Source organism: Mesoplodon mirus (genome assembly GCF_964341445.2).
Source record: "Mesoplodon mirus genome assembly, chromosome: 6".
In the NCBI taxonomy this organism is placed as follows: Eukaryota; Metazoa; Chordata; class Mammalia; order Artiodactyla; family Ziphiidae; genus Mesoplodon; species Mesoplodon mirus.
The window spans coordinates 56,873,455-57,137,890 of record NC_138982.1 but is presented as its reverse complement, the minus strand read 5'-3'; the positions used below and the strand labels follow the sequence as shown (position 1 = coordinate 57,137,890).

Below are 264,436 nucleotides of genomic sequence, written 5' to 3'. Positions count from 1 at the left end.
TACCATGTAGCATAACATATTTGCTTGGTTATCTTTGGGAGTAATATCATTCTGCCTATCCCAGTAAGGAAGGATTTTTAAAATCTTCCCCATTCTCCTCTGTGTTCTGGTTACTCTTAAAAGTTTTTAAAGTTCTTAAAATGCATTCGAACTAGTTCACAGGCTTCAGAAGTAGCACAGCAAAAAATTTTTTTCAAATGACTTCAGGGTGGAAGGCCCTGTGCTAGGAGCTATTGGAGGTCCAAAGGAGAGTATGTGGGATTAGACTGCCTTTAAGGAATTTTTACACCCTCGTTGAGTGGATGAGGTAGACACACACAGAGAACAGAGCAGAACAGGATTTGATAACTGCCAATGACTGGTTCAGCCAATTGGCTGAACCGTGGCGCCACCGGAGTTCAGAAGAGGGAGCGTCACTCTGAATCCCATTGACCGAATGTTTCCCCTCCTGACCTACAGTTGCTCCTCCCAATGGAAAATTTCAATAAGACTTCATGGGAGCAAGTTTTCTCTACTATTTTTTATTACAGCAAGTATCTTCCAGCACAGGGGGGAGAGATGGGGAGAAGAAGGATAGAACAAATGCTAAGTATCTGCACAAGTTGACCCCAGACAGCTATAACTTACATGATCCTCTCCTTATACTACATAATGCTGGAGAGATTTCTTCCCTTTCCTCCTAAAGCAGCCAATTCCTTCAGACTGATAACAAGAGTCGGCAGAAATCTGAAAGAGTGCAGCTCACTTGCACAGCTGCTGTGGTAAATGAGAGAGAGAATCATTTCATGAAGAAATAGGAGGGAAAGTTGGAGGATTTACTAGAAACCTGTAAATGTGACCACTAGAAAGTAAACAGCTATAAATAATTTCCACCAGAAATATTTGGGGTCTTTTCAGCTGCCTTCATCTTTGAGTCTTGATATAGTTGGTGAGGAGATCATTGAAGAGGGGATGGTTAGTGTCTTTGGGGATAGCCCGTGTAACCACTTTAAAATTGGGGGTTTTTAGGACTTGCTCCTGTCCCTCCTTTGTTTGTAGAACAGTATACCTGGTAATGCAGGAAATGTGCTGAGATGACTGCTGAACTTGACTGATGTGCTGATGGGAGCACCTTGCCCCCAGACCTGCCTTCCTTGGCCAGTTTCCTGCAGCAGCACCTTCTCCAGAATAACACGATGCAGGAATGCCTTTTCTCCTCCTGACGCAGCAGTTCCTTCCTTAATCTACCCAAAGGTACATCCTCTAGAACTGAAAGTATGGAAGCATGCAGACATTTCAGCCCTCCTAATGAACACCAAATGAATGTACACACATGGCTTTACTTCAACATTAAAAACATTTCATGGTGTGGCATTGTAATATGTGAAAATGGAATGATTTCTGAAAAGGAATTCTTCTTCATCCAGAGTGCTTCAGTTTGAGAACTTTTCATTCCAAGTAAATAACCCTGCTAAAGTATGAAAAAGCAGCTTTGGAGACTTGACCTCCAATGATGTTGAGGAGAGTCAATAGGATAAAGCAAGCAGAAGAGGTAATCTCGTAGGTGGCTCCCTTTCCTTTCCACTGTGACCACATAGCCTCATAAAGAACAGTAAAGGCTGAAGGGCTGCCCGCTGATTAATACCTGTGGTCCAGAGGGAGAGCCTCATTTTAAGTCTGTTTGTAAGTCCTTGGCTTCCTTTGAATCTTTCCTGACTTCTTCCTATGATAGCCTCCTGGTGATGCTTGAAGCCAAAAACATATTTCCTTCATTATTCAGAGTGTAAACTGTATTTAGGAAGTCGGGTGCATTACCTAAACCATGGCTGTATATGTGATGATTTCCTCTTCTATAACTAGTATTACTGAGCTAAGGTTTGGCTGTTTGCTGCTTGAAAGCCAATACTCAAGAGACAAGTGTTAGCTGGAAAGGAAAGGTTACTTAATTCAGGAGGCTGGCAACCTGGGGAGAAGGCAGGAACCAACTCCAAAGATTCTGCTTGCCCATGAAAGTTTTTAAAGGCAGATCGTTTGGGGAGGGGGTCAGAGCCTTCATTATCTTCCACTGTGTGCAGACTTTCTTCTGATTGGTTGGTGGTGAGGTAACAGGGTGGCGTTCCAGGAATCTTGTGCTCAGCCTGAAGTTGCCATCCTCTACTTGGGTGGGACACTGAAAGGATTTGAACCCGGGGTGGAGGGGTGGAGGGTACAGGTCCTGCTCCATTTCACTAGCAATACTGCCCATTATAGAACTGTCAGTGAAAGACAAATTAAAGTATGATGTGCTTTTGTCGTAGAAAAGTAGGCCTATAATCACAGACCTGCCCAGAGGGGAGGACATTTAAAGGTAACCATTCTCTCTTTTAAAGACTATATTCCGTCCACTTCCTGGACAGACCCAGCCTTTACTTGAGTATTTCCTGCAATGGAAATCTCACAACCTCATTACTGGACCAGGGGCCAGCAACCTTCTTCTGTAAAGAGCCAGATAGTAAATATTTTAGGCTTTGCAGGCCCTAGGGTTTTTTCTTTTTTTCTTTTTTGGCTGCACCATGAGGCTTGTGGGATCTTAGTTCCTTGACCAGGGATGGAACCTGTGCCCTTGGAAGTGAAAGCATGGAGTCCTAAGCACCGGACCACCAGGGAATTCCTCGTCCTTGGGTTTTGTTGCAACTATTCAACTCTGCCTTAGCCTGTGAAAGCAGCTATGGACAATATGTAAACAAATGGGTGTGGATGTGTTACCATAAAACTTTATTTATGGAAACAGATGGTGGCCTAAATTTGGCCCAAAGACATAATTTGCCTAACCCCACAGGGAGCATTCTTTTGTGGGACAGACCTAGGTGTTAGAAAGTTCTACCTTGAGGCAAAATCTGTCTCCCTTTAAATTAGTCACAACTCTTTATCTCCTTTACCATGCATTTATGTTTAAAAAAAATTTGATTGATTTGCTATAACTCTACCTTCTATATTTAAGTTATTTATAACATATAACTTTTCCAACCTGAATCCTTTTGTTCTAAAGACAGTATGGTTTATTGATTGTTTCATTCGTCTATTTATTAATCACTTATTGAATAGGGGTGGGGGATATAGAAATTAAACAAACAAACAAAAAACTTTGTCCACTAGGAGTTAACAGTCTTGTGGCAGAAGATAACAAGCAAATGGCCAAAAAAACAATGGTAGAGATATTCACTGGGGTCTATGGGAGCACATCAGAGTAGCACCCACCCAGATGGAGAGTCGGGACGATGGGGAGGCTTCCTCAAGGAAGTTGTGCTTTGAGCTGAGTTTTAAGCAGTCGGTCAGGTAGAAATTAGTGCATTCTGGGAGTCATATGTGCAAAGGTCTGCAACTGAGAGTGACTGCAGCTCTGTGTTTCAGAAACCACAGGTCGTTTCCTATGACTGGAGTGCAGTGGATTGAGTGAGTGTCAGGTTGGGGATGAAGGTGGCAATATAGGCAAGGGAGGGACCTTGTCTGTCGTCTTAAAGGGACTCAACCCAGGGAAATGTAATCCTGCTACTGTTGCTGAAAATATTTTAGCAAAGAGTTCTCTGAATTGGTAAAAAACTTTTTTATAAGCAGGACATCCTGACCTTAAGTACCTAGCCTATGCTCTGAAAATATTGTAAGTTTGAATAACCATGACAGAACCTTACATTCATATCTAGCATATACATTTGCAGCATAATTTGTTGGATTTTTAGTTTGGTTCTGGAATGTTGAAAACAGACATCTACTGGCCCTGTCTAAAAACAAGTTGCAGGGAGTTGCCTGGAACTTATCAGAAGATTCCAAACTAAGTGTCGGATGCTTGCAGGTTCTCTGGTTTCATGCCATGCCAAACTATGTTGGGGTGTATGTAATACAGACACACAAGCTTTCCTGACACATTCTCTGACATCCCTGGAACCTCCTTATTACAGATTATACTTTTGACTTCTGTGGAATGGTGCCTTAGGTTTTTGCACCTGTTCCCTTTCTCTTCCAAGGAATCTTTTTCCTTTCACTTTACAACTGTCCAGTAAACTTGCACTAGTCCTGCAGTGCTCTGAATGGTTCCTCAGCTCTCCTCTCTTCCTTGTTCATTCCCTGACCTGCCCCTGGGTTCCCAAGGCTCCCTGTGCACACACTGGAAAAGAATTCAAGGCATTGCACCATTATTGTTTTACTTGTTTCTTCTCAACTAGACTCTCAAAAGCAGAGACCTCTTATTTCATTTTGTGTTTCCACAAGAAGCACTTAACTTGGCACACAATAACAGTTGCTGAACCAATGTTTATTAAGTGAATAAATGAATGAATGAATAAAAGAACCAAGGATAGTTACTATATGTCCTCAGCCAGAGTCTTGATTAACCCTAGCTAATGCTTTGGTTATTTGGGTATTACTATCAATACAGAGTGTGCAGGGAAGGGAGGACCACAGACAGCTAGCTCCTTTGGTGTAGAGCTATGCTGTCCAGCACCATAGCTGCTAAAACACTCATGGCTATTGGGCACTTGCAGTGTGGCTAGTCTGAAGTGAGATGGGCTGTCAGTGGAAAATACATACTGGATGTCAAAGACTTAGTATGAACAAAAAAAGTAAAATATCCTGGGCTTCCCTGGTGGCGCAGTGGTTGAGAGTCCGCCTGGCGATGCAGGGGACACGGGTTCGTGCCCCGGTCTGGGAAGATCCCATATGCCGCGGAGCGGCTGGGCCCGTGAGCCATGGCCGCTGAGCCTGCGCGCCCGGAGCCTGTGCTTCGCAACGGGAGAGGCCACAACAGTGAGAGGCCCGCGTACAGCACAAAAAAACAAAAACAAACAAACAAAAAACCAAAAAAACAAAAAAAGCAAAATATCCTAATACTTTAAAAATACTGTTAACATTTTAGAATTATAATGTTTTGGACAGATTAGGTTAAATAAAATATATTATTAAAATGAATTTTACCTTTTTTTAGTTTTTTTAATGCAGCTATAAGAAAGTTGAAAATTACATGTGGTTCATGTTGTGACTCATATTGTTATTGGACAGGAATGGTATAAAAGAGCAACTCCTCCTCAGAGAAGTGGTTGCTGCGCCCTTCCGTCTTGGCAGTTTTTCAAGAGGGTCTTGCCTTCAGATACTAGGTGCTGTTACCAGACCGTATGTTTTCATTTTATCTTCAGAAAATATAGTCCCAGTACCACTTCATTGCTGCAGCAGTAACCAACTCCTTGAGAAGTCGTCTTGTCTACCACCTCGTGGTACAGCCCCGCTGCAGCCCCGAGAAGGCAGGAGCCATGTGCTTAGCTAGTCCCTGCAATACAGCTGCACAGCTGAGGACACTGTGGTTTGAAATCTTGACTGACCCCCTTGAAAACTTCTCATGCCCTGGTGCAAACATTTATTCCCAGTTCCAAGCAGGCCTTAGTCAGCCGGCGATACTCAGTAAGCCTGGTCTGATTATTTCCTAAGACCCATGAAATCAAGGGAGACAGTGATGTGAAAGAGCACGAGACCCAATTTAGTTGCTGTCTTTGTGATTCTTAGTAACAAAATCTTATCGTTATTCATGAGAATGGAGAAGAACAGAAGCAGAGTCCCAAATTATTTGTATTGGAATTTGCCTGTGTCCTGTGATTTGGGGAAGGGGCAGCAAAGGAAAGTGGATTGTCCCTACTTAATTAATTTTAATTTTACTTAATTTTGCTGAGGCCAGAACTAACGCTGCATTCTATTTATTTATTTATTTTTGGCTGCATTGGGTGTGTTGCTGTGCGTGGGCTTTTCTCTAGTTGTGGCGAGCGGAGGCTACTCTTAGTTGCGGTGCATGGGCTTCTCATTGTGGTGTCTTCTCTTGTTGCAGAGCATGGGCTCTAGGCGCATGGGCTTCAGTAGTTGTGGCATGTGGACTCAGTAGTTTTGGCTCACGGGCCTAGCTGCTCCGTGGCATGTGGGATCTTCCCGGACCAGGGTTGGAACCGTGTCCCCTGCGTTGGCAGGCGGATTCTTAACCACTGCGCCACCAGGGAAGTCCCCTGTGCATTCTCTTGACACACATTTTTTCTATGCCTTTGTTCTCTCCTCTATCAAGTATGTCCTTTGCGCTGTCTCCATTTGGAAATGTCCTGCTCATTCCTCAAAATCCAACTCAAATAATATCTCTGTTAAACCTGCCTGCTTGGGTCTCCTGATACAGAATTTTATTTGTACCCAAATTCCACCACTTAACAAACAGTGCTTGTAATTTATCTACTTCTCTCCCCACTAGACATATGCTCTTTGTGGGAAGGGACTGTCTCTTTATCATTTTTGTATATCCCATGCCTGTTACCCTCTCACACTGTCTACTGCATAGTAGAGTCAATGTTTGTGGAATAGATGAATGGATGAATGAATGAGTTAATTTATTGTCTGAGAAGAGTAGTGATTGGTAAAAGAAGTGGGTGACAAGACTTTTTTTCAAATACTGCTTGCCAAATTTACATGCAAATGAAGAGCAGAGTGTACATTTCATTTACATTTATATAATGACCACAATTAGAATAACAAACAAGAGGCTGTTTATATATCCGACTGGAATTCCTGAGGCTTCCATATCCATCATAAAGCACTGTGTGGAAATGCTTTCATGAGCTCCTAGATAAGGCACATGTGACATAATTTACCCCAAGCTTTGCAGCCTCCCAGGGGAAAATCCCCACAGATCACAACTGTCACCTGTGTACAAAGCCACCTAGATGAAGTTGGAGTATGATATATGTGATAGGGATAGGGGTACAATTCCATAAGATTAGGTCAGCAGGGGGCATACTACCAATTTCTAATTCTCCATAGATTTTCTATGCTATAAAAGGCTAGGCAATCTAGCTGGATCAAGAGTGAAAAAAATTATCAACACAGAGAAGAAAAATGAATGTTTCCTTTTTAATTTAGAAATTACTGGATTTTTATGTCCTTTTATGTCCTTCCTGCATTTACCCAACTGGGGGATTTGAGTAACATCTGAAAAATTGTAATCCATGTCTTTCTTTTTTTCATTTTTTTTTGCATTGGTGCAGCTACAGTTTTCCAGATGGTCACACATATAGCACGATAATACAGCTAGGTGTGCACTGTGATGGCTCTACTGTAGGCCGTAATACTTAATAGCCAGGCTAGAGCCCAGATGCACTGGTTCTAAAACTTTTGCATTTGTTGCTTTGCATATGAGCTTCAGTATCTTTGCACTGTATTTCATGAATTTCTAGAAAAATAGAGAATTTGATTGCTATAGAGGTTCTTATCAATTTTATAGAAGTTTCTATAATACAAAGGAAAACAGACTGAGCTGGAAAAAAGTCTCTCTTGAGGAGTAAAGGCCATTCTGTTGTAGGAGAATTTTATAGGGAAGGGAGGGTAGACATTTCCGCCGGGCTTACTGACATATAAACTACATAGGGCCAGAAAGCATTAGAAGAAGAATGTCATTTTAAAACAATTCGGGAAGAGCCTTGCTTTGTGCCATTTCTTATGAAACAGTCTGGGACCCTGGAACAAGATATCAGAATTTAATATCCCAGCTAGTTTATGAAAAGCACTGAGTAGCAGGCTTTTGCATTAACCTTTAAAAATTTCCAGAAGCTCATTGTCCAGACCATCTCACCCTTCTAGGTTAATGAGGTAGCTAACAGGCCACAGTAGAAAACAGGTGCCCAATCAAGTTATGACAAACAAGCAAAAAAAAAAAAAAAAAAAGAGAGGCCTGAAGTTACTGAAGGCTTTTATTGTCTTTCAAAGAATGTAAGAATGTACAGCAGCATCATCATTCTGTTTCTCCTTGTGATGGACTGCAAAATGAATCAGAAAAGACACAGCATGAATCTGCTCTCAGGACAATGTTTGTAATCAAAATAGGAAATGATACAAATGTAAGCCATTCTCCTTGCAGTTTAAAGATTATAAATCCCTATTCACCTGTTACGATCCAGAGCCTACTTGTGACTTTTATAGTTCTTTATATGCACAGAATTTTAAAACCTCAATGTAAAGGGGCTACAGCTGTTCTTTTTCCGATTTGGAGGTTTAATCTGCGCTTGGCGCGTGGCACCCTGGTCTCCGCTCCCTCTGCCCATCTGCAGCCTGAGCCTGCTGCTGACGCCTCGCGCAGTTCAGCCCACCAGTCTCTTCCACTCCCAGGGGTTAAAACACAACACTGACTCCTCCAAGGGGCTCTGAAAAAATTTAGGAGCACTTGTCAAAAGTTTTGTTCTTTCTCAGAGAATTGAACCATCCTCATGTTCGTTATGCAATTTAAAATGGAAGTGGGAGTTACAGTAGGTTTGGACCCAGAAGACTTGGATTTTTATCTTCAGTGTGCCTCTTTCTAGGAGTTTGACCTTCTTTCTCCGAGAATTTGTTTTCTCATCCAGCAAGTAACTGCACTACCTATTGCATGGGGCTGTGTTGAAGATCAAAGGAGCTAATGTGTATGATCGTGCTTTGGGAACTACGAGCAGCTTTTATTTGAAAATTTAATATTTGTTAAAGTGGTGTTCTGAGACCAGTTTCGACATGTAGGGAGGGGAGAGTTCCCCATAGCAGCAAATGTGCTCCAGACACCAGCTGGGTGTCCTCCAGTTTAACTGAATTCTGACACTATGTACCTGGAGATGGAATCAGACTCCACAGGTGAAGCGTTCGGTCCTATGAGACTGCCCCCTACCCGCCATATCTTCAGATGCCAGTCACAAGCCCGAGATTGTTACCTGTACTTCTGACCAACTGGTTATAAATCAGAGTTTCTCAAGATTCCCTCCTTGGGTTTGATTAATTTGCTAGGGTGGCTTACAGAATTTACTAGGTTATGGGTTTATTATCAAAGGCTGTAACTCAGGAGGAGCCAGAAGGAAGAGATGCTTAGGGCAAGGTATGGGGAAAGGGTGTGGAGCTTCCATGCTCTCTCCAGACTCACCACTCTCCCTGACCTTCACGTGTACATCAACCCCATAGCTCTTCAAATAACATCCATTTTGGGTTTTTATGGAAGGTTTATTACATAGGCATGATTGATATAATCATTGGCCATTGAGTCAACCTCCAGTCCCTTCCCCTTCCCAGAAAGTCAGGGGGTGGTGCTAAAAGTTCCAACCCTCTAATCACATAGTTGGTTCCATTGGCAACCAGCCCCCATCCTTTGGTGCTTTCCCTAAGTCACCTCATTAATATACCAAAAGACACTTTTATCACTCTCCACACTTAGGAAATTCCAAGTGTTTTGGGAGCTGTTAGACAGGAAATGTGGATGCAGACCAAATATATATTTCTTATGAATCACAACATCACAAATGTAAAATGTTGTTAGTATTGATATTGGCAGTGTGGTGAAAAAGCCACATGGGAGATAATAGTCATAATGATTTGTGACCGTGTAGATTTCTTAAATACACTGAATACTTTGAGCTAGATTTTTCTTGTTTATAAAAGACTCTTAACAGTGAATGAAGTCCCTTGGGAGACCCAGTTCTTCTTCTCGTGCACTTGGGTGACGTTGGGTGTAAGAAAAGATATTTCCTTAGCTGTGTCCTAGGGGACAACAGAGGTGATACACTCTCCAAGGTGCTCAGCTTATACCCAGGAAGAATCTTTGTTGGATATTTTGTTCTCCATACATTTTTCATTGTTTTTTCAAATTGAAGCTCTCCAGGGATGACCAAGATAAATATTCACGTCCCCCAAATATTTACAGATACAGTGTATGAAATGTTATGCTTATTATCTCAACACTTCTCAATTTGAAGTGCTTTCTATTCATCACTATAGTCGTATCTTGAAAAAGACATCGAGGCTTGCCTATTAGTACAAATTTATCCAAAGGATCCTTTTCCTATGCTTTGAGGAGCCCATTTCCCTCTGAAGTGACCGTCCTTTCAACGTTATTGTATTTTTTGTCTACCGTGGCTCTTTCTCATGGCAGGTACCTTGTTGGCAAGGAATTCACGTTTTTGACTGTGCTATGATGTCACAATTCCTGTTTTCTAGTCACAACCCTTGCAGTTGTGCCTTCCTGCATGACCCGTGCGATCTTCCCACTCCAGCAGGACTTCTCATTCCCGTGGTCACTGCTGACCAAGAGTCCAATACTCTGAACGGTGGGCATCTTTGAGTTGGATATCCTGACACTTCCACATTTGGAGAGCACATTTTATTTTGTGGCTATTTTGATTTTGCATTTATTTTCTAATTTAATTCATTTCTGATTTCTTTCATTTCTAATTTCTATGGAGGGAAAAATAGTTTTAAACCTCCCTTTTACCAGGTGGTCTCGTGATTTTAAAGAATCTTCACACATTAAAATCCCATTTTTATGTAATATCATTTTAACAGAAATGCTCATTTTATGGAGGGAAAATGATAAAAATTTGAATGATTCTTAGGAGCCCCTTATACCCTTTTTATTGCATTTTGATATGGCTTAATTCATTAACAAAGGGGGATGAGTTGGAACTGTGGCATGTTTTTATCTCCTATCATTATTCAACAAAAGAGAATATTTTTTCAATAAAAATTTTAGAGCAAATTTCCAATTTTCCTTTTCTGAAAAATACATTTTTAAAAACGGAGTGACCTTGGACTCAGTTCAAAATTGGAATTTTACAGGCACTCTTTCAACTTATTTGTTCCTGGATCAGTACCAGAGAGGTAAGATCTACTATTAGTATTTCTATTTCTATTTCGCAGATTAGGTGAGTGATAGAGAAACAATGTGGGTTGTCTTTGGTCACAGCATAGCTACTTCATCTGTAGGAACTAGGCTAAAAACCAGTTGTGTTGAATTCTAAACTCAGTTGCTAAACATCCCCCTTCTCTTTCATCACCCCTATTTTTCTTCTCTATATAAGATTTTTGGAGAATTCACTCTCCTAGACACTTTTGTGGTACGCGGGCCTCTCACTGTTGTGGCCTCTCCCGCTGTGGAGCACAGGCTCCGGGCGCACAGGCTCAGCAGCCATGGCTCACGGGCCCAGCCGCTCCGTGGCCATGTGGGACCTTCCCGGACTGGGGCACGAACCCGTGTCCCCTGCATCGGCAGGCGGACTCTCAACCACTGCACCATCAGGGAAGCCCCTCCTAGACACTTTTAAAGAACTATTGACTAGCTGCCCTGATTTTATAAGGTGATATCTTGCCCAGTCCCATCATTAAACTAGGGATAAAAAAAAATCTCCCTTTCCTTTAAAAGTCCATGATGTAACTGAGAAAAATAATGTGTATACAGTTCATTCTAGTATGATATGACTGGAGTTATGCTAGTGATATGAACAAAGTGTTATGTAAATGTTGAGAAAAGCGTGATAGTTTGCCGGGGGTTGGAGCCAGGAGAAGTGAATGGATGAAGGTTTTAAAAAATAAGCGACATTTTGAGCTGAGGCTTTGAAATCCAGGTAGATGAGAAGGGAAAGGTTATAGGGAAGAGTACGAGCAAGGTAACAATGGCAGGAGATTGCCAAAGTGTGGTGCCCAGCATCTCTGAAATATGGGGTGGTCCAGGGTAGGACTGCTCAAGAGGTGGGGCAGGAACTTAGGCAGGACTGGGTCTTGAAGTATGTGCAATCTAAGTGGTCTGGCTTCTATAGAAATGAGGAGCTGCGGATGGTGGGAGAAGCAGTGCAGTGATCAACACTTGTGGGATTCTGAAAGATTGCTGTGGGTTCATTGTGGAAGATGTATTGAAGTGAGGGGGAACTGGGAGAATGGGGCCCATCAGGAACAATAAAAACTCATGAAAAATGAGAAAAAGTCTGTAACCAAGGGACTGGGATGGGGAAACTTATGATTTGGAGCTGTAATAATTAAAAAAAAGATGCCTAGTTGCAAAGTATAAGGGGAAAGACATGTTTCTATTTTACAGAAATCTAGAATTCTGGTAAAACATGAACATATTTAGCTTAAAATTGTGATTATTTAGAACACAGCTCATTAAATACCTCACATAATTGGTTTTTCTATGCTAAACATTTATGAGAAAGGCAAATGATAAGAAAACAAGCTGAAAGCAATTTTATCTTCAAGGAAGCAATTCCTACTTTTTGTCCTGGGATCATATCAGTTCAATTTCATACATGTTCTGTGTCATATTCCTGCCCCCTCTTGCCTCTGAATATCCACTTTCTGGTTGTCTTGGATTCACAGGCACATGCATCAGTGGCCCCCCCTTTCATGTAGAGGTGCACAATTACACCTGGGCTACAGCATTGCCGTGGGAGCCTTAGGATGAGTGCTGTGCTGGTCTGCTGCTCCTCTGGCTATAGTATTAATTCATTCATGGCAGGGACTATTTTTCGCTCTTCTATCTCTCAGCAGGAGAGCACTGAAAGAGTCTTTACTATGTGTCACACACTGTCTAGGCAATTAAAATACATCATCAATTTAAGGCTCACAATACCCATATGAGGATTGTTATCATTTTTTCACAGATTAAGAGACTGAGACACAGATCTCATCATGAGAAAGCCAATGCTTTTTATATTATTTCACTTTACTGTCCTAATGTCTACCCCACTTCCTGTCATATAGTCAGATGCTCTCAGTAGATGTTTAATTAGCATTTAAAGAGAGGTGGATTTTCTCATCATTAGGTAGACTTTTGTCATGCTTGCTTGTGGATAGGGATTCCCCTGTCCCTGGAATATATAAATCATATTGTGCTTTAGCTTTATTCTGGGTTAAATGCAGTATTATGTCTTAGTACAGGAATTTCACTTTGCTGCCACTTATATTTTTATGGGATAATGTGACTCAGGGGACTGACACTGGTTACAGATGTAACCAGTATGTCCTTGGCTTCTCCTGTGGTAAGTACACATGTGTCACATTTACAATAAGATCACACTTCCGTGCTCTTTGAGTATCTACCTTCCTATTAGCATGAAGTTCAGTCTTTTCCTAGGATCCCAGGAATCCCTGTTGGGCAAGGTGGGTCCCTTTGTGGTCACCATTTGTCAGGAGCCAAGCCAATTCTATAGCTCTATGAGTTAGAAAGACTTAGGGAAACTTCAAGCAAGGTTCGACGAGATGTGGTATACATGACGTCCACAGAAAGGAGCGCTGGCTGTAGGGCATTATGCTGGACACACCGGGGGTGTACATTCCAAGAGCAGGACCTGCCTCCTTGTTGATTTCTCATAGGGCAAACATGAGAGCAAACTCATGAAAGGGGGGATACCGCTGGACTCCAGGGCTTTCACAGCCAGTTGTCTGGGAAAGCTACTTGCTCTGCCTCTGGGAACCTTGGGGGCTTACAGCCAGGGTAGGAAGGTCAAGATCCTGTTTAACCCCTTCTGCTGGGAAAAGCCCCTTCCTCATTCCAGCTGAGTTATTGTGCAGGCCAGTGCTGGCCAATAGAAATATAATGTGAGCCATATACACAATTTTGAGCGTTTTAGTAGCTACAGTAGAAAAAAAAAAACAAAAAAATAAAAAGAAACAGGTGAAATGAATTTTTAATAATACATTTTCTTTGAATCACTTTATCCAAAATATTATCATGTCAACATGTAATTAATAGAAAATTTGTTATTGAGACATTTTACATTTCTTTTCTGAAATACTCAATTTTAGTACAGGTCCTTTTTTAAAAAATTTTTATTGGGGTATAGTTTATTTACCATGTTGTGTTAGTTTCAGGTGTACAACAATTTTTTTTTTTTTTCTTTTTTGGCTGTGCTGCGAGGCTTGAGGGATCTTAGTTCCCAGACCAGGGATTGAACCTGGGCCCAGGGCAGTGAAAGCACGTAGTCCTAACCACTGGACAGCCAGGGAATTCCCTACATTCTTTTCTAATACTGAGTCTTTGAAATCAGGTGTGTTTTTTACACTTACAGAATCTCTCAATTTGGATGCTAATTTTTCTTTGGGTATACTTGATCTTTGTTTTGATTTCATAAAATTTACAGTTTAAAAAGTAGATTTTCATATCCAAATTGTTCCAACTATATTTCCAAGTTTTCCAAAAACTGAACTGTGTCCATTTTTTTTTTTTTTTTTTTTTTTTTTGCGCAGTACGCGGGCCTCTCACTGCTGTGGCCTCTCCCGTTGCGGAGCACAGGCTCCGGACGCGCAGGCTCAGCGGCCATGGCTCACGGGCCCAGCTGCTCTGCGGCACGTGGGATCTTCCCGGACCAGGGCACGAACCCGTGTGCCCTGCATTGGCAGGCGGACTCTCAACCACTGTGCCACCAGGAAGCCCCGAGAAAGTTTGAAATATTTCAGGAATTAGTGAAATGTGACACAGAGACATGAAGTGAGCAAATGCGTTAGAAAAATGGCGCTGATAGACTTGCTTGACACAAGGTTGCCACAAGCCTTCAACTACAATGTCAAGTCCGAACTCTGGAGTAAAGCTGCCTGGGTTTGAATTGGAGCTTTGATACTTTTTAGCTCTAAGGAAGTACTTCACCTCCTGCTCCTCAGGTTACTTATCTGTAAAAGGAGATAATAACATTTCCTGTCTCAGCACTGTAGTGAGGACTAGAGGGCAATGCCTAGCTTATTGTGAGTTGTCAATAAAGGCATTATTGCGTCAGTGTTTAAAAATCATTTCATATTTCATTATCTTATTTGCTCCTTACTGAGACCTCATTAGGTAGGGAAAAAATTATTATCCCTCATTACAACACAGCTAGGACTGAAACCCAAGTCTTCAAAATCAAAGCCCGTTTTGCTTTCCATGTCATGATTACCACCATCGTCAGCTAACTTGAACTGAGCAGTACCTGTGAGAGGTACTTTTCTTAGGGCTTTACATTTAACAGCTGTACTACACCAACTTCCCCTTCTGGTTTTAGGGAATAGCCTGACATAGCTATTCATATCTGTAAACCTACTGAACAAGGCTTAGAGAAAGACTGGCTTGTTATCAATATCAGGGATTTAGTCTTCCCATTTCTCAATGAATATTTACCTTTCTACTTCCCCAAACACTTATTTAACAAGAAAGTTAAAGTCTTGACTATTAATACATATTAGTTCTGCACATTGCCTTTGATCAATAAAGGATCACAACAAAAGAGCATATCCAGTATTTAATTTTCAAGTTCCCATACCATTTATTAAATAATGTACATAGAGAGTAATTTTAATCTCTATTTCATGCAGTCTGAGTGTTTCTGACTTCTTGAGGCACAAGCTGGATATGCTTACATTTATAACTTTTGATATGCTCTTTGGGTCTGTTTTCTGATTTTCCCTCCCTTTGATGACTTGTCAAAGAGAGGTGCCTGCACCAGGTGTGTCATTACATTCTATTACATCTTGACAATCTGCTGCTTGTCAAGGCTGCACAATAGTCCTTTGTATCCATGTCCCGAGAGCCCAGGGAACTGCTGAGTGGATCAGGCAACTTGTGAAATATCTGACTGAACTTGGACTCCATCACCCCATCTCAGTGAATCAAGCCACTATAAATCAAAGCTTTGCTCTGCCAGTGGTCTCTTAACCTTCAATATATTTTGTTTTAAAGGACTTTGGTCTGTGATCATCTCATATTTTATAGGGTGATATCCTGTGAGTACAGGGAAAGAACGAAACAAGACAATCAGAAAGTTATGAGGAACACAAGCAAGGGAGATAGGGACAACTCACATGTGGTATCAGTTATTAATTAATTAATGTATTTATTTATTTTTGGTTGTGTTGGGTCTTCGTTGCTGTGCACAGGCTTTCTCTAGTTGAGGCGAGCAGGGGCTACTCTTCGTTGCGGCGCCGGACTTCTCATTGCAGTGGCTTCTCTTGTTGCAGAGCACAGGCTCTAGGCGTGTGGGCTTCAGTAGTTGCAGCACGCGGGCTTAGTAGTTGTGGCTTGCAGGCTCTAGAGTGCAGGCTCAGTAGTTGTGGCGCCCGGGCTCGGTTGTTCCGCTGCATGTGGGATCTTCCCAGACCAGGGATCAAATCCATGTCCCCTGCATTGGCAGGTGGATTCTTAACCACTGCGCCACAAGGGAAGTTCCGGTTTTGTTACTTTTAAAGGCAGGTAAAACACCATAATTGGTGCTCTGTGTAATAGTTACTTCAGTGACCTTCTGGACTGTGTATCCCATGGATGTTTGGTGGAGGTAGTTGTAAAAATTTTTATGCCACAAAGAATTCTGCAAATAAAATGTTTCCATTGGCCTCTGTCTATGCAACAGCAGTTATCTGAGATGCAAGTTTTCAGAGTATATAATTTTTTTTCTGTAAACAGGCAAAGAAAAGCTGATATGAATTGGTCTTTCTCTGCAGAGTGATACTAAATAATAATATTTTAAGGTTTTTTTCTTATTATCAAGGAACATATACTTATTGTATAGTATTAGGGAAAAGATAATAAAATCACCCAGAACTGTCTCCACTAAAGATAACCATTTAAAATATCTTATTGTATGTCCTTCCAGTCTTTTATATGCATATATTTTATAACCTAGTTATAATAAGTGCTTATATAGTTTTATATCTTACTTTTTTCTTTTAACATGATAAAATTTTTACCTGTGATTAGGTTAAGCATTGGATAGACTGTCATTAATCATTTAGTCTATTACCTATGTTGGAAAATTTTGGTTGAGTTCATTTTATTTTTCTATTTAAAATAACCCTGTGATGAAATAAACTTTTATAACATGTATTTGATTATTCCTCTAGTATAGTTTCCTAAAAGTAGAAATGTTGGGGCAAAGGCTGTAAACAGCTTTAGCGCTCATGATACACACTGACAAATTGCTTTCTAGAGAGGTTCTAAAATTTATCCAATTTTCTGTTCCATCAGAAGCAAATAGAAACAAACATACTATCAATAGCATGTAGATACCAAGGTACACCTGGTTCTCTTCAGAGAAGTCACTTGGAAAGCTCTTCTTATTTCAGTGCAGTTGCCTTTGTGCCTGCCATTACTTCAGAGAGGCACACAGTCTTGGACACAGAGTAACATTACTCAGTTGACCATCTACTCTAGTCACCGATTTGTGTTCTGAGTAAAATTTGGCTGTTTTCAAAAATTGCAACATCTGTTCTCAAAAAGATTGGCCATCCTTGAAGTTACAAAAAAGTATGAATTACCAGTTCTGAGGCTGTACCTTGCTAGCAAGTAACAAACAGCATTTGTTACTTACTTTTCCTTCTTCAAGAACCCTGCCCCTGCTGAATGCTGCTGTGATCATTAAAGCAATGCTCCAGAAAGGCCGGCAGGGAGGAGGAAGACAGGGACAGTGTGGTGTGTGTTGTCCATAGCCTCTTGCCCCAGCAGTTTATAAGTAGCTGTGCTCACTTGTCTGATTTGATGCAGAGAACAAATGTAGACCTGCAAATGGGGGATTAACATAGTGTATTCATGATAAGGTAATTCTACTAAAAGGAGCAATTTGGTTTTTTATGGAATGTGTTTTACTTGATGACAGAGAGAGAGAGAGAGAGAGAGAGAGAGAGAGAGAGAGAGAGAGAAGGGGAGAAGGGGAGAGAGAGACAAGGAGCAGAGAGAATGCAAATGCACGTGAGACAAAATGTTAATAATTGGGGAAATCTTTGCTAAGGGTATATCAGGTATATTGTACTGTTCTTGCCACTTTTCCATAGGTTTGAAAAATTTGAAACTGAAAAGCTGAGAAAAACATCTGTAGGGGAGGAAAAATAATTTTCCTTTTACCCTTCTAGGTTATTGGTTCACACCCACCTGTAATAAAAAGACAGATTAGCAGGAGAAAAACATATTTAAATTACGTATGTATGTGCAGGAGCCTCACCAAGATAGGAGACTCAAAGAAGTGACCAAAGCAGGAAGCTTTTGTACCTTTTAGACAAAGAAACAATAAATTTGTTTATAATTACCAAGGCAGAGGTGTTTGGGCTGGGGTTAGTAAACTGAAGAAATAACAAGGTTTGTTTAATATAGCCTTTTATGGCCCTGATTTCCCTGTCTCTGGCAGTAAGGATATCTTTTACCTCCTTTTACAGAGAGGGTACCTTTCATATGGAAGATTTATTTCCTGCTTTCAGGGGACAAAGGAAGTTCAGAATGTTCTTCTTGCATTGGCAGTTTCTCAAATACCTTTAATTCAAAATAATAAGTATGCCAATGTTAGCATATTTTAGGATGACATTCTGAACCCCTACACATACAAACAATACCAAAGTGCCTTGAAGGATGATGAAGGAATGACTGAGAATGATCAAGTACCTGACATTAAGGAAGACATGGATCAGAACACACAGGAGTTTCATGTGATCATAGGTGGCCTCCTTTGGGATTCCTCCTCTGGGGGTGGGACTTCTGAACTTGAACTATTTCTTACAGAATAATACCCAGTGGCAGTCTCCCCAAATACATTTTATGGACAGAATTGATCACCCTGTTGTAGACCAGTTGGAAAGAATCTGTTTAGATATTTTGAAAGATAAGTTGTCCCTAGCTCTAGAGTTCAGCAGAGCTCTGCTTCCCATCTAGATACATCAGTAAATGATGGAGTGACATAGGAGAAATGATAGGGGAAGACGGAGGAAATGATTGAAGCATTTAGGTCATGGACTAGCTATACAATTAATAATATTTAAATTGGTCTGATCATTAAGTGTATACCACTTCTTTTTGGCCCATATGTCTTCCTTTTGTTTTGCTTCATGTTTTTGAAATGTTACAGAATAAAATCCTATCTATCTTAGAATAAAATGGCAGAGGAAAAACACATTTTCTATAATTACTGAACTTTTAATTTTTCATTCTTTTGGTGCATAAACCTTTGCAGAAATGATCATATTAGGAAATATTTTTGGACCAAAACCTAAGAGTAGCATATCATCAGGCCCTGTGTCATGTTAACTTTGACCAGACTGGAAAATATTTTCCAATATGGTAAAAGAGCAATTCTCAAACTTTAATGGGCATATATAAATTACCTAGGGAGCTTGTTAAAAATACAGACTTTGAGGTAGTAGGTTTGGGGAGGAGTTTAAGATTCTGCATTCCTCATGACTTCTCTGGTGATGCTGGTGATCCTGGTTCATGGACCACATTTCAAATAGCAAGTATGGGACAGAACAAGTCTTTAGAGTCAAGCATTAATTAACCTCTTTGGGTGTTGGTTTCTTCAATTGTAAAGGGAGAAAATGCATACATGAAGAAATTCTTATGAAGTTGATATAAACATTCTGAAAGTACTTTGTAAACTTTGCTTTCTCTGTATTAATTTTTTTAAACTAATATCATATTGCTTTACAAATCCTTCATCTGCATTATTGCTATTCAAGGCTCTTGACACTAATGTTGAAACAATGAGCAAAATTCATTCCTATGGACATTGCTATTATACCTATTAAGAATTCTAATTATTTGATACCTTGTTGAAGAGCTATGAGTGTTGATTAGTTTTTTCTGAAAAAAAGTTTCTTTTGAATTTTTTGGATTTCCATTTTATATCATCCTTCCTAAGACCAACTAGAACTGCCTTCCTTTCCCTACCCAAGCCCCAGCCAAAAACAACCAATGGATATTTAGTATTGGATGTGGGGGAAGTGGTCAAACAGTGAAACCATAATCTAATAATTGTAACTATATTATTTTCAAATATAATCTTTTAGCACTGTGGAATGAGAGAACACTAATTTTTGAAGAACAAAGATAAAGCAATTGAACAGCTACTGAATATCAACAGGGCTTTCAGAAAACAGGCAGTGCTAAGATTCCATCCCAATTAAAAAATTAATTAAAGTATTACAGAACATAGAAATTCTTTTGGAAAATAAAATTTTAACACTGAAGTTAAATTCAAAGCTCAACAAGCTTTGTTTCCTAGAGATGTTATAAGGATATATATATATATATAATGTTATAAGGATATATATATATTTATATTTATTAATAGGAAGTTCCTGGACAGTGATCAAAAGGGATAACAGCAGAACTGGCTGGATGGGAGGCTGAGCCATTTATCTTAGACTCCCACATTTGGTTACAGACTCAAGTGTCCATAGAAAGAAATTATTTTCCAGTACTTATGAGAACAGAACTGAGATGCCTTGCTGGTGTGAGTCTAGAAACAAAAAGGAGTTTCTTAAACGCCCCTATCTTTAACTGACTACCATTATATTAACAACTAACCTGAGGGAACATGATGGCAATGATGATGATCTCTGGGTGGAGTGGGGTAAAAGAGGAAACTATTTGATAAAGGTAAGAATTAAGCAAATGGTCCACAGGGAAATCAAGGTCGTAATTTATTTCAAAGTTTCAAAATATTTATATCTTGCATAATTACGACTACACAAATCTAACATATATGTAAGGCTAAATTATTGATTCCTTTACAATCTCACTGTATAATGAAAAATTCAGCACTAAATATTTTATTCCCTTTTTTCCTTTTCATGTTATTAATGTACTCTGAGATCTTATTTTTCCATTATTTTTAAAATTTACATTTTCTTGTTTGTTTTACTCTGTATATGGGTCCCATCTTCTTACTCTATCTTCAGACCTCCTTGTTGTTGTTAACTGAGGTCTTGAGTAATGGCTCTTGACTCATTATCTTGTCAAATATATGCATTTGTGTTGAGTCATTTAAGGGGAGGGGATATGAAGGATCCAGAGGAAAGAATACAGATGTTAGTGAAATAACTGATGATATCAGCCATACCACATAGGACTGTCTCTATAAGGATTGAGAAAGTATATTATCCATTTTATAATTTTAAAAATCTACATTTATATTATCCATATCTGTATATGGTATGTGACTAATCCTTAATGAATACACATGAATATGCACATATACTGTAAGTGGACTTGGATAGACCTGGTATACTTTAGTCAACGTTGAAAGAGCAAGACAGGTGAAAGAGGCAGCAATGGTTGTTTTATAAGCTATTTAACTAAGTAAGACGAATTTGAGCAAGAGTCAGGTCAAACTTGCTGAGAACATTTATTGCTTCCAGTTGAGATTAACAAAGCGTAGACCGTTTTTGCCAAGAGGAGCACCACCTCATTCTTTTGGCGTAGGCCTTTGTTGCTGGGCTGTCACAGTCTGGCTGGCGGGGTGCCATTGGCCCTTTTTTCTGGAACGTCTCGGTGGTGTCGCCTGCTCCCCAGTGACTAGCTTTGCTGCAGTTTGAAGCTGCTTCATTTTTCTTTTTTGCCTTCGAGCAGTTCTCTGTTTTTTAGTTTTTAAGAAACTATCCTCTAATTTGTATAGAAAGTCTTCAATTCGTCCAACCTAGAAGAAATAAACAGATACAACAAGATTCGTTGTTGTTTCCCCAGGTTTTGTGTACTTAGGAAAATGGTGAGGAATTTAAAAGTAAATGGCACATACAGGTCCATGTTGGAACAGAACTGGTGGAGACAGTTAAAATATAAATATAAAAGCCCCCTTTTTGTTTTAATTTCAGGGTCCTTTGTTTTAGGAACGTGAAGCAGACATGCAGGAATTTGCTTTACCACTCAGTCCTATATATTGGGGATGGGACTGGGGATTATCATGACCTGCTGTCTTTACTGGTCAGTAAAACCAGGGATTTCGAAAAGGAATAAATGGTGAAAAATTATTCAATTTTCTAAAAGAATAATGAAACAAAATCTACTCCCCTCAAAACCAGAGTTTCTAGCACTGGTATACCCCTGGCCAACTTGGGAGAAAAATGAATATTCCACATTGTCTTAGCAAGAGCCATTTCTCTTTTAAATCAAAAGTTGAAATAAAATTAAATAACGATATACAAAACAGTAGTTCTTAGAAATAAATTATTTGTCTTTCTCCAAAGAAAACTTATCATTATTCAGTGACGGTTGAATGTATTATACTATTTGTCAGAGCAAAACAGTTTACATATATGCTGAGTTGGGCTTTCATGATGAAAAACAATTCATACTTAACCTTGATTCCCGAGACCTGCATATTGTATTAGTCTAAAATCACTCACTGAAGAACCTGTTGTCTTAGAGTTAGCTCAAAGCTAGAGCACTTACTCTTCAAGGTATATTAACATATCGTCTACTTAAGATAAAAGCACTTACAAGTTCAATTTTCCAATTTTGAGCTCTACTTTTAAGTCACTTGATTTATCATTCAGAGTAATATCCAAAAGATAATTCAGATTGTCAAAAAGAGAGTAATAAATGGTAGCACTCATTTATATGTTATATTTAGGTCTTACATCACACAAGGTGATGAAAACTGTCCATTGGTTTCCTTAAGAAAATAAGATAATTTATGTGAAAACAATTCTTTTTGAAAACCTAAAATTACTTCAGGTAAATTTTTCCAAAAGTACATATTGTTTATGATATCTGATTATTGCAGCAATCATCAAAGTGATTTGACAGAATATTTTTAGATCCTGTCATGAAGTCAATGCATTATTCTATGTATTCCATCCATTTATACTATTCAACTTACACCAAAACCATAAGTAAAAAATTAACACAGAGCACAATCAAAATAAACACGATGGATGGCACTTTACTGTTACTTCGATAGAGTTGATTACTCACTCATGTTATTTGTGCTGAAAATGTATGGTTTAAATCAAAGCTCTTTACAGTGATAATGTTTGCAGTTAGTCCAAACACAGTTACAATTACACCCCTAATGCAACAAAAGAAGCTTCCTTCAATGATACAGAAAAATACTTGTTTTAAAATATCCATTCGGTGGCTGCTATCTTTTTTTTTTCCTACATCTTTATTGGAGTATAATTGCTTTACAATGGTGTATTAGTTTCTGCCTTATAACAAAGTGAATCAGTTATACATATACATATGTTCCCATATCTCTTCCCTCTTGCGTCTCCCTCCCTCCTACCCTCCCTATCCCACCCCTCACAAAGCACCGAGCTGATCTCCCTGTGCTATGCAGCTGCTTCCCACTAGCTATCTATTTTACGTTTGGTAGTGTATATATGTCCATGCCTCTCTCTCGCTTTGTCACAGCTTACCCTTCCCCCTCCCCATATCCTCAAGTCCATTCTCTAGTAGGTCTGTGTCTTTATTCCTGTCTTACCCCTAGGTTCTTCATGACATTTTTTTTTCTTAACTTCCATATATATGTGTTAGCATACAGTATTTGTCTTTCTCTTTCTGACTTACTTCATTCTGTATGACAGACTCTAGGTCTATCCACCTCCCTAACACCATACACAAAAATAAGCTCAAAATGGATTAAAGACCTAAATGTAAGGCCAGAAACTATTAAACTCTTAGAGGAAAACATAGGCAGAACACTCTATGACATAAATCACAGCAAGATCCTTTTTGACCCACCTCCTAGAGAAATGGAAATAAAAACAAAAATAAACAAATGGGACCTAATGAAAAACTTCAAAGCTTTTGCACAGCAAAGGAAACCATAAACAAGACCAAAAGACAACCCTCAGAATGGGAGAAAATATTTGGAAATGAAGCAACAGACAAAGGATTAATCTCCAAAATATACAAGCAGCTCATGCAGCTCAATATCAAACAAACAAACAACCCAACCCAAAAATGGGCAGAAGACCTAAATAGACATTTCTCCAAAGAATGTATACAGATTGCCAACAAACACATGAAAGAAGGCTGCTATCTTTTTTAAAGATTGGGTTTATTAAGAGCAGTGTTGACTAACTGGTTTGCCTTTCACTAAAAAAAGACAAAGAAGAAACACAAGCTATGTCATTGGAATAGAGAGTACTGCTGAATTAAACTGGGAGGTCTAGAGTACAGACTGTGTACATGTCTCACCTGGCCTAGGTGTTCACCTCCTGCCTGGTCTGTCTACATGCTATCCTTTTAACCCATTCTCCTAATAATACTGGAATGATCTTTTTAAAATGTATATATGGTCACATTTTCCCCTGCTTAAAATGCCTAAATGGATTCCCAAGCCCTTAACATGATCTACACAGCTCTGGGTGATCTGGTTACACTTCTGTCTCTAATTCTGTCTCCTGTCACTACATTTGCCTTAGCCCTGTGGTACATCTCTCAGTTTTCTAAACACAACCGTGCAGCATTCTCTGCACCCTTGATCTTCCTAATTCTATGCCCTCTGATGGAATACTCCCATTGGAACCCTTACATATCCTTTGGATTTCAGGTTCAACATCAGTGCCTCAGCGACATACTTCTTAACCCAGACCAGGTTGGGGCTCTCAGTAACATATTCCCACAGCAGCTGATTCATCTCTTTGCATATTGTAAGTTTTTACTTAATTGTTTATAATGATTTATGTAATATCTATCTTCCCATCTGGGTTTGCTCCATAAGGCAGGCAGCTAGGTCCATGGTGTTCACTATTCCCAATAACTAGGATATGGTAGACCCTCACCAATCCTACTCTCTGATAATAGAGCTGAAGACATCAGTGTGTTCAGAAACCAATGTGTTTTTCCATACTCAAAGTGATGACTGGTATGAAGCATATCAGAAAGCTTTCTTTTCTCTTAAAGATCAATCGCTTTCATATCCCATCATTCTATTACCATTGTTTAGCTTTGAGTCTAGGCAAGGTAATAACAAGGTGTGGTCTCCATACTTGAAACAGCCAAAAGTAGAAAGGGCACTGGGAAAAGAGTCAGGAGTGTTGAGTTCTGCTCTTGGCCTGGCTTATAATCTTGATCTGTGACACCAGAAAAGTCACTTGGCCTTTCTGAGCTTCAGTTTTCACCACCCTTTAGTGAAGAAAGGGTTAGCCCGGATAATTTCCAAGGACACACCAAGCCAAAAAATTCCATGACTTGTACTCACATCAGATTTAAGTTTGTCCAGTCTTAAGATGTGCCCTTACAATTTTCAAACCAGAGGTTATTCTCTTAGATTATACCATTATAATGACAGAACATGCAGTAAAGTAAGTCAATTTTAGCTTCTGTACTTACTGAAGTGTAGGAGAGCTGCAACATGTTTTTAGTAAAGCTGGTTCTTTATTTTCTTTTTTTAAGTCAAGGAAAGAAAAATGATGGTTGAAGAGAAAATAGATTCATATAACTAAGAAGAACAGATTGCAAATGATAGAAATTTCTATAAAGCCCTTAGGGAAATAAAACACAAAGAAATATGTAAGCATGTAAGGAAGGAAATGAGCCAGTTTTTGGAGCAGAGACCTTATTAGACCTTCTTTTTAGTATAGGGTCTACTTGCTTAACTATATCAGATATTCTCCTTGGTCATTCTAGGTCTAATTTTCCCATTTGCAAGATGGGCAGATAACATTTTCTTGTCTGTCTATGTGCCAGTGCTGACTTGGCATTACTGAGATGTGGATATCAGACCAAATGAGTTTGTAGAGAATTTGGGGAGTCCAGATGATTGAGGGGAACTGAAGTTTTCAGTAAAAGGGCAGATTCTCACCTATCATATGGTTGTCAATCGTAATCCTCATCAAAGAGTTAGGAAATTGTTATCAACAAATTTCTGAGGATTTTTAAATTCTTATGCACAAAAGTCTGTCAGTCATGACTTACTGTGGAGTCAAAAGTTCAGAACAAAGATGACTTTGAAACCATAAAAGAGAAGGCAGCCTGAGAAGTACAGGAGATTTCAAAGTTGAAATTCTAACAGTACAAAAAAAAAAAAAATACCAATTAGGAAGAAATGTGGAGGTAACTAAACAGACCAATACGTATTACAGGAAAATTTCTAGTCAGCTCAGATCTCAAAGGAAGTACTTTCATTCTTTCATGAAAATATTTATTAAACATCTACTGTGTACAATATTTGGCACTGTACTAAGGTGATAAGCAAAAATATCGAGATGGTTGTTTATGAGGAACTCATATTCATGTAGGAGAGGCAGTTAATGAAAACATGATTGTAACAAAGCATGAATGGTTATATAAGAATTACGTACAAAAAGTTCTGTTAGCAAAAATGTCAGAACAGTGAGTTCTATCTGAAGGAATGTGGAGGTGTATTGGAGGTGATAGGAGCTGGGTCTTTGCCAGGACAAGAAACTCATTCCAGACAGAGGAAACAGCATCCATAAAAGCAAGGTTGTGAAAGAACATGGGCTATTTGATGGGGTGGGTCACATAACATAGATGTGGGCATGGGGGAACAAAGAGTAGAGACATACACAACAGGAAATATAGATTGGGGTCAGCTTACAAAAAGTTGAAAAATACTTAGCTATGTGGTTAGGAAGATAAATCTGGTGCATTGTGTGGGGTGGAATGCAGCCAGGGAGACTAGAAGCAGGTGGATCAATTAGGGCCCAGTGCAATATGATATGAAAAATATATTGGGGCCTGCATCAAGGATTTAAGAGATATTTGGGAAGTAAGAGCTATAGTCTTGATGAAAAATTCTGTGTTGGGGTTAGAAGGTGAGCAGAATTAGTAATGACTATGAAGTTTCTCCTTTGAGACATTGATGGTATCTTAATGAGGTAAGGAATAAAATTCAATGGACAGTTTTAGGGAAAAAGGATGAGTTTGATTAGAGACAAATGTAAGAGGTAGAAAAAGGTCCCATAATCAGTAATGTGTTAAAAAAAATGGGCCTATAATAATAGCCTAGTACTAGGCTAAAAGTCAGAATGATGAAAACTCCTAATAGAAAAGAAAAAAACAACCTACTATTTTGTAGTTTACCATATGAAAAGCATTTTGGCAGTTAAACAGTCCTAAGAAAGACAAACAAAAAATGACGCTTTCAGTTATTCAGAACAAAAAGGTGGTCATGGCAGAGAGACAGCCTGCTGGGTCGAAGTCAGATATATCTGGGTTGGAATCCCAGCTCCAGCATATTCTTGGTGACTTTTGGGCAAACTTATTTAATTTCTTGGAACCCAAGTTTCTTCATCGTCAATTGCTTCACAGGGTCCTAATGAGATTAAATTAAACAATTTATGTGAAGTATTTGCATAGGTTTGAATTGCTATTATTTAGTGGTAGTATTAATACTTGAATCTGGAAGTGTATGCCCAGTAAATAGAAAAAAAACACAAATAAATAAAACATACCTATAAAAGTAAAATAAAATTAAAAGCTAAACAACTTTATCTAATAGTCCTTGTGTTTTTGACCTCCACTCTGTGGAGATTGCTGCCTTAGTAACTGTGCTAAGTGTAGGTGTTTGACATACTTTAAAGTCTTGTGATTAGGTCTCAAAATTCTACTATATAACAGACAAAATTAAGAGGGGGCAGAGAAAGGAGTGGGAAGATATGAGTTTCTGACAGTACATATTAGCTGCAAATTCAATGTAAATCAACAGTATTCCCTGGTTACCCAAAACTGATCTGATTATAGACTACAATATTTAAAATGTGTCTCAAAGGGGGCAATAGTTTTTTCCCTTTTCTGGTCAGGTCCTGTCTCATCTGGGCTATCATGCTCGGTTCTGGGTATGTCCAGGGTCTTAATTCCAAATTGTATGATGAAACGTTGGAGAATCTGGAGGTGTTTACTGGGGAGAAGAGAAAACATAACAGGAATCTGTGATATCTTTAGGTATATCAGCATTGTTATGTGAAGGGGTGATGAATTTGTTTTGTGTTTATACATTTGAAAGAGTACTATCTAGAATTGCGAGTTTGATTCCCAGTTCTTTCACTGGTGATGTGACTTAAATTCTGAACTTTAATTTTCTCATCTCTAGTGTAAATAACAAATTAATAATCAGAGTATATTTACAGGGTTTTTGTGAGGATTAAATAGCTTGATGTTTGTGGAAAGCTCTTCATAAATGTCTAAGTCCTCCACAAAGATTGTGTAGTGCCTGGTGATTTCATAATAGGTTCTCAATAAGTATTTGTTGAAGTGATAAACAGCTGAATGAGTAGTTAAATGAGTAAAAAAGTAGATATTATATTAATATTTTCACAACTGTATAAAAAATGGAAGGGGTTTTAGGGTAAGGTATAGTGACCCTCATCACCAGAGATTGGAAATCAAACATTAGATGACTTTTTTGGCAGGTATGAATTATTTGGGTCATGTGTGAGCCAGGGGTTGGATTAAAGAAGCTTTTAATATCCATTCCAACTTTAAGGTACTACTTTAATGATGTTTAGTTTGGCCTGGATTCACTCTACAGAAATGTGCTCAGTGGAAGAAGGACACATTGCAATTTGCCTTGTACCACATTGGAGAAGCACTATGGAAATGAGAGGGATCCAACCACTTCTTTTGTAGTTTTGTATATAATGAAAGGTATTGAATTGGTTGATATAAACACCCATGGATACTAGGGTTCTCAGTACTTCGTTATATTTTACTTATAAAATGATCATATCTATAGGACCTATATCTTTTTCTCCAGATGTATCAATATTTTATCTTGCATCTAAAGGACCCCTATTACGGATTAGCTTAACACTAGAAGGTAGTTTATAGCACACTTTCTTTCTTACCCTATTAACTGCTTCAGATTCTTCAATCATCAGATTATTCATTTTCTCAGTTAATGATTTTTTACCATATCGAAACTTAAGATTTTTCTACTAGATTCCAGGATAAAACACAACGTTTTTACAGATTAAAATGTTTTCCCACATAAAACCGCTTCGTAGTCACTTTCAGTATAGGAGTGATAAAAAGTACTTGAATATTTTCTCCAATAATCTTCTACTATAAAATTGGTTTGTATCTTATGTGTAGGTGGGAAGTATGGGGATGCCCTGAGGTCAGGAGACCCTCTGTTCACTTGAGAGCTTTCTTGTGAAGGAGGATTGCTACTGACTCACTCTCATTTTGTGGGGCTGACTGTGGCTTCATTTGCACATTTATCCAACTTATTTTCATTTGGTAATTGAAGGCATGTGAGCCAGAGGTGAAAGCAATAGTACCAGTTTCCATTTCTTATGCAAAGGCTGGCCATGAGACCAAGGGCATTGCTGGGGGAGAAACTGAGTTTTAGAACATAGAGAGTTAGAAATGGGGACAAACTAAGGAAAAAAATGACAAGAAGCTCCACACAAGCAAAGCTGATGAGAGATGATAACAGAAAGGGACACACAGCCATGGCCTAATAGAGCTTTGGAAGGGGAGTCATTCAGATGTGGTGAGGGGAAGGAGAGTCACTGTGAAGATCTGGGTGGCCCTTTCCCTCCCAGAGTCATTTAAAATGAAACACTACTGGGATGAGTTGAATTTCGTGCGCTCACAATTCCTGTATTGAGGTCTTAACCCCCAGTATTTCGGGATGTATTCTTATTTGGAGATAGGGTTTTTATAGAGACCATTAAGTTAAAATGAGGTCTTTAGGGTGGGCCTTAACCCCAAATGACTGGATAACGGGATATTTGGATACAGTCACTCACACAGGGAGACTAACTTATGAAGATGAAGGCAGTGGTTGAGGTGATGCTCCTACAGCCAAGGTATGATAAAGATTGCCAGCAAACCACCAGAAACGAGGGGAGAGGCATGGAACTGATTCTTCCTCACAGCCCTCAGAAGGTACCAACCCTGCTGACACTTTGAATTTGGACTATCAACGTCCAAAACTGTGTTGATAAACTTCTATTGTTCAAGCCACTCAGTTTGTGGTACTTTGTTACAGCAGTCTTAGCAAATTAATACAGCTATAGACAGTCCCTGACTTATGATGGTTCGACTCATAATTTTTTGACTTTATGATGATGCAAAAACGATATGCATTCAGTAGAGACCGGGTTTTGAATTTTGGTCTTTTCCTGGGCTAGCAATATGGGGTCTGATACTCCTGTGATGCTGGGCAGCCGCAGTGAGCTGCAGCTCCCCGTCAGCCAAGTGACCCGAGGGTAAACAACCCATACACTTATTACCATCCTGTCCCCATACAACCATCCTAGTATTCACTTTCAGTACAGTATTCAGTACCGTAAATTACATGAGCTACTCAATACTTACTGTAAAATAGGCTTTGTGTTAGATGATCTTGCCCAACTCTAGGCTAATTTAAGTGTTCTGAGCACATTTAAGGTAGGCTAGGCTAAGCTATTATGTTCAGAAGTTTAGGTGTATTAAATAATTTCCAACTTACAGTATTTTTAATTTATGATGGGTTTATTGAAATGTAACCCCAATGTAAGTTGAGGAGATCTGTACTAAGCCATATAGCTCACTTAAGTTCTAATTTTCCCCTCATACATAACTTTGATCATTTCTACCTTTCACTTTTCCTGTCGGTTGATGTTCCCTACTTTGTTGGTGCCCCCTGCACAGGCTTAGTATATACCTTGGGAAACAGTGTAGTTTCTTTCCAATAGTGGCAATTAGAGGAGGTTGATCTCAAACATAAACGCGTGGGTAAATTACACAGAGAAGGAAGACACTGGGCTTGAAATGGGACTTCCTATTGGATTTCATGTAGTCTGGATTGATGAAATAAGAATTGGATCCTCAGGAATAAATATCATGTTTCTATGACTGTAGTGGTGGTTACAGAACGAGGATGTTTTTCCAGCGGTTAGCAGTGTGGACCACAGTGGATTTGATAACATTAGTTTCCTTGCTCTGTTCCAGTTTAGTTTCCAGACCAAATGCTTTTAAATATTTATCATCCAAAATGGTTTGAATTTTAATTCTTATTAGAATGCCAATTGTTTTCAAACAGGCTTGAAATTAATTTCTAAAATAAACTTAGTTTCTGAAACGGAGTTGTTTCTGCTATTCATAATATAGCAGTTTCCTTTAGCTTTTGGCTAGCATTCAAACAGACAAACAAGCCTCATATTTCTCCATTTAAATTTAGTGAATTTTGTATGTTAGTTGGTATTTTAGTCATAAAAAAGTACAATGTGGAAATCTAAGTCATCTACCTGTGATATGCTACAAAATGTGCAAAAAAGTTCCTGCTAAACTGTATTACCAAGTCCTAATTGAAAATTCCCATAATGATAGCACTTTAAAGAAATTATGTTTAGTATACAGTTAAAGTGCAATTATGAAACCTTGCTATCACTTCGTTCATGAAACAATGTATCATGGCTTTTTAAAATTTTAGTTTTGGGGACTTCCCTGGTGTTCCAGTGGTAAAGAATCCGCCTTCCAACGCAGGGGATGCAGGTTCGATCCCTGGTGGGGGAACTAAGATCCCACATGCCGCGGGGCAACTAAGCCTGCGCGCCACAACTACTGAGCTCTTGAGCCTCAACTAGAGAGCCCGTGTGCCGCAAAGTACAGAGACCACGTGCCCTGGAGCCCGCGCCACAACTAGAGAAGAGAAAACCCACACGCCACAACTAGAGAGAAGCCCGCACGCTGCAGTGAAGAGCCTGTGTCCCCCAATGAGCGCCGCAACGAAAGATCCCATGTGCTGCAACGAAGATCTTGTGTGCCGCAACGAAGAACCAACACAGCCAAATAAATAAATATTTTAAAAAATAAAATAAAATTTTGTTTTTCCACATTTAATGGCATAATTTATTTGAAGGTTTGAGTATATATATATATATATATATATATATATATATATTTATTTATTTATTTATTTATTTATTTTTATTTTTTATTTTTTTTACGATATGCGGGCCTCTCACTGTTGTGGCCTCTCCCATTGTGGAGCACAGGCTCCGGACGTGCAGGCTCAGGCACCATGGCGCATGGGCCCAGCCGCTCCGTGGCATGTGGGATCTTCCCAGACCGGGGCACGAACCCGTGTCCCCTGCATCGGCAGGCGGACTCTCAACCACTGCGCCACCAGGGAAGCCCGAGTATATATTTTTTAAACTTTTTATTTTGAGATAATTTCAGATTCACATACATCAGTAAGAAGTAGTACAGGAAGAATCTGTGTATTCTTTGTCAGTTTGCCCCAATGGTAACATCTTGCAAAACTTTGATAGAATATTACAGCCAGGATATTGACACTGATACAGTCAAGATATAGAACAGTTCCATCACCACAAGATCTCTTGTGTTGCCCTTTTATAGCCACACCCACTTTCCTCCTGGCTCCACCTCCTTAACCCCTGGCAACCACTAATCTGTTGTCCATTTCTGTAATTTTTTCATTTTAAGAAGATTATATAAATGGAATCATATAGTATATAACTCCATGATTCTCTGGGGATTTATTCAGTTTGTTGTGTGTATCAACAGTTTGTTCCTTTTTATTGCTGAGTAGTATTCCATGGTATGGATGCACCACAGTTTAATGATTCACTCTTTAAAGGATATCTAGATTACTTCCAATTTTTGGCTATTATAAATTAAGTTGCTATGAACATTTGTATACAGGTTTTCGTGTGAACATTAGACTTCATTTCCCTGGGATAAATAAATGCCCGGGAGTATAATTGCTAAGTCATTTGTTAGTTGCATAATTAGTTTTTTAAAGAAACTGTCATATTGTTTCCCTCAGTGGCTGTATTGTTTTACATTCCCACCAGCAATGTATGAGTGACCCAATTTCTCTGCATTCACACCAGCATTTAGTGCTGCTACTAATTTTTATTTTAGCCATTTTGATAGGTGTGGAGTGATTTATTGCATTGAGGTTTTAATTTGCATTTCCCTAATAGCTAATGATATTGAATATGTTTTAATGTGCTTATTTGACATTCTCTTTGGTGAAATGTCTGTTCATGTCTTTTCCCCACTTTCAAATTGAATTAACTTTTTAATTTTTTACTGTTGAATTTTGAGTTCTTTGTAAATCGAAATACTTGTCTTTTTTTTTTTTTTTTTTTTGCGGTATGCGGGCCTCTCACTGTTGTGGCCTCCCCCGCTGCAGAGCACAGGCTCCGGACGCGCAGGCCCAGCAGCCATGGCTCACGGGCCCAGCCGCTCCGCGGCATATGGGATCCTCCCAGACCGGGGCACGAACCCGTATCCCCTGCATCGGCAGGCGGACTCTCAACCACTGCGCCACCAGGGAGGCCCAATACTTGTCTTTTTTTGGGCATGTGGTTTGCAAATATTTTCTGTCATTCTGTAACTTGTCTTTTTATCCTTTTAAACAGAATCTTTCACAGAGCAAAAGTTCTCAATTTTGATGAAGTCTAATTTATCAATTAGATTTTTATGGATCATACTTTTGGTGTCAAGTCTAAGAATGCTTTGCATAGACTAAGATTCCAAAGATTTTCTCTTATGTTTTTTCCTAAAAGTTTTACATTTTGAGTCAATTTTTGTATCAAGTGTCAGACTTAGGTCAAGTTTTTTGTTTGTATTTTGGTTTGTTTTCACCTATGGATGTACAAATACTCTTGCACCATTTATTGAAAAGCCTATCTTTGCTTTATTGAATTGCTTTTCTTTCAGTATTTGAAAAATGTGCCACCTATTTTTGGCCCCCATATATTTTACTGAAAAATCCACTGTCATTCAAATTGTTTTTCCCCTATAGTTAGTGAATCATTTCTTTTTTTTGCTGCTTTCAAGATCTTTCTTTGTCTTTAAGGTTTAGAAGTTAGACTATGCTGCATCCTGGTGTGAATTTGAGTTTATCCTGTTTGGGATTCACTCAAATTCTTTTTTTAAAAAAAAATAATTAATTAATTTATTTTTGGCTGTGTTGAGTCTTCCTTGCTGCTCACGGGCTTTCTCTAGTTGTGGTGAGCAGGGGCTTCTCTTTGTTGCAGTGCGTGGGCTTCTCATTGTGGTGGCTTCTCTTGTTGCAGAGCGTGGGCTCTAGGCACGCAGGCTTCAGTAGTTGTGGCTCGCGTGCTCTAGAGTGCAGGCTCAGTAGTTGTGGTGCATGGGCTTAGTTGCTCTGCGGCATGTGGGATCTTCCCGGACCAGGGTTTGAACCCGTGTCCCCTGCATTGGCAGGCGGATTCTTAACCACGGCGCCACCACGTTAGCCCCTCAAATTCTTGAATCTATAGTTTTCTGTCTTTTGCCAAATTATGGAAGTTTTCAGCTATTATTTCTTTGGGTACTTTTTCATTCCTGTCCATTTTCTCCTGTCCTTCTGGGATTCTGTTAACATGAATATTAGATTTTTTGTTTTAGACTCACAGCTCCTTGAGGATCTTTTCATTTTTTTTTTCAGTCTATTTTCTCTGTTGTTCCAATTGGATAATTTATACTGTCTTATCGTCAATTCATTGATTCTTTCCTCTTTCCCCTTCATTCCGATGTTGAGCCCCTCCATTGAGTTTCTTATTTTGGTTATTGTATTTTGCAGTTCTAAAATTTCTATTTGGTTCTTCTTAAGTCTTCTATTTCTTTGCTGAGATTCTCTATTTTTTTATTAAGGTATAGTTGATTTACAATATTATATTAGTCTCAGGTATACAATATAGTGATTTGAAATTTTTATGGATTTTACTTCATTTATAGTGTAAACTATTAGCTATATTCCCTGTGCTGTACAATATATCATTGTAGCTTATTTTATATGTAGTAGTTTGTACCTCTTAATCCCCTACCTCTATCTGACCCTCCCCACTTCCCTCTAGTATGTTTTCTATGAGTGTGTTTCTTTTTTGTTATATTCATTTGTTTTGTGTTTTAGATTCCACATATAAATGATATCAGACTATTTGTCTTTCTCTGACATTTCACTAAGAATAATACTCTCTAGGTCCATCCACGTTATTGTAAATGGCAAAATTTCATTCTTTTTAATGGCTGAGTGGTATTCCATTGTTTGTGTATATATATACACACACACACACACTCAACACACACACCCCATATCTTTCTTATCCATTCATCTGTTGATGGGCACTTAGGTTGCTTCCATATCTTGGCTATTGTAAATATTGCTGCTATGAACATTGGGATGCATGTATCTTTTCAAATGAGTGTTTTTGTTTTTTGGGATCTATACCCAGAAGTATGGAATTGCTGGATCATATAGCAGTTCTACTCTTAGGTTTTTGAGGAACTTCCATACTGTTTTCCATAGTGGTTGCACCAGTTTACATTCCCATCAGCAGTGTACAAGGGTCCCCTTTTCTCCACACCTCACCAACACTGAACACATATTTGTGTTCAAAAAGAACACAAATAACATTCTGACAGGTGTGAAGTGATATCTCATTGTGGTTTTAATTTGCATTTCCCTGATGATTAGTGATGTTGAGCATCTTTCCATGTGCTTGTTGGCCATCTGTATGTCTTCTTTGGAAAATGTCTGTTCATGTCTTCTGCCCATTTCTTAATCAGGTATTTTTTTTATATTAAGTTGTATGAGCTGTTTATATATTTTTGGATATTAACCTGTTATCAGTTATATTATTTGCAAATATGTTTCACTTATTCAGTAGGTTGACTTTTTGTTTTGTTGATGGTTTCCTTTGCTGTGCAAAAGCTTTTAAGTTTAATTAGGTCCCATTTGTTTAGTTTTGCTTTTGCTTCCTTTGGCTTAGGAGACAGATCCAAAAAAATATTGCTACAATTTATGTCAAAGAATGTTCTGCTTATGTTTTCTTCTAGAAGATTTGTGCTTTCCAGTCTTATATTTAGGTCTTTAATCTATTTCGAGTTTATTTTTGTATATTGTGTGAGAAAATGTTCTAATTACATTGTTTCACATGTAGCTGTTCCAGTTTTCCCAGCACCACTTTTTAAAAATTATTTTAAAAATCTTTATTGAAATATAGTTGATTTACAGTGTTGTGTTAGTTTCAGATGTAAAGCAAAGTGATTCAGTCGTACATATATATGTATAACTTTCAGATTCTTTTCCATTATAGCTTATTACAAGATGCTGAGTATAGTTCCTTGTGCTATATAATAGGTTCTTGTTGGTTATCTATTTTATATATAGTAGTGTGTATATTTTATTTTATTTTTATTTTATTATTCTTTTTTTTGTGTGGTACGCAGGCCTCTCACTGTTGTGGCCTCTCCTGTTGCGGAGCACAGGCTCTGGACGCACAGGCTCAGCGGCCATGGCTCACGGGCCTAGCCGCTCTGCGGTATGTGGGATCTTCCTGGACCAGGGCACGAACCTGTGTCCCCTGCATTGGCAGGTGGACTGTCAACTACTGCGCCACCAGGGAAGCCCAGTAGTGTGTATATTTTAATCCCAAACTCCTAATTTATCCCTCCCCTCTCCTTTCTATTTAGTGACGATACATTTGTTTTCTATGTCTGTGAGTCTATTTGTCTTGTAAATAAGTTCATTGGTATCATTGTTTTAGTGTCCATATATAAGTGATATCATATGATATTTGACTTTCTCCATCTGACTTACTTCACTTATTATGATAATCGCTAGGTCCATCTATGCTGCTGAAAGTGGCATTATTTTTTATGGCTGAGTAATATTCCATTGTGGATATATATATATATATATATATATATATATATATATATATATCCCCCACATCTTTATCCATTCATCTGTTGATGGATACTTAGGTCACTACCATGTCTTGGCTATTGTAAATAGTGCTGCAGTGAACATTGGGCTGCATGTGTCTTTTCAAAGTATGGTTTTCTCGATATATGCTCAGGAGTAGGATTGCTGGATCATATGTTAATTCTGTTTTTAGTTTCTTAAGGAACCTCCATACTGTTCTCCATAGTGGCTGCACCAATTTACGTTCCCACCAGCAGTGTAGGAGGGTTCCCATTTCTCGACACCCTCTCCAGCATTTATTATTTCTAGACTGTTTGATGATGGCCATTCTGACTGGTGTGAGATGGTACATCATTGCAGTTTTCATTTGCATTTTCTAATAATTAGTGATGTTGATCATTCTTTCATGTGCCTATTGGCCATCTGCATGTCTTCTTTGGAGAAATGTCTATTTAGATTTTCTGCCCAATTTTGGATTGGGTTGTTTGTTTTTTTGATATTGAGCTGTATGAGCTGTCTGTATATTTTGGAAATTAACCCCGTGTTGGTTCCATTGTTTGCAAATATTTTCTCCCATTCTGTAGGTTCTCTTTTCGTTTGTTGATGATTTCCTTTGCTTGTTATTTATTAAGTCCCGATTTTTTCTGGCTGTGTTCTTGTTTCTTTCTGACTCTTTAGAAGAGTTCTCTGCAAGTTCCTCCCCTTATTAGCCTCTTTCTCTCAAAGGAAGATTAATAAAAGGAAGTCATCTTTAGAACAGTGGCTGGCTCTCTGTGCCAGACACATCGAGGAACATGTGAGTCAAGGGTGAGGGTCGTCTTGACTCCAAATCCAGATAGTAGCTCCTTAGACATCGTACTAGGGATGTGGAGTGGGTGTCTCCTTGGGTGTCAACCTCAGTCTCTCAGAGGTGGCTGATGGGCTGGAGGACTTGGGAGCTTAAAGCTCAAATCAAGTCAGCTGGGTCCAAGCCCAGATCCCATTTCTAGGGCAAGTGGTGGTGGTTATTTAGGAGACTGGAGAGATGCAGGAAGCAGAGGACAGCTGAGATGGGGGAGCTGACAAGCCTGAATGGCAGTGTGCATATCCTTCACTTGCTGAAGCCTCCATGGACTGTGACCCATGGAGACGTTGCTGCCATGAAGTCGCAGAGGCGGGGATGTGGGGAGGGGTTCACCGCTGCCTCAAGGCCTGAGCACAGCTGGTGGGTGGCCATGGTGAGGGCTCCGGGGCTCCATGGGACACAGCCCTCAGCCTGTCCCCAGACACCCAGCTCACCTTGTGGCTCCAAGGCCAGGGGGCCTGGAGGGCCTGGGGAGAAGGCCATGGTTGGCCTCTCACCCTGCTCTCTGCCACAGGGACCCCCAGCACCACTTACTGAAGAGACTTTCTGTTCCCCATTGTATATTCTTGCCTCCTTTGTCATAGATTGATTGATCATAAATGTGTGGGTTTATTTCTGGGCTCTCTTTTCTGTTCCATTGATCTGTGTGTCTGTTTTTGTTCTGGTACCATACCATTTTGATTACTACAGCTTTGTAGTATGTCATATTTTAAAATTTGTTTTAAGATGTCTCTAATTGCTCATTAGAACATTTTTATGGTGGCTGCTTTAAAATCTTTGTCAGATAATTATAATAGCTCTAACATCTTTGTGTTAGCATCAGTTGGTTGTCTTTTATTATTCAGTTTGAGATCTTCCTGTTTCTTGGTATGATGCATGACCTTTGATTGAAATCTGGACACGTGGGGTATAAATGTTATGAGAGTCTGGATCTTATTTAAGCTTTCTGCTTTAGCTGGATTTTCTGACACTGCTATGGCAATAGGTGGGAGGGACATTGCCTCATTACTGCCAGGTGGGGATAGAAGTTCAGGTTCCACACTCAGGCTCCATTGACACTTGAGGGAGGGGTTCCTCATTACTTCTGGCTTGGCATGAGCATTCAAACTCCTCACTAGGTTTCCACTGATATCTCTCCAGCAGTACCTCATCACTGCTCCCCATGTGACTTCCACTGACATCACAATGAGGAGGCAGGCTCATGATTGTTGGTGGGTGGTGAAAATCCTGACTGTCTACTAGGCCTCCTCTGACACCACACCCAGTGGGGATGAATATCTAGGCTCCCAGTTAGTTTCTTTGACACCACCCTTTTCAGGTGGGAAGGTTGAGACACCTTATTATAGCCCAGTGAGGGAAGAAGTCTAACTCCTCACTTGGGCTTTGCTGACATGGCTGGGGTTGGATCACCATCTTTTTTCTGTGGTGTTTGGCTGGAGTAGGATGATTATTGCCTAAGAGCTTTCTGTCTTGCTAGGCTGCCTTTTTCCTTGTCCTTTGGCTGGAGGGAGCTGGGTTTTGTTGGTTTTTTTTTTTTTTTTTTTGTCTGCACATGTCAGTGTTTCTGGGTTACCGGGTTTCGTCATCAAGAAGTGTGGAATGTATGAGGCAAAAAAAATAAATAAAAAAAAATCCAATCAACTCATCACCATGTTATTGCTCAGGTCCCCATGTGTTTAGGTCATTTCCCTTTTCATTCCACCTTTCAGAGTCTTATATTTGTACATAATGTCCAAGGTTTCACTTAATGTGAGGAATAGGGAAAAGCATGTCTCCTCCATATTCCTGAAAGTGGAAGCCCTCTATCATGGCTTTAAAAAATGATTCCTGACCTCTGTTCCTCAGGGAGATGTACTTTTATTTCTTGTATCTGTTTTCCCAGTTGCTTCTAAAAATCATCATCAGTATGATGAAGTGAATCAATGAAGCTGAAGGGGATCTCCTCTCCATAAGAGATATTGGGAAGTTAAAAGCTTCTCGAATTCCTTTCAATTCAGTAAGAAAGAAGCCTAACTTTATCCTATCTCTGGGTTAGGATCTCTAACATTGGTCCATATGCATCTTTTCACCAGCCACCTCATATTCTTCTCCAGAATCTCTTCTCCAGCAGAAAGCCATATTAGCAGAGTACACATATGTGTTACACATCCAGTTTTAATGATGCTAAGAGATATGGGCGTGTTGGCGCTTATGGCATTTGTATGTGTTTTTGATTACAGTCTTGTTCCCTCCTCCACATGCACCATTTTAAGAAAGTCATAATCGAAATGATAAATGACCCCATACCTTCCTTTAGGGCTGCATGTAAAGGTACTTTTATTTTTACCCTTCTCCAAAAGATGAAAGGTATAATGAGTACACTATAAATGACTGAATGAGTGACAAGTCAGTTGCTCTGAACTCTGTATTAATCTCATTTTCAATATAGAATGAGAAGATGTCCTATTGTTCATTTAGCTACCAAGTGGTATAAGCTGATATTTTGTTTTTCTTTAGAATTACAAAGGATTGCAAAACTTAATGTATAAAACACATGCAGTAAATTCTGGGCTGCCAAGTAAAAGAGATACTAGGTAATTTAGAGAAAGTAACTTTTAGAATGAACAGAAAACTCACTCTTTAGTTCAAAATGAAATTGAGATATATGCTCCCCTCCCTTGCCCCAGAATATTTCACTGAACTTGTGAAAGATTCATTTTGAAAAGCCTTTACAGAGAGAAAAACGCTGATAGGTTTGGAGTCATCTGAGCATTTCCAATTTCTGTTTTAGTCACCTCCGTATATTATTAGCTCCCTAGTAGGACAGGCAGGGAGGGGGTCCTGGAAGTGGAGGAGTAAACAGTGTGCTGTCCAGTCCTGGCCACAAGGCCTCTGTGCTGTGAGGTAAGCTGTGGAGGGATTACAGTGATATGTGCTTCTGAAATTATGTTTTCATTGAGATCCTGGTGCATTTCAAAATACTTATTCAGATATCTCACCAGAAAGTGACCCTTGGAGCAACAGTAAATATATTACAGGAATAACAAGACTTCTAAGCTGTTTTCTTGGGGTGCTGATGTTGCAGGAAGAAGGAAAATGGTGACCTGTCAAAGCACCCTAAACAGATATGTCTATAAAGGGAGAGGTGGTGAAGGAGGACAGTAGGAGTAGCATGATCCAGGGGATAGTGGGTGCCAGGGTTCAGATTTGGTCAGGCAGCTGCTGCAAAGTGGTCTGGGTAAGTCGCCAGATGGGTCTGTGAGCTGCGATCTAGAGAAGGACAGATGCCTGCAATGCTCCTATCCCACTCACTGCTGAGAAGCAGACTCAAAGATCGTCTCTTTGGTTGTCTTACGGAAACTGAGCTTGGGTCAGGCAGTGTTCTTTGTGCCATTGACTTTTAGTAGCTGCATTTGTGGTTTACTATAAGTGTGCTAGCTAATGACTAGGAACAGAGACTTTGACCCAGACAAACCTGATTCAAAACCAAATACTGTCCCTAACAAACATAGGCTTGTTTCCTTGTTAATTCTATGAAGCTCTTTTCCTTGTCTTTCAAAGGAGAGATAATGACATATCTCTCATAGGATTGTTGCAGTCATTAAATGTGATAATTAAAAAAAATTTTTTTTTAATTAATTAATTTTTGGCTGCATTGGGTACTCATTGCTGCGCACGGGCTCCCTCTAGTTGTGGCAAGTGGGGGTTATTGGGTGTGGTGCGCGGGCTTCTCATTGTGGGGGCCCCTCCTGTTGCAGAGCACGGGGCTCTAGGTGCGTGGGCTTCAGTAGTTGTGGCTCGTGGGCTCTAGAGCACAGGCTCAGCAGCTGTGGCGCAAGGCTCAGTTGCTACGTGGCATGTGGGATCCTCCCGGACCAGGGCTCGAACCCGTGTCCCCTGCATTGGCAGGCGGACTCTCAGCCACTGCGTCACCAGGGAAGTCTCTGTGATAACTTCTTGAAGTGCTTGGCATATACTAACAGATCAGTAGTCATCACTGATGATATTTGTCATCACATTATTAATTTTTTATCACATTAAGTTAATTATTTACCTGAAATAAATTTTTCTATAATATGTTTCTATTGTGATAGTTATTCAAAAGCAAACTTCAGACTAACAGAGTTTGATAATTTGTTGGATATCACAGTATTTTATTAAGTATATGAGCATCTAATAAATGGCTGATTAGTTTTGTCTGCCCCTTGATAGCTCCTGGTAAAAAGACACAGTTCCTGGATTCATGCTCCCTAGATGAGGGCCATGCTAGATCTGACTCCTGCACAGAAATGCTTCTGCTGCAGAAATTTCCTGCCAAATCATCAAAGTTTTAGAATAATTTCAGCCAACAAAGTATATAAAAGAGGTACTCCCAGTTTTGGAGGAGAGGCCAAGTACAGGTGGAAAGGGAGTGATTAGCAAACGCAGCTGTTGAAAATGTTTAACAAATGAACTACATATTTTTTTCCTTTAAGTCAGAGGAGAAAGATATTGTTTGGTTTAGATGGTGATTGAAATTCAGCATCGGTTTGGAGTGTTGCACAGTGGCCAGGGGACATGGCCAAAACCAAGGCTCTTGGCTTTCTCCACTCGCCAGGCTAGACGTGGCTTTGCTGTCCGTGTGAGGATGAGGTCCTCCCTCCAGGTCTGACAGCCCCAGGGCTCAGCCTCTGACCGCAGTCAAGAGGTTCTGCCAGGGCTTTGGCCGGTGGCTCCTCCACTACGATTGCCGGCTTAGAAGCCTACTGGCACAGACTCATTCATCCCCGGAACCTCAGTCATTTATCCTGGCACCTGGCCTCTTAGCCCCTTGGGCCTTGCTTCCTTGCCCCTTCCCCTCGGCCTGGTCAGCAACAAGAGCACTTTGGTTTCTGTGCACGATGATCTGCACCATGCCACGGATGGAACTGCTTAGCAGTGCTCAGAGCACATGCTCTAAAGGAATTTGGAGATATGCTAACGAGGAAACCCATAACCAGAAGCTGGGAAGATTCACAATCAAATTGCAATAAATCTGTGGAGACTCCTAAAGAACAAGACACACAGGAAAAGCCTGATTGCTGGACAACCTGCTTTGCAAATGAGTGGTGCGGTTGCTGAAGCTTTGAAAAGACAGCAGCATTGTCAGAGACACAACTGCAGCCCCCAACCACGTATTAGTCAGCCCAGATGACTGGCTGATGAATGATAGTGCCACATGGGCAATCTGTCTCAGCGGAGCTCCTGGAAGGACTCAGGTTTGAATGCTGTTGTGGAAAGTAAATAAAATGTTCCAATTTGTTCTTTCGTCTTCAACCAACTGCCCCAGCCCATATCTGAATTTGTACTCTTCACTTCTTGCTCTGCCTATGGCAACAGCCTTGCACAGAACAGAGTTAAGTGACATACAGTTCTATCCCATTTTTATCTTAAAAGACCAAATTACTATATCAGTGAATGTCATTCCTGTATGACAGTGAGGATGAGTATGATTTATAAGTGAAGATTTCAAGAGATAAAGGAACCCCAAAAGCTAAATCATTTTGAATAAGTTCATATGGATGGTTTAAAGATATCTACCTTAACTCCATTCATTGGACTTATTAAAGATTATGATGTACCGTGTTATATTTTAATATTTGAAGAAATTGTAAGGTAGCATTTCTTCTCATGAAAATTCATAGGATAATGATTAGATGCTGAAGTATTTCTCTCACTACTTGTAAAGTAACAAAGTTTTATTTCTCTTTATTTAGTCTCAAATCAGAGATCTAGAGGCGGATCAGAATAAGACAGTATTTTATGTCATACCAGATTAAATTCTGATCTTTGCAGTGTGAAATTTAGACTTTGTAAATTAAGAGCCAGCAGCTTTGTCTTCTGAGTTGTAGACAGTGTTGCTTAAATGTTTCTCTAAACTGAGTCTCTGGTGAGAAGAAATAAGAATGTTCCAACTTAACAGTTGGCACGTTTTTTTTAAAAGACTCCTTTTTCTAAAGATTCCTTTTTCTGTTTCTCTTCAGGCTTAGTTCATAATGGGCCTTAGGATTCAGTGCTAAGTAACCCAAAATCATAGGCTCTATAGGTGGTAAGGGTATGAACACACTGTATTTCTCAGTAGGCTGTGACTTGCCCAAGGTCCCACAAGTGGGAGCTGAATTCATGGTCAAGATTTTGTAGATTGAGACTCTGTATTCTTTCTGGTTAGAGATGGAAAACTAAGGTACAGAGGAGGAGGATCCTATATGGGTGGATCACAAAGGTAGACTAAACCGAAAATTCTTTAGTGACTTCTTTGGCTCAGATAGAAAGAACTTTATTTTGAGAATTGAAGACAGACACACTGGGCTAGTTTATGGCCAGATTCCACTTTGATTGGAGGCCATCATAATTCCCCATTTGGCTTCACACCTGAATGCTCAGCCATATATAAAACAATGGTGGTCAGTTGGGCTTTTTCAGGTTGCACAAAGCTTGGGCTTCTATCAAGAAAGAGATTAGGCTCTAAGGCCAGACCAAGTCCTGGTTCTACCACTTACTGGCTGTGTGACTTTAGGAAAACTGGTAAACTTCTCTGTTTAAGATAAGATAAATTATACCTTTTATCTTATGTGAGGGTTAGTGCGTTGGTGTATGTAAAGTGAATAGGAGAGTGTTGACCCATATTAAGAGCTCAGTAAACATTAACTCTCCTTTTGATGATCTGGCTTTCAAAAGACCCATTTATTCAGAGCTGGGAGGGGATTTTTAATCTTCTAGCTCAATATCTTTATTTTACAGATGAAAAAACTGAGGCCTAGAGAAAGGATGTGGCTTCTGAGCTAATTTGTGACAGACCCAGGTCTCTGAATCGCTAGTTCAGGGTGCTTTTTACTGTACTAGCCTCCCTGTAAATAAGTCTTTGTTCTTCTTATGGATAGAAGACAGAATCAGACCACTTCTCATGTCCACTGCCACTATCTAGGTTCAAGGTTCAAGCCACGCAACCTTGGGTTCCAGCCATCGTTATCACTCTCTGCTATCATTGCAGTAACCTCCTAACTGGTCTTCCTGATTCCACCCATGCCCCCTTCCATGTCTTCTCACCTGAGCAGCTTAGAGTGTTTTCTGTTTTTCTGTTTGACAAAACATTACCTCCTCTGCTCTCTCACTTCATCTCGTATTACTCGTGTCATTCTACTCCAGTCACCTTGCCCTCCTTGCAGATCCTTGTACGTGCCAGGCACCCTCCAGTCTCAGGGTTTTGAGTTTGCTGTTTCCTTTATGTGGAATGCTTCTCACCAGATATTTGCATGGTTTGCATTTCTTTCAGATATTTGTTCAGTTATCAGCTTGGTGAATCCTGCCCTGATTATTCTATTGCAGTTGCAGTCATCTTGTACTTTCCATTTTCCTTTCCTGCTTTCTCCAGCCATGGCATTTATTACTTATATTCCATATTTCTTTAGGTAGTTTATTGCCTACTTTTCTCTAGCAGAATGCAAACATCACGAGGGCACTGCTTTTTCACTGCTGTATGTCCAGCATCTAGGACAGTGTCTGCCCCAATCACTGAATGCAGGAATGAGCAGTGTGATAACAGGACCTGTGGGATATTCAGAAGGGCGTGTTTTCTCAGGTATTTTTGTTACAGGCTAAAACTAAGCAAAGTGTGATACTCTTATTTAAAGAGTCCTGTCATGGCATGGGACTTTCCAACACAAGAAAATTTACCCTTTTTTTTGACACAATCTGCTTATTTTTGTATTTGCACAGCTAAACCAACATACATATATCTTTCTGGAATTAATTACTGGAAAGCCAATACTCTGTAAAGCCAAACAAAAACAAGAGCCACTTTCCTAAAACTCTATAAAGAATACACAGTATTTTAGTTCTGGTGAATCAGGAAAAAAGCCCAGAATTTTCTCATTCTTTCTCTTTCTGGGTTCTTAGAGAAATCTCAAAGATAACAAAATATAGACAGGAGGTCAGCACTCATGAATCAGGCTTCATCTTGACAGTCTTTTTATAGACCTGTAACAAAGTGGAGCCCTGAAAATTGTGTTAGGTAATAGGGATTGTGACAAACCCTTTAACTCCGTGGAACTAGGAGGTGCTGCTATAATTCTGCTTCAGATGAAAATTTCAAGTGTTTTCATTAGGTACAACAGCTGTTTCTATTACAGATAACAGATCTCAGAGGTGGTGATGCTGATATCAACTTCTAGTGGGCTCAGAACACGGTGTAGCTTGTACAATTAGCTTTTTATAAAAATTATTATTTTCTTCCTGCACATGCAAATTAACTCTGTAGCAGTAAAAGGAAATTACTTACTTGCTACCGGAACCGTCTGAAAGTGATACGATCATGCTTTGTAGAGTCACACTGACCAAATTAAAAGCCCTTGGGAAAAATTTGGCACCGCGTTCCTTCCCATTCACATCTTCCTAAAGACCTCTCAGGAGCTTCCATTTAGAAAGCTAAGATCATTACCAGGGCTTTTAATTTGGAAAGATTGGCTGCTCACCAGTAAGTCTTTCTAGATACGCAGTGGTTGGGTTGAGTGGCTGTGACGTGTTCCAGTCTCAGAGGCCTTGACTTGACTATTCTCCTGACTCCTGCTTGCTTGCAGTATGTTTTCCAGCCCGGGGCCCTGATCCATGGCTCTACTGCTAAAGCTCATCTCCAAGATGGATGCTATCATTTCATTCTTTCCACAAATGCACATATCACTCCTCCTTGCAGAATTGGAATCTGTTTCTCCAATCCCCTGCTTCTGGGCTGGCCTGTGACTGCTTTGACCGATAGAATATGGTGGCAGTTGCCATGCCAGTTCTGGGCCTAGCCTTTTAGAGGACTGGTGGTTTTTCAATACTTCCCTTTCTCTCGAGATGCTTCCTCTTGGAACCCAGCTGTTGTGCTGTGTAAAGCCTCATTCACATGGAGAGGCCACCTTTAGGCACTCCAGTCAGTGTCTCAGCTGACTGGTATCTGCTGTCACCACATGTGTGAGCCATCTTGGAGTCCAGTCCATTTCAGCCTTCAGGTGACTCCTCCAGTCCCAGGCACAGAAGCCACGAGATTGAACTGCATGAGAGACACTGAAGCAAGAACCACCTGGCTAAGTCTAGTCAACACATAGAACTGTGAGAAATAACGTTGTCATTCTAAACCACTATATCTGGGATGATTTTTAACACAGCAATAGATAACTGCAATAAGGGCAAAGCGGGAAGCTGCGGGCTAAATGCTCCTATGAATGTGGGCATCAGAACACTAGTGTAGGGTGAGGTGAAACTGGTGGTTGTCTACAAGATGCAGACAGGTATAGACGAATGTCAATCACTCTTCCACCTGTTTGGCTAGTCCTTGGAATTTCATAATTGGACTATTCTGTTATCTCTTGGATTTGCAACTATAAATATTTACTGTGCAAATGCAAATATTTCTGGGGGGGATAATGCTTTAAACCAGGGTATAAGGGTACAGAAGACTTTTTGTGTAGGGTCACATAGTAAATATTTTAGGCTTTGTGAGTTATATGGTCTTTGTGGCAACTACTCAACTTGGCCAAGGTGACATAGATGATACTTAAGTGAATGGCATGGCTGTGTGCAGTAAACTCTATTTACAAAAATAAGTGGTTGGTTGGTTTTGACCTGTGAACTGTAGTTTGCTACCCCCTGTGCTAAACAATTATTTCTATAGTCAGCAGAAATATTTAATTATATCGCTTGACTCTCATGCGCATTGGATTTTGTTTACCTCTAGCTCCAGTTCGTCTTGCCATTCCTTCTTAGCCTCCTCCTAAATTTGAAATGTGCTCCCCAAGCCTCTCTTCTTCTTATACGCTCTTTCTCTGCCACGTCATCCACTCATATGATTTCAGTTACCACCAATTTGCCAATGACTTAGAAAACTCAATCTCTATTCAATTTTCTATTCAGAACTCCAGACTCCTGTACTTCACCTTGGATATCTTGCCGGCACCCTAAGTTCAGTGCACTTTTGGGCTAGTTATTAGCCTATTGTCTCTTAACTCCAAACCCACCCTTCTGTAATTAGCTCTTTGATGCTGGGACTGGAACTCTGGAAACCCCATTTCTGTTTTGCCAGCTCTTTGTCTCCATCAATAGGGGTCGATAGAGGGACACTGTAAAACCCAAGGAGAAAGGAGGGACTTGCTGCTTCCTGGTTATTTGCTGCGGACTTCTGTCAGCTTGGAGTTCCTGTGAGCATCTATTCAGCAAAGTTTCTTTGCTCCAGAAACATACATTCTTTTCTGTAGTAGCAGTGGAATTTGGCTTTTCCAAAAGTTGTCAGATTACCCCCATTAAAACGGCCTTCTTTCACTCCCCATCAGCACCAGTGAGTTAGTGCCCATTCCTCAGAAGTCTAAGTCTCAGCCCTTCACAACCCCTCCTCCAAGTTCAGGGACACGAGCACCAGCTAAATATAGCACCTCCTAGTAGGAGATCTGAGTTTTGGCCCAGCCAGGTCCCTGCTCCAAGTTTCTAAGTTTTAGTAATTGCAACCTCTTCTCTTTGATTCTCCAGCCCTAGGGGGTGGTAGCTGTTTCCTTTAATTGCTTCCTTGGTGATGAATTATTGTTTTCCTTTTCAGTTACCTATTTCATACACAGTTAACCATTCTGTATATTAAATTCCCTTTCAAATACCTGGTGTGGTTTCTGTGGACTCTGAAAGAGTTTATGTTCTCAGCCAAAAGCTGTTTCGTTGAAGTATTTCCTTCCTTCCTTTGCACCAGCGAACCTGTTCCTATTCCCTGCCTAGTGGCTCAAGCCCAATGTCTGGGCATCATTCTAACCTTTTCTTTTTTCTTAACTCCCATATGCAATCAGTGAATAAGGCCTGTATATTTGCTTCCTGAATATTTCTTACATCTGTCTGCTTCTCTCCATCTCTGTGCTCACCACTGTACATCAAGTCACCTCCTTATAACTGACCTCCCCAAATTTCTGTAGCCCCGATCTGTTTTCCCACTACAGCCCTAGCGATGTCTCAAAAATATTTATCAGATAAATATTAATACTTCCCGAAACATAGTTTTTAGGACCAGATCCTTAAAAAATCCTTAATGTAATTTTTAACACCTTCTGTGATTTGACTTCTTCTGCCTTTGCACTTCATTTTGAAATATGTTCCTCGTTCCTTTGTCAGTTTTTGAATTTGCCATGCTTTCTTAGCATTCTTGGTACACACTTACTCCTCTGTGTAGAAATCTCCCTTTTCATCTGGATAACTACTACTATCCTTTAAATGTTTTATAAATATCACTTTCTCAGAGATGGATTTTCTGATCTCTCAGACCAGATTATATTCCTGTCTTTGTTCCCACAGATCATTGAACATCCACTTTTTACATATAATAGTAAACTTATAAGTAGCTGTTTAATAACTGTCTTCTTTCCTAGATGTAGGCCCATATAGGCAGGGGCTGTGTTTGTCTTGTCCAGCACAATATCCTTAACATACAGTGTTCTTTCAGGCACAGTAGATATCCAACAAATATTCGCTGAGCTCAGTTGATTTCTGTTCTATTCATTTATCATAGGGCCTCTGAATTGATTACAGAAGACACACATTTCTGCAGATGCATTGGAATCCCTCATGGCTGACTTTACCTCTTAAACTGAAGGCTTCTTTGGTTTGTTCTTCTCACATCTCCTGACACCAGTTCTCCCTTTGTGGATTCTTACCGTGATTGGAGGAGACTGAGTGAGGAGTAGATTGATCAGAATTTATCACCTTTAGCTGGACTGGAGACCCAACACTACTTACTCCTTCCTGCATTGCCAGAGGGGCCTGTGGTATCACACAAGTCTCCTGAGTAGCTGGGGCCAGGTGCATCTCAGTGCTTGTTTTGCATAACTCGGGTAACCAATGAAGGGATGTTCTATTTCTAACAACCCGTCTGCTACTCCTTCACCCCAAACATCAATGTGCTAGTTCATTTGTAGTTCCCTGAAATGTAGCTATTATTCCTCAAGTGACAATTATGGGAGAAAGGGTTGGGGAGCAAACTAAAACATTGATGAAAGGGCTTTAAAAATATCTATAATAACCAATAATGAAGGAGCAGATAACGAAAATACAATATGAAAATGAGCGTGATAAGAGACCCATAAAAGCATATGACCACAGTCAGAAAAGCAGCAGACCTTAGGAAACAGATGAAATAAATCCATATTTGATTTTGGCTACACTTCCAGGGAGAGAGCTGCATTTATTTTAAAAAGAAAACAACCAATAAAACAACCCGAGGAATTTCCTTTTCTTTTTATCTTTTAAATGGATTTGACCCAAGATGGACATTTTCTTTGAGAATAATATGTCTTTTTCCTTTAGCTGAAAGTTTTACCTTTTGAATTGTATTCCACACACGTTCTTTATCGTTTCTTCTTCCTTCAAGGGTGTCCATAGCATCTGCCATTAGTGACTGCAGCTGTGGCACCAAGATAAAAATTATCAGTGTGGAATTCACACAGAAATAACTTCTCTAAATACACAGATTAAAACCTAATTAAAAAATCATTTGTACGCTGATGATTTTATTACTCAACTTTCCGACAACGAACACTGCCACCTCATCTCTGCTTCAGTCATTACCAAGTATTATTGCAAATATAAAATACTGAAACAATGGAAAGATTCTTGAAAATTTGTAGAAAACATATAGATTTTAATGTAGTAAGTGTTGATGTTTTGTAAAAACGGATTTGGGTTATAAAGAATGAAGGTGGTAGTTAATTCTCTCAGGAAATGGCATGTAGTACATGAACACATTTTAATATTTTCTCCTGAGGCTAATGTATCATAATTCTAGGCATCATGCAAAAGCTCACCAGAGGACCATACTAAAATTGTGTTGTTTTATTGCCTCTTAAAGGATCTAGCTCATTTATGTTCTTTTACTATGCTTTTCTTTTCTAAAATTTCAAAATAACCAGGATTACTTTTTTAGGTTCCGTTTCAAAGGCAAGTTGAAAACATTCCACCCTTTGCCCCGAACTGCCATATTCCAATTTAAAATAATCCTATACACACACTTTATATGTGGCTGCAAAGTAATGAGGCCACATGAAGCCATGTGATATTCAAAGCTAAAAAAGAAAGTTCTCTAAAAATGAACATATACCAGCTCAGTTCACCATGGCGTCAAACATTATGAACCCTTAGATAATCTTTCTGTTCTTTAGATGTTGCAGAGCTTAGGCAGGAGGGTAGAGAGTCGAGTCACTCAAAACTCTTTTACTGAGTAGTCACTGTTTATATAGCATCATAAAAGGTGTTTTGAGGATTTGTATCTAGGTTAACCTATGCTTGGAAGCTGGAAAGTAAAGTCTATTACTTAAGGTGATGAACCCTTGCAAGATACATGATTTTTAAATATTTGGCTTGCACATATACATCCCTATAACATTTACTTTTTTTCTAGTAGGAATATAAATTATGAAAATATCGCATGAAATCCTGTTTTCCAAGGTTTCGGGTAGTGGAATGTTGCACTAACACATTAGTTAGCGATGTTAATAATGCTAGTTTTGTGCTCTTTGTGTATATTTAGAAATATAAGAATTTCCAGAAAAAAGGGGGCTGCAGATGTGTGGTTAAGAAGACCTAAGTGCAGAAAACTCTCTTGTATTTTTCATTTAAATCTTGAATGTGCTTTTCAGGAAGACAGGATCAACACTGTGCCAGCTTCTTAAATTAACATTTTCTTCGCTTTCTTTTATCTCAGAGGAGCATTAATCATCTAAAATTGGCTATAATATGCACTTTGAAAGCTCCATACTTACTGCACTCCTGAATGCCTTATGAATGGTAGGATAAACAGCCTTTTAGAAGGTGTTCTGTGCACATAACCATACAGCTTTAGAAAGTATTATTGCCAGTTTTGACTTAGTAAATTCTTGACTAAGAGACTTTTTTTCTCATAGTTTTAATGTTTAGTATGTGGGGTTTTATTATTTTATTATATAAAATATTATTTATTATATAAAATATTTTATTATTTATTATATAAAACTACTCAGTTTTATATGCTTACTTTGAATATCACTATTTATTAATATACTTTTACAGGTTCAGATGAACATTATAAATGTTGGCAGTTCATTTCTTGATTAATTTGTAACAATTCTAAAAGCTCAAAGAGGGAGGGTTCCTTTAGTTATCTGAAAATTACAGGTGATGAGTTTGGGTTGTTCTCATCCTTGCTATGTGAATTCAATTCAGGTCTATAATTAGTTTTCACTACATTCAATTAGAGCCTCAAAGAGCCCTTCCCAGCAACACATTAGGAGCTTTATATGGAGTGAATTTTACCTTTCCTTGAATGGCCAGCACACTGATTAATAATTGTTTTTCAGATGAGGTGCTATTGTTTCTAATATAAATTATGGTTATAATATACACACCTGTTTGGAGATTTGTTCTATAAGATATTTCTTGAACTAGTTTTTGACAGGCTCTGTGTTTTTCTGAGTTAACTGGTAAATCCAGTTAAAAAAAACACCCCTCCATTTGACTACATTTTCCCCTCAAGACAACTCTCTTAACTAAATGTACGTATGCATGCGAGTGTTGGCACTGCCAGCATATATGTGACATTAGAAGTAAATAAGAAAATTCTATGGATGATTTTGTAGGGTCAGTTTTCTATCCAGCAATTACTGTTTTTTCCTCTTACTTTTCCATTGAAGAGAATCCTGTATTAACATATCTTGGAGTTAAGAAACAATGTATTAAAATTTCACTTTGCTTGAAACAAAAAAGCCTGACTCAAAATATGAATAATCAGCCCTCTTCCATATTTTCATGCATCACAAAGGTCTTGCTATTAAAAAAAAAAAAAAAGGAAACTAGTCAGGGTGGGCAAATAAAACACATACACACACACACATTTCTACATTTTCCAGTTTCTTCATTAGAATGCTTCATGAGGGTTGGGGAGTTTGCCCTTGGACTGCATTTATTGTCACATTCTTTTTCAGACCATATCACTCTTTTATTGGCCCAGGGCTTGTGAAAGCCTTAAACAAAGAAAAACAAATGCTTACCAATTCCGCCTCCTGTTGACTGATGTCCTGTAGGTAGGGAATGGTTGCTAGCTCGGCCATTGCTTGATTGATCACCTGGGACTGCTCCTTTACTCTCTGCAGCTGGCTGAGGAGGCTGGCATATTGCAACTTCTCCATCACACCTGAGCACGCATGAAAACTCCCCTAGTCTCCCAGTAGAAGGAAATGTTTTAGAACAAAACCACAGAAATAACCTCTCTCCGGGGATTGAAGTCAGGTCAGCTAAATAATAACATATTTAACTCCTCTGAAGTAACGGTATCTAGTGCAAATAAATGTTCTATTATTTTAGAGAATTGTCTGTACCCTTCCTTCAAACAGATGAATGTCTTGATATATAAAAGGGAACGCTTGGCAGGACTGTTGAGAAGGATTTGCAGGTGGCCCTGCCTAAGGAATCTGGGATGAGGGGAAAAGAAGGACTGAAATTGAACCTGAGCTCCCCTCTCCCAGTGGGGATCCCACAGAGCTGTGTCCATTGAGCGGGGGTGATTTTATCTATGTCACCAAGGCATCATAAGAGTTAAGAGTTGCCCACTGTCTTGTTTATACAAAGGAAGGTTTCTTATGCAAGTTGAATCCTGAAATATGTCATGCAAGTGGATTTCTGTCTAGCCCAGTGGCTTACATTAAACCTCCAGCTTTGCTTTTATCTTTAGTTCTCATTGGATGGCCATGGACTCTGGCTCCTCTCCTTGTGGCATTTTAGTGATTTATTCTGGGTCCTAGGACCATTCCAGCAACTGACATGATCCATCTTGAAACAAACTGTTGTGCACTTGTAAGGAACACCAACCCCCATGAATCTACTGGTATTTTGGGCTTTCTTAAAATGGGGCACACTTATAATTAAGGTGGCCTACCTCTGTGTTTGCTACTGCCAGCCATAGAGAGGTCATGTTACCTTCTCTAAAAAGTTTAATACAGATTGTACTGCTTGATAGGTGAGACAAAGTTGATCATAAAATTCTCACATTTTTGTTTAGGAAAAAGTACTTCTGACATAAGGGGGCATCTAAGGGTTCCTGTCATGTTTGGAGGGTGATGAGAAATGGGAAGTCACAGGAGGATTTAGTTTGGTGATGGCATTCTGAATCTTGGTGCTTAGAAGTGGAAGCCTGGTTGAGCGGCATCCCTTTATGCGGTCGGGGAGTGGAGGTTTCCTCTTTGACCACCTGCACCAGAATTACTAGGCTTGTTGGTTAACTAGGAAGCATTCTGGACCTTACTCAGTGAATCACAATCTCTTGATATATGGCCCTAGAAATACGAATTTTAGCTATACAAAAATTCAAATATTCAAATATCAAATATTCAAATATCTCAAACAGAAGTTGGAGAATAAACTACTACCTTAAAGCTTAGTATCTGCACAAGGACTATTTTAGTTTGTGATAAACAGATTTTCTCCCAGAAATTAGAGAAGGCAGATGTGACTTTTCCTTCTTAAAATATTCTCTTCTAAGGAGAAAAATTATTAGAAACTAGCATTACTAAAGAGCATCGAAATTTTAACTTGAATTTAGAAGGCAGTCCTTTCTGAAATGTCATACACATATCTTGATTGACACCAACCTCTAGAATTTGGCACTTTCCTAGAATCTTGGTAATAAAGAAAGTTAAGCACTGTTGCATTGTATTTGCTGTATTTCTTCCTAACATCTCTCTCTGCCATTTGACTAATGTCTCTTTATCCCTGCTAATTTGTTCTTACCAATTAATCATTTATCTGAAAACCTATAAACCTATAGGAGCAATGACTGCAAATTGTGGATTTGAGATCCCTTCTCTGAATTGAAGAAATAGCTAGCCTACCCACTGAGTTTAAACATGTAGCTAAACAATGGATACTGTCAAATAGAGGAAAGCAAGTTGCAGGAGAAACAGTTTTCTTTCCGAAGAAAAATTACTTTCTTTGTCCTTCTTTAAAATAAACAATGGGGCTGGTTGTAGGAAAGTGGTATAGTGACCCAACTCCAAAGTGCAGAAACAACTGCGGCCTGCTTGGAAACATAATCTATCAGTGTAATTTTCCAAAACATCAGGACAATAAAAATAGTGGAAGGCAGTGGTGCTTTGTTAGCTTGATTGTTGGATGCATAGCAAAACAGGAAGTGCTCCTTATGAATAGGACACTAGGGAAAGGATACAGTTGACTGCTAATAGTCCTCCCCCCCCCCCCCACCGCAAGCCAAATGCAGTTTTGGTCATCAGGAAACTAAAGATTAATATTTTACCTATACAAGATTAGGGCTTTTGAGAGATAAAGTGAACAAGAAATAAAACTTAATAAATGCCAGCAGGAATGCTTTAAGAAAATCAAGGAAATAATGAAAAATGAAGGAATTAGCTCACATCTAATGCTAGCAAGGGCTAAATCTAAAGGGAAGTAGCCCTCTCAATGAGACTTCAGAAGTGATCAAAGAGCTCCTTAGCTGCTGGAGAGAGTGTAATGAAGTGGCCAAGATTGAAGATAAAACCTCACACAGGTACAATGAAGGTTAGGTAAATAGCAAGTTCAAATGAAAGCTTCAGCCAGACAATTGTCTAGATTTAATAGCAGGTATGGATGAATGTTTGGAAAATAAGTGGCACAGCATAATACTGCTGAAAAGCAGAGCCCAAGTATTGGGAATGTATTTCCGTTTGACATAACATGTAGAAACATTAATTGCAAAGAAAAGGGGTAGGAAACACATATTATTGTTCATTTCCAATGTGCATATATAAACAATTTTTGTGCTTCACTTGGAGGAAATTAAAAGTAAAATTAACAAGGTATTCAAAACCTGGTTAGTTAGGTCATTTTTTTGGCAAGTCAGCCTGTGAAGGAAGCTTCATGCCTGGCAAGAGATTTTATTATTTTAACTCTTTAACACCCCAGGAAGCACAGTACATAAGGTGCAAACTGACAGCAGCCAGTAAAGTTAATGAATGGAAAAGCACAGCAGCATTCAGTAGCACGTGAAATAATTAGTACAAAGATCCAGAGAAGAAAAAATACCATTAGAGCAGAGCTACTGGTTGAATGGGGTTGATGTTCAGTGAGATTAAAAGACACCAGATAGGAAGGTGGGAGAATATTTTAGACAATAACTCTGAAAATGCCAGAATCATTCTTGTCTGGCCGTGTGCTGTGTGCCTAACAAAGGAATCTATAAAGGTAAGGAAACTGGTGTCAGAGTGTAAGGAGAATTATTTTCTGAGAGAAACATTATACCAGGAATGTCTTTGTCTCCTTCACCAACTCTTTCTACCACCTCATAGCAAGAGGTGAATATTCATGTTCCCTGGCAAGCCCTACTGTGGGCAGTAGACCTACTCCATGGCTAGAGATGACACCTCTAATCCTGCCTTTGTGAGGAGATCTGAGTGCATCAGTGATCTAAGGAAAAGAATTCAAAATCCACAGGACACTTGCACAGTCTTCATTTTAGAAGAGTATGTAATTTCAAAGTATACAGCATTTATAAAGAAAAAGGGTCTATAAAACAGTCCTTTTGTCATAGCAAATGAAAACCAATACAATTAATTAAAACTTTAAAAATTCTTAATACTTTACAAAGTGTTTCAATGTGGATTATACACTTTTGGTCTCACAACTCTGGGAGGTGAGCATGGCAGATAACAGTTTATTTTATAAATGAGAAAAAAACAGCTCAGAGGTTAAGTGACATCCTAGGGTTACACAGCCAGAGCACAGCCTTGGACAAAAGTCTTCATCTATAGGTGTCACAAGCTAGGGTCGCAGCTAATAAGGACAATGCAATGCTTAAATACTCAAGTGGATTTTATAAAATACTTCATGGACACATAGAGATACATGCATATACACATTTCTAAGTGGCCAGAATGCCCTTTGAAACGTGCAAAGAAAATGTGTTAGAAGCATTTAAAAAGTGCATGATGCCTAGATTGGCCTAACCTGCATTCACAACACACTGGGAGATCTGAGCTGGCAACAGATGATGATGTGGTGGGTATCGCCCCAAAGAGCCAGGGCACAGACAGATTACCTCCCCAACATCCAGCATGCTGGCACTGCAAGGCTAACCATGTGCAGATGAGGTGAAATAATACTATATGGTGATGGTTCTTGCTAGCGAGGCTTCCACTGCTTGAAAGAGCCTGATGATGACAGTGATGATGTGTGTGTGTGTATGTATCTCTAATTAGGATGGGGTGGTTGGTTAGGGTGTGTGTGTGTGTGTGTGTGTGTGTGTCTGAAAGAGGTTGTGAATTGGAGAACAACACTCAAAATTTGCAATGAGCCAATGAGATCACTATAAACTGAATGTGTCCACCCAAAATTCCTATGTTGAAGCCCTAGTGACCAATGTGACGTATTTGGAAATGGGGCCTTTGGGAGGTAATTAGGGTTGGATGAGGTCATGAGAGTAGGGCCTGATATTGGGATTAGTGCTCTTATAAGAACTGACACCAGAGGGCTTGCTCTCTGCCATGTTAGGACACAGAGAGAGAGTAGCCAACTGCAAGCCAGGAAGAGGGTCTTTAGCCAACTGCAAACCGGGAAGAGGGTGTTTGTCAGAACCTGACCATGTTGGCACCCTAATCTCAGACTTCTAGCCTCTAGAACTGTGAGAAAATAAATTTCTGTTGGTTGAGTCATCCAGTCTATGCTATTTTGTTATGACAGCGCAAGATGACTAAGGTAGAGATGGATTTCTTAGTAGTAGTAGTATAGGCGAGATAATTGAGCGGAACATGGCTGTGAGGAAGGGGAAAGAAGCTATGTGGTAGGAAAATCAGTAAAAATGTGCTTTTGGATTTGTAATGCATAGAATTACAAATCATGCAAATAAATTAAGGGTTTTATAGCTTTTCTAAAATGCTGAATAAAGTTACTGAGCAGGTAAACTGCTGAACAGATGTGAAGTAGCTGTTTGTGATAACCCCCTTGGTTCCCCTTGTAAGGTAAGAATATCAAATCAATGATGTAATACTAAAACGACAAAAAAAGAATTCTTTAAAATTTCCAGCTTAAAGGGCTTTCGAAAAATATTTTAAAAGGGGAAATCTGCAGCCTTTAGAGCCCATTAATGAGGAGTTCCCTTTATGTACTTTCAATACAATAGCTTAAATTTTGTAAAATAGCACAGCATAAATCAGGCCTTATTTTGGGCTTTTTTAAAGACTGAAAGTAGAAAGGGCATATTTTCCCTGGGTCAGAGAAAGGGATTAGATAATTTACCTTAAGGGTATATAAAGATCAATTGCCAGGTGGAGGGAAGAGTCAAGATGGCAGACTAGGACAACGCAGGATTCGTGTCTACATACAATTAGGGCACCTACCAGGCACTGGTGGGGGACCACAGACACCTAAGGGGATGGGAGGAACCCCAGCGACTGGCTTCAAGGGCCTTGGTTCCCAAGCCAGAGGTTGGGGCCAAGCTCCTGTGGTGGGAGCTCTGAGTCCAAATTGCTGGACTAACAGAGAACCTCAGACCCCAGGAAATATCAGTTGGAGTGAGGCCTCCCAGAGGTCCTCATCTCAGCACCAAGACCCAGCTCTATCCAACTGCCTGCAAACTCCAGTGCTGCACGCCTCAGGCCAAACAACCAGTAAGACAGGAATACAGCCCCACCCATCAAAAAAAAAAAAAAAAAAAGAAACGACAAAAAATATGTCACAGATGAGGGAGCAAGGTAAAAACCTACAAGACCAAATAAATGAAGATGCAATAGGCAACCTACCTGAAAAAGAATTCAGAGTAATGATAGTAAAGATGATCCAAAATCTCGGAAACACAATGGAGAAAATACAAAAAACATTTAACAAGGATCTAGAAGAACTAAAGAGCAAACAAACAGTGATGAACAACACAGAAACTGAAATTAAAGATACTCTAGAAGGAATCAATAGCAGAATAACTAAGGCAGAGGAACGGATAAGTGACGTGGAAGATAAAATGGTGGAAGTAACTGTCAGGGAGCAGAATAAAGAAAAAAGAATGAAAAGAATTGAGGACAGTCTCAGAGACCTCTGGGACAACATTGAACACACCAACATTTGAATTATAGGGGTCCCAGAAGAAGAAGAGAAAGAGAAAGCGTCTGAGAAAATATTTGAAGAGATTATAGTTGAAAACTTCCCTAACATGGGAAAGGAAATAGTCAGTCAAGTCCAGGAAGCACAGAGAGTCCCATACAGGATAAACCCAAAGAGAAACATGCCGAGACATATATTAATCAAACTCTCAAAAATTAAATACAAAAAAAATATTAAAAGCAGCAAGGGAAAAGCAACAAATAGCATACAAAGGAATCCCCATAAGGTTAACAGCTGATCTTTCAGCAGAAACTCTGCAAGCCAGAAGGGAGTGGCAGGACATATTTAAAGTGATGAAAGGGAAAAACCTACAACCAAGATTACTCTACCCAGCAAGGATCTCATTCAGATTCGATGGAGAAATGAAAACCTTTACAGACAAGCAAAAGTTAAGAGAGTTCATCCTCACCAAACCAGCTTTACAACAAATGCTAAAGGAACTTCTTTAGGCAGGAAACACAAGAGAAGAAAACGACCTACAAAAATAAACCCCAAACAATTAAGAAAATGGTAATAGGAACATACATATCAATAATTACCTTAAATGTAAATGGATTAAATGCTCCAACCAAAAGACATAGACTGGCTGGATGGATACAGAAACAAGACCCATACATATGCTGTCTACAAGAGACCCACTTCAGACCTAGGAACACATACAGAATGAAAGTGAGGGGATGGAAAAAGATATTCCATGCAAACGGAAATCAAAAGAAAGCTGGAATTGCAATTCTCATATCAGACAAAATAGACTTTAAAGACTATTACAAGAGACAAATAAGAACACTACATAATGATCAAGGGATCAATCCAAGAAGAAGATATAACAATTATTAATATTTATGCACCCAACATAGGAGCGCCTCAATACATAAGGCAAATGCTAACAGCCATAAAAGGGGAAATCGACAGTAACACAATCATAGTAGGAGACTTTAACACCCCACTTTCACCAATGGACAGATCATCCAAAATGAAAATAAATAAGGAAACACAAGCTTTAAATGACACATTTAACAAGATGGACTTAATTGATATTTATACAACATTCCATCCAAAAACAACAGAATACACTTTCAACTGCCCATGGAACATTCTCCAAGATAGACCATATCTTGGGTCACAAATCAAGCCTTGGTAAATTTAAGAAAATTGAAATCATATCAAGTATCTTTTCCAACCACAACACTATGAGAGTAGATATCAATTAAAGGAAAAACTGTAAAAAATACAAACATATGGAAGCTAAACAATACGCTACTAAATAACCAAGAGATCACTGAAGAAATCAGTGAGAAAATCTAAAATACCAAGAAACAAATGACAATGAAAACATGACGACCCAAAATCTATGGGATGCAGCAAAAGCAGTTCTAAGATGGAGTGTTTATAGCAATACAATCCTACCTCAAGCAACAAGAAACATCTCAAATAACCTAACCTTACACCTAAAGCAATTGGAGAAAGAAGAACAAAAAAACCCCGAAGTTAGCAGACAGAAAGAAATCATAAAGATCAGATCAGAAGTAAATGAAAAAGAAATGAAGAAGACAATAGCAAAGATCAGTAAAGCTAAAAGCTAGTTCTTTGAGAAGATAAACAAAATTGATAAACCATTAGTTAAGCTCATCAAGAAAAAAAAGGAGAAGACTCAAATCAATAGAATTAGAAATGAAAAAGGAGAAGTAACAACTGATACTGCAGAAATGCAAAGGATCATGACAGAATATTACAAGCAGCTATATGCCAATAAAATGGACAACCTGGAAGAAATGGACAGATACTTAGAAAAGCACAACCTTCTGAGACTAAACCAGGAAGAAATAGAAAATATAAACAGACCAAGCACAAGCACTGAATTTGAGACTCTGATTAAAAATCTTCCAAGAGGGGCTTCCCTGGTGGCGCAGTGGTTGGGAGTCCGCCTGCCGATGCAGGGGACACGGGTCCGGGAGGATCCCACGTGCCGCGGAGCGGCTGTGCCCGTGGGCCATGGCCACTGGGCCTGCACGTCCGGAGCCTGTGCTCCGCAGTGGGAGAGGCGGCAACAGTGAGAGGCCCACGTACCACAAAAAAAAAAAAAAAAAAAAAATGTGGTAAAAATCTTCCAACAAACAAAAGCCCAGGACCAGGTGGCTTTACGGGCGAATTTTATCACACATTTAGAGAAGAGCTAATACCTGTCCTTCTCAAACTCTTCCAAAATATATCAGAGGGAGGAACACTCCCAAACTCATTCTACAAGGCCACCATCACCCTGATACCAAAACGAAACAAAGATGTCACAAAGAAAGAAAACTAAAGGCCAATATCACTGATGAACATAGATGCAAAAATCATCAACAAAATACTAGCAAATGGAATCCAACAGCCCATTAAAAGGCTCATACACCAGGATCAAGTGGGGTTTATCCCAGGAATGCAAGAATTCTTCAATATATGCAAATCAATCAATGTGATGAACCATATTAATGAACTGAAGGAGAAAAACCATATGATCATCTCAATAGATACAGAAACAGCTTTTGACAAAATTCAACACCCATTTGTGATAAAAACTCTCCAGAAAGTAGGCATAGAGGGAACCTACCTCAACATAATAAAAGCCATATATGACAAACCCACAGCCCGCATCATTTACAGTGGTAAAAAACTGAAACCATTTCCTCTAAGATCAGGAACAAGACAAGGTTGTCCACTCTCACCACTATTATTCAACATAGTTTTGGAATTTCAGCCACAGCAATCAGAGAAGAAAAAGAAATAAAAGGAATCCAAATTGGAAAAGTGGAAGTAAAACTGTCACTATTTGCAGATGACATGATACTATACATAGAGAATCCTAAAGATGCTACCAGGAAACTACTAGAGCTAATCAATGAATTTGGTAGAGTACCAGGATACAAAATTAATGCACAGAAATCTCTTGCATTCCTATACACTAATGATGAAAAATCTGAAAGAGAAATTAAGGAAACACTCCCATTTACCATTACAAGAAAAAGAATAAAATACCTAGGAATAAACCTACTTAAGGAGACGAAAGACCTGTATGCAGAATACTATAAGACACTGATGAAGGAAATTAAAGATGATACCAACAGATGGAGAGATATACCATGTTCTTGGATTGGAAGAATCAACATTGTGAAAATGACTATACTACCCAAAGCCATCTACAGATTCAATGCAATCCCTATCAAGCTACCAATGGCACTTTTCATAGAACTAGAACAAAAAAATTCACAATTTGTTTGGAAACACAAAAGATCCCGAATAGCCAAAGCAATCTTGAGAAAGAAAAATGGAGCTGGAGGAATCAGGCTCCCTGACTTCAGACTATACTACAAAGCTACAGTAATCCAGACAGTATGGTACTGGCACAAAAACAGAAAGATGGATCAATGGAACAGGATAGAAAGCCCAGAGATAAACCCACGTACATATGGTCACCTTATCTTTGATAAAGGAGGCAGGAGTATACAATGGAGAAAAGACAGCCTCTTCAATAAGTGGTGCTGGGAAAACTGGACAGCTACATGGAAAAGAATGAAATTAGAACACTTCCTAATACCATACACAGAAATAAACTCAAAATGGATTAAAGACCTAAATGTAAGGCCAGACACTATCAAACTCTTGGAGGAAAACATAGGCAGAACACTCTATGACATAAATCACAGCAAGATCCTTTTTGACCCACCTCCTATCGAAATGGAAATAAAAACAAAAATAAACAAATGGGACCTAATGAAACTTAAAAGCTTTTGCACAGCAAAGGAAACCATAAACAAGACAAAAGACAACCCTCAGAATGGGAGAAAATATTTGCAAACGAAGCAACTGACAAAGGATTAATCTCCAAAATATACAAGCAGCTCATGCAGCTCGATAGGAAAAAAACAAACAGCCCAATCCAAAAATGGGCAGAAGACCTAAATAGATATTTCTCCAAAGAAGATATACAGATTGCCAGCAAACACATGAAATAATGCTCAACATCACTAATTATTAGAGAGATGCAAATCAAAAGTACAATGAGGTATCACCTCACACCAGTCAGAATGGCCATCATCAAAAAATCGACAAACAATAAATGCTGGAGAGGGTGTGGAGAAAAGGGAACCCTCTTGCACTGCTGGTGGGAATGTAAATTGATACAGCCACCATGTAGAACAGTATGGAACTTCCTTAAAAAAGTAAAAATAGAAGTACCATATGAACCAGAAATCCGTCTACTGGGCATATACCCTGAGAAATGATAACTCAAAGAGTCATGTACCACAATGTTCATTGCAGCACTATTTCCAATAGCCAGGATATGGAAGCAACCTAAATGTCCATCAACAGACCAATGGATAAAGAAGATGTGGCACATATATACAATGGAATATTACTCAGCCATAAAAAGAAATGAAATTGAGTTATTTGTAGTGAGGTGGATGGACCTAGAGTCTGTCATACAGAGGGAAGCATGTCAGAAAGAGAAAAACAAATAGCCTATGCTAACACATATATATGGAATCTAAAAAAAAAAAAGATTCTGATGAACCTAGGGGCAGGACAGGAATAAAGATGCAGATGTAGAGAATGGACTTGAGGACACGGGGAGGGGGAAGGGTAAGCTGAGACGAAGTGAGAGAGTGGCATGGACTTATATACACTACCAAACGTAAAATAGATAGCTAGTGGGGAGCAGCTGCATAGCAACAGGGAGATCAGCTTGGTGCTTTGTGACCACCTAGAGGGGTGGGATAGGGAGGGTGGGAGGGAGAGGCAAGAGGGAGGGAATATGGTGATATATGTATGCATATAGCTGGTTCACTTTTTTATACAACAGAAACTAACACAACATTATAAAGAAGTTATACTGCAGTAAAGATGTTAACAACAGAAAGATCAATTGCCAATGTTTAGAGTAGCATCCAATGTATCAGTTGATGTGGAGGAGCTAGCTTTCAGTGTTCTGAATTCTTATGTAGGCAACAAAATGGTTATATGTAATCCAAATGTATGAAATAGGGAAAGCACTGTGTTCACTAAAATTTTGTTACTGATTTGAAGCAAGAGATTCAATTCAGCCTTCAGTTAGATATCAGGAAGCCACAAAGAAAAGGCTGTAGCCTGAGAAATGCTGGAAATTATGAAGGCGTAGCTTTATGATTAATATATTTTAAAGTATAAAAGGAATAAAATTATTAGGTAAACTTTGCTTGGTTTTGCAAATAAGATTTACTGTGAAAGTTTCTGAAATCCTCCGACACTTGCAATATTTACACCATAAACTTTCCATACTTCTAGAATTGTCTGATATTTATATGTTGAAAAAATATAAAAGACTTATATACCTACATTCGATTGGGTGCTTCTAATAAAATCCAGTATTGGCAAGATTCGCTTCCCCATTGTCTCCATGTGTCTCACTGTGTCTTCTCTTGTCAGCAGACCGAAGGGAGTTTTATGTTCTAAAAATTGTAACAGTAAACTTTTATACTTTTTTCCCCCAGACTTCCATTTCAAAATGCTTTCCTTAGCAAGCTATAAAGATATCTCAATATTAATAGATATGAAATCTTTAGCATAGAAACGAGTCCCATCTCAAAGACCAGAAGTATAACAGTGAAAGATCTATGAGGAGACACTGCCCTTTAGAGACTATCATTTATTCCTTTTGTTGTGTTTCTTGATTGAGAGATCCACGGGACAGCCTATAACAATTCATGTCTCTCTGCAGAATATGCTTTTCCTGAGTTGTGAAAAAAATGTCATCATAAATGTGTCTGATTCTTGTCTTGTTCCTCCCAGGTATTATTCAGGTGTGCAGATTGCACTGACTTTGAATGTAGCTCGAAGCTGTGATAAGCCTCAGAGGACAGAGTGCCAGACAAAACACAAATCCTTAATTATGTGGGTATAGCTGAAGGGATAAATTCAACCTGGTCATGAATTCAGCCCATAAGTATGAGACTTCAACTCCACCTGAATGTTTACTTGATTTTTGAAAGTTTCAACTAGAATTACTGAGCACCATTTAACTATAATACTCTTCAGGAGATCTGAGATCTTGTTTAATTACGTAAGAAAAGAGTAGAACAGATATTAATACAATGGCAGATAATCCAAGTGATTTAAGGTGGTCATTGGCTATATGTTTGATTTCATACAATAGTTTCGTTGCATGATTTTCTTCTGTGTTTGCTGATGGATAATGACAAAAGCTTGTAATCTTTAAGTGCTCCATGATCAGGCATACGGGTGGTGGTGTGGTTGCAGTGAGATGGTTAGAGTGAGGGAGGTGGGCACCCCTGGGGCAACCAGAATTCCAGGTATTGTTAACTAACCCACAAAGAAGATTGGAAGGAGTTAAGTATGACCCAGCAAACATTTTGGTGCCCAGGCCCTACTATATGCTAGGCTTGTGATGAATAAAGCTTAATGAATAATGCACAATTCCTAATTTAAAACAGTTTTGAAAGATAACAAGTCCAGGTGACTTACCTGTAAATGTTGGTAACTTCCTACTTGATACTTTTTCCAAAAACTCCCCATCCTCTTTGTTTTTGAACCCAAGAGTCAAGAGATACTGTTGAGGAGGAAAAGATGACCAGTCAGCTGTCTGAGGCAGCACGTGGAGTCCTTGAACGTCTGAAATATGACAGAAAAAGAGCTAAAGAATTTATCATTTTATTGTTTTCAGGGTATTTCCCCCCCAGATTTCAAGAATTATACTCGGAAAAAATTAAGGATACAAAGTAAAAGTATGTGCATCAAAAGGTCAAATAGATGATATATCAAAATCATACTTTATCCTTCATATTTTTCTTAAAATATAAACATACACAAAGTATAGCAATAGAATATGGCTAGGTTATGGGTTCCTTTTCCCCATATTCAAAATAATACAAAATTCAGGACCAGGTTGCAGGCTTAATATTTTTCTGTGTGACACCTTTCAAGGGAATTTGATTTTTCTGTTCACAGTTTGTTTAAGAAAATAATGTTATATGAAAGGAAAGAGAAAAATTACCAAGTAAGAATTAAAATATAAGGCTAATTAATTTAGTTGCTATCCCTCCTATAGTTGAAGGAAATTTAAAATGATAAATGTACTAACTTTTGTAATTAGACTTGGAAATGACTCGTGTCAAGAAAATGGTTCTAAAACAAACTGTTCTTAATGACTAGAAGAGCTAATATTTACTTAGTACTTATTTTCTACCTTCCCTTGTTCTAAACATTTTGTGTGCATTCTGTTAAAAATTTTTTATTGACATATAGTTGATTTACAATATTGTGTTTCAGGTGTACAAAAAGTGGTTCAATTACATATATATATATATATATATATATATATATATATATATATATATATTTTCAGATTATTTTCCATCATAGGTTATTACAAGATACTGAAAATAGTTCCCTGTGCTATACGGTAAATCTTTGTTGCTTATCTATTTTATGTATAATAGTTTATATCTGTTAATCCCATGCTCCTAATTTATCTCTCCCTTCCTTCCCTTTCCCCTTTGGTAATCATGTTTGTTTTGTGTGCATTCTCTTTAAATCCTCACGATACATTCACATAATTGGTGCTATTGTCCTCATTTTACAAATAACTGGGAGGTTGAGGTACACAGATGGGAAGTGACTTGTCTGGAAACATGCATATAAGTGGACAAAGCAGGATTCACACCTGGGCAGTCTGACTTCAGAGACCGTGGGCCTAACCACTGCACTCTGCTTTAGGCTTGCTTGACTTTGGATTACTTTTGGGACAGGGACAGATGTCAGCCATGGGGTCTTGGAGGCCAGATTTACTTCATTCATTTTCATTCTGAGTAATAATGCTTTGGTTTATTACAATAGACTTCTCAAATGAAGGATGATGAACAGAGGGTTTAATGAGCCCTCCCTATTTAACACTGCCAGAAAGGGAAAAAGATGAAATTCCAAATATCCTTAAATGCCAATTTTTAATCTAGAATCAGAACTCAAATGGCAGTGTTTCAAATACAGTCTTTGCTATCTGTAGTATTTCTTTAAAAAATAATAGACACAGTAAACCATGAGTGTTTTTATCCACCCTCTCTGACTTCCCCGCCCTGATTTTTAGCTGCAGAACCCTTTGTTCAAACTAAAATTTACTGAGAAGCCCAATATTTAAAGTCGGTAAAGGTAGAGCTGTTCCATTTGAAGCCTGGATCACTGACCACTCACTCTCATCACTGTACCCCATTCCGTATACCCCACACACAATGGCCACCTTGAACCCCTCCACAGAATCCCAATTTTTCAAATCACAGTTTGGAAAACACTGCAGTAAGCTATTTGGCACATTTTGGTTAAGTAAATAGCATACGGCTGTCAAACAGAGAGTTAACATGTATGCTGATAATTAAAAGAAAATATTACAAAATATCTTTTAAACACAAGCACAGAACAAAAATATATTAAACATGATTTAGTCTTTGGTGACAGGATCTGGTAACCACTAAATATTATTGAGGGTTAACATTTATGTGACAGTTCTTCTGTGCCATACACATGATCAGGATTATCTTTCTCATTCAACAACAATGTAGAGCAGGACACATTATTATGACCACCTCACGGATGACCAAACTGGAGCTTCAAGAAATTACAAACTTGCCCAACACAGCAAATGAAGGGACCAGAATTGAGAGTCAGGCTGCTGAACGTTGAAGCACAGGGCTTAACTCTCAAAACGATGCTACGACAGTGACCATCACTCTGACAATCAGTGGGAAGCATGTTACAGAAGCAGGGCAACGTCAATACGTAGATGGTTTTAACAGACACAATTCTAGATAGAACACTTCCTTACTCTATCTAGAAAAGTACAACAAAGGCTCAAGTGTTCTTAGAATTAATAGCGTAACCTTTAGGCACTTTAAAAGCAGATTGCAGTATTAGATGCTTCTTTAGTTGGTGTTTGCCTCTTTTTAAAAGGATGGCTCATTTCTAGAAACAAGGTAACATGTGATTTCTGCATCTCCATCTCAAGAGTGCAGAAAGTTTCTTTACTTTTGAAATCTGCAGATACAGACACACCCAACCAAGAGTTTACCAGTTTTACTGAAGTTGCCAATAACCAGATCATGTGAAAAGGCATTTAAGTAAAAGTAAAATGGACAGTAGCTCATTCTCCTGATAAACGGTCATAACATTTTTTTTTTGATTGTGGTTATTCTTTAGCAGTCTCTAAGATGCTGGCATGTCTAAATTGTCAGTATTTTCAGGAATTAGCATACTCTGGAGGTGGAGGGCAGGAGAAGGTATGTGTTCCCTGACTATGGTTTGCTCTTTAATCTGGTTTTGCTCCCTGACTTAGAAGGCCCCAGTGCTCCTGGCCATGCTGGTGGTGAAGTCTGGGGCCATCCTCTGGGGAGAGCCTTGGCTTTCTGGGTAACTCTGGATGCCTAGAGGCCCCCTGAATGGGTATGGGTAGGCGTTATGGACCCTCTGACTTCCCCACAGACCCAGAGTATATGTAGCTTGTTGACATAGAAGCCGCTGGATCCCAGGTACCCTGAAGCCTCCTGCCAGCACCTGCTTCCAGCTCAGAGAGGGTTCCCTGTAGGATACCTCTAGGACTTTAAGGTCTATGTTAAGGTGCTCTTGGAGGCCCCGGAGTCCTGAGGTTCAGAATAGTTTAGGGTGTGCTGTGCATGGGCTGGTGTTTGTGGTGAGTCGCAGGAGGCATCTTGAGATCTGGCATTTTCTGATGCCCCTCTGTTGCCAGAAGCAGCCGATGTTTGAGGGCTCTGTTATATAAATAGCACAAAGACTTTGAGAGGTTGACCGCTTCTTGCTCTTAAATATTTGATGGATAAAGAGGAGACCTATATTGATAGTGACAGTGGTTAGACGAACTAGAGAAGCTAATATTAGCACTATAGCTAATTTGTTATAAAATATACTTGCAAAAATGTATTTTCTGTTCCTTTTGATGCTGTATGTTTCATCCTGTTCAATCCGTTGTTCAATTCTAGTCAAAGTTTTGAAATGAGAGAGGTCCCTACATACATACTGTTAAGTTAAAAAATATTTTTAAAGTATCATTTTTATTCCATTTGTATGCAGAGTAAATTGCAGTTGTATGAACATTTAGCCTAGCAAGTGGTCTATGACCCAAAATGACGACACACTTACCAGATGTTGAATCTCATGTAACATTAATTTGAGTGCTAATTGTTCTCAATTTTATGCTCATAAACCTCTACCTACGTCCAAAAAGCCCTGTGCCTCTGATGGATGTAAAAGTTAACCAGAATATATAGTCCTTTGGTAAGAAAGTTGAATTGATTAAAAATGTCTTCTTTGCTCCTGTCACGTGAGAAGAAAACTTGAGAGAAATAAATCCCTTAATGCATCATTCCTTTACAATTTATCACAATTGCAGATGAAATTTAGATGACTAGGACCAAATTTATTATTAAAAAATCAATTTGCAGGTATGATGCAGTTCCAAATTTGTACCATTAGGGAAGCAGATGTTTTAAAAAAGAATATCAAAGATAAATTATGCAGATTAAGTTTCTTGTAGAAACATGATCTTTTAATTCTTTATCCTCCAAATGAAAGATGTCCAACTCTCAGCAAAAGAGGGTAATGTTTGCCCTTTATCAAGAACCTTTTATTGTACCTCAGGAGGCTGGAGCTGACCAGCTTTCAGGTACTCAAGACATTCATACTCTGTGACCTTCTGTATGTTCCTTCCTCCCTCCCTGAAGTCACCTCCCTGGAGTTCAGTGACAGTCTCTTCTCTTTCTCTCTCTGTCTCTCTGTTTCCCTCTCTTTGTCTTTCTCTCTGCCTCTTTCTCTGTCTTTGTCTCCCCATCTCTCCTACACATATACATGCTGCTTCCTCTTCCTCCCTTTTTCTCCTGCATCTCATTCAGTACACCTCCTAGCTATCTCTGGCTCACTGATATGTTCTTCATATTAACACTCTCGGGGGAATTTTCCTATTCTTTCTTTTTTAAATTAATTAATTAATTATTTTGGGCTGAGTTGGGTCTTTGTTGCTGCACACAGGCTTTCTCTAGTTGTGGCGAGCGGGGGCTACACTTCATTGCGGTGCGCGGGTTTCTCATTGTGGTGGCTTCTCTTGTTGCGGAGCGTGAGCTCTAGGTGCGTGGGCTTCAGTAGTTGTGGCACATGGGCTCAGTAGTTGTGGCTCACGGGCTCTAGAGCACAGACTCAGTAGTTGTGGCGCACGGGCTTAGTTGCTTCACGGCATGTGGGATCTTCCCAGACCAGAGCCCACTGTGCCACCAGGGAAGTCCAATTTCTCTATTCTTGTGGCATTCACTATTACTTCGAATCCAGCAGTCCCCAACCTTTTGGGCACCAGAGACCGGTTTCATGGAAGACAATTTTTCCATGGATGGAGCAGAGGATGGTTCAGGCGGTAATGCGACCGATGGGGAGCAATGGGGAGCGGCAGATGAAGCTTCACTCGCTCTCCCTACTGCTCATCTCATTCTGTGCGGCCCGGTTCTTAACAGGCTGTGGACCAGTACCGGTTGGGGATTGGGGACTCTTGTTCTAAATCAAAAGACTAGGCATCCAAAGCCATAATCTCATCTGCAAAATTTCCCCAATTTCAAACACAGCATTTCCAAATGCCTACTGGGACATTGCTATTTGCTCACCATTACAGACGTTACCTCAAATACAGCAAATATATTCCTTGAAAGTGATTTTTTAAATGTCCACAACATCTCTCGTCCCTACTTTTCACCAGCATATTGAAGGAATGGCCATTATTCACCCAGTTATTCTGGCTTAAAATTTTGAAGTCATTGTTAACTTTTCTTTCCTCTTATTCCCTGACATTTAGTGAACCTCAAAAACTCATTAAATCTGCCCACTGTAATACAACTCACATTAACCCTGCTCTTTGCATTATCATTGCTACCACCCTGGTCAAATTTCTGATCACAAAGCATCGGGATTACAGAAAACATTTCCCAACAAGCCTCGCTGCCACCAGTATGATTTCACACCAATATATCTCCACACCACCGCCCAGTGAATATTTCTGGAATATCACCTTTGTCATGGTTACATCACTCCTCAGGAATTTCAGTGCTTCTTTCCTGGTATTCAGGGCTCTCAATTGTGTGGATGTGTTTCACAGTCTATTCTTCATTCCTATGGTTTCTCCAGTATAAACCTTTCTCATCAGGTCTGCTGATTTCACTAATTTGTACTAGCCTGTGCTCATCCTGCCTCTGAATTTTTCTTTGTGCTTTTCCACCCAGAAATATCTACCTAATCTCTCAATATTTCTTTTATTCAGTCGATTACTGTACTTCCAGATGTGCCTAATTTAAGTCCCACCTAGTCCATAAAGGGCTACCTGAGTATTTCAGTACTCCCCCGACCCAAACTCCTAAAGAACACCCAAACTAAAAATAGAACTACCATATGACCCAGCAATCCCGCTACTGGGCATATACCCTGAGAAAACCATAACTCAAAAAGAGTCATGTGGGGCTTCCCTGGTGGCACAGTGGTTAAGAATCCACCTGCCAATGCAGGGGACACGAGTTTGAGCCCTGGTCCAGGAAGATCCCACATGCCACGGAGCAACTAAGCCCGTGTGCCACAACTACTGAGCCTGTGCTCTAGAGCCTGCGAGCCACGACTACTGAAGCCTGTGCGCCTAGAGCCCATGCTCCGCAGCAAGAGAAGCCACCGCAGTGAGAAGCCCACGCACAGCAACAAAGAGTAGTCCCCGCTGACCACAACTAGAGAAAGCCTGCACACAGCAACGAAGACCCAACGCAGCCAAAAATGAAAAACAAAAAATCCCCCAAAAGAGTCATGTACCAGAATGTTCATTGCAGCACTATTTACAATAGCCAGGACATGGAAGCAACCTAAGTGTCCATCGATAGATGAATGGATAAAGAAGATGTGGCACATATATACAGTGGAATATTATTCAGCCATAATAAGAAACGAAATTGAGTTATTTGTAGTGAGGTGGATGGACCTAGAGTCTGTCATACAGGGTGAAGTAAGTCAGAAAGAGAAAAACAAATACCGTATGCTAACACAGATATATGGAATCTGAAAAAAAAAAAAAAAAGGTTCTGATGAACCTAGGGGCAGGACAGGAATAAAGACGCAGACATAGAGAATGGACTTGAGGATACGGTGAGGGAGAAGAGTAAGCTGGGACAAAGTGAGAGAGTGGCATGGACATATATACACTACCAAATGTAAAATAGATAGATAGTGGGAAGCAGCCACATAGCACAGGGAGATCAGCTCGGTGCTTTGTGACCACCTAGAGGGGTGGGATAGGGAGAGTGGGAGGGAGACACAAGAGGGAGGGGTTATGGAGATATATATATATATATGTATAGCTGATTCACTTTGTTATACAGCAGCAACTAACAACATTGTAAAGCAATTATACTCCGGTAAAGATGTTAAAAAAAAAAGAACACCCATACCACTCACTCTAGAGTGAATCTCCTAATGTTTCATGGAGGCATGTCTCATCTCTCCAATAAGTTTTAATCCTCTCAAGATCACATCTTCACGTATCTTCATGCCCCAAGCACCTAGTAGGTGCTCAATCAATGCTTGAGTTGAATATAAAAACAAAGTTTTCTCAATCCTGAATTTTTAATCGTCCAAATAAGAATAGAACTTCAAAAAATCAAAGCTAATGAAATTTCAGAGCTTCTGAGATTGGATTTATTTCTCTGTCACTAAACTTAGAAAAGAATATCACACAATCTGTTTTTTTAATTTTACCTAAACTTTAAGCGGTTTCTGTTTAATTTACAAAGGGTGAGTTAGGTAAAATAATATGTATTAGGTAACTCAGTGCAGTTGATGCTCAAATGAACAGAGCAGCTTTGCCTAGATTGAAAACTTAGTTTCACGCTTAGGTTGGGCCCTTGCTGCAGCTTGTTCTCTGGGAAATATGGACCCTTAGTCACAAAGAAGATTGGATTAACAGAGAAGCTGGCTTAATGAAACTGTCAGCAGCACCAGAAAAGCATCTGCAAAAATGTGAACTGTTGATTGTAGATCAGCGGACTCATCTCTATATATGAGGGACTGCTTATTTTTTATGAAGTTAAATATCTGTAAAATAAAATATGAGCTCTCTGGACATAAAGTAGAAAACATAGATACCACCATCATCAGTATTTTCTGTTGGACACCTCATCATAACCACAGTCAACAGACTGTGGATAAACTTCTCAAAGCAATTTTGAAAAAAGAAAAATCATAGAGGTTTTAAAAGTCTTTTAGAAATATGCAGATTTGTTAGGGTTCTCTCATCTCCTTTCTCTGTTTCATTTCCTTCTCTATTTTCCAGTGTCTATGTCATTTCTCTGCCCTTTGTCCATAACAAAATGTTCTGACATTTTGGGCTAGAGCAAAATCTCATTTCTAAAGGTCCCAGTTGTTCAGTGTGAGATGGGACCATGTCAGTTTTATATGACTTCATCTTAGTGATCAGTTTCAGAGTTTAGCTTCTCCAGTCCCTTCATAATGCCAACACTTTGTCATTACTTCTTTCCCACCCAGTCATTTTCTGCGTTTTATCTTGTTCACTTTTTAATGCCAGTACTTCTATATTGGAAGTTATCCACAAGTTCACATCAGCAAGAAAATAGCAAAAGGCAGCAACTTTGCAGCTAACATCATTATTGCCCCCATAAATAATAAAACAGTTTCCACTTTAAAAACATAGATAGCGTATTTTGATTTTTGCATTTGATGTGTGAGAAATCTATTTGTATAATGAATCTTTGTATAGTAAATTATATTTTCCCCTTGACCGTCATTATAATTTCAGAGTTATAGATGTAAGTGAAAAACATTGGTTTTCATTCCTAAGATTCCTAATTTTCCCTTCAGACTTCTGCTCTACTTCTCCAAAACTTATCTACGTATATATAAGTTGCCCCTCATAACCCATTTATAAACTTTTGAAAAACAAATAATTACACAAGATTTTTATAGATAGTTTATTTTTGTTTCACTTGGAATTCTTATTGATTCCAAAGTTTTATGTTTAATCAGCTGTACTGTATTTATTGTGGGGCAGTTCCTTAATTCCATCCCCAACGAAGTAAGTTTGAGACAAACAAACATGAAAGATACTGCTCTTCCCTTCAATATTTATTAAATTCACAGTTAGTGAAATAATATATTGTTGATCTAATGCCCTTAAGTGGCTGTATTTCTGCAGCCATTGGAATGGACATTGGTTGGTTGGATACCTAACATGCATTCCCACCTTCCCTCATTTTTTTACCCTTGGAGAATTCTCTCCTTCTCTACCTACTCTAAGAGTGAGACCTATTTGTCTTAGGCAAATCAATCCATGGCATTACCTTGACCTGTTTTGGTTCAAGTATAAGCATATAATGTAATTTGGGCCAATGAGGAAGAGTGAGTCCCAGGAATTGGGTGGAAGAGATATTCACTGCTTCTTGGGACAGTGTGATTTTAAATGTGTAATGACATTTGGGAATTTTGCTATAACTCAAGATCCTAGCGCTTGAGGGCATGGTACAGGTGATGGAATACCAGGTAGAACTTGAGAAGAAAGCTGACTGTAGAAAATAGAGCAGTGAGTGAACTCTTGGATCAAGCTGTACTTAAAGGTAGTCCCCCTGTAGTTGTATTATAAATCAATATATTTCATGCCTCCTCCTACCCCTTTAAAACTTAAATATACTGAAATCAGTTTAAGCTGTGATTCCTATTACTTGAAACCAAAGATTTCTGATAGAGGGATTTAGCTAGTAGTTCAGTATATCTACAAATACTGTGGAATCCTTAAAATATCATAGCTGAGATGTAAGACATATTATAAATTTTTCAAGTTGACTATCTGAGAAGAATAATTGCCTTATTTAAGAAACATATTAGTTTGAGGATTAAGAATAATTAATTTTTACAGCTAGTACAAAGATACCAAAATTGACTGTCTCAGTGATGCAATTATTATAACATTATTGTAATGCTATTACTAATAACTAGACTTAAGTATATGAGATAATAATAAAAAATAAATGTTTATATTTGTATGGAAATATGTTAATATAAATGTTTCAGACATTACATGAAATTTCTAAAAATCTTATGTTCCGGTATAATGTTATAAGTCATAATTCTAGTTATTACTTTAAAATGTATATCTCAGAAATAACTAAAAAAAATAAATGTTTAGCATCATTTTTCTTGATCTATATCATAATTATGATTTTTTTCACTTTCGATTAGATTCTACATTTTGCAAAAAGTGACCCTTGGGTAGTTAACTAATACTGCGTAATAAAAGTTTTACATAATCCGAAAGCCTTAGTTTTCCTTACTATCTGGACTGGTAATCTACTTATTTGTTTATATCTCACTCTGGAAGTGTGATGACTTGCCTGAAATAAATACATACAGCATAAAAAAATGTGTAAAAGAGTGCTTGAAGAAAACAGATCAGAAGGAAAAGTAAGAGACCGGTGATGAAGCCATAGGTGAGATTAATACACAGAATGTATTTTATAAGCTCCTGTATACTTCCTAGAAGTAAAGAAGATCAACTGTCTCATTCACAATGTTCCCAAGATAAAACAACAACAATAACAACAACAACAAACTACCATCCCAGAGAAGCACAGCAATTTCTTTTCCTGAGACCAAAGATTTTCTTTTGTTTTCTGTTGAAATTGGTTTTGGAGTTCTCAAGTTTTTTATTTTTTTTATTATTTTTTTATTTTTATTTTTTTGCGGTACATGGGTCTCTCACTGCTGTGGCCTCTCCCGTTGTGGAGCACAGGCTCCAGAGGCTCAGGCTCAGCGGCCATGGCTCACGGGCCCAGCCGCTCCGCGGCATGTGGGATCTTCCCGGACTGGGGCACGGACCCGTGTCCCCTGCATTGGCAGGCGGACTCTCAACCACTGCGCCACCAGGGAAGCCCCTAAAGTTTTTTATTTAATAAGTGCAATTGTTGAAGACAATTAAAAAACAAAGAATTATCATGATTATCATGTACAAGAACTATTATTACTCATGAATTATCATGGCTCATGAGCAAATGATCTTATGGTAATGACTCAGTAATTTCCTGTAGTTAATATATAAAATTTGAAAGTCAGCAAGGCTTTGGTTTTGTATTTGATAAGTTATTGCTTACATATGGAAATCTAAAAGAGGAGATTATCTTGATTATTAGGTATTACTCTTTACTATTCACTATTAGTAGTCAGTTTGGTTGTGGTGAAACTCCTTTTAATCTGTTTTATTCCTGTTAAACTCAGAAACAAAATGACTGCCTTTGACCACTATTATTCTCTATAGCTTTGGAATTTCAGGCCAAAGGAATAAGACCTGAAATAAAAATGAGAGATATAAATTTTGGAAGTAAAGAGACCAAGTGGTCATTACTTAAGAATAGATGGTTATTTATATAGAAAATCCAAGAGGATAAACTGAAAATCTATTAGTATAGACAAGAGTTCAGTAAGAGATCAAAAAAGGAAATATACATACCCCCAAATAAACAGATATAAGATTTAAAAAGTCAATCAATATATATAGGGATAATAAAATATACAGTATAATGAAAATAATGGTTTAATCCATAATAGCAACAAAATGATGAAATATTAGAAAGAGTCTTAATAAGATATATAGCTTAGATGAAGAACTGATTACCTAATTTACCTGAAAAATATTTATAGGCTCCCCTTACCAGAGTCTATATAAATGTGTCAGGCATTATGATAAAATGGTAAGATAATGAATGCCATGGTGTTGCTTACCATTTGGTGCATGCAGTAGACAAACAGTCAATTATAATATAGCATGGTGCATTCTTAAACAAAGGTGAGACTGCGGTACCAGTGAATGATGGAGATAAAAGAAAAATGCAACCATTGATGAAGTTAACAAACTTGTTTGACTTATCTGGGGCCTGGAGTAGGATTCTTTTTCCCCTCTGGGAATTTTAAGTCTAGGCATAAGGTTTGAATTTATACTACCTAGATGGCCCAGGAAATCTCAGCTCTAGAAATAGAGGCTCTCTGGTTGGTAGTACTCCATGTGGTTTGGAAAAATCAAAAGAAAATCTTCTCTGGAAGGATACAAAATCAACCCAGATTGTACTGGATTCTCACAGATAAAGCCATGCTGAATAGTGGTCTGCACCCAAGAGTAAAAAACACAAGGATATTATCTCTGATGAGTGAGAGATGGTGTGGTATCATAGAAAAATAGTTGGTCTTTGTCCCCAGTTCCTGGCACAGAGCTTCTATAACACTTGGAATTTCCTAAGTGATAGAGGATGGTAGGAGTGTCTTTTGTTCTAATGAGGTGACTCTTGGCAGGCCCCTAGATAGCTTCTGTCAGGATGGGGACTGGTGTCAAGAAAAACCAAGGCTTAATTAGAAAACTTGGAACTTTCAACCCCATTCCCCAAGCTCTGGGGAGGGGAGGCAGGCTGGAGATTGAATTAATCACCAGTGGCCAATGATTTAGTCAATCATAATGAAACCTCCATAAAACCCCCGAGATGATGGGGTTTGGAGAGTTTCTGGGTTAGTGAAGTACAGTGAGGTGCTGGGAGAGTCGTGCAACCAGTGAGAGCACACACACACACACACACACCCTACCTTATTTTGCCCTATGTATCTCTTCCATTTGGCTGTTCTTGAGTTGTATCCTTTATAATAAACCAGTAATAGTAAGTAAAGCACTTCCTGAGTTCAATGAGTCATCCTAGAAAATTATAGAACCTGAATTGGGGGGTCATTAGAAACCCTCAACTTGTAGCTGGTTGGTCAGAAGTACAGGAGGCCTGGGACCTGTGACTGGCATCTGAAGTGGTGGTGGGGCAGTCTGGTAGGATCGAGCCCTTAATCTGTGACGTCTGTGCTAACCCTGGATAGTGAGTACCAAGGTTGAACCAAAGTTGAACTGAATTGTTAAAACAGCAGTTGGTGGCTGAGAGCTGGAGAAGTGGTGTGGAAAACCCCACAGATTTGGTGTCAGCAGTGTTGTGAGGAAAAGAAAATCCCAGAATCGGAGTCAGAAGTGAGATTTGCTAGAATGGTCCTGGTTTATGGAAACATGTGGTTTGGGAAGAGAAAGGATAACAGGGTGGAGGGTGAGGAATCTTTGATTCCTGGGTGGCCACCCATGGTGTGAAACTGCAGCTGTGCTGTGATCAGTTACTAAAGGTACAAGTTATCGATTGTAGAGATGAATCCAACTCCTGGGAAGTTGGTTCACTGGATGCATTAAGAAGTACAGACTAACAAGAAGAAAGCAAAATAATACAATCCCTTGGTTATTGTTACCTGTTACAGCTAAAATGAAATTAAAAGAGAGTTATGCAATTAAAAGGAAGAATGCAATCATAGATGGTAAGAGACAGTAGATGAGGGAGACCAAAGGCAAATGGTGTTGTAACCTGCTACTGCAAAGGACAAGTGAGCTGCTCACTGAGACATGTTTACTTTGATTAGATAGAACAGTGCCAGAACACCACACTTCCCATTGGGAAGACCAACGTTTTAATATTTTAAGAACAGAGACTTTAGCCCCATATATGAGGAATTTCTTTTCTTTGGGAATGATTCTCTGTTTCTAAAAAGAATTCTGTGGTACAAATACGAGATGATTTGTCATCTTTATAACCAACCTAGCCGTAACACTTTCATAATGATATTGGGGATATAGGCTCTTTAATTCTATAAACTTTTCCATTTGATAAAGTGAGTTAGAAAGAGGAAAATAGTCTAATCTTGGAAACTCTTGATCATGGTAAAACTATAACATTTTAAAGAAGAAACAATAAAATGAGAAATTTTAACTTTATATTTTAGAGAGCATAGAATGTATTATCCTTACTGGTAAATGATGACTGAACAAGAACAAGGTTATAAATTTCAGTGAAAAGCAATTTTTAAAGGTCTGTTTCAAAACAGTATATTATTCTTCTGAACATACATATTTACTCCTGGGAGTTAAATTGCACTGGAGAGACAAAATATGACTCTATCTACCTAAGTGTTAAAGTAATTGATATCTGATCCAGAAAACTTTTCTATTAAACATTACTAAGCACAGATCCATTACTGAATATTTATTTTATTTAGCAAATAAATCTTGATATTTTCATCAAGTGGAGACAGGATATACTTATTGTATTACTTTATTATTAAAATACAATCATGCAAGAATAAGAACTGTACAGAATTGTGTTATTTCATTGGATTATATGAATAAAAATCTCAAGCAAAATCTTTGTAAATGAAAACATAATAATTCTGGGGCTGGTGAATTATTATTTGTTTTATATACTCTGACTACTCTGCATGAATCAAAGTGGATTTTTCCTTAAATAAGAAAAATGGATAGCTACACTGCTAAAAATTCAGTAATTTTTTCCTCTGTGAAACATAATACAGTATAGCTCTATTATAATATGGCTTTAAGATTTTGGTGGGTCTTACCACATCCCCAAAATAGCAAAGTATGCACAGTGAGTTCCTGAGGATATGTAAGCCTGGTTGTCCTACAAGGCAGATTTGAATTTTAACCCTCCCTTATCAGTCTTGTAGAAGTTATAAAGGCAGTATAGTCCTAGTGCCTGCCACTGAGGGTGAAGTGGATTTTTCTCATAATAAATCACTAATTTAGTTGGTCCATTCAGTAAAAAATTAAAAATACTTAGATCTCTATACATTTCACAATGAATTCATTTTTATAGTTTTTTCCCTTTGCATCTATTTTTCATGTGGAAATCCATGATCAGGATGACTGTGAATTAGGGGCTAGCTAAAAAGAATACACTGCCTGGGGGATCTCTATCATGAATATTCTTCCTGCTCATCACCACCACCTCTGCCAGCTATTACTGGGCTCATGACACTGTCACATGACCAAGGAGTAATGAACTCAATACTATCTGGGCTTGATGAAGGTGACCTGGAGTTGGGCAGAGTTTCTGTGTTGCAGGGTTGTCTGCCAGCCTCTGCTGGGAGAACTAAATGTATTAGTCTCCAAGTTTTAATGATAATACCTACTTATCCAGCAGAACTTTGATAGGTAGGCTTTTCATCCAAGATCTTCAAGGTACAGATTTTCTGACCTTCATCTGTTGATTGTTTATTTAGATGATTTCTGTAATTCTTATTTACGGCCTCAATTTCTCTTGCTGCAACGAAAACAACGTAATTGTGTTCTGTCTCCCATGGGAAATCTGTGTCTATCCTCAAATGTTCCGTGAGTGGGTACAAACACATATGTATGAGAACATTTACATGTAGTTGTCCAAGGAAGGATGAGTGAACGGGAGGTAGAAGGGAATGTACATAAACTCCGAGTGTTTCTGAGGATGAATTTGACTGCACATGGAGGAATGTTTATCCGTCCTCCCCTGAGTTCACATGAATTTTATTGTGTACACTGCAGATGGAGTAGGAATCCGCCTACTTCACTGATGTAAGGCAGTATATTAGAGCAAAGCTACCTGATTTAACAAAGAGCCTCCAAATCTTAGGGATCTAAAGCAAGAGAATTTTGGTTTTTGTTTGTGTGGGTATTCAGTGGGTTGCCTTCCACATGGTCATTCAGGGATCCAAGCTTCTTTTGCCTTGTAGCTTCTTTAGTTCCGCAGTCCTATTTTCTTAGTCAGTGGCTAGGGAAAGAGAGTTCTGCATGGCAGAGATTTATGGGCCAGGCCTGGGAGTGTCATACTCCCAGGTTATTTCTGTCCACATTCCGTTGGCTGTTACTGAGTCACAAGCCTCACTGAACTGTAAAGGAGGCTGGAAATGTATTCTAGTTACATGCATGGGAGGGGGAAAGAGAATAGTTTGGTAAACAACTAGCCAGTCTTTGCCACTTTCGGTGGCAAGGACTTCTATTCCCAAACTGCTCCTTCATCTGTTTTCTCCTCCATCATTCTTTTAATTAGACTCAGCTTTCCATTCCACAATTAGAGCTTAGGTTTTAAGTGAAGTATTCTCTAGAAGAGAGGAAAAATATAGTCCAATTTTCACCCTGAAGTATAAATTACTAGAGTCATATTCTTTCTTAGAAGCAGATATATTCTAGCACTACCTAGTATAGTGCCTGCACAATAAATGTTTGATGACTAAATGAATAACTGAATATACCACCCATCTCCATTGTAGATCCTCTTCTTGTCCTGAGGATATTGGGATTCTGAAGCATGGAGAAAAGGAGAAGAGAAATGGCAGAATAACATAGCAAGTTGGAGAGAGGACTAAAATGACTTCCAGGCTCCAGTGGAGTAGAGAGGATTTCTAGAGTAAGATCTAGAACTCCGCATTCTGGCAGGGAGAGGGAATCTTAGAAAGTAGTTCTAGTCTGGTCCAACTTGTGTGGTTGGGGTGGTTGGTGTACATGTAAAGAAGCATTTACACCAGGAGCTAGCATGGGGAACTCATATAGGTGCCCTTGGGTGACCTAATGTGTCACATAAATGAGCCCATCAGGTCCTGCTCAAGCCAACAGAGCTGTCTCAAGTTGCACTAGCCATATAATCAGCAGCTGTGCCAGCCTGCACAAGACTTCCAAGAGGACTCTTTCCTCACATGCCCATGGGCTTCTTTGGACCCTTGGGTAGGCTCGAGCTCTGTGAAAGTTGAAACCAGACTAGGAGAAGAAGAAAGTCCTGTGGAAAGGGGGAAAAAGCTGAATTTGATTAGATAGTTACTGAAGACAGACTAAATTTTAGAAATGATTGGGTGGGATTGAGTCCTTTGGGGTGGGATAGAATATATTTTTGCCTCTGGATAGACCAAAGATGAATATGTATAGGTTAAAAAAAGTCTCATGTTTGCACACATTTGCTGTGTGATTGTCCAGTCACACCTGCTGCGTGACTGTTGAAATAAATAACTGAATACATTTTTGGCAACACAGAAGCTTCTTAAATAGAAGGCAGATAAAAGGAGTATCCTGGTATTTGGGACGTGCCAACAAAACAAGGTCACTCCCCTCCTAGGCCCTATCTCTCTTTGTGTAATTCACTTTCTAGCTACTGCCTTTGGCTACTGATGCCTGCCCAAATCACCACTCTGCACCTCCTGTGAGAAATATCCAGAAGCTAAAGATCACATTTCACCTGCCCTCTTCCTCACCTTGGAATTACCTGGGGGGAGAAGAAGAGATGCCACTAAGACTTGCACATATAGTTAGTAATAGTGGTTTCACCATCATTCCAGCAATGGCTTTGGAGTGACCCTTTAATCATTTGCAACAGAGGCAAATAATGTCATCAGTGTAATAGCCTGTTAGTTCAAAGTACCCATTCTATAGAGCGAAGGACCTAACGACTCCTAATGAAATCTAAAATTCGAGATTGCCTTCACTACCTCCCCTTCTCCTCCAGAAACTGTCTTTCTTCTCTCTGTTCTCATATAGCACTGTCACACTCCAGCAATTAGTAATTATAAAATGATAGAAACAATCATCAGTAACTTATAATTATCTTCTCTTCCAAAGTATAAGATCCTTTAGCATGAATCATCTTGCCAACAGATCATAATTCATCTTGATAACAGGTTTGATGGAGTTACATGAGATGTGAATCTGGCTCATTAATGTTATTGTTTTTAAACCCTCAGTGGCAACAGTGCTTCCTAAGTATTAATTAATCTTCATGACTTCTCTGTGAAGTAGGTTAAATATAACTAAACTTACTCTACCAGTAGAGAAATTGGCAAACTGGTAATCTCCTTAATGAATCTCTCTTTATTACCAGTGGACCTGAGAGTAGATATGGAAATAGCTGAATTGGATTAATTTTCCATGATACTAGATTGACATAACTTTTGTGTGGTACTGATTCCCCTCTCTGCCCCCCCCAGAAAAACCCTTGAAGATATCCATAACAAAATGATAAATGATTTATAACAATTAGCAAAAATTGTGAGTTCTGAAACATTTTAATCTACTTCCTTATAAAATGCTGGAACTAAGTAAATCAGCATCCATGTTCATTATAGCATGCATGTGATTTCTTCTCCTCCCTTTCTCTGCCTTAAATTTTCATTGTTCCTTAGGGATTCACTATTTAATCATCCCTAGTTTTATTTTATTTATTTTATTTTATTTTTTTTGCAGTACGCGGGCCTCTCACTGTTGTGGCCTCTCCCGTTGCAGAGCACAGGCTCCGGACGCGCAGGCTCAGCGACCATGGCTCACGGGCCCAGCCGCTCTGCGGCATGTGGGATCCTCCCTGACTGGGGCACGAACCCGTGTCCCCTGCATCGGCAGGCGGACTCAACCACTGTGCCACCAGGGAAGCCCCCTAGTTTTATTTTTAAAATATATTTCTTCTGAAGAGCTTGAAGCATTGTGGAAGAAATAAGGATTCCATAGGACCTAAATTTAATGCTTCCGTCACATCTCGGCTTCTATCAGATGGAAATAGTGTAGTTCAATGCGAGGATATGGGTTCAAATCCAAGGCCTGCTGCCACTGATTTTCTGATTTGCTGTGTATCTTTGGAAAAGCTGTTTTCTCTGGTAGCTGTTTTCTCATTTCTAAATGAGAATCATCTTACTCACTTCTTAAGTTATGGGAGTAACAAGAGATAATGAATGTAGAGTGCCTGGTACCTTAAAAGTGATCACTAGTGGAGTATATTATTAATCATATAAATCAGTGACTTGGCCCCAAAACCCTGACAAAAGGAATGCAGGGGCCTTAACAGGAGGATGTGATACTAGATGTGTGTATTTAGAGATTTTGCTTAATATGGTAGTCATTGCTGATTGTTAATTTATTCATTTTGAAAATAACAAAATACTCTTTAATATTGTTTTGACTCAGTGATTTAAAGACAGTAAAACAGAAACAACAAAAGCTTTTGACAACTCTTAGTACCTTAGATAACTGGAAATCTCCATCTCCATTAGAGATTGGCTCAATTTAGTACAAGAAAATTCTTGTCTTAATTCAGAATAACGCTTGGAACATGGTAGATAGTAAAAAGTATTTGGAATGAATGAATGAAAGCAAGTGGCTTCCAAAGACAAAAAGAGAAAAAAAGGACACCACTAGTGTTGTGTTCTCTGTGTACACTTGGCTGGCTATCCAGATCTCACTTAGATACCAGTGGCCCAAGAACATAAAAAAAGAGGGACGTTTGAGGTGTGAGATAGATGGAGGAAGGAAAGTAGAAATAGCAGGGATTGGAGAAAAAACATCCATATTCAGGAAAATACTATAATCACCTAGTTTACTGATGAAGTATATGGGGAAAGGTGACATTTTACTACAGGTTATTCTTCATTTTTTATTATCTTAGAGTTTCTCGGTTTTACCTCTTATCTTAAAAAAAGAAATATGATGGCACAAGGAATATTATGCTAGACCTACAGGGCTAGCTCTACTTAAAACCTTAAAATAACTTTCCATTTCAACTCATCAGATTAAAAAAAAATCCCTAAAACTGAAATAATCAACAAAAAATCAGAAACATGCCTGTATTTGTTTTTTATGGAATTAAGTTGTTAGCTGATACTTTGAAGATATTGAATCTTACCTGTGTAGATATATTTCACATATGCAGGATGAGTTTTTATGAAAACCTCTTTTACTTTTTCTATTTTATCAGCTCTGATTTCTGTTGCAAGTGGTGTGTACATAACTGAGAAAGATTCCGCCCTGGTGATGGCTTCTTCAATCATGGCCTGAGAGAAAGCAAACAACCCATTTGGCCTCAATAACAGTACATGACTTAAAGAATATAAAAAAATATGATTACCTTTATGGATGATTTAAAAATCTATATACTGTACTGCAAAGATAACGTATTTTGGTCTTGAATATTCATTAGAATGAACTTTTAATTAGTTCTGGAAATACTATTTCATATTAAGAAAACCAATTAAATGAAGAAAGTTTGTAAACAGACACCTCTAAACTGAGCTTGCTTTAAGATAAAAATAAAAATCCTATTTTCTGAGGTGTCATTTTTAACTTGATCTTAAAAATCAAATTCTTAAGTCTAACATAATTATCTTATGAACAGACACTGATGAGCAATTTTACTTTAAAAAATTGATTAAAATATCTAGATTTAAGTATTGTCTATAAATAACATGACAAACTAGACAAACTGTATATTTTTCTTCTTCCAATACATGGCAAAGCCTTTTGGAATTGAAAAAAAAAAAAAAAAAAGAAAACTTTCTCAACGTCCTCCTAGCAAAGCTTTCCTTCCCTCCAGATCACAAGAGCCATTTGAGATGGATTCAGCTATTTAAGAATTTCTTTAAATTTTCTTTGTTCATGCAAGATACCATTCTTCATAAAGCCTGCCATCACCCTGAACTTCCTGCTTTAACTAGGTCCATTACTATTTGAAACAGACCAAAAGGAAAGTTATGTGAAGTTTTAAAAGGAATTTATTCCTTTCCTACAACTTTTCTTTCTAACAAGGCTTGAACATTGAATAAAAAATAGAAGTGTCTATAGTTATATCATTTTTCTGAAAATAGCATAAAAGAATATTATAAAAGTCCATATTTAGTTATAGGAATGATTCTTTCCCTGACAACTAAAAGTTGTCAACAACCAATAAGGAAAAATAATAGATTCGAAGTTTCCGACAAAGAAAAATCATTTAACAAACATCAATTTATATTATTACTGGTATAGTATATTGTAAACAAGTTTTAGACTAATATTAGCAGCAATAAGGAGTTGATTTTAAACTGAGAAACTGAATTTCATATGTTGATTGCCTGCTTCATTCCTCAGTGACTTCAAATGGCCCCTATGATCAATTTTTTAATTTATAATTAAAAAAAATGTTTCTTCTAGAAACATTTTAATAAAAATCGGCCATTTCCAAGAAATACCCACTGCATGCCCACCAATAAAAGGGAACCATAACAAAACAGAAAATTTACCATATGGCTATGATTTAAAGAAAAATAACTAGTGCACACTCAAGCACACCAGCAAAGTCCAGTATTAAAGTCACATTCTTTCTTATGGGCTATGATTAGAATTCTGAATAGACACTGAAATAAAACAATACAAATGCTGAACTATTCAGGTCAAAGGACCTCTAAAGAAGCATCTGTCCTCAAAGGCATTCCAGTTTTAATTTACAATTTAAATTTGGTGTGGGACAAATTTCTGAATGGCTGAGGGAAAGAACTTATATGTCCACAATGCTGTCCTTTCCAGGTCTGAGGAACTAGAAGGGAAAGAATATGATTGTGATGCCAAACCCGGAGCCAGCACTTAGATGGAAGTAGTCATGGATTATGCAGCAGTTGATTCTGAGGGTGCAGCAGGTCTGGGTGCTGAGGCCTGGATGCTACTATGAAAGGCAAACAGTGGCAATGCAGGCAGCAGGTCTGGAATTCAGAGATGTGGGTTAAGAACTCAAGCTGTTTAGGTACCAGGTTCTGGTCCTCCAAAAGAAAGTAAAGATCCTTTATATTGAGTAGAAGAATGTTTTCTCCAGCTTGGTGCTTCATTGTTCATTGCTGGAACATGGAATATGCTAGAGTACATTTATTGCTGGAACCAATCCTGGGATGGCCTGTCCAGACCAAAAAAGTAACTAGCTGTACCTGTGTGTGGAGTGAGGTGCTGAAGAAGGGAGCTGTTCTAGACCTCAGTTCTAAGGTCTTGATCTGACTTTACTGCCTTTTGTAAGCTGTTAGTTCCTGTATGAGTTTGCTAGGGCTGTCCTAACAAAGTTTCACAGACTGGGTGGCTTAAATAACAGAAGTTTATTTTCTAAACACATGGGACCTAATGAAACTTCAAAGCTTTTGCACAGCAAAGGAAACCATAAACAAGACCAAAAGACAACCCTCAGAATGGGAGAAAATATTTGCAAATGAAGCAACTGACAAAGGATTAATCTCCAAAATTTATAAGCAGCTCATGCAGCTCAATAACAAAAAAACAAACAACCCAATCCAAAAATGGGCAGAAGACCTAAATAGACATTTCTCCACAGAAGATATACAGGCTGCCAACAAACACATGAAAGGATGCTCAACATCTTTACTCATTAGAGAAATGCAAATCAAAACTACAATGAGATATCATCTCACACCAGTCAGAATGGCCATCATCAAAAAATCTAGAAACAATAAATGCTGGAGAGGGTGTGGAAAAAAGGGAACACACTTGCACTGCTGGTGGGAATGTGAATTGGTACAGCCACTATGGAGAACGGTATGGAGGTTCCTTAAAAAACTACAAATAGAACTACCATATGACCCAGCAATCCCACTACTGGGCATATACCCTGAGAAAACCATAATTCCAAAAGAGACATGTACCAAAATGTTCATAGCAGCCCTATTTACAATAGCCCGGAGATGGAAACAACCTAAGTGTCCATCATCGGATGAATGGGTAAAGAAGACGTGGCACATATATACAATGGAATATTACTCAGCCATAAAAAGAAATGAAATTGAGCTATTTGTAATGAGGTGGATGGACCTAGAGTCTGTCATACAGAGTGAAGTAAGTCAGAAAGAGAAAGACAAATACTGTATGCTGACACATATATATGGAATTTAAGAAAAAAAAATGTCATGAAGAACATAGGGGTAAGACAGGAATAAAGACACAGACCTACTAGAGAATGGACTTGAGGATATGGGGAGGGGGAAGGGTAAGCTGTGACAAAGTGAAAGAGCGGCATGGACATATATACACTACCAAACGTAAGGTAGATAGCTAGTGGGAAGCAGCAACATAGCACAGGGAGATCAGCTCGGTGCTTTGTGATCGCCTGGAGGGGTGGGATAGGGAGGGTGGGAGGGAGACGCAAAAGGGAGGGGATATGGGAACATATGTATATGTATAACTGATTAAATTTGTTATAAAAAAATAAAATAAATAAAATAGGGAAAAAAAAAAAAGAAGTTTATTTTCTCATAGTTCCAGAGGCTAGAAGTCTGAGATCCAGGTGTCTGCAGGGTTGATTTCTTCTTAGGCCTCTCTCCTTGGCTTGTAGATGGCCAGGTACCTTCTCCTGTGTCTTCACATGGGTTTCCCTCTGGGTGTGTCTGTATTCTAATCTCTTCTTATAAGAACACCAGTCATATTTGATTAAATCCCACTTAAAGACCTCATTTTAACTTAATTACCTCTTTAAAGACCCTATGTGCAAATACAGTCACAATCTACAGCCTCTGGTTAGGACTTCAGCATATGAATTTTGCGGGGGGACATGATTCAGCCCATAACACTTACTAACATCCAAATAGCTTTCCTTGTGGTGTAGGAGGGTTCCCCTTCCTCCACACCCCCTCCAGTATTTGTTGTTTGTAGATTTTTAATGATGCATGAACAGTCTAATATGTGCAAATTGAAGATTTTAAATTTAAATATTTTTAAAAACATATTTTGTAAGAATGATAGATATTAAAATATAAATTTTAATTTACTTTTTGCTATCAGTCAAAGATTTTCTTTTGAAAATCTTTGAAAATAAAGAGAACAGATGAGAAATTGCAGCTTGTAAAAAAGTAAGCTTCACTGAAAATGAAGGCAGATCTCAAATGATAGTTTTTAACTTGACAAAAATTTTCTGCAACTGAGTCATTCTTTCCCAATGTGTGAGTTTCTCTGGTGTCAATCAGTGTTGCACATGTGCAGAGAATGGGGAAAGCAATCAGTCCAGGTGTCCTGTTGTTAAGTGTACATTGCTATTAATTATGCTTGCTTTGCTGCTACACAAAAAAGAGCTTTGAAATTAGGTGTTTACATTTGCAAGTCCTACTAACTCTCTATTGTTATCCTCATGTTAGCAAGTTTTAAAGCTTATAGTTACATAAACCAAGAGTGTCTGTGGGCAGCTCATTTCCTCTACAAACAGTAACATAATAATTTCTCCTTATACTTCAGCTAAGCAAAAAAGAGCCCTTTGCTACCTCAGAAATCAACTTGCCTAGGATAATTGTAAACCAGGAAAGACTGGGAGAGACTGGGGAGAGAGCTACTCCATTAAGAGTAAAGGAAAAGCAAAGTAGAGGGAAAAGGTGACTAGCAAAAAAGAAAAGAAACAAAATTTGTCTCCTTCTAAACCAGGGGGGTTGATTCTTCCTGGTGAATTTTTAAGAGCACCCAAAGTTCTCAGGATAAATCTTGCAGTAACCATAAACCTCAAACATTTCCAGGATGACAGGATCATGAAATTTTTCCCCTATCTTTTTGCTGGAGGATTTGGATAAATTGTAACTTTTAACAATGTGTCCAATGATGGTGAATCAGTAAGTAGAATTCCTGTTATCACTAATTAGAAAAAGTGATAAAATTATTATATATTATTATCAAATTATTCCTTTAATGCTCTCAGTATCTGGGTTGACCATAATTGCAGTAAATTGCTTTACTTACAAGATTAGATCTGGAAGCAACCTTGGGAATTTTCCAGCTCAATTCACTGAATTGCAGATGACTTAAGTGACTTGGAGAGGCATAAGTGACTTTTCTAAGGATTAACAGCTTTTTAATTTTATGGAATTTAGAATTAGGGTCTCAAATATTATATTTCACTTTCCCTTTGGAAACTTATCTTTTTACCTTCTGGGCTTTACCCTCCTGTTTAAAAACAGTCATAATAAATATAATTTTAAATTCTGAAGTATTTAATTTAGTTTTGCAGTATATGCGAGTGCTACAGAATTTTAGAACAATTTTATAATATATATATATATGTGTGAGTGTGTGTGTGTGTATATATATATATACACACACACACACACTCACACATATATATCCTGTACACGTGGTTAGGCAGTTTCCCTTGCAGTTAGGTGTGGCCATGTGGCTGAGTGAAGGCCAATTTGTAGGCAGGAATGATACTCTTTCCAGGCTTAGCCCATAAAACCCTGTCTAGAATAGAAACCTCTTCTGTTTTCTTTCCTTATCAGCTGCCTAGAGAGGAAGACTCCCAGGATATGGAGGAAGATTGAGCTACAGGATGGAAGGAGGATGGGTTCTCCTGTTGCTGACTGGAGGAGAACCAACCAGGAACACCCACATTGGACTATACTGTGAGTGAGAAATCAACGTTTATTGTTTTAAGTTACTGAAATTTTGGAGTTGTTTGTTGTAGTAGTTAGTCTACCCTAATATACAATAATAAAGGAAAATTGGAATCTCTCATAATCCATTTTTTTCTACTAAGCCTTATGTGTTGTAAAAAAAAGTAAAGAAAGAAAAGCTACTTTAAGATAAAATAACTTTCCATATAGCAGTGTGATAAATGCTTTTATATACCCTACCCTTTAATCCTCCTGAAGTCCATCTAAGTAAGTATACCTAGTGGACAAATATGATTGTATTGTTTTATCTTCAGAATTGACATTATTAGATTCAAAGGAAGCAGTGCTATACTTGAAAGCTATAAATGATTGAATGGGAACCTTTAGCCCTTAGTGGTTAATATGGCTCTTTGTTATTAAATTAATTATGATGAAAATTTGAATGATACCTAGAATTTTCTAGAAAATGGAAAAATAAAATTTTTGAGCAATATTTTTCAAACTTAATCCCTTTGAATATATATGGATTTAATTAGAAAGATTTCAATTTTCTTGAAATTTAGATTTAACCTGAAGAGCAGATTTTCCTAAGGAGCAGAGTGTCTTACTTTGAGACTTACCTATAAACCTCTTCATAGTATCATTTATGAAATAGCCTGGATTGACATTTTAATGATAATTTTATTAATATAGTGATATGTTGGAATAAAATATGTAATAATTGATTGTTTGTCCCTGCCTTGATAATCAACATTTTAATGCTGAAATATTTCCTTGGATTTATGAGAGTTCTTTTGTTAAACAACCTTCACTGTTAAGTTCCATATTTTTCTAATATAAAGGAATATTTGGCAGCTTTTCCATTGCATTTATTAGCCCAGTGATATGAAAGTTATAAATATTGTCATGCAGTGTAAATCAAGGTATTTAAAATTTTATTTGCATTTTCTGAAAATTACCAAATATTCTATGGACAGGTTACTTGTATGAAGGTAAGCAAATTTTTATATAGCTGTTTTGAATTCTGTACTTTGCAACCTGTCCTGTTTAAAACAGTCACAATAAATACCATTTTAAATTCTAAAGTATTTAATTTACCTTAGTTTTGCAGTGTATAGAGTATTATAGAATTTTAAAACATATATATATATATACCACATGTTGTGTGTGTGTGTGTGTGTGTGTGTGTGTGTGTGTGTGTGTGTGTGTGTACTCCACTGTTCACTCGCCAATCGGGTTAGGGCTAAGGTTTTGATTATATATGAGGCTTCCATTAGCTGAATAACTTCAGCATTTAATGCCCAAAATTTACCCTGTATTAATTTTTAATCATTTAGATTTTGTAGGAGGATTTTATTTCCATGCCCCTTCAGCATGGAACTAAAGAGATAGAAGGGACCTAAGATATTATTTTAAAATCACTTAACTTTATAATCAAGGAAACTGAGGCTTGGTAGTTCTGGTGACTCACTTGAGGCCACAAAATTAGAGATGGAAGCAAGACAAGAACACAAGTCTTTGAACCAATGCTTTCTCTTACACTGAAAGAATTTTCATCTTTGTAATTAGATTGTTTCCTAGAAGTATAAGATCAAGTATTAGTTTCCATTTTCTTTTTTCATGACTGTCTAATTCCTGTCTTCAGAGACAAGGAGAATTTGACTCTAATGCTAACAAAGAAACAAATGGACCACATCAAAACTAAACCAGGTCAAGATCCTCTTCACAACAATAATCCTAACACAAAAGAGAATATTCATCCTTCACTCCTACTGGCCATAATGAGACTGTTTTGTCCACCAGCCGCTCATAAGATTTAGGATATGTATCAATTAGCATGCCTCTGTCAAAGAGAAACATTTACAAAAATTAAACGAAAGGCTTCTTGATGGGGGAAGTTAATAATATGCTTGGGTTGGTCTAACTTATTTAATGGCAAAGCACATATAATTTGGAAATAGAATATAAAATATATTCTTGTTCTAAAGACCCTGAATAATTTTCTGCTTGCACATTGGGGAAACACTAGCTGATAGAAACTCAGAGCTACAAGTGTGAGTTTCAACAGCCTCCAGACTCTTTAGGATGCCACAGAGCTTTTATTCTTGATGACTTAAAATGAATCACCAAAAGGTATCACAGGAATACATAGCTGTATTACCAGTAATTATTTCATAAGCACAACTGGGTATTACTAACAAGCTTTAGCCCGTGTGTTCAGTGGTAAATGCCAACACAGTTTAGGACCCTTTTTTTGTGGTTGTTGCGCATTTCATCTCTATACTTTGTTTAGTTATCTGAAAGTAGGTATTCCTTTTGCTAACTGTATGTATGTTGTTTTCTGATTGTATTTCTTTTTCTTTTATATTTTACTTATTTATTTATTAAAAAAAATTTTTTTGGCTGCATCGGGTCTTAACTTCTGCACGCAGCATCTTCGTTGAGGTATGTGGGATCTTTCCTTGTGGCGCATGGGGTTCTCTCTAGTTGTGGCGTGCAGGTTGTCTCTTCTCTAGTTGTGGCGTGCAGGCTCCAGGGCGCATGGGCTCTGTAGTTTGCAGCATGCGGGCTCTCTCATTGAGGCGTGCGAGGTCAGTAGTTATGGTGCGCAGGCTTAGCTGCCCTGTGGCATGTGGGAACCTAGTTCCCTGACCAGGGATGGAACCCACGTCACCTGCATTGGAAGGTGGATTCTTTACCACTGGACCACCAGGGAAGTCCCTGATTGTATTTCTTGACTGGTGGTCTTAGGATATGGATGGCTGGCACCCACAGCATGGTAAGATTGGGACAAGAACTGGGTTCCCAGGCTTGTACTGCTTTTTCTACCAAGAATTTGTTTTATCTCTCGGACTGCTATGCAAGACAACTTTGAGTGGAAAAGTCAAGGATGCCCTTGAAAAAAGTGTATATTGTAGAGAAGTTGAAAGAATCCTAGGATGTTTAATTTGAAGACAAGACATAGGTTGTATGAACTGACTCGTCACCAGAGAGCAACCTGCTCTTGCACTCTACCTATGTAGATTTTGTTTAATTCATTGATAAATCTGGAAAACTCATTTATTAATTAAGTGTGTTCACTGGACATTGGCTAAGTGCTGTAAATAAATTCTGTTTATTTGTTAAGGCAACACTGGAAAACAAGCATTATTAGCTCACGTTACAGATGAGAAAACCTCAGTGAGAATACCTCACACCGGTCAGAATGGCCATTATCAAAAAATCTAGAAACAATAAATGCTGGAAAGGGTGTGGTGAAAAAGGAACCCTCCTGCACTGTTGGTGGGAATGTAAATTGATACAACCACTGTGGAGAACAGTATGGAGGTTCCTTAAAAAACTAAAAATAGAACTACCATATGACCCAGCGATCCCACTACTGGGCCTATACCCTGAGAAAACCATAATTCAAAAAGAGACATGTACCCCAATGTTCATTGCAGCACTATTTACAATAGCCAGGATGTGGAAGCAACCTAAATGTCCATCAACAGATGAATGGATAAAGAAGATGTGGCATATATATACAATGGAATATTACTCAGCCATAAAAAGAAACAAAATTGAGTTATTTGTAGTGAGGTGGATGGTCCTAGAGTCTGTCGTACAGAGTCAAGTAAGTCAGAAAGAGAAAAATAAATACCATATGCTAACACATATATATGGAATCTAAAAAAAAAAAAGGTACTGATGAACCTAGTGGCAGGGCAGGAATAAAGACATAGACATAGAGAATGGACTTGAGGACACGGTGGGGAAGGGGGAAGCTGGGGTGAAGTGAGAGTAGCATCAACATATATGCACTACCAAACGTAAAATAGATAGCTAGTGGGAAGCAGCTGCATAGCACAGGGAGATCAGCTCAGTGCTTTGTGACCACCTAGAGGGGTGGGATAGGGAGGGTGGGAGGGAAGCTCAAGAGGGAGGGCATATGGGTATATATGTATGCATTTGGCTGGTTCACTTTGTTGTACCACAGAAACTAACACAGTATTGTGAAGCAATTATACTCCAATAAAGATCTATTAGAAAAAAAATCCGTGAGGAAAATACAATCATATGACTTCAAGAAACGAGGAGAATTTATTTTTAATTGGTGTGCAATACCATCAAAAAGATGGCTGAATATAAATAAAAATGTTAAAAGCTTTGAGCTTACAGATTATCTTATACCTGGGTGAACACAGCTTAAAAAATTTCTTAATTTCATGGAATAGTTATTCCACATCTCCAACTGCTAAAAAAATGTGACCTCAATTTATCAGCAAGCTTGTAAATCAATAACCCATAAGTATCTGTGGGAAATATGAAAGATAACCATAAACCCCTCTAAATTTGGTTTTGCTCATAACAATTTTTGATTTTTGGATGCAAACAAAAACAAAGAAGGAGTCAACATGTTCACAGATTTGAACTGGAAGGCACAGCCTCTATGTATCAATAAATAAAATAACCTCACGGCAGCCGAGCAGAATAGCCACAGGACTTCTGGGAATCAAATAGTTATACCTAAATTTGTTCAGGTAAAAGAAGGCCCAAATTGCCTTAGATCTCTGAAACCCACATCATTCTCAAATGAAGGAAAATGAAAAGAAATTTAGAAGTTACTTTTTTTTTCTCCCGTAAGAACTGTCAGACACCCAAAAAACTTTTTAGGAGGGAAAAAAAGAAAAGGAAAAGCTGACTCTGTTTAATCACCTATGGATATTACTGCAAAAGCAAACCAGCACCATGAAAAAGATACACACACACACACACACACACACACACACACACATATTTCTGAAGAAGAGTACTAAGTAAATAATTCTTCGGGAGTGGCTGAGGATTAATTTTCTTGCTTGGTAGATGTCACTCTTTGAAGGAGCTTGAATTATCAACTTGCAGATAGATAGGGCTGATGTACAAGTGAAGTGTGCTGCCCCCTGCAGGGCACATTCTGAGGCTCTGTCTCCACTACACATTCTTTTTTTTTTTTTTTGCGGTACGCGGGCCTCTCACTGTTGTGGCCTCTCCCGTTGCGGAGCTCAGGCTCCGGACGCACAGGCTCAGCGGCCATGACTCACTGGCCCAGCCGCCCCACGGCACGTGGGATCTTCCTGGACCGGGGCACGAACCCGTGTCCCCTGCATCGGCAGGCGGACTCTCAACCACTGCGCCACCAGGGAAGCCCCTGTCTCCACATTCTTGTATGATCAGGATGCCTGACTTGTTTTAGCAGGAGACAAAGCCGTTTATTTCTCAGTGAGAATTAGGGTTTTAAAGGCAGACAACCTCCGAAAAGGTGGCACTTTGACTAGAATTCACACTGAGGTGAAGTAATTGAGTGTTTGACTCAGTTTTCAAAGAAGGCTTTTCCTCTTCACATGTACATGTGGGACTGAGGAGGAGGGACAATGTGGGGAGAAGGGAGGGATGGGGCAGGTATAAAGCAACCTTACCTACTTGACAGTCTGGTCAAATCAATGCCATCAAATATATAGTACTGATATGTATGCATGAATTTAATATGTGTATGGTTGAGGCTCCTTCCTCCCTCCCTGTCTTCCTCCTTCCTTTCTTTCCTTACTTCATTTCTTCCTTCCTAGTCCCTGGGACACTCACAGAACATCAACAGAAAAACTATGCAAAACTATACAAACAGAAAGTAATGTCACGGTCACTATCTCCTTCACGGGAACACTCAACCTTGGATCAAATACATGCCTCAATTACATCTTTCATTTAAAAGTGAACCTCTTTTACTGGCATACTACCTCAAATAGCATCAAAGCAAAATGAAACACAGGCAGCATTTAACAACGCTGGTAACCATAGAAACATATCATTAAAGAATATATAAACAGGAATGAATAATTAGATGAGAAATTCGTTTCTACATTTATCTAAGACCTAGGAAAAAAGCTTTCTTTTACCTCTCATCTCAATTTGGACACTTCCTCTTTAGCCTGTCTTCTAACTAAAAAGTAGGAGAATTCATAAAATGAGAATTTTAATATTGCCTAGCTTAATGGACAAATCTCTTTGTAGGCAAGTGACTAAAAAATATTGCAGTGCCCATTGTTGTCCAGATGTAACCCTGAATGTGGGAAAGGATCCTGATGCAGCCAAGGAGTCTACTTTCAGGATGGGAGGTGGGCAAGAAAACCTGACTGACATCATGGTGAGAGGGGGAGAGCAGTTGTTGATCTTTAAAAATGGGAAGCACAGTTTGCCTCATTTACTGGAGGCATCTATATATAGTGGAAAGACTGAGGGAGGGAAGAATCTGGGGCTTATGGATTATATCAGTTACATTGTCAGGTAGGCAGCATCACCTGTGCAGGTCATCTGCCACTCTACCTTTGCACCTAGGGAAGCCCTACATAAACTCTATGGTAGGCTAAGTTGGTTATTAACTTAAAAAAATTATAAATGGTCTTAGAGACCATCTAGCACATGATTATGCAGCAGAATCACCTAGTAGGGGGTCAGTAGGCAAATATGATTTTCAGGACCTCACCCAACTCTAAGGATCTAATGCTTCAAATGTTTTCCCAAGTGCCTCTGATGCAGCTGGACCAGTGTTTGAGAACCATTTACCTAAGCCAGCTTCCTCATCATATAGCAGCAGAAACTAAAGTCTAGAGCAGTCGTGGTAGATTGCATTGCTGGTCTCAATTTCCCCCCTCCCTATAGCAATATCATATCAATAGCTTTGTCACGGCTTTGCAGTAAGCAGAAGAATCTATGTCCTTGGGCTTGACCACATGCTTTTCTTTGGCTAATGGAATGTTTCAAGCACGGTATTGAGCAGAGGCTTGAAATGTGCTTCTGTGGTTTTGCTTTCTCTCTTAGAATCCTGCATTTTGCCATAAGAAGAACAGACATCAGGTAGCCATTGGTCTAAGGAGGATGAGAGACATGTGGATCACATTTGGGCCTCTTTGCAGATTAGAGCTAAGCCTAACCACGCCCAGCCAAGGCCAGCCTAGATCAGTCAAACCCAAGTTAACCTGATTATTATTATAAGTCACTGAGTTTTAGAGTGATTTGTTATATAGCATTATTGTATCAGTAGCTGACTAATACAGAAATGAAGTGATTTACCCAAAATTGAATCCTAGCATTGGAACTAGAAGTTATATCTTGTGAATCTGAGGTTTGACCTCATTCTACTGCTCTATATTGCCTGTTTCCTTTTGCTTCCTTTCCTTCACAGAGTGAAGCACAGATATCCATTGCTTCCATAAGATCTCTCTGCTCAGTCTACATTTCCTATATTCCAGAACGTTGTCACCTTTCCTCATCAGAGCTTACCTTTCCTTCCGCATCTTGTTCCTTCATCCTGTTTTCATGTTTCCAAAGAAATGAGGAAAGTCTCAAACTAATTCCCACATCTGTGTCTAGGGGTCACCCATTAATGAGTTAAGCACTTCTAGATAAAATTTCTTTGTCATATTACTTGGGGATGACTAGAGACTTAATGCCAAATGGTGGGAATTTAAGCATAATATATGGCAATTGATAGGGAAAATATTTTTAGGCTAGTAGCTTTGGTGTTTCTCAAATTATATCTAATCCAAATACTGTAAGCCCTAGGGACTTCCCTGGTGGTCCAATGGTTAAGGCTTTACCTTCCAGTGCTGGGGGTGCTGGTTTGATCCCTGGTCGGGGAGCTAAGATCCCACATGCCTTGCGGCCAAAAACACCAAAACATAAAACAGAAGGAATATTGTAACAAATTCAATAAAGGCTTTATTGAATATATTTATCAAAAAATATATATATATAAAACAACAACAACAACAAAGCAAATGCTATAAGCCCTAGATTGTACTCAGACATGCCTTGTCCAAATATTTTATAAACTCTCTGTCTGACAGGCTAAATAAATAAATAAATAAATAAACTGTAAGTACAGGCCATTTAAGAGAAATGCTCATATGGTATTTCTATTTTGTTCCTTCTGTGGAAAAAAATTTCACAAGAAGAAATCTTTAGAGAGAACACATTTTTTCTTCTCCAGAATATGTAGGTGTTTTGTTAAAGATAATAAAAATTTTGTGGTTCCTTGACCTTACTTTGCCTGTAATTTCACATTAAAGATTTTATTTTTATTCTAAGGTTAAGATATCATAACTTTTTACCAGGTAAATGACTAATATTGGGATGATTTTGCAATATCAAGAAGAAAAACAAAGAACTGGAGGGTAAAGTTAAGTCTAAGAGGTCAACTTCTGTTCAGTGTTAAGGTAGCCTACATCATTCTCTGGTTAGTGCAGAGAAATCCTTTAGCTTGCTGCTACCTTGATCACCACTTTTGAAAGAAGAAGCTAATAGCTAAGACCTTAGAATTTGCATGAAGACACCTGTGAGCACAGAAACCAATGAGACAAAAGACTTGGAAAACTGTAACCTTCTCCAAATATTCCTATGAATCCCAAACTCAACTAAAGCACAAAGGTTGTCTGCAATTCTGAACTTAAAACACACACACACACACACACACACACACACACAAATACTTGTTGAATTAACATAAGCTCTGAATTTTTAAATTGCAAACAAAACAACTATACCAAAATATTCTCAATTTTATTGGTTTGAGTTTCATGTCAAACCATGATGGTTTTTGGTACTTTGACGGTATTGTGGAAGAAAAACAGATTAAGAAGTGATGTCTACTTTAAGTCCCAGTTGTTTTTCTTGGTAAGTAATTTGCACTAGAATATGAGCTTTTGAAGACAGGGTGATGTCTCTTTCTTTCACTGCTGTATATCCAACACATAGCACAGTGCTTAACACATGGTCACTAATAAGTACTTGATAAATATGTGCTGAATGAGTATGAATGACAAATACAATTTGAAAGTAAAGAAGAAGGCTATCCACTAACTTAAGAGGAGTCTGGAGACACTGGATTGGAAAGGTTTCAAGCTTGAATGTCTACAGTGCAGTCTGAGGAGGCACTATATGACACTAACATTCTGGGTGCTATTTTTTGCTTTGAGTGCTGGAAGCAGTAAATGTCTCCTGTTAGGCCCATTACCAAAGTGAAAAAGGGCTGTTGGAAAGAGGAGGAGTAGTGCAAGTGCCTTATCCTATGGTCTGTGAACCCCTGAAAGCCATGGAAGGGCTGTAGGGGACCACAAACTGTGCACCATCTTCCTCAAGCATGTGCCTGGGGAAAATCTTTTGTCTCTCAGGGCAGCCAGCTGCTGATTTTGTCCCTTGAAAGTAGACTAATTACACCAAAAAAGATTTCTTTTTGGTGAGCCCACCTTGGAAACCATTTAGGCCATTGATATCTTTAAGATGGTGCACATTTCAATGCCAAGTACATCTTGAATTGGATGGGAAGTCTTGGTATTCTCTGCACAGATGGAGGACCCGAGAAGTTGGCACTTCCTCAGCCTCTGCTGCTTCACTAGGGAAAGATGCTCCACATGTCAGGCTTTTTACATGGGCCCGTGTTGGTGTCAACAGCCCTTCCAACAATCCCCGAAGAGGTTCTTCTACTGCTGTGAAAGTCTTCAACTTCCTCAGAGCCAAGAACTCAAATCATTGCCTTTTCAGTAAATCTTTGTCAAGATATAAGAGCACACCATGAGATTCTTTCCTGTTAGAGAAGTGTGTTGGCAATCCAGAGAAGAGATTTAGGAGATATTTGGTTTGGTTAAACCTTTTAACTTTTTTTTAAGAGAAAAGAAACCCCTTCTTAGAACAAATTGGATGTGAGAAGTTCATTCCAGGACTAGCTTTAAAACAGCTCATATCTTAGTTACATAAATGAGGCAAATCTTTTGATCAAAATGCTGAATTTACTATTAGAGATACTGCTGAAGAACGATGACTTTTTTTGGTCGAGCTGCTATTCTGAATGAGGTTGGTGGAGTCAGACAGAAATCTGAATTTTCTAATATTGGAGGTGAGACTGATAAAGTCTGGAGAGTTTCTAGAGACAAAAATCTACAGATACTCTGCAAATGACTTATGTCTTATGAAGGTCATTTTTTGTCCAGATGACTTTAGAATGGAAACAAATTGCTGACATAGATAGCCTTGATAATATGAAGTTAACAACGATAATCTCATTGACTTGAGGACAAAGGAAATGATGTAATATGAATTTAGGTATTTCTTGACACATGCCCCATGTGAGATATTGTGAGCTACAGGAGCTCTGACTCCATTTGCTATCAGACTTTGTGAATCAGAATTTTACCTCTTATTGCCATTAAATGAAACATTGACATTGATGCAAGGTCAAATATGTTATTTCAGTTTCTTATTCCAGAAAAAGTGTACAACCTTCTCACAAGTGTGAGAAAGCCATAATTCCTTGTCAATGCTGTTTTGTTAACTATGTGTAGATCAATTTCCAGTGCAATGAGCTAAATAATAAGCACATTTTTTTCTGTTTATGTGTTTATGAGTATGTTTTTAAGTGGATGCTTATCAGTTGAATCAGATTCTCAGAGGGGTTTATGACTCGAAAGAAAGAAAGAGAGAGAGAGAGAGAGAGGGAAAGAAGGGAAGGAAGGAAGGAAGAAAGAAAGAAAGAAAATAGAAAGAAAGAAAGAAAGAAAAAGAAAGAGAGAAAGAAAGAAAATTTAAAATGAGCAGTCAAGGTAGGGAATGAACTGATCAGGCAGCTTGCCCCTGTTTAGTGGGGTTCCTCTATACTCGTTTCATGGGAGTTCTGAAACAAAAGTAGCTGTTATCGCCTTTTCTCACTCCACTTTGCTGAGTGATGCAGACCAGAGTTGGCTCTGTTCCTCACATTGCAGGAGATAAAGCTGCACACCAGATAACTCACGTGTCTGAGAGCATGGCTGAAAACGAAGGCGAGAAAACAGGAGAGGGAAACAGGAGTGGAAGAGGAAGCCTTGTTTGTTTTTACATTTCCTGATGCTATTAAATCTAGCTCAGCCCCTGATGCTATTAAATCTATCCTTGGATCTCAGGGTCAGGGGGCTTGGGAGGTAGACTAGAGTTTAAAGTTCTTGGAATAATTTTATTACTTTAGGAACAATATATAAATACACAAGAGTCGTTGCTTCAAAATGGCTAATTCCCAGCCTGACTAGGGACTTCCCATTTTGCTAATTAGTTCAGAATTGTGATGAGGTCTGGGGGTGTTTGAGAAGAGGAGGCTGGCTGGTAACAGAAGATGAGTATCAGGTTGTAGAAGTATGAATGTAGGTACGGTGTGAGAAGGAATTTCCAACTCTCTCTAGCTCTGAAGAGGTGATACTATTATAGAATAACGGGTGCAAACACTTTTAATGAAAGTGATATATCCCAGTATGAGCTGTCATATAGTGTAGAGCTTTATGCCTTTTTTCCTTGCTGAGTTGATGACATGAAAAGTATTCCTAATGCAATTAAAAGGTGTTCTTGAGCTCACCAAAGCAAAGGTCTGTTCTTCTGCATCTAAGAGATTGTAAGTCAATGATCTGTGAAAGTAGGTGTAGATTTGTTCTTAAATTTTTACATTCTGAAATTTTCCATTTCCTGTTTAACATCTCTAAGAGAATAACTGACCAGGGTGGTAGGGATTTTATGTGGTTGAAAGGCAGATATATAGTAACTTCTCCACTTACCAAAGTAGGGAAAATAGCCCCTATCTCTTCAGCCTTAATGGATGTCTACAAATGTACATGCAGACATAATTTCTAGTCTGTGATGTGTGGGGCATTCTTACATTCAACAGTGTAATTGCCATGGTGGTTTGGGTAGTGGGACAGCCCTGTCCTTAAAGTTGGCATGGACTGCATACTCTCTGGCACTGTTCCAAAAACCCCTTTTGACTTAGAACAGAGCAAGGTTTGGGGGAAGATGTATGCATTTGAATTAAGATTGGGGAGAGGGTGGCTAGCAGAAGGAAGTATATAACTATTGAGATACTGGTGTGGTGTGCTGATGTTGAGGCAGGTTAGAGGGGTTTTGTTTATGGAAGTTATCTGCAGGATGTGTTTTGTAATCATGTTACTTCTTTCCATAACATAATTACATTTGTAATTATGTTACAAATTTCCTTCAATTTGTGACATCATATTTGTTTTTTTATTGAAGTATAGTTGATGTACAATATTATATAAATTACAGTTGCATGATATAGTGATTCAAAAATTTTAAAGCTTGTACTCCATTTATAGTTATTATAAAATATTGGCTATATTCCCTGTGTTGTACAATATATCCTTGTAGCTTATTTTATACATAATAGTTTGTATCTTTTAATCTCCTACTCCTATATTTCTCCTCCCCTCTTCCCTCTCCCCACTGGTAATCACTGAGTCTGCTTCTTTTTTGTTATCTTCACCAGTTTATTGTATTTTTAAGATTCCACATATAAGTGACATCATAAAAAACTTGTCTTTCTCTGTCTGGCTTATTTCACTTAGCATAATGCCCTCCAAGTCCATCCATGTCACAAATGGCAAAATTTCATTCTTCTTTATGGCTGAGTAGTATTCCATTTTGTGTGTGTGTGTGTATACACCACATATGTATATATACATATATGTGTGTGTGTGTGTGTATATATATATATATATATATATATATATATATATATATACCACATCTTCTTTATCCATTCATCTGTTGATGGACACTTAGTCTGCTTCCATATCTTGGCAATTGTGAATAATGCTTCTATGAACATTGGGGTGCATGTATCTTTTCAAATTAGTGTTTTTATTTTTTTCAGATATATACTCAGGAGTGGGATTCCTGGGTCATATGGTAATTCTATTTTTTTTTTTTTTTTTTTTGCGGTATGCGGGCCTCTCACTGCTGTGGCCTCTCCCGTTGTGGAGCACAGGCTCCAGACGTGCAGGCTCAGTGGCCATGGCTCACGGGCCCAGCCGCTCCGCGGCATGTGGGATCTTCCCGGACCGGGGCACGAACCCGTGTCCCCTGCATCGGCAGGTGGACTCTCAACCACTGCACCACCAGGGAAGCCCTGGTAACTCTATTTTTAGGTTTTTGAGAAACCTCCATACTGTTTTCCATAGTAGCTTCGCCAATTTACATTCCCACCAACAGTGTATGAGGGTTCTCTTTTCTCCACATCCTTGCCAACATTTGCTATTTGTGGTCTTTTTGATGATGGCTGTTCTGACAGGTTCGAGGTTATATCTCATTGTGGTTTTGATTTGCATTTCCCTGATAGTTAGCAATGTTGAGCATCTTTTCAGGTGCCTGTTTGCCATCTGCATGTCCTCTTTGGAAAAATGTCTATTCAGGTCTTCTGCCCATTTTTTAATCAGTTTGTTTGTTTTTTTTGATGTTGAGTTGTATGAGCTGTTTATGCGTTTTGGATATTAACCCCTTATTAGTCATATTATTTGCAAATATTTTCTCCCATTCAGTAGGTGTATGACATCATATTTGGATATACCTGAAAACTTGAGGTTTTAGAGCTAAGATGGGCTTTAAGAATAGACCTTCTCAAATGTCTTATGCTAGTTACCTCTTATTTTCTACTTGAAGCACCTCTAGAGACTAGCCTGTTTTAGGTTAGATGTTGGTGTTAGAACTTGGACTGAGTCAGATCTGACTTCCAGACGAGGACCGTTTTTCAATATACCACGTTGCTTCAAATTAAAGGAGAAAAAGAGAATACAAGGGCAAATAGGTTTTTGTTATCTTTTATTAATGCAGAATAGTAAAATAATAGTATTCTTTTTATTCCTTTTTTGTGTAGCAAACATGCACGTATTTGTAAGTGGAGATTATTTTTAGTAAAAAATTTTATTTTATTTTAGGTAAATAAAATAGGGATATTAAAGCTCTTTGAAAGCTAAAGAAAACAGACAAAAATTTATTTACAAAAATTTCAAGCTCTTAACCTATCTTAGGTTGCACCAACATTGAATCTATTTTTTCCTAGTTCAATTAGATGAAACAGTAGGTACTCAATATATGTTTGTTTCATGAATGAATAAATTGAAACAAACATTCGTTTGCGAACTAGTAGATGCCAGGCCTGCTGAATATCATCTAACCCTCAAGATTCAACTCCTCTCCCACCTTTCTTCAAAAGCCTCTGAAATACTTTAATAAAAAGCCCTTTTCTTTTTACTATATCTATGTAGTAGATATTATTTGCTTATTTTTCATATCTAACAATTTTTTTTACAACTAGTTACTTACATACATAAGCAACTACTACTATTTTGCATGTTCCAGACTCCCCTAGGAAAGTCTTGCACTTATTAGCAAATGAATAATTTTTTGAAATAATAATAATTTTATCTACTTTAAGGTCAATTTACAGGTGTCAAGTATATTAGGACTAATTTAAATCTTTATTTTTAGGTAAATTGAGCTCCAAATATTTAGACAGAACCATATAAATTAATGAGAATTTTATATGATAAACCTAATACTTTATTGTTTACTGAAGACAACATGTGATATAGAAACAGAAAACTAGGGGCCAAGACACAATAGTGAAAATGTGGGAAAAATCAGGAAGTATCAGAAGACTGTTGACAATGATTTCTCACTTTCATATTAGTGTTTTAGCAGATCTTATTCTAGTTGGTTGAAGAGGTTCATGTTCAATTACATTAAACCATCTTGAAATACAAAGAAAAAGAAGGCCACACACAGTTTGGAGATGAGAAGATTTGGAGGAGGGAGTTGGCTTCTGTACTGGATTTTCAAATATTTGAAAATATTTCGTTTGGAAGTGGGTTTCCATTGGGTCCATGTGGCCTCACTGGGAACTACTTGATGGAAGTTTTAAGGGAGTAGAAATCTATTTTAATGAGGAAAACAGTTTAATAATTAGCAAATTAGATGTTGTTTTTTGGGGATAAGTGAGCTCTTCACTTTGAATATATTTCATCAGAAAGTCATTGACAATTTGTGGGGAGAGGATAGGATAAGAACAGATTTGTATGTTGCGAAGGAGACTGAACTAGTAAATTCTAAATTTTTATAATTCTAAGAAATTCTGACTCTCGTCTTGACATCTAATTGACCTTTGGTATGACTTCTTGCTGCCATTTTGAGTAACAAATAAAAAAAGATGATCTGCAGTTTATTACTGGTTAAGTGTTTCAAATACTACGTTACCCCACAAATACAATGGATCTTTGTATTTTCCTTTATTATGTAATTGGTAGTACTTCTAGCATCTGCTTTTACAGGTCATAGATTAAGAAGAATCTGTGAAAATACAGTGTTCATTTTTTAAAGGATCATGTCATTATAGTAGCACGCCTGGGAAAGTAGTTCCTGGGATGTCTAAAATTTATATTGGGTTGTAAAACTGAAGTATGGGCCAAGGGTTAACAACCTTGAATTGTGCCCTTAAAATTAGTCTCAGAAAATCTACTTCATTATAAATACATTACTACTGAGTAGTGTCCTTCTGATTGATATGCCCAGAGCTACCTTTTTCAGCAGTCTTTTAAGCACCAATCCTTCATGTTGGTTCTAAAAATGAAATGGGCTCCTCCTCCCTAGTTGGGACATCAATTTTTACCTGCCAGTATAGTTTGATGAGCTTGCTTATAGACTGTTCACTTCCTCCACAGAGCCAGAACATGTAGTCAGCAATCATGGCACTCCTAAGAACAAGGACAGATTTTTTAAAAAAACAAATTTATAGGACAGAAGGAAAACTATAACAGGCTGTATATATAAATACTGAAGAAGAAGATTTTGTAATGTATAAATTTGACTAGACTAATACTAAGCAAAGCATAAGGCACATTTTAGAATGTAGAAAGTAGGTCTTTTTTTTTGGTACCAAAACTAAAACTGTAAGAGAAGCAACACACCATTTGTCTTCTACATTGCTTTGCTGTTTGTACAGTATAAGAATATTTAAAGACTATGAGAGAATGCTTTGTTTTGGTTACCTCTTATTAAGCTTCAAAGCATTTATAGAGTAACATATATTTTATAGACTCTAGAACACCTTTAAACCTAGCATAGCATATATAGCTAACTATTATACTGGTACTAAAGCATATCTCAGACTTTACCTAAGTTGAAGATTATTCACCTCTGATTAAAGTAGTCTCCTTAAAATTGAAAATAAAAATTTTCCAATTTAACAAACACTCCCCTCCCCCAGCCTTTGTGTTTAATTGAATTAGTTTTGGAATCTAGTGTGTACAACCACTGCATTAGTTTTATTAAGCTGAGGGCATATTAAAAACTATTGTGCAATGGATATTAATTCATTGCTTAGCACCCTTTGGAAAAACAGTTTACTTTTATGGCTGTTTCTCTGCTAGACTTCTCTTTTCTCCAGAGATTCCAAATCCAATTAAATGTGACTGGAAGTAATTCCAAATTGTCACGTTGGCCAATTAGACATATAATAATCCTGTGTACCTAATCACTAGTACCAAAAGTTTATTTATTTAAGCAGACGTATCACTGTTTACCCTGAATGTTTTTCTTATCTTTGCCTGCAGATACGTGTTGTTTCCTGACATAATTGTAAATTGAATTAGAAATTTCCCTTCCCTAAATATATATGTTGTCTAAGGCAGAGCAGCTATAAATTTACTATGGTACTCCACTGAAGAATTAGAATGTTTAGATTCTCGCTCAGGACAGACAAAAATTAGGACTCTAAAGGTTAACAATGGGAAAAAATACCACCATTTGAAGGATTACGCAGCTCAGCGTTTCTCTTTTTACACATGTGGTATTGAAAAGAAGCTATCCATTGACATTTCAAAATAACTGGCAATAATTTAAGAATAACTTATCTTTCAGAAATCCTTTTATATTTTTCAAAGCCCTAGTTTAATGATAAGATAAAGCGAGCTAGGAGGTTTTCATATTGCATGAACATGTACGGGGTAGAAAACAAGTTATAAAAATCAGACTAGAGAGGGGCAAAGTAAATTTCAAATATTTGCATTTTGATTGAAACACTTGTAAAAATTTTCTTCCCCTGACAACCTAAAAAGGAAGTCTACTTGACATGTAGATGCCTGTCGCCTAATAGAAATCTGTTTTATAAATTGGATTTGTAAGAAATCAAGGAAGAATGTAAAGTCTCACTGCCAAGGACAGCTCACACTGTATTCATACAAGCTGGGTCCTCTGATGTGATAACTTGATTCTGCACTCTGATTCCTCCTTCCCTCAGCATTGGATATGTAAATATGGCTCAAGCAAACATTGCTTAATGAGGACACCAGCTATTAGTTAAACCAGGGGTGAGCAACCTCTTTCTATAAAGGGCCAGATAGTAAATATTTCAGGCTTTGTGGGCCATGACTACTCACCTTTGCCTTTCAGAAGCAGCTGTAGACAATAAGTTAAAAATAAGGGCGATTGTGTTCTATTAAAACTTTATTTACTAAACACATGTGCTGGGTCAGATTTGGCATGGTTTGCCTAACTCTAAGATAAACAGATTATTAGGTTGAGCAACAGGTGGCAAGCATTGAAGTAAATTGTCAATCAATAGTCAGACGCCAGCTTCTATGCATTCTGGTCACAGGCCTCCTTAAATATTTCAGGGACAACATACCTATTGTACTAAAATTACTGGCAGAGTTCAGAAAAGAAACTTTACAATTTTGAAACATGCAAAAACTGTTAAAGATAATCCTGGATCATAGACACAGTATCTTGAGTTAAGCAAAATCTGAGTCGATCGTTTCTATTATATTAGTTATTGCCATACTTGGATTGGAACAATTGTGAGAGAAGAGAAGGTAGGTCACGACAGTGGGCTTCTAGGGCTTTCCTGCATTTGTAAAGCTTTTGGTGAGTTGGTTTTGAGTTCACCACTGTAAAATTAGGAGTTTTAGCATTTTTATTAATGTTTTCCAAAAGTTGCTTTTTCTATTATAATGTGCTGTCAAATTGCTTTCTTTGTCTTTAAATTTTATTTATTTGCATGATTTAAAAAAATATATTTATTTATTTTTTGGCTGCGTTGCGTCTTCGTTGCGGCTTTCTCTAGTTGCGGGGAGCAAGGGCTACTCTTCTCGTTGCGGTGCGCGGGCTTCTCATTGCGGTGGCTCCTCTTGTTGCGGAGCATGGGCTCTAGGCGTGTGGCCTTCGGTAGCTGTGGCTCGCAGGCTCTAGAGCGCAGGCTCAGTAGTTGTGGCGCACGGGCTTAGTTGCTCCGCGGCATGTGGGATCTTCCTGGACCAGGGATTGAACCTGTGTCCCCTGCATCGGCAGATGGGTTCTTAATCACTGCGCCATCAGGGACGTCCACCAAACTGCTACTTTCTGAAGTATGATTTTATGCCACCTGGGGGCTCAAGTCTTTTTCCAAAGGAACACATCTCCAAATTTATATTGAAATAAGTGAGGAATTAAGATTCATTGAAATTTGCTATCTGCCCTCAGTGAAGCACAATTATTATAATCATAAAAAGATACCTGTGTTAAATAACAAAATATGGTTTCATAGAGCTGCATGTTTGCTGGGATATTTTTCATAAGTATAGTGTATTTCTTCCAGTACCTGGCACAGAGCTGTGTTCATATTAGGAACACAATTCAGGTTGTAGTTGCTCCAACCCCATTTTATTCCCAGTGGAAATGGCAGTTATACTTTTACCAACCACGTTCCTTTGTCTGGTTCCCTACCATGGTTCTGTCCTACAGCTTAGCATTTATGTATCAGTGTAAAAATCAGTGGAAGAACAGGAAAAGGGCATGGAAATAACATTACGTGTACCATGCAATATTTGTGAGGCAAGAGTAGCGGTTTTTCATCATGCTGAATTTTTAAAGGGCAAAGATAATTAATTAATTAACCCAGAGTATCTACAAGGAGTCAAGTACCTGTGGGATCCTGGTTTTGGCTAACTCACCTCATGAGTCAAAAGGAAACAGTAACCTATCACTCTTCCTACTTTTCTTCAGGTATCTTTGTTTACCTTGAGACCAATATCCTAGACGCTAGTCAGTATGATTCACTGTTGCTTCTAAATGTCCTCCTGTCATCATCTTTATTCTATTCAGCTTACTTTCATTAATCTACTGAATGTTGTAGCTGCACTGGAACTGTAAGATCACATTAGCCAACCCTCTTTTTTTTTTTTTAACATCTTTATTGGAGTATAATTGCTTTACAATGCTGTGTTAGTTTCTGCTTTATAACAAAGTGAATCAGCTATACATATACATATATCCCCATATCTCCTCCCTCTTGTGTCTCCCTCCCACCCTCCTATCCCACCCCTCTAGGTGGTCACAAAGCACCGAGCTGATCTCCCTGTGCTATGCGGCTGCTTCCCACTAGCTATCTGTTTTACATTTGGTAGTGTATATATGTCCATGCCACTCTCTCACTTCATCCCAACTTACCCTTCCTCCTCCCCAATGTCTGCATCTTTATTCCTATCCTGCCCCTAGGTTCTTCAGAACCATTTTTTTTTTTTTTAGATTCCATATATATGTGTTAGCATATGGTATTTGTTTTTCTCTTTCTGACTTACTTCACTCTGTATGACAGACTCTAGTAGTTTAATATCTGTGGGTTTTGAGATTTACTAAGTGCTGAGTGAGTACCATGATAAGCCCTTTACATGCAGAATGTGAATCCAGCCCACCCACAGTTCTGCACCAGATCGCATCCTGTCTTGCCCACCCATGGAAACTGTTCCAGCAATTCTCTTTCTCTTTCTCTCTTTCCCTCTTGCTCTCTCTTTAAATTTCTCCTTTTTTCCTGGGGCTTTTCTACTAACACACAAAAATGCTGTTCTTTCTACCATCTTAAAACAAAACAAGATAGCCCCCAAACCTCTCTTGATTCCCTTCCCTTCCAGTTAACTTAATTCTTTCTCTTAAAGAAAACCCAATCAAACGAAAGAACAAAAACTCCCCTCAAAAAAACTCACTCCAACAACTTATTCCTCCCACTTCACTGAAACTGCTCTTGTCAATGCTACTAATGGTCTCCACACTCGTAAACACAGTGGCTCAATTCTCAGTCTTCATTTTACACATACTCTCAGGTGTAACTGATGCGATTGTTCCCTCTTCCAGTACCTACTTCCCACTGGGCTTCCACAGCTCTGCTCTTTATGATTTCCCTCCGATCTTACTGGTTGCTCTTTTCAGTCTCCTTTGCTGTTGTCTCCTCATCTCTCTGGACTCCTAAACTTGGAGCTCCCCAGGGCCCAATGCTTGGACCCATTCTCTTTCTTTCTGTACTTAATCACTTGGTGATCTCACCAGTTTCATGGTTTTAGACACCATCCTTTGGTTGACAACTCGCACATTTATACCCTGAGTTTAATCGTCTTCTTGGATCTGCAGACTCTTACAAAAGCTGCCTTTTCAACTCTCTACTTGGATACCTAATAGGTATTTCAAACTTATTTCCATACCTGAGACCCTGATCTTCCTTTTTTCCTCTTCCCCAAGCTCTAGTAGTCTTCTCCATCTATCCAGTTTCTCAGGCAAAAAATTTTGGAGTCATCATTGATTCCCCTCTTTCTCTCACATTTCCCATCCAATCCAAGATAAAATTCTGGTCAGGTTATCTTTGACCTATTTCAGAATCCTGCCTCTTCTCACCACCTCCAGCATTACCATCTGGTCCATCATGTCTTACTGGGATTATGGCAACGGACTCCAAACTGGACTCCCTGCTTCTCCCTCCGTCTATTCTCAACACAGCAGGCAGAACAATCCCATTAAAATTAGTGCACCAGAGTAGGTCACGGCTGTGCTTAAAACTGCAAAGTCTTCTGTCTCACTCAGAGTGAAAACCAGTCTTTAAAATGGCAGTTGAGCCTCATGCCATCTGGTCACATATTACTTCTCTGATCTTATTTCCTACTTGCTCCAGACTGTCCACCTGCTTTCCTCAAAAAGAATAGGTACTCTATTGCCTCTGGGATTTTGCACCTGACAGTCCCTGTCTAGAATGTTCTTTCCCTAGACACCCCCTGACTCTCTTGCTCATCTCCTTCAGGTCTTTATCAGGTGTTATTTTCTCAGTAAGGATTACCCTGACACACTCCAATACCATCCATACTCTTGCTTGTTTTTGCTTTTTCCACAGTATTTATCGCCATTCCACATAGTGTTTATTTTATTATTTTTCATCTTGGTGGTGTTTATTGTTGTCTTCCTCTACTGTGGGGGTCAGCAAGCCATGGCCTGTGGGCCAAACCTAGTCTGTCACTTGGGTTTGTTAATTAAGTTTTAATGCAACATAGCAATGCTCATTCACTTGTGCGTTGTTTACATTTTGCCTATGGCTGCTTTGGTGCCGCAGTAGTAGAGTTGAATAATTATGGCAGAGACGTTATAGCCCACAAAGCCTAAAATATTTACTACCTGTCTCTTTACTGGAATGGAAGCTCCCAGAGGGCAGAGGTTTTTGTCTGTTTGATTCACTGCTCTCTCTGCAGTGCCTAGGATAGTGCCTGGCACTATATAGTGTAGTCGTCACTCAGTAAATATTTGTTGATTAAATGATGAAGCATTATTTAATTTATTTATTTAAACTAAAAACATTTAATTCTCATTACAAAAACCCTGAGGCCTACAGAGTTAGATTGTAACACAAGCAGTCTGGCCCTAGGTCTACCTCACTGTCTGTATTTAACAGAAAGCTTTTGCACTAGAGGTGACATGGGAATGGAGGGACAGACTGGGCTTTGTCAATTTAATTTGTCCAATGTAGAATGCAATGCAACATTCAGCTCATATGAGAGCTTAATAAATGCTAATGGATGCTGATGTATTTATTACATAAATTAAAGAGGAAAAGTACCAGGAAGCACAATGTCTTAATGTGTTAGATTTAAGTTTATTATTATTTTTTAAAAAATTATTTTATTTTATTTATGTATTGTTTTTGGCTGTGTTGGGTCTTTGTTGCTGTGTGTGGGCTTTTCTCAGGTTGCGGTGAGCGGGGGCTACTCTTCGTTGTGGTGCGCGGGCTTCTCATTGCGGTGGCTTCTCTTGTTGTGGAGCACGGGCTCCAGGTGTGTGGGCTTCAGTAGTTGTGGCATGTGGGCTCAGTAGTTGTGGCTCGTGGGCTCTAGAGCGCAGGCTCAGTAGTTGTGGCGCACGGGCTTAGTTGCTCCATGGCATGTGGGATGTTCCCGGACCAGGGATCAAACCCATGTCCCCTGCATTGGCAGGCGGATTCTTAACCACTGCGCCACCAGGGAAGCCCTAAGATTATTTTTAACATGATGTCTTTAGAAATGTGTCAACAATTATTGTTTTTCTGCAAGCAAATCTACCATTCTTTTTTTTTTTTTTTTTGCGTTACGCGGGCCTCTCACTGTTGTGGCATCTCCCGTTACGGAGCACAGGCTCTGGACGCGCAGGCTCAGCGGCCATGGCTCACGGGCCCAGCCGCTCCACGGCATGTGGGATCTTCCCGGACTGGGGCACGAACCTGTGTCCCCTGCATCGGCAGGCGGACTCTCAACCACTGCGCCACCAGGGAAGCCCTACCATTCTTTTGATACTGTATTTGAATTCATTTAAAAACATTTTTTTCTGAAGTCACATTTACTTAATACATCTGTTAAATGTAAAAGGGTCAGAATCTGGCTTTCAAATATATATGCATCTAAAATAAAAGATTTTTATGTCATGAACTCAGCTTATTGTGAAGCAAATCCTATTTCTATTAAATAGCAAATACACAATAAAATAATTTGACATGTTATTATTTATACGATAAGTATCAGTGTTGTTTTCTGAATTAATACTGAAAAAGGATCACTATGTACAATATAAAGATATTCATGCCAGGTGACTTTACACATTGAATATTTCTAAACAGACTGTGCAATTCTAAAAGTATGAAAATTATTGACATTTCTCAAGGCCTATGTTCAGATTCAAAATTTATAGCATTTCTACTCAGTGTGGCCACATGGTGGTGTAAAACAGTAAGATATGGGTAAACAAAAGAAAATCATAGTGCACCATCAGCTGCGTGGTCTCACTGGGCTGACTGGCTGGGACCTTGAAAAGTCATTCTGTTCAGCACCTTGCCTTTGGGCAGTATCACACTTAAACCTTTCAAATGAGACTGATGATGAGAATCTATTTGTTTTAAAGACCTCCATGGAAGGATATTACTCTGCTTTCCTCGCTGATTCCAGAGTTTCACAGCCATAAACAGCATCTTCTGCAGTTTTAGTCTGAAGGCTTCAGCTTTCTATCCAGTGATACTTGCAACCCCAAGTAGACTTTATCCTCTGAATAGCAGTTTTGCATATCCTCACAATAATTTATTAATCTTCTCTTCCCTAGGTTAATTAATTAACTCCAATTGCTTTAATCTTTCTCTGTGGGTCCTCTTTGCTTGACATTAGTCAGTTTCATGGTTGTCTTTTCAACTTGTTTCAAATTCCTCCTCCTTTTCTTTTTTCTACAACCAGAAATTGACCTCTCTCAAGAGTCCAAGGACAATCTTATGGAGTTTGTATGCAGCTATTTCATTTATGTAACTGGTATAGGTACTTCTTAGAAATGTATCTATTGGATAGTTTTAACTACAGAATTCTTCTTTATTTTCAACATATTTAACAGGTTGTTTCCTTCTTTTTGTACTTAAAATAGCTGAAGAGTGTATGTATATACATACCATTACTTTCACATAAATTAACATTGAGGCAAAGTGCATATTCCTTTTGAATACAAACACACACTCGTATTAAAAAGATTATATTCTGTTTGGGAGGAGAGCCAAACTAGCAAATTCACTCAAGCAAACACACACACACACACACACACACGATGCATCTTTTTGCAGGCTCATATATTTTCCACACAGCAGTCAGCCACAATGATCTTTAAAAAATGTAACTGTAAATTACGTCAATAAAATCCAAGCTCCTATGGTGGCCTCCCACTCTTGTAATAGGCTGTTCTTGTTTTCCTCTTCAACACATTTTCCATCATCCTCCAGTCAAGTGTGGCTTATTCAGTTGCTCAAAGCAAATATGAAGTTGCCTACCTTGGGACATTTGTGCATGTGGTTCCTCCTGCCTGGACTCTGTTTCCTCAGTTATTCATCTGGCTGCTCCTTCTCAAGAGTTAGGCCTTTAGGCTTTAGCTTAAACATTGATAACGTCTTCAGTGAGGCCTACTCTGACCATTTTATCTAAATAAGTTCTGCCCTACCTCAGCCAGAGCCTTATCCTTTTCCTGCATAAGTCTCACATTGTGTAATTACTTGTTGGTTTACTTGTTTATTACCCTCTTTCCCTAGACCTGTATTATCTGATATGGTAGCCACTAAGCCATATGTGGCTATTTACATCTAAATGAGTTAAAATTAAAAATTCAGTTTCTCAGGTACACAGGTACATTTCAAGTGCTCAATAGCCACATGTGGCTAGTGGCTACTATGTTGAATGACACACAACATCTCCATCAACACTGGAAGCAGCTCTAGACTAAACCACAGGAAACTACCATTCTAGTGCCTCTTACAGTACCTGGTAAATAGTAGGTGCTTGTGGGGTTAATTTTAAGTATCAACTTGACTGGGCTGTGGTGTGCCCAGATATTTGATTAAATATTATTCTAGGCGCTTCTGTGAGGGTGTTTGGGGGTGAGATTAATATTTAAATCTGTAGACTGAGTAAAGCAGATTGCTCTCCCCAGAGTGGTGGTGGTTCATCCAACTTGTGGAAGGCCTGAATAGAACAAAAAAGGCTGAGTAAAGGAGAATTCACTTTCTGATTGTCTTCAAGCTGAGACAGGTCTTCTGCCTTTGGACTCACACTTGGGTTGGAATGTACATCATTGGCTCTCTGGGTTCTTAGGCCTTTAAACTCAGACTACAACTGTAGCCCTGGCTCTCCTGAGTCTTCAGCTTGCCAGCTACAGATCATAGGACTCCTCAGCCCCCATAAATGCATAAGCCAATTCTCTCACAGGCTCCGGACGCTCAGGCTCAGCGGCCATGGCTCACGGGCCCAGCCGCTCTGCGGCATGTGGGATCTTTCACGAACCCATTTCCCTGCATCGGCAGGCGGACTCTCAACCACTGCTCCACCAGGGAAGCCCTAATTGCTTAATTCTTTGAAAGTTGTCCCCAAGACCAAGTCTCTACCTTTTGCGGACCAAATCTAATTAATATGTTCCTACCTTGATTATCATTCCAGATGTGGTTATTATGGAGTTCTAGCCATGCTTGCTCCTGCAAGATTGTCCAGTAATGGATGAGAGTTTTTCTTGAAGTTCACTGTCTGCCTACTAGCCTGGAATTTCAAATATTGCCTGTCTCTAGATTCTCAGTTGATAACCACCACACTCAACAACAGTAATAGTATCGTTATTTGTAACAGCAACCAATATTTCTTGAGTGCTTACCATGTATACAGTAATTGCTTTTACATCTCATTTAATTCTTAGAACCAAGCTGTGAAATGAGGAAACTGAGGTTCCTCAAATTGAGGAGACTAGTTTTCCAAAAAAGCAGTGAAAGGGTCAGAATTGAAACAGATATGTCATCAAAATTTGGCCTCTTAACTCTGGTAATGTACTATTTCCATAATGCCATTCTTTTCTTGTGCATCTTTTACAAGACTTTATTAACTTCTGTTGGAATTCCTTAATGCTAATTTCTTGCCAAATTGTTGACTTCCCTGGTGGCACAGTGGTTAAGAATACGCCTGCCAATGCAGGCGACACGGGTTTGAGCCCTGGTCTGGGAAGATCCCACATGCCGTGGAGCAACTAAGCCTGTGCGCCACAACTACTGAGCCTGTGCTATAGAGCCTGTGAGCCACAACTATTGAAGCCCCCATGCTCCACAACAAGAGAAGCCACTGCGACGAGAAGCCCGCGCACCACAATGAAGAGTAGCCCCCGCTCGCAGCAACTAGAGAAAGCCCGCGCGCAGCAACAAAGACCCAACGCAGCCAAAAATAAATAAATAAATAAATAAATTTAATAAAAAAAAAAAAGGTTGATGGAACAGGTTTTCAATTTTTTAAGGTTGTCTTTTACTTCATAACATTTCTTAGTCGAGACTACATTATCAAGAGCATTTTTCCTTACCGATCTTGAGCAGGATAAATTTTTGTCTCCAAAATGAAACAAAAAAGACAAGCCAGAAGAAACCTGCCCAGTGGTGGAAGAGTGTGTTCGTCTTAGAAAAGGTTCCCTCAGGTGTAATAACCTAAGCACCAAATAGTGAGGGAGAAAAGGAAAGGGGGAACGTTGCGTGTGTGGTCCTATGTGAAGGCTGAACCCAGGTCATGGGGTCTTGCCTCTTACTCTTTTAGAACATGCTTGACCTTGGACAAGTCACTTAATCCAAGTCTTCCTCCTAACATTCTATGGTCCATTTCTAGAATGAAGATGAGTTTTAATAATACCTATATTCTGGAAGGGGGTGTATGTGTGCGTGTAAAAGTAATAATATTTGTAAAACGGTTTGAAATCTATGAAATGAAACCTACACATTTTAGGTTGATACCATTGTTGTTAACATTAGTGTTGTCAACCAGAGGGTGAATGTGGTGATGGTGAGGGTCGCAAGTTGAATCCGATGCTCCCAACTCAGGCAAGCTTGGTTTCTGTACTGAAAGGATAAGAATGGTGTGAAAGGTCAGAATGAGTTGAATGTAGAGCTGGGAGAGAGGTAGCTTATACCTGGGGAACATCTGTTTATGGTCGAAATTGTTACACAGGACACTTGTGACCCAAGGAGAATGGATCTTTAAAAACAATTTTATGTGTAGCATTCTCAATTTAATCCAAATAGAAGAACCACCTTAACAAAACACCACTGCTAAAAACAAAACCTATTTGTGAAAACCTCACCAAGATACAATAAAGAATCTGTTCTCCAAGTGTTAACAGCTCACTGGTGGAAGACTGGCGCACTCTTCCAAGATAGCAGAAGGTTATACAAGTAACATAAAAGCATTTGCTGATTTTTATGCGTGATATGTATTCAGCGAGCATATTAGGCAAAATTATGATGTGTTCAGATTTGCTTTCTGCACTTTTCTAGACCCCTTTAAATAGTTCATGCCTCTGTTCTGGCATCTCTTTTCTTTCCTTCCACTGTATTCTGTTTATATTTTGGCCACCAAAGATCCCCCACGATGAAAACCACCTTTCCCTGGCTTCGGGTCAGTACTATAGGATTCAGTTTCTGCCTTTCTCAATACCTTCCTTCATTCAAGCATATAATTTTTTCAAGGCAGCGGTACATCTCAAAATAAGTAGATAATTTGTGAGGCATCAAAAAATCTCCTGTCCCCAAAATGTTTCCCTCAATGACTTAAAGTACCAAAAAATGACACATTAGTCACTTCTTTTGGTTGCAGTATTAAATGGTCTTGTACATTTGTGTCTTTTCTGAAGATGAAGGCATTATCTTCATTGATAACTTTGAAGAAATTATTTTCATCAGATTAAGGGAGAGGCAATCCAGTGCAGGGATTGAGAACTCAGATGTGGGAGCTGGACTGCCTTTGTTTGAAACTCAGCTCTGCCGTTTGTTCTCTGTATAACTTTGGACAAGTGACTTAATCTCTTTGTGCCTCAGTTTCCTCATATTACCTTGCAGATAATAACAGTTGCCAACTTCATAGGATTGTCAGAAGGTTTAAATGCGCCATTATATGTAATGCACATTGAGCAGTGCCTGATACTTGGGAAGCACTCAATTTGCAAATTATTATTCTGCCCAGGCACTAACACTAGTATTTAGGAAAATGAAATACACATTGCTTCATTGAGGAGCTTATATCCAAACTGGCTTATTGAGACTGCTTCAAAAGTGTATTGATTTTCTCATTATCAGTAAAAATTATTTCTTTCTTTCTTTTTTTTTTTTTTTTTGCGGTACGTGGGCCTCTCACTGCCGTGGCCTCTCCCGTTGCAGAGCACAGGCTCTGGACGCGCAGGCTCAGCGGCCATGGCTCACCGGCCCAGCCGCTCCTAGGCATGTGGGATCTTCCCGGACCGGGGCACGAACTCGCGTCCCCTGCATCGGCAGGCGGACTCCCAACTACTGCGCCACCAGGGAAGCCCCATATTTCTTGCACTTGAAAACCTTACAGAACCTTATAACTAATATAGGTAGTATAGTTTTGTGAGAGTGTAATGAGAGTGTCACTTTCTTCGTGCAGCCTACTTTAACCGTTACTGCATTTAAATGTTCTTTATTCTTGTCTTCCACCCTGTCATAACACTTTGCTTTTCTTAGAGCCCTTTAACTATCCCTTGTGAATTAGCTATTGGTATTCTTTAAAGGCATCTCTGATATAGTACAGTTTTGAGGAGGGCAGAGATCACATCTCATTCGTCATTATGAATTCACTAGAGACTGGCTACACGATTATCAAGTGAATGAGTTGAAATATCCATAAGGACAGAGACTTTTGAAAATTTGCTCACTGCCATATCCCCAAGCATCTAGAACAGTGACTGGCACATATTAGGTGGTCAGTAACTATTTGCTAATGATTTTGTTAAATGAAGGGAGGCACATATGTGCTGTTGAAGTTAAAATGGGATTCTACATGTGAAACCAAATTTTCCGCTGAATTACATTAAATAGTTTGAGATCTATTCCTTCAGGAAAAAAAAGTGCATTGGGGAAGCAAACTATGGCACACATGCTAGGATATTTGCTTGCTCCTTTGGATATTTCTGTGCAAGTAGAGGAGGGTAGAAAAGCTCTATTCTCCTGTCTCTAGGCATAGCTATCACCTCATTTATCTACTCATTCATTCAAACAAAAGCTATTGACCACTCGGTTTGTGAAAGGCACTGTGGGTGCAGTGCTCTCACCCATTATAAATAAAGTGTGATGGTCTCATCCAGTCCACTTCTAAGAGAAAATGAGCTGGATGTGCCTCCTGGTGAAAGAGCAGGTCTTGGTGATTCTGATCCTCTTTGATCCTCTTTCTGTATGGACCAGGCTGGGCAGTCAACTTTTACAGACAGTTGAGGTCACCCAGGCCGAAAAGTGCATGACTAGCAATGAGAGATATATAAAAACTAGGATATTTAAAAGAGAAACAGTCAGTAGAAGGAAGAGAATAGATTTTTAAGGAACCTCCATACTGTTCTCCATAGTGGCCGTATCAATTTACATTCCCACCAACTGTGTAGGAGGGTTCCCTTTTTGCCATACCTTCTCCAGCATTTACTGTTTGTAGATTTTTTTTTTTTTTTTTTTTTTGCGGTACGCGGGCCTTTCACTGTTGTGGCCTCTCCCGTTGCGGAGCACAGGCTCCGGACACGCAGGCTCAGCGGCCATGGCTCACGGGCCCAGCCGCTCCGCGGCATGTGGGATCTTCCTGGACCGGGGCACGAACCCGCATCCCCTGAATCGGCAGGCGGACTCTCAACCACTGCGCCACCAGGGAAGCCCTACTGTTTGTAGATTTTTTTATGATGGCCATTCTGACCATTGTGAGGTGATACCTCATTGTAGTTTTGATTTGCATTTCTCTAATAGTTAGTGATGTTGAGCATCTTTTCATGTGTTTGTTGGCCATGTATGTCTTCTTTGGAGAAATGTCTATTTAGGTCTTCCTCCCATTTTTTTGATTGGGTTGCTTGTTTGTTTGATATTGAGCTGCATGACAGCAATCCGACTCCTGTGCATATATCCTGAGAAAATCAGAATTCAAAAAGATACATGCACCCTAATGGTCATTGCAGCACAATTTACAATAGCCAGGACATGGAAGCAACCTAAATGTCCATCGACAGAGGAATGGATAAAGAATGTGTGGTACATATATACAATGGAATATTACTTAGCCATAAAAAGGAATGAAATTGTGTCCTTTGCAGAGATGTGGATGGACCTAGAGACTGTCATATAGAGCGAAGTAAGTCAGAAAGAGAAAAACAAATGTCGTATATTAACGCCTATATATGGACTCTAGAAAAATGGTACAGATGAACCTATTTGCACAGCAGAAATAGAGACACAGATGTAGAGAACAAATGTATGGACACCAAGGGGGAAGAGGGAGGTGGGATGAATTGGGAAATTGGGATTGACATATGTACACTACTATGTATAAAATAGACAACTGATGAGAACCTACTGTATAGCACAGGGAACTCTACTCAATGCTCTGTGATGACCTAAACAGGAAGGAAATCCATAAAAGAGGGGATATATGTATACATATAGCTGATTGACTTCGCTATACAGCAGAAACTAACACACCGTTGTAAAGCAACTATACCCCAATAAAAAAAAGAAAAGGAAAAGAATAGAAAAACAAAGTGATCTCCACTGCTTCTAGGTCCCCTGTCCTTCATCTTCCTCTACACTTTAGACTGCCTTGATGGATAAACATCTTGAGAGCAGTATGTTTGCTTGGGAGGAATCCTCAGGATAGAGTGGTCAGCACTGTGATGCCTACGTTTTTTTTTTTTTGTTTTTTTTTTTGGTGGTACGTGGGTCTCTCACTGTTGTGGCCTCTCCCGTTGCGGAGCACAGGCTCCATATGCGCAGGCCCAGCGGCCATGGCTCACAGGCCCAGCCGCTCCGCAGCATGTGGGATCTTCCCGGACTGAACCCGTGTCCCCTGCATCGGCAGGTGGACTCTTAACCACTGCGCCACCAGGGAAGCCCATGCCTACGTTTTTGACTTCATGCTTAAGGTGAACATACACCTGGGTTTTCCCAAGACAGTCCTAGTCTATGCCTGTTGTCCTAGGGTAATTAATAGGGCCTCTTTCATTCTCAAAATTTTCCTAATTTAGATGATAAATGATGTGATCTCCTATTATCTCAGGGGAAATGTTTTACAGCACGAATGCATTGTGGCAGGCCACCCTCCATGGTTCAATGAACCTATTTAAAACTCTGTAGAGAGAATTGTTTACCTTTTCTCCAGTAGAATTGTAAGCTATTCAAGGACAAGAATCTCATTTTCTGCTTGTTCTATGCCTTCTTCCAGGCACAGCTGATTATATAGTAGTCTGCAATAGATTCTTTTTTTTTTTTTTAAGACTTTATTTTTTAGAGCAGTTTTAGATTCACAGTAAATTTGAGAGGAAGATACAGAGATTTCCCATATACCCTCTGCCCCATTATTAACATTCCCCACTAGACTGGTACATTTGTCTCAATTGACGAACTTACACTGATATATTATAATCACCCAAAACCCATAGTTTACCTTAGGGTTCACTCTTATTGTACATTTTATGGGTTTGGACAGATGTATAATGACACGTTTCCATCATTACAGCATCATACAGAGTATTTTCCCTGCCCTAAAAATCCTTTGTGCTCCACCTGTTCATCCCTTCCCTCACCCCCACCACTGGCAGCCACTGAACTTTTACTGTCTCCATAGCTTTGCTTTCTCCAGAATGTCATATACTTGGAATCTTACAGTATGTAACCTTTTCAGATTGGCTTCTTTCACTTAGTAATGTTCTGCAATAGATTCTTATAATTTGATTTAACTTTTTCCCTGACTCAGGAGTCTATGGAAAAAATGCATATACATGTGCATTTTTTCTATTGGATATATATTTTCTTAGAGATACCTGTATTTATCCTCAGACAGCTTGCTGTATGACTTTCTTATAGAATTTTTCAGGAGATGTAATCCATAGAAGCCTTGATTTGTGCTGAAATGGTGCTTTCCAAATGCTCATTTTGTAGCTTTTAATTTATAGATTGGAATCAGAAAGGCTGGCTAATAAACATTGATGTATTTTTACTACTTCGTAGATTATTCAACACACACAAACAACTACATTAACATAAAGTAAAATTTCTATTAACTGTTCCTTAGATAAAAAGAGAACACAGCAAGGTTGAAGGAAAATTTAAAAAAAGAGAGATTCCAGGTATGACGAACAGCATAAGGAAAGCAAAAGAGTTGGGAATTAAAGTGGTCTGCATGTTAAAAGCAAACAACTATTTGTTTATTGAGCACTTATTATGTGTCATTTAAAGTAGTATTTATATTATTGAGCTTTTGGGATAGAATGCATGGAAGACCTTAGAAGGGAGATGTTAGCTTCTAGCATGGCAGATGTTAAGTTTACAAGATGATCACCCTTTCATTTTCAGGAGAAGCTTTTGCACCCCTGAACTTGTTCATGGTATTGATTTGAAGCATTTACATTTCTCTGGGGGCACAGTACACTGTCCATCTGTTTATTTAGATGTTTGCTTGAAGGGGGTTTAATATAGGCAGAGACAACGCTCTCTTTTTTTATTCCAAACCACAGTTTGCCTTATTTTTTAAATTGTGTTTTTGCTTTTGCAAATGTGTCCATAGGCGTTAAGTAATGGTAGCATATTTATAAATTTAAAAATAAATAATTTCAGAAGGCAATAACAGCTGGCAAGTATTTTTTTCATGTGAGTTGTTTTTGAGGAAAGAAGGAAACAGTTCTGTGGGCATGGAGAACCAAATCATACCAGTTCACAGAAGAGTAGACTGCAGCAAGAACATCTTAAAATTCTAAATTTCATGAAAACCTTAAGAGAATAAGTGTATCCATTGAAGGAAGGTATGGCGCTCTAGGTGTGTTGGCAGGGAGGAGTGTGGGCCAGGGTGGTTCAGTGTGAATTATAAGCATCTAATATTCACAGTGAGTGTAGTGGAGACCCTGCTTCGTATTGCACTCATGTAATCCACTTGATTCTGGGTAGAAGAGATTTAATAATAAGCCTGTTAATGAACTTCTGAGCTGCTACTACTGACCTGGGGATGATCAAAAGGTGAGACACAAGAGGTCTCAAGGCCCTGTACAGATGGGATCCATTTCAGCTCTTCCTGTTTCAGGAAAGGACTCTTTCCATCAAAGGGTTAGAGCTTGCATCCCTGATTGAATGCATGCAATCATTCGTGCAGGAGAGGCAGGGATTTAGGAACCTAGTGCCATGGCCAGGATTTTACAGAATTTATTTGAGGAAAGCAAAATCTTTCACAGAAGTAAATTGTTAGAGACCCATGACTCAAAGATATTCTTTTGAGCAATTACACTTAGAACACAACAAACCTAGGAAAAGAATGTTATGGGATCCCTAAGGAAGTATCCACATTATGCTAGCAGATAGAGAGTTCCTTTAGCCCCTGGGGTTGGAACTTGTTCCCAGTTCCTTGGTGAGGAACCCAGAGACTCAAGACTGATATGAAACCCCAGTAATAGCAAGGTCACATTATGCTTGCATTTAACCTAGTTGGATTCCAAAATATTGGTCAAAAGATAAAAGGAAAGATGAAGATTTAAATAGAGCCCAGTGTGAGCTCACCATTTTATTCAATAAGCTTAAGCCCACAGGCAGGGAATGGAGTCAGTCAAATCAGCAATAATCATTGCAAGTTTGAAACCTATTTTTAAAATGTGAGAAAGATGTAACAGTTTCCCTCATCAATGGCAAAGAGATCAAACGTCTGCCTGGCAAGTGGGCAGTCCTCCAAGCCTTACAGGAAAACCTTAGATAAATGAGGGCTAAGGAAGAGTTACATGGACTGATAAAGTCATCTATGGAAGATGGAATGATGAGGATGAAAAAGAAGGGCCAACAAAGAGAATCTTCATTAATTTGCTGAAGTACTCCAAGCAGAGATATCCTTGAGTGATGGTTTCTGAATATATTATCTCTTTGGAATTATATACTGAACATAACAATAAACATTACATATTTTGTGAGCATATTCATATATGTGTTGTATACGCAAAACCACGTACATGATGATAGTGGACAATAGACTTTGAAGGATATTTGACTTTACCTCTTTTTTGGGGGGGGTCTTAGATAACGACATTAAATGCTAACCTCTTCAGATCATGTTATTCAACTGTATCCTTTTTCTGGAGAGCATGTGAATCAGTTTGTAAGAATCCCAAGTAAGTTGGGGGAGAAGTAAAGTCTTATATTATGCAGGTGGGGATATAAGCCAGTATATTGAGTTGCTGCCATTATTATGGTTTGATTTGTGTTCATGAGTTGATAAGGCTTGGGGAAACTCAAGTCATGTAAGATGTAGATAAAAACCATAAAGTTTTCATGACAGAGTCTAGGTCAAATTATTCCCAGTAAATTTTTTTGTTGGCTTTTATAAAGTTTTGGAAGATGGTGCCTCTCTTTTATTCTGTATTTTTAAATGTAGACATCTGGTCTAAGGGGATCTTACCTACTTTACTATTAGATTCTAGATTTTGTTAATCTAGGTAAGAAGCGCCCTCTGGAAGAATTTGTTCTTTGTAATGCTGATTAAAATGTCAGTTGTTACAGCATGAATTTAAATAGCAATAATACCATTTTTCATTTCAGATCATTCTATTTGTGATATGTGCTTTCATATGCATTCTAATTTCAGTTCCACGAATATTTATACTGTGACTAATGTGATTGAGTCGTGAAGATGGGTAGTGAAGGTACGAAAGGTGAATTGGTCAGTTCTCTGTCTTCAAGAAACCCATGGTCTTTTAAGATAAATTGACATTTAAGGAAATAGTTATGACATAAACTATGCACTAGTAGCTGTAAAAAGAAGGCACAGAAATAGTACAGAAAAAAGAATAATTGATCCTATTTGGAGAAAATGGAGACAAGGAAACCTTCCCAGGGGTGTGGGCCCCAAGAAGGGCTTCAGAGGTGACCAAAGAGGGAAAAGCTGTTCTGAGATAGAATATGAAAATTCACACAAGCATGAAACAGCATGCTGTGCTTGGGTACTATGTTAGTACTGAAAAGTGTGTGCGCGTGTGTGTGTTTGTATGTGTGTAAAGGGGTCTAGAGAGATGAACAGGGTCTTAATGACGAGACCGTTAATTTTTTGCCAGGATTTATTTTGTAGATTATGGAGAGCCATTTGAAGTAATTAGTCTGGAGAGAGATGTGTCCAAATTTGTTCTTTAAATAAAGCATACTACACACATTGTTTTTTAACCTGCTTTTAAAAATGAATGATATGTTGAGAATATCTTCGCCACATTAGTAAATATTATCTGTCCATTAATTAAAATGGTTGCATTGTATTCTGTGGGTATTTTCACTATTTAATTAATCAGTCCCTTATGTTCAACAATAAAGATACTGGAGAGTTAAGTTTTTGAGAGCAATAAAGTGTTCAGTTTTAGAGCATGTTTTGATTGAGATGCTTATAATACAGCCAAATGGGGATAACCAGAAGGTGCTTGAATATATAAATATGGAAGCTGGGAGCAAGATATGAGAATGTAGGCATGAATTTTGGAGTCATTAGTATATTGATTAGTTGAAGCCAGGAGAGGCGATTGACTGGCCAAGGAAAAGAAAATGCACAATTTTAAAAAAGAGTCAAGGGGATAGAACCTTTGAAAATACTGATTTTTAAGCAGTGGGTTTAGGAATAAGAGATTGGGAAGGAAAAGTTAGAGAAATGGGAAAAAATTTAGAGACTGTGATGTCAGGGAACCTGGGGGAAAAGAGAAAGTTGGTTCTCATAACAGCTTTTAGAGACTTGAGTCCAGATACTAGCATTATTATTATCCTCATTCATAGGGGCTAAGGGTCTTGCTGAAGCCAACGCAATTCTAAGTGATAATACTGGCTTGCTGATCCTGATTGTCTAACCCCAATTCTCATGAAGTTATTAGCACCTGATTTTGTGATTCAGGTAGTTAAAGAAAAGTATAAAAGAATAGCAGAATAAGCTTCAGAAGCTAAAATTAAGATGGATCTGTAGGAGATATAAAATGTAGAAAAAGAACATGTTCTTAAATTATAGCAGGCAAAGGATATCCCAAAATAGGCTGGGAGAGAAAGATGATAAATATGTCTTTAAAATGTTAAGTCTTGGCTTTCAAATTTGGGACTATGGTGGATAAGATGATCAGAGAAACCCTACTCAGAACAGCTGATACTCTTAAACAACACAGACTGAAAACAAACATAACAAACAGGTGTTTTTAAATTTTTTTTTTTATTTTGAAAGAATTTAAAATTTACAGAGAGATTGCAAAAATAGAACAGAGAGTTAACATATATTCTTCCACCCAGTGTCCCCTAGCTTTCTCTAATTTTAACAACTTACATAACCATATTACAATGAATAAAACCAGGAAATTAATACTGGCACATTGCTATTAACTGAGCTACAGACTTTTCCAAATTTCACCAGTTTTTTTCCTTCGTGCTCTTTTTCTGTTCTAGGATCCAATCAAGGATGCCACAGTACATTTAAGTTGTGTTTCCTTAGTGTCCTCCAGTCTTTGATATTTTCTCATTCTTTCCTTTCCTCTTTTTTTTTGTGGTACGTGGGCCTCTCACTGTTGTGGCCTCTCCCATTGCGGAGCGCAGGCTCAGAGGCCATGGCTCACGGGCCTAGCAGCTCCGCGGCATGTGGGATCTTCCCGGACCGGGGCATGAACCCGTGTCCCCTGCATTTGCAGGAGGACTCAACCACTGTGCCACCAGGGAAGCCCATCTTCTTTTCTAATATATGTGTTCAAGACTAAAAATTTCACTCTAAATACCGCTTTTGCTGCACATACACGTTTTGATAAGTTGTATTTTCATTTTCTTTTAGTTGGAAATATTAAAAAATTTCTCTTAAGATTTCTTATTTGACTCATGTGTCATTCAGAAGTGTGTTTAACCTCCTAGTATTTGGAGGACTTGCCAGCTATGTTTCTGTTTTTCTTTTCTAGTTTAATTCCACTGTGGTCTGAGAGCAGACATTGTATGATTTCTGTTCTTTCTAATTTGTTAAGGTGTATTTAATGGCCTAGAAGTGGTCTATTTTGGTGAATATTTCCTGTGAGAATGAGGAAACTGTATAATATGCTGTTGTTGGATGAGGTAGTCTATAGATGTCAATTTTGTCCAGTTGATTGATGGTGTTGTTGAGTTCAACTGTGTCTTTACTGATTTTCTGCCTGTTGGATCTCTTCATTTCTGATGCAGGGGTCTTAAAATCTCCAGCTATAATGGTGGGTTCATCTATTTCTCTTTGCATTTCTCTAGTTTTTGTCCCATATATTTTGATCCTATGTTGTTAGGTACATACACATTAAGGATTGTCATATATTCTTGAAGTATTGATCCATTTACCATTATGTAATGTTCCTCTTTATCCCTGAAAACTTTCCTTGGTCTGAAGTCTGCTCTGTTTAAAATTCATACAGATACTCCCACTTTCTTTTGATCGGTGTTAGCATGGTATATCTCTATCCCTTTACTTTTAATCTGTATATGTCTTTATATTTAAATTGAGTTTCTTGTAGACAGGATATAGTTAGGTATTATTTTTTATCCACTCTGACAATCTCTGTCTTTTATTGGTATATTTAGAGCGTTAACATTTAAAATGACTATTGATGAGTTGGATTAATATCTACCATATTTGTTACTGTTTTATATTGCCATTTTTCCTATTTTTGTCTTCCACAATTTTTCTGCCTTTTCTCTTCTTGGTTGAGCATATTATATGATTCAGTTTTTTCTTCCATTTTTAGCATATCAATTATACTTTTTTTTTTACTTTTATCAGTGGTTGCCCTAGAATTTCCAATATACATTTACAACTAATCCAAGTACACTTTCAAATATGCTAGTACACTATACCATTCCACAGATAGTGTAAATACCTTAAAATAACAAAATATTCCTAATTCATCCCTCCCATCCCTTGTATCATTGTTGTCATTCATTTTGCTAATCTGTAAGCATGCATAGGTGCCTATATACATAGACACAAGCATTCATAATTGAATATATTGTTGCTATTATTATTTTCAATAAGCTTATCAGTTAGCTCATTTGAGAGTAAAAAAAATTAAATGTTTTTAGTTTGCCTTCACTTATTCATTCTCTCATGCTGTCCCTTTATTTATGTATTATAGACCTGAGTTTCTGACCTATATCATATCATTTTCCTTCTCTTTGAAGAACTTTTTTTTTTTTTTAACATTTCTTGCAAGGCAGATCTACTGGCAACAGATTATCTAAATTTTTGTTTGTCTGAGAAAGTTTTATTTCTCCTTCACTTTTTTTTTTTTTTTTTTTTTTTTTTTGCGGTACGTGGGCCTTTCACCGTCGTGGCCTCTCCTACCGCGGAGCACAGGCTCCGGAAGCCCAGGCTCATTGGCCATGGCTCATGGGCCCAGCTGCTCCACGGCATGCGGGATCCTCCCGGACTGGTGCACGAACCCGCGTCCCCCGCATCGGCAGGCAGACTCCCAACCACTGTGCCACCAGGGAAGCCCTTCTCTTTCACTTTTGAAGGATACTTTTGCAAGATACAGAATTCTAGGTTGGTGTTTTTTTTTTTCTCTCAACACTTTAAATATTTCATCTACTTCCTTCTTGCTTGCATGGTTTCTGAGGAGTAGTCAGATGTAATTCTTATCTTTGCTTCTTTATTTATAAGATTTTTTTTTTCTTGTGGCTTCTTTTCAGAATTTTTTCTTTATCTTTGAATTTCTGTGATTTGAAAATGATATGCCAAGGTGTAGGTTTTTGGCATTTGTCTTGCTTGGTGTTCTCTAAGCTCCTTGATCTGTGTTTTGGTGTCTAACAATAATATTTGGAAATTCTCAGTCATTGCTTCAAATGTTGCTTCTGTTCCTTTCTTCTCCTTCTTGTATTTCTATTACATATATGTTATACTTTTTATAGTTTTCCCACATTCTTAGGTATTCTGTTTTTTTTTTTTCATTCCCTTTTCTTTTTGCTTTTCAGTGTACTATTTTGGAAATTCTTATTGTCATAGCCTCAAAGCTCAGAGATTCTTTATTCAGCCATATGCACTCTACTAATGAGCCCGTCAAAGAGGTTCTTCATTTCTGTTGCATTGTTTTTGATCTCTAGTATTTCTGTTTCTTTCTTAGAATTTTCATTTCTCTGCTTACATTATCCATCTGTTCTTACATGTTTTGTTTTTTTAAAGCCCTTAGTATATTAATTATGTATTTTTAAAAGTTCCCATTGTGATAATTCCAACATTCCTGCTACATATCATTCTGGTTCTGATGCTTGTTCAGTTTCTTCAAACTCTGTCTTTTAGCTTTTTAGTATGCATTATAAATTTCTGTTACAAGGGGGACATGAAGTATGAGTAGTTCCTTAGGTAGAAGGAACTGCAGTAAATAGGCTTTTGGTATGTAGTGGTGAGGTGTTGGGGCAGGGGAAGCATTCTGAAGTTCTATGATTAGGTCTCAGTCTATGATTTACATTAGGTGAACCTGTGCTCCTGGACTGTGAACTTCACCAGTGCTTCCCAGTTTGTAACCCCATTTAGGTGTGACGCAATGGCAAAAAAGGACTGGAGTTGGGTATTCCTCTTTCCTCATTTGGAAGGCTAGAATGAGCTGGAGCTGGGTATTTCTCTTCCTCCAGGTGTGTCAGGCTCTGGTAAAGTAGGTTCACTTGAAGGCAGGACTTGCTAAAGAGAACAGAATGCTCTGGCATATTTCAAAATGGTTTCTTTTCCCTTCCTTCTGCTGGAAGCATGGTGGAATTTTCCTCCCATATTCACTGTGAGGACCTGGTAGAGCACCTGGAGATAAAACTCACAAAAGTGCAGGGGTCTCCCTATGACTGGAGCCCCCTACACACCCTGAAATTTTTAACCTCTCAAAGTTTTCAACATTGAGCCTCCAGAAATTTGTCAGTTACAGTTCAGGTTTTCCTGTCCTAGCACTGGTTTTCATGGAGGTTTCTGCTCAGAGATTTCTCTTCCAGTAACATAGGATTCTCTTTTTCTGTCTCTCCTATTTTGGGACAGCTGGTTTGCTTGTGGTTAATATTTACTGGTCTAGTAGCTGTCTTTTAAGAAGACATGTGCATAGGGGAAAGGAGACATAGCCTGAGGTCCAAGCATAGTGAAGCTTGAATAGAAGACCATCTGCATAATGGTTTCTTTAAGAGATAACATTTTCCATGAAAGAGTTAAGAGAAACTGTTACAGAGCAAAATAGTGGAACTGCATGCCAGTCTTGACCTTGAATCCTGTTGGAGCACAAAAAAAAGTAAGAAAGTCTTCCTTGGGAATTCCTAACCAGAAGTTACCCTATCCTGGTTTGGAATTCAGATTCACTCTTTCTACCATTTTGGTGGAAGAGTAAAAGGCCAATAATAGATAAAACATTCTTGAAAAAGAATCAGTTGGGGTGGTTTGCTTTACTAGGTATCAAGATATATTATAAAACCATTCTATGTAGGATAGTGTAGTCTTGGCAGTGCAACAGACAAATAGATGAATCAGTAGAATGCAGACCAGAAATCAGCATATTCATATGTGTAAAACTGATCTAGACAGAATCAACATTGAAGATCAATAGTGAAAGGATTTAGTAAGATAATGTCAAGATAATTGAATGTCCATTGAGGGAAAAACATGATAATAGATTCCTACCTCACACCATACATAAAAATCAATTAGCATTGGGTCAAAACTTTAAAGGCAAAGAGAACACTTAAAAATTTTTGAAGACAATACAGGAGGCTATCTTGATGAGCTTGGAATAGAGGAATATTTCTTAAAACTCAAATGGTGCAAATCATAAAGGAATTTGATACATTTGACTACATTAAAACTAAATCTTCAGGCTTATTTTTTATCAAAAATATCATGAAGAGTATGATTATACAAGCCATAAGTTGGAAAAAATTACTTGCAACACATATTACCAAAAGTTATTAGTATACAGAATATATAAAGCTTCCTAAATTTAATGATAAAAAGACAATTCAATAAGAAATGAGCAAAAGATAAATACACAAATGAACATATCACTGAAGAGGAAACATGATTAACCAATAAATATTAAAAATGCACAGGCTCATTAGGAATGATAATAAAAAAGAAAATGTGTATCACAATAAGGCAGTGCCATTTCAAACTTACCCAAATGGCAAATATGAAAAAGTCTGAGAATGCCAAGTGTGTTTTTTTGTGTGTGTGCAGGAATAGGCATTTGATGATAAGATTAAGCTCGAATTTCAGATTTGCTACTTATCAGTGGTGTGATCTCTGACAAGTCATTCAAACTGTAGCTTAAGTTTTCTCACCTAAAAAATGCAGAATATAATTTCTTTGCAGAGTTGTGAGGAACAAAGATGATGCAAGACAAGCATCTGACATAAAGTTTGGCAAAGAGCAGGAGGTCATAGATGACAGCTGCTAAAATGGAGATAAACTGGGGTAGTAGTTGAGTAGTATAATGTTTATACCAAAGTTTCACTCAATAGAATTAATTCAGAGTGAATGTATTAGGATTTTAAACCTCATTCTTCAAAGTTTGTAACAACAATAGCAACAGCAATAATTAATTGAGGACTTATTATGTGCCAGGCACTGAGTTTAGTGTTTTATATTCATTATTTTATTTAATCCTTATGCTTACTTTGTAAGATAGTATTATTATCTTCATTTTATGGTTGAGGAAATTGAAACTCAAAGAGCTTACTTAATTAACTTGCCCGTGGTCACACATAGCCAGTCATTTGTAGCCCTGGGAGTAGAACACAGTTCTTTCTGCCTTGACTGTAATTCTCTAGTGTATATGATTCCTCTTTAGCAGACAGATACAAAATCAGAACTTTTGACTTATAATCAATTTTCACAATTAGTGGCATCAAAATTAATTTATGTGCAAAATAACGTGATGGACCAATGTGGGTATTAAAAAGAAGGGTGAAGAATTTCAGTTTCTGGCAGTGTTAGTTATTTCCAGCCTAAATCTTTTGTCAAGGTATTGCTATTTTTGACAGAAATGAGGAAAGGAAAAAAGGGAGAATTGGCATAAAAACCAGGTGACTGAACACTTCTCTTTCTCTGTGTGATTTAAAGTTCCACTTGCCAACCCCAGAGACCTCCACATTGTAACTCCCTTAAAGAATAATTGGAATATCACTCAGACTGAAACAGGATGCTAAAATTCATAATATATTCATACACAAAAAGTTTTTAAAGTCACAATCTTGCCTCTTTTAACTCCTTAAAGCAGCGAGAATCTTGTCCTTCAACCCCTATGTTAACAGTGGTCTTTCCAAAAACACAGCTATGCTGACTCAGAGTGAGATGGGATCAACTAGTCTTGGGGTGCAAACTCGTCTCTCATAGTGCAGTACTTCAGCTAAAGGACTGCTCAACAAATTCTGGTTACAGTGTTGAGAAACTCACTGTCTCTTGAGGTAGCTTCAGCTATCTTCAAAGAGCTCTAATTGTTAACAACAAGAGAAACAATGATAATAGCTAATTTTTTATTGAGAGTTTATGATGTGCCAAGTACTGTGCTAAGTGCACAATATAAATTGTCTCATTTATCCTCATAATAACCTCTGTGACACAGATGCTATTATTATCTCCAATTTACAGTTTAAAAACATGGAGCTTTTGATCCATTTATCATAATTTTAACATTTACAGACTATACTCTGATTCACTTGGCAGCACTTAGATATTAGAAAACAGCACAGAACTCTGAGTTAAACTGTAGCTCCTTTGGATTAAACTTTTGAATGTTTAATTGGTTTTCTACATTCTGTTATTGTAGAAAATATGGAATCAGGTGGATGTCTGATTGAAGGGAAGAAGGGAGGGAAGAGATCTTTATTTCTTCATATTTTAAACGTGACACTCTAGGGCTTTTCTGCATTCTCTCTTACATTATCTTCATTGCTTCACCCACTTTTTAAAAGATGCAAGGTTGGATCTATAGCAAAAAAGAGAAATCTTTCTCTGTACTCTGCTACATGTTTTCTAGATCGATATTTGCAGACAGTGCACACAGTCCAAGAATTGTGCATTTCTAAATTATTTTAGAAATGTTTAAAGGTAATGCAAATGCATAGTATACCATTCAAAAGAGAAAAGGGACAAAAATACCATGATAAACATCAGCAAGATGGAGAATTCACAAAATCAATGTTTATTTCTCTCTGATGGATTTTCAGATGTTGTTGTTAACAGCCTGATGTAAAATCTTTTTCTATATTTATGTAAGATTATGTGTCCGTGCAGTAATTTACTTATAACTTGGATCATGTCCAAAGCTTTTCTTAAGGCAACAGAATTACTTTTTAAGCCATCTGATATCATTATAGCCTTACATTTAGTGTTTTATTGTAAAATTAGACATTTATATATCTGCAATGTTAAATCCTTAATACCTAATAGATGGCTAGAATCTTGAAGCTGTAGTATATTTTCGTGTTCACTTTTTTCCTTGAAATCACAAACAGTACACCTTACACATATAAAAATTGGGTGTGCTGTAGTCTTATACTTAACCTAAGTCATGTGAAATGACTAAATAGCTCTTTATTAATGTCAGTTTTAGAAATTATACATAAGGAAGCAACATTTTCACAGTGCTTAGGGTTCATGCAGCTTTGTCATATGTAGGGAAAAGGAAAGTCGATTTAGTGGTGGAATGATCATGACTAACTGTATGTTACATATGACTGACTAATGCCAGACCACACTAAAGCTGTTCTCGCAGTGGTGAACTGCCTCCAGTAAAAAGAAAGAAAGCCCTTCAGGCAGATGGCCAATTTAAGAATAAAAATTAGCCTATAGTCTTCATTTAATCTATTTGTGGGCATAAATGAGAACTTAACTTTAACCAAAAAACCCTGTGATGTATTTTTAGCATCTTGCATGGTGAATGAATGGATTTTACACTTCCAGTTGAATCAGAACTGTTAAAATAAGCTCCCAATGCTACTATCATCTCTTCAGAATCACTTGTCTTGAGTCTGCCTGTCAGTATATTCTCCTCCCTTGCAAGATAGCTAATAATCTCATTTAAAATCATAGAGTTCCATGACACCAAAAAAGCTGACAGTTTCTTCCTTGTTGCTACTGTACTACCACCCCTGAGTGACTGCTTATCTACAGCAACACCACTGCTTTATGTTACCAGATTTCTGAACAAATACTTCAGTTTATTTTGGGGTCACCCTTTTCTTTTGACAGATTGTGATTTATATATACATTATTTTCCATTTCCAGTAGGACCAACTTACATAAGAAAACAACAACAAAATCAAATCCCCCAATCCCCTGCTGGGTCTCAGGAAACTTAACCTACTCCCACCTCTACTAACCTCTACTGTTTGGCTTGTCAGTGAGGGTAGCTATGAATTCATGCATCTTGAAATATCATGTTTTAATTTGGCTTAACAGTAACATACTACCTGGCAAAGAAACATCCCTAGAACACCCTGATACCCATGCAGAGGCCAGACCTTAAGTGTTTAAACTAATTCTCAAACATTGATACTCTAATGTGTCACACCTTAGCTATAGCTGACAATTCATTTCTAAAAGAATCTGTGTTTTAAGGAATTTATTGTTTGAGATTTTCATTGTACATTCATCCATAGAGCAGATTTCTTGAAAATTCAAATATTTTAATTTGTCTCAGAGTATCAAAAATAAGCTAAAGCAAAAACAAATGTAACCACTAATTAGTTAAAACAATGGCAATTACCAAGGGAAGTCAAAGTCTTACAGAATGAATGAGATGCTTGGAGAATGGCTTATTAATGACCAGAAGCAAGGGGATACTCACAAAGAAGGGACTTTTATTTTTTTCAGAAAAGGTAAGCATCATGAAAGAAGAAAAAAGGCAAGGAGGATGGGAATAGCAGGTAGCCAAAATGATAAAATAGGAGTGAACTGAAAGGCACTGTCAGGGGTCAAGAGTGAGAGAGGCAAAGCTGAGAAATAGCTGTGAGGGAGAAAATTCTTAGTGTATTAACAAGCAGACAGATGCAACTCGGTGGCCTCTCACCAATTTGTTTTTTTAATCCTGAAAAGCACATGTAATATACAATAGCTCCGAAATCCAGTGTGTCATTTAGTGCAGTACTTTAAGCAGGGCAAAGATTAAAAAAAATTTATACTACATATTGTATTATTTACTCTATTTCTCACAATATTACATACATTACACGGCACTAAATAATATTATTTCAAAATATGGAGCAGACCAGATTTGTTGTAGATAGTAAACTAAAGCTGTTGAACTCTGTAAGGTAACACCTTTTTCTAACAGTGGACTGCTGTTTTTAGACTAAAATCTTCCCCCAACTGCCCTTGCACAAACTTTGATGTGGGAAGGAATCCTCATGCTGGTAGGAGGAAGCTCAGCCTTTACTGTTGAGGAATTAAACTCCAGTATTCCTTTAGAGCTGGAGAGAGGACTTGACTTCCCAGCTTCAAATCTGATGATGTGGCCCACAGCCTTCTGTGGGCTCCTGATCAATTCATCAGATGATGAGTTTGTCAAATGACCCATTTGTTAAATTTATAAATATGCTTATCTACTAAGACAGCTTATTTTAACTCTTTAAAAAATTTGTATTAATCCTACAGATGGATTCGAAGGAGCCAGGGCTCCAGGGTTCTGCGGCCTATGGTTTCTCTCTGTTCTTCAGTCTCCCCTCTGTGGGATCCACAGCCCGGATTGTGCCGTGTTGCTCGCTGTTCATTTTCCCTAGCTTGGCTTTTTCTAGCTTCAGGAGATAAAATAGAATGCTATTAAAATCTCCTCATTAAATACAAGTTGTTGTAAATGCTATAAACAGTTAAAAATACATTTGATCACACAGGCAAATTTGCTTACTCTCCAAAAATTGGGGAATGGATCTTAAAAATGATGAAATGTTAAAAACAAAAAAAATGGCTTTTAAAATATGAGAAGGAAATTAGTACAAATTGTTAAAATTCCAAATTAAAATTTTGATTATGTTAATAAGAAGAAAATAGTCATAGAATATTCAAGAATAGTAGAGTAATAATCATATACACAAGAAGAACATATTTATGAGAATAAATCATTCCATAACCTTAGATTTTAAAAACTGAAAATTTTCAAAAATTAACAAGATTTGCTGAATATATTCACGAGGAATATGTACATAAGAAAATGTATTCATATTAATTTGTCAGTAAGATTATTTCTTAAAATAAGGTTCTAGTAAACTTGAAATTTGGTGAATTCTGCAAATTGGTCACCTGGCCAATTGATTCTTCAGAGAATTACATTTTCATGAATGGGACTACTTCAGCTTTCTTATGATGACACTGTGTTTGAAAAACTTGAAGTAATTGCCAACATTTAAAAGTCAAGAAATTTCTTGGAAAGCTCTGAATTATTATACTATTTCTTGAAAAATCTGCAACACTGAACCTATATTTCTATACAGCAACATTAGCTGGACTTGAATAAGGCTACTCCCTTCAGAAGGGCCAGGGGTAGGGTGACCATATGGCCAGTGTGCTAATGATAGTCCTGGTTTATGCCTGTTTTCCTAGTATAATTCTTAAATGTGCCCACTTTCACTCTCACAGTGTTCAGTCTGAGAGAGAAATTGTACAGTCACTCTAGTTAGTGAGCTCCAGTCTTCTGTAGTTCATACAACACCCTTTTGTCTTATAATTCACACACCATATGCGTGGGCTTTGTAAGCATTTGAATGTGTTATTCCTGTTCTAGTGTCTCCTGGTCTAGTTCACGTATGTAGAAACACACAGCTAATTCTTCCTTAGTGATGGATAAAGAGGCTTTGTTGTGTTTTTTCACTTAGTGTTACCTTCTGTTTGCTTCCTCTTACACAGACTGGTCTTAAATAAAGATTCAGTGCAATGTCATCCGTCTTTTGCCTCATGAATCTTCACTGTAGTAGGCATGACCCTATCACATGACTTTACTACTATGTGCACACTCCTATATTTATTTTTCAACCAGGGTTGTACCAAGAAATTCATGTAATATCTCCTTACTGATGCAGCTAAATGGTTAGTAATCACAAACTCAGAAACTAGCTAGTTTAATTTGTAAACCCCAAACTTGGTTCGTGCCAAGGCCTGTGCTAGTCAGTGAGCATACAGAGATGAAAGACATTGTGCTGTTCGTATTATCAAGTTATTAGTTCCTTCATAAGATAGTCTTGACTTTTGTTTGTATGCTTTTTTACATCTCTGCATATTGTTTCTTGGCTTATCATCTTTCTTATGAAAGTAGGCCAAATGTGTGTGTGTGTGTGTGTGTGTGTGTGTGTGTGTGTGTGTATTGGAGGAGGGACAGATTTGAGCAAGAACATTTTATTTCAACACGTACACTTTTATAGGCACGGAAACAGAGCAATGTTAAAGAGCTAGGCTACTGGCGATTTCAGGTAAGGCCTCAAAGGTTGGCTATTTCTTGGGGGGGTTACAGTACTCTCAATTGAGATTTCTGGTATGAAAATGTGATTTCATCAATTTAACTGGTGCCAAGTGTCTTCTCAAGGGTGATCAGCATCCCTGCAGAGCTTATATCAAAATTAAATCTCCTTATTTTTATTCAGCTTCCTACCATTTATATATTCAGGCTCTTTCTTCTGGTATGATGTTTCTGAAAAGATATTGACCAATAAAATAAAAGGACCTGCCCATTGTCGTAATACCTGTCGTAATCAGTCAATACGCCCATTGACTGATATCCTCTATTCAATCACATTTCCTATAGCCTCTCTGGTTGAGAATCTGGGATTTTGTGAAGCTGTCCTGGAAATGTTTTCTGGACTGTTCTCTACGAATTCCTTCCTGGGTAGAGCTGGTTAGGCTCAGAAAATTTTAGATAACCCAGTTTCCAGAGACTGGTTGTAAATGCACTGTCTTGGACCAGATGGAAGATGATCTACTTCACTGGGAATCATGGTTTTAAGACTTCCTAAGTTACATGGTAATGGCATTCTTTGGTAGGTGCTTCTCAATCTCAGAAACATGACTGATTGGCTTCTTAGAGGAAATAACCTTGATATGTGGGCTTTTTCAATTAGTTTTAATATAATGTGCTTGTAAGAGACCTGAACCAAACTACCTAAGTATCCAAGCAATTGATTGATAAATATGAATGCTTAACACATTGATTTGTGTTTAGTGTTTTACACTAGAAATCAAATAGCTAAGAGACACTAAGATATTCGTGTTCATGGTTCGTAGTATTCTTTCCCTTGAGGGGAACAGAGGATGACTAATACTCTGTATTAAGGATTATAATTGCCAAGGAAACCAAGATGGAAAACACTTGTATCTGCTTCTCTGTTGGAAAGTCCACACCAGTATAGCCAACAATTATCAGGAATTTTCTCAAGGATTATTGTCAAGTTAGTCATCAAATGATATTACACAGATACACTTAGTGCACTTCAGGGATATACATGTCAAGGTAAATGGATATTTAGTACCAATATTACATGACAAGTACTGACAAATTCCTAATTTTCAAGTTCTCATTGTTTATTCATTTATTTTAGGAACCATAAAGAATTTTTATCACCACTTTAACTCAAGCAGTTAGGCTGATACAATTAAGTTACAGTCAATGATCTACTGGTATCTGGCTCTCCCCCAAACTCCAAAATCCTGGGCTTGTAGCATTTGCCAGTTTTCACAGTGTAAATTCTCCCAGCAATGCTGATTTCTCCTACAGGTAACAACTGGCTCTCCCAATATTCCTGAATATTTAACAGTGGGCTCTCTAGAGTCTGTACAAGCTAACCCAGCACACTACTAGCAGTTTTAACTAGTTACAATCTAGTTCTGAAGTTGCATCTAGCTTTCTCCTGTTATCTTTTGATTAGAGTCAGAAGACACATTAGTGAACCACCTCTTAAAGAAAACTATTTTACAGATAACTGTATCTGTTTATGCTGAGCTTATTAGCTTCATTTGTAGCTTGTGACCTTTACAAAGCATGGGACAGAAGGAAGCTTACTATCATCGCTTAAATTCCCTCTCATTTGCATAGTGTGTGTGGGAAGAGAATAAGCCACAGGGACAACTCAGTAGACAAAACGAAAAGTAGGACTTAAAAAAAAAAAACAGTAGGAAGAAGTCGTTTGTGGGTAATGTAAGATAAAACATTCAGGAAAAGAGTATAAGGAAAAATAGAATGTAAAAATGAGATTGATAGAGACGTATTCTAATTTTTAAAAGTGGACACTAACACACAGGTAAATAGATATTGTGTCATATTGGTTGGTTGACTGCAAAGTGAGAGTAGTTGAGATTAATTTTGCCTTCCATATCCATCATTTAATTGAGCTCAAGTAATTCCTAAGACCATCTTATAAAATGGAATTCATGTCAAACTCATAGTATCAATTTTATGGAATCATTCTCTTATCTATTTAAATTTCTTAAACTTCATTTTCCAAGAAAGTGTTATTTGCAAATGTCCTAGAGATAGTAGCCACCAGCAACCTAGGCTCCCCATTCCTATTACTGTGGCTTTCTCCCTAGGAGTTATGGTTGGAGTATGTATAGAAACCACTCACACATCCTTGACAAATTCCTGGGGTGGTAAAGTGGATGGGTAAGAAACAATAGGTACCTATACATTGAGAGATGAAGAAAATTCTTTGAGAGAATTTATGAAAGAGAAGGGGAGTCTGATATGGTGATCTTGACTCAGGAATAAAAAGCATTGGTTGTCACAGGTGCAAAGGAATTCTGAGTGTAGCATTGAGGCTGTTGCACAAATCTTGCAATTCTTTGCCTAAGTCTAGGTTCTGGGGATGAGAATATCAGAAGCTTCTTCACCAGGTTTTTATGAAACATATTGTGGGTCCAAGAGACAACACTTTAGGACACCTCTAACAACCTTTGGTGTTATAACTGATGCCGTCTTCTCTAGAAATGGGCAGCTGGTATCCTTTTTGTGTGGGTTGGATTTTATTTCCAGAACTCAAGAAAGAGATAGCCACAAAATTGTGTCCTTACAACCAGGATCAGGAATGGACTTGAGAGCAAGAGGTCAAGTTCATTTCTAATCTTCCCTGGAAGTTTTCCCATCATTATCAGTGACCTCATGGCTGGAAAGTTTGAATTTTACTAAGAGCTATGAACACAGAGTGGCTTTAATTAAAGAAAAAGATAGTCAATAATTGTTGGTTTGACATTTATAAGACAATAATTCTGGTAAAATCATATTCCATGTGAGAAATGGAAAGTTCTATTACGCTATTACCAGAAGCTGAGAATAAAATTAGTTTAACTCGAAATAAGTCTTCACAAAAGTTATAACAAACATACCGGGCAGCTTCTGAATATCTCTCCAGACATCTAAACACTGCTGCCTGACGAAGATGATTTCGGAAATAGGCTGGGTTTAAAACAATGCTCCTGAAAAGATAAAAGAAATGCCAATGTTATTAAGCTGATTTCTAGATTTTTCTTTATTGCATATAATTGTTTTTCTAAATTTTTATAGCTGTAATGAAAATGTGTTAAAACTGACACTATAATACATTTTTTGGTTGATCTTTAAAAAAAAAAAAAGTCAGTTACCAGAAGTGTATAGGAATGAAATAACATTCATTCAGTTTTACATACTATATATTTTAAAAGATACTAGTAAATGGATCATTTGTCTTCCTGTAATTGTCAGTTAAGACAAATAAACAAGCATTATTGAAAAATTAAGTTTGCACGATAAAAGCAATTTTATTTATAACACAGGCTAACTTTTATAGATATAACAATGGCAACAAATTTGAATCCAACTTATATTACATGTAAGACATGGTGTTATTTTATTATATATTTATAAATCAGGCACAGATCACAGGTAGACATATTTATAGTATGTCTACCTATAATGAAGGAGGAGATTGTTAGCTGCTGAATTTCAGTTAAAAGAAAGGAACTGGAATTTGAGTGACATGTTTATTTGCACTCCACATTGGGTTCTGTGTCTTCCCCCAGCTGGACAATGTGGTGGAATGGAAGGAGCCCTGTACCATTGGCTAAGGAATCTGGTCCTGAACTTGCCACTTTTGGTAAGACCCTTGTTCACTTTGGGTTTCCATTTTCTTTTATTGAAATTACAAGGCTTGACTTTTGGATAAGATTATCTATCCTTGCTGATTTTTTCATTATCTCAGAGTTCTGCAGTCTCAGTTCCAGCTCAGATGAGATGATGATCACTCCATAGCTGCCCTCTTCCTCCAGAGATAAACTGGCAGCCATTCCTCTTCCTTGCTTCACTGAGAACCAGGCACTGTTCAAGGCATTTGATATAATGAGGTGAACTAGACAGATATAGACCATGATTCATCACTGAATGAGGAGACAGCCATTAGTTAAAGTTTAAGGTGTAGCTTATATCATAATAGAGTGTTGTGTTATTGATGTAAGATACAAATGTTACAGAACCAACACAGGATTATTAAGCAATCTTTTTTTTTTTTTTTTTTTTTTTTTTTTCTTTTTGCGGTATGCGGGCCTCTCACTGTTGTGGCCTCTCCCGTTGCGGAGCACAGGCTCCGGATGCGCAGGCCCAGCGGCCATGGCTCACGGGCCCAGCCGCTCCGCGGCATATGGGATCCTCCCAGACCGGGGCACGAACCCGTATCCCCTGCATCGGCAGGCGGACTCTCAACCACTGCGCCACCAGGGAGGCCCTAAGCAATCTTTTTGTGAGCCTGTTTTTACAAGTTGCTGAGAATCACTTGGAATTAGTTCATTATTGAAGTAAGTGGTTCTTAATCTTTTGGGGAGGTTCACAGAGCTTTTTGAGAATCAGATGAAAGCTATGGATCTCTGTCCAGAAAAATGCACATAAACATGGTTGCCCAAATTTAGGTAATTCATGTGACCCCTTAAGGCTATTCATGAACTCCAGACTAAAAAAAAATGCAGACAAGAATAATTCCATTCCCAGAACCATTGCTTATAGAAAGAATAAAGTAAAAAAAGAGGCATCTATCTGATGTACATAGAATCATAGAATTATATGACGATGAGATGGATTGACTGAATAATTCAGCTCACTTTAAACACAAATGAACAGCATCCAGAGAGGCTAAGGGACCTCTCTAAAATCATAAACTAGTTAGTTGCAATGTTGCTTCAAGTTTATTATTATGTTTCCTATCTCTAGCTACAGCAATTCATATTTTACCTTACTCCTTCTCTATGATTTCTGAATTAGCGGAGCCTGAGTTAGTAAAGTTTCACTGCATTCTATGCTTAGTAGTTTGTACAAATGAATACGTTAATCTCCCAAGAACACAGACCATTTGCTTTGTTGATTTCTGATTAAAATATTGGAAATTTAAAGCCTATTACATAAGTTTATCCCACATCCATACTGAGCTATTAATATCTACTACTAATACTTTATATTAATTCAGGAAAAAGTACATTTATAAAGCATGTTTGTGTATTTTATCCGTGTAAAGGTAATCTTGTAAAATTAGATCAGAGTGAAAAGAACAGTGCTCTGTCTAGGGGCCTGGGTCTTCCGACTCTGACCAGAACTTTTTCTTCCACATTGTAGTTAATCTTTCTTTTTATTTTGTAATCTTTATTCACTTACGCATTTTTAGCAAATGTCTGCAAATGTGATGAGACAAAATCCTTACTGAATGACCATTTCTTGTCTTTGACATCTCTTTGCCCATGATGTGGTATTTTGGTTTTGCTATGCTGTTCTCCAAAGAATCTCGCTTTGCCAGATGTGTTTTGATAAAAATGGATTAGGCTGAAGAAAAGGATGGGGTGTGGTGGGCAGGAGGAGTGTGAGAGAAGGGTTTAATACAATAGAGGGAGAAGGGAGAGGAGGAATGATCAAAGTGGCCTTGGTGGAGGAGGAGATTTTTGTGGGTAGTGAGGGTTGATGAGATAAACACTGTTTCAGTGTAATTTTTAAAAAGAATAGATTTTTAAAAAATTGCTTGTAATTACAAATCCTTTCTTTGGTGCTGAAGAAATACATTAGAGGACATGAGTTTAGAAATCACTATTGCTAAACTAGACTAGGCTCTCTTAAACCATAACACCACCCTATACTAAGCCACATAAATCACAGCTTCAGAAGAGGGACCAAAAAGACCAGGACCCAGTCTACCCTGACAGATGGAAGTCTACCTATAAAAGAAAGTTTAGAAATTTGAGATGAGATATTATATTTGGCAGTTTATTACTTTTGGCTCCCTTATAATTATTGCAGCATTCACTGTGTGCTTATAATATGTGCAGTTATATATTTGGCATGAAAATGCTAGTGCTGATTGTAAAGCCTAGTTTTTATCCTTTTATTGTTTTATTCAATGCTTTCTAAAATGACATACCCTTTTTTTTTTTTTCCGGTACGTGGGCCTCTCACTGCTGTGGCCTCTCCCGTTGTGGAGCACAGGCTCCGGATGCGCAGGCTCAGCTGCCATGGCTCACGGGCCCAGCCGCTACGCGGCATGTGGGATCTTCCCGAACCTGGGCACAAACCCATGTCCCCTGCATCGACAGGTGGACTCTCAACCACTGCGCCACCAGGGAAGCCCCATACCCTTTAAAAAATTTTTTTTAATTTTATTTATTTTTTATACAGGAGGTTCTTATTAATTATCTATTTTATACATATTAGTGTATATATGTCAATCCCAATCTCCCAGTTCATCCCATCACCACCACCCCCAACCACTTTCCCCCCTTGGTGTCCATACGTTTGTTCTCTACATCTGTGTCTCAATTTCTGCCTTGCAAACTGGTTCATCTGTACCATTTTTCTAGATTCCACATATATGTGTTAATATACGATATTTGTTTTTCTCTTTCTGAATTACTTCATTCTGTATGACAGTCTCTAGGTCCATCCACGTCTCTACAAATGACCCAATTTCATTCCTTTTTATGGCTGAGTAATATTCCACTGTATATATATACACCACACCTTCTTTTTCCATTCATCTGTCAATGGGCATTTAGGTTGCTTCCATATCCTGGCTATTGTACATAGTGCTGCAATGGACATGGTGGTACATGACTCTTTTTGAATTACAGTTTTCTCCGGATATATGCCCAGTATTGGGATTGCTGGATCATACGGTAATTCTATTTTTAGTTTTTTAAAGAACCTCAATACTGTGCTCCATAGTGACTATATCTATTTACATTCTCACCAACAGTGGAAGAGGGTTCACTTTTTTCCATAGCCTATCCAGCAGTTATTCTTTGTAGATTTTTTGATGATGGCCATTCTGACTGGTGTGAGGTGATACCTTATTGTCATTTTGATTTGCATTTCTCTAATAACTAGTGATGTTGAGTAGCTTTTCATGTGCCTCTTGGCCATCTCTGTGTCTTCTTTGGTGAAATGTCTATTTAGGTATTCGGCCCATTTTTTAATTGAATTGTTTGTTTTTTTTGATATTGAGCTCCATGAGCTGTTTGTATATTTTGTAGATTAATCCTTTGTCTATTGTCTCATTTGCAAATATTTTCTCCCATTCTGAAGGTTGTCTTTTTGTCTTGTTTATGGTTTCCTTTGCTGTGCAAAAGCTTTTAAGTTTCATTAGGTTACATTTGTTTATTTTTGTTTTTATTTTCATTACTCTGAGAGGTGGGTCAAAAAAAATCCCGCTGTGATTTATGTCAAAGAGTGTTCTTCCTATGTTTTCCTTTAAGAGCTTTATAATGTCCAGTCTTACATTTAGGTCTCGAATCCATTTTGAGTTTATCTTTGTGTATGGTGTTAGGGAGTGTTCTAATTTCATTCTTTTACATGTAGCTGTCCAGTTTTCCCAGCACCACTTATTGAAGAGACTGTCTTTTCTCCAGCCTATATCCTTGCCTGCTTTGTCATAGATTAGTTGACCATAGGTGTATGGATTTACCTCTGGGCTTTCTATCCTGTTCCATTGATCTATATTTCTGTTTTTGTGCCAGTACCATATTGTCTTGATTACTGTAGCTTTGTAGTATAGTCTGAAGGCAGGGAATCTGATTCCTCCAGCTCCGTTTTTTTCCCTCAACATTGCTTTGGCTATTCGGGGTCTTTTGTGTCTCCATACAAATTTTAAGATATTTTGTTCTAGTTCTGTAAAAAGTGCCATTGGTAATTTGATAGGGATTGCATTGAATCTGTAGATTGCTTTGGGTAATATAATCATTTTCACAATATTGATTCTTCTAATCCCAGAACATGGTATATCTCTCCATCTGTTTGTGTCATCTTTGATTTCTTTCATCAGTATCTTATAGTGTTCTGAATACAGGTCTTTTACCTCCTTAGGTAGGTTTATTCCTAGGTATTTTATTCTTTTTGTTGCAATGGTGAATGGGATTGTTTCCTTAATTTCTCTTTCTGATCTTTCATTGTTAGTGTACAGGAATGCAAGAGATTTCTGTGCATTAATTTTGTATTCTGCAACTTTACCAAATTCATTGATTAGCTTTAGTAGTTTTCTGGTGGCATCTTTAGGATTCTCTATGTATAGTATCATGTCCTCAGCAAACAGTGACAGTTTTACTTCTTTTCCAATTTGTATTCCTTTTATTTCTTTTTCTTCTCTGATGGCTGTGGCTAGGAATTCCAAAACTATGTTGAATAATAGTGGCAAGAGTGGACATACTTGTCTTGTTCCTTATCTTAGAGGAAATGCTTTCAGTTTTTCACCATTGAGAATGATGTTTGCTGTGGGTTTGTCATATATGGCCTTTATTTTGTTGAGGTAGGTTCCCTCTGTGCTCACTTTCTGGAGAGTTTTTATCATAAATCGGTGTTGAATTCTGTCAAAAGGATTTTCTGCATCTATTGAGATGATCATGTTTTTTCTCCTTCAGTTTGTTAATATGGGGTAGTACATTGATTGATTTGTGTATATTGAAGAATCCTTGCATCCCTGGGATAAATCCCACTTGATCATGGTGTATGATCCTATTAATGTATTGTTGGATTCTGTTTGCTAGTATTTTGTTGAGGATTTTTACATCTGTATTCATCAGTGATATTGGTCTGTACTTTTCATTTTTTGTAGTATCTTTGTCTGGTTTTGGTATCAGGGTGATGGTGGCCTTGTAGAATGAGTTAGGGAGTGTTCCTTCCTCTGCAATTTTTTGGAGGAGTTTGAGAAGGATGGGTGTTAGCTTTTCTCTAAATGTTTGATAGAATCCACCTGTGAAGCCATCTGGACCAGGACTTTTTTTTTTTTTTTTTTTTTTTTGAGGTATGCGGGCCTCTCACTCTTGTGGCCTCTCCCGTTGCAGAGCACAACCTCCGGACACGTAGGCTCAGCGGCCATGGCTCACAGGCCCAGCTGCTTGGCAGCATGTGGGATCCTCCCGGACCGGGGCACAAACCTGTGCCCCCTGCATCGGCAGGCAGACTCTCAACCACTGCACCACCAGGGAAGCCCTGGACCAGGACTTTTGTTTGTTGGGAGATTTTTGTTTGTTTGTTTTGCGGTATACGGGCCTCTCACTGTTGTGGCCTCTCCTGTTGCGGAGCACAGGCTCTGGACGCGCAGGCTCAGCAGCCATGGCTCACAGGCCTAGCCACTCCATGGCATGTGGGATCTTCCCGGACTGGGGCATGAACCCATGTCCCCTGCATCAGCAGGCAGACTCTCAACCACTGCGCCACCAGGGAAGCCCTGTTGGGAGATTTTTAATCACAGTTTCAATTTCATTACTTGTGATTGGTCTATTCATATTTTCTACTTCTTCCTGGTTCAGTCTTGGAAGGTTATACCTTTCTAAGAATTTGTCCATTTCTTCCAGCTTGTCCATTTTATTGGCATAGAGTTGCTTGTAGTAGTTTCTTAAGATGCTTTGTATTTCTGTGGTGTCCTTTGTAACTTCTCCTTTTTAATTTCTAATTTTACTGGTTTGGGTCCTCTCCCTCTTTTTCTTGATGAGTCTGGCTAAAAAGGCTGATCAATTTTGTTTATCTTCTCAAAGAACCAGGTTTTAGTTTTATTCATCTTTACTATTGTTTTCTTTGTTTCTATTTCATTTATTTCTGCTCTGAGCTTTATGATTTCTTTCCTTCTACTAACTTTGAGTTTTGTTTGTTCTTCTTTTTCTAGTTCCTTCAGGTGTAAGGTTAGATTGTTTATTTGAGATTTTTCTTGTTTCTTGAGGTAGGATTGTGTTGCTATAAACTTCCCTCTTAGAACTGCTTTTGCTGCGTCCCATGGGTTTTGGATCATCGTATTTTCACTGTCATTTGTTTCTGGTATTTTTTGATATCCCCTTTGATTTCGTCATTGATCTCTTGGTTATTTAGTAAGGTATTGTTTAGCCTCCATGTGTATGTGTTTTTTACACTTTTTTCCCCTATAATTGATTTCTAATCTTATAGCGTTGTGGTTGTAAAAGATGCTTGATATGCTTTCAGTTTTCTTATATTTAGCGAGGCTTGATTTGAGACCCAAGATGTGATCTATTCTGGAGAATGTTTTTTGTGCACTTGAGAACAAAGTGTAATCTGTTGTTTTTGGGTGGAATGTCCTATAAATATCAATTAAATCTATCTGGTCTGTTGTGTCATTTAAAGCTATTGTTTCCTGTATGACACTCTGCATTATTAATTTTCTGTCTGGATGATCTGTCCATTGGTGTAAGTGAGGTGTTAAAGTCCCCCACTATTATTATTATTATTATTATTATTATTTTTTGTGGTATGCGGGCCTCTCACTGTTGTGGCCTCTCCCATTGTGGAGCACAGGCTCCGGATGTGCAGGCTCAGCGGCCATGGCTCACGGGCCCAGCCGCTCCACAGCATGTGGGATCTTCCCAGACTGGGGCACGAACCTGTGTCCCCTGCATCGGCAGGAGGACTCTCAACCACTGCACCAGCAGGGAAGCCCCACCCCCCACTATTATTGTGTTACTGTCGATTCTGTCTTTATAGGTGTTAGCATTTGCCTTATGTATTGAGGTGCTCCTATGTTAGGTGCATATATATTTATAATTGTTATATCTTCTTCTTGGTTTGACCCCTCGATAATTATGTGGTATCCTTCTTTGTCTCTTGTAATTGTCTTTATTTTAAAGTTTCTTTTATCTGATATGAGTATGGCTACTCCAGCTTTCTTTTTTTTTTTTTTTTTTTTTTTTTTTTTTGCGGTATGAGCGCCTCTCACTGTTGTGGCCTCTCCCGTTGCGGAGCACAGGCTCCGGACGCGCAGGCCCAGCGGCCATGGCTCACGGGCCCAGCCGCTCCGCGGCATATGGGATCCTCCCAGACCGGGGCACGAACCCGTATCCCCTGCATCGGCAGGCGGACTCTCAACCACTGCGCCACCAGGGAGGCCCCCAGCTTTCTTTTGATTTCCATTTGAATGGAATATCTTTTTCCATCCCCTCACTTTCAGTCTGTTATGTGTCCCTAGGTCTGAAATGGGTCTCTTGTAGACAGCATATATATCGGTCTTGTTTTTGTATCCATTCAGTGAGCCTGTGTCTTTTGGTTGGAGCATTTAATACATTTACAATTAAGGTAATCATTAATATGTATGTTCCTGTTACCATTTTCATAATTGTTTTGGGTTTTTTTTTTTTTGTAGGTCCTTTTCTTCTCTTGTGTTTCCCACTTAGAGAAGTTCCTGTAGCATTTATTGTAGAGCTGGTTTGTTGGTGCTGAATTCTCTTAGCTTTTGCTTGTCTGTAAAGTTTTGATTTTCCAAAGGATCTGAATGAGATCCTTGCCCGTAGAGTAATGTTGGTTGTAGGTTCTTCATTTTCATCACTTTAAATATATCATGCCACCCCCTTCTGGCTTGTAGAGTTTCTGCTGAGAAATCAGCTGTTAACCTTATGGGAGTTCCCTTGTATGTTATTTGTTGTTTTTTCCTTGTTGCTTTCAATATTTTTTCTTTGTCTGTAATTTTTGTCAGTTTGATTACTATGTGTCTCGATGTGTTTCTCCTTGGGTTTATCCCACCTGGGACTCTCTCCGCTTCCTGGACTTGTGTGGTTATTTCCTTTCCCATGTTAAGGAAGTTTCTGACTATAATCTCTTGAAATATTTTCTCAGGTCCTTTCTCTCTTCTCCTGCTGGGACCTCTATAATGGGAATGTTGGTGTGTTTAATGTTGTCCCAGAGGTCTCTTAGGCTGTCTTCATTTCTTTTCGTTCTTTTTTCTTTATTCTGTTCCATGGCAGTGAATTCCCCCATTCTGTCTTTTCAGCACACTTCTCCGTTCTTCTGCCTCAGTTATTCTGCTATTGATTCCTTCTAGTGTATTTTTCATTTCATTTATTGTATTGTTCATCTCTGTTTGTTATTTAATTCTTCTTGGTGTTTGTTCTTTAATTCTTCTCGGTCTTTGTTAAACCTTTCTTGCATCTCCTTGATCTTTGCCTCCATTATGTTTCCAAGGTCCTGGATCATCTTCACTATCATTATTCTGCATTCTTTTCCTGGAAGGTTGCCTAGCTCCATTTCATTTAGTTATTTTTCTGGGGTTTTATCTTTTTCCTTCATGTGGTAGATAGCTCTCTGCCTTTTCATTTTGTCTATCTTTCTGTGAATGTGGTTTTCATTCCACAGGCTGCAGGATTGTAGTTCTTGCTTCTGCTCTTTAATTCTTGTCATTAATCTCTGGAACTACCTAATGATCTCTTGGTGAAGATATTGATCTAATATGGCATATTTATTCTTTGATGAACTTTATAATCTTCATTTTTTAAAGTTGCAACCCCCCCCACATTTAGTGGTTTTCATTGGTGTTAAAGGCATTAAGCAATTTTAGGAAGAACACACATTTTTATACTATTGTCTTCCAATCCAGGAACCTGACATTCTCTTCATTCAAATATTCTTTTATGTCTTCCAGTAATATTTTAACCTTCCTTTACCTTTTTTAAAATAGAGGTTTTACGTAAAATAGATAGCTAGTGGGAAGTAGTCGCATAGCATGGGGAGATCAGCTAGGTGGTTTGTGACCACCTAGAGCGGTGGGATAGGGAGGGTGGGAGGGAGGGAGATGCAAGAGGGAAGAGATATGGGAACATATGTATATGTATAACTGATTCACTTTGTTATAAAGCAGAAACCAACATGCCATTGTAAAGCAATTATACTCCAATAAAGATGTTAAATAAAATAGAGGTTTTATAAATTTCTTATTAATTCTAAAGTTTAAAAATTATCAATGGGAATTATACCTGATAATATTCGTCTGTGTGTGTGAGCGTGCACGCACGCACCTGGGAGCTCACTAGAAATGTAAAGTCTTGATCCCTAAACCTACTGAATCTGCATTTTAACAAGGCCCTCAGGTGATTTGTATGCACAGTAAAGTTTGAGAAGCACCACACGTATGTCTGATAAGAATGGGATTTTTTCTATTATACTTCCTAACTTCTTATTGCTAGCATTTAGACATGTATTTTAAAATTACTTAGTTTTGTATCTCTTTTTTTTAATATTGCAGTAATTTAGTTTTATTCACATCATCTGCAAATAATGAAGTTTGGTACTGCTTTTCAATATTTACATTTTTTTTTCCTTCTCTTACTCCATAGGCTAAAATTTTTTTAAAAGGAATTTAAATAAGTGAGGTGATCTAGGGATGCTTTAGTACTTCACTGATAATTATGATTATGAATTAATTTGAGAAAAAGTATTATTTTCCAATTATCAGAAATAAATGCTTAATTTTTTTTCATATATCCTCTGGATCTATCAACATGATTGTGGCCTTTGTCCTTTTCTTTTGTAGGGATGACTTGGATTAATTACTGATTCAAAAAAAGCATTAAGTTGATAAACAGAATGTTAAAGTCAAGGATTAAGATAGATACCTTTACTTCACTCAAGTTCCTTGGGAGATCTTTCTAGACCTAAGTTTTAATGGTGATTATTACCATTTCAAAATTCAGTTTGTTTTTAAAGGCAATATTGATTTCATGTTCTTTTTTTACATCTTTACATTTATTCTCTAATTTTTAGAAAATTAACTTCTTATTTTAATGTACTTTTATTTAAGTCAATTTTATTGAGGTATAATCTACATATAGTAGTATTCACCTTTTTTAAAGTGTACAGTTTGATGCATTTTGACAAGTTTATAACCATCACTACAATAAAGTTATAGACTTTTCCCAACCACATCCAAAAGTGGCAATGGAGGCAGGAGAATTTCATACCTGTTGCCCCACAGAAAGATGTGTTTTGCTTCTACATCTCAATCAGAAGCCTGAAATCTGTGAGTGAGAACTTTAGTTATCACTACTTCAGGGGCTTAAGGCTTTAGCCTTTTTATGAGATCAGGGAAGCAATTTCTTATTTAGGCCAAGATGCCTAAGTTCAGTTTCCTTTACCTTGCTTAGTCATTAGCAAAGTAAACTAGCAGTGACTCATTCTCCTGAATGATATTCTTCTTAATATATTAGTGAAATGCTGACATATTCTTTTAGAAATAGTTGGTAGACCTAGAGAATGCCAGGGATATGAAACATTTTTATTTCCCCAAAGCATATCATTGTGGAATAAGATGGTGATATTTATGCTGGATAATGGCATCATTCAATAGATTATAACTTGTTGAACAACTGATCAGTACTATTGAAGTATAGTCTAGATTATTATGAAAGTTTAATGGCTTGTCCTTAGCCCTTTTTGTGGATAATATTTCCATTAGTGACTAAGATTAAGAGATTGAAAGGATGCCTATAAATTTTTTAGATGGCATAAATTTTACCTTACAAAGAATAATATCACTGATAACAGAAGGAAAATTCAAAATGATATGGGCAGGTTAAAAATCTTATGTTATGGATTCTAAAAATCAGTTTTACAAATATAATCATGGCTTGAGTGTGGCCATGTGGAAAAAATTTGAATATTTTAACTAATGAAAAGCTAAACATGATAGGACAATATGATAGAGCTATAAAAACTGTACATAAAATTTATGTTAAATAAATCAAAGGCATTCTGTACAAATGATAAATGATATTTCCACTGAATTCTGCTTTAGCTATACAGACACATCTGTGGGAATCACCACCATTTTGGGTTGTGTCTAGAGTGTCCAGTGGATCTAGAGAACATAGTGTGTGAAGAATATAGAATGAAATTGGTATGTTTAGAGAGTAAAGTAAGATTAGTGGAGACTAAGTAAGTACTTTCAGATACAAAGGCCTGTCATGTGGAAAACAGAATAATTATTCTATGTAAAAACAGATGAGATCTGGCCAAACCCAGTATTATGGAGTTACAGATGGTTCAGTTCAAGATAAGGAGGGACTTAATAACCAGTGATGCAGTAGGCTTTGAGAAGAGTTTCCGTTTACTGGAATCATTGAAGTGATATTTAGAATGCCATCTGTCAGGATGTGTAGAAGAAATTCTTGACTGAGTGGGAGATTAGGCTAAATGACTTTCAAGGATATTCACAAAAAATCTCTTAGAATACATTGTTGATCACTGTGAAGGGTCTGAGTTTCCCCCCACTTTCAGGCTCACAAGTTAACATGACATAGTTTCATGGGTACTTGTAGAAGACCTGAACCTCCAAGGCTAGAGACAAAGGACAGTTTCTTACTCATAGCAACAGCAGTAGCCAATGTATCAGTCTTTTGTTGTACTGGTTCCTTGAGCTGAAATTCCCAGATAGCAATGCAGAGAAGTCCAGGTGCAGCCTTCATATTTCAGTACGTTGCATTATAGGAGAGGAATCCTGAACTTAGAGAATACAGATGTTTTATAATGGATTGTAAGCATGCCTGTTTACAGGTCTAGAGGGAGACACTATCTTCATCGTTCAAGCCTATAAGCAAACTTGCCTTTTCTTCCAAGGTTGTTTATCACACAGTCCTATTTGAAACGATAGTTCAGAGCAAAGGCCAGTCAATGCCTTGTTTACAACCCAAGGAGAATTGTCTCCCTACATAGATAATTTTTGTTCAGATAGGCAAGCAGTGTTTGTTACATTCATACCATTAACAAATAAAAAGAGTTCATAACAAGGTCCAAAAAATAAAAGTATCGTAGAAAAATCTCAGAATATCTAATATTGAAGAATGAGTGATTATTTTATTATCTATTTATGTTCTGCTTTAGGTAGATTTTAAGGCAGCTTATAGAATATTTATGAAGTTAAGTCAAAATAAATGTGCATTTAAAGAATGGATAAGATGGTAAATTTTACGTTACATGTGTTTCATCACAATTAAAAATAAAACAAAAAAATAACTGAATGAGGAAAGCAAGATTAAATGTAGGGAAGTTAAGCTGACACCTAGATGACGTTAGTACATAAAAGATGTGTCACAAGATTCTAAGAGTTTGGTTGACATGGACTACATGTTTTCTTCTAGGTTTGCTGGTAGCTAATGGAAAGAAGGGCATAGAGTTTGTTTTAAATAAGCCAGTTGCTCACTTCAAATATTTTTTGTAGCACAACCGGAAAGATCACCTTATCCAAAGATGTCCTATAATGTAACAATCTGTGTCCTAAGTAACATATTTACAGAAAGATCAACAATTGTTCCATGTGGTTGCTTCTTAGAACTTCTTTCCCCATGGACTGTTGGTATAGTACCAAATCTCAATCTAGTAACCAGAATTCCTGGGTGGGTGAAAGGAATAGGAATGTAAAGGAAACTTAAGCAATAGTGCTGTCACTACACAAGGATTCAATGAAATCTTAGTGGTTGTGTTTTATTTGGTCACTTGCTTCACTACAAAAGATTGATAATTAGAATTAAAAGCCAAAATAAAGTATAACAGTCCTTAACGAATTGAGAAGAATCGAGAAGACCATGTACTCTCCTTAAATATCTTACATTGACAAGCAAGACAGAACAATGAAATGACCCAATTTAATTTACATGGGAGAAATGGAACTATTTTATGAAGTATTAGAGCATAAAATTAGAATTAAAGGCATTGGTTTTTGAAATAAGAAAATTACAGTAGATTGTTGTCAAATAATGCATATAGCTCTGCCAAATTAGTGGCAAAGCATGTTTTTGCCAGAGTATGAAAGCAAACTTAACTCTTTAGGGAAACAACAACAAGAAATCATTCTCAACTATTTCTAGAGATCCCAGAATGTACATGGCACAGCAGAAGAAAACAAATTTAAAGAAGAAGCCAAATAGGGGAGTAACTTGAATATCATCCCTGATGTTTTATCCCCCAAATTACAATTAATTATATGTGGAAAATATTGAATTATGGAATTAACTCAAGTGAGCAACAAATACCTAATTTCTTGACCTGACCAAGAGTCAATAGGATAAATATCTTAAAAAATTGCTATATTGTCACAGTTCTGAAAAATATATAGTTAGAAGGGAGATGTTATATTGTATGTCCTCTTTATAAAGCTAATAGTGAATACACATTAAATAATGACTAGGATCAATGTTTAAGTATATTTTACTTTAGAATTTGAGAATGAGATTTCCTTGTTTAGAAAACTAGAGTGAAGATTAAGGGAATAAAATAACAGATTTAATGGGTCATCAATACCAAGAAATAGGAACCTTTAGAAGGAGCTTTTAGGGCTTCCATATTTTTCCATATTCATTTTAGTCTTCCATATTCTTCATCAACATGAATATCATCAGCTACCATATCAAATAATCATCAAAAATACGGCACCCTATTGGATCTTTAGAAGTGTGCAATGATACGCCTTTTTTGACCAATGGAGACCATTCCTTTTTCTCTCTATTTCTTTTAGTTTTCTCACTCTATTATTTACTCTGTATTGGAGACCGCTAGCAAATTCGTGACACATAATGGGCATTCAATGAATGTTTGTGGAATAAAGCAATGTTACTGAGTGACTGAACACAGTCTTCCTCAGGAGCCACCAGAGAACCCAATCTTATCTAAGATTCGCTGGGAGATCTACATGTGTTTTGACCTGAATATACTCAGGTCTTCTCTCCACTGACTTTTGCACCTATATGCCATTTGAATGTCAGCTTTACACAATTTCATAATCCCTACCTGTATGCAGATGTGATGGGGAATGAAAGGCAGTTTATGTAATAAAACAATGTAGAGATATAGATAACTAGACCCTTTGAAAAAAATTCCCACTACAAAATTAGTTTTCATAATTTGAAAACCTGAAAAAAACCCCACATTTTTGTAGACTGTAATTGTGTCTTCCCATTTTTTCCTCCATCTGTCAAATGCCTAGATAAAGTAAACATGAAACGGATTCCCATTTATTTTTCATCTACATTGTAAGCCAAAGACTGTCCAGTAAAAGCTGTTAGTAAATCACTTGGTCAGTTCTCCCAACAAAACGGTCTTTAAGTAATACAATATATCAACCTATCTTTTGACATTTTCAGTTTTTGTTCTTGATGTTTTCTCTTAAAAAAGAATACGGTGTTGGCCCTATTATCTTTTCTGTAGGGTTCATGAGCCAAATGCCAGCTATCAACTCTCTTGTAGAAAAGCTATCAAGATTCAGAAACCAACGTTGTAGATGTAAAGCCCTGTTCATCTGTCTGTGTAATATAGAGTTGGAGTAGTGGTGGCAGTGGTTCAAGAACAGCATGACAAATAGCACATGTTTTTTTCTATTCTCTGTGTTACTTGGGTGGGCTGCATTTTAGAATGATTGCTTTGAAAAGTACAATTACTAAATTCCCCTCTGTTCTAACCTACCAGAAATTACTTATGATTCATTCAGCAACAATTATTGAGAGTAAACCATGTGCCAGACACTGAACAGGTTCTAAACAAAAGAACCAGAAGGGTAAATACATACTTAAACTAATATTTTGAGTAGACCCATTGTATGGAAATAAATGTCTGCCTGCATTCTATTATTTTTCATGCTGTCTTCAGCCAGCAATTATGCAAGAATCTTTAAAATGAACTGAAATAAATTATAGTGAATTCTACTATATCGTTTTACTGGATAATGAAATGGGATGCTTATTTCTTTTAAAATATGAGAATTAGAGGGATTTTTGATAGCACAATCAAAACTATTCATGTATTAAGTACTAAAATTGTTCATATTGACATCATGATTTTTTGATCTGGAGACTAATAAATGTCTTCCAGGAACAGTATTTTACCTACGATAAAACCCCCTTTTGCTCCTATACCAAAGGATAAATATTAATGGGACTCATGCTTGATGAAACATTTGGACTTCTGACAATTGCCTGTGATTTTCCTTTGTTGAATTAACAAAATTAGTGGAAATGTACCACAACGAGCATTGCATTTATGTATAGGGTGACCATTCCAGCCAAACCCTTAGTTTATATACTGTATTATAGTTTACAAATTGAAAGCCGAATTTGAATTGGATATGGACTTTGATTATGGGCAAGGCTCTCGATTTTGGATACAATGTTTATTTATAGACCAAATAAGTGGAGTCACCACTCAAAGTGACTCCAGTTAGGGAAGTCTACTAATTACTAATACTGTAAATGAGAATGTTAATGGTTTCTCTTTGAAATTCAAAGAGGTTTTCTAATATGTTTATTAACTCTTTGTTGACAAAGGTGACTAAATTTCCTGTCTTGATATCCAGTTCTCTTTGGCTGGAAGTACTGTGTCTCAACCTGTTATGACCTGTGCCAAAAAAGGTGTCATCTCACATTACTTTGGAAAGAATACATTTTCCAGATATCTTTAAAAGTGCTGCCATTTCTGTGAATATAATACAACAGCATATATTTGTTTGTTTGTTTAAAAAGCTATGTTAGGTTCTAAGCAACTAGCCTCCAAAAGAAGTCTTAATCCAATTGTGAACAATTATAGAAATACACACATAACCAACAGTAAATAAAGTGAAACTTGAAACAGTTGTGGGCACATGAAAGCAATGGAAAAAAACCAGAAGGTTTGTGTAGAGGATCTAAAATGACAGGAAACTGCAAACTTTGGAAAGACGTCAGGACGAAGTGAGTCTTGAGCTGCACTTTGAAGTGATCACATCTAGGGAAGAGAGGTAGAAAATCCAAATTGGAAGAGTGGCCCCCAAATGACTTGGTGATAGAGTATGGTAAACTGTAATAAAAAGTACCATGTAAATTTGCTTAGCTAAAGTAATAAATTCACTCAGGGGAAGGCAGAATCCTATTAAGGATTTGTTCATTCGTTAAAAGATTTTTAATTTTATGGAAGAAATTACTAAGGCTTTAGGGATTACTAAGCAAGCACATGATAGAAACTTTTTTTTAACATCTTTATTGGCGTATAATTGCTTTACAATTTTGTGTTAGTTTCTGCTGTATAACAAAGTGAATCAGCTATACATATACCTATATCCCCATATCTTCTCCCGTGTCTCCCCTCCCACCGTGATTATCCCACCTCTCTAGGTGGTCGCAAAGCACTGAGCTGATCTCCCTGTGCTATGTGGCTGCTTCCAACTAGCGATCTATTTTACATTTGGTAGTGTATGTATTTCCATGCCACTCTCTCACTTCGTCCCACTTTACCCTTCCCCCTCCCCGTGTCCTCAAGTCCATTCTCCACGTCTGTATCTTTATTCCTGTCCTGCCCCTAGGTACCTCAGAACCACTGTTTTTTTTATTCCATATATATATGTGTTAGCATACGGTATTTGTTTTTCTCTTTCCGACTTGCTTCACTGTGTATGACAGACTCTAGGTCCATCCACCTCACTACAAGTAACTCAATTTTGTTTCTTTTTATGGCTGAGTAATATTCCATTGTATATATGTGCCACATCTTCTTTATCCATTCATCTGTCGATGGGCATTTAGGTTGGTTCCATGTCCTGGCTACTGTAAATAGTGCTGCAATGAACATTGTGATACATGACTCTTTTTGAATTATGGTTTTCTCAGGGTTTATGCCCAGTAGTGGGATTGCTGGGTCACATGATAGTTCAATTTTTAGTTTTTTAAGGAACCTCCATACTGTTCTCCATAGTGGCTGTATCAATTTACATTCCCACCAACAGTGCAAGAGGGTCTCCTTTTCTCCACACCCTCTCCAGCATTTATTGTTTGTAGATTTTTTGATGATGGCCATTCTGACTGGTGTGAAGTAATACCTCATTTAGAAACACTTTTAAAGAAGACAGTCATTGCAACTATTCTGAAGAAAGATGAGTGATACAAAGGCTGGGAGGATCCTAAGTATGTGTGCTATAAACTGGTATAGTGGTTCTCAAAGTGCGGTCTTCAGATTGCCAAGGTGGGTGTTACAATATTATTATTATTTTTATAATAATGTTAAGATATCATTTTCCTTTTTCACTGTGTTGATATTTGCACTGATGTTGCAAAAGCCATGGTGGGTAAAACTGCTGGCTCTTTTGCAGGAATCATATCAGTGATAGCAAACGGTTGTAGTAGAAATCGAGTGTATTCTTCACCGTTGTATACACTTGCTGCCCCCAAAATTACATATCTCAACCCTTGAGTATGTGTCTTTTTAATATTTGGTGTGATGAGATGGGACATATGCAGAAAACCCTTCTGTCCAGCATAACAAGCTATGATGGCTGCCTTGAGGAAAAACACTTGTGCACTCATGCCACTGTTTGCATCTGTGAGTTGACCTAGATGCTGTTTCCATGGAACATCATGTTTTACTTGGAAGAACAACTAGAAAACTATGATTATCAGACTTGGAATTTGGCAGACATTTCTTGAAAATGAAATGAGTGTGCCTGTCACTTAAAGGAACACAACTGACAGTATTTATTGCCAGTGCTAAAAGTTTGAGCTTTCAAGCAAAAATTAGAATTTTGGAAAACTTATATCCGTCACTGTGAGCTTGACAGCCACCCAATGCTTAAAGACTTTTCTGATGATACTGGTGATATTAACATGTGGGATTTTTTGAAATTTACTATTGCATAATAGAAATATGCAAGCGATGCATTATTTCCCACATAACCAATGTATGATGTTACTAACTCATGCATGGGTAAACAACCCATTCAAAGTGTAAGGAAGACCAATGGCTTTTAATGAAGCAGAGTACAAATTGATCGATATGATTTCAGAATCCTCATTGCAATTAATTTTTAAGAAACTACTGCTTGTCAAGTCTTGGTATAGTATCAAAGAAGAATATTCAGGATTATCTGAAAAGTCTATTAACATTCTCTTTCCTTTTCTAACAATACATCTTGTGTCAGACTGGATTTCTTCATATATTTTAACCATACTGCAACAGATTGAATGCAGAATCAGATATGAGAACCCAGTTTTCTTTTATGATGCCATATATTAAAGAGATTTGCAAAAATGTAGAACAATGCTACTCCTGTGAGCATTTAAAAAATATACTTATTTTTTAAAAAGTAGGCATTTTATGTTAGCATATAATGGGTTTATTGTTATTAAATTAGTAACTATATATTTTTAAGTTTATAATTAAAATTTTATTTTTTAATATGATAAGCCTTTCTAAATATAACCTACATAAAGCAAAAAAAATCTTTGGGATCCTCAATAGTGTTTAAAAATATAATGGGGTCAGAAGACCAGTTTCAGGACCACTGTATAAGTAAAATTTGTGTGAAGGCTTTAACTACAAGAAAGAAGACGAAGAGGCAGATGGGACATACTTGTTTAATAATTTGCATTATATCACACTATCCTTTTGCCCTCTGTCTTAAAACCAAATACCTTTCTCCCTTCTTTTTTGGGGTCTGTATATGTGATTTATCAATGTTATTCTCATTTTCTTTCAGCAAAAACCAAAAACTGCTTTCTCAAAGCCTTTATGTGTTGAACAGGTTCTATAAGGAAAGTTTATGGGAAATAAAAGTCTAAAAAATCAAAAAGAATGAGGTTAAATACATAGTAAAGTTATATTATTAGATTTCTTTCTTCTCCTAATCTCTTATTGTGAAACACTAAAAAATCCCAAATACTGCTGTGAAATTAACTGTCTTCTGTGGGAAAGTCATCTTTCCTATTAAAAGCTTAATAATTGTTAATATCATAAGACCATGTATATCTAATTACCAAATTATTTTGCCTCAGGTGACCTAGGAAAGACACATATTCTGCATTTCCTCCAGTGAATAAGATTCTTAAGAAATGTATATGTCACAGCTCTGACCTGTGAGCAGAGCATAGGCAATGCCACTAAGGAGTCATCTCTTCTTTAACGGTTGTAACTTAACATATGTCTGCTCTTCAGACTTCTATGAAAAATCAGGAAAGGTCACAGGATGAACATGAGGAATTCTTGCTATAGCAACAAAAGAGGAAATGGAAAGGGTTTGGGTAAATACAGCAGTAACAGTACAATCTCAGAATCTGCAAAATGCTTGTTGAGGCTAGTACTCTGTTGTCAATGATATAAAATATTAATGGAATATCCATGAAAATATCCATATCCATGAAATACACATTTGTCAGTTGTGAAAAGTAAGATGGATAGGAGAGTTGTACTTTTATTTGTAAGGTAGTCAGCTCTCTTAAGGTAAACTGTGAGAGTGAGAGCAAGTCAGGCTCACCCAACATGAGATTTCTATCTGGAATCCAAAGAAGTTAAGAGAAAATTTTAAATATCAAACACAGGCTGGCAAGAGCTGTGAAATGAATAGGGGTAGCCATCTAGGCTATGTTTTTCACCTTCTCCAACAGAAACTGGCCTGTTCCAGGTTTCTGTCTTGCTACTTGTAGCCCTATGTGTAATGGCCTATTTTGTGACTTCCCCAACCAAGGATCCCCAGAAAGACCTTTAGGACTGAGAGTGTGAGAAAACATTGAAGGAAGTTGCTTTGAGAATAAGACCCAAATGTCAATTTTACATTTTAGTCTATGGGAAGCAGAATCAGTAGGGATAAGCTTTAATCCCTTAAAATGGTGTTGGTTGAATTTGGAAATGTGGATAGTCCTCCATTTTCCCTCAAAGTTAATTATTTCTAACATTTTTTGGAGATCTAATATTCACCAGGAGCTTGTATTTCCCTAGAATTCCTCCCTTTTAGTATTGGTCTTAAACTAGTCCATTTTTTAACGACTTGTGTGGAAATCATTTTGCACATAAAGGCAACAAATTAGGAGGCTAAAAACAACCACATGAGGACTATCAAAATAGTTTTCACTTTGTTGATGAACACTCTTAACTAGAGCAAATGTGCTCATGAAAAAAAGTTTGTGAATTCTAGAATCCTGTAAAATTTTAGGTTAGTCACGTGATGTGTTTGAAAATAAAATACAATGGTGACTTTAAGGTTAAGATTTGCACAAACAGGAGGAGCTTCAAGATGGCAGAAGAGTAAGACGCGGAGATCACCTTCCTCCCCACAAATACACCAGAAATACATCTACACGTGGAACAACTCCTACAGAATACCTACTGAACGCTGGCAGAAGACCTCAGACCTCCCCAAGGGCAAGAAACTCCCCACATACCTGGGTAGGGCAAAAGAAAAAAGAAAAAACAGAGACAAAAGTATAGGGACGGGACCTGCACCAGTGGGAGGGAGCTGTGAAGGAGGAAAGGTTTCCACACACTAGGAAGCCCCTTCGCAGGCCGAGACTGCGGGTGGCGGAGTGGGGAAGCTTCAGAGCCCCAGAGGAGAGCACAGCAACAGGGGTGCGGAGGGCAAAGCAGAGAGATTCCCGCACAGAGGATTGGTGCTGACTGGCACTCACCAGCCCGAGAGGCTTGTCTGCTCGCCCGCCGGGGTGGGCGTGGGCTGGGAGCTGAGGCTCGGCTTCGGTCGGATCCCAGGGAGAGGACTGGGGTTGGCGGTGTGAACACAGCCTGCAGGGGGCTAGTGCGCCACAGCTAGCTGGGAGGGAATGTGGAAAAAGGTCTGAACTGCCGAAGAGGCAAGAGACTTTTTCTTCCCTCTTTGTTTCCTGGTGTGCGAGGAGAGGGGATTAAGAGCGCTGCTTAAAGGAGCTCCAGAGACGGGCATGAGCCGTGGCTATCAGCGGGGACCCCAGAGACAGGCATGTGGAATACCTGAATAGAGCAAGAATCACCCCAAATTGAGGAGGTGGACTTTGGGAGCAAAGATATATATATTTCCCCCCCACCCTTTTTCTTTTTCTGTGAGTGTGTATGCATATGCTTCTGTGTGTGATTTTTGTCTGTATAGCTTTGCTTTTACCATTGGTCCTAGGGTTCTGTCTGTCCGTTTTTTTTTTTTTTTTTTTTTAGTATAGTTTTCAGTGCTTGTTGTCATTCGTGTATTTGTTTTCTGGTTTGGTTCTCTCTTTCTTTCTTTATTTTTAATTACTTAAAAATTTTTCCTTAATAATTATTTTGTTTTTTATTTTAATAACGTTTATTTTATTTTATCCCTTCCTTCCTTCCTTCCTTCCTTCCTTCTTTCCTTCCTCCCTCCCTCTCTCCCTTCCTTCCTTTCTTCCTCCCTCCCTTTTCTTCTGAGCCATGTGGATGACAGCCTCTTGGTGCTCCAGCCAGGCGTCAGGGCTGTGCCTCTAAGGTGGGAGAGCCAAGTTCAGGACACTGGTCCACCAGGGACCTCCCAGTTCCATGTAATATCAAATGGCGAAAATCTCCCAGAGATCTCCATCTCAATGCCAAGACCCAGCTCCACTCAACGACCAGCAAGCTACAGTGCTGGACACCCTATGCCAAACAACTAGCAAGACAGAAACACAACCCCACCCATTAGCAGAGAGGCTGCCTAAAATCATAATAAGGTCACAGACACCCCAAAACACACCACCAGTTGTGGACCTGCCCACCAGAAAAACAAGATCTTGCCTCATCTGCCAGAACACAGGCACCAGTCCCCTCCACCAGGAAGCCTACACAACCCACTGAACCAACCTTAGCCACTGGGGGCACACACCAAAAACAACAGGAACTACGAACCTGCAGCCTGTGAAAAAGAGACCCCCAAATACAGTAAGTTAAGCAAAATGAGAAGACAAAGAAACATACAGCAGATGAAGGAGCAAGGTAAAAACCCACCAGCCCTAACAAATGAAGAAGAAGTAGGCAGTCTACCTGAAAAAGATTTCAGAATAATGATAGTAAAGATGATCCAAAATCTTGGGAATAGAATGGAGAAACTACAAGAAACGTTTAACAAGGACCTAGAAGAATTAAAGAGCAAACAAACAATCATAAACAACACAATAAATGACATTAAACATTTTCTTGAGGGGATCAATAGCAGAATAACTGAGGCAGAAGAACGGATAAGTGACCTGGAAGATAAAATAGTGGAAATAACTACTGCAGAGCAGAATAAAGAAAAAAGAATGAAAAGAATTGAGGACAGTCTCAGAGACCTCTGGGACAATATTAAATGCACCAACATTCGAATTATAGGGGTCCCAGAAGAAGAAGAGAAAAAGAAAGGGACTTAGAAAATATTTGAAGAGATTGTAGTTGAAAACTTCCTTAATATGGGTAAGGAAATAGTTAATCAAGTCCAGGAAACACAGAGAGTCCCATACAGGATAAATCCAAGGAGAAACACACCAAGACACATATTAATCAAACTATCAAAACTTAAATACAAAGAACAAATATGAAAAGCAGCAAGGGAAGAACAACAAGTAACACATAAGGGAATCCCCATAAGGTTAACAGCTGATCATTCAGCAGAAACTCTGCAAGCCAGAAGGGAGTGGCAGGACATATTTAAAGTGATGAAGGTGAAAAACCTACAACCAAGATTACTCTGCCCAGCAAGGACCTCATTCAGATTTGACGGAGAAATTAAAACCTTTACAGACAAGCAAAAGCTAAGAGAATTGAGCACCACCAAACAAGGTTTACAACAAATGCTAAAGGAACGTCTCTAGGCAGTAAAAACAAGAGAAGGAAAAGAGGTACAATAATAAACCCAAGACAATTAAGAAAATGATAATAGGAACATACATATCGATAATTACCTTAAATGTAAATGGATTAAATGCTCCAACCAAAAGACACAGGCATGTTTTATATTCCTTTTTAGGGCTGAAAGGAAAACTTGGAGTGTTTAATACAATCTTCAGTGAAAGCATCTTTTTATTGCATAGGTAAATATATTTTTATGGGGGTAAAATAGAAAGAGACATAAATGTACTAATGATTCATACAGTATTTTAATATGCCTAACTTCTCAAAGAGGCAAAGTGCCTACTTGCTAAAAGTCCAACCAGATATCCTTAAAATGGCATGCCATGATTTCCCCTTGTTTTCTCCACACTTGCAAGCTCATGCAAACATACAAGCATACATGGGCACACAAACACATACAGACTATGCTTATTTCATTCAACTGAAAAAAACAACCTGTAATTTAGGGATCACAGAGGATAGGACTAGGAAGAGCAGGGATATTTAAACTGAAGCCCTTTCCTTAAGAGTTTAGAAAAACAGCATGGATAATGTAATGTCTTTTTATGAATGGCAATGTCATCAAAATAGTCACCCATATGTTTTCTCAAAGCAAAGCACTGTGAGGTACCCAGGGTTTTGTATATTTCAGGTAAGATCACATCTTTTTCTTTTGTGTTTCCTATTATTATCCTCCTATAAGCAGTATCAACACTGATACTTAGTAGCCTAAACATTTTTTTTCATATCAAGAAACTGGCTCCAGCAATGTCCTCTTTTGTTTTACTATTAGTATTGTGGTTTTAAGTTCACCTAAGATGGTGAGAATTGTTTTGTTTCATCGAATGCTGTTGACTTGTTGAATTTAATGGCCACTTTTTTTTCTTTCAGCTTAGCTATTTTAATTTTAATTTTCCCCTAAGTTATATTGAGGCATTCTTGCCAAAAACTGTATGTATTCAAGGTGTAAAATGTAATAGTTTGATACACGTATACATTGTGAAATGACTACTACAATCACTTAACACACCTATCACCTCACATCTCACGTAGTTACCTTTTTCCCCCCCAGTGTGGTGAGAACTCTCAGCATCTTTTTATCAAATTTCAAGTATACAATATAGTATTATTAACTATAGTCACCGTGCTGAAAGTTTATGCCCTTTGACGAATATCTCCACATTTTTCCCACCTTCAGGCCCTAGCAACAAATATTTTACCCTATGGTTCTCTGTGTTAGACTTTTTAGATTCCACATATAAGTGAGATCATACAGTGTTTGTCTTTCTGTGTCTAGCTTATTTTACTTAGTTTAATGTCCTCCAGGTTCATTCATATTGTCACAAATTACAGGATTCTCTACTTTTTTATGGCTGAATAATATTGTGTGTGTATGTATCTATTTCACATTTTCTTTATCCATTCGTCTGTCAACAGACAGATTGTTTTACATCTTGGGTATTGTGAATAATGTTGTAGTGAACACGGGTGTGCAGATGTTTTTTCAAGATACTGACTTTGTTTCTTTGGCTATATGTACAGCAGTGGGATTGCTGGATCATATTGTAGTTCCTTTAACATTTTTTGAGGAGCCTCCATATTGTTTTCCATTTTGGCTATAGCAGTTTACATTCCCATCAGCAGTGCACAAGGGTTCCCTTTTTCCGCATCGTTACTAATACTTGTTATCTTGCCTTTTTGATAATAGCCATTGTAGCAGGTCTGAGGTGGTAATTCATTGTTTTGATATGCATTTCTCTGATGATGAGTGATGCTCATATATCTGTTGGTCATTTTAATGTCTTCTTTGGAAAAATGTCTGTTCCAATCTTTTGCCCATTTTTAAAATCAGGAATTTTTTTTTGCTATTGAATTGTAAGAGTTCCTTATGTATATATATATTTTTTAATTTTTTAACATCTTTATTGGAATATAATTGCTTTACAATGGTGTGTTAGTTTCTGCTTTATAACAAAGTGAATCAGCTATACATATACATATATCCCCATATCTCTTCCCTCTATATTTTGGATATCTAGCTCCTTGCCATGGTTTGCAACCCCTAATATATGGTTTGCAAATATTTTCTTTTATTTCATAGGTTGCCTTTTCATTCTGTTATTTTCTTTGCTGTGCATAAGTTTTTAGTTTGACGTAGCCCCACTTGTTTATTTTTGCTTTTGTTGCCTGTGCTTTTGGTGTCATATCCAAAACATCACTGCCAAGATCAATGTCAAAGAGATTTTCCCCTATGATTTCTTCTAGGAGTTTTATAGTTTCAGGTCTTAATTTAAGTCTTTAATCCATTTTGAGTTGATTTTTGTGTATGGTATAATATAAGGGTCTAATTTCATTCTTCTGTATGTGGATATCCAGTTTTTTCAATGTCATTTATTAAATAGACTATCCTTTTCCCATTTTGTATTCTTGACATCCTTGTCTTAGACTCATTGACCATATACATGTGGATTTACTTCTGGGCTCTTTATTCTTTTCCATTGGTCTGTGTGCCTGTTTATATACCAGTACCATTATGGTTTGATAGCTTTGTAGTATAGTTTGAAGTCAGGAAGTTGATGCCTTTAGCTCTGTTCTTTCTCAAGATTGCTTTGGCTATTCAGTTTTTTGTGGTTCCACATGAATTTTGACTGATTTTTTTCTACTTCTTTGAAAAATGCCATTGAACTTTTTTATATTTAGTGTATAAATCTATACTAAATCTATAGATTTCTTTGGGTAGTATGGAATTTTAACAATATTTATTCTTCCAGTCCATGAATACAGGATACCTTTCTATTTATTTGTGTCTTCTTCCATCTTTCATCAATGTCTTACAGTTTTCAGTGTACCGGTATTTCATCTCCTTAATTAAATTTATTCCTAAGTATTATTTATTATTTTTGATGCTACTGTAAATAAGATTGTTTTCTTAATTTCTTTTTTGGATAGTCACTGTTGTGTATAGAAATGCAAATAATTTTTGTATATTAATTTTGTATCCTGCAACTTTGCTGAATTCCTTATTAGTTCTAACAGTTTCTTTGTGGAGGCTTTAAGGCTTTCTATTTATAAGATCCTATCATCTGAAAATAGAGACAGTTTTGCTTCTTCTTTTCTTATTTACATGGCTTTTATTTCTTTTTCTTGCCTAATTGCTCTGTATAGGACTTCCAGTACTATGTTGAATTAAAAATGGCAAGAGTCAGAATCCTTATCTTGTTCCTGATCTTAGAGGAAGAACTTTCAGCTTTTTACTGTTGAGTATGATGGTCATATGTTGTCTTTATTATGTTGAGGTACATTCCTTTTATACCTAATTTGTTGAGAGTTTTTATCATGAAAGAATGTTAAATTTTGTCAAATGCCTTTTTCCTGCATCTATTCAGATGATCATATGATTTTTATCTTTTATTTTCTTAAGGTGATATATCATGTTTGTTTATTTGTGTATGTCCTGGGAACCTTGCATCCCAAGAATAAATCTCACTTGATTATGATGTGTGATCCTTTCAATGTGCTGTTGAATTTGCTTTGCTAGTATTTTCTTCAGGAATTTTGCATCTATGTTCATTAAGGATATTGACCTGTAATTTTCCTTTCTTGTAGTGTCCTTATTTGTCTTTGGTATTAGAGTAATGCTGGCCTTGTAAAATTAGTTTGGAAGTATTTCCTCCTCTTCTATTTTTAAAAGAGTTTGAGAAGGACTGGTGTTAATTAAATGTTTGGTATAATTCACTAGTGAAGCCATCTGGTCCTAGTCTTTTCTTTGTTGGGGGGCTTTTTATTGCTGCTTCAAAATGCATACTTATTATTAGTCTGTTCAGATTTTCTATTTCTTCATGATGTTTTTCATGGCAGGTTGTATGTTTCTAGGAATTTGTCCATGTCTTATAGGCTATCCAATTTGTTGGTGTATAATATTTCATAGTAGTCTCCTATGATCCTTTGTATTTCTGAGATATAAGCTGTAATGTCTTCTCGTTCATTTATAATTTTGAGTCTTCTCTCTTTTTTTGGTTAGTCTAGCTAAAATTTTGTCAATTTTATTTATCTTTTCAAAACATCTTCTAGTTTTGTTGATTTTTTACATTGTTTTTCTAGTCTCTTTTTCATTCGTTTTGCTCTAATCTTTATTCTTTCCTTCCTTCTGCTAAATTTGGGCTTAGTTTGTTCTTTTTCAAGTTCCTTGAGGTGTAAAGTTAGGTTGCTTATTTGACATCTTCCTTTTGTCTTAATGTAGTTGTTTACTGCTATAAATTTCCCTCTTAGAACTGCTTTTGCTGCATTACATAAGTTTTTGGTATGTTGTGTTTTCATTTTTGTTTGTCTCAAGATATTTTCTGATTTCTTTTTTTTTGATTTTCCAGAGTATGTTGTTTAATTTACATATATTTCTGAATTTTTCAATATTCCTCCTATTATTATTCCTAGTTTTATATCATTGTGGTTGGCAAGGGATACTTTATAGGATTTCAATCTTCATTAATTTGTTAAGACTTGCTTTGTGGGCCAACATATGATCTATCCTGGAGAATTGTTCTGTGTGTGCTTGGAAAAAATGTGTATTCTTGTGCTGTTGGATGGAATGTTCTGTATATGTTAATTATGTCAATTTAGTCTATAGTGTTATTCAAGTCTGTTTTTTCCTTATTGATTTTCTGTCTGGGTAATCTATCCATTATTGAGAGTGGGGTATTGAAGTTCCCTACTATTATTGTATTGCTGTCTATTTATTCCTTCAGTCTGTTAATATTTACCTTAAATATTTAGGTGCTCCAATGTTGGCTTCTGTTGGTTTCCCAGGCTGATGGGATTACCTGCAGAATTACAGAATTACAGCTGAGATGGATTAGAGCTAGGTTACTTGGCTGTTGCTGTGTTCACAATGGGCTCTGTGTTTGGTGAGCCTGTTACCAGGGACTTGGGCTGGTGTGGATCCTATTTGGTCCCTGGATGGATAGAACTGCCTCTAGAACCTTGAATAGTAGGGCTGGTGCTGGGACAAGGTTCCACTTCAGGGTCTGCGGTTGGGTCTGCAGACAGTGGTCCTGTTATCAGGTATGTGGAAAGATATGCCTCTCTTTGAGTCCTTGGGAGGGCTTCTACTGGCCACTGGGTGGGTCCCTGGACAGACCGGCTGGCTCTGGACTATGGTTGATAGGAGCTGGAACGGAGGCCCAAGATTGCTTCAGGGTACACAACTGGAAATGAGATCCGAAGTCATAGCTCAGAAGGCATGGATTGTCATGTCTCCCACCAGATCCCTAGGTGGGTAGAACTGTTCCCTGACTGCAGTGGGGAGGGGCTAGAGCTATGTCACAGGGACATTTCAGGATCTCTGGGGATGCAAATAAGTATGTCTCCAGCCAGGTCCCTGGGCTGGTAGGACTGCTTATGGAAGGTGGCTGAAAGGGGATGGAGTCAGATCATGAGTTACTTCAGTGTCCATAGCTGTGGGTTTATTACTGAGGCATAGGCAGGCATGACTTCTCCTAGGTTCCTTGGCATCTTGTGCTGGTGGCAGGACCAAGGTCAAATGGGGCTATAGCCAAATCCACAGGGGTCAGAACAGTTTCTGAGTCTTGCTAGGGACACTATAGGGGTGCCATCCCCCTTGGTTTGGGCCTGCTTTATTAAAACAGACTTCCTTGGTCGTGGGCCCCCCTGAGGTTTCACAGTGTCCTACCTGGATTCCAAAGCTACCACAAAGACACTTTTTGACTATGAATGGCTGCCAAGTTATTGTTGCCAGGGGATGATACAAGCTGGGAACCTCCTGTTCTGCCATATCTCTGATGTCACTCCTGGCCAAACTTTGAACATTCAGTTGTGGTAAAGAGGAGCATGTTGTATTTAAAATATCTCATTTCATGAGATCTGCAAGAAATTTTTAAAATTTCTGTTACTTCTATTATGAACCAGTTTATTCTAAAACTCATGAATATCTATAATGCTTTAAGCTTATATCACCTCTGAGCATTTTAATTATCCTCAAAGTTATAAATAATGATGCCCCCCAAACTTGTATTTTCATAGAATATTCCAAATTGTCTACTTTATTGAGTATATCTTGGGTTCAAAAAGGGTATTTTATTTTATCTTATTTTTTATTGAAGTATAGTTGATTTACAATGTTGTGTTAATTTCTGCTGTATAGCAAATTGATTCAGTTATACACATATATACACTCTTTTTTAAATATTCTTTTCTGTTATTCTTTATCCCAGGCTATTGGATATAGTCCCCTGTGCTATACAGTAAGACCTTGTTGTTTATCCATTCTATATGTAATAGTTTGTATCTACTAACCCCAAACTCCCAGTTGATCCTTCCCCCACCTCGCCTTCCCCTTGGCAACCACAAGTCTGTTCTCTATGTCTGTGAGTCTGTTTCTGTTTTGTAGATAAGTTCATTTGTGTCATATTTTAGCTTCCACATATAAGTGATATCATAATGGTATTTGTCTTTCTCTTTCTGACTTACTTCACTTAGTATGATGATCTCTAGTTGCATCCATGTTGCTGCAAATGGCATTATTTTGTTCTTTTTTTAATGGCTGAGTAGGATTCCACTGCATATATGTACCACATCTTCTTTATTCATTCGTTTGTTGATGGACATTTAGGTTGTTTCCATGTCTTGGCTATTGTGAATAATGCTGCTATGAACATAGGGTTGCATGTATTTTTTTGAATTATAGTTTTGTCCAGATATATGCCTAGGAGGGGGATTGTTGCATCATATGGTGATTCTATTTTTAGTTTTCTGAGGAACCTCCATATTGTTTTCCATAGTGACTGCAGCACATTCCCATTACCACTAATGGGAATGTAGGAGGGATCCCTTTTCTCTGCACCCTCTCCAGCATTTGTTATTTGTAGACTTTTTAATGTTGGCCATTGTGACTGGTGTAAGTGGTATATCACTGTAGTTTTGACTTGCATTTCTCCAATAAGTAGGGATGTTGAACATCTTTTCACATCTAATGGCTATTTTAAAAATAATAGTGTCCTCTATGCATATATAGAGTTTATTGCTGTTATTACCATTGAAAATAATCTGCATTTGTTATTGGGGTGGGATTGAAACAAAATACAAATCTGATATATTTTAAGATTTAGGAGTGATTTTAACCAGTTTACTTAGATTTAAAGATGAGAAAACTGAGGCAAAGTGAAGTTAAGTTACTTGTGAAAGTCAAAGCTAGTAAGTGATGAAGCAGAAATTCAAATCCATGCTTTTGTTATTTTATTTTCTTATATTTTGACTGATGGGTTATTTAGATGTGTATTGTTTAATTTCCAAGTACTTGGAGGGGTTTTTCTAGATATCTTAATGATTTCTAATTTAATTGCATTATAGTCAGAGAAAAAGCTCTGTCAGATTTCAAATTTTCAAAATTTTGTTTAGTCTTATTTTTATCCTTGGTAATACTCCTTTTCTTGAGACCTACTTTGTCTGTTAGTAACATAGCCAAGCCTGACAGAATAACAGATTTTCATGTTTACTGTATGGTATATCATTTTCCTTCCTTTTACTTTCAAACTGTGTCTTTTTGTAGATAGAACATAGTTGGATCTTGTGATTTAATCCAGACTGATGACATCTGCCTTATAATTGGATTGTTTAGTCAATTAGTGTAGTATGTTTAATGTAATTATTAATGATTTTGTTCAAACCTGTTGTCTTGCTATTATCTTCCAGTGTCCCATCCATTATTTGTTCTTCTCTTCCTCCTTTCTTGACTTCAGTTAATTAAATATTCTTTAGTATATAATTTTAAGTCCATAATTGGCTTTCTAGCTATACTCGTAATATTTTTAATAATTACTCTAGGGATTATAACATGCATTTTTAATTTAACACAGGCTACTTAGAGTTAATATTGTACTACCTCATGTAAAAACTTTAGTAATAAAATTCCATTTATGCCTCCTCCCACAGATTTTTGTGATATTGTAGTCAAATATTGCACATCAAAATATGTAATCTTATTATTTATTATTTTTGCCTTAGATAATATGATAGAACACTATTTTTTCCTTAAATAGTCATTCATCCTTAAATAAATTTTGAGAAGAAATATAGTGCTTTATGTTTACTCACTTATTTACCATTTCTGATGCTCTTCATTCCCTTTTGTAGATCCAAATTTTACTCTACTGTCATTTACTTCAGCTTGAAATATCTTATTTATCATTTCTCAAAGTGCAGATCTGCTCAAGGTTAATTTTTAACTTTAGTTATTTAAAAATGTATTTATATCTCACTCTCATTTTGAAGAATTTTTTTGCTGTTGTTGAATTCTTGTTTGACATCATTTTTCTTTCAGCACTTTAAACTTCCTGTTCCATTGTATTTTGGTCTCCATTATTTCTGATTAAAAGTCACCTGTTATTTGTATCATTGTCCCTGTGTGTAACATGTTGTTTTCTTTTATCTGCCTTTAATATTTTCTGTCTTGAGTTTTCAAAAGTTTGCTTATGCTGTTTCTAGATGTGGTTCTCTTTGTATTTATTTTAGTTGGGGCTAACTAGATTTTACTTTTTAAAAACCAAATTTGGAAAATTTCTACTAATTACTTTTATGCCCTTTTCTCTCTTTCTTTTCCCTTTGGGACAGTTACATGTATGCTAGATTGCTTGTTACTGTCTCTGAGGATAGGTCACTGAAGCATTGGTTAATTTTTAAAAATATCTTTTGTTCCTCTGTGTTCATATGGAGTAATTTCTACTGATTTGTCTTCATGTTCACTAATCCTTTCTTTAGTATTAAGTCTTCAATCTGATGTCAAGGTCAATCAGTATATTTTTATTTTAGATATTTCATTAATCCATGCTAAAATCTCCATTTGGTTTTTTTCTATAGTTTCTATTTTTCTGTTGAGATTCTCATCTCTTCACTTATTATGATCATCTTTGCCTCAAGATCCTTGGATCTATTTTTTGTAGCTTCTTTAAAATCTTTTTCTACCAATTCTAACATCTGGGTCATCTTGGGGTCTGATTGTACGGACTATTTATTTTCTTAAATATGAGTCTCATCTCCCTATTTCTTTGAATGTACAGAATGTTTTAGTTTTATGCTAGACATTTTGGATGAAACTTTGTAAGGAATTGAGATTATGACATCATCCCTGCAAAGTTGTTGAATATTTTTCCTATCAGGCAATTAAATGGAAAATACTCTTGTTCTTGTCATGCATGGTTTTAGTCTCTATTAAAGCAGGTCTGTTTTGCCTTTGAGTTTAATCCTAAGGAGTGGTCCATTCTGGGGATCATGGTACTAACTCTTAAAGCATGGGTCTTTCTGGGGTTTGAGCTGAATGCCTTAGGTACTCAGTGAGGTCTCTTCACACTGGTACTTCAGTATCTCCCATCACTACAGGTCCTCTGGTATTTTCACTTAGCACTTAGTCCCATAGCAGTCAGTCTCTGCTACATGACGTGTCACTTCTTATATTGACCAAGAACCTGCAGCAAATCCTCATGCAGTCTTCTAACCCCAACCCACTCACAAAGCTATTTCTCCTTTGGTCACCTGCCCTGTAAATTACAACTTTTTGGGCAGCCTCGTATTCTAATCTCTGCTTCCTCAGCCCATTGAGATTTCAGTTTAACATTTAATGTGATCTCCAACTCCCTGAGTGAGGGCAGGAAAACAACCCCAGCAAAAAGCTAAGAAAATTGTGGGGCTCACCATGTATACTGTCCTTCTCTCAAGGATCAAAGTCCTGCTATGACCATTTTCCAGTGCCTAAACAGAGTCGTCTCATATATTTTGTCCAGTTTTATACTTATAGCAAGAAGGCAGTCCCAGTACCAGTAACTCTATCATGGGTGGAGTAAAGAATCTATGGGTTTATGTTTAATTTTCACAAAACCTTGTGATATAGTATTTGTGAAGTAGGTAGTATTATTATAACCTAATTTTATAGAGAATTAAACTCAGGCTAACTGGTGAGTGGGGGAGTCAGAATGATACCCTGAGCAGTCAGATTCAGACTCCATGCTCTGATTTAACATACAATGCTGCCTCTGCAACTTGAAATTATGTTATTACCTTCATTGCATTTATACACTCTCTTTTTTCTCATATTTATTAGTATTTGTTTGTTTTTTAAACTTTGCTACCTCTTCTAATGTGCATAAACACCACATATTTCCTGTTTACAACTGCCACCCCCACTGCCTAGCACAAGCTCTTGGTGAGCATTCACCATATTTGTTGAATGAATGAGTGAATGTAGATGACACCATTACAATTTTGAAAAGAGGCTCATTTCCACATATTTGCTATTTTAGACTTCATCTTGCCTGCCACCTTGTGGCATCAAATTTCTGCAGCAAAAACAAGCAAACAGCAGCAATATAAAGGTGGGAAATATGCAAAAAAGTTGATGTGCATCATTAGAATCTTTACAATTATACAAATAAACATATAATTATATGATAGGAAAAGAGTTATAGCAGGATTTCTATTCTTGATAAGATAGCAGTAAGTAGAAATCAGTCGTAGGAATGTTCAAGACACCACTGATAAACAATAATACTAGTTTGATGAAGTGAGCAGAGTTGATATGTTTGACTGATGAGTCTAGGCATCACTTTTGCTGGAAGTAAAAAAAAAATGATATCCATATTTGCCACTTTGGATATATTATTAAAGAAAAGAAAAACTTGTTAACAGTTGTTTCTAAAGCCTTTGTATTATTATCATATTTTAACTGTCAACACTTGCCTAATTAATTTCAAAATGTATCTTTGTTGAACCTAAAACCATAAAGTTATGGTTCTTTTAGTCTTCTACATGACAGAACAATATGAAGTTACTTTTTATCAGAAGCAAAACTGTGTGATGGTTTTCAAGCTAATTTTTGTGTTAACAAATCTCCTAAAGATATGCAGTAGACCTCACATTTACATAAAATTAAAGAAAGGATGCTTCAGCAAATGCAAATAAATGCAAAAGGGGAATATTTTAATTTTGATCCATGATTAGTATCAAACATCACAATGTGGTAATAATACAAAAGCAAGATTCTGCATTCAGTGTATAACTGAATGTATAATGGTGTATAATGGTTGTAGGCTATTTATAGACTGAGTATCCTGATTAATTTATTTATTTTGAGAAATATATTTATGTTTCAGGCTCTACTTTAAAATCTGAGATCTTTAAAAACATTTAAATACTAGAATCGTATGCACTGTCTTCTGCAGTTCTTCAATATGACATTTTGCTGGGTAGCAAAATGATTTATTTCAGTTGGTGCATTATTAATTGTATGAATTGACTGTTTAACCTCTATTGATTTCCATTTCTTAATGTTCAACTTAGAAAAAGAAGCAAAAGTTATTTTACAATAGAATAAAAAGGATACAAAAGTTAATCCTAGCATAATGAGGAAGATTAGTTTACTATTCATCATTATATATCCTCTCTTCAGTAATTTTCAAGGTCTTGAAAGAGCATGCTTAATTTTAAAATAAAAGTTTCTAAGCCTAAATAGTGAATCTATTTGAAACTAATCCTTGCATCCTTGTTTCTTATAGTATAATTTTGATTAATGTTCATTACTTATTTTTATAACACTGAATTAAATATTGACATGACCATACCATTTAGAATCCTTTCATTATTAAAAATGACTTGAAAATCCATCAAACCATTCTAATATCCAGGAGATAGTTTCCTTAGTGTGCCGGCCATTTTGGTGGCACTTTTTATGTGTAGTGAAAACCGTGGAGAAGGTGATAAATAATTACTTTCAAGTGCATCTCAATTCAGTATTGTTTATGTATGCCTATAGATTTTCTGGGCTATTCCCAATTTTAAATATTTTTTCCATTGAGCTCACAAGTCACCCAAGTGGCTTTTTCCTTTCAAATTGAAATGGAATGAAATTCTTTGACATAACCATATGTCCTGATATTGGGTTTGAAAACGATGGTTGCATAAGGTGTTTCCAGAAACTATAGAGTCTAATTTTCTTTGTTGTCAAAGAGAATCTGTGTTTAGGTTCTGCAGTTTACTTAAAGCAAGAAAATTTCTTTCAAGCAGGTTATCTTATGAATTTAAAAGTGGTTTTGTTGTCCTTGATGTCAAGCTTAAGCCTACAAGCTTGAGGTCTCCTTAGAGCCATGAAGAATCTTTGGTGGAACTTTTACATCATTGTGGATGTAGAGTTGTAAATGATTTTTAGCATGTTGGCAGATCTGCTCACGTAATGAGTATTAATATAATTGATAATTGTGTTTCCTCATGGTTATTAACAGGGCAGGCATTATGTTTTCACATTGATATTAGTTTTATTATTTATATCCAAAAGAAGTACAGGATGTGTGATATCAGAAAATGAACAAGACTAAATATGTAGGTCAATCACTCTAAGCCAGGCAGGGAGGGGAAGAGGCGTCATAATTCTAAGAAAAGAGTTATTTGAAAGACATAACATAATCACTTTATCTTTGCTGTAGATTAAAGTGAATATTACCCATGATAAGAGCAAGGCCTTTAGGAAACAGGACATTTTTATAGAAAACAAAGATAGGGCTGGGTAATCCTGAGGATTCTAGGAAGCCACAACCTAATACAGAGTTCTGAAGAGGGATAGAAATGTATAAAAGAAATCTTTAAGGACATAGATTCAAAAGTGTTTTACACCTTTGGACAGCTGTCACACTCACCCCTGCATAGCATCCTTTGAATCAGCTATGCTATCTCCAAATAAGCGATAAGCTTTCGAGTCTTTACTCATGTTTCACAGTTGGAATTTCCTTCTACCATTCTCTGTATTTTGGGCAATTTTGGAAATCCTTCTCATCTTTCTCATCCCTTACTTAACCTTATTTGTTCCCTCCTTTCTTCCTGCTGTAATTTGCTACTACAGTTATCTGCCTTTTTATTTTGTCTGGCTTTATGGATAATTATTTATGGCTCTCTTTCTTCCATTAGGTTTTGAGATGTGCTTTGTGATCTCTATGATTGCCTAGTTTAACATAAATCGAGTAGTAAAGAAATGTTTTTTGTTTTGTCTTTAAATTTAAATGGAATCTAAGTTAATCATACAAGCTCACATAATACCCTCTGCTTGCATGGATAGTACTTACTTGTAGTTATTAACACTTCATTTTACCTGTGCGCATGATTCAGGGCAAGGTCAGGTTTCCTCATCCGTAGATAGCATGTAACAAGCTTTGTCTCAATGAAACTTGTCACACTTGCTACATCTTCAGCAGATGCTTCAAATGGTTTTCCCAGAGCTGCTCCTTTGCTGCAAAGCTTTAAAAAAAAATACAGTGCTTTAAATTTTCTAATAATCTTGACATATAATTGATCTTTTAAACAAGCAAGACATATATATGTACATGTACTTTTTCCAAACTACAAGTCAAATATTAACATTTTGATTGTAAATTAAATAAATTGTTCCTGTTCACTATTAAGTGACTGTAATATAAGTAACATATTTTACTGTAAAATGCTTCCTGTAAAATATTTTTAAAGTATGATATATTTTAAAGGGGTGCCATTAGCTAAGAATGTCTTTTAAAAATAAAGCACACAATAAACAAAGATATTAGCAGAAAACCAGATATAAATCATATTAAATATCAGTGCTTTTATGAAAACCCAGCTGAGCAATGATCTAGCACACTATCAAGTTGATTTAATATAATAAGAGGTATCGGAAGTAAACTCCTAGGAGCCATTAACATGATCAGTGATTAATTTGAGTCTGAATCATATTCTCTAGGATGTTATTGAAAGAAAAGAAGTGAAAATTTATTAGAATTTATTGGCGGAGGCCACAGTATCTGAAAAACATGGCAGGAATGTGGAATTCTTAATAAAAATTCCAGGAAGTCAGTGGTTTCTGGGCACCACAGATAAACTGTAGAAGAATAAAATAGTTAATTTTGAGAGGAGAAGCCCAAACATTAAGAAGTGTCAATAATATGACAAGGATAGATCGGCACTTTTTTTTTTCCCCTCAGAGTTTTCTACTGTGTCTTAGAATCAAGGCTGATGGGGGAGGAGAAGCTCCACCTCTGTTTAGTGACCTTATTCAGATAATCTGCTTCTTTGCTCTTTTCTATATCCTCTATGCTTTTCTTACCAGGGATAGTAATATTTGGAGTTAATATCTATTTATATATACCTTAGTGTAAAATTTCTTGTATTCTAAATCCTTTTTATTTAAATGATATTATTTAAACTAATTTTTCTGTTTTTAAATTTTCTTGGTTGCATTGGTTCTTCGTTGCTGCGCACGGGCTTTCTCTAGCTGTGGCGCGTGGGCTTCTCATTGTGTTGGCTTCTTTTGTTGCAGAGCACGGGCTCTAGGCGTGTGGGCTTCAGTAATTGCAGCACACCAGCTCAGTCAGCTGTTGTGGCTCGCGGGCTCTAGAGCACAGGCTTAGTAGCTGTTGCGCATGGGCTTGGTAGCTCCGGGGCATGTGGGATCTTACCTGACCAGGGCTCGAACCTGTGTCCCCTGTATTGGCAGGTGAATTCTTAACCAGTATGCCACCAGGGAAGTCCCCTAATTTTTCTTTTATAGAGTAAGTTGAGGTTGCCTTGCAACCTCATTTACATTAACATTGTTGTCAATTATTTTTTAAAGTGCAAATGGGTTGAGAATGACTACATTCTGTTCAAAAATGTATTTCTCTTCTTAATTTTATCCAATAACTATGAGCTGAAGGTGAATCTAGATGCTTAACATCCCTAGTTTGAATTGGTAGTTACCTGGTGCTACTATCTTTTGCCTGGATATCCTGTCAAGTCTGAGAATTCATATCATTTTTAAAAGTCTTTTCCAATTTGATGGGAGAAATTTGTTACTATAATACATACATTCAGTCAATATATAGTTATTGAGTAATTACTAGTAATTGTCAGACAAAAATTACTGCCCTTACATTTTAATTTGCATTAGATAGGTCTTTTAAATAAATTTTGGCTACTTTTAATTCCATGTAAATTCCTGTTTTCTATTCCTTGCCTATTTCCATAATCTTTTTCTTACTAATTATAAGAGCTCTTTAGATATGTAATCTATTATTCCTTTTCCTGAACAACTATATGCCCACAATCAAATGTAAAAGTTTTTCCCCTCAAATTATCCTTAGAAAAGAGTCAAATTCTATTCATGTTCTTATGAGGATCCTCAGAGTACAGTTCTCAATTATTTGGAGGGAAAAAAAAACAAAGACTCTTGTGGAAGATACAAAGGAAATGACCTCAGTCAATGTTGTCTGGTTGCTTTATAAAGATTACCTGATAAAATTGATAATAAAAGAGACAAAGCATTTAACACTGATTTAGTAACTATTCCTGAGAGTCTGACCTCACGAATGTCAACATAGTTGGAAACAGACCTTAAAATGTCATTTAAGAGAAAGTGTTATAGTTTGAACATGACAGCTTGAGACCGCACCTCTCCTCTGATCCTGTAGGGCCAATCTGATCCTGTAGGACCCAGAGATACCTAAAGCAACAGTTTTTCAGGGGGAAAATAAAAAGGTTTTTGGATGACATAGCTCTTTATAAAGCCCAAATCAGTAGAAAACAAAATGAGTAGAAATTACGTAGTTTTATTTGCCAGCATATCATCATATTAAAATTCTAGAACCTCTTGATTAATTTTATTCTCTAAATTAAATCAGCATTTTTTTTCAAGTCTTAAATGCTCACATCTCATGGAGTTTTCACATAAAATCTTAAAGAAACAAAAGAGAAACAAACAAGCCCCACAGTGTGTGTGTCCTTTGCCCCTTCCTCCTCTGTGTCCCTCTCTGTTGCGGTGGAGCAGGCATGTCTCCTTTCTCAGGCACACTTTTTGTGGGATGAATATGTGAGCCATTCAGGGAGTAGTGTCTACAAGGACACTCAGATCCTACATGGTAAGAGGAAGCTGACCTTCAGATTTAATAATATTAAAGACTTCGTCTATGAACAGTGAGATAAAGTGAAGAATAAATGCCTGATCTAATGTCTTCAATATTCTCTACTTCTGTGAGATTCAAGGCCAGAAAAGGAATAAAATGATCAATCTTAACATACTAAAGAGTATACTTTATGAAGCCAAACTATAAGAAAGCAAGGAGAGACAGGGATAATTTTTCAGTTCACATTAAAATGGGAGAACAGGCAGCCTGCTGGGTAGGCTTATGTGTATTTGTGGTGATCTTGGTTTATCGGTCAAGTACTCTAAGATAGAGTACTTTCTGATTTTATCAAAGGTTGCTTTATTTGTTTGCCAAAGTGGGGCATCTTTGAAATAAGCTTTGCAAATTGTTATAAATATGTTGAAGTTAAAGGTAGAATTATAGTAAACATAGACAAAGTACTGGTGTCAGGATTATAAAGAACATTCCAGATATTTTGCTGAATTTTAAAATTTTCATGCAGACATTTGTAGAGGCTGAGAAGTTAATTCTCTAGAAGATGAAGAACTTTAATGTGAGATGTATTTGTTTGAAGGTAGGAAGGGTGACTTAGTTCAAATTATATTTGTCTAAAACTATACACTTTACCTTTATGGTGAAATAACTCATGGAGATAAGGCAATAAAACCTTTTAAACTACCTGATATAGTATATCAGTGAGAAGACTTTGAATTAGGAAACAAAAATTATGTGTTAGTTTTTTGTTTTGAAAAGAAGCCTAAAATATTTTTGAATGAAGCATGGACAAGTTAAAAGCATACTATTTAAGGGAAAGTGCAGTGAAGACTCGTATGTGTATTGTTGTTTTCATGAGAAGGTAGATTAAAATGAAATTTCAGTAGTAAATTAGAATCACAGATCAAATTTTAATAAAAAATACATATTTTACAAAATATATTTGATAGTTTTCTGAAAAGAGGATGGCAATACTTCAGAGTTATAAAACCTTTTTCTAAGGTATCTCAAAGTTCTTTTAAGAAATAAATATCAAACCTATTTTCAGAAATTGTGGCAAAAAGGAATTTCAAGTTTTGTTTAAAAACAGATAAAACTAATATAAAGCCCAATAATAGCAGAAATAACCAAGGTTAAATATTGCATTATGGGTCCCATTCTTAAAAATACAGCCACACATTTTTCTTTAATTAGTATCATCATTAATAAGATTGATATTGCTAATAGATTCTCCCTTATTAGAATATTGTATGGTGAGTGTTTGCCCACCATATTCCTGAGACATAATTTTGAGTGATCCCTGAAAGTCTAGGAGAGAACAATAAATCTTGAAAAATGTGGCATTATTTGAGTTATCAATTAGCTACAAATAAGAGTATATATCATTCATCCAATCAGAAATTTTTAAGCTTTTTATATTGCTTTGGAAATTACAAAAAAATCTAAAGATGGAGAGTAAGTTACCCATAACCCTATCACCATGTATAATTGCCATTAATTTTTTACGTATTTCCTAACATCCTTTTCATGTTTTTATAATAAGTTATGTATCATATATAATCTTTGCATTTCTTTTTCATATACTCTGCTTCTTTTTATGTTTTCAATTAAAATCTAAAACGTATTAAAATATACTCATGTTATAATTATAGTTGGATATTTCAATATTCCACTCTCAGCAAATCATAGAAATACCAGAAAGAAAATCAGCAAAGATCATAAAGATCTGAGCAACACAATCAACCAATGGTAATTGACATATATGTAAAACACTCCACCTAACAACAGCAGAACACATATTTTTCTCAAGCACCCATGGAAAAGTCACTGATATAGAGCATATCATGGGCAATAAAGTACACGTCAACAAATTGAAAAATACTGAAATCATTCAGAGTATATTTGCTACCATAATGGAATCAAAACTCAACAGTTAAGAAAAAAAAAAGTCTCCAATTTGAAAGTGGGCAAGGACATGAACAGATTTTTCACTGAAGAGGACATGCAGATGGCAAATAAGCTCATAAAAAGATGTTCAACATGTTTATTGTTTGACATCATTAGTCATCAGAGAAATGTAAATTAAAACTACAATGAGGGGGCTTCCCTGGTGGCGCAGTGGTTGAGAGTCTGCCTGCTGATGCAGGGGACACGGGTTCGAGCCCTGGTCTGGGAGGATCCCACATGCCGCGGCGCAACGGGGCCCGTGAGCCACAACTACTGAGCCTGCGCGTCTGGAGCCTGTGCTCCGCAAAAAGAGAGGCCGCGATAGTAAGAGGCCCGTGCACTGCAATGAAGAGTGGCCCCGCTTGCCGCAACTAGAGAAGGCCCTCGCACAGAAACGAAGACCCAACACAGCAAAAATAAATAAATTGATAAACTCCTACCCCCAACGTCTAAAGTAAATTACTTAAAACTTAAAAAAAATCTATAGTGAGGACTTCGCTGGTGGCGCAGTGGTTGAGAGTCTGCCTGCCGATGCAGGGGACACGGGTTCGTGCCCCGGTCTGGGAAGATCCCACGTGCCACGGAGCGGCTGGGCCCGTGAGCCATGGCCACTGAGCCTGCGCGTCCGGAGCCTGTGCTCCGCAACGGGAGAGGCCACAACAGTGAGAGGCCCGCGTACCGAAGAAAAACCCAAAAAACTACAATGAGGTGTCACCACATACCTATTAGAAATAGGTATACAAAATAGTGACAACACCAAAATCTGAGAATGGTGAGGAGTTGGATCACTCACACATTGCTGACAGGAAAGTAAAATGGTACAGCCAGTGGAGAAAACAATATGGCAGGTGCTTAAAAAACTAAACATGCAACTACTGTACAACTCAACAAGTGCATGTTAGGCACTTATCCCAAAGAAATGAAGACTTATATTCACACAGAAATCCATACGTGAATGTTTATAGCAAGTTAATTCATAATAGCCCCAAATTGGAAGCAATCTAGATGTCCTTCAATGGTGAATGATTAAAAAAATGGTGGTACAGCTGTACTGTAAAGTATTGTTCATCTATAAGAAGGAATGAGTGAGTGATTATGCAACAACTTAAATGCATCTCTAGGGAATTATGCTGAGTGGAAAAAAAACCCATCCCTAAAGGTTATATACTGTATGATTGCATGACAAAATTATAGCAGTAGAGAACAGGTTAATGATTGTGCGGGGTTAGGGATGGAATGGGTGTTGTGGTTATAAAAGGACAACAGGAAGGAATCCTTGTAGTGTTAGAACTGTAAACTGTAAGGTATTTTGACTTTGGTGGGTAGATACACAGAAGTAAAGACACACACACACACACACACACGAGTACAAGTAAAGTTGGAGAAATTTTAAGATTGGTGGAATGCCTGAATCTTAATATTTTGGTGATGGTACTAGTCTTGCAAGAGCTTACCAGTGGGAGAAAACTGCATAAGGAGTAAATGGGATCTCCCTGCATTATTTCCTACAACCACATAAGAATCTACAGTTATCTCAAAGTAAAGTTTAATTAAAAAATAATCATGTTAAGGTTTAAGTGTCTTTCATTTTATCCCCCTCCTTTTGTTTTAGCACAATTATTATCATGTTTAACTGAGATTTGGGATGAGAAGGTTAATCATAGCTGAGGGAAATAATTTTCTTGGTTTTTTTCTTGTCAAATTATAGATTGATTTTTATAATGAAGGGTAATAATTCATAATGAAGTTTGCTCTGAAATTTTATTTGGCAGCCATTGTGAAAGAATGCATCAGTTTCTCCACATTCTCATTATTGTGGTCTCTTATTTAAGGACATTTGCCATGAGATGAGGGTTGTACTTAGTGATATTCACAGGGAGAAGGTGGCAGGTCCTTTTGTATTATGACTTCATTATTTATTTTTTCTTAAACATCTTTCAGTTTGCAAGCCCCACTTCCAAGTAATTTTTCAAAGAGGGGTTATGTGTATGGTAACTTCTCTGAGCTCATGCATAACTGAGAATGTATTTTTGCTGACTTTATACATATAAAGGAATGTGGCTGAGTGTATGTTTCTTGAGACATAACCGTTTCTCTGTAAATACATAGTTTTCCATTTATGTTCTCATATTTAGCATGCAGAGGAGGAAAAAAATAATACTTTTTTGGATTAAACTAGACATAATTTAAAAGAACTTCTTGTGTTGAAATTTCTTTGTTTTCCCCAAGCATGTGATATATTTTTCTATCTTCTTGTAATTCAAAATTACTGCTACAATGAATCCAGATGTGTTCTATTTTCATCTGTTTTGCCTGGAAAGAGGTAAGGTCTTTGTGTTTCCATACCCAGGTTTTTTGTTTTTTTGTTTTAACTTAGAGAAGCTTTCTTCACTTACATCTTTGATTATTGTTCCCATCCCAACTGCCATGTTTTCTTTCTTAAGAAAGTAATTAAGTTGCATTTCCATCTCTGTTCTTCATGTCTATTAGGCTTTCTGATTTGTTTCACCACTGCATTCTGGGAGAGTGTCTCAAGGTTGTCTACTAAATTATTGGCTTTATTTCCCAATATTAACTCTACTATTAACTCTACTTCTTTTTATAATGATGATAATTGCAAACATTTAAATAGTGCTTATTATGTTACAAGCAGTGTTCTAAGAGCGCTCCATCTATTACCTCATTTGATAATCACTGTTTTCATGCCCATTGTCTTAGTCAGTTCAGGTTGCTATAACAAAATACCATAGACTGGGTGGCTTAAAAAATAAACATTTACTTCTCACAGTTTTGGAGACATGGAAGTCCAAGATCAGGGTGCAGTGTGGTCCACTTCTGGTGAGGGCGCTCTTTCAGGTTGCAGACTGTCAACTTCTCATGGTAACCTCCCATGACAGAAAGAGGACCAGAGAGCTCAGTTGGGTCTCTTTTAAAGGGAACAAATTCTCTTCATGAGGGCTCCACCTTCAAAACCTAATCACCTCCCAAGGGCCCCACCTCCAAATACCATCACATATACGATTAAGTTTCAACATATGAATTTGGGGGGGACAAGCATTCAGTGCATAGCACTCATTACTCATTTTACAGATGAGAAAACTGAAGTTTAGAGAGTTATGTAATCATCTCAGGCTACACAGTAATTTGGATTCATACCTAGATGTCTGGCCCCAGAGTCTGCGTGTTTAGTCACTACACCAGTGCTACAGTGTCAGTTCATGAGCTACTGATCCATGATGAGATAAGCACAGAAGCAGAGTAAGCATTTAGAAACTTTCATAGTAGTTTGATAGAGAAATATTATATTTGTTGAATTATAATAAAAATTAGCTTTTGTATTATTATTATTTTTCTTGTGGTACACGGGCCTCTCACTGTTGTGGCCTCTCCCGTTGTGGAGCACAGGCTCCTGACGCGCAGGCTCAGCGGCCATGGCTCACGGGCCCAGCTGCTCCACAGCATGTGGGATCTTCCTGGACCAGGGCACGAACCCGTGTCCCCTGCATCGGCGGGCGGACTCTCAACCACTGCGCCACCAGGGAAGCCCTAGCTTTTGTATTTTTATGTCATATTTTTACTTCATTGTTTTCTAGTAATTTATTTTTACTCTGTTTAATAAAGTATCATTCCACAACAGATTGGGACAAAACCAACACCAAAGAGAATTGGTTCTTTAACACAGGTAATGAAAAGAACTGTACTAAACTGTTAGAAATTTAGATAATTAAGAAATTATAAAGAGAACAAAATTCACAATTCTATTATTAAAAAATGACCACTGTGTTAGATATTAGATGTTGGTGTGGATATATCTATCTTAGCTAGTTCTCTGTCTATCTATCTGTCATGTCTCTGTCATCTATCTATGTCTTTCTCCTTCCATTTACGAAAATGATATTATTCATTATCCATACTATTATGTTTCTTTCTTTGACTGTATCTTGGACATTAATAAATATAGATTTATACCATTTTTTAAATGGCTGCATAATTTTACCAGATCCCCATTTACTGTTTTTCCTAGTGAGAAATTTCTCCAGAGACACTGAAAGTTCTTAATGTCATAAATAAGGTACATTGAACAGCCTTGTATATACATCTTTGCCCACACATTTGATCCATTTCTAAATTTTCATATTCGATCTGTTATAATGTACTCTTACATATCTGAATTGACGAGTCAGGCATATATATTAGAACCCAAAAAACGTATTTTAGAAAATATACATCATGAAAGTGGTCTCCAGAAAAGTTTTGCACTTTTACCAACAAGGTATTTAAGTTCTTGTTTTTCTATATCCTCACGCACACTAGGTATTAGCAATCTTTTAATCTATTTATTCTTTGCTAATCAGATGAGTAACAAAGGCACCTCACCTTAATTTGATTACTAAATCAACCGCACATGTTTATTGGCCATGTGTATGTGTATACTGTTCATGAATTTTATTCATTTTAAAATTGGGCTGTTCTAATTCATATTGATTTATTTTCAATTAGTAAATATATAATTAGATTTTTTCCCAAATATATAATTTATTTTGAGTTATGTTCATCATGTTTTGGTGTCAGGCTTATGCTAGCTATATAAAATAAATTGGAAAGATCCCCGTCTTTTCAATACTCTGGAACACTTGGAAATAAATAGTTAAAAAAAGTTTCAGCCCAGCTCATTTCACCTCTTTTGTTTTCTTATTTGATTATTGTACTGTGTAGGTTTTCAGTGTTTTGTATCAATTTTGTTAATTTATATTTTCCTAGAAAATTACCAGTTTCATTCAGACTCTAAAATCTGTCATTACAGTGAAGAACATTATATTTTTAGAACATTTTAAATGCCTGTTGTACCAGTGGTGTCATTCCCCTTTTCACTCTTGGTACTGTATAGTCTTGTTTTCTCTCTTTGTTTCTTAATTAGAATAGCAGGGTTCTGATTATTTTGTTTTTTTAAAAGCAACACACTCTTAGATTAATTTATTAATTCTCCTATTCTGCTTCCTAATTCATTGATTTTGGTTTTTATGTTGGCTTTGTTATTTCCCCCCCCTTCTTTCCTAAGGGTTTTTGGGTTTTTGCTTTGTTTCTCTGTAATTTTTTTTAAACTAGTATCTTTAGTTAATACTTAATTCATTTATTTTAGTTTTTCTTTTTTTAACATCTTTATTGGAGTATAATTGCTTTACAGTGTTGTGTTACTTTCTGCTGTAAAACCAAGTGAATCACCTATATGTATACATATATCCCCATATCCCCTCCCTCTTGGGTCTCCCTCCCACCCTCTAGGTGTTCACAAAGCAATGAGTGGATCTCCCTGTGCTATGTGGCTGCTTCCCACTAGCTATCTATTTCACATTTTGTAGTGTATATATATCCATGCCACTCTCTCACTTCATCCCAGCTTACACTTCCCCCTCCCTGTGTCCTCAAGTCCATTCTCTATGTCTGTGTCTTTATTCCTGTCCTGCCCCTAGGTTCTTCAGAACCATTTTTTTTTTTAGATTCAATATATATGTGTTAGCATACAGTATTTGTTTTTCTCTTTCTGCCTTCCTTCACTCTGTATGACTGACTCTAGATCCATCCACCTCACTACAAGTAATTCAATTTCATTTCTTTTTATGGCTCAGTAATATTCCATTATATATATGTGCCACATCTTCTTTATCCATTCATCTGTTGATGGACACTTAGGTTGCTTCCATGTCCTGGCTATTGTAAATAGAGCTGCAGTGAACACTGTGGTACATGACTCTTTTTGAATTATGGTTTTCTCAGGGTATAGGCCCAGTAGTGGGATTGCTGGGTCGAATGGTAGTTCTATTTTTAGTTTTTTAAGGAACCTCCATACTGTTCTCCATAGTGGCTGTATCCATTTACATTCCCACCAACAGTGCAAGAGGGTTCCCTTTTCTCCACACCCTCTCCAGCATTTATTGTTTGTAGATTTTTTGATGATGGCCATTCTGACTGGTGTGAGGTGATACCTCATTGTAGTTTTGATTTGCTTTTCTCTAATGATTAGTGATGTTAAGCATCCTTTCATGTGTTTGTTGGCAATCTGTATATCTTCTTTGGAGAAATGTCTATTTATATCTTCTGCCCATTTTTGCATTGGGTTGTTTGTTTTCTCGATATTGAGCTGTATGAGCTGCTTGTAAATTATGGACATTAATCCATTGTCAGTTGCTTCATTTGCAAATATTTTCTTCCACTTTGAGGGTTGTCTTTTCGTCTTGTTTATGTTTTCCTTTGCTGTGCCAAAGCTTTGAAGTTTCATTAGGTCCCATTTATTTTTGTTTTTATTTCCATTTCTCTAGGAGGTGGGTCAAAAAGGATCTTGCTGTGATCTATGTCATAGAGTGTTCTGCCTATGTTTTCCTCTACAAGTTTTATAGTGTCTGGACTTACATTTAGGTCCTTAATCCATTTTGTGTTTATCTTTGTGTATGGTGTTACAGAGTGTTCTAATTTCATTCTTTTTTTTTTTTTTTTTTTTCTTTTTGCGGTATGCGGGCCTCTCACTGCTGTGGCCCCTCCCGTTGCGGAGCACAGGCTCCGGATGCGCAGGCCCAGCGGCCATGGCTCACGGGCCCAGCCGCTCCGCGGCATATGGGATCCTCCCAGACCGGGGCACGAACCCGTATCCCCTGCATCGGCAGGCGGACTCTCAACCACTGCGCCACCAGGGAGGCCCTAATTTCATTCTTTTACTTGTAGTTGTCCAGTTTTCCCAGCACCACTTATTGAAGAGGCTGTCTTTTCTCCATTGTATATTCTTGCCTCCTTTATCAAAGATAAGATGAACATATGTGTGTGGGTTTATTTCTGTGCTTTCTATCCTGTTCCACTGGTCTATATTTCTGTTTTTCTGCCAGTACCATACTGTCTTGATAGCTTTGTAGTATAGTGTGAAGTCCGGGAGCCTGATTCCTCCAGCTCCATTTTTCAGTCCCAAGATTGCTTTGGCTATTGGGGGTCTTTTGTGTTTCCATACAAATTGGGAAATTTTTTGTTCTAGTTCTGTGAAAAATGCCAGTGGTAGTTTGATAGGGATTGTATTAAATCTGTAGATTGCTTTGGGTAGTATAGTCATTTTCACAGTGTTGATTCTTTCAATCCAAGGACATGGTATATCTCTCCATCTGTTTGTATCATCTTTAATTTCTTTCATCAGTGTCTTATAGTTTTCTGCATACAGGTCTTTTGTCTCCTTAGGCAGGGTTATTCCTAGATATTTTATTCTTTTTGTTGCAATGGTAAATGGGAGTGTTTCCTTAATTTCTCTTTCAGATTTTTCATCATTAGTGTATAGGAATGCAAGAGATTTCTGTGCTTAATTTTTGTACCTGCTCTTTTACCAAATTCATTGATTAGCTCTCATAGTTTTCTGGTAACATCTTTAGGATTCTTTATTTAAAGTATCATGTCATCTGCAAACAGTGACAGTTTTACTTCTACTTTTCCGATTTGGATTCCTTTTCTTTCTTTTTCTTCTCTGGTTGCTGTGGCTAAAACTTCGAAAACTATGTTGAATAAGAGTGGTGAGAGTGGACAACCTTGTCTTGTTCCTGATCTTAGAGGAAATGGTTTCAGTGTTTCACCATTGAGAACGATGTTGGCTGTGGGTTTGTTATATATGGCCTTTATTATGTTGAGGTAAGTTCCCTCTGTGCCTACTTTCTGGAGGGTTTTTATCATAAATGGGTGTTGAATTTTGTCAAAAGCTTTTTTTCTGCATCTATTGAGATGATCATGTGGTTTTTCTTCTTCAGTTTGTTAATATGGTGTATCACATTGATTGATTTGCGTATATTGAAGAATCCTTGCATTCCTGGGATAAACCCCACTTGATCATGGTGTAGGATCCTTTTAATGTGCTGTTGGATTCTGTTTGCTAGTATGTTGTGGAGGATTTTGCATCTATGTTCATCAGTGAAACTGGCCTGTAGTTTTTTTGTGACATCTTTGTCTGGTATTGCTATCAGTGTGATGGTGGCCTTGTAGAATGAGTTTGAGAGTGTTCCTCCCTCTGCTATATTTTAGAAGAGTTTGCGAAGGAAAGGTGTTAGCTCTTCTCTAAATGTTTGATAGAATTCACCTGTGAAGCCATCTGGTCCTGGGCTTTTATTTTAGTTTTTCTTATATAGAAGTGTGTTTTGTGCTTGTGTGCTTTACTCAGGAAAAGAATTCATGGCTTTTACTTCCATCTTTCTTGCCAGTAACTCTTTAAGAAAGTGTGGGCTTCTTATTATTCTTTAAAATGTTACCACCTGCTTTTCTTAGTTGCTTGTAAGACTAGACCCTTTTTTGCATATTTGTTAGTCATTTATATTTCATTATTTATGGATTATCTGCTCAGATCCTTTACCATTTGTCTTTTATACTCTTACTCTTTTTCTTGTTAATTTCTATGAGATCAGTCATGGATGCCTGGTGTTTTTGGCATGTTCTGCATTTCTTTCCCCATCCTAGCACTGAATTCTGAAACTGTTCCCTTGAATCAAAATAGAAAAGATAATTTGTAAAGGTAGTATACATTTGTTATTTTGAAACAGTGAGATTAGGGAATTGAAGAAAATAAATTATAAAGAAATCAAAAATTAAATTGCAGCATAATTTTAAACTAGAAGCAATAAGAATCAATAAGTGATAGTATCAAATCAGAAATACAGAGGACAATCTGTAAAACAGGAAAGATATTAAAGACTCCATTACTCATGAATTTTTAAAATTTCTAAGACATTTTCATGTATATAATTACATCTAACTGTTTAGTATCTCCACAAAGTAGATAAAACAAATTTTCCCATTTGACAGGTATTAAAACCTGTGGGTTAAGAAAGTCAACTGCATGGTGATGGATGGTAAATAGACTTGTGCTGTTGACCACTTTGTAGTATACAGATGTTGAATTATAATGATAACCTCCTGAAACTTATATAATTAAAAAAAAATCTTGTGCTAAGAGAAGTCTAGTGATTTTTCCCAGTTAACAGGGGCTAAAACTGATTTTTTTTAAATGGAAAGTCCTCTTTCCTCCATATCAGGCTCATTGTCCTAAATTATTCTGTTCCCGAATTTTCTTTTTTTTTTTTTTTAAATCTTAGTACCTAACACCTCTGTTGGACATTCAGTAGAACTGCTCATGAAAACTTCCAGTGGTTTTCTCTTGGAAAACATGACTTCAGTATTCCACCTGAGTTTAATGCTTCCTTTTTTTTTTCTTTTTTTCACGATGTAGAATCTTTCTTAAGGTCCGCCTGCACAGGAGCCTGGTCCATGCCAAATGTTTACTAGAGACTGGGTTGGTAGCTTCTTCTTTGTTCTCCTTGCAGCTCACCTCTGTACTGTTAGAACTTACATATAGAACTTTCTTTGCTGGAAGAATTGTAAGGAGAAAAAACCAAAAACCAAAGAAACTTCAACCTCCAGAGTTCACTGCTCTTTCTTTCACCACCTCTTCTTCTCATTAACTTCATATCTCAAGGTGAAATAAACCATTGCTTGTCCATTTCCATTTCCTAAATGTTGAAAGGATTAACATTTATGCATAGATACAAAAAGAGAGTACTAATACTGGAATTAGGGGATGAAATAGCACTTAGAGCCCCAGAAATGAGTCCTTGAACATGAGTCTCTGAGTTGGGCATGCAGTAGATATAGGTGATAATCTACTTTTCATCATCTGTTCTTCCTTGAGGGTTTGTTTTTTGGAAATTCTACCTGGTGTCTGGCAGGACTTTGCGATGATCCTACTTTTTAGAAATTTCTTCCTGTGGGTTACTGCAAATAGAGGGTTGGGCTTTAGGCACGATGGCTAACCACCATCCTATCCTGCAAATTTTTCAATGGGGTCTTTACAATCCCTTTTTAGATACCAAACTAAATGTTCAGACTGCAATGGTCTCATAACTAATAGTTTTCAATTTTAATAAATATCTTTTTATACTCCCTTAACAGAGTGGAAAGAATATCTCCACCATAGAATAACACCCATTGGTTTTAAATTTTCTCTCATCTTGTTACATGAAAGAGGAAAGAATCAGAGAGCTTATCCCTTATAACTTTCCACATGGTGCCACATAGATCTACTAAAGTGTCTCCCTGGGAGAAACAGAGTATGTGGAGCTAAGAGACACAGAGAATTATGTTCACACATCAGCGGACTTAAAAGTGCCATCAGGGTTTCAGGAGCAATGCTTTTCAGCCAAGTAGGCCAAGATGTGACCGCTATTAAATTTATAGCGGAATTGGAGAAATGAGGTTGCTCCCTGGGTGACACACTGTTGAATGACAGTAAAAAGTAATTAATCACTTCTACTCCTATTTGTTAAAAGAGCTATGCTTCAATCTTTTTTTTTTTTTCCTTACAGGTAGCCTTAAAATAGAGGCGTGGCCATAGTGAGTTCATTCCACTGTGTTTCACCTTGATCTCACCAGCCAGTAATTTGCTTATGCTCTGAAGCATGTAAATGATACACATTAACCTTCAGTTTTTTTTTTTTTCAGGGATACCCCTAAACTCTAGCTATCTGATGTGTAAAGCAGATTAGAAACATGGTGGGAGTGAGATGAATTAATACAATAAATCTTCCTTCCTTCTTGTCTCTGCATTTCAGCTCATAAAGGTAGTGATTTTAAAATGAGGATAATGTTAATAGTGTGCTTGTTTCAAGGTATTTATATTATAAAGTAAATATACTATCACTTACAAACTCAGCTCTTGTACAATAATTATAATAGCTAGCATTAATTGAGTGCTGGCTGTGTGTTTGGCATTGTGCTAAGCTCTTCATATATAGTATTCCATTAAATATTATCTTTTATAGATGGTATCCTATTAAATATTATTACTCCCCATTTTCAGGTGAGGAAATTGGGTTGAAGAGAGGGTACTAACTTATCAGACAGTAAGTTCTTTTTTTTTTTTTTTGCGGTACGTGGGCCTCTCACGTTGTGGCCTCTCCCGTTGCGGAGCACAGGCTCTGGATGCTCAGGCTCAGCGGCCATGGCTCATGGGCCCAGCCGCTTTGCGGCATGTGGGATCTTCCCGGACCGGGACATGAACCCGTGTCCCCTGCATCGGCAGGCGGACTCTCGACCACTGCACCACCAGGGAAGCCCCAGACAGTAAGTTCTAAAGCTATGATTCAAATCCAGATCTGCTGTCTCACCTAGATATTGTTTTTTTTAGAGAGTGTGTTCCTCAGCTGGCCGTTAATGTGAGTCGTCACAGTCAAATCCTAGAAGGACAAATGTGAATCCCAACAGTTATCGTTCATGCTGGTTTCTTATTTATGACTACTTCTTTCATATTCATACACGCAGTAATTATTTATGACTACTTCTTTCATATTTGTATATGCAGTGAGACAGATTATATAGTAGTCTAGTGAGATACAGATATCTGTGTATGTATGTATGTATGTATGTATGTATCTATCTATCTGTAGCTCGCTGGACTACCATTAAGGAATTGGTAGGATAGGTAGGATAGTCAGGAAAAGAGAGAGAGAGATCAATATTTGTTGAGCAACCAGGTAAGGCACTTTTACATACAAGAATCACTTAATTCCTAGAATCACCCATTTTATAGACAGAGGGATGACTAGAAGCAGAGGAGTCTAGAACGTGTAGAAATGGAGAGAAGAAGGATGAGAGATGATGCACAAAAATGAAAAAAAGAAGAGAGAATGGAGGTGCTCTGGGGAGAAAAAGAGCACAGTTCTTTTCAAGAACACAGGGTCTTTGCCTGGGGTCCAGGGATGAAGGCCTCGCTGGTAGCAGTGAGGAGCCTGCTGGGCCAAAGTTTGTCATGTCAGAATGACTAGTTCCTTAGGCAGGAGAGTTTTTGATGTACTTCTTCATCCCCTTTGCTGAATAGCAGTAAAACTAAAATTAATATTTTGAGGACATTTGATAATAGTTGGGGTTTCTGTGGAATCCTTGGTTTAATATATTAAACTGCAGATGTATTTCTTTTAAAATTTATATTCATGTCAATTAAATGTTTTTCATTACTTCATTTTGTTTATGTGGGGAAAGCTGAGATGTCTGGGAGGGTATATTTTCTTTAAAACTGTTGGGATAACCGTACTAAGAGAAATAAGATATCAAAAAATTTTATGCTTTTGACAGGACATCATTTTCAAGAATTTAAGAATAAAGGGAATTAATAAAACAATGATCCACAAATTCAGTGCCCTATGTTACATCACTTGATTTCATTACTGTGTTCTCTTTTAGCTATTATGGACATTTATAGCAGTATTAATTATTTTGGAGCAAACTCCTATGGAGCAGTATATAATTCAGCAATTGCCATGAAAACACTGTAGAACAAACTGCCCCTAAACTCACTGGCATACAACAATATGCAATTATTTTTTGTCCACACATCTGCAACTTGGCTAAGGTTGGCCAATCTAGGCTGTATTCAGCTAGGCTCGGCTCTAAGGTGGTAGTTAACTCTAGGTTAACTAGGGCTTATAACAGCAGCTATCTGAGACATGATCTTCTCACGGAAAAGGCAGGAGTAGAATAGAGTAAGACAACTGGACAAGCACATTTAAAGCCTCAGTCATTTCAGGTCCACTCCCATCCCATTGGCCAAAACAAGTCACATGGCCAAGCCCCATGTCAAGGGCTGAGACTGTGGTGGGATGTGGATGAATAATGCTATGACTGGGTGGGGGTGGGAGAGAAGAATTGGAGCCAATAGTTTAATCTACTACAAGGAGAGAAATAGATTTCCTTCTCTAAATTCTAAATTATTTTTTCAAATTCCTCATCCATTCACCCTCATGTGAAGGTGTGCCCCATGGTTTATGATACAAGATAAAAGTCTGGGTCTCTACTACCACTCGTTTTTTCCTTTTCTTTCAGTACCACAGGTTCCTTCAGGACAGAAACAGTTCTGAAATTGTATGTTCCACAGAAAGTTAAGGAGTTATTAGATCAGAAACGTTTCTCAGATCAAATAAGCAGGTGATATGTTAAGTAGTTTTAGTAGTTTAGAGCTATTAAAACTACTTAACATGCTAATGTATGTATACTAAGAAATGCAAATATCTAAGAGGAAGATATGGCATACAATATTTTACAAACTTATTTGTCCATAGAATTCCCTTCCTGCAGCAAACTCATTTTTTTTAAAAAGAACATCTTGAGGGCCTACAATTTTGTGAAATTCATTTTGGGAAATGCTATCCTAAGGCAACTTCCATCTTCCTTACTTCTTAGTTCAAGTGGGGCTGGCATCTGGTTAATACCTCAATTTTGAGATAAATGTTTCTAAAAAGAATTTGAGGAGAGGAAGAAGCAGGGTTAGCACATCTGATCAGAAGGCAATGTAGTTATATTATTGGTGTGAGCTGCTATACTCTATTTCAATGTATATGTTACTCATGTTACTATTAAGTTAGTCAAATCCAGGTATGTCTCACTGTCTTTTAAAATTCTCTTTTTAAACATTCAGAGATGTTTATGTGCATATTTAAAGCATACTAGAAATTAATGTTTGTGGATGTCAAGAGATTTTTTTTTTTTAGGCCCAGAAAGAATGGAGCTCTGGGGTCATTTAATCCGTACTGTTATATCAGGTGTAAAATTCTGGTTAGTATAAAGTTTGTTTTTTTTCTTAAATTAGCAATACCAATGGATATTTTCCTTCTCAGAATACATGTTTAAACTAACACCTTGATGTTAGGCTATGGAGAATAAAGCTTTTAAAAAAATACCCATGAGGCTAGGCCAGTTTTAGCTCAGGAGAAAATATTTTTTTGTACCTAAAATTTTTATAGAATGTTATAAATCTGAAAAAAAATCATTTAAAATAGCTGAGATTTTATAGCCAGTCAGGGATAGTAAAAAGTTTGAAGAATATATTATATTATGTAGATGAGGGGATTATACTAATCAGTATTGTGACTTTTTAAGAGTTTGCTCTTAAAAATAGGATAAAGGAAAATTATTCACTTATCTTTCAGGTAAAATGTCAGTATGTTTTTGCATAATCCCTCTCTTATCAATATATTCGAATGTCAAAAGAAAGATTATGTGGTGTATGATGTTCTGGCAGTAGCGAACATGGCAGGGCAGTGCATGATCCCCAGTTATGAGGGCAGCAACTCTTCGGAACTTTTCAAGGGGGTTTCTGGAGAGCAGCTGAACAGTTAATCCTGTACTACTAAAAATATTTGCATGGGGATTTCGAATTTATATAACCCTTGTATACATTATCTCTTCACCGAAGCTCTAAGAAGCAGGTCAGGCAGCCACTGAGTCCCATTTTGTGGGTTATAAAACTGAGATTCAGAGAAATCTAGTAACCTTCCCAAGGTCACAGGGTTCATAAATAGCCGAGGAAGAAACTAAAAATAATTCTCATTTCAAATTCAGTGTGTTTCCCCTGTCTTCGTATGTTTCTTTCTGAAATGTTTTGTTCACAAGGTTTGTTTGCTGATTCCAAAGTATATAGTTCATGTTACAAATTAGACTTCATCTCTCTCTCATGACTTCAGTTGAAAAAAGGTAGAAAGGGTGAGAGTTTAGGAAAAATAGTATCGTCTCCAAGTTTAAATATTTTAGGGGAAAAAGAGGCATAAAAGCAATGATAAGAGGATCTGAATTCCTGAAAGGGACTTTAAAGCAATATTTATGGATCTATGCAGAGAAAAGTTTTTATAGTACACTCAAGTCATTCCTCCATACAAGGATAAAACTTTATTTAAAGCACAACCACTGAAGTTTCAGCGTAAAAGCAGTCATGCTGTTTCCCAGAGCAGGTGGTGAGACATTACAGAAAAGAGTACTTTTGCTAGAGAAGTTATCAGGATTTCAAGGGATGTGAGAACAGGTGATAACTTACTTTGATGGCTCTCAGTCCAAGTGCACAAGAAGGGAACTATTACTTTCTCTCTCACCAATAATACCCTTGCATCAGAGTCTCCTAAAGGCTCTGTGAAAATGTTTTCCATTTCTGAGAGGAAGGGAAAGATTCACCCAGACAAATAGGAAGTGGGGAACCTTTAACCTTGGGGAACCATTAACCATTAACCTTGTTTGGGAAATATAGGTTTAACACAAAGACAACACTTCCCATCTCCTGTCTGTGTCTATATGCTAGCTAATAGCAGGAACCCCTAGGAGAAAAATGTACGAAGGAGAAAGTATATTTCTACCTCAATATTTTAGCTAGTCATTTGTGAGGGGAGAAAATTCATGAGGAAATGTGATAATTATAACACTTCTGTAGTGACTTATATTATAATATAACTTATATTTGTTAATAATATTCTTATAGTAATAAATGAAATTTATTTCATATGCCATGAATTCTGCTAAGCCCTTTCCTTGTATTACCTTATAAGATAGATACAATATTATTTTCACTTGATAGATGAATTCAGGTGTAGGCAGTTTAAATAACTTCCTCAAGGTCACAAAGCCATAGTAAACAACTAAGCTTGGATTCAAATTCACATAACTGAGAGCCCAGAGGGTGTTCTCTTAACTACTGCATTTTATTTATTTATTTAAATTATTATTGGAGTCTAGTTGATTTACAATGTTGTGTTAGTTTCAGGTGTACAGCAAAGTGAGTTAGTTATACATAAACATATATCTACTCTTTTTTTAGATTCTATTCCCATATAGGTCATTACAGAGTATTGAATAGAATTCCCTGTGCTCTACAGTAGGTTCTTATTAGTTATTTATTTTACATATAGTTAAACTACTGCATTTAAAAATAATCTAGTACTATTTAAATGCTGGCTACTACAGTGCTGGTACCATAGTGCTGGGTCTCAGACAGGAAATGTGTATATCTTTCTATAGGAATCTGCCCCTTATCAGTCATGTCAAAGTTAAAAGGACAAATGTATTGAGGGAAAAAAAAAAAAACAGTTAAAAGCAACATATCTTTAGGATGGGGAGTTCTTTGTATAAAAACACACCAGTTGGTTAGATATATTTGAAGGCTGAACCAACTAGAAACATGCATTGATTCTGATTTTCATTGTTGCCACATCATATTTACTGTGGACCGTACCTGAGTGATTCTGACCATGTAAAATCATTTCAACACTGAAAATAATATTCAGAATAGCACAGACGCCAGATGACCAGAAGGGAGAGATGATATCAAGTACTACTTTAGCTCATCGACTTCCCAATTGTCAGATTTGCACATTATCTTAGTCTCTTTTTACTGCCAAGAAATGATATCAGAACAAGCCAAATGAATGAGAACTGCTTTTCCCCGAATTAGTATTGCAGATCTTCCTTCAGGGTCCTGGTGAGCCCTGATGCCACATCACTTTCCAAAAATACCCATTGAGCAGCTGCAGACTCTCCAATGCCCAACCTTTAGGCTATCTTTCACGCTAGCCTTTGGTGATGATGAATAGAAGGAAACAGGTCTGCAGATGAGAAGAAGGAAATCTTGCCATTATTTTCCATCTACTATGGTCACACTAATTACAAGAACTTGGAAAAGTTTGCAGCACAAACCCATTTTGCATTTCTGGACTACATGTGATACCTAAAAATGTCTATCGTTAATGTCAGCCTGAAAATGTTTTAGTTTGTTGAAGAATTTCTCTAGGTGTCCAAATTTATAAAGTTACTGTCTGAAATATAATACTGTCAAAAGATCGACAGTGAGTTGATATACATAGGGCAGAAGTTCAGGTGCAATTCTCTGTATTTCTGGTGAGCTTGACAAGTCACAAATATCTTGTATGCAGTCCTCATTATGACTTGAAATCACTTCTAGGTTCAAGGAGTGCATTATTGATAACATTATGGTGAATGTAAAAAAGAAAAAAAAACATAACCATGATGAACTTCCCATTTAAAATAAGCCCCCAAATTTTAAATTAATAAAATAATCTCTAAGCTCCATCCCTAAAATGAAACCCCATCATTGATAAAATAACATTTTTTTTACCTTTGTAGAAGGTTACAAAAATTGTGTTTCTCACATTTTTAAAAATACATTAGGGAAGAAAAAGCAATGATGTTATTATATGTTTTCCACATGAATTTATTTCTTCTTTGTATGATATTTGTCTGGCAACTTTATCATTTATTTACTTTTAAATAAAAGTCTTCTTTCATCACTTAGTATTCAGAATCAACAGAAATAATTGGTGTATACAGAGATCAAGTAGTTAGTACATGTTGAAGCTATAACTCCCAATCAGTAACATAAAAGTGTAAACTAAAATCTCTCTCCTTTTCTTCATTAACATACTACTAACCAATAAAGGAAACAATTTTTCCACCCAGTGCATGAGTAGCAAATGTTATCAATGTCCTGGGCAAAATTACTCCTGAAACACTATTTTAGTGAAAATGTGAAATTATTGGTCAGGATATATGTGAAGGAAAACAAGCCTGTTGGGATTAGAGCTGTAATAGGGTTTCCAGATTTAGCAAATAAAAATACATGACACCTAGTTAAAACTGAATTTTATATACACAATGAATAATTGTTTAGTATAATTATGTCTCATGTATTACATATTCTATACCATACCACACCACACCATACCATGCCATACCATACCCTAAAATATCAACAGTGTTTATCATTGTTGAGTTATGGAATTATTTGTGATTTTAATGTTCTTTTCCTTATTCATTAGGTGTGTGGGGTTGTATGCAACTTGATTTTCTAGAACAGAAGTCTGGGAGGGGACAGGACACAAGCCTTGTATTTTGGCAGTGCCCTAAGGTAAGAGATTCCCTTAGGCTCAGGCCAGGGCTCCTTTTACCAGAATCCACTGAAGCACCCTGCAGAGGGGAGGGGTCAGAAAAGAAATTCCTCAGAGGATCAAGTAGTTAGTTAAAGCCTAGGCAAAGGCTGGAGAGTCAGAAAGCAGGCAAGCGCACTGCAGAGGTGAATGGAGCCCTCTCCTTCAAGGAGGAGAAACCAAGAATGGGCTTTTCATGCTGAGACTCCAAAATGCTAGGTGAAGCCACTTCAGTGCCCTTCACTTGTCATTTGATGGTTCTTACTGAGACCCGGGGCTGTAGGGGTTAATGGGAATGGAGAAGAAAGGAGGATGAGGATGGTGGGAAGTGAGGCCCGGTGGAGACATATGGGGACGCCACCATGAAGAATTTTGTTATTTTGTGGAAGCAGTATCTTGGAGATCACTTTTGTTGTCAAAACTATACTTGATGAATAATGGGAGAATCAGTTTTAGGCAGTTTCTGATCTTGCCAAGATTTTGAATTTAAGCAAACAGGGCATCGCTAGACAAATCCTGAGTGGATTCCCTGATTTACGAACTTATAAAATGGTCCTGCAGGGATGATCAAAAGCATATATCTTCAAGTCCTTTCTTCTTGTTAAAGTAGAAAAGTTTTGCATAAACATGCTTGATGTCCAGAAAATTATCATGGGTCCTAAATTGTAGGGGAGAAGAGAATTGTATCTCATACAAGCTCGGAGTGAGATAATTTCTCTGAAAATACACTTTGAGAATAGGCAGCATCCCAGTTCTCACGTGTTCTATTGTAAAATTTGAGAAGGAGCCAGAAAGGAACACCCAAACTGCTGCTTCGTGAAGATGTCTTGTCTTTCCTTTAGTCACTGTTTAAGAACAACAATCCTTTATCAAGTATCAAAAATCAAAATCTTATCTGGGAATTTATAGTTTAGAAATACAAGAGAAAGAGACATCGGGAAAGAGAAAGACAGAGAGAATGAATCTGTAAACACAGTAGCTAACAGATGCCTGGCAGTGACCAGGCAAACAACTTTAAAAGAGACCTGTATTCTTACTCAAATTAAACATGCCATATGACTTGTTTCTATTCAATTAACCGCTTGCTCCTTGTAGCCAGCCAGGCCAGAACTTCCACCACCACACTTTTCCTGTGCCAAGTTCCTGGCTGTGTGTTAAGACTGGAGGGTAGAGGGAATGCCATTGCCTCCAGCTGATACGGGTTAATAGCTGAGACACAGGAACCATTTGGGAGAATAATGAGTCGCTTCCTGGTCTAAACACCAGCTCCAGGCAATGGCTGACCAAACAAATACAAAATCATAAGGAGGAAAATGGAGGCTTCCACTGAATCTTGAAAGAGGAAAATTTGAAATAAATAAAAGTATATTTTAACAAGCAGGTAGTAATTTTATGGAACTCCTGCCTGCAAGAGGGTATATAGACTAGCAACAACGACAAACCAGAAAAAAGGTAAAGGACTTTAAAAACGTGGTGGGGTAAATGATACAGCACAGTTCTTCTCACTTAGAACTGTTCATTAAACCATTGGAAAAGGGAAAAGAAATTAACATCTGCCCAAATGAATGAGCTAGAGATTTAACATCCATGTGAAAGAATTGAGTGATAGTTGAAATCTTGTCTTTGGTTAAATTTAAAGGGAACACTGTTGGTACTTAACATTTATATGTGATGTCAGTGTTTAATTTCATATAGATAAAGCATTTATTATGCTACCTATGTTGTTATTCTAGGGTTTTAAGTGTTAATTTGAACATGACTGTCTCTTGCATTCCATCGAATACAGTTTTGGCATTTATTAAGATGAGCATATGACTTTTCCAGCTTTAGCCTATAAATGTAGTGGTTACATAAGTGGAATATCATGTGGCTGAGCCTAGGCTCCTGAACCATGGTTTACTCTGAGAGGCCTTCTATGACACCCCCATCGAAGGTTAGATCCTCCTGTTAGGCATCCCCGTGGTACCTTGTACCAAGCCTGCCCCAACATTTGTTAAGGCCTGGGGCAAGAATACAAATGAAGGCTTACGTCCCATATGTCTAAATATTTTAAAACTATCAATCAGGCTAAAAAACATTAAATGAAATATGTTCCATCCTCCTACCTTGACAAATATATCCTCAAAACCACCTGGAAAACAGGGTTCAAATTAGAATTTTCAGAATCTTCAGAGCTCTGTGCTGGAACATGACTTTGGGGAGGAGTGGCCTAGCCCCTTGTCCTCATTCTGTGGCCACTCCTCTTTCCCTTCCCATTCCTGCCTCCGACCAGAGCTGCCAGGGGCTTCTTCTGCCTGTGTGTGGGCAACCCAGACCACACATTCAGTCCCTGTTCACAACCTTCCCCAAGCATTGTGTTTTACGCGTTCACTGGTAGACACATAAGCACAGGCTCCACATTCAGCAGGTGGCTCTAGAGAAGTCTGCTCTGGCCCTAGGAGTGGGTTTGGACCTTTTGAGCAGGGAATTCTGGCATCTCTGCTATTCACAGGAGGTTTAGTGGTTGTTGTGGTCTCCAGATGGGCATATCCAGGATGCCCCACAGATGCCTGCTGTATCTTTGCCTGGTGAGAAGGGGCATGGCTGGGGAAGGGCCAGAGTGGGGTTCTCTGAAACCTGGGGCCGAGGCCAAGGGCCCTTTTTGCCTGGGTCTAAGAGTAGTAGCGCCTTGAACCGTCCTATCATAACACTTATCACAGTTTATTCTCACTTCTTTGTTTCTTGCTAGACCTTAAACTCCATAAGGGCAGGGGTCTGTCTTGTTCATTCTTGCATCACAGGTTCCTAGCCTGGTGCCTGGCATCACTTAGGTATTTATAAATATTCTTAGAATGAAAAAAATGCTAATCATTTTTAAAAGGGGCTATGCTATGTCTTTTAAAGTATATCTGTGAAATTTATAAACATTATAATGTTTTAGGGCTTAATGAATAATTTTAATTAAAAGTGAAAATTTTACAGGCTTTAGCTTTTAACTACATTGATATAAAACTGGAAATAAATAGTATACATATAACCAAAACTCATACACATAGAAACTGAAAAGTCCTTTCAAATGATAATAGAGAGAAGGGAATATTTTTAAATTTGACAAGATATTTAGGAAGAAAATCTGTATGTATGCAATATTCCTAACAGCATTTTCTATAAGAAAGAAAACTGGAAACATTTTAAATCAGGACTAATTGGGAAATGGTTATAGTATATCAAATGGATGAAGTACTATAAGCTGATGAAATTAAAATAAAGATTAATGATAATATGAAAAATATGTGCAATATAATTTTAAGTGAAAAAAGTACAATGCAAAATGTATACCATATATTTACAATAACAAAGTTATTTTTATATATGAACAAGATGGGGGGAAACAGAAGAATGATAACAGCTGCAGCAAGGTGGTAGAATTGTGGCTCAAATTTCTCTTTTAAAAATAGTTTAATGTTATTATAACAAAGCCTCTGTATAAAACAAAAAATTTAATAACACTAAATAAAACCACTTAGGTGTGAGTAGATTTTGAGTGCCAAAGTATATTTTTTCTCAGTTAAGAGACTGCTTTTAATTAGTTTTTGTTTACTCATGCTCTATACGTTGACATAACTTTATTTAGAAAGTAGGTTAACTGAATTTTATACTCACACACACATGATTATATAGAGTCATACATAAAATGTATATTTAAATGTAATTTATATCTTTACTATAATTTATCCTTTTTTGTAATTTATATTTTTTAATTTTTATATAGTTTACTGAGATAAATTTTGACACACTGGAGAAAGCCCAGAGGAAAGGAAATGTAACTTGAACTTGAAACTTTTCCTTTTGAAAACTAAGGACTTCTAGCCTGGAGAAGACCAAGATTATATTTCATAAATGTCTTAGATACAAATTGCAGTCCTGTAGAAAGGGCCGCAAACATTCATTCATTCAACAAATGTTTCTTAAGAGCCTGCTACGCTTTGGGAGCCTATATTAGATGCTGGAGAAGCAGTGATGAATAGTACTAGACAGGCGAGTGACCATGGAAGCTACTGTGATGTCCTGATGGGAGAAAGTATAGCCAGAGGATGTAACACTCAGGAAGTCAGATTTCAGTGAACTCAGTTAAACACTTCTCCTGGTCAGAGCTGTTCAAGGATGGACAGATCGCCTGCGATGAAGCAAATTCCCTTCAGCCTGCACAACCCACTGGCGGTGATGGTATTTTTAAAAGTAGATATGTAATTGGACCAGAAGACTTCTGAACTTTGAGATTCCCCCTATCTCATGCCCAAATCATAGACAAGTGCTCCAGAGGAGACCAAAGAGGAGAAATAAGACTCAAACTACCTTGGTAGAGAATTGGTTTGGATATAAGGGACGAACTTGCTTTCAAAGTAATAATTCACTTCAGGTTGTGACTAAAAGTTAGAGGAAACACTGACAGAGGCTGTGAAAACACCCATCTTGTACGGAGCATTCTCTTCTCCTTTAGAGGCAGGAGGCAGCATCTGATGGCCGCTGCAAATTTGTCTTGGCTTAGCTATTGGAATGTTCTTATCTGTGGATGGCTGAGGAAATCGGTACCTGAAAGGAAGCTTCAGGAAGGAACTGGGAGGGAGAGGAGGATGTGGAGTTAACAGCTGAGGAGACGGAGAGCATGATTGCCTGTATCAATGACAGCCGTAGGGGAGACAAGGATAGGGCCTATTAGTTTCTGCAGGAAATGAGGTATCTGTGAAAGTCTCTGTGACTTGAGGGGACCTTTAGAAATGGTGGTGGCAGTTTGTGTCAGGACGTGAAATGTGAGGATGAGGAACTGTCACCGTCAGGCGTATAGCATGGTAAGCCGTGTTGCAGTCGGGAGTGAGAAAGGCACCGATGGGTCACTGATGAGCGCCAGGGAAGAGATTGGGACTCCAGGCAGGAGAGAATGGGAAGATGCCGGTAAATTGCTCCTCCTGTACTCAGTACATGCAGCCCTTTCCACACAGCAGGCCCTAAGGTGTGGGTGCGATTGTGAGACCTGCTTGGAGATTTCTGACTTGAGCAGGTCATAAATTGTGGATTATAATCACTGATTTAAATGTACTATTTACTAAAAATATATTATTTTTAGTACATTTTTCAAATGTACTATTTGAAAATGATTTTTAGTAAATAGTACTATTTACTAAATATACTATTTTTCAAATGTACTATTTAGTGATTTTTCAAATGATTAAAAAAATTTACAAAGGTACTGTTTTTCAAATGTACTATTTACTAATGTACTATTTTTCAATGTATTATTTTTCAAATGTACTATTTTTCAAATGAACTATTTACTAAATAGTTTAAAATGTACTATTTACTGATTTTTCAAATGTACTATTTACTAAAAATCCTGTTGTTAACAGGTGCTGCTGAACTCCCTCAATGAAAATTCCAAAACAAAAATTAAACAAAGAGAATGAAATCCAGATTGAAAAAAAAAAGTCTTACCCTTATGAGTTAAGGTGCTTCCACAAACGCCACATCATGTCACCCTGAGATCAGAGACGGGGTCACACTTTCATCCTTTCTTTGCAAATGAGGAAACTGAGGCTTAGAGCTCACAGAGGTCTGATGGGGAGGAGCCAGATTTCCAATGCAGGTTTTCTGACTGTGGTTCCTAAATGCCTTCCACTGAATTGCTGCAGCGTTTTACCTGTCAGGGAAAGCTGCTGCCGTTTGTCGTGCTCCTTGGCAATTTGTAAGTGTTTCTTTTGTCGGTATAGTACACAAATTGCTGACTTTAACCTGAGAGCAATGAACTAGTGAAGCACAAGGATATGGTAAAAGTAGGGATGGTGATTTATTTCAGTTTTTCAGAACCATTAATAGGATAAAATATGAGTGGCAAGATTGTAATCACTACATATGTAGAGTATAAATATGTATATATGTAGAGTATAAATATAATATAAATATATAATATAATATATAAATATAATATATATATATAATATATAATATACAAATATAATCTAGTGGCTTCTCAGCAACTCTCTTTTAGGAAAAAAGGCTGCCATCTTTCCCTTGGTCTGATATCACAGTGTTGGTCTCAGGACAACTAGACAGGAGGACACTGACAACTTGCCTTATGTATTACCACTTCGAAGAAAAAGTTGCTCAAAGAGTATGTCTTATTGATATGCATCTACTACCATCATTTCTGCACATATAGGATAAGATGTATTTCATTTCCTTTTTCTTCTGATCCAGCTCATTTTTATCATTAGATACTTTAAGATTTTCCTTGTAACCTTCTTTGCCCTTAAAACTAGAAACCTATCTAATCAGTAGTTTTAACTTAAAAGAATGTCAGAAAAAGAGGGAATAGACACATTAGCAAATTCATGAATGTTGATACTTCTAATATCAAATACAATCATTTGTTTATTTAACTGGGTCTCTAACTTTGCAGCCATCTTTTGCTCTCAGAATGGGTTTGGATTTAATATGTAGAAATGAATGAATCTGTTTGTCTTCCACTTCTTAGTAAAGGCCCCCTCTCAAGTCACTCTTGTCATAGAATGACATTTCACATTAAGGTCATATTGGCACCTGGTTTTCTTCATAAATTACCTGTTTGTATCAGGGCCCTCATTAGTAAATTTGCTAATATTTATTTCCTCATTATGAACTGAAGTCAAGCTGTCTTTTTGCATTAGTCATTTGTTTATTAAACTAGCCAAAAAGTCAACATGTTTTCATACAGAATTATCTGACGATAAGGCAAGGATAACAAGGAACGTATTAGGCACTAGAAAAATATTTCAATGCAAATGTATAAATAGAGGTTGACTTGAACAAGTAAAAAGTTGAAAAAAATATATTTGAAAAGAGAAAACCTTTTCACTTAAAATGTATTGATTTTAAAATGTTTTTCAAAGAACTAGTCCCTGCATTTCAGAAGCTGCAGACCAGGTTATTAAAAGCAGATGCAGTGTAGGGATATTTGTGGACAATTTTCCCAGGTTCTCTAGTTTTTTCATACATCTTGCAAACGAGGCAGTAAACACTCTTTGTTCTGGATCATCTTTTTAAGGATATTTGTATATTGAACAGCCTTGGAAAAAAGAGGTAGTGTTTCCCTCTGAAAAAAAGGGAAGGCATGCTTACTGCCCATTATAAATGATCCAGCTTCCCTAAACTGAGGTTCTTCTCCTATAACACAGTCCATAGTGGGTGTAGGTATCCATCAGGCCTCATCTGTATCACTCCTGTGGGACTTGGAGATAAGGGGAGCCGAGGCAAATGTGATGATGCTCATGCTGCTTGCCCTGCCACAAATAATAAAGTCCTTTGTCTGTGACCCAGGAGTCTCATGCCTTCTACTGCCATCCACAAACTCTGGCAGGCCATCATATTAGCTTGCAAGCAAAGTAATATCTCATACTCCACAGTTCTTCACAAGCCAGTAGTTGAGAAGGAAGCAATTTAGCATATACTGTGTTCTCCATGAGTCAGAGGGTGTGGTAGGCAGAACACAGGCTTCCCAAAGACGTTTACATCCTACCCCTTGGAACCTGTGAATATGTCATGCAACAAGGAGAGGAGGAACTAAGGTTACAGATGGAATGAAGGTTGCTAATCGGCTGCCTTCAAGATACAGAGACCATCCTGGATTATTTGGGTGGGCTCAGTGTAATCGCAAGGGTTCTCTGAATGTGGAAGAGAGAGGCGGAAGAGTCAATGCCAGAGTCAGGAGGGATTTGAAGATACTACACTGTAGATATGGAGGAAGGGGCCACGAGCCAAGGACTGCAGGCAACCTCCTCTAGAATTGGGAAAAGGCAAGGGAACGGACTCTCCTGTCGAGCCTCCAGAAAGATGCAGTCCTCCTGCCAGGGCCTTAATTTTAGTCAGTGAGTCTCATTCCATCAGTGAGACGAAGGTAATAAATTGTGTTTAAGCTGGTGGTACTGTTTTAGGGCAACCACAAAACACAAATAAGGAGGGGAGAGTGTTAAACCTTCCTGACAGGGAATGTTTTGGTTTTTTTCCTCCTTGCCTGCCTGGCTTACGCTCATCCTTTGGGCCTCAGTTGAAATGTTCTACCTTTTCTAAGGAGAGCTCCTCGTTCTCCTTTTCTGAAGTGGCTACTCCTGATACTTCCTTTCAAAGCACTATGCTTCTTGTAGCACTTCCTACAAATTACAATTAAAATCGTGTTTTGCTTTGATTTTTCTGCAGCTAAAACATTATATATACCTCAAGGTGAGATTGAAAATTCTCTATTTCCTATTTTTGGTGAAAGTCTGCCCTTAATTCTTCATTTTTTTTAACATCTTTATGGAGTATAATTGCTTTACAATGTTGTGTTAGTTTCTGCTGTATAACAAAGTGAATCAGCTATACATATACATATATCCCCAAATCTCCTCCCTCTTGCGTCTCCCTCCCACCCTCCCTATCCCACGCTCTAGGTGGTCACAGAGCACCGAGCTGATCTCCCTGTGCTATGTGGCTGTTTCCCACTAGCTATCTATTTTACATTTCGTAGTGTATATATGTCCATGCCACTCTCCTACTTCATCCCAGCTTACCCTTCCCCCTCCCTGCATCCTCAAGTCCATTCTCTATGTCTGAGTCTTTATTCCTGTCCTGCCCCTAGGTTCTTCAGAACCATTTTTTTTAAGATTCCATATATATGTGTTAGCATACAGTATTTGTTTTTCTCCTTCTGACTTACTTCACTCTGTATGACTGACTCTAGATCCATCCACCTCACTACAAATAACTCAATTTCGTTTCTTTTTATGTCTGAGTAATATTCCATTGTATATATGTGCCACATCTTCTTTATCCGTTCATCTGTCGATGGACACTTAGGTTGCTTCCATGTCCTGGCTATTGTAAATAGAGCTGCAGTGAACATTGTATACATGACTCTTTTTGAATTATGGTTTTCTCAGGGTGTATGTCCAGGAGTGAGACTGCTGGGTTGTATGGTAGTTCTATTTTTAGTTTTTTAAGGAACCTCCATACTGTTCTCCATAGTGGCTGTATCCATTTACATTCCCACCAGCAGTGCAAGAGGGCTCCCTTTTCTCCACACCCTCTCCAGCATTTATTGTTTATAGATATTTTCATGATGGCCATTCTGACTGGTGTGAAGTGATACCTCATTGTAGTTTTGATATGCATTTCTCTAATGATTAGTGATACTGAGCATCCTTTCATGTGTTTGTTGGCAATCTGTATATCTTCTTTGGAGAAAGGTCTGTTTAGGTCTCCTGCCCATTTTTGGATTGGATTGTTTGTTTTTTTGATATTGAGCTGCATGAGCTGCTTGTGAATCTTGGAGATTAATCCTTTGTCAGTTGCTTCATATGCAAATATTTTCTCCCATTTGAGGCGTTGTCTTTTCGTCTTGTTTATGGATTCCTTTGCTGTGCAAAAGCTTTGAAGTTTAATTAGGTCCCATTTGTTTACTTTTGTTTTTATTTCCATTTCTCTAGGAGGTGGGTCAAAGAGGATCTTGCTGTGATTTATGTCATAGAGTGTTCTGCCTATGTTTTCCTCTACGAGTTTGATGGTGTCTGGCCTTACATTTAGGTCTTTAATCCATTTTGAGCTTATTTTTGTGTATGGTGTTAGGAAGTGTTCTAATCTTATTCTTTTACATGTAGCTGTCCAGTTTTCCCAGCACCACTTATTGAAGAGGCTGTCTTTTCTCCATTGTATATTCTGCCTCCTTTATCAAAGATAAGGTGACCACAGGTGTGTGGGTTTATCTCTGGGCTTTCTATCCTGTTCCATTGATCTGTATTTCTGTTTTTGTGTCAATACCATACTGTCTTTATGACTGTAGCTTTGTACTGTAGTCTGAAGTCAAGGAGCCTGATACCTCCAGCTCCGTTTTTCTTTCCCAAGATTGCTTTGGCTATTCAGGGTCTTTTGTGTTTCCTTACAAATTGTGAAATTTTTTGTTCTGGTTCTATGAAACATGCCATTGGTAGTTTGATAGGGATTGCACTGAATGTGTAGATTGCTTTGGGTAGTATAGTCATTTTCACAATGTTGATTCTTCCAATCCAAGAACATGGTATATCTCTCCATCTATTTGTATCATCTTTAATTTCTTTCATCAGTGTCTTATAGTTTTCTGCATACAGGTCTTTTGTCTTCTTAGGTAGGTTTATTCCTATGTAATTTTATTCTTTTTGTTGCAGTGGTAAATGGGAGTGTTTGCTTAATTTCTCTTTCAGATTTTTCATCATTAGTGTATAGGAATGCAAGAGATTTCTGTGCATTAATTTTGTATGCTGCTACTTTCCCAAATTCATTGATTAGCTCTAGTAGTTTTCTGGTAGCATCTTTGGGATTCTCTATGTATAGTATAATGTCATGTGCAAACAGTGACAGTTTTACTTCTTCTTTTCCAATTTGGATGCCTTTTATTTCTTTTTCTTCTCTGATTGCTGTGGCTAAAACTTTCAAAACTATGTTGAATAATTGTGGTGAGAGTGGGCAACCTCGCTTTGTTCCTGATCTTAGTGAAAATGGTTTCAATTTTTCACCATTGAGAATGTTGTTGGCTGTGGGTTTGTCATATATGGCCTTTATTATTTTGAGATAATTTTCCTCTATGCCTACTTTCTGGAGAGTTTTTATCATAAATGGGTGTTGAATTTTTATTCTTCAATTTGTTAATATGGTGTATCACATTGATTGATTTGTGTATTGTGAAGAATCCTTGCATTCCCAGAATAAAACCCACTTGATCATGGTGTATGATTCTTTTACTGTGCTGTTGGATTCTGTTTGCTAGAATTTTGTTGAGGAATTTTGCATCTATGTTCTTCAGTGATATTGGTCTATAGTTTTATTTTATTGTGACATTTTTTCTGGTTTTGGTATCAGTGATGGTGGCCTCGTAGAATGAGTTTGGGAGTGTTCCTCCTTCTGTTACATTTTGCAAGAGTTTGAGAAGGATAGGTGTTAGGTTTTCTCTAAATGTTTGATAGAATTCACCTGTGAAGCCATCTGGTCCCAGGCTTTTGTTTGTTGGAAGATTTTTAAATATTTAATCACCAATTTTAAAATTTGTCTGTTTATATTTTCTATTTCTTCCTGGTTCAGTATCAGGAGCTTGTGCTCTTCTAAGAATTTGTCCATTTCCTCATGGTTGTCCATTTTCTTCGTATCTAGTTACTTGTAGTAATCTCTCATGGTCCTTTGTATTTCTGCAGTGTCAGTTGTTACTTCTCCTTTTTCATTTCTAATTATGTTGATTTGAGTCTTCTCCCTTTTTTTCTTGATGAATCTGGCTAGTGGCTTATCAATTTTGTTTATCTTCTCATAGAACCAGCTTTTAGTTTTATTGATCTTAACTACCATTTCCTTCATTTCTTTTTCATTTACTTCTGATCTGATCTTTATGATTCATTTCCTTCTGCTAACTTTGGGGTTTTTTGGTTCTTCTTTCTCTAATTGTTTTAGGTGTAAGGTTAGGTTGTTTTTCTGAGATGTTTCTTGTTTCTTGAGGTAGGAGTGTATTGCTTCCTCTTAGAACTGGTTTTGCTGCAGCCCATAGGTTTTGGGTCATCGTGTTTTCATTGTCATTTGTTTCTAGGTATGTTTTGATTTCCTCTTTGATTTCTTCAGTGATCTCTTGGTTATTTAATAGTGTATTCTTTAGTCTCCATGTGTTTGTATTTTTTAAGATTTTTTCCTGTAATTGATATCTAGTCTCATAGTGTTGTGGTCGGAAAAGATACTTGATACAATTTCAGTATTCTTAAATTTACCAAGCTTGATTTGTGACCCAAGATATGGTCTATCCTGGAAAATGTTCCATAAGCACTTAAGAAGAAAGTGTAATCTGCTGTTTTTGGATGGAGTGTCCTATAAATATCAGTTAAGTCCATCTTGTTGGACCTGGACTTGTAAGTCCAAGTCTATCATTTAAAGCTTGTGTTTCCTTATTTATTTTCATTTTGGAAGATCTGTCCTTTGCTGAAAGTGGGGTGTTAAAGTCCCCTACTATGATTGTGTTACTGTCAATTTCCCCTTTTATGGCTGTTAGCATTTGCCTTATGTATTAGGTATTCCTATGTTGGGTGCATAAATATTTACAATTGTTATATCTTCTTCTTGGATTGATCCCGTGATCTTTATGTAGTGTCCTTCTTTGTCTGTTGTAATAGTCTTTATTGTAAAGTCTATTTTCTCTGATATGAGAATTGCTACTCCAGCTTTGTTTTGATTTCCATGTGCATGGAATATCTTTTTCCATCCTGTCACTTTCAGTCTGTATGTGTCCCTAGGTCTGAAGTGGGTCTCTTATAGACAGCATATATATGGGTCTTGTTTTTGTATCCATTCAGCCAGTCTATGTCTTTTTGTTGGAGCATTTAATCCATTTACATTTAAGGTAGTTATCGATATGTGTGTTCCTATTACCATTTTCTTAATTGTTTTGGTTTTGTTATTGTAGGTCTTTTTCTTCTCTTGTGTTTCCTGCCTAGAGAAGTTCCTTTAGCATTTGTTGTAAAGCTGGTGTGGTGGTGCTGAATTCTCTTAGCTTTTGCTTGTCTGTAAAGCTTTTGACTTCTCCATCGAGTCAGAATGAGATCCTTCCTGGGTAGAGCAATCTTTGTTGTAGGTTTTTCTCTTTCATCACTTCAATATGTCCTGCCACTCTCTGCTGGCTTGCAGAGTTTCTGCTGAAAGATCAACTGTTAACCTTATGGGGATTCCCTTGTATGTTATTTATTGCTTTTCCCTTGCTGCTCTTAATATTTCTTCTTTGTATTTAATTTTTGATCATTTGATTAATATATGTCTTGGTGTGTTTCTCCTTGGATTTTTCCTGTATGGAACTCTCTGTTCTTCCTGGACTTGATTGACTATTTCCTTTCCCATATTAGGGACGTTTTCAACTATAATCTCTTCAAATATTTTCTCAGTCCCTTTCTTTTTCTCTTCTTCTTCTGGGACCCCTATAATTCAAATGTTGGTGTGTTTAATGTTGTCCCAGAGGTGTCTGAGACTGTCCTCAATTCTTTTCATTCTTTTTTCTTTATTCTCCTCTGCAGTAGTTATTTCCACTATTTTATCTTCCAGGTCACTTATCCGTTCTTCTCCCTCAGTTATTCTGCTATTGATCCCCTCAAGAAAATGTTTAATTTATTGTGTTGTTTATGATTGTTTGTTTGCTCTTTAGTTCTTCTATGTCCTTGTTAAACGTTTCTTGTATTTTCTCCATTCTATTCCCAAGATTTTGGATCATCTTTACTATCATTATTCTGAAATCTTTTTCAGGTAGACTGCCTACTTCCTCTTCATTTGTTAGGGCTGGTGGGTTTTTACCTTGCTCCTTCATCTGCTGTATGTTTCTTTGTCTTCTCATTTTGCTTAACTTACTGTATTTGGGGGTCTCTTTTTCACAGGCTGCAGGTTCATAGTTCCCGTTGTTTTGGTATCTGTCCCCAGTGGCTAAAGTTGGTTCAGTGGGTTGTGTAGGCTTCCTGGTGGAGGGGACTAGTGCCTGTGTTCTGGTGGATGAGGGTGGATCTTGTCTCTGTGGTGGGCAGGGCCATGTCCGGTGGTGTGTTTTGGAGTGTCTGTGACTTTATTATGATTTTAGGCAGCCTCTCTGCTAATGGGTGGGGTTGTGTTTCTGTCTTGCTAGTTGTTTGGCATAGGATGTGCAGCCCTGTAGCTTGCTGGTCGTTGAGTGGAGCTGGGTCTTAGCATTGAGATGGCGATCTCTGCGAGAGCTTTCGCCATGTGATATATCATGGAGCTGGGAGGTCTCTGGACCAGTGTCCTGAACTTGGCTCTCCCACCTCAGAGGCTCTGGCCTGACACCTAGCTGGAGCACCAAGACTGTCAGCCACCTGGATGGTCTTCCTAAAGCCGGGCTGCCTGCAGCAGCCTGACCAATGGAATATTCAGATTGGAAATGTTGCCTTAGCACTGCATGCTAGAGGTGATCTCCATTGCTCCATACCAGAAATAAAATGGATGGACAACTCCTCTAAGCTGGGGTTTCTGTGAAGCTAAAGTGGCTCGTCCACTGTCTCTTTCCTTTTCTGCCAACTGAAGCAGAAGACTCTGAGGCTTTAGAATAGGGCAGTACTCCTCAATGTTGTCGAGGTCATGAAAAATGAGGAAAGTATGAGAAACTGTCACAGCCAAGAGGAGCCTATGGAGACATGAAGACTAAATGTAATGCTGTATCCTTGGCTTCCTGTGGCCGCCTGGGCCCGCATCCCTGGCAAGCTGCCCTTCATTGTAAGACTATGTTCTCCCCTGTATTTTTAATTTAGAATGTCCTTTCAATGAAATGATGTTGTTAGAAGGCAGTACTGTTGACTCTTGAACAACAGAGGCTCCAACTCCTGCGCAGTCAAAAATCCGCATATAACTTTGCAGTCAGCTGTCCATATCCTCAGTTCCACGTCTGCAGATTCAACCACCCATGGACTTCTCAGTACTGAAGTACTCATTTAGTGAAAAACATTCACATACAAGTGGACCTGCACAGTTCAAGACCATGTTGTGAAAGGGTCCACCGCAGTGCCTTTTTTTTTTTCTGTTTTAAATGACTTTTCTTGGCTAATAAAATATTGGCAACCTATATTGACCTCCATTTTAAAAACATTTTACTCATTCATGAAATAAAAAATCTGGGAACCACAGCTTTAGAGGCTGTCAGATGCTATAGCATCTCATTCTTCCTTCACTGGAACACACACCACATTTTTTTTTCATTGCTTTTTTATTTCTGAACAAGAATCCTCATGAAGGGAGAGAATATGACTGTTTTGGACTGCATTCCCAGAGCCTAATGTACCTAGAACAGGCACATAATAAAAATTTGTTGGGCTTCCCTGGTGGCGCAGTGGTTGGGAGTCTGCCTGCCAATGCAAGGGATGCGGGTTTGTGCCCCGGTCCGGGGGGATCCCGCATGCCGTGGAGCAGCTAGGCCTGTGAGCCATGGCCGCTGAGCCTGCATGTCCGGAGCCTGTGCTCCGCAACGGGAGAGGCCACAACAGTGAGAGGCCCGCGTGCAGCAAAAAAAAAAAAAAAAAAAAAAAATTGTTGATTGACATTGCAATCCAAAATAAAAATTTCCCAGAGGTTAATATGTATATGATGATACTCTAAGTATTAAGATTATATTAAGCATGCAAATGCCACAAGGTAAAAACCTTCAGAAGTTATGCATTTTGAGACAAAAACAGAGCCATTGCTTTTGCTTGTTCCTAAAATTATACTTCCAAATCAATGATCTCAAAAGATATTGATACTCCTCATAAAGATTCCTACATAACAAATTTCTTTTAGAACTCAGTAGTAATAAAAAGACTATCTCTTCCTATGGGTTAGTATTACTTAAAAATTAGTAAATGTGAGCTAGCTAAATGAATTCCTTTTCCCTTTTCACCTTGGCTCCTAGTAAGCACAGAATAGGTGTTCTGATTTACTTTGTTTCCTGTTTCCCATCCTACTTCCTCTGCCCCTCCCTATTTGATTCCCTTTTTGACTTGTGTTCCTTTGCTTTTATTTTAGCTATGTTTCTTTGTGTAGTAAGCCAGCACATGTGCTTTCTGAAAAGAAACTAAGGTACTAACTGGCTCAATCACTGATGTATTGAGGCTCCAATACATGAATGTTCATGATTACTAGGCTTGTCTTACACTCTTCCCTCTAATACTTGTCTGATTTTCTCACAGTAAGAATAACATCCAGTTTCCCACTGTGCAGTTTACCTGGTAACTGTTTAAATGAATGAATCAAATGTTTAAAAGCCACATCCCCTCTTGGACATTATACTCTCTACATAACATTTTAAAAAGGAAAGTAATCTTGAGCTAAAGGGGAATTGTAAGTATACAGTTGTGAACATTCAGTAAATGACCATAAAGGAGAGACATGTATTTCCTAGCAGGTATATGTATTTCCAAGCTGAAATATACAAGGACAGGTTTCCCTATGAAATTATACTAGAAATATTAGACTTAGGTCTAGTCAAAAGATTTTTTAAAGGGATTAATCTCTAGTTACAAAGAGTACAAGTAAAAGGAATATAAGCTTTTCTACTGGCTCATGTTTTAATAAATACAGTATGTGGCTTCATGAGAGGTTTTTTTTTTTTTTTTCATTATTACCAAACCCCAGTTTCTGTGAGGTGGGAGTTGAAAGGGGAAGTGAGCATGGAATGAGCTTCGTCCTGTGATGGGCAGGCCACAGAGGTGAGTCATAGGCCCTCCATAGCCGCCTCAGAACATTTCCACTTTATTTGTCTAAATTTATTGAGCTCATATTCAGCTGTTCGTTGTAGGCATCTGTTCATTAGTGTGTGCCCTTTTTATGATTATGCTGTGATTTGGCTATGTTGATTATAAAATATTTTGAATATCACTCATCGTTCTATTTAGGATTTTATTTGAAAAGTGGCTCCACTACTAAGTAGGCAGCATTATGTAGTGGTTATAGTTACTATATGTTTGGAATCACGTAGGCCTAAGTTCAGACTCTAACTCTACTGCTTACAGGTAGGGTGATCTTAAGCAAGTTCTTTGACTTCCCAGAGCCTTAGTTTCCTTATCTGCAAAATGGGGCTAATGATAATCCTACTTCCTTGGGTGGTTGTGAGAACTGAAAGAGGTGTAGTCAGTAAATAGCTGGCACACACTGACCACTTAATAAATGCTGACTTAAGCACACAAACAACAGAGCAAATCAGAGCTGAGACTATACCTGTAAGTATTTGAATGGAAGCAATTTCAGGACAATAGAAAACTACTGGTTTTTTTTTTTTTTTTTTTTTTTGGCTGGGAAGTGTTTTTTCTCTCCTTTGTATCTTAGAGATGGAGAATGAATAAAGAGAATTTTTAAATCTACCTAAGTATCTGTAATCCATCTATGGATTTCAGGTATTTTTTTAAGAACAGTAATTCTGGAGGCAGTTGCTACTCAAAGTTCAGCACTGATGTCATGGAATAAAAACAGCCTTTCCATCAAATCACTCCCGCCAGTCAGAGGGAATTCCAAGTTGGGTATCATTATTGACTTAGCCATTATTGACAGTCTTTTTGTTTCTTGTTCTAGAGTAAATATGTAATAGGAGGAGTCACATTATTTTTCTATCTGAAATCAATGGTTTATACCAGACAGTAATTAAAATGTAACACTTTCAACAAAATTCAATACAGAAAAATTCATCCAGAATTAATATGACTGCATTACCATATGCTACCTATAAAACACATTATTAGATGAATATTCCAAGTGAAATCTACATTTAGGTAGCTGTTAACCTCTACCATGTTTATTTTTCCTCTAAGGATTTTCTAGGAGAGAACAATGATAGACTTGATGCATTAGAAATGACATCAAAATCTAAAATGTTACAACCTCAAATAATACACAATTCCTAAAGTGCCAAAGATTTTACAGTCTCTAAATAAGAGAAATTATGCTTTTATACAAGAACCTTGCTACTAATAAAGAGCTTTCTGACTTTTATAGACTAGGAATATTTTTTCTAAATGTTATTGCTTAACTACTATCCCATTTCTTGAAAATATGAGCATGCACTTCATTTTAGAGACATTTACCTCACTCTGTAAGAAATGGCCAATCAGGTCAGCACGGGCACTCCTAAAGGATGGTAACTGAGTTCTAATGCAAGTTTATAACCTAACACAAATGAAAGGGAAGTCGTTTTCTCCTACTCTGCAAAAAATTACCAGAATTGTATAGGGGGAAACTCATTTGCCCAAAAGGTACTTTTCAAACTTGTTTTGAATTGAAAACCATTGCACTCCTAGACAAATGCCAACAACCCATTAGAAATTTGGGGTTTATAGCATAGAAGTAGAAATACACAGAAAAGCAAATGCAAATGATACTTAAACATAGGAAAAGATTCTCAACTCATACACAGTAAAAGAAATGGAAATTTATCTTCTACTGATGTTTAAAAATCTTTTATTTTGGAAAAGATTAAAAAATTTGATAACACACTGGTTTGGTGAGAATAAAGAAAAATAGGTCTTCTCATACACAGCTGATGGGAGAATAACTTGGCAATATTTATTAAAATTTCAAATATGCGAACTCTTGGATTCTAATTTAAGAAATGTGTCCTGCAGACATGCCTGCATTTGTGCAAAATGACATGCGTACAAGGTTATTAATTGCAGCACTATTTCTAAGAGCAAAACACTGGAAACAATCCAAATGTTCATCACTGAGGAATAGATATCTTCCATATAATAGAATATTATGCAATGATAAAGAGGAGGAAATATATGCTGATATAAAACAGCCTCTAAGACTTCTAAGTAAAATCAAGTTGCAGAAAGAATATCATGTACTACCATATTGCTTGTATTTATTAAATTAAAAGATAAACAGTGGTTACCCATTTGGAAATTGGGTGGCTGGAGGATAGGGCTAGAAAGGGGACTTTTCACTGCATACTATTTTATACCTCTTGAATTTTGAACTATGTGAATATATTACCTATTCAAAAAATAAGTGAGAAAGTTAAAATATATAATCCAAACACAGTGAGTGGCACACCTCCCACTTGTGATAGTCACGCTGTGTAGGGGTGAGCTGATGATTGACCTGAGATTGCACTGTGCGTGTTACTGTCATCAGGATGCACTTAAGTGGAGGTCGGAAACCTATCACAGCCACCTATACCTCTCTCCAGCTTCGGCTAAGCCTTTTGGCGTTCATTTTCATTTTTTCATATTCCTCCTTAGCCTAAATTAACTAGTGGCAGTGGCAGCAACTGTATGATGCCATAAATGGACGTCACCACATGTGAGATCCTGTTCTCTGGACACCTCCTCTGACAAGAATTCTGCCTAATTCCATTACTTAGCAGTAGGGACTGTTTTAGAATGCACCCTCAGTGTTCATGCCGATAAAGTGGAGAGAAATATACAATAACTCAATTTTAAAGTATCTGTGAGGACAACTCTCTTGTGGGAGCCAGAAATGCTGAGCCAGTCCCCTGGTGCCAGCAGTGGCTTCCCATACTCTACGATGACATGTGTCTCTGGTGCTAGAGATCATAATATTTTACTTACTTCTTTTGCTTAAGTAGATACTTGATTGCTGCTCCCATAACCCATACAAATGGTAGGACATCTCCTTCATTCCTAATTTGAGATTTGTATCAGGGCTGAGCTGTTTTAAACTACTTCTGGTATTTTTTTTTTTTTTTTGGTCCATTGCTGAGTGAAGTTTTAAAGTTAAAAAAATGATTAAAATAAAAACAGAAGAAACAACCGGTGTGATGTTACCAGCTTTCAACATTCACACCTTAGGAAGGCATCAGAAAGTGTGAATATTGACTGTTTCATTAGTTTTCATTTTTCACCATTATGCTTGGTATTCAAAATAATTTATTTGTTGTGTTTAAGTCCTACATGCCAGCAAATAATTATGACCCTATCTCAAAGCCAGTGCTCTAGGAAACATCCCAAATAGAGTATACTAAAAGCACAGAGTGCACACACACACACACACACACACAACACACAGTATGTTAATAAAGCCACTGAGAATTCTTACTTATCAATATTTTAAATTAATTTTTTAAGCACTCAGGTAAATTAAGGTAACTCTTTTATTAAAAAGGTGTGCTTCTCACTATATGTATTGATATGTTTCCTCCTAAACTAATCATAAACTATTATTCAGTAATATTCCAAATATCAAAAAACAAGAGAAAAATCCAATACATATAAATGAACATGCCAAGATATAAAAACAACCTTGCTGATTAACTTCAAAGATGTATTATGAAAGCAATCTATCATTGTAGTAATTCTAATAACCCTTACTGTTTTTTGATTAGTGCTGTACATAGGAAAAAAGGACATGGGACAGGTATGAGTAACAAAAAGAAGAAAATTATCCTTATGCTTTGCTGGGTATGAAAACCCTCTTTCCTCTTCTCTTCCTTCAGACTAAGGTTTGCTGAGCTTTCTATGACTGAGCACAAGTGGATACATACTTACCTTCACCTGGGCTAGACCACTGACCAGTCAGAATGGAGGGGAGGGATAATTCATACTTGCTGCTCCAAGCATGTTTCAACCCCTCTTTGAATGAGACATTCCCAAAGTCTCATTCCAGTTGTGCTCTGTGGCTTCTCTCTGAAATCTGTCCTTCCTTCCTTTCCGATCTACTCTCAGGGTCATGGTCCCTCCCACTGTAAACAAATCACCGCATACCCTTTATCAAGAGGTTCTTTCCATGTTCTTCAATTTAAGCTGGACCCTCTAAGGAGCTCTTGTCCTCTAAAGCCTCTGTCACATGGAGGTTTTTGTCCTTCCTGTCCCTTAGCACAGTGTCACAGAACACCGTGTCATCTGGCTATCCTACCCTGTCACCTAACAAACTCTACATTATTTCCCCACATTTACTAAGAGTTGACACCTGGATTATGGTTCCTCTTTGCTCTTTGTCACAACATCATCCTGAGTGACTTCAGATATCCAGTATCCAGCTGTGGATGACTCATCTAATATCCTGGCCTCTGGGTTTTTTTTTTTTTTAAATTTCTGAACTCTTCTAATTTAGCAGCCCAATCTCATGAAACTTACAACCTCTCAAATCTTATACTCTAGTACTACTCCTTGACCAAATCTTCTAGCCTTTCAGCTCTTTCCCTCTCTTCTCCTCAAATGCCTTTTCTTTAACTGTCAGACCCTGGGCCACTACATACCCTCTGTTCTGTCCTTTCTTACCCAGCCCAGACCTAGAGTCCACCATGGTAATCATTCTCTCATCATTAATCACAGTAGCTCTGCCCTCTCATCCATTTCATCAAAACCTCAAGTCTGAGTCAATGAAAACTTTTGGATGCTCAGAGACACAATGTAGAAAATCACATAACTTTGCAGTTTGCTCTCACTGTAGATTCATGGTTCCTCTTCTTAGGGATCCCTGTCCTCTGCCTTAATCCTATTTAGCCTTTGTCTAATTTTTCTCTGCTATCTGTCCAATCTTTCTCAAATTCCTCAACTGCTTCTGACTCAATTAAAAAATAAAAAAATTCTCTCAACTTACCCTCAACTCATAAAAACTCTTCCTTCCTATCACAGGGGAACAGGTTTCCATGTGTTCAAATCTAACCTTTCCATCTGTTTCCAGACCCCCATCCTTTCACACTTCCTTGGAGGATCTCACACCTTCAATCATCTTTTCATTACCTTTACTCTCTCTGTCTCTAAGGGCTCTTTCAATATAATCATGACCAGTGTCCATACCCTTAAAAAAAAGTAAAAATCAGCCCTTCACTCTATATTCCCTTTGAAATACTGTTCCATTTCTCATTTTCCATTCGAGGTAAATGTTTTAGACACTGTGCCTACTTCTTCCCTTTCCAAATCTCACCATTGCTTCTGGCAGTTAGCTCTATTGAGAAAGGCTGTGTCTTAGAAGCACACCCTTGATTACAAGCAATGAAATCAGGCATTAGTTTCAGATGATGGTTTATTCTTTTAACAAAGATTACTGAGATTGTATCAAATGCTCAACCATATAATGAGTACAAAGACTAATCATGTCACTGTGTGAAATTTCAGGGTATAAATTATGCTTGCTTAATTTTAGTCCACGTTCTAAATACGGTACATATGAACAAGGTTAGTCTAACTTTTCAGATCCAAGGTACTTCATCTCCGGGCTTGCTAAGCTCATGTCCACTCCTATTCTTGCTTTCTGGTTGAGTTGCAGTGATATCCATTAAAATTGTTCTCTTCATAGACCTTTGACGGCCAAAGATTATTTTTCACTCTAAATGCTACCTTTAGAAACTCTGTAACTAGATATTTTCCTAAAGCCTCCAGTCCATGAGGAGTAACTTCTTAGAGGTCTCTCTTAATTAATTTTTGTCTCATTATTTCTTAATCTGAGAGGTAATCTTTTCTTAGCTATTCACATTTTCCAGGATTCTTTCCTCATCTCTCTTTCTTGTTACACTTCAGGTGGCATCAGGTATGGATGATTCCTCCAAATGTCTATCTTTGGTCATAAACTTTCCTCTGTGCTTCCTACCTACCTGTCTCTAGGCAACAAATGTGCTGCACCAACTGAGCTTGTCACCAGCCTTCACACAAAATACATCCAAAATTGCATTCATCTTCCTCACCTCAGGTTCCTGAGTTGGTGGCGCTTTGATACTTAGAAAATGCTTCTTTGTTTCTCAACTGCCACTAAGGTGTGAACATTTTCCTTTCTCCCTCCCTCCCTCTTTATTTCCTCCCTCCCTCCTTTCCTCCCTTCCTTTCTTCCCTCCCTTATTTTGGTTTCTCCTCTTTATACTTACTATTGCTTATCTGGTTCTGCCCTTTACTTTTCTCATCAAGATTGTCATGGTATAACCTGCTGATGGCCTCTAGTCTTTTCCCTCTTCAATCTGCCTCTAAACCAGTGGCTTTCAAATATTTTTGACCAAGATCCATCATAAGAAATACATTTTACATCACAACAGGGACAAACACACACACACACACACACACACAAACACACACAGAGCTAGATAGCACAATTAATTTATTTCTCCTCTTCCTAGGTACATTTCTATTTATGGATAGATACAGATATACCTGAGTATATAACAGGATCAAAATTTTCACAGAGTAAAACTTTCCAGTATTTCATGAACTCTGATATTTTCTATTGTATTTCTATTCTATTGATATAAGTTAAACATAATGCTGGTCACAATCCATTAAACTGATTTCATAACCCAGTAGTAAGATATAACCCAGAGACTGAGCACTGGTTTTGTTCTCTACATACACTAGAGTGATATAGCAAAAATAAATGAATATGTAATTGACACCATCATTCCCCACAGTAGTGCTTTTGGGAGACCTCTTGTTATTTACTGAATAATGTCCAAGATCTTGACAAGGTATGCATGGCCCCCTGGCAAACTGCTAGCTCTTCTAGGTTTATTTCTCCCTATTCTGCCCTGCACTTTCTTCCATAGGAACATTCTATGCATTCCTATTTTACCCTGGAGTTTTCTCTTTCTAGTTCCTTCACACCTTCATCCCCCTGGCTGTTTTCTCCCAAAATCAACACTTGGATCATAGCAAATAAAATGTCTGCTATAAGAACAGTATAGTTATATTATTATAGATGTAACTGAAGAAAGGATAAAGAGCTATAAGATTGAAATCTTATACTTCCTTGTAGCTCCTGTAGTAGTAACTAGCATAGTGTTGATAAAGTAGTAACTATTCAATATTTTTTTCACTGATTCTCAAGCAATCCTTCTTTTTTTTTTCACATCATTACTTCCCTATCCAAGAACCCACTTATTGCCTTAAATACCAATTCCGATTTCCTCTGCCTGGTTTTTAAGACCATCCAGCATCTTGCTCTATCTCTCCACCTTTGTTTCACAATAACGCCTTCCTCTGGCCCGCCCATCTCTTTGCTGTCCTTATTAGGTTTCATGCATCTTTCCTCAAGTTTTCCATCCTGTTAGCAACGTTTATCTCCAATATCACACTCATTTTCTGTCCCCTCTACCCACCCGCTTTTCCATTCAGTTATTATTTATTTATTTATTTATTTATTTTTAATTTTTTTTGCGGTACGCGGGCCTCTCACTGTTGTGGCTTCTCCCGTTGCAGAGCACAGGCTCCGGACGCACAGGCTCAGTGGCCATGACTCATGGGCCCAGCCGCTCCGCGGCATGTGGGATCCTCCCGGACCGGGGCACGAACCCGTGTCCCTTGCAGGTGGACTCTCAACCACTGCATCACCAGGGAAGCCCCCATTTATTTATTTTTGAGGTTCATTCAAAGCTTTAAATTCACCGCAAATCCTCTCAGCATTTCTGTGAGTACTTTATGCATTTTAATCTTTTTATCTTTAATAGATAATAATAATAGTTCCCAACTCACTGGGTTACTGTGAGAATTAGAGGTGTTAGTATAGATAAAGTGCCTGCCACCAAGTTCATGCTCATAAATGTGTATCACAAACTCCATCAAACATTCCTATCCTGAAGCTTTGTTCTACACGGCCATTGCACATCACTGAGCACTTGATAGATTTCTAATTTCCTTACAGTTATAGAACTTCTCTCTAAAGCTTGAATCTAAGTTCCCTGAGAACCAAATCCCTGTCATACAATGTGATCTTACCCCAACATCACCCAACAAGTTGACAGAAAGTAGTGAGAAAGTTGTCACTTAATAATTTGTGGGGCTTCCCTGGTGGCGCAGTGGTTGAGAGTCCGCCTGTCGATGCAGGGGACACGAGTTCGTCTCCCGGTCCGGGAGGATCCCACATGCCGCGGAGCGGCTGGGCCTGTGAGCCATGGCCGCTGAGCCTGCATGTCTGGAGCCTGTGTTCCACAACGGGAGAGGCCACAACAGTGAGAGGCCAGCATACCGCAAAAAAAATAATAAAAAAAATCTGTGGTTGATTTCTTAGCAAAACGTATCCCACAAAACCAATGATTAATTACTCATAGATTAGCAGCATAATTTGAATCATCATCATATCCCAAAGCAAGTACTCCAGAAATTATTTCTGGATATAAAATATATTTTGGTGGCAGCCTTCAGGTATATATGAATCCAGTGTTCTCAGTACTCATACCAATTCATTCAAAATAATGCAACCATACTGAGACAGTGTAATGAAAATTTGGTTCCCCTTTTTTATTACACCCTGCCTATCTACATCCTGTTCTCTGATAGAAACAGAATCATCTCTCAGGTGGAAAGAAAGTCTTCTCTATTTTAGTGAATGTCAAATGAGGCAACCGAAGTGTTAAACTAGATGATTAAATAAAAGTTTTCCCCTAACTTTCTTCTAGATCATCTGAATCAAAAAAGTAACCACACCTTACTCTATTGTACATTCCTGTGAACAAATTTAAGTGGACCTCATCTGCTCATTACATGCAGAGTCTGTTTGAACATCACCCTGTGTTGTGTATGAAAGCTGGAAAGGGGTAGGGGAAAGAGAGAGAGGATTGTTGTTTTAAACTTTATCTGGCTTTGGAAGCCTTGCAAGAAATTTAGAAAGTTGGATAGTGGAAGAAATGTTGGGCAACGTTATCCAATATTTGGATACAAGTCATCTTTTTTTTTAATGTGTGTGAACCTCCACATGGAATCATCAAATTGAATTACAGTTTAGGGTTGTGTAAGACTTCAGTGAGTGAGTTGGTTGAGTTTTGATTCACAACAATGTAAACAGAGTTAACTGCATTTAAAAATACCTAAGTTTAGTCATTTGAATCCAACCCCTAACGATGACCTGTAGACTATGAAAATGATCCTGCTCACTGAAAAGATCTTGCTTGGCTTCCTATAGATTAGTAATTCATTTTCTGTGAGGTCATCACTAATGGAATGAATTTAGAGACACATGCTAACTAACCACTGACTGGTGTTTAGTATCAACCTATTTATTAGTGTTAATAGAAAAGAAGTCATTGAGTTAATTTGCTTTTTAAGTGAATATGAGAAGATTGTTTTAAATGTAAATTTCCAAAGAGTACATTTTCACGACAGTGACATTCACATTTTTCTTGATGCTGTGTAATAGCTTTAGAATGTTTAGATATTACTTCTCTTAATTCCCTTCAAAAAAGCACACATGGGTTAACATCTATTGTAGGTAATTTTAAAGGAGAAGGATCTTCTGTGTGAGCAGTTCTCAACTGTTCTTAGCTGCTCTGGGAACTTAAAAATACCAGAACCCCAAGCATGGTCATTGTCTGAACCTCAGACAATTGTATAAAACTTTCTTAGGGTGGGTTTGAGCACCCGTGTGTGTGTGTGTGTGTTTAATAGCTCCCCTAGGTGATTGTAATTATGTCAAGAATCTAAAGACCTAAATAGACATTTCTCCAAAGAAGATATACAGATTGCCTACAGACACATGAAAGAATCCTCAACATCATTAATCATTAGAGAAATACAAATCAGAACTACAATGAGATATCATCTTACACCGGTCAGAATGGCCATCATCAAAAAATCTACAAACAATAAATGCTGGAGGGCTTCCCTGGTGGCGCAGTGGTTGAGAGTCTGCCTGCTAATGCAGGGGACACGGGTTCGAGCCCTGGTCTGGGAGGATCCCACATGCCACGGAGCGACTAGGCCCGTGAGCCACAACTACTGAGCCTGCGCGTCTGGAGCCTGTGCTCCGCAACAAGAGAGGCCACGATGGTGAGAGGCCCGCGCACCGCGATGAAGAGTGGCCCCCGCTTGCCACAACTAGAGAAAGCCCTCGCACAGAAACGAAGACCCAACACAGCAAAAAAATAAATAAATGAAAGTTAATAAATAAATAAATAAAAATTTAAAAACAAAACAAAAAAATAATAAAATAAATGCTGGAGAGGGTGTGGAGAAAAGGGAACCCTCTTGCACTGTTGGTGGGAATGTAAATTGATGCAGCCACTATGGAGAACAGTATGGAGGTTCCTTAAAAAACTAAAAATAGAATTACCACATGACCCAGGAATCCCACTACTGGGCCTATACCCTGAGAAAACCATAATTCAAAAAGAGTCATGTACCAAATATTCATTGCAGCTCTATTTACAATAGCCAGGACATGGAAACAACCTAAGTCTCCATCAACAGATGAATGGATAAAGAAGATATGGCACATATACACAATGGAATATTACTCAGCCATAAAAAGAAACGAAATTGAGTTATTTGTAGTGAGGTGGATGGACCTAGAGTCTGTGATACAGAGTGAAGTAAGTCAGAAAGAGAAAAACAAATACTGTACGCTAACCCATATACATGGAATCTAAAAAAAAAAAAAAAAAAAGGTCATGAAGAGCCCAGGGGCAAGACAGGAATAAAGACGCAGACCTACTAGAGAATGGACTTGAGGATATGGGGAGGGGGAAGGGTAAGCTAGGACAAAGTGAGAGAGTGGCATGGACATATATACACTGCCAAATGTAAAATAGATAGCTAGTGGGAAGCAGCCACATAGCACAGGGAGATCAGGTCGGTGCTTTGTGACCACCTAGAGGGGTGGGATTGTGGGGGGGGAGATGCAAGAGGGAAGAGATATGGGGACATATGTATATGTATAACTGATTCACTTTGTTATAAAGCAGAAACTGACTCACCATTTTAAAGCAATTATACTCCAATAAAGATGTTAAAACAAAACAAAGCACAAAAAAAAGAATCTACAAGATTTATGATATTTTTATATGAAACGTGATCCTTCTTTCATTTGTAAATGTGATACAAATTATACTATAGTCTTATTTATTGAAAAATTCTCCTACTCACCTCTTCCCTCCACACTCTACCACAATGGGAAAACTTCTTGAGGGCAGGGGCTAAGTTTTATTTATATTGGTGTCATTCCCTGCATCTAGCACTATGTCAGGCTGAAACAGCCAGTGATGTTAGTGGTATTAACATACTTTTATAGTGACAAATCCTGCTCTTCTACAGATTAGTTTTATTTAATTAGTGCTTAATTATAGGGCTATATCTAATTTTGTTCTTTTGCTTTTGAGAGTGAGAGGAGCATTTGTTTTGTATTTTCGTGCTATGTAAATTTGCCAGCATTTAAAAAATATTTTTTATCATTAAATACTTAGCTATGGTGCCCCTGGATGGAACAAAGAGGGCAACAATCAAGATAAAAACTGAAGTGTTTAATTCTGACCATACAGAGTTCGAGTCAATTTATGTGACAACTAAGAAGAAAATGAACTACTTCTAGCATAACAATTTGTGCATTTAAGTGAAAGCTCGTTATTTTTTTTTTTGTGAGAAGCAGTTAAGAATTCAAAATAGTGTTTGATTTAGTTCACTGCTTCTGAAAGGGGGAATAGAGTAAAAAACAATTATTTTGGTCCTTGCTTTGACTGAATTTCATATGTCATTAAAAGAATACTATACATTTTTAATGTTAATTAAAGGAAAATGGGATATGGATTAAAGTGATGATAAACTACTGAATTGGTCAAAATCCTTTAGGGTGCTAAAGTTTTAAGTTAAATACATACTGTACAGGGAAATGAGGAACTTGAGAAACACATTGACAACTTGAACGTGGATTTAGAGTCCATCATGTTTCCCAACAAGCAGTCCTTTGTGAAAGCACCTTGTGTTTGGCCATTAGTTCTTACCATTCCTGCTTAACAGTGTTCTAAGAGGTTCAGAAAGTTGCTCAAAGTCATACAGCAATTAGGTACCAGAAGCAGTATCCAATACAGATAATCTGACTCCAAATTCAGTGCTCTGTCCATCAGAGCTCTGGATCCTTGTGGACACCTAGGGTTATGTGGGCTAGATACGTCGAAGTGCTTACTGCTAATTCGCCAGATGGGCAATGGCAGGTGTTTGCAAACCTACCAGTGGTGTGGCATACATCTCTGCTATTCAGAGTGGTCCCTGGACCAGCGGCATGGACATCATTTGGGAGCTTATCTGAAATGAGGCATCTGGATGCTCTACCACAGACCCCATGCATTTTTAACAATACTCCTATACAACTTTTATATACATTAAAGTATGAAAAGCAATAGTGTAAAGAATTCCAGATGTGAAATCAGGGCACCTGAATTTGACCTCAGCCCTGCCAACAAACTAGCTGGGGCACTTTACGTTTTTTTAACTTCTTAGAGCATCAGTTTTTTGTTTGTTTTTGTTTTTTATCTGTGAAATGGGAATGATAATATCTGTCTTCAAGGGTTGTTATGATGATTATCTAAATAAATGGGCCTGGACCCCAGCAGGAGTTTAAGAAATGCATACTGAATCTCTATGCAAATCCACAGATGTGTAAAAAGACAGCTCAGGCATTCAGCAAATTTGGTGAACTCTTGATTTCCTGATTATGTTGGACTAGGAACTATCTATGTTAGAATCCATTTAAATTAAGCTTTCTGGGATGTCCACATTTTCATGCCCTAGAGATTTGCTACAGAATTATTCTCAGCAGAGCAATTATAGGTGAGGCTGCCCTATAATGAGATATCTTTGCTACTTCATTAAATAAACCCCCTTGGATGGGCTCCAAAATGGACCTGCCTCATACCAAATTCCATTACACTGGAAGTAATCGCAGAAGAAGGCCCTGGTGCGGGTTCAGTGGTCCTGGATACCTAATGTTTACCATAAAGGGAATGTGTTGTAGAACAGTGATTCCCAAAAGCTGGTTCTCAGACCAATACTTTACTGATCCAAGGGGCAATGAAAAAAAAAAGACAATTTAGTCAACTTTTCATAAAGTTGAATTATAATCTATTTAAAAAATATCCTTCATTCTGAGAGTATGCCCTTTTTTGAGAGTATGCCGTTTCTATTTTCTATCTTTTTGGTGTTCAACTGCTCCATATTTTAATTAAATAATGATGATAATAGATGGTAATTTTTGTAATGTTCTTGTACAATACAAATACAAGGTCAATCCTCTCCCCGCTCCAACTTTTTTTTTTTTCCTTTTCTTTTTTTTTGCCGTATGCGGGCCTCTCACTGTTGTGGCCTCTCCCGTTGCGGAGCACAGGCTCTGGACGCGCAAGCTCAGTGGCCATGGCTCACGGGCCCAGCCGCTCCGCGGCATGTGGGATCTTCCTGGACCGGGGCACGAACCCGTGTCCCCTGCATCGGCAGGCGGACTCTCAACCACTGCGCCACGAGGGAAGCCCTCCCCCCTCCAACTTTTAACAAGAGTTTTACGGTCCTTGAAATCCCTCAATTCTGAACAATTGTTATAGAAAAAATTGCTTAAAAGGAAGTTCTTTCCTATGAAATTAGCAAGGGGCAGAGAGCGTTTTCCATTGGGGACCAAACTGCACAGTTTAATTGGAGGGCAAATTTGTCTAGTGTCAGCATCTCACACAGTGAAATGCTCCTCAAACTCCTGTGTGTACCAGGATCATTTGGGATCTGTTAAAACGCAGATCCTGATTCTGCAGGTCTGGCACAGTCCAAATTTCTGTAATTCCAACAAACTCTCACTTAGATAGCAAAGGCATAGTGGTTAAGGTGGTGAGCTCTGAACCAGATCACCTTGGTTCCACTACTCCTGTTACTACCACTGCTAGCTGTTGATCTTTGAGCAAGTTACTTAACCTATCTATCCCTTAGTTTTCTCATTAGCAACAGAAGAATAGTAGTCCCATCTCACATTTTTATTGTGAAAGTGAAATGGAATATTGAACGTAAATATTCCTAGAATGTAAAATACAGTACCTGACACATAGGAAGAGCTCCATAAATGTGAGTTATTACTCTAACTTCACAGATCAGTGACTGGAGCGCCAAGATATTAAAAAAGAAAAATATTAGCACCTCAAGGTGGAACCCTCAAGGGGTTCCTACATGATGAAATTGGAATAATTGAAAGTTCCATTTGGTGAGGGATAAGTTGTGGTCTGTCTTTGGCTGGTTCAGTGGGATTGTTTGAAGCTGTGAATCTTAAAGGGTGGGTATAGATCTGTTCTAATTCAAAAGGTGGAATCCTCTCAATTACTAAGATCCTATAAATAAGGTTGAAATTATGGTATGGTTTAGGTTGCATGCCACAAAATTATTAGAACCTTTGCTAACTTATAAATGACAAGAAAAATACCACTAGTACATTCCCAGACTTTAAGTTTTCCTATAGGTCTTTACTTTATTAATAATTATTCTTTTCCCCATGAAAGTACAGCTAGAAAGTTTATTAATTAATCTCTTCTTCCTTTTGGTTGACAGCCAAGCAATTTATTGGAAATAGTGTGTATTGCCTAATATGCCTCATTGGCCCATGAGGCCAATGTCTTATATGTATTTATTTATTTTTTATAGAATCCCTACTATTTTAATTTTAATCCCTACTATTTGAATTTATATAGTTTTTCTTTAAAAATTATAGGTAATAGCACCTAGGCATAGAACTGTGATTTAATATGAATTTATGGTTTTTATCTTCCATTTGTACCTTTTGCCCATCTGGTATGATTTCCGCTGTGATTTCAAACATAAGAGCAAGTGATGACTGATTTTTTAAAAAATTAATTTATTTATTTTGGCTGCGTTGGGTCTTCATTGCTGCACGCGGGCTTTCTCTAGTTGCGGCGAGCGGGGGCTACTCTTCGTTGTGGTGCGTGGGCTTCTCTTATTGCAGAGCATGGGCTCTAGGCATGCGGCCTTCAGTAGTTGTGGCACGTGGGCTCAGTAGTTGTGGCTTGTGGGTTCTAGAGCGCAGACTCAGTAGTTGTGGCACACGGGCTTACTTGCTCTGCGGCATGTGGGATCTTCCTGGACCAGGGCTCGAACCCGTGTCCCCTGCACTGGCAGGCGGATTCTTAACCACTGCGCCACCAGGGAAGTCTGATGACTGATTTTAACAAAGATTGATGAGTTAGTCACAGAGCTAAGGACTAATCTAACCTACTTAACTGGTTCAACTTTATATAGTAAAAAGGAAGCACAGAAAAATAAATTATTTCATCAAGCACATTTAAGTAAATGCCTCCTGTGTTCTAAAATCCTAAAAGATTAAAGTTGACTGCTTTTTGGAAGCTACACCGTTATCTTCTGAATCACTGCATATCATTTTTATCTTTTTCATTTATAAAATATCAGAAATTTACCTGTCTAGTTTGTGACCATGTTATAAAAACAAAAGGAGTTAATACTTTGTCAAGAGCACAGGGAAACTAATGTATAAGCAGAACATTCTAATGCATTGATTAGATAAGTTGGAAATTGTGTCTGTTAATAAATATTCACAAATTTCTAGGCCCTTTCCCCAGTTTTTACTTTCTGTTTCTTTTTTTGCGGTCTTACCTTTAACCACAACCAGTCTCCTGTATATTTCTACAGTTGACTCTGTACCACTCAGCTGCCAAGCATTTTATATGCCTCACAATGCCTCCCATGTAATAATCACTCCATGGGAGAGTTGCTAGTTATCCTTCAATAGCCATACCCATTCTCCCCTTCTTCTTCAGTAATAGGAATAAGAAAAATACGATTAGCACATTCCCAGACCTTTAAGTTTTCCTATAGGTTTTTACTTTATTAATAATTATTCCTTTCTCCATGAAAGTACAGCTAGAATGTTAGTGACCATGAATGTTAGGGCCATCGGGAATAAAGACCGTATTTTTCAGCCTCCCTTGTAGCTTTGTACAGTCACATGACCAAATTCGGGTCAATGAAAAAAAGAGAAATGGAAATGGTGTGTGCAACTTCCCATCAAGTGTGCTCGGAAGGACGCAGGGTGACTCCTTCCTTTTGCCCTCTTATGGCTGGTTAGAAGGTGGGCGTGATGACACCAACAGGAGCTGGCATTTTGGATTAAGAGGTCACAGTCACATCTTGAGGAACAAAATAGAATCTGGTACCTGATGATCATACCATACCGGTGCTTGACTACCTAACATTTATATGAAAACAAACAAACAAACAAAGACTTCTCTCGCTTTAGACACAGGTATTTTGGGTTTCTGTCACTTGCAGCCAAATCTAATCCTAACTTTACACACTGAAATATTCATTGATGCATTTGTCTTTCAGGTGTGATCCTTATCATTATGCCTTGGTCTCTGTCATCCATCCTATCTTACTCAGTCATGTTAAGACCTAAGGAAAAGCAAGAGATGCTTTAAGTAATACCTGAGAACACGTAGTATTGAAGAAGTTAAATTCAAGAGAAGTTAAATTCAGGAGAGGAAAGAGCTAAAGAGGTTAAAAATCTTTTCTATTCCCAGTGACTTTGGTTTATTAAGAGACATTCTAGGTAAGATTTCAAAAGTTAACTCCCAAGGTAATTAGACAAAAGCTAGGCCAGATGTCTAAGCTAAGTTTTGGTCTCAAAATAATTACTTTTGTTAATTACCAGTAATTAGTGTCAGCATCCAACACTTTCCTAAAAACCCTTGAGGGAGGGGGAGGAGGCAGGGAGAGAGAGAGAGAGAGAGAGAGAGAGGGAGAGAGAGAGGGAGAGAGGGAGAGGGAATGGGAGAGAGAGAGGATGTGCACAGCAGAGTCAGAAGACAAGCATTTTCCAGTACAGTTGCACATCTTGGGGTCATTAAAACCTGATTCAAATTTTACAATTTTGAACACTGGGTTTTATGGGAAAAGCGGATATTTTCTTCCAGTTACTGAAAATACCTTTTACTTCTACATAGGCTTAACTTGAATTTTATGTTCTTTCTTATTTTATGCCTTTTTTTCCCATTGCCAAAATGATTCTTTTCCTTTATCTATAAAATTACACCTTTAGCCCTGCATACCCCCCACCACCAACAACAAATTTCAGCTGAAAATAGCCCTAGCAGAAGTGCCCACGGTTCTTCCTAGAGTCTTTACTTAGCTTCCTTTTCCCAGTCAGTGGCTTCTGGTCATTAGCTCAAAGAACAGCAGAGGGTTCTCAGTGGTTTGTGGATAACTTAATTTGGGGGCACTTTTTACATAGTTCAGAAGTTTACATAGTGCATCACTGTTTGCCTCTTTGTGTAAATGGCCCTTTATAAGGACAGAAATATTTATAGATGCATCTGTTTGTGCACTGTCTCACCACTTCATGTCTCTTTGGGCCTCCTTTTTTGTGCCTAGAATTTCTTTTTAAATATTTAGGGGCACCATTGTCTAGTATTGTCCATTAATAATTCATTGTAGATGTGGTCATTTTTAACCTGCGAGTAACAGTGTAAATAATACTTTTTAAATATCCATCACAAACATCTCACATCTGACTCCTGCCCATGCCCCAGGTTCCATGGTGGACCAGTCACTCCTTTATGCCATCTCTATTTAACTGTTTACTGCTTTCTCTCCCTCACCAATTGTTAGAGGGAGGCACCTTGTCTTAACTCATTTTTCAAATCTCCAGTGGCCACCAGGCATATATAAAATGCCTTGAAATTTTTTTTGTAGTTAATTAAATATGCAGTCACGAATGTTGCCAAGCCAATGGGAGTACTAGTTACACACTTTGGTCCTTTTATAAGTTCAGTGGGTCATGAGATGGTGCAGTTTTTCCCATGACCTTTTTTGTGTTTTATTGGTGATTCTCACATTCATTTTAGCCCATGGGCTATTTCTTTATGCCAAGATATTGACCAACTTACCTGCTTGCAGAGAGAAAAATAATTATTCGTAAAGCTCAGTAGAATGGGAAGGGAAGGGAAGTTTGATGGTAAGGTAAAATGGTGTTGTTTTGTTTTTAATCAGTATTATACATAAATTATCAGCCCATGCTAAAAAGTAAGATGGTTATGTTTAATCATGAAGACTACATATCAAAAGGGGACAATTTGTATATTCATTAACTGCCTATTTCTAGAGAATCTATACTCTACCCATCACCACTGTACTAAAACTTTATGGTTTTTATAGGTATACATCTAAATTGCAAAACCAACTGCATTTTAATATATGTTACCCACTGCAGAGTTTGTTAGAGAAAATGCATGAGATGTGCTTTTGGGGTGATTTCTGTATGTCAAGTGCACACAAGCATATTAATTTACAGGCACATCTTATTTATGTAAACTGAGAACTGCATAGTCTTGATATCATTCAGTATTTTCACCCCATGATCACTGTTCATTACAGTATAATCAGAGCTGCTCAATGTAATCACAACTTTCCCTTTCACAGCTTCCCATCACCAATCTACGTTTTTTTTTTATTCCCATACCTCCAATGCTGTTCTGAACTGTCCTGCTGCCACGGCGTATTTCTTTTTTCTGTAGCAAGAGCTGGCACCCTTTAAGGCTACCTGAAGCCATTTGTCAATCCGAGGCAGAAAGCTGAAATTAGGTACACGGAAAGGGTCTACTACTATTTCAGCAGCTTGGCATGTTGGCCGATTCCCAGTGGACATGTAGGACTCTACAAACTCATAGCTCACGTCCTCTTCATCAACGTAGACCAACTTCACCTCCACATCCATGATATTCTTTAAGGGGATGCGAGGCAGAGGCATGGTGATCAATGGGCTGTCAAGTTCTATTACCTTTGCCTCTTTCTTTCCAGCTGGGTTTTCTTCACCTTCTGCCTTCCGTTTAAAGGCCACTTTCTCTAAATCATTGCTTTGTTTTTCTTTGATGCTGGTTGCCATTTTTATTTTCTCAGCTGTGATTTCTACCTGTTTATCTCCACAGCTTTCCTTAATCTCTTGTGGCATTTCCAGGATGCTGGGTGGGTTTGCTAAGGTGGACATTTTGTTGCTTGTGTTTATCTTTGGAACAAGTTGATCAGGATAGACCCTATTTACTGTATTCTCCAAACTCCTACTGCTTCCTGAATCCATTGATTTTCCCCTGAAACACCTGTAGGGGTGAGAAGACGACAATTACAACAAAATTTTGAAATTCCAGTGGATTTAATTTAGTCAGACTATAGTCAAATTCACTGAAAACACTGTTTAATTCATTATAGGTATTTGTCACTTTAAAGTAAAACTGTATGTACATCATCTGCTGACTGTTTTACTAGAGAAGTATATTTTTCAGTCTCAGAATTCACCAAGAATTTGTTGAAAACACATTTAGACAATGTCTTTAAAAAATAACCATCTATAGCTGAACAACGTTGAATGAACATTTTTATGGGGTGCCCAAACTCATTGAATAGGAAGAGCTTATGCATAGCCACTGAGGACAAAAAAAGACCAAAAAAAAAATCTATCTCAATATTAATTTCCTCAGGAAGGCAGGTGGTCTAGAACTCATTATAAAATATACTGTTAACCTGCATAATAGACTTGCGAGTCTAAAGAAACCACAGCTGCTTCCTCTCTGAAAGGCTTCCAGAAATGTTATGAGCACAATGTTTCCTCAATCTGTTTCTTCTATTAGGAATGGGAATCTCAAGTTTAAACAGCTTTAAAGGTAACTATTATTCAGAACGGACTTGAAAGCAGAAGAACGTGGCCTTCACCTTCTCATTAAATATGGAGTCACATATTCATCTTCAGTCTACTCTATTCATATTTTTTAGCAATGGTATCAATATTGTATTATATGAAGATGAGGCATTTTCCTAAATCACTTATGTTCAAAAAATATAACTAACAGTCTTTTGACTCAAAGGTTTCTACATACAATTTCTGCTTCTAGATTAGTTTCAAAATATAAAATGTGTTAAGACCTAATAATGATGTAGTCAGTTTGGTTCCTATTTCTAAGACTCTTCCACCTATCATATCCTGTCCTGGAAACAACTCTGTAGGATAAATAGGAGTAAGGACCACATTTTTCAAAGAAACTAAGGAATAAAGAGGGTAATTTGCTTGTCAAAGTCACACTGTTGGTCATTAGCAGAACCTGGATTGCTATTTCCTCCCTGGGACTTCTACTCACTAACTCCTAGTCTGGGGTACTTCCTCTAAAGCATGCTGTTCTTTAGGATAGCTAATAGGAAACTCACATCAGAACACAAAGAAAAGAGAAAATGCAAGAAAGAAGGGCTGAGTATTACAATAAGATAATAATGAGATAAAAGCTAACATTCTTGCTTCTTTTCATCTACTACAGGGACAGTGCCTGACTCAAGGTAAAGTCTTGACTAGCTTGTCAAATCTTATGATTTTGTTAATGTTGTTGATTATTTTCATTTGTTTGCTTGAAAGACTGGTTTGCCCCAGAAAACCTTAAAAAAAACCCTGAAATTTGAAACAGTAATTCTTAAGGAAAGTACAGGAAGATACAAAACTGTATGTATGACTCTAACTTTTGAGGCACTTTCCTCCTCCCCACCACTGTACTTGTGTCATCAGAAAAAGGTTTAGGTCAAACGTGGACGTATCGAAACATCTACTATGATGATCCAAATTATCTCATATGAAAGATCGCATTCCAAATAATTTTAATAACAGCTGTCTTGGATGTTAATTCGCAAAAGTTGAATACTAGAAAAATATTTCCCCAGTGATTTATAATGATGTATTAGAGTTTTGTGTCTATGGGGGGGAAGACACCTTAAAGATTAAAAATTTTGCCAGTCTGTGTTATGCTCAGTATTGAAGGAGATAGCCATGACTGGTCATCATGAGACCCATTACTGCAGCTTTACTTCAGGAAAGGTCCTGTTATCTTTTCCTCTCTTGGATTCATTGCTGGCATCCAGTATATCTTTTGGACCACTAGTGTGCCTACTCAGGGTGGTGAGGAAAAAACTGTCTACCATAACTCTATCTTATGTTTGCCCTTTTATGCCGCATATGGTTTAGTTTGAGAAAAGTTAGCTTCAGTCCTTGAATTAAGATCTCCAGTGGATGGACACTTGAGATATACATTTATACTGATAAGTTTCAGCAGCAGAGATGCAGAAATGGAAGTAGCACAACTCCAGTGCCCCACATGCATTGTATGATTCTTTTAAGCATCATGTGAAATTTTTAGTAAATTTATGTACTGCAGTGTGGCTAAGTTCCAAATAAAGCTTGATATTTATGAATACTATAGAAATTATATTCGTGTTCCCCTCTTTGTCAAATACTATCTGTATTGCAAAAGAGATGTGAAGAACTTGAGACTTGTTTAAAGCTCAAAATATCTGATTTTAAGGATCTCTGATTCATATCTGTTCTTACAATCAGCTTCGAAAATACAAACAAGAACTGTCGGTGAGCTATTTCAAAATTTTCATAGTATCTCCCACGTATCTTTTCTAAACTCTCTCCCTACTTCAAGCAGCAGTAGCTAAAATGTGTCAGAATATCTGTAGTTGGTTGTAGTTAGTAACAGTTTTAACTTCTATAGCAGCATTACCTCTCTCTTTCATATTTATTTCATATCTCTTGAACACATAAACTTATCTTTACAACTACTTCTTGTAGAAGGTAATTGTTTTTTTTTTCTCTCTCTCTCTCTCCCTCTTCCCCTCCACCTCCCTCCCTCCCTCCCTCTGCCTCTTTTCCTTCAAGTTCCCCTAGTCCAATCTTCCTGTCAGTTGTCTGCACCCCCATCCCAACTTTGCACCTTTTTACTTTGCAAGAAAGAAAGTTTTATTGTTTTTAAGAAACAGGTTTCTGGGTATTTCTTCATTAGTCCTTAAACCTCTCTATAGAAATCATAATTTTGTTCTTCAGTGCAGTTTTTTTTACAAGAAACAATAATAGAGGGGGAAAAGGTTTACACTGTATATATAGAGCAATCAGAGGAAAAACATTTGTAACATTTTCAAACATCTGGAAGGGCAAGTATTCCAAATTTGTCCAAGAAACAGAATTCAGGTCCCCACAAAAACCCAGAATAAATATCCTAATGTCCAAAAAAAAGTGGTGTAAATGTACAGGCTGAAAAAGCATGGCCAAACCCAACCAATATTTTTCAGTGTTGTTCCAAACAGGGTGACTTCAGCTTCAGATTTAGAGCCTGTTCTTTATAAAAATTGTTGCATGTCTACAGAAGAGTTATGAAACTGCTCACTTACCGCTTTTTTAAAAAAATATACAACTCCATTTAAATAATTTGGAATTTAAGGCCTTTCACCAGCTAGCCCAATGTGTGTTTCCAGACTTACTTAGCACACCTTCTGTAAACTGCTCTGAAGTCAAGGGGAACTTCTTGTTACTTCCAGAAAGATACTTATTTTCAGTCTGTCTGCTAAGAATTTGCCCTCTTCCTGTTCTCACCTCATTCTACCTGTCCAAACCTAGCCAGAAGTTATCCGCCCCTCCCTCCTCAGTATACTGACGGCATTCATAGTCCTATTTTCTACATTTCAATTATGCATGAATGACTTATTTCTTCCACTAAGCTCCCTAAAAGTAGAAATGTGCTTTATTTATCTTGACATTAGTTCAGTGCTTTGCATAGAGTAGACATTCAATAGATGTTGATCAATATGGATGCTGTGAATCAAAGGCTAACTTAAACATTTTAAGAGAAACAAAATTGGATTTTTTTTAAAGGTATGGTTTTGTAACTTTGTGAGAGGTGTTTCGCTAGATTTTGTTTGGTTTTGTTTTAAATTTGGTCCTGGGTAAAGTACATTTTTTTCTTTGATAGTTCAAGTGAATCATCTACCACTAGATTTAAACTATCAACCCTTCCTTTTTTTTTTTTTTCCTTTAGTTGTCAAGTTGATTAACATGACATTAGTCAGTGTTCCTGAGGCACTGAGTTACACTTTAATCATTACTTCAATAAAAATACATTTAGAGAAAACTATTAGACAATCATTATGTATGTCAAAGAAGTATTCACTGATAACATTCCATAAAAATGCCCATTCTTTCATTTAGAAGACTGTAAAATTGATTTCCTCATAGAGGCATGCCTTAAGAAAAGATCTCCAGCAAATATTGATATGAAACAGAACAATCTTGAAAGTTTTATAATAAATACAAGTACTAGAAACAAGGAGAGGTTAATGTTCAATCATTTCCAGGGGGTAACCGTTAAAAATTTATTCAGTGGATTTTCAACACATTTATTTTTTTCTACAAGCATTTCATTAAGCATTCTGTTTTATGTGGGAGATTCTATTGCTTCATAGATACAATCAGTGGTTTACATGGCTGTTAGTAAAACAAATTATTTATTAGCATTTTGATTGAAATAGGCAGCTCAAACATGGGCAATCCAGTAAAAGAGAATCCTTAAAAATTTGCTCTTTGAAACATTCAACATCACAGTTGCTATGGTTTTGTTTCTTAAAAAAAAAAAGAAAAGATCTAATTTTAACTTGCTGTTAAATGTAACCAGAGAGACATTATAAGGAAAAACATCTTGCTTGTTAGTCCATTAGTACACCTTGATATTTTAAAAAACACACTACGAAAGATTTTTTTTGATCCAGTAATTATTTATTGGACACCTACCAAGAGAAATGTACTGTGCTATGTGTTATAAAGGAAGCTAAGGATGACCAAGACAGCGTTCTTGGCATTCTAGAGCTCATAGCTGGGAGTAAAGGTGTAGTATGGGGAGAGGGACGTACAGATAAATAACTTTATACAGAGGAGACATTCTCTTACAAGACTGTGAACTGCTGGCGGGGCAGAAATGTATCACAATCTTTTTTCTATACTGATGTTTAGTTCCTTCAGAGCCTGGAACATAGGAGGTCCTCAATACACATTTGTTATTGATATGAGTGCATGGTTGATGTGAGTAGTATGGTAGCAATAATGAACATACTTCTGTGGGAACATGGGACTGATGGAGTTTAAGAGATTTGCTTTTGAGAGAAGGAAGAATGAGAGGCATCCCTATACAGGCGATTTTTCTTCTCTTTTATCCAGGTAACCATAAGGAATAGTTCACCATTATCAGAAGGGAGAGTGAATTGGGCTCATGACGCTTATTAAGAAATACAAAATAAAACATACTGTGTAGTGTTATATGAATAATAATAGCAGCCAACAGGTACTCCCAGTGTACAAAGTTATCTCACTGGACTATTCCACTTGTTTCTCACAGCAACTCTTTTGCATAAATATTATTACCCTTATTTTACTAATGAGGAAAGCAAGAGGTTAAACAACTTGAAGGATCACCAAGAGAATCTACCAGACCTAAGACTTGAACTTGGGACATTTGATGTCAAATTCCATAGCTTTTGGACCATAGGATAATAAATTCTTCTGCATTTCACCGTCATTGATTGGGATTTATACTTTCCCTACCTCAGAAAACATTTTTAAAAGTCTAGTAACTAGGTATTCAATTCTACTGCTATTTTATTGGGTAGGATTCCTTTTAAAATGGTAACAAAATGAACTGGTGATTTATGGTTAACAAGTATATGAACCATATTTGTTGAGAAACGCATTAGAATTTAATTGTTTTTCATAAGATATTTAGTTGCAAGTGTAAGGATGGTCCTGTTGTATTCCAGAAGTCATTAAGTTCAGAAAAAAAATAATGTAGACATTACACTTCCACACTGAGTGGATTCCAGGGATTTCAAACTTGAAATTGCCAAACCATTTGCTGATCACCAAGTCACCAAATGGCAATAATGGCATCAAAGCAACTGTGCTTCTTTGTACCTGGTACACTGTGAACAATTGCTGTGTTGCATCAGAGAGAGCATTAGAAAGGTGCCTTCATTGTGGTATTACATTGTGGAAAGAACATCCAGTTTGGAGATGCAAGAAAGGTTTGAATTCTAGATTTGTTAATTATGAACTGTATGCTCTAGGAGAAGTTATTCAACCTCTCTAAATGTTATTTTCCTCCTCTGGAAACGGGAATGATTGGATACAGGAGAATCATGTGAGAATCAAAAAAGATAATTTATGTAATATGTAATACTCCCAGAAATTCAAAATTGTGTACCCGACTGTTTATGTGACATCTCTACTTGGATTGTCTAATATGCATCTTAAAACTAACAAGCCCAAAACAGGTTTCTTAAATCTCACCTCATCTTAAGTTGCCCATTTCCTAGTGTTCCCCATTCCAGTACATGCCCCCACATCCATTGGCCAGGACAGAATTTTACAAGTTTTCTTTGATTCCTTTCCTTTACTTAACTCCAATCCATCCTGAGGTCCTACTGACTCTTTCTTTCAAAGGTCCACCTTTTTCTATATTCATGATGATACCCTCTAGGCCCCATGATCTCCTGCCTAGACTATTGCAATTGTTTTCTCACACACAGCAGCCCAAGTCATCCTTTTAAATGAAAATCAGATCCCACCATGTTCTTACTTAGACCTTTAAATGGCCCACAACACCTAGAATAGAATACAAATCCCTTATACCCCTACACCCTCTGAAAATTCATCATGTATTTCCTCCCTTGTCTACTGTGTTCCAGCCACCTGGCTTTTATTCTGTTCTGCTAATTTAACAAGTTCATTTCCACCTTGGAGCCTTTGCACTAGTTGGTCTAGAGTGTTCTCTTCACTGTTTTTCATGTTACTCAGATCATAACTTAAATGTCTATTCCTAAAGAAACCTTCTCTAATGAATTAAAGTAACCACCTTCAGTCATATATCTATTTTAAATCTCACCATACCACTTATCACAGATATATTTACCCATATGTATATGTGTGTGTGTGTGTATATATATATATATATATATATATATATATATATATATATTTCATTCATATATACCCTTTTTCCAACAGAATATAAGCTCCCTGAGAGAATGCACCTTGTATGCTAATTCACTGCTATATATTCAGAATGTACTAGACACAGAGTAAGCACACAGTTAATATATTTTAACTGGACAAACAGATGACTGTATCTTATTTTATTGTACATTTATTGAAAAATTCAAAATTACCTCTTTTTTCCTGCTGTACCATATTACAGAAACTTAGACAGTTTAGTTGGGAGTCACCTAAATATAAGCTAGCTTTTTACAAATTGACTTCACTATGGAATGCTTCTCCAGACACTGTGGCATCCTTATTCTGTCTTTTGTTTTGTTTTGTTTTTCCGATTTTTATTGTTTGCTACTCTCATTCAACAATATTTATGATGTGCCTATCCTGGTCTCTTTTACTTTACTCTTTGTTGAGAAATAAATAATTTCCCTGATTCTTTGTTGATATAAAGTGTGGCTCATTCAGAGCCAAAAGCATCAGAAAAATCAGAGCTTTTTGGGGAAGTCACAATGATACAACTTGCTATCTTTACAAGTGTGGTCCATGAGGACACAACTGTACTTCTCGAAAATCCTTAATCTAATTTCATTGTAAAAACAATAACTCATTTGGTGTGGGAGGAATATGAGGGTAGGGCAAGTCATGTTTCAATGTACTTCAGAGACCTTTGGCTACATTTCTTCTTGAAACACAAATGCAATCAGCCTGCAAAATTCATTGGCATCCTGAGAGAAAGTTCTGTTTCTTTGCAAACACTGCTCTGTCCTTCTATAAAAGTAATCCAAGTTTCTATTTACTTAAGAGGCTGAGACTGTACAGATGTATAAAGAAAGAAAAATTTTTCCCCCAACTTTGGCCATCTCTTTAATTCTGTTGATATGGCTCTTACTTCTTAGACTTTAACATTTTATTTCTTAAACTATAATTCAGAATTGTAGAAGGATAGAGATGGACAGCCTTCCCAATACACTCTCATCTAATATCCTTATTTTGCTGATAAAGAAATGGAGTCTCATGCAGGTGAAATGACTTGCTCATGGTCACACAGCGAATCAGTGCTTTCAACCACATCTTGCAACTCTCAGAGTTCTTTCTACCTCACTCCACTGCTTCTCTCATAATACACAAGGTAAATGGTTATCACAGTTGCAGTTTCCAAATGAAGAAACATATATTGAACAGTTTAGTGCTTTGTTTGCAGAAAGTCACACAATTAACGAACAGTAACCACAAAGATTTCTTATCCTTTAATTTACCCTTTAAATTATTAACTGTTCTCAAACATGTTTTAAAGTTATATCTACCCAGAGGTAGGAAATGTATCTTTAAAATGAACCAACTGAGACCTTCAAGATGGTGTAGGAGTAAGACGTGGACATCACCTTCCTCCCCACAAATACATCAGAAATACATCTACATGTGGAACAACTCCTACAGATCACCTACTGAACACTGGCAGAAGGCCGTAGACCTCCCAAAAGGCCGTAGACCTCCCAAAAGGCAAGAAACTCTCCATGTACCTGGGTAGGGCAAAAGAAAAAAGAAAAAACAGAGGCAAAAGAATAGGGACGGGACCTGCATCTCTGGGAGGGAGCTGTGAAGGAGGAAAAGTTTCCACGCACTAACACAGCAATAGGGGCAAAGGGCAAAGTGGAGAGATTCCCGCACAGAGGATCAGTGCCGACCAGCACTCACCAGCCTGAGAGCCTTGTCTGCTCGCCCCCACCCCCTGGGGTGGGTGGGAGCTGGAAGCTGAGGCTTGGGCTAAGGAGTTCAGATCCCAGGGAGAGGACTGGGGTTGGCTGTGTGGAGACAGCCTGAAGGGGGCTAGTGCACCACAGCTAGCCAGGAGGGAGTCTGGGAAAAGGTCTGGATCTGCCTAAGAGGCAAAAGACCATTGTTTCAGGGTGCGTGAGGAGAGGGGATTCAGAGCACCGCCTAAACGAGCTCCAGAGATGGGCGATCAGCACAGACCCCAGAGATGGGCATGAAACGCTCATGCTGCCGCTGCTGACACCAAGATGCCTGTGTGCAAGCACAGGTCACTATCCACACCTCCTCTCCAGGGAGCCTGTGCAGCCCACCACTGCCAGGCTCCCGTGATCCCAGAACAACTCCCCCGGGGGAACACACAGCGCACCTCAGGCTTTAGCAATGTCATGCCAGCCTCTGCTACTGCAGGCTCGTCCTGCATTCGAATTATGACTGCTTTACCCCTCCCTCTCCCCGGCCTGAGCAAGAGAGCCCTAATCAGCTGCTGCTTTAACACCCTCCTGTCTGGGCAGGGAAGAGCCTTTAGGTTTTGGCAAAGCCAAAACCAAAGCTGAACCCCAGGAGCTGTGTAAACAAAGAAGAGAAAGGGAAACTTCTTCATGCATCCTCAGGAGCAGCAGATTAAATCTCCACAATCAACTTAATGAACGCTGAATCTGTGGAATACCTGAATAGACAACGAATGTTCCCAAAATTGAGGTGGTGGACATTGGGAGCAACTGTACACTTAGGGTTTGCTTTCTGCATCTAATTTGCTTCTGGTTTTTACATTTATCTTAGTTTTTAGTGCTTGTTATCATTGGTGGATTTATTGGTTTGGTTGCTCTCTTCTTTTTAATTTTATTTTTTTTAATATTTAAAAAGATTTTTTTTCTTTTTGTGAATGTGTATGTGTATGTTTCTTTGTGTGATTTTGTCTGTTTAGGTTTGCTTTTACCGTTTGTCCGAGGGTGCTGACAGTTCGTATTTTTTGTTGTTGTTGTTAGTTTGTTTTCTTTTCATGACAGTGTGTGTATGTTTATTTGTGTGATTTGTCTGTTTAGTTTTGCTTTTACGATTTGGATTGGGGTTCTACTTGTTCATTATGGGTTTTTTTCAGTTTTTTTTCTTCCTTTCCTTCCAGCCATGTGGCTGCTGTGGTCTTGGTGCTCCAGCCAGGTGGCAGGCCAGAGCTTCTGAGGTGGGAGAGCAGAGTCCAGGACATTGGGCAATTAGAGACCTCCCAGCCCCATATAATATCAATCAGCGAGAGGTCTCCCAAAGATCTCCATCTCAAAACTAAGACACAGCTCCACAAACCCACTGGAGCCAGCAAGCTCCAGTGCTGGATGCCCCATGCCAAACAAATAACAAGACAGGAACACAACCCCACCCATTAGCAGAGAGGCTGCCTAAAGTCATATTAAGTTCACAGACACCCCAAAACGCACCACCGGATGTGGCATGCCCACCAGAAGGACAAGATCCAGTCTCACCCACCAGAACACAGGCACCAGTCCCCTCCACCAGGAAGCCTACACAACCCACTGAACCACCCTCACCCACTGGGGGCAGACACCAAAACCAACAGGAGCTACAAACCTGCAGCCTGCAGAAAGGAGACCCCAAACACAGTAAGTTAAACAAAATAAGAAGACAGAGAAATATGCAGCAGATGAAGGGGCAAGGTAAAAACGCACCAGACCAAACAAATGAGGAGAAATAGGCAGTCCACCTGAAGAAGAATTCAGAGTAATGATACTAAAGATGATCCAAAATCGTGGAAATAGAATGGAGAAAATACAAGAAACATTGAACAAGGACCTAGAAGAACTAAATAGCAAAGAAACAATGATGAACAACACAATAAATGAAATTAAAAATGCTCTAGAAGGAATCAATAGGAGAATAACTGAGGCAGAAGAATCGATAAGTGACCTGGAAGATAAATTAGTGGAAATAACTGCCACAGAGCAGAATAAAGAAAAAAGAATGAAAGGAATTGAGGACACTCTCAGAGACCTCTGGGACAACATTAAATGCACCAACATTCAAATTATAGGGGTCCCAGAAGAAGAAGAGAAAAACAAAGGGACTGAGAAAATATTTAAAGAGCTTATAGTTGCAAACTTCCCTAACATGGGAAAGGAAATAGTCAAGTCCAGGAAGCACAGACAGTCCCATATAGGATAAATCCAAGGAGAAACATGCCAAGACACATATTAATCAAACAATCAAAAATTAAATACAAAGAAAAAATATTAAAAGCAGCAAGGGAAAAGCAACAAATAACATACAAGGGAATCCCCATAGGTTAACAGCTGATCTCTCAGCAGAAACTGCAACCAGAAGGGAGTGGCAGGACATATATAAAGTGAAGAAGGGGAAAAATCTACAACCAAGATTACTCTACCCAGCAAGGATCTCATTCACATTCAGTGGTGAAATTAAAACCTTTACAGACTAGCAAAAGTTAAGAGAATTCAGCACCACCAAACCAGCTTTACAACAAATGCAAAAGGAACTTCTCTAGGCAGGAAACACAAGAGAAGGAAAAGACCTACAAAAACAAACCCAAAATAATTAAGAAAATGGTAATAGGAACATACATATTGATAATTACCGTAAATGTAAATGGATTAAATGCTCTAACCAAAAGACACAGACTGGCTGAATGGATACAAAAACAAGACCTGTATATATGCTGTCTATAAGAGACCCACTTCAGACCTAGGGACACATACAGACTAAAAGTGAGGGACTGGAAAAAGATATTCCATGCAAATGGAAATCAAAAGAAAGCTGGAGTAGCAATACTCATATCAGACAAAGTAGACTTTAAAATAAAGACAAGAGACAAAGAAGGACACTACATAATGATCACAGGGGTTAATCCAAGAAGAAGATATAACAGTTGTAAATATTTATGCACCCAACATAGGAGTACCTCAATACATAAGACAAATGCTAACAGCCATAAAAGGGAAAATCGACAGTAATACAGTAATAGTAGGGGACACCCCACTTTAACACCCCACTTTCACCAATGGACAGATCATCCAAAATGAAAATAAATAAGGAAACACAAGCTTTAAATGACACATATAACAAGATGGACTTGATTGATATTTATTGGACAGTCCATCCAAAAACAACAGAATACACTTTCTTCTCAAGTGCTCATGGAACATTCTCCAGGATAGATCGTATCTTGGCTCACAAATCAAGGCTTGGCAAATTTAAGAAAATTGAAATCGTATCAAGTATCTTTTCCACCCACAATGCTGTGAGACTAGATATCAATTACAGGAAAGAAAACTGTAAAAAATACAAACCCATGGAGGCTAAATAATATGCTACTGAATTACCAAGAGATCACTGAAGAAATCAAGGAGGAAAACAAAAAATGTCTAGAAACAAATGACAGTGAAGAAATGAAGACCCAAAACCTATGGGATGCAGCAAAAGCAGTTCTAAGAGGGAATTTATAGCAATACAATCCTACCTCAAGACATAAGAAACATCTCAAATAAACAACCTAACCTTACATCTAAAGCAATTGGAGAAAGAAGAAAGAAGAGATGGAAAGAAATCATAAAGATCAGATCAAAAAAAAAAATGAAAAAGAAATGAAGGAAACAATAGCAAATATCAGTAAAACAAAAAGTTGGTTCTTTGTGAAGCTAAACAGAATTAATGAACCATTAGCCAGACTCAACAAGAAAAAAAGAAGACTCAACTCAATACAATTAGAAATGAAAAAGGAGAAGTAACAACTGACACTGTAGAAATACAAAGGATCATGAGAGATTACTACAAGCAACTCTATGCCAATAAAATGGACAACCTGGAAGAAATGGACAAATTCTTAGAAAAGTACAACCTTCCAAGACTGAACCAGGAAGAAACAGAAAATATAAACAGACCAATCACAAGCACTGAAATTGAAACTATGATTAAAAATCTTCCAACAGGGGCTTCCCCAGTGGCGCAGTGGTTGAGAGTCTGCCTGCTGATGCAGGGGATACAGGTTCGTGCCCCGGTCCGGGAGGATCCCACATGCCGCAGAGTGGCTGGGCCTGTGAGCCGTGGCCGCTGAGCCTGTGCGTCCGGAGCCTGTGCTCCGCAACGGGAGAGGCCACAACAGTGAGAGGCCCGCGTACCACCAAAAAAAAAAAAAAAAAAAATCTTCCAACAAACAAAAGCCCAGGACCAGATGGCTTCACAAGTGAACTCCATCAAACATTTAGAGAAGAGGTAACACCTATCCTTCTCCAACTCTTGCAACATATAGCAGAGGGAGGAACACTCCCAAACTCATTCTGCAAGGCCATCATCACCCTGGTACCAATACCAGACAAATACACCAGACAAAGATGCCACAAAAAAGAAAACTACAGGCCAATATCACTGATGAACATAGATGCAAAAATCCTCAACAGAATACTAGCAAACAGAATCCAACAGTACATTAGAAGTATCATACACCATGAGCAAGTGGGGTTTATCCCAGGAATGCAAGGATTCTTCAATATATGCAAATAAATCATCTGATATACCATATTAACAAACTGAAGGATAAAAACCATAGGATAACCTCAATAGATGCAGGAAAAGCTTTCAACAAAATTCAACACCCATTTATGATAAAAGCTCTCCAGAAAGTAGGCATAGAGGGAACTTACCTCAGCATAATAAAGGCCATATATGACAAACCCACAGCTAACATCGTTCTCGATGGTGAAACACTGAAACTATTTCCTCTAAGACTGGGAACAACACATGGTTGCCCACTCTCACCACTGTTTTTCAACATAGTTTTGGAAGTTTTAGCCACGGCAGTCAGAGAAGAAAAAGAAATAAAAGGAATCCAAATCGGAAAAGAAGAAGTAAAACTGTCTCTGTTTGCAGATGACATGATACTATACATAGAGAATCCTAAAGATGCTACCAGAAAACTACTAGAGCTAATCAATGAATTTGGTAAAGTAGCAGGATACAAAATTAATGTACAGAAATCTCTTAAATTCCTATACACTAATGATGAAAAATCTTAAAGAGAAATTAAGGAAACACTCCCATTTACCACTATAACAAAAAGAATAAAATACCTAGGAATAAACCTACCTAAGGAAACAAAAGACATGTATGCAGAAAACTATAAGACACTGATGAAAGAAGTTAAAGATGATACCAACAGATGGAGAGATATACCATGTTCTTGGATTGGAAGAATCAACATTGTGAAAATGACTATACTACCCAAAGCAATCTACACATTCAGTGCAATCCCTATCAAACTACCAATGGCATTTTTCACAGAACTAGAATAAAAAATTTCCCAATTTGTATGGAAACACAAGAGACCCCTGAACAGCCAAAGCAATCTTGAGAAACAAAAACGGAGCTGGAGGAATCAGGCTCCCAGACTTCACACTATACTACAAAGCTACAGTAATCATCAGTATGGTACTGGCACAAAAACAAATAGAAATCAGTGGAACAGGATAGAAAGCCCAGAGGTAAACCCACACACCTATGGCTACTTTGTCTTTGATAAAGGAGGCAAGGATATACAATGGAGAAAAGACAGCCTCTTCAATAAGTGGTGGTGGGAAAACTAGAGAGCTACATGTAAAAGAATAAGATTAGAACACTTCCTAACACCATACACAAAAATAAACTCAAAATGGATTAAAGACCTAAATGTAAGGCCAGACAGTATAAAACTATTAGAGGAAAATACAGGCAGAATACGCTATGACATAAATCACAGCAAGATCCTTTTTGACTCTCCTCCTAGAGAAATGGAAATAAAAACAAAAATAAACAAATGGGACCTAATGAAACTTAAAAGCTTTTGCACAGCAAAGGAAACCATAAACATGATGAAAAAACCCTCAGAATGGGAGAAAATATTTGCAAATGAAGCAACTGACAAAGGATTAATCTGCAAAACATTCAAGCAGCTCATGCAACTCAATATCAAAAAAACAAACAACCCAATGCAAAAATGGGCAGAAGACCTAAATAGACATTTCTCCAAAGAAGACACATAGATGGCCAAGAAGCACATGAAAGGATGCTCAACATCACTAATCATTAGAGAAATGCAAATCCAAACCACAGTGAGGTATCACATCACACTGGTCAGAATGGCCATCATCAAAAAATCTACAAACAATAAATGCTGGAGAGGGTGTGCAGAAAGGGAGCCTTCTTGCACTGTTGGCGTGAATGTAAATTGATACAGCCACTATGGAGAACAGTATGGAGGTTTCTTTAAAAACTAAAAATAGAACTACCATATGACCCAGCAGTCCCACTACTGGGCATATACCCTGAGAAAACCATAATTCAAAAAGAGTCATGTACAAGATTGTTCATTGCAGCACTATTTACAGTAGCCAGGACATGGAAGTGTCCACTGACAGATGAATGGATAAAGAAGACGTGGCACATACATACAATGGAATATTACTCAGCCATAAAAGGAAACAAAATTGAGTTGTTTGTAATGAGGTGGATGGACCTAGAGTTGTCATACAGAGTGAAGTAAGTCAGAAAGAGGAAAACAAATACTGTATGCTAAAACATACATATAGAATAAAAAAAAAAGGTTCTGAGGAACCTAGTGGCAGGATAGAAATAAAGATGCAGACATAGAGATTGGACTTGAGGACATGGGGAGGGGGAAGGCTAAGCTGGGATGAAGTGAGAGAGTAGCATTGGCATATATACACTAGCAAATGTAAAATAGATAGCTAGTGGGAAGCAGCCGCATAGCACAGGGAGATCAGTTCGGTGCTTTGTGACACCTAGAGGGGTGGGATGGGGAGGGTGGGAAGGAGATGCAAAAGGGAGGGGATATGGGGATATATGTATACATATAGCTGATTCACTTTGTTATACAGCAGAAACTAACAATACTGTAAAGCAGTTGTACTCAATAAAGATATTAAAAAAAGAAATAAAATGAACTAATTAACTTTTTGGAACTAATTTTAAATTTATAGATAAGTTGTAAGAATAATATCAAGAACTCTCAATTGCCCTTTACCCGATTTACCAATTTTAAACATTTTGCCCATATTTATAATTGTAATGTGTGTGTGTGTGTGTGTGTGTGTGTAGTGTAGTGTAGGCAGGTATACAGAGACACATACACATATATATATTTATATTTATTTTTTTCAGAGTTATTTGTGAGTTAGGTTGCATGTATCATGTCTCATTACCCTTTATTACTTCAGTGCACATTTCTTAAGATCAATGAGATTTCACTTATGTAACACAATACAGTTATTAAATGCTATGTTTTCCTAGAGAATTATTCTCTTGGTAATGCTACTTTACTGGTGCTCTAAGTATGTCCATGGTCAGTCTACTCCACTGGAGTCTGATATAGGTAGTTGGGTGACCATGCTGACACTGAGCCAATACATTTATATATTTCATGTTGCTGTCGTAAAACTGGTACTTGGGCTGGCACTGATGAAGCAGTCTGATAGGTAGGTAGATGCTTCCTTTATCTGATGCTAAAGAAATACTTTAAGGTCTATATGCTTAGCTTCCCAAAAAAGAAGTTTATAAGGATGGACTGTTGTTAGACATTCATTCATCCATTTAGTCAACACTTGTTGAGTTCCTACTAGGGGAAAATACTAGGCTCTTTCCTGGGGGATTATAAAGGTGAATAAAATGGATTGTGCTTCATAGGAGCTTGGGAGTAAGAGCTCAGACTGCTATCTGACTTGCCTGGGAGGGTGCTCCAAGCTCAAGAATTGAAATGGCATAGTAGACAGGACCTGTGTTTTAGAGTTGAGGAGATATAAGCTCAAATCCTAACTGTTTCTTCTTTGCTGAAGAAACTTTCAGTAAGTTATTTTACTTTGATGGATCTTGGTTTTTTCATCCAATTCATTCCTCATAGGGATGACTGAAGGATTAACAAAGCAACATTTGTTAGGAACTAATGCATTATCTGGCATATAATAAGTTCTCTACAAAGGGTAGCTATTATGGTGTTACATATAGTATATATACTATATCATGAACAAATTATAAACATAATATTCATATATTAAGCGTACTAATAACATTTAATGATGCTTTGCTTTACATTGTGAAGCTTTGTTTACATTCGCAGGCGCACACATACATCATTTTTCTTCTTAAATTTCAAAAGTTGGCGACTAATATTTACATAAAAATTGAATCTCAGGATATTTATTCTCTGGGAATTTTGTGTCCTGGAGAGCAATTGGTAAAATGAGAATATCCAGACAAACAGGGATAGCTAATCTATTTTCACTGTTATCATATATAACCAGTCACACAGTGCATGATCCATAAAACGGGTGCACCATGGGTAATGCATGAATAATTAATATTTGCCACTCTTACCTCACAAATAGAACCTGAGGCATGAATATGAGACTGCTTCTAAATTATTTTCCCCTGAGGCTGAACTGGATATTTATTTTCACCTAAGATCATTATAAATCTCTGTAAACTCTTTTTTGGAGTGGGGTGGAGACAGATAGAGAGTGAACGTAGAAATCCCCTAATCTCCAAACATATTGTATAACAGAATTATCACTATTCTCATTTTAATATTTTCTAGTATATTTACAGTGCCTTTTAACTTACCCTATACTGTCTTCTCCTTTAGAGGCTGAAGAATAAAAAGCTTTTTTTTTTACTTTATTATTATTTGTTTAACTTTATTGGAGTATAATTGCTTTACAATGGTGTATTAGTTTCTGCTTTATAACAAAGTGAATCAGCTATACATATACATCTGTTCCCATATCCCTTCCCTCTTGCGTCTCCCTCCCTCCCACCCTCCCTATCCCACCCCTCCAGTTTGTCACAAAGCACCGAGCTGATCTCCCTGTGCTATGCAGCTGCTTCCCACCAGCTATCTACCTTACGTTTGGTAGTGTATATATGTCCATGCCTCTCTCTCACCCCGTCACAGCTTACTCTTCCCCCTCCCCATATCCTCAAGTCCATTCTCAAGTAGGTCTGTGTCTTTATTCCTGTTTTACCCCTAGGTTTTTCATGACAGTTTTTTTCTTAAATTCCATATATATGTGTTAGCATACGGTATTTGTCTTTCTCTTTCTGACTTACTTCACTCTGTATGACAGACTCTAGGTCTATCCACCTCATTACAAATAGCTCAATTTCGTTTCTTTTTATGGCTGAGTAATATTCCATTGTATATATGTGCCACATCTTCTTTATCCATTCATCGGATGATGGACACTTAGGTTGTAACACTTGAGAAACTAGGATAAGGTATTTTTGTATGATTTGCCTGCAGATTAATGGTACAGTGTTATATGCACTTACCATGGAACCTGGCAGAGAAGAGAAAAAGAGGGAGAGAGAGAGAGAAGGAGAGAGAGAGAGAAGAATTAGAATATGAACTATTTATCAACCTTCCTATGCATGCCAAGCCATTTCACATCATAAATATCTGAGCCAAAAGTAGGGTTTACCTGATTCTTTGCAAGAGTTTTAGTTTGATATTTTACTAAAGATAATTATGAAATTCTTTCAAATGGAACTATTTAGATCTTATATATATTTGTTTGTTATTTTTGCACGAATGACTCATATTTAATTTGACTTCATTGCTCCCCTCTTGAAGCCAGTTGGCTCAGTTTACAAATCTATGAGCTACTGTTGGTGGTGCCCTCCTTCCCAGTGAAACATACAAAGCAATAAGCATCATGTATCCTCCCCAATACCCCTCTGCTTCTGGCTCAGGTTGCCCAAAGCACAGATCCTCTCTTACCCATGTCCCCAGGTTTGAAGCACATAGCCTCATTTCAAGGCAGAGGCAGCTTCCCTCTACTTTCCTTTGGGATATAGAAAGGGGGTAAAGGGGCAAAGAGAGTCCCCTGGGCCTCTCCTCTCATCCACACTACACTGCCCCTTCTTCCCCCATGAAAAATAAAATAAGTAAAGAAAAATAATAATTTAATTTCTTGTATAGTTTTTAGTACTATTATTTGAAGATTTCTTTTGACTCTTTTTCTAGTATAAATAATTATACTTCTTCTAGTATAAATAATTTCTCTCATAGACAAATCAATACATTTGTCTATGAGAAGTTAATTTTGGAATTAAGCTAGAGAAGATATCAAAATAGTTTAGAAATACATTTTTTATTTTTTCAATTATGTTTCAATGACATTTAATGAAGATTTACAGGTTTACAGAGTTGAATAATATTTGAAAACTGGTTGTATATTAATCATCCACTAATATTTCCCCACTGATCTCAGAAAAAGAGAACCATGAAATCAAAGAACTTCTTGGGGAAAAAAATAGTTTTGATGTGTATCAAACTTTTTAAAAAGTCATATTTCAAAATTACTATTTCAATAAGTTGAACCTGCCAAAATATATCATTCAAACTATTCAGTTACATGTTAGCTTCTGCTTATCGGGGTGGAGTAGTTTGTAGCAGACCAGAATTTCTGTTGAGACCAAGTAGAAAAGCAGGATTAAATACCAGGTAATCAGTTTGAGTGTACTAGGAGGCAATGAGAAATGGATAGGGTATAACTTCTTCATGGATATGAGCTGACTTTTACCATTTTGTATCGGGGCAATGTTTGCCAATTTGGTATGGGGAGGGGGCTGAGAATCTCAGCATTTTACTTAAGGTACTGGGTGAAACCAGTATGGTTTGGGGTAGATATCTGGGGAACTTCAAGCACAGAGATGTTTACTATCCAGAGAAAAGGCTAACTTGGGGGGCTACATGGGGCAGGATGCTAAAGACCTAAGTAGAAAGCCTCTGCAAAGCAATGCAAAGTTTTGGCAGTCTTGTGAGACCTGCAGGAGAAATGGCCTCAAAGAAACATCAGACTTACAGCTGAAAACTCTTGAGAACCAGAGTGAACTAGAGATAGACCATTTCCAGGCCTGCAACCCAGTCTCAACATGCAACAGTCCCCGATTAAATTAAGATGAATTACTGTGTTGTCTGCCTAGTGAAGGGAATGATGAATCCATTATAGAGCAGGATACATCATTTGGATCTTCTACAATCTCCTATACAAAATAGTCAACATTTAATAAAAAATTACTGGACTTCCCTGGTGGCGCAGTGGTTGAGAATTCGCCTGCCAATGCAGGGACACAGGTTCGATCCCTGGTCCAGGAAGATCCCACATGCCGTGGAGCAGCTAAACCCATGCGCCAAGACTACTGAGCCTGCGCTCTAGGGCCCACGTGCCACAACTGCTGAGCCCACGTGCTGCAACTACTGAAGCCCACGTGCCTTGAGCTCGTGCTCTGCAACAAGAGAAGCCACTGCAATGAGAAGCATGCGCAAGGCAATGAAGAGTAGCCCCCGCTCGCTGCAACTGGAGAAAGCCCCTGTGCAGCGATGAAGACCCAACACAGCAAAAAAAAACCCCAAAATTACTAAGTATGCCTCAAACACCCCAAGAAAACATAATCAAAAATCAAAAGAAAAAGTAGACAATGGAAACACATGTATAGGTGATTGAGGTATAAGAGTTAGCTAGGAATTTAAAATATCTCTAATATGTTCAAGGCAATAGAGGTAAGACTTTCCCAAACACATGCCCTTTCCTCCCCCACCTACAATCTCTGCACTGTTTGAGAATACAAGTAATAAGGCAGGGAAAGAATCTGACAGTAAATCAGAAGGTGTTTTTCTACAGAACTCTCCAGGAGGGCAAAAGCACACAAAACAAATGAAATGCAGTTCATGTGAGTGGCTTGGGAATTATTAGCTTGTGTGTAGGGTAGGTAGAGTAAAAGAGATTCTCTGCCTGTGTTTCTGAAGGCCCTTCAGAGCCTGAACAAACTGCACTGGGCATGAATGATTTGCTTGCTATCATTATCATAATTTTTTAAAGTTTAGTTATGGTAAGGGAAAAAAAATCCCTCCAGGCTTGCTTTTTTATGACCCAATCTCCCTGCAACTGTTTGATATATTCACTGGTAAATATGATGACCTGATGACCAGATCAATGAACTCAGTATCAACTGTACTGTACTTCAGGCAACACTCAGTCCTGGGGAAAAGGTGGAAAGAAGCATGTATCAATAGAGGCCAGGGAGGACTAGAGAAGGCATTGACACAAGGCCTCTTCCCATTTCGGTTGCCATGAAGGTGAGTAAGCTTCCTCTATCCTGTGTCTTGGGGAGGAGGAAGATATTTACCCAAAGAGGCTATTTTAAATCATTACTGAGTTATCTCTGATTGGTATGTAGAAATAGTCCCTTTCTGCATCCCCACTTTCCAACTTTAAAAGAAATGAGGCCTCAAGAGCTCACTCAGTGAATTCTGATACAAAAATTAATGGAATCATTTTTCCTCTGCCCTCACTTTAAAACATCTATACCTAGATAGTGGGAAGCAGCCGCAGAGCACAGGGAGACCAGCTCGGTGCTTTGTGACCGCCTGGAGGGGTGGGATGGGGAGGGTGGGAGGGAGGGAGATGCATGAGGGAAGGGATGTGGGAACAGATGTATATGTATGACTGATTCACTTTGTTATAAAGCAGAAACTAATAAAAAATAAAAAAATAAAACATCTATACCAGCATAGGGTAACATCTCCTGGTATGAATGTCCCAAAGTGAAGCAGTGTTCTTAAGGCTGGAGGAAGAGAAGAGTCAGGATCCTGGAGGGACATTTTTAAACTACATCTCCCTCCCCACCCATAACCCAACTCTGTCCCATTATTCTTGACAGCATACTGTAGATATGAAAGATCTGGAAGAATGAAAAATATTGAGAATTAGGGAGAGGGAGAGATAAGTGGAAAACAGAGGTAGTCACCTACTACTGGAAGATAAGACCAAAGCCAGATGACCAGTGTAGTGTGGGTACTGGTTGAACAAATTCTGTGACAACAGACAGAATAACATGAAGGCCCATGGAAGGCAGAATCTCTGGGAGGAAAATGGGATGAAATGGCAACTGCATGAGAAGACGGAGTCTCTGTGAACTGCAGATTATACTTCCTTTTCTGTATTCATGGAATTGACCCACGAATGTATGGGCAATATCTGAAGGAATTCTGTACGCAGTCAGGTTGAAATGTTTACATTAATAAATGTTGTGATTTTAAACGTATATCAAGTCTTGCCCATCAGTCTGGTAATGGCTCTCATATTTAACACGGTGTTCTCTTCACTGTGAACTAAATTAGTGAATATAAAAGATGAGGGAATTAAGTGAGGTCTGAACTTTTGAGTCTTTAATTAAGCCTTGCTTCCAGTACCTAAGGACATTGAGATGCCTTCTGCGTGTTTTTCCTCCATTATCTTCATCATCTGAGTAGGATCCCATGAGCTTTCAACACACATACACACACACACACACACACCTGCCTAAAGTAGAACAGATAAGTTACGTTTGGGAATATATGCTGAGAGCTGATTGTGGAGGCCGTGGGACTATTGCATTCCTTTTTTTTTTTGTGCTTCAACCTAGGTTTCCGGATGTCTGTTGAACAGAGGTGTGAAGTGGTTACTATGTCATAGTTTTGCTCTTTATACCTTCCTTCAAACTTAACAAATCTGAGCTGATTTCTAACAAGTTAAATGCACACTTTTTTTGGAAGGAGGGATGACAATACAATGTCTTTTCAAACTATAAGTTAGGTGATCTTCAAAGACAGCATTGAATTCTTCTGCTTGAGTTATGCTGGCTAATAGGAACTTAAGTGATAACTGGTAGGAGAGCATTGAAGCATTCATGCATGTGAAATCAGATGAACGCCCAGAATTGGAATTTCCTAAGGAAAGTTATTCTAGCGGAGAAACACCACCCAGGTTGAGTGCCAGTAGCTTTTAAACTAACATGTGGAACTATCATCCTAATAAGTAACAACTAAAGGTGCCTGAAGAAAAGCAAGACCAATATTTTCAAGTCTATATTTTCAAGCACATTTTAAAAACAACAGATTAAACAGAGTTATATACAGGTCTCTTCCTTTGTTAAAGGGAATTTAATCCTACTGTCTTAATTTTGATTCCATATATTAATGCTTACCCTTGAAAGGCACACATGCAACTTAAGTAAATCTTAAGAAAATAAATTGTATTATTTACTTTAATAAATTTTATTTATCTATTAATAATTTTAAGCAATTAATTACTGTTTTATCATGTATCTATTACAGTTTAATAAATCATTTATTTAAGTAAATAGTTAGCTAGAACAACCAATTCATTTATGAAAAGAAATTGCCAAGAGCTCTGATTTCTATTGGTAATTTCTATTTCTAGCCAGTGATAATAACACTAGTCTTCCTGAAACATTTCTTTTTAAATGATCTATTTAAAACCATATCAGTTTTCCACTTGTCATGCAATTCTAGACTGCAATGTGACTTCAGCTTCAGCTTCTACTAATTAAGGTTAAAGGGACACATTCTAATGCTTATCCTGTGTAAAATCAGCTCAGTCACCTTTCAAAGTTGCCTAAAATTTGTGAAATATTAGTGGTTCAAATACATGAATCCTCAACATTTTATAATAGACATACCTAGGTGTATACAGATGTATACCACATCATATGGTATGTAAATAAATTTACCCCTTAAGGCTTTCTAAAGTGTAGAGGTAAAGCTGAATCTTTGCCATCACACTTATTTTTCCCATCGTATGGAGAATCTGGAATGATGTTGATATCAGTAATGGCCATTGTGTTCTCAGTTTCCTCATTTACAAAATGAGTTAATGATATCTGCCTCATAGTTGTTGACAAGAGTAATAGAAGAAGGTTGCCTGGTAATAGTAAGTGCTTGAAAAATGCTGTTATACTATTGTCATCATTTTTAGTATTGTTATTATTGCTCAGCAATTTTAAAAAATTAGACAGGAAAATGCTCTATCGGACCCCTCACTCATGCTCATTCATCATGTGTATTTTGAAATTTAGCCAGAGCTGTGATAAGTTATAGTCTCTACTTCAGCTATCTTTAAACTAGACTGCTGTAATATTTTATTAACAGCCTGAAAAAAATTCAATAAGGCTCTTCATGGGTGCAAAATGTTACAACTTGAATGTTACTTTCCAGGAAGATGACTCAATATATTTTACACTAGTTGAGAGACAATAATCCAGGCTCCCTGATATAAAAGGATTTAAACACCCATAAGCATATGGTGTTTGTATGGCTTTTGTTACCATAGCCTTCCATTGTTTGGGTACCTATTCATCTATTTTCAACTGATATGTCACATAAAAGGAAAAAAAAAGAAATTGCAGTCAAATGCTATGTGGAGAGATGTGGCTTTAGTCATTGTGTTCCTTAATTAGAAAAAATTCTCCTGCTGTAAGGAATGAACTGTGGGTTTATGCCTAGAGACCATTTTAAGGTCTTGTATATCGTGATTATTATTCATGTCCATTTGTTGTTTTCTTTTAAGCTGTAATTAATTTCCAGCTTACTGGTTTCAGTGCTCAGAAGATGAACAGCTTTATGAATTTAGGGCAGATACTGTTACAAGTAGTTATTTTCCATTCCAAACTCTGACAAAGAAAAAAAAATGGAGAGGTTATTTTTCTTGAATGGCCTTTAAAATTATTTCTCTTTGGAAAGATCTTTGAAAATGACCAGATTCGAGGTTTTAGCTATTTGGTTATAATAACAGGGTTGAAAAGGTACTTCAGTGAAAATTTCACTTTGGGAATAAAAGAAATCTCAGTTCTATCTTGATTATGTACTTGTGTTACACACCATGACAACTCACCAGTTTACATTGTTTCTATGCACTTGAAAAAGAGACTTAAAAATTAAAAACCTCTTTGAAATACTACACAACACAGTCTCGCCTCCAGTCGTATCCCTTTCTCCCATATCAGAATCAATATTTCACTCCTTATTCAGATCAGGACAATGAAGAAAAACTACATGCTGTGTGCAGAGTTAGGTGGTTAGAAGGATTCTGGCCTATCTCTTGCTTCCAGTGCATTCTTTTTCTCTTCTACCTTTATTTACCTTTCCCTTTACAAAAATCCTTGAGCTCTTGTCTCACATTAAGGGGGGGGGGTGGGGAAACCTGTAAAATGTTATAATTGGGTCCTAATTTATTTTCCCATTTGGAGGAAAACAGTCCATCTGGCCCACAATATGTAAAAGAGAGCCCCTGTATGGCACCCAAGGTCTTACTGGTGACATCTGAAAGACCCACAGCCCTTTGGTGTGTATAATAACATTATTAGCACATTCATTGTAATCATAGGGGATTAAACAAAAATATTTACCATCACAAATAAGTTTTTATGCATTTATTTAAAACTAGTGGCTTACTAAAAGTGGTAAATATTCTGTTGGTGTTCCAAAAACAGAGATTCTTACTGATACCTATAAATATTTTATAGACAAGTAATGTGCAAAGCAAACTTTAAACAAGGTTGATACAATTTTTCATTGCTCATGCCGAGCCACCTTTGAATGGCAGATTCCTTTTAAAGATAATCATTCATTCAACCATTCATTCAGTCATTCATTCAGTCAGATGTATGCATCGAACATCTCGGAGCACACATTTTATGCCAGGTATGATGTTAGAGTACACAAATGAAGAAATGGTCTGTGTCTTAGAGACTGTCTCTCTGACAATTGTCAGAGAGAAAATTGTGTCAGATTGTCTCTTTGCCTAAAACCATACTCAGTGACACAGGACGACTTCAGTTCCTCAGTGATGAGTTACAGACACAGTAATATCATGAGTTAGGGAGAAAACAGGTGGTAATAAAATCTGGACTCTGAAATAGTGATCATCTTTCGCTTGACCAGAGGTAAATATCCTCATATTATACACTTTATGAAGGAATACAAGTTAGGACAAAACAAAATAAAAAGTAAAAGTCTGTTACTCGGGAACGAAATAGGATCTTGGCCTTTCCTTTCTCATCAAATGTGATAGGGGGTGCCGCGTATAGGGGACAGGGAGCCACTTTGGAGCTCCCTGTCTTCTAACTGCCTGCAGGAAATGATTTCTTGGCTACTTATTAGGGTTATCAATAGGCAACGTTCCTCGAGTGGTAAGGAAGAAAGGAGGTCCTACTTTCTCCAGCTTCCTCGAGCTTCTTCCTGAAGGCCCCCTTCCTTCTCACCCGGCCAGGGGAATTGAAAAGTTTTAACCGACCAGACTTGAATGGCCTCCTACCTACGCAGTTGTGCCTCAGGCCAGCGGGGGCGGAGTGAAGCTCCGGATTCCTCCCAGCTGCCGCATCTAGCCACGTCCGAGTCCAAACGTCCCAGTCCGAGGCCACGCTGGTCTGTGTGCTCGTGGAAGCCCAGGTTTCAAACATCACATTCGCGAGGCCCCGCCCCTCTGCACGAGGCCCCCCTCTGTGCACGCGGCCCCACCCACAAACCCTCCCTGCCCGTGACACCTGCGTGATATCTGCGTGGCACCTGATCTTTTTTCAATTGTAGAAAGAGTTTGTATTTTTCCTTTCAGATTCTAAAAGTAATATGATTGTTAAAAATACTTCGGAACATACAAAAAGATGTACATAAAATAAAAATAACCTGTAGTCTTAAGAGAAACACTGAGACCATTCTAGTGTATATCTTTGCAATCTCTTTACCATGAACAGATAGATAAACAATTAGATCATGCTTCTTCTCTGCCTTTTTCACACACACATAAGTGCACAGGTAGGGTATACGTAAATATACTTCATAAGATTTTGTATATCTTTTCTCTTTTTAAAGAAAAATACTTTAAAACTTTTTTTGTACTCTAAAGTATACGTATGTAGGAGTTAAAGTTCTGTTGTATACATTAAAAAGTAAAAAAAATTAAAAGATCAGCCATATACCTTCCACACATTTCAGGAAGTAGAATATTATCAATACATAAGGATTGCATCTTTCTCCTCAGCAATGTTATGAATTGTATGACAAACATTCCCTTGCTTTTCTTTATACTTTAACAAATACTATATGTATCAGTTGTATTGAAGTATGGCACATGTACAGAAAAATGAGTCAACTGCAAGTGTGTTCAATGAATTATCACAAAGTGAACCCACCAGGATAACTGCCACCCAAGTAAAAGAAATAAGACATTCTTAGCACCCCAGAAGACCCTCCTAATCACTATCCCTTTTCTATTCCCCAAAGGTAATGACTGTCTTCAGTTCTAACACCATAGTTTAGTTTTGCCGATTTTTGAACTTCTAAAAAATAGTCCAGTCATTGTTTTCCTGTTCAATACTGCCATTGATTATAGTTATTTTTTACAAAGTACACTCCATATACTAACTACACATATTGCAAGTCTATATCCTGCCTTCCTTACTTGACACTGCATAGAGTCATTTTGCATGTCATTTAACATTCTGCTTTTAAAAAATAGTTTTTGCCTTATAGTCTATTGGGTGGATGTACCATGATTTTATTGGAAGTACAGGGTTTTGTTTTTGGCGGGGGAGAGCAATTTCTCCCAAGCATATATATTCTCTTGCATATCGTTTAATGTAAATCTCTGGGTTATTTCTTTAGGATTATTCATAAAAATGGAATTCCTAAGACAAAGAGCACTAACTTTTTTTTTTAATTTTTAAATTTTATTTTATTTATTTTTTATACAGTAGGTTCTTATTAATCATCAATTTTATACACATCAGTGTATACGTGTCAATCCCAATGGCCCAATTCATCACACCACCATCCCCACCGCCCCGCAGCTTTCACCCCTTGGTGTCCATACGCTTGTTCTCTACATCTGTGGCTCAACTTCTGCCCTGCAAACCGGTTCATCTGTACTATTTTTCTAGGTTCCACATACATGCGTTATATACGATATTTGTTTTTCTCTTTCTGACTTACTTCACTCTGTATGACAGTCTCTATATCCACCCACGTCTCAACAAATGACTCAATTTCGTTCCTTTTTATGGCTGAGTAATATTCCATTTTATATATGTACCACCTCTTCTTTATCCATTAATCTCTCGATGGGCATTTAGGTTGCTTCCATGACCTGGCTATTGTAAATAGTGCTGCAATGAACATTGGGGTGCATGCGTCTTTTTGAATTATGGTTTTCTCTGGGTATATGCCCAGTAGTGGGATTGCTGAATCATATGGTAATTCTATTTTTAGTTCTTTAAGGAACCTCCATACTGTTCTCCGTAGTGGCTGTTTCAATTTACATTCCCACCAACAGTGCAAGAGGGTTCCCTTTTCTCCACACCCTCTCCAGCCTTTGTTGTTTGCAGATTTTCTGATGATGCCCATTCTAACTGGTGTGAGGTGATACCTCATTGTAGTTTTGATGTGCATTTCTGTAATAATTAGTGATGTTGAGCAGCTTTTCATGTGCTTCTTGACCATCTGTATGTCTTCTTTGGAGAAATGTCTATTTAGGTCTTCTGCCCTTTTTTGGATTGGGTTGTTTGTTTCTTTAATATTGAGCTGCATGAGCTGTTTATATATTTTGGAGATTAATCCTTTGTCCGTTAATTCGTTTGCAAATATTTTCTCCCATTCTGAGGGTTGTCTTTTCGTCTTGTGTATGGTTTCCTTTGTTGTGCAAAAGCTTTGAAGTTTCATTAGGTCCCATTTGTTTATTTTTATTTCCATTACTCTAGGAGGTGGATCAAAATAGATCTTGCTGTGATTTATGTCAAAGAGTGTTATTCCTATGTTTTCCTCTAAGAGTTTTATAGTGTCCGGTCTTATATTTAGGTCTCTAATCCATTTTGAGTTTATTTTTGTGTTTGGTGTTAGAGAGTGTTCTAATTTCATTCTTTTACATGTAGCTGTCCAGTTTTCCCAGCACCACTTATTGAAGAGACTGTCTTTTCTCCATTGTATATCTTTGCCTCCTTTGTCATAGATTAGTTGACCATCGGTGTGTGGGTTTATCTCTGGGCTTTCTATCTTGTTCCATTGATCTATGTTTCTGTTTTTGTGCCAGTACCATATTGTCTTGATTACTGTAGCTTTGTAGTATAGTCTGAAGTCAGGGAGTCTGATTCCTCCAGCTCCGTTTTTTTCCCTCAAGACTGCTTTAGCTATTTGGGGTCTTTTTTGTTTCCATACAAATTTTAAGATGATTTGTTCTAGTTCCGTAAAAAATGCCATTGGTAATTTGATAGGGATTGCATTGAATCTGTAGATTGCCTTGGGTAGTATAGTCATTTTCACAATGTTGATTCTTCCAATCCAAGAACATGGTATATCTCTCCATCTGTTGGTATCGTCTTTAATTTCTTTCATCAGTGTCTTATAGTTTCCTGCATACAGGTCTTTTGTCTCCCTAGGTAGGTTTATTCCTAGGTATTTTATTCTTTTTGTTAAGAGCACTAACTTTTTAATAGCTTAGTATCCTGATGTCATATTGCTTTACTAAAAAATGATGCCAATTTATAGTCTTGCTAGTGGTGTGGAGCAGTATCTTGTTTCAACTTCCCCAATATTTTTTAAGATTTGTTAATTTGATAAGTGAGAAATGTTTTCTCCTTGATGTTTACATTTGTACTCCTTTGATTGCAGGTGAGGTTGATTACACATGTTTATTATTAATTTATATTTTTCTTATTACGATTTATTTATACATTTTTTCCCCAGTCTCCTCAAGTTTTGACGTCGGTTTCTCCATGATTAAGCAGCTGTTGTGCTTGAGTCCCTTAGGTTAACTGAATGAATTGTGGTCCTTAAATCAACGATTGGCCTAAATCTCAGGACTATCATAGGAATTCCTTCAGGGTTCTTTAATATCTGCTGAATCCCCTGCCCCTTCCTGTAGATGACAGGATTGTGATGGATGATTTCAATGTCATTACCTCATTGCAGTAAGAAAGTGAGGAAAGTCGAGTTTCACTACTGTCACTTTACCGCTGAAGAGAGTGAGCTTGAGTCCATAGGTGTCTTGCTCAGGTTGCTGGATGGGCATTTGAGCCTGTACATTCCCGCTTAGATCCTCTACCTCTGATAGTTTTAAGCTGAAAGTTTTCCCTTTGTCATCGCAGATCAAGTAGCGGAGGTTCTATTGGGTATGGTATCTGTGAATTTGAGACTCGGGGGAGGAGTTTGCAAAACTGGGCTGAGGAGGTAGTAGTTGCTGAAGAGTGTGAAACACATGAGATCACCTCTTATACTCATAATTACAGGAAAATGAGCCCCCACGGAGATGATGCCACTCTGCATGGCCATGCAGGTTGTACCTAGCACAACCCCAGAGGGGGCACCATCCACATCCATTATCACTTGAATGGCATCCCTTGGAATTCTACTGATCCACACCTGCATCATCAGCAATTTCTCAATATTTATTTAATTTTTGTAATAACAAGTGCTTTTCAAGCATAGGTCAGTGTAAACTAGAAATAGAATAAGTGATGGGGGACTAGAAACCTCATTCTGAACTTTGCTTTTAGCTGTCAAAACAGTTGATACAAAAATTTGATGCATCAGTGCCATTCATTGTTCCCGAAAACATAAAATAATGCTAAGGCAAAAATTTAAAGCAGCTTTGTTCCTGCAGAAATACAGTCAAAGCACTCTCTGTGGGTGTATATAAAGACTTCTCATGTGTCAAAAGAGAGTTGGACATTTCTTACAAATACCAGGCAATTGCAATGCAGATTGTGTAACAGCAGTTACCTGGCAAGCCAGCACATAGGAAAGTACTCATGTGGATAAAAAAGTGACCATGCACTTAGCAATGAGCATTTTACAGTAGAAGCCATTTTAGAGGCCTTCTTGTCTTGCAATTACCCATTGTGGTTACTTGGTCAAAGTCATTCACCACGAAGTTAGGAGGAAGGATTTGAGATTGCAGATGGCCCTAACTGAAGCCACCAGCTGAGGCTCTCTTGGGTTGCTGAAGGTAGGATTATCCAGGCTTCATAGTATTTTGCTTTTGGTTAATCTGCTTTGCCCTCACTCCACCTGAATGGTTAAATACACCACATACTTTAATATTTTATACCCCTCAGTCAGTAGTTATTAAGTTATTCCTTTTCAGGGAAGCAGTGTATCATAGTCATAGAAAGAACACTGGTTTCAGAGCCAGAAGATTGGACTTGAGCTCTTCCATTAACAAACTAGCGGAGTTTCCTCATTTGTAGCATCTAGGCTTCGAATTGATTGATTACTATGATAATTTTCCTGCTCTAAAACAGTAAATACATATATATATATTTTTTTTAATGAAGATTTTCTTGAATAATGATTTTTTAAGTATGAGTTTTTAAAAAGAAACATCAAGAAGGTTTTTACATGAGCTCAAAGTAGAAAACCCAACATACACACACACACAGTATACCATATACTTGTACTTAGTTTTGATAGTATCTCTAGTCATTATTTTACATATTCTTTATAAACTGATGATTATATTTGCAGTAGTAAGTAAAATAATTTCTCATCAGAGCAAAAGAGATGAATACTGT

The 264,436-nt window shown here is 37.7% G+C and overlaps 1 protein-coding gene across 1 annotated transcript; it reads right to left on the bottom strand.

Annotated features, from left to right (window-relative positions):
* Positions 1–20,939: 20,939 nt before the first annotated feature.
* On the bottom strand, positions 20,940–233,537 carry SPATA16 (spermatogenesis associated 16; the record flags this gene model as incomplete). Its single annotated transcript, XM_082624320.1, has 10 exons — positions 232,871–233,537; positions 175,721–175,866; positions 139,137–139,226; positions 104,654–104,738; positions 83,673–83,820; positions 64,576–64,722; positions 63,430–63,542; positions 51,987–52,151; positions 49,286–49,369; positions 20,940–21,170 (listed from the first exon to the last, which is right to left on the bottom strand). Exons 1-10 carry the CDS (start codon positions 233,483–233,485, stop codon positions 20,940–20,942), a joined length of 1,824 nt encoding a protein of 607 aa, XP_082480446.1. The 5' UTR covers positions 233,486–233,537.
* Positions 233,538–264,436: the final 30,899 nt, after the last annotated feature.